Source organism: Rhopalosiphum maidis, chromosome 2, assembly GCF_003676215.2.
Source record: "Rhopalosiphum maidis isolate BTI-1 chromosome 2, ASM367621v3, whole genome shotgun sequence".
NCBI lineage: Eukaryota > Metazoa > Arthropoda > Insecta > Hemiptera > Aphididae > Rhopalosiphum > Rhopalosiphum maidis.
Window position 1 is genome coordinate 78,143,929 of NC_040878.1, and position 223,384 is coordinate 78,367,312.

The following is a 223,384-nucleotide window of genomic DNA, read 5'->3' on the forward strand; positions in this document are numbered from 1 at the left end:
CTCGTGCTTAGCGCGATTACCCAAAATCTAAAAAGAATAATAAAAATTGTAAATAACATAATAAAATCAAAAATATTGAAAAAATGATATAGTAGTAATAATATTAATATATTTATAATATAGCCATATAATTCTCATACCGTGATACTATATTGAACGCGATCTTTACGTATGTAATAAAAATGATATGATTTTTATGTTCTGTAATATTATCAAATATATTATATTATTATTCCATTATTTTTGACAATAAAATTATAACAATAGTTGTTGTAGTACGCACTACGCATTATTGATCTTCAGGACGTTAAAAATTAACAATTTATGTTTTTTTAATAAATTTTAATCATATGCTTGGTAATCCCATTTTTATAATTATTTACATTAGTTATATCATTGATTATAGATACTATTATAATACTATTTATAATCAATGGTTATATGTATACGAGTGAACCTATGTTTCGGTAAAATGGATTTTGTAAAAATGGTCAAATACATCCCATTTTTCTCAATGTAAGAATCATTTTAGTTAATAACATTCATACAATCATACTTCTCTACAATTAAAAAATATACTTTTTAAATAACAAATCATATTAAGATATCGACTTCAAAATATTATACATTACTTTACTATTTTATGTCAACTTTATTGAAGAATTGAAGAAGTACATAATATTATTATTAATATGATTAATAATAATATATTATTTTATTACAATAAAATTTATATTAGTTGGTAACATCATCACAAAATTATTATTATTATACTATGATGTGTATACATTTAAAAATAATATTATAACAATTTTATAAAATGTATCATTTAGTTAAATATTTTATGAAATTATTCATTTTCATTCTTATTAAATCATTTTAACTCATTATTATTTTTCATACGGCGATGCTTGAATATTTTGATGATCATTTATCTTTTAAAAACTATAAAATGCACATTGCCATGTGTCATGATATTTTTCTTTAGTAGATATCCTTCAAAACCCAAATATAACTCATTACATTTACATTACACTATACTGATGTCTGATACTTTTCAATGTTCATACCTAATTTTTACCTTGAACCTATATATTTCTATTATATTATTATAAAAATTATATACGATAGTTTGTAATTGAACAGAATTACTGCTACTCAACTACTCGTAAGAGGTGGTATTTCGCGGTTCTCAATTTGACAACGTTGCCCAACCCGCCTACCACAGCAATTGTACAAAGTATAGACATCTTATTTATATAATAAACAATGGTGTTCAAACCTCTAAAAATAAAATGACGTTGATAAATAAATACATATTTATCTCGTTGTCTCGGACAATTTTAATTACATTTTTTTCTACACACAGCACTGTCAAGTTATTTAGGTATTATCATTTTATGAGACAACTTACATACTCCACTTTCTAATTTTCTATTAGAATTTAAAACTGTAGTTTTATATAAATTAACCAACAGATATGTTTATAATTGTTTATAGCAATGAATAATTATTTGTTTCCAGTAAAATTTCTTTGCTCATCATTTTACTTTTCTATTGATTCAAAATATAAGAGTAATCATTTATGTTTAAAATTAAAAACAATTCACAGCAATATTATGTACATTAACTACTATTTACTTGCAAGGTTTAATTAATTTAATTAATTTACTAATTAATAAATGCCATCATGTCTCATTTATATTGAACATAGATTTATCAAGTATAATACTATTAATACTACCTGAAGTCAGTAACTATAATAAAATATTTATAAAAATCACTTATCATGGTCCATTGACCATGGCAAAGATTACCCAATTATTACAAATTTATAAATAATAACAAGTTTTGGAAGACTTCAGTTTTAGGTAATAATGGTTGTATAATAGTTTAGCTTATAGCAATATTTAAAACATAAATTATCAATGATCTTAAATTATATCCTTTAATAAACGTTTTATTTCTACAAGAAAATACACAAAAAAATAAATAAAATTAAGATCTATTATTTAATTTAAAAATCTAATTACTAAATTAGTAATACTAATATACATTTTAATTATTATAATAATATTTATACGAATATAATATTTAAGTACATAGGTTAGGTATTATTGATACTTCATTTATTTTTTATGTAATAATAATTGTAGTTACAAATATTTAATTATGATATTAGAGTTAAGAGTTGTGTAAACTAAAAATAGTTGAAAATTCTTAATTACAACAAATTAAAATTATATTTGTGGACTTCACCCTTCCTTTTATAGTTCACCAACACTATTGTTATTTCCTTTTTGACGATCGATTTTGAGCAACGTTGCCATTCGCAATTCACACAAATATCTCTAGAGCCGAATGGATAACAATGTTATTTGTTATTACTAATTAGTTTTATTAAACAAAAAAAATAATAATTACATTTTCAAGAACATATTTATAAAAATAGTATATCGTAAAAATAAATACCTATTTGAATATTATAATATATTATTTTTAAATAGCCATATAATTTATCATAGCTAATCAAATTAATTTCTACATAACGCATAAATTCTGGTCTAAATGTTTTCAATATTTTGTGTGCTTCATACATTATATATATGCACATTGCACATGAAGAATAAAAATTAAAACTTATACAGTTTTTCTAAATCACAAAAATAATAAATTAACAATATCCAAAAGTATAATTTATATTTGTTTAGTTTGAATTTTAAACAAATAAGTTATTATATACAATTTATTATTTATGAGCTCTTCAATAAATTAGTTTTCTTTTTATTATTTTTCCATTATTAAATTAATGAAAATGTTTCTTTGATAGTAGTGTGGATATAATAGTGTCTGTTATGAGCGTTATGACTTATACACCATAGAAATCATAGAATTATAAATTATAGACGAAATAAAGTTACTGATTATTGATTAGCCAATACTGAGTTTAGGAGAAGCAAGTATGTAATCATATTTGACATTTTTATATAATAAGTTTTAAATTTTTAAATGATCAATTAACTATGAATACTAGTATACTATATAAATAATAAGTATGTTATATAAAATATTAAAAAATAGATAATTTTATGTTCAATTGGTTAATTTTTAGTAATTAAAATACTTAATACAGATTTTGACTTCTATAATTTTATCGACTCGTCTATCGAATTGGCCATTAGATAATATAGTTACTTTATGGCTATGCATATAATTATCATTTACCAATATCTAAATATCATATACATATAATATTATAAATAATTTTAATAATTGTTTATAATAATAAAATACTGTAATTTATTTACTACATTATTAATTATTTATTGTAAAATTGTAAATTATATATTTTAATGACAATTTTATTTTATACTCATAATTTCCAATTATTTTGTTTTTCATAGTTATAATAATATAACATACTTTATAGTCATTATAATAATTCGTAATACAAATTAATATAATATTATTATCATTTATTTATCTCACCAAGTTTTTAACATTGAGCTTTAATATTTTTGTATGGTATAATAATTATTTACTAAACGTAAGATGTTACTGCGTAATTATTTTAGAAATATGTTTATTAGTGAATTGGATTTTGACTTGAACGCTATGTACTCGAGAATTAAAATCATCAGAATTCAAAGTTTTTTTTATTAATATCTAATTACCTCGTCAATAGTTTTCTATAATATTATTTATATTGTTTATATTATATTTAGACATTTAGTTATTTTAATAATACATCAATACATGCACGACTGTATTTATACTAATTAGTACATGAATAGACAAACATATTATAATACATATATTTAACATGATGTACTAAATAGTATATACATTATACATAATAATATTATGGTAGTATTATACTAGTATATTATTATGTTTCTAATGAAGTAATGTCTATATCCTATATGGCATAACGTATTTTATTTTTGTGTATAATATTATATACTAATATTACACTTTTATATTTGTATATACACACGTGCATTAGCGCATGCGCTTACGAACAATAAAATATATAATGCCGTCTGCTAATATTTATAATGAAACTACGACGTTGCCATATGTTTTCAGCGACCTACAAATATTTTCAAAGTAACCTTGCCTACGGCCTGAAGCGGTGAAGGGTACTGCGGCAACGTCGCTATAGCAGGTGTCGTGTTTTTAGTATATGGCGCTGAACTAACGAATTCATAAACGAATAAGACTATAAGAGAAAACCGTTTCTCTTAAGTCTTACAATGGACCAACATGGACGTGTTTTGATTTCATACTGACCGAACACGTCTGTAAATGTTAAACATCGACGCCTTTTTCACGATTAATAAACACATAATTTTCGTGGCAAAGACCATTTTATTATATAAACAATTTCTTTACATTTTTATATTTATAAAAATATAGTCCAGATTTACGAGCTTAATAAATCATTTGAAATTCTGCCAACATTTTCCATCGCACTAAACTTTCATTGTACATTTCCGTTTTAACAGAATATATATTTTTTATTTTTTCTAGCCATAATACACACAAAATTGTAATATAATATTATTATATATAAACATTTATTTTTAACAATGTTTTGTAAAATTCAATTTCAATATAAACACTGAAAAAGTGTTAAATTAGATTGTTATCTATATTTGTATAACTTGGTAATAACTGAAATACAACTATAAACTTATTATTTAGGTTCTTATAAAATTAAAATACTATTCTTACTAGTCTATAAAATTACTATAGTATATATCATTACACTTTTTTCAAAATGAATACAACACTTATGTATAATATTAAGTACCTACAAACTATACTATCTACCTATTTTACGTTAAAACCTGAATGCATTTAACCTGTGGAAGGTTAAATACTTAAATACGAGTTTTAAGTAAGGTATTTATAACGGGATGTTTTGTTTAGCTTATTTGAAAAAAAGAAACGTTATTAAAACTTTTATGATGATAAACCAATTTTTATATGCATTATAAAAAAATAACACATACGATGGAGGATTGGTTAAAATTTAGATATATTTCATACATTCTTATTAAATTTTCGTTTCTAGGAACAGCTAATACTATTTACTATTATATACCTTAATCGATTGATTTTTATTTTTTATTAGCATTGCTAGTATTTATTTTTCATATAGTTTAAATATTGTTTAAATGTACAGACATACAGTTATAATGTACAAGAATTACAAAAAACAAATGTTAGGAATTTGTTATAAAAAAACATTATTTGAATTAATATTATTTTGTTTACTAACATTTAATTATGCGACATGCGTTATTGTGTTATAACTTAAGTATTTCTGTATTGAAAACGCGAATAAATTGTTATTATTTAAGGTTTTAATGTTTTATTCGTTATGATTTTATTTTATATTTTATTCTATCTATATTATGTTACATCACTATATCATCTATTACAAATACTTTTAATTTTAAAAACAATTTTCCTTTTGGCAATAGTTGTATTAGAATTAGATAGTTGAAAAACAAAACATAGGCTATATTATACTCAATACGGCTTAACAAAATATATGTATGATATTATATTTAAATATTAATCAATAACACGATAATAGGTAATTCAAATGTGAAAATTCATAATAATACGAAGTTAGATAATATTCAGTATTATCACTAAATATAGTATAGTATCGAAATAGATAATAAATCCTAGTGGTTATGAATTTACGATAAATGGGTAATAAAACAATTTTTTTTGTACTAATTATCAAGTTTAATAATTATAGGTAAATTGTCTTTTAGGTTGTTCATATTTTAATTTAACCGGAAAAATTAAGTAGTATTAAAAAAAAATAATGTCAACATATTGATAGGTATAAGGTTATAATATTTTAAATAATTATATAATAATTCATAATCAATTGATTTATATCCAATAATGGTAATACTAGAGTAATTTTATAATATATTTTAGATGTTTTGGTGGAACGGTGTCCAGTGGAAGTTTTATATGAATTATACATTTTTGAATGAAAATTTGATTATTACTTTTTTGCATTATACAACATGTGTGTATATTAACTATAGTATGTGTACTGTTTATATTTTAATAGATAATATCGCTATGTAGAAATCATTATTTGTTAATTTACGTAAATGTGAATGATACGTCGACACGTGGAATTTATTACGAGTTTGATATTGATATATTCAGTATTGTGAAAAAAAAACGTGGTTAGATAAAATACACCCATTTTATGCGTCATAAAGAACGCGGAGGAGTGAGGACTGATGATGAAGCACGACATAATTCGTTTTACCTAATCGCGTCAATGTTTACTTAAAACGAAGTGCACGTACATCGGATCCCGTAAAATTAATGTACATAATATTACAATACATAATACATATTGATAGTCTGTTCATTGTACATAAAAAAAAATAATTTTCTCTTATGCTTTCATCCTGGATGTCCCTATAAACACTATATCGAATGCCGATATTCAGTAGAGACGGATTTAAGATTTTCTTAATAGGGGGGATATATATTTTTTTATTTACATATTTTGTGTAATGTTTACCTACACTATATTATTAAAAATTTAAATTTCTTATTATAAACAATATTTAATATTCTCGACAAGCATGGCATTTTTTTAGTCCACTAGGAGCATGAGTGCATGACCCTTGAATTCACAACTGAGCATTGCTTATATATAAGTTTGCCAACACATCATGATATTATTATTATTATTATACGGTATTGATGAAAATGGCAAAATGCGTGCAACACGAATAATAATTGTGATTCACCAGTTCACCACTAATATTTGTAATATAAATAGGTGAGTAGGTATAATAACAAAATATTACGCGTGTTTTTGCAATATAACCTATCATCGTTGATCGAGATAATATTGTGAGGTCTATCGACACGATCATTATTAATAAATATACCGTTTATTCCGGCGAGATATTCTCGTACGAAGCTGCACATATATATAATTTACAGAACGCGGAAACGCGTGTGCGTGTAAGCCATTACGTATTTAATCAGTGCGTATTTCATATAATATAAATTATAAATATACAATAATAAAAAAAAAATAATAACATACACGTCCGACATACGTGTTAGTGGGTGTGTATGTGTGTGTATTTATAAATTTATGATACACACACTACAACATGTCGAGTATTATTATTGTTATTGTGAGAACGTCGGCTCGGGTCGGGTCGGGTCGTCGTCGCTTAACGTACGTTTATTTTTTTAGTTCTTCTCTTCCGATTTTTATCGTGCGGCTTTGTTATACAAGCGCCGTAATTATCGTGCGACCGGGCTACACTGCGAGCCTGGCAAATCCATCGTGTTTTGTTTGGTCCGCAATCGAGGGGTCCCCCCTACCACCGATAGGCCAGCCACCAACCTACATTACGCAGCGTACGCCACTGGATCGACCGAGGTACTCTACCTCACCCAAAACGACCGATTGGATTCGCCCGAACCTGTTTGGAGCCGTGTGGTTGATGTCAAGCGAGCGCGACGACCGTGTCCCCAGCGGAGAAGTTTTTTTTTTTTTTTCCGTAGGCGGAACACGAAAATAAATAACAAACAGTCGAAATGAGGAAGAAAAAATTTTGAAATTTCCGTCTCGTATTTCGTTTTTCTCGACAATCGTCCACAGCGTAGTCAGTGTACCCCGCGGCGCGTCCGCGACCCGATACCATCCGCCGTGCCGTTTGTCTGACCGACCGACCGATCGACCTGCCGTGTTTTTTCGAAGTTTGGTAATTTCTATCGTCTAACGCGTATCGCGTGCGACACGCACCGAGAAGTTGTGACGATGATGTACAGCGCGTGGTCGTTCGAATAACAACAACAACAACAACAACAACAACAATAATAATAATAATTTAGAATAATAAGAAAATTAAAAAACGGTGCAGATGTGTTGGTTGGAAACCATCGGTACTTTGTTGTTACCATCAGAAATATTCGGCATGCAGATCTAATGGTTCTATAGCTGAGGATTTTAAAACGCCGGAAAAAGTAGGTACATAAAAATGAATGTCAGTGGTATTGTTCTACGTACACATGTTTTTGACTTTTTGATATTTATGCTTAATTTATTTTTTTATTATTATCGGTTTTGGGTCATAGACGTTGATATTTTGTCCTCACGTGGTCCGTCCATTATGACCTAATAAATAATATAACATATCTAGGTATAAATCCATTATCTGTGCCGTCATCGTAGTGTTCCTCCCTGTAGCATTGTACTCCCCAAGATAGAGGTCAAAATCGGTACGCGGCACCTAGTTCTTGTCATACACTACAGTTTTATTTATCTGTGAGCAATTATTGTTGTAGTTTAGACAATTTTGTTTGTACATCTAGAATGACCACCCTAACGTTTTTCATTGTTGTTCCATGTTTGATCATGTTCTATATATGAACTCCATACGTAGAGTATAAATCAAATTACTCAGTTTTTATTCTGTCAGAATAGACACGTACGGTATTACTGTTTGTTAATATTGTTCAAACTATAATGATTATTGTTGATGAATACATTAAACTTGTATGTGATCAGCTTAATTCTGGTATTTGTTATGGTGTTATTTTTTTAATGTTAGGTATTTAGGTATTTAGTAATTATTTTACAACCTTAAAATATTGGTTTGGAATAAAATAAATACTTACCTACTAGTTGATACTCGGATGGCATTTATCATTATTATTTTACCAGTTTTTAAAATATGTCCACTTATATTATAATATATGTTAATTAATTATCTAAAGTCTTGTGGTTTTAAAGAGATCTAAAGTTTAAGAACCTAAGGTCCATTTGTACTATTAATATTTATATTTCAAAATGTTGTTGCATATAATATATTATAATATTAGGTCTACGAGAGTGTATAACCTTTATATATTTGGATTACAATCAAAATTTTGTTTTAAAATAATTTCTTGTTTATCTTTGGTGTTTACAAAATCTATATAACGGTACAATTTTATTTCAAATTAATATTATTGCAAAATAAAATTTTTATAAATATTGAGATCTAGGTAAACTTTTTGTGTTATTTACCTTTTAAGTGTTAATATTAATACTGAGTTTCTCCAATTATTCATTTATATTTAATTGAAAGTAAATTTTCATAAATGTTGAAGCTATGACCCGTTATCACATTAATTATTCATTAATCTAATAAGTTCACTTATTAATGACGATGATACAGATATCAAATGTTGATTACTATGGATTGTAATGATATAAATTTCTACATTCACATGATGATATTAAAATGGATTAAATCCTTTTATTCTCATTTTTTGCTTATTGTTATTAGTCGTAGTTCTTTTATTTATAGCAGTTAAAAACAAGTTTGTTATTGAAAAACTGTTCTATTGTCATAATTTTAAAAGTAATTTGTACCTATTGGGTTTTAATGTTTTTATTCAAATCTTTATCATTTTAATCCAAATTAGCTTGGTGTAGGATTTTTTACACAAGTAATTTAAAGTTAATCTTTGAAATATCTAACATATTATTTGTACTAATTTTGTATTATGCAATAACCTACTGATAAAAAATATTTTGGACTACTGATAAATTATTTTATGAATGAAATAAGAAATATTTACTTAATAATATTTATTTATCTTCATCATCAAAAATATTTATGTGGTAGTTATAACATCATACTATAATAATGTACTGACCTAATAAATTGTATAAAAAAGTTTTTTTATATAGTATTTTAATATAAAATAACCTGTATTTATTAAAATAATTATACAATAGTTTAGTAGTCTTAAGTCTCCATTTAATATTTACTAAATTGTTGGTTAAATTATGTAAAATATAATATCATGAAAAGCTAATAGCCCCTGTTGAAACTAGTGAAAATAAAATTTTATATAGATTTTAATATTAATATTAAACAGAATATTCTCAGTTCAATTTTCTTTTAAATAATTGTAGTAATTTATTTATCACGGAATTTTCTATTTTTCTTATATTTTTAATATTTTATACTTTAGTGTAATTAATACTAAATATAGCTATCTATATATATTATTAATTTAATTGTATACAAACGTTTTAAATAAGTAATAAATTAATTTTTATACTGTGTTAACCTATTGTTAATACTTGAGTTATCCTTGTGTTATTGTGTATGATGAATGAGTACCTATGTTTTATATTTTTTTTTTTTGTATTATTTCATTATTCAAAATATTTAAAACATTAATATCACTAGATTAACCTATAAATAAATTATAAATACCTACATAATTTTACATAGTATAATTTTATTTATCTCTAAATTTTAACATTATTGTTATCTTTGTGTAAAAATGTTGAATGAAAGAGTCACAAATATTGTATAACTGTATTTTTGTATTTCATTATAATATCTTAACTGTTAACTATTATTAATATAAATATATTTTTACTTTGTCCTAAGTATTGCATAACCACTTAATATAGTGCACAATTTCTTGATGAGCTGAAAATATTTTAACATAAAATTTGAGTTATTTATATTTGTTTACTTAATATAAGGTATGCATATTTCTCACAGTGATCAATTTTTTGTCTTGCCATAACTTATATAATATATATAGTCCAATAAAATTTTTATTGATTAAAAGTTAATTTTAATGTTATTAAAAACAAAATATATTATAAAAAAATATGTATATACTACTTAGGTATTTTATGATTTATCTTATATTTAATGTATAAATGAGAATTTAGTGTTAAATATATAAACTTATAATAATAAATTATGAAATCTATTGATTAGAATGGTACATATTTTTTTCTTATAACAATACAATTGAAAAATGTCTATTTACTTTATATATATGTGGGTATACTTTATAAGCAATATTATAAAATACTAAATATTTACTAAATATTATATCCTTACTGCAAAAAAAGAACATTGTATTGATGAACTATGCTTAAAATTTATTTTATGTCTTTAATAGTTTTGGTTGTATATAAGTCATGATTAATAATTTTTCATTAATTTCATATATTTTTATATTTGACGTATGGAAATTATTTATGACATTTACTAACAAATTAATTATATCTGTAAATTAAATAATAACAGGTTTTTATTTGATTTTTAGTGGCAAACAAAGAGATTTGGTTCAGTTAAAACTGTTATGGAAGCTGTACAACAAACAGTTATACATTTGGATCGTGCTGCCATGCCTTCACAAGCTCAAATGGCTTATTCTCAAAGAAATCCTCAAATTCATGGGTGAGTGTAAATTATAATAGTCTGTTGTAATTTTTTTTTAAGTTTGCTATAAAATAAAGTCATAAAGGGTTTTTTTAAATTAAAAACAACAATTCCTGTTATGTTCAGTTATCATTATTTTTTATGTTGATTGAATAATCTCAATTCTCTTTAAACAACATAAAACTAAAAAAATATTATAATTTCAAAAAGTAATAAAACCAAACTCTACTAAATGTAAATTCATGTTGTATTGGTCTGCAATATTCACTATGAATAAAGGTGTTAACCAAACATCTAATTCCGTGATTGCATTCATCCCCTTATTTATTGAACAGTTTAGTATCTTTATGACAGGGATATTCTAAACAATGTTTATGAGATTATTGGTTATAAATTATATTAAAATTTATAAATTACAACACGTAAGCTATCAAAACTAATTCCAGTTACCTAACATTTAATATTCTGATAAGTTAATTATTTAGATAAACTTAATCTTTAGAGAGGCCCTCAAACAATATACAGTTAATGCTTTTGTTATGTACTTATATTGTATAGATGTATTTGATAATTAAAAAGTATTAAATTTAGGATGCATTATTAAATGTTTAATATAAAATTAATGAATATTTAATTAATATGAATAGTATAGTATTGACGATTTATTGATTTTCTTTTCTTTTAGAAGAAATGTTAATCATGGTGTAGTTCAAGTACCAGGAGAAAATGGGCCATATAAGCCATCTGCTGGTACTGGCCAAGTTCATAATAATTTTGTTGGGTACCCGGCTAATATACGATATGTCTCTCAACCTGTATACATGTCATCTACAACCACAGCATCAAATGTGTATAGAGATGCACCTTTTCATTCTAGAGCATTAAATGTAAGTGGTAAAACTAATATTATATATATTTTGATTAAATTATTTTATTCCTATTATTTTAGTAAATTTTAATTTATCAATTTAATTTATAAACTAAATAATTCACATATCTATATATATATATATTAATGTTATTTAAACTTATAGTGGAATCATAACTAATAATTTTGATTTTCTTTTTTAGATATCTGATAGAGGAGTTACAATAGGTGTTCCTTTTGAATTAGCTAGAAGTGATATGATGCCTACTGTGGCTAGGCAAAATCGTATATCTTTGCTGTCTGCAACAAGTGATTATTATCAACGAAGTCGCTTGCAGTAAGTTTAAATAAGTTATATTGTGTTATAATTTAGATAATTTACCTACCTATGTATTATAATTTAATTTTTAAATTATTATTTTAGAATGGAACATTATCGAGATGAATCATTGAATCACAATTCTCACAATACGGTTTCTATGAACTTTATGAGAGAAAGACCAGATCATGGTCCTCCGCCTCCTATGAAAAAACCAAAATTACTTCATCCTATTTCACCTCAACCACCTCTTAAAATTGATATATCTGTATGTATATAATTGTCTTACATTATTATTATTATGTATTTACTTATTTTATACCTATTAATATGATTCAAAATTTACTTTTTTAAATTAGTGTAAGCTCATTTCATTATCATTCTAATCATTAATTAAATAAGTAAATCTTTAAGATTAGGTAAATAATAATATATGAGAAATTTCTTGTAGGATCCCCCATCCACAAGTGCATATAACCCTCAAGTAGAAGCTATTTCACCAACTATTGATGAACCTATGCCAGAATATAAGAAAGTTAATGACATTACTCCAAAATTAAATAAAATTGAAAGTGATATAAATAATATTACTCAAGAAATTGAAGATTTGATCAAGTTAAAAGTAAAAGCAAAAAAAATTTATAAATTATCAATTGATTTGTCTAATATCACTTACTTTTTTTGTTTTATCTTAGGAAAATTATGAACAAAAAGAATTGAATTCAGAAGTTACTAAAATAGAACCCGAAGAGGATACATTAAAAGAATGCGAAGAAGAAGATCCTACAAACTTTTTGACTCCAGTTCAACGAATTTATGCATCAAACAGGGTAAATATTATTATTCTATAATAGTCTAATAACGAAGCTTGAAACTTACTACACCAAAAACTAACGATATGATTTTAAAAAATCTTACAACTGCAATAAAATGTTTAATTTATATGAGAATGAATAAGAAATGCATAATTATTCATAAATTTGTAAAATATATACAGGGTCTGGCAAAAAAAACTTTTAAACAAACAAAGAAAAAGAAAAAATTCCTTTATTTTTTACTAATAAATTTTATGCCATTTTTAATTATTTATTTTAAATATTGTATCGGTTAAGTGGTATCCTCCATTGTTCACATATTCACAAAGCCTTTCGCGATAGTTTTCCATAACTCTTCATGTTATTGCTGGTGTAATGGAGGCTAATGCCAGGTATTGGCTCCTTAGTACTTGTAGGGATGTGGGGCGATGATCGTACACTGTGCCTTTAAATATCCCCAAATTTAAATTTAGAAATTTTTTTTTTTATATCTGTTTTATTTTCGTTATTTTTTGTTGGTTTTTATTTCATTGTTTTTGTTTTGTTTTTTATTCCTTGCTATTACATCTAATAAAAATGGCATGTATACTACTATCCATCGATACTCTTTCCACTGCTGTACCACCACCACAATACGCACTGCGCTATTTCTAAATAAGAGAGGTTTTTTTACCGAACCCTGCATATAAAGTGTTATATTCAAAAAATTATTAAAACTTAATAAAATTTACAAATACTATTTTTTTGAATTTGAGTTGATGTATTATTTATATTCATGCTGAATTAGATTTTGAATATGCAGTTACCTAAATACAATATGCATGATACCCAACTAATAAGTAATAGAAATATTGATTAACTGACAATTGTTCATAAATATGCTGTACAGAGCATATGTCATTGATTTTTAAATATTTTTGATTATATTAATTGATTAGCTCTACAAATAGTCATACTGGTGATTTTATATCTTTCGTTATTTTTTAATTAGTGTAACATGCTAAAATTATAGGTATATTAATAACTTTAAGGAACTGCAACACCAACATTTGTTCTCTCTGTCAATATCATACACATTGAACAAAGATATTCCATATTTCCAAGACTACGACTCACTGGTTCAGTTTAGGCATCTAATATATATTTTATAAAAATGTATATTTCCTATACATTGACTAGATAAGTTTTTAATATTTACATTATTTATAATTATAAGGATGTTTTGATTTTTAACTATTAATAACTTATTCAATAATGTCAATGTTAAAAATTTATCCGGTTAGTGCACAGGAAATATTCTTCCTTGTGAAATATATAATAGGTAGCTTTGCTATAAACTGAACCAGAGAGTCGTAATCATGGAAATAAGTAATTTATTTTTTCTAATATTAAGTCGGAGATAGATAGAGAAAACTAATGTTGGTGTGGTGGCCCTTTAAGTGATATACATTTAACATTAAAAAATATTATAATTTTAATATGGTAATTTATATTTTATAAATAATATATGGGAATGGAAATTTCTTGGGATACATTGAGAATTCAGAGGATATAAAGTAAGAATTTTTAACATCGAGCTTTGTACTTTATAACTGAAATTTTACACTTTTAAATAGATTTTCAGAATTAATACTTTTATATATGTTTATGAAATAAATAATAATATTAACTAATAGCCATTATTTTTATGTTCATTAATTTTTTTTGTAGTGAGTTAGAAGTTATGATAAGCAAATTAGCCCATATGATAGATCACCTAGGAAAAGTAATTCATATTATTTCAAGCTAAAATTGAATATGTTGCATTTATCAGTTTTATAGAAATAACATAATAAATAATATGAATTGGGTTTGAATAGCTATTTGTAAACTTTAAGGGCATAGTATTTCATATTTCATGAAGCCTTTTTTTGAAAACATTAATTGTAAATTAATAATCAATGTAATATTTATTTTTGGGCATATGTGTATACACTAAACAATATAAAATGTTTTAAAAATATCTTCTCATAGTTTCATTACTACAATTTTTATGCTATTTAAGACTAAAATGTATAGCACAATTTAAATCTTGAATTTTTAAAATTCATACAATTTTTATGTTTATAAACTTGAATTTTAGAAAAAAGCATTGGAATCAAGAATGAGCCTTGAAAAATTTGCCAACAAAACTGATCTTGTAAGTGTATTTTAATTTTATTATTTTTATAAGTTCATTCAATAAAATGATTTGTTTTTGTAAAGTGTGTAACAATTTTACATCATTCTTTTATTTTTAATTTATTATTATTATTATTAACTTTTGAGTCAATGTTACTTAACCTTATCACTAAAATAATGTGCTTAATTTCATGGTATAAATAGGTAATAGCTTAAAATTAATCTACATATTTAAAAAAAAATTGATATTTTGCATACAAATTGTAAGTCCCTATGACTAATGTTTTTTAATTATAACAAAATATTGTTGTTATTCATTGTTGTAATCTGTAAATTCGGACCAAAAAATCAAACAACTGTCGTTTTATATTTCTTAGATGTTTTGGTTTTAGTATGAACTAAAACTACTTATGAGAACCATCCATTAAATTTTCGAGTTTTTGGCTATTCAATAACAATTTTATTGACATTTAAATAAAAAAACTTGAATCACCTATAAATAGCTCAAAAAGAGTAAAAATATTTCAATATATTTAATATATATAGTAATTATACCATATATAGCGTATGATATGTTATACCTTGAAAGTTCTTCAGTTCTTAATTTTCGAATTAAAACAAAATAAATAAATCAATTTTGTCATGAACTGGTTTTGCGTATATTATATTCTTGTTTTACCCAATTATTTTGAAAAGTACTTGGTATTTTTACTTTTGACCTCAGTTCAATTCTAAAACCAATACACTTTTTCAGAATTTATAAGTTTTATTAAAGTAATAGTTTCAAAAAAAATGTTTTTTTTTTTTTTTTTTTTTTTTTTTAATCATGTTTAAACTTTTATTTTGCAGCCTTTATATAATCAACCTTCAGATGCTGATATTTATCACGAAAATAGGAGAAAGTAAGAATATTATTTAATATTATGAATAATAGATAATGTTTATTAAAGATCCTTGATATCGATCTTCAAAAAAAACATTATAGTAGATAAATAAAATATATTTGAAATATATTAAGTTAAATAAATTTGAACTTGGATAAAAAAAAAAATAACTGCATTTAGCATTTGTTATCTCCATTTTATGAATGAACAACATAACAAATTTTACGTTTAACTGAACTAATTTTGTGTTACTTTTAATATATTGGTTAAATTTATTATACAACATAAGCTCAATTTACTACAAATGTTCCATGTCCGTTTTTTACAATGTTATAATTTAAAATCAATTGTTTAAAAATAAAAATATCACTAAAAACCGCCTTACTAACAGAGCTTATATTCTTATCTTTGAATTTGATAATAAGTAAATTCGTAATATTACAGCTAACAACATAAAATTGATTTTGCTAAACACAAATTTGTATACATTTGAAAAGATATATTATTTATAAATATAGAAAAAGAATATATCACTTAGAAATAATTTATTACAAATTTGAAGATATATAAATTTGTTACAAAATTAAGTAAGAATCTGGTATAAAAACTTTGCTGTAATACAAAATAACATATTGCAGTTATAGAGTCCTTTTTAAGATGTCAACATTTCCATATGTGTTGACGTTATAATGTATAACATGGCAAATTACATATTTTAATTCATTTAATTCTATTTTTAATGTCAATTTGTGAATTGACATTGAAATTTAAAATAGGCTTCTTATCATATTTTAATTTCAAAGCAAGTTAAAATTTTATTAAAATTATAGTTTTTTGTAAATTTCTATATACTTCTAATTACTTAAAAATAAATTTTATAATGTAAATAAGGGGGAACTAAATAATATACTTAACTTAAAATTAAATAATAAGTGAATTCATTCAATATCAAAAATAAAAAAATTATAATTGATATGGATTCTTTTAAAAGTTTGATATGCTTGGTTATGGATTTTGTGCATTAATGCAGAAATACTCAGACAAATATATAACATGTGTGTAAACTCACTCTAATTATACAAAATCATAATTTATTTGAGTTAATACTTTTTTGTTTTATAAAAAATGTAATAATCATTTTATTATTAGGTATTCATTATTTAAGTCGACATTATTGGAACATCTAAGGAAAAAGAAAATGGAACAATTGCAAAAGAAAACCGAAATTACTGAAACATACTCTAAACTTTATAAAGATTGGATTCGTAGAGTGGAAAAAGTTGAAAGCTCACAAAAACGAAAAGCTAAAGAAGCAAAACATAGAGAGTTATTTGAAAAAGTATTCCCAGAGTTAAGAAAAGCACGTGAAGATAAAGAAAGGTTTAATAGAGTTGGTGCTCGTATAAAAAGTGAAGCAGATTTAGAAGAGATCATGGATGGTTTACAGGAACAAGAGGTGAATTTATAAAAAAAAGTATAATAACTAAAATTAATTAGTAGTAAAGTATATTTACTTTTTTACAAATAAATTTGGTTAATTTTCAATTATTTCTACTACTTATGATTTTCTGTTATATAAATTATATTATTGTGACTACTCAACAATTTCTCATCAGACATCTTGATAGTAATTTGGTTATGTTCACTGACGTTCATAATTATCTATAAATTTGAATTCTAGCTGAGTAGTTAATTTCTTAGTTCCTATTTTCTAAAATATATACTATTTTATACAAGTTTAATATAATTTTTCATTGTTTGTACCTTTTATATTTTATGATTTATTAAAAGTTTTTAATTTTTATAAAACGACTGTTTGATTATTAAAAAGTATATACTAAATGTTATATTACTTTTTTAATAACAATTTATGTTCAGATATGAAAGTTTATGATAATTTAATTATGATAACCGGATAGTAGTTCACTACAAGTAGTTGTGATATCAAAAATCTTTAAGTTTCATTAATTCTAAATAATATAATTCTAAATTTAGATGGAAGACAAAAAAATGAGGTCTTACGCAGTTATACCACCACTTATGTTAGATCCACATGAACGACATTTAACTTATTTGAACAACAATGGACTTGTATTGGACTATAAAACAGAGTATAATGAGAGAAAGTATGTCAATATTTGGACACAACAAGAAAAAGATGTGTTTAAAGACCGTTTTATTGCTCATCCCAAGAATTTTGGTGCAATAGCATCTTATCTAGATAAAAAATGTCCTTCTGATTGCGTTCAATATTATTATTTAAGCAAGCCTAAAGAAGAGTACAAAAGATTGTTACGTAAGAATTGATATTAAACCTGATATAATTTAATTAACTTTTTTTTAAATAATTTAATTTTGTAGGCAAAGCTAAATGGCAAGCAAGACGTCGTACTGCTCAAAATCGAACACCTGCTAATAGTTCATTGAATTCGTTAGATATTTTAAATTCGACTTCGATAGGTGTTACAACTAGGCTCCAACGAGAGCGTCAAGGTAGTGAAGCAGCATCATCAAATTTAGCACAAGTTTCAGCAGCTCAAAATGCAATACCTGAAAATGAAGAAACTCCGGTATCGGTAGAAGTTGAAGTTGCTACTGAACAAGGTGCTATTAATGAAACTGAAAATTCACTAACCAATAAGGACCAAAGTAATGAGTCTGTTAAAAATTTGATACAACCATCAGTTACGTCACATACAAGGTAAATACAGTTAATATTAAGTTAAAAAATAATTTATATCAATATTGTTTGTAAGACCATTCAACTGTTAAATAATTGATAGACACTAAAATATAGTAGGAATTCTTAATAGTCGCCTTAAATTTTCTATTATTTATTTTGGGTGTTTGTTAAATATCAAAGTTTTGTCAGTATATTTCAGTATTAAAAATAATTTAAAAAGAACATTATTTGGTTTGAAAAAATCAATGAGCAAAATATGTATTTATTTAATTATAATATCATGTATTAGACTTTATAACTACAATATTCTTCATCAATAATCAATACATTAATTAAATAAAACAAGTTCATCAATAATAGTTTTACAGTTTTTTTTTCACAATGTTGACTATTTTTATTCATACTTAATTATTTTTAATACATTAATTAAATCCATATAAATATAAAATAAAAAATACATTTTATGTATACAATAACATTAGTTAATGAATTCCACAACTATATAATTTATTTAATTCTTAGAATAACAAAAAAAACATATTAATTTTATTTAAACTATACTTTTTAGTTTTTGTATAGTACCCTTCAATTAAATTAATTTAATTAAAATTATTATCATATTATTTTTCTTGTATATTTTATTAATATACAACAATAATATGAATGTTGTTTAGTGAATTAAAGCCTGAATCCAAAAAGAAAGAAAGGCGAAAAGATGATAAATTAAAAGGAGAAAATACAAGTACAACTGATGAAGAATTAATGGATTCTCAACGTAAGTTTTGTTTTTTTACTTTGAGTTAATACAATAATTATTAATTTAAATTAAAAAAAAAAAAGATTAGAATTTATTTATTATTGCAATATTTTTTATGTTTATGAACGAAATAATAACTTGGGAATTTTGATCCACATTGCCTGCATGGGTAATATTGAATTGAAGGATTATTTTTTTTATTATCTGATTTATTATCAATCATATTTATATTTAAGTGTCTATTAATATGTTTTTCATAACAGTACTTACTTTTAAATGGATGATTACAATATTCACAGTTATATGATTGTTTTAGTGTTGTTCTTTTTTCATCGCCTTTATAGTTTTCATTAAGAACTCTATAAAATTGAACTGGCCCATCACAACTTGCTACATCCAAAATTATATTTTCTTTGCGAATTGGTGGCTTGAAATTAGATTCTTCTGATATTTTTAGTGTTCTGTTTTCATTTGGCTGCTGTATTATTGATGCATCTATAAATGATGGTAGTTTTGCGATAGGTTTAATTATATTTTGATCTTGAGTTACTAAAAATTGTCGACACATATCTGATGCTTGTGGCATGTGAAGAGTGTGTGTAGCTAAAAGAACAGAATGTATATTTTCATTATTTATTTTAAGTATTCCTGTATAAATGTATGATAGTATTATTGAAAAAGTATCATCAGTAATGTTAGGAAGAAATACTTTATTTGTTTCACAATTTTGTAATAATTTAAAATAACCACTGTACTGTGCAAGAAGCTCTCGATGAGATATAAAAGCACGAAATCTGTTATTTAAAGACATAACATAGATAGTTATGTCAGGTGCCATAAAACGGTACATGATTGTCGGTAGTATCGTAATGAAACTGAAATAATGATAGTTGTTAAAATATTCATCTGTGGTAAAGTTTACAGCCCCTATTGGTTGATGAGAGGAGCTCTCTCTAGCAGCTTTTCTGGTCCGTTTAATTTTAATACTGCACATGACTGATTCTTATTCTGACAATATTTACTACCTCGTTATCCATGTACCCTTTGTTTATCTTGTATTCCCATGAGTATTTCTTTAACCTTCAATTAATTATGGTATTAAAATTATATTCCATCAGTATTTAAAAATAAATATTAAATAACGTATAATGTATTTTAAATAAAATTGAAAAAAAAAATCAAGTATACAGTAATTAAATTATACATATCAAATTAATGTATTGTACAAATAGTACAATAAAATAACAATATGACTGAAAGTTAAAGATATTTGTTAAATAAATAACACATAATACATTTAAATATTAAATGGTAATTCTTAAGATAATAAAATGCATATGAAATTTTAATTTTTTAATTTAATTATAAATTGAAAAAAATAATTCTTACCTATTATATTTTATTTATTATTTTACTTGAGTGAAAGTATATTTCAAGCATAACAGTTTTCTAATAGTCAGTAGATTAAAAATAATATTTCTAACTCAATGAATTATTTAAAAAGGATACATAAAAATATTATTAAATACCTATCAAATTAAACTGGCAAACTGTAACATTGTTATTTTTATTTAATTATAAATTTAAGTGATTTGCACTTATTTTGTTTCATTATTTTACTTTAGGGAAAATATTTTTCAAGTATAAAAGTTTTCTTTAACATAGGAGATTAAAAATAACATTAATAACTTAATTAATCAAAAGAGTGTACATTAAATTATTTTAGTTTTTGCATATCAGCAAAAATGTTAAATACCTATCAAATTAAACTGGCAAACTGTGAAATGAAAAATTATTTACCCAGCAATTTATACTCTTCAATTAGCTTTATACCCTCTGGAATATGAGAAGTCTATTCAATTATGTAATGCTAACACAAATGTTTCTACGGTTGGGGGACTGTAGTATTTTCCACTCTCTGGGGAATTAATTTATGGTGCTGTGTTTACAACATTGAATAAATATTTATTAAAAAGTGAATTACTTTTTATTAATGTATTTTATATTTTTAAATAGTAATTGAGAAATAAATACATAAAATCTGTAACCTAATCATTATTTGTTTATTGTGATAGTTTTAAATACAGTAGAACCCCTCTCGTCCGCCTCTCCGGTTGATCCGATCTTAGTATTATCAATACAAATAGTTTAAAAACACATTTAGATTTTCCAATTTATAGTATATATATAAAATTGATTGATAATTTAATATTTCCCTTATTAGGGTTCTGTATATTCTGATAATCCGACCTTTTTCGCGTTCCGACCACACCCCCAGTTCCGAGATGACTAATTAGAGAAGTTCTACAGTAAATCAATTATTTGATCTTCATTTTTTGAAATAATATGAAATTTTTTATCGAGTATTTATTTATGATTATTGCATTGAAAAGAAAACAATTCTTAATATTTTGATAATCTATAAATTAAACACTAATATAAATTCTAAAAAATTAACTTAATTTGATTTTGATATAAACAATTAAATTAGTTATTAAAACTTTTACAACTTGTTTTGCATTATACTGATATTGATATAATATTAATTTCTCAGTTTATTATTAGGTAAAGTAATTAAAAAAAGAATCAACTATACACACATTTAACTAATGGTTATTATTATTACTAATCATTATAGATGAAACTGGGTCAAAAGGAGATGTACCTAAAGGTATGTGTGCTGTTTGTAAAGCAGAAAATGTGGCATGTCCCAGGACTCTTAATCCATCAGATGCAGCACAATATGGTGTGAAGCCAGAAGATATTATTCCTGGAGCTCGGGTTTGCAATACTTGCCGTTGTAAAGTGGTTCGATCCCAAAATCGTCGTGTAATATATTGTCCATTACCATCCTGCCCCACTGTTCAATCCAATAATAGAAGACCTGTTAAAAGATTGCGCCCATTACCTGCTAAATGGAATACTGCTCAAGATATCATTGCTTCAGAATTTCGTAAGTTACTAGTTTATAATTGTTTTATTATTTGAATTAAAACATTTTTATTATATTTAGAAATTGGTCCAACAACAACAAAATGTTGTTCAGCTTGCTTTAATCGTATCCAAAGACGATTAATGGCACTTGGTGTAGTAGGAACATCAAACAATATTTGTACTGATACTTTAGATGGCTGGACTGATGAAGAGACTAATGCATTAAAGAAAGGAATTCGTGAACATGGCACTCGTTGGAGTGAAATAAGCAAATTAGTTGGACAAAATAAAAGCCACTATCAGTGCAAAGAATTTTATTTTAGTTTCAGAAAAAAGCTAGGCTTAGACCTTTTGGTACAGGAGTATAAAAAGGTAAATTATTATAATATAATTTTAAAAAATAAATAAATAAAAAAATCTATTCTTTTAGACAAACGGAAGTGAACAAAAGCCTGCTCTAACAGATGAAGAAGAGTCTGGGTCAAGTACTTCTAGCTGTGATGAGACTAATCTTGTATTGTGTGACAGTGATACTCAAAGTGCACCTTCACCAACAAACACTTTACCACAATTATCTCCTCCGCATGATACAACTAGCCCACCACAAGCTAAATTGACAGCTAAAGAGTCACGAGATAATGAAAATTCTAATCGTTCCACTGTTGTCAAAGAAGATTATGATAGTTCAGCTACTGAAACTGCAGATGAAGGAATTGGAGGTACTGCTGAAAACGAGTCGAATGTATTGCAACATTCCAATAACGAATCGGAAAAAAAAGAAAAGATTGTAACTGATGTAAGTGTGTCAGATATTTTATCTGATGTAATTGAAAAACAATTTACAAAAGAACATTCGAACCGAGAGGTAAAAATCTTTAAATATTTGTTTTTAGTTTTTTAATAGATTATTTTTATTTACCTATTTATTTTTTATATTTATATGTGTAAATAGAAGGAGAATGGTTCTATGCCTACCATATCATCCATACTTTTGGATCCTGAATATCCAATTAAAGATAGAAATACAGGATCTAGCAATAATGAAAACAAACAACAGTCAATGGCTACCATATCAGTGGTTCCAACACCACCTCGAGAACTTCATAACAAAGATGGTTTAGTAGTTGTTCAAGTACAATCTTCTAAAATTTCTGAAGTTAGAGTTCCCGAAGGTGTAACTCTTGATTTAAGTATCAAAAGACCTAGAGAAGGAGATTCTTATTCTGATCCTCTGCCAATTAAACATGCACAACCACCACCACCACCTGGTGCAATGTATAGAACTCCTCCCACACAAATTCATGAAACAAATACATTTTATTCTCCACAGGTAGCTTTTAATTTTATAATTTGTAAAACTATTATTATATTATAAATGGATTTTAGTATGCTGAATTGGGACGAAGTGGCAAACAAGGTGAAATATATTGGACAAAAATATCACCAGCAAGTAATCATGTCATGGTTCATCCGTCACAATCTGTTCCTCATGTAACTGTTAAACAAACATCGCACATTAAATTACCTAATAAGGTTTGATTATTAGAATTCTTACTTTTTGTTTACTTAAAGTTGGTTAGACTTTTTTTAATTGGCTAATTTTAATAGGTAACATCACCTCAGTTATCTGTAGCAAATGTTGTTTCATCAAAGTTGTCTCCTAATATATTGAATAATAACTCAAAAGCAACAGGATCCATCATGCATGGAACTCCTGTCTCAGCTGCAACTTTATATATGCCACCGCAATCTAACCGTTATTCTCAGCCATCACAAGCTCCGGGTGGTTCTATTACTCAAGGTACTCCTGTTCATCAACGTATGTTACACAATTCAAATCAAAATATGAATGCAGATTATTATCAAAAACGCAATCCACAACCTCAATATCAATCAAGACAGCCTCATTATAGTGAGCAACGACAAATTATTATGAATGATTATATTACTTCACAGCAAATGCATTCTAATGTTGCTGCTCAATTTCCTCGAGTTCAAAAACCTCCAGTTACTAGTCCAATGTACTATCAACCAACTCGACAAGGTGTAATACAGCGTCATAATACTGCTCCTAAAGCAACATCTCCACAAACTTATCCTCCGGGGCATGAAGCACTGGGATCTTTAGTAGATGTTGCAATAAGACAACCCAGTTTACCTGTACCTTTGAATCATTCTGAAGATAGACACAGAGAACAAGATCGTTATGTAAGAGGGTCTCCAGCACCAAAACCACATATGTACAGAGAACAACAAAGACATGAGCATATGCAAAGAGAACGTGAAATAGCTGTGCAAAGAGAGCGAGAAATGCAAGCAGTTGCACAACTTAGAGAACAGCAACAAAGAGATCAGTATATTAGGGATAAACAAATGATGCATCATCGGCTTACTCCTGAACAACATTCAAGGATGGTAGCTGCATCATTTCAACATCAACAACAACAACAACAACAACAACAACAACAACAAAGGCAACAGGAACAACCGAGAGTAATGCAAATACCTTCTACTGTATCTTCATTTCAACAATCTAGGTCAAATACTCCAGTATCTAGGCATCAAGAACCACCATCCAATATACAAAAGTATAATTAATTCCTGGATTTATGTAAGCCGATAAATGTATTATGCATTTATATGTTTTTATTTTATTTTTAGTAGAGATAATGCTGGTAGTGGAAGATCTTCAAGACAAGGTACAGAACCTCATGCGTTAACTGCAGCTAATTTAATTGATGCCATTATCACACATCAAATAAATCAGAGTAATGATGGAACTGGACATCCTCCTAATGCTGCTCCAGTTACAAATCAGTCCCATGTTCAACAACAACGAGCTGGTGATAAGTTATTTCAAGTAAGTTGTAAATAAAATAATATTTATTTTAATATCTTTTAATTAATTTATAAACATTTTATTTTCTACAGTCATTCCCAGAAGCAAATGAAAAACAAAATTTAAAACCACGAGCTAGTCCGGAAATGAGTCGTCCTGGAGAACCATATCCACCAGAACACCCTTTTAAAGAATATCCTTTTAATAATATGTTAGCTGCAGGCTTTGAGCCTCATACTTGGAAGCTTCGCCGTGCTTTACAACAAAAAGAATTTGAGCAACAAATGAAAGATGACAACAATCGAGTTCGTTTTTATCCAACTCAAGCAGATATACCTTTATCACCTTTAGATTATGTTAAAAATCGGATTGTTGAAGTAATGCGCACATCAGACGATGATAACAAAAATGAACAGGCTTACACTTATCCATTTTCTGCAGCAATCAATATGTCTGCATCAGCTACACAAAAAAATAATGAATCATCTGATCCAAATGGAGGTGGTGGTGGATCTATGTTAACAGCCCAATATGAGCCGATGTCTGATGAGGATTAGCTCTTCCATAACACAGGGTACATATGTGTTTAAAAAGATTTTTATGTTTAAAAATCTAGTCTAGTTTATTTATTTTTTACCTGTTAACCCAATTTAACAATAATAATCATACAATGTAATTCTACTACAAAACTTATTTATGTTTTGCTTGTTAAGTAAGTGTATCATCGTCTACATTAAATTTTATTTAACAAATATGAAATTTCTATGTACTTTTGAAATAAGTATTTATATAGAACTTATTTCATTTAAATATCATAATAGTCTATACATGGTTACTAATTTTTGGGACACAATATTAATTAATTAAAAAACAATAACCATTTAAATTCTGTGAAACTTAATATCTGATTGGTTGACACAACGCATAATTGTCTTATTAAAATTTATAATATGCTAAAAAATTACATTTATTATACAGCTCATTTGTTATTATTTAATAAATTTAACCTAATAGTACATTTATTTGTACTAATATTTGTTTGTTATTTGTGTCTTTTCAAAATAATTTTGTGTGTATTTTATAAAAACTTCCTATACTTAGAAATCATATTTTATTTTTAAAGACTCCTTGTAAAACCAATTGCACTTAGATTTGAGTGTCAAAATGTATTACTTTTTTTAATACTCTACACAATGCCTAAATAAATAATTGTTTTGGTATGATAAATGGAATTATTTGTATTGTAATCTTTTACATGAAACAAAATTTTACAAAATTATAAATACTTTATTTTTATTTAATTGTATATTATTGATAAATTTATATTTTTTTAGTTTCATAAACTAAAAATACTACATTTTTTTATTCTTGATTAAACAATATCTTAAAGTGAAGAAATTGAATATAGCATCCACAATGGTTGATCAAATGTTAATTTAATTAAGTAAATATTTTTTAATATTTAGGTAATATTGCTATTTAAATAAATATAGTTGAAATAAATTTTATTACAAAATATATACAAATTTTGAGTTAAGTCTAAAAATTATGTTTTGTTCATTTTTTAAATGTAGAATCTTTTAATTTGTCATGAAAACAATAGAACGTGTAGCATATAAAAAGAAAATTATGTTCCAAAATAAAAATTCCGTGATAATAATGTTTTGTGTCAACTGTTTAATTTATTTAATATTAATCAGTTATCATAAACTTGCTTAAATTTTACCATTGATATAATCAATGATTTTACTAACCAAAACCTGTTAGTTTGCAACACATTTTTTGTTTTTAATGTTTTTATTTACTCATTAAGCTTTTATTTGTATGTATGGTAAAACCAATTATAACTTTCAATGTATATTAATCTTATTTTAACATGTAAATTCCCTCCATTTTTTTTCTAGGTAACAAAATGTAAATAATAGGTTAAACAAAAATATTACTTTTATAAGCATTTTATTTATTTTTTATCATTTTTTTTTTATTGTTGAACATTTGTAAGTAATGGTGTAATTGTATAAATTGCAATATTTTTAGTTTTGAATTAACAATATTTGTATTGTGTAAATGTAGTAATCATACGAGTTGGAGGACATATAAGTTTTTTTAAAAAAAACCTAACAGTTGTGATAAATATATTGATCTATTATTAGGTATTTGTTATCCAAATGATTTAATAAATGTGATGAAACAAAACAATTTATCATGTTTTAATTAATTTAATTTTCTTATTTTTTTAAGCATACTAAATTTAAATAATTGAATTATAATATTCCTCCTACGGTTTAAGATATACCTAAATACCTTTCCTAAGTGGTTCCTCCTTACATAATATTATGTAGTTTTGTATTTTGTAACATTTAATTACATGTCGGTTACCAATTAAGGTTAAAGTTGTTTTCATATGATTGTTATTCAACAATCTTTATTTGATAGTTTTTATGGTATTTCATATTTCTATCTATAAACAAGTTTTTTTTTCCATTGATTCAGCAGCTTGTTTATTAAGTTGTATTCATGACTAAATATATTTAGCCATGGTTGTATAGTAGTTGCTAAATCTGGGCAAATAACAAAAAGTTTAAGTAAAGGTTTAAAGAATCACTCTGACAAGTGTAGGTTTAGACCAGTGGTCTTTAAACTTTTTGACTCGATACTCAATCTTTTTATCATATATTTTTTGCGACCCATTTCAACTTTATTAGCCAAAAAAAGTTCAAATTGCTTAATAGGTAATATTTAATTGTAATGCAATGTTATAATGTCTGCATAAAAATATTTCAAACAATCAAAATACAGACATTTAATTTTTTTTTAAATATTTGTTTATTGACATTCATAGGATATTGTCTCTGCAAATGTATTATTTTCTACGTAACATAAAAAATTTAATATTATTAAAATTACTTTTACTCAGCTATTTTATAAAGCAAATTTAATTATAAAATGTTAAGGATAAAATTTGATCCAAGGCAATTTTAATTTATATTTAAAATGTTCATAGTATCTTCAAAAATAAGAATATAAAAAAAACCTCACAAGGTACTTATAATATAGATAATATTTTTAATTTTAAATTAGACACCAAATTAATTTACTTAGAGCCACAGAAAAATAAAAAGTATTTATTAGTCCATATAATATAATATGGTATTATCATCGCCATGCCAGTCTACTGTCTATTAATCAACATTTTTAAAGTTAGATGGTACTTCTTTCCATTATTATTATTATTTTAATTATCAATAGTTTTAAGGATACTTATTAATAGGTAAATAATATTAATTATATTATATAAAAATTATAAAAGTATTTTTGATTATGATTTGGAAATTTTATTATATCAACCCTATGTATCCTATCGTAATGTTACGTACAATTAATCTTTTACAAATAAGCGCCTGTAAGTAGAACAGAAAATAGACGCCCTTTAAGTGTGTAAGACTTCCAATCTTACTCTGAAGTCTAAACACCCAATAACTATGAATTAAGTTATACTGTTTCAAATGATTTGTGAAATTAAAAATATTGTGTTATATAATTATAGTTATTTTTTATCTAATAATGGTCATAACACTCGTAACTAATAGGTACTAGGTATTACATCGTGTATTCGACTTATTCAAGTCCATTTGCGCCTCAAAATACATAATTTAACAATGTGGTCTCTTTATTCTTATAAGGTACTATGAACTTTGAGCACAGAATAAATTAATTTTCTTATTAGAATAACAGGTAAAACAGATATTTCTAAACGTTAAATTGTCCGTGTTTTGCGACGGAGACAATATATTATCAATTTTACAAAAACAAAATGTAAATTAATATATTTATATTGTGCTGCATAAACGACATAAGCGTAATTACATTTTAATGAACTGCAGAAAAAAATTCTGAAAAATGTATTTCAGGTATAATGTCGAAAAGCAAAATGTTTTCCTCTATATTAATATGATATGTTAATATTAATATGTTTTCTTAAATAATTTTTTGAAACCTTTGAGTGAATAAGAAAAAAACATACGATATCATCTACTTGTAAAAGTATTTAATGCTTTTATAATAGCTTTTTAATTATTTATAGATATAGCTTAAGATAAACACTTTCGAGAGTTTCGTAGATTGTCATTATTATTTTCGTGAATCATGAAAATATTAATATACAGAAATATTCATTTATATTTTTTTTATTCTAAAAGTATTATATTAATGAAAATACATTTAAAAAAATGTTGTTCTAAAAAAAATATTGTATTTAATTTTTGAGCTGGAGACCAATTATTGTCCTAGATCCGTAGGTACCTTCAGACTTCAAGATTAGTTATTAATTTAAGGAGCGGATGTTTATGTATTTATCATATTTTTTTAATAACATCTAAATTAATGCGGAGTAAGAAAGAAATTTGTTTTATCACTTAAGGAATTCAAATTTATCAATTTAATTTTGCATATTTTTTCGATTTTTACTCGTTTGATCATATTTCTATATTCATCATGCTTTTAGTACATATTTTAGGTTTTTCGTATTATATTTACCGACTCGGCACGACTAATATTAATAGATCAAAATGTCCTGCAACTGTAGGCCTATATAATATTCGCGCAAACCGGAATAGCCGGTTTTCAATCGTAACGCCCATAATGGTACATGGTTTCTAATATGTATATTATTTTCAGACTAACAAAAAATTCAATAGCACTTTGCAAGCATATTTTTTAATTTTCAATTTTAATAATAATAAATTTTATTTTATTTTTTAAATTTTTAATAAATTCTGAGCATATTTTTATACTTTAAAGTGCATGATTGTATGCATATTTTAAAATTTTTTAGGACATAAAAATCCGCTCTCTAGTTATTATGTTTGTCGGATAAATCAAATTGAATATTAACATTGATCGAAACACTGCGTTGTTCATTGTATAGCATATTTTTCCTTTAGCCTATTAATTTATGTTAATATGAAACAGACTTTAGTAGGCTAGCCGGCTACTGAAGATACAAACATTGGATGTTGTTTAAACAATATAAATTTCAAAGAATGGTCTGACTCTAGTGCACCATGTGTACCAACAATGCATACATTGTAAACATTGATTATTTGATTGTGTCGAAACAATTTAAAATTGTGTTAATCGTGTAATTATTTTAAGTTATATACTGATTAGTTCTAATTTCAAAAATAATTTAATCAAGATCATAAAATAGCTAACAGCAGCACTCACAGTAGTAATAAGCAAATTGATAATACATTTGTTTTAGACAATATCGAATAAATTAGTGGTTGCCATATTTCATAATAATTAATATTTAATTTTTATAGTATACGATTTGACTGCATGTGATCAATATGTATATTACATAGTGAAATTAGAAAAATATGACACATTATTATGTTATTGATTGCTGATTAAGCACTTAAAGTTAACAAAAAAATTTGCTAAAGAAAAATAAAGAATATATTAAATACAAAACTCAAATAGAAATTATTAATCGGTCATGAAAATGAAAGGTAATTAATCATAAATTTATAAGTATTTCTAAACAGAGTAACATGTTAATTTATTGTTCCAAATTGATGAATTTTTAATATAGTTAATATAATTTGTACACAATATTGAAAGAATTTCAATAATAAAATTAATTCTGCTTAATTAACGGTGTTATCAAATGGATTTAAATGTTTATTGTACAAAAAACCAAAATAATTCGAACCATTTATAAAATGATGAATTACATACATAGAAAAAAATATATTAGCTAATTGTTAACCTAACTGCTTAACATACATAATCCAAAAGGAAGTAAAACCTTAGCAGTCTTATATACAATAAATAAATTTATAAATATTTCCATTTTTAAAGTTCATCTTTCTCAGCATCTCCAGCAGGTGTAGGAGGAACACCACCAGTACTAGCATATAATTTTGATATGATTGGGTTGACAACGCTTTCCAATTCGGTTTTTTGTGTTTTGTATTGTTCTGGATCAGCATCTTGATTCTCATCCAACCATTTAATTTTAGCATCAATAATTTCTTCCATTTTGGTTTTTTCAGCATCGGATAACTAAACATAGAAAAAATAATACATGAGAATGAATTAAAAAAGATAAAAAAATAATATCCTTACCTTTCCACCTAATTTTTCTTTATCACCGATTTGATTCTTTAATGAATATGCATAAGATTCTAAATCATTTCTGGATTCAACACGTTCCTTCAATTTCTTGTCATCGTCCGCAAACTTCTCAGCTTCTTTGATCATACGTTCTATGTCGTCTGGTGTTAATCTATTTTGATCATTGGTAATGACAATCTTTTCTCTATTTCCAGTTCCTTTGTCTTCTGCACTAACTTGCAGAATACCGTTAGCATCAATTTCAAATGTTACTTCTATTTGCGGAACTCCTCTGGGTGCAGGGGGTATTCCAGTGAGATCGAATTTTCCTAGAAGATGATTGTCCTTGGTCATTGGTCGTTCACCTTCAAATACTTGAATAGTAACAGTGTTTTGATTATCGGCAGCAGTGGAGAAAATTTGACTCTTCTTTGTTGGAATAACTGTATTACGTGGAATCAATTTGGTCATAACGCCACCAACAGTTTCAATACCCATAGTTAGAGGATTTACATCCAATAAAATGATTGCATCTGTATCTTGTTCACCAGATAAAACTCCGGCTTGAACAGCAGCACCGTAAGCTACAGCTTCATCTGGATTAATACCACGGGATGGTTCCTTTCCATTGAAATACTCTTTAACTAGCTGTTGAACTTTAGGTATTCTAGTACTACCACCAACTAACACAATTTCATCAATGTCCTTTTTATTCATATCAGCATCCTCCATAACCTTTTGTACGGGTTTCATGGTGGATCTAAACAAATCCATGTTAAGTTCTTCAAATTTAGCACGAGTCAGAGTTTCAGAGAAATCATCTCCTTCAAAGAAACTTTCAATTTCAATGCGCACTTGATGACTGGCAGAAAGACCACGCTTTGCCTTTTCTACTTCACGTCTCAATTTTTGAACTGCACGGTTATCTTTTCTAATGTCTTTACCCTTCTTTTTCTTGTATAACTTAATGAAATGATCCATTACTCTCTGATCAAAATCTTCTCCACCTAAATGGGTATCTCCATTTGTAGAAACTACTTCAAAGACACCATTATCAATTGTCAACAATGATACATCAAAGGTACCACCGCCCAAATCAAATACCAAAACATTCTTTTCTCCTTCTCTTTTATCTAAACCATATGCTATAGCTGCCGCTGTTGGCTCATTAATGATTCTCATGACTGTAAGACCAGCAATAGCTCCTGCATCTTTTGTAGCTTGACGTTGACCATCATTGAAATAAGCAGGTACAGTTACGACTGCATGTGTTACAGTTTTGCCCAAGTATGCTTCAGCAGTTTCTTTCATCTTAGCTAAAACCATAGCAGAAATTTCTTCAGGCGCAAATACTTTGGATGTACCTTCAATTGTTTCAACTTCAATGTGAGGTTTAGTATTTTTTTCAACGACCTAAAATAAAATTACAAAATATGAATATAAAATTATTGAAAATTTATAAAAAAAATAATTATATACCTTGAAGGGGAAGAATTTAACGTCATGTTGAACATTAACATCAGACCAATCACGACCGATTAATCGTTTAGCATCAAATACTGTGTTTTCAGGATTTGTTGTAAGCTGATTTTTAGCTGCATCTCCAATAAGACGTTCTCCTTCTTTGGTGAATGCAACATATGATGGTGTAATTCTGTTACCTTGATCATTGGCTATAATTTCTACTCGTCCATTTTTGTACACACCAACACTAAAAGGTAAATAATAAATATATTAATTATATTCAAACAAAAGAATAATTTTGAATTAGTATTTAAAGAAAATTAACATCACAATAAATAAAAATGATGGTTGAAGTTTGCAACAAAAGTTTAATTCATTAAATGTATGATAGAAAAAATATTATTTAAAAAAAATTTAATTAAATATTACCAAGAATAAAAAAAGTATTGATAAGTAATATATTAATATTTCTGCAGATATCTAATTTCAAAGATACTATACGATGGATAATTTGGTTGATTAGTAGATTAAGTATTATTTCATTCCAAACATTAACTATTAATTTAAAACTAATATATTTTAAATGTAAATTTTAAATCATGAACATATAAATCTTAATTATCATAAGAACCTTATGAACAATAATAAAAGAATAAAAGATCCAATTTAATATTATCCTAATGCCACCTGTACAATATTTTTGATGATGTCACAGGTGAATTCCAGGTTAAGTACTCAAAATTATTTAAATAAGTCACCCATTTAAAAATATAATTGTTTTTATATAGATGGAAATTAAAATGATGAAAATAAATTATGAGGAACTAAATAACAATCCTATTAATTATATGCTTATTTATTTATTAACCTAGCATATGGTTTGTAAGTTGTGTACTTGATATGTTTATATCGAGTAAATAAAATGTTAATATAATTATAGAAAAATGTGTTAATAAAAACAGTTTATTTATAACTAACATTAGTAAACAAATTATAAAATCAAATTACCATGAATATGTTGTGCCTAAATCAATTCCAATAACTGTACCAAGTTCATCTTTAGATTTTGTTCCTTCTTTAGATACAATAGGGCTGACTAAAAATAACAGTGCCCAAAAAGCACAAATGGACTTTCGGTGGTCCATGCCCATATTTTAATTTCTGTAAAAAATAAAAATAATTATTACTAAACGCTATTCAAAATAATATAAATATAATTAATATCGTTATTAAAATATCGAGAGAATTTAAAGCAACTCAATTATACTTACCAAAACAATGACCGCAAATTGAATAGATTATCAACGAGAAATTGAAAAATTGAAAAAATTAATTATTTATTGAACAAAAAACCGGAGACTCAGGAGTCGGGAATATGATGACGATGGCGGAGTACAAGTAGTCAGACCGAAAAATAAATAACTGAACACATACACAATACTTATGAGAATGAGAAATGAAACACCGGAAAACTGGCGAATTGCTGCCTTCGTTTCATATCTATATACAGTTATACAGACATGTGGGCTATTGTTATTGGTTGGCCACCAATCACTTGTCTCGTTCTCATTGGTCCACGTCCGATGACAGAGAAGTGAAAAAAAATTCGAAAATCCAACATAACCTCAAATACTTACAGCGTCTCTGGATACCGTGAATGTTATTCAGTTACGCGATATGTGGTAACCACTTATCATATTATTATTATAATTATGATATTGGCATGTGATTAATGTTTTCGTTATCCATATAAGTGGAAAAAAATTTAACCCTTGCCCTTCACGAAATCATTCGAGTCGCCCGCCAAGGTGAAGTTTCAATTTTCTTCGACAACATAGGTCGTCAATTGTCATCGCCCGGTTGTGCCATATAATTGTAAATAATATACTTTTGCACCAAGTAAACTAAACATGGCGTTTTCAATTTCTTTTAACACGTCTTCGGTCTTAATAGTAAGTACAATTATTTTCACTCTTATGTCACACCCCGATACTACTATATTCGTAGATTATGTATATATAAATATTTGATGGGATCAACTGTCTATAATTATTTAATCTCTTATTAAAATCATTCAATTTAAAAAATTGTGACACCAGTTGATATATTAGGGCCATTAATATATATTATTATGTATTATTTAATTCATGTTAATTCCATTGCATATCTAGCAAAATATTTTTTAAAATTTTTAATTTTTATATTACAGAATACTGCCAAAATACTTAAAAGATCAATAACTACTACTCGCGTGTTGACAAATAAACAGGTAAATTAAGGTATAATGTAGAAAAGTTTCTATTGTCTACTGAATATTGGGTGATTTTTAGATGACTGTTCGAGATGCATTGAATTCAGCTATGGATGATGAAATGGAACGTGATGAAAGGGTTTTCATATTAGGTGAAGAAGTAGCTATGTATGACGGTGCATATAAAGTTTCTAGGGGATTGTATAAAAAATATGGTGAAAAACGTGTGATTGATACTCCTATTACAGAAATTGGATTTGCCGGAATCGCTGTTGGTGCAGCAATGGTATTATATTTTATTTTAATATCATTTTTTTCATCTTTATAAATCTATTTTAATTGTTTTCAATAACTTTATGTTTGATATAGAAAAGTATTTTATTAATATATTGTATTGTTTTTAGGCTGGATTAAGACCAATCTGTGAGTTCATGACATTCAACTTTTCATTGCAAGCTATTGATCATGTTATTAATTCTGCTGCAAAAACGTTTTATATGTCTGCTGGCATGGTAATAAAATTAATTTTTTTTTTTTTTCTATGGTTTTTTGAATTTGCTTTGAATAAAATAATTTTTTCAAAAATTGTAGATTATTATATTTTAAAGTTTGACTTATGATAAAACTGTTTATAATTGTCTCAAAATATGTAATTGTTAAATTAACAATTTTTTTTTTTAAGTTGTATAATAAATAATGTACCAGACTTAACTTCATACCCTTATAAATATTACTCCATAATATTTGTTATTATTTTACTTAAAAATAAATCAAAATTTATTTTTATTTTATAAGTATTTAGAGAAAGAAAACACTGCGAGTTGATATAGTATTAAATTTAATTAGTCTTATTTAATAAATTTATTATTTCAGGTCAATGTACCAATCGTGTTTAGAGGACCAAATGGAGCAGCATCTGGCGTTGCTGCTCAACATTCTCAATGTTTTGGAGCTTGGTATAGTCAATGTCCAGGTTTAAAAGTAAAGCAATATATTAAATTAACAACCATTTCTTTAAATAATTATTTATTTATAAGATTTTGTTGATATTATATATAATATTAACTATACATTTTAGGTTATCTCTCCGTACAATTCTGAGGATGCTAGAGGATTATTAAAAGCAGCAATAAGAGATCCGGATCCGGTTGTGTTTTTAGAGAATGAATTATTATATGGTAATCAATATTCTATAACAGATGAAGTATTAGAAAAGGATTTTGTATTACCTATTGGGAAAGCAAAGATTGAAAGAAAGGGTAAGGTTTAAAATATTATGTTTTTGATAAAATTAATAATTATTTTATTTGTTTATTGATTGTATATTTAGGTGACCATATTACATTCGTAGCACACTCCAAAGGAGTTGAATTAGCTTTGGATGCAGCAAAAGAGTTATCTTCAGTCGGGATTGAAGCAGAAGTTATAAACTTACGGTCTTTAAGACCACTTGATATTAATACAATTATACAATCAGTGGTTCGAACCAATCATATTATATCGATAGAACAAGGATGGCCATATGCTGGTATTGGATCAGAAATATCTGCTCAAATTATGGAGAGTAAGATATAAAACCACAAATAGTATATTTATATTTTATAAATTAATTTGAAAAAAATATTTTTATTTATTTTAGGCGAGGCTTTCTATCACTTAGATGCACCGGTCATAAGAGTAACAGGTGCAGATGTTCCAATGCCATATACCAAATCATTAGAAATTGCTGCATTGCCTCAAATTAATAACATTGTAGATGCTGCTAAAAAGTTATTAGGTGTTTAAACCTTACTCAAATCTATTATATTAATGTAACAAATAAAATCTGATTTAATATTTAGGTGCAATTTTGCCTACTCAATTTAATTAAAAATAAAATTGTAGGACAAATAAATTCCATGTATGTTTTAAATTAAAATCTGTGTTAATGTTGTCTTGTTAATATAATTTGTTAAAAAAAAAAAAAAAAAACAAAATTAGGTAACAGTTTTATTATTTTTAATATTATATTTAAATCATCTTGACATTGTACCTGATTGCCACACTTTATTTATGCATAATTTTCTGATAGCATAATATTATAAAAGATGAAATATTTGTTTCTTTCCGATCATAATATATGTCAAGAAATGTAATATATAAGATATTTAGATATCTCAAGACAGTTGATATTGTGCTTTGTAGACATGTATAATTGTATCTCAACTTACAAAATTTATAAATTTATCACAAACTGTTATAAATAAAAGGCACTGTTTCAATTATCATTGTATATTCAATTTAATATCCTTATTATCTTAGAATAATTTTTATCATATTTATCATATTATTTTTGACAGTCTTTTGTTTGTACAGGTTTTGATTTTATCAAATTTGTTGCTTGTAAATCACCACTGATGGCAATGTAACAAAAAGCACCTCCTTCAGCTGGTGTTGGTTGGTCAGACAAAAACTCGTTTACATCGTACTGTGTGGGTACGGTCAATGGATATTCGTCTTTTAATTTTTCCATAGCATTTCCTAGATTCTCTAATGGTCCGTCGGGTGGAGGGTGTTCAAATGGACCAGTTAGCCGCAAATCATACAAGTAGCCCAGTAATGCCATCATGTAATCATTTCGTACACCTTTCATTTGTGTACACGCAATGTCCATACGTACACCGCACAACTTTTGTAACCATTTCGCTACTCTGGTTTTATCTTGTACAGTAGTCATAAGGGCAGCGTAAGGTCGAGCAATATGAAGTAGATACTGAAATTCCCAATCGAGTAATGAACTAAATAGAGCTTTTTTATTCTTATTAGTTTTTGGACCATCTCTTTTAAAATTTGGATCTTCAACTAGTTGGTCTCTATCTTCTATAGACATGTTTGTTGTATCAATAACTGACTCATTGTCGTCACCCTCTTCTTCTTCTTCTTCTTCTTCTTCGGGGCATTTATCGTGTATGCTACACACAGACGGGCTATTCTCTTCATCTTTTAACATTTCTTCCCACATGTTATCAACTTCCCATGTAGCCAATGGGATAGTAGGTATAGTAAAACTTTCAGGTGATTTTAAAGGACCAATAGGAGGAATTGACTTGAATACACCATACATTTCATCATTGAGAATAGATAGAATCATGTTGAATAGATATCTGTTGCGTTTAATTTTGAAGAACTCTGTTGCATATTCTGCAGCATATAGTTTTCTGATCCAAGGTATTACCTTCTCTTTATCTTTTTCTTTGCTTAAGTTAGGTGCAAACTTCTTTAACATTGCAGTATAATACACAAATTCAATATTAATTGAATCATCATTTGCAACACAGACAACTTTTTCAGTTGGATTTCCTAGCATTGATGATTGACGACTCATTCCAGAACGAGTACTAGATCTATCATTGCTTTCCGAGTCTCTTTCTGATGACATATTGTTAAATTATTATTTAAAACTTAATAATTATATAAACTATGAGCAGCAGATTATTTAAAAGTTTTTATTTTAATGGTTGATAGGTTCATAAAATAAAATATACTAACAATCAAAGCTGAATGTTATAAAAATACAAGAAAATTGTTTGTTGATTATATAAAGCCAGTATATAAAAATGAACAATTATAATAAATATAAATATAAATATATTTATTAAGTAAAAAAAGCACTATAATTTATTAGAAAGGAAAACACTCACCACTAAAAATCATGAATTATTATTTTTATTATTTATTTTTAAAGTATTACATGACGAATAATACAATATTATATCTTCAGATGGTTTTTTTTTTTTATGCACTTGCTTAATCTCTTTGAGCAATTTGAGTTAAATGACGATCAATTTCTTGTTCATTTAAAACCCTGTTAAAATAATATATGTATAATCAATAAAATTAAAAGGACGTTTTTTACCAACATGTATTATACCCATTTTACTAATGCATAACTCAGGCATGTATTCAGGGGAAGGGAGTTGGGGTTAAAACCTCAAGAGTTTATTTAAAATTGAATGAAATAGTAACCAAAATTTAATAGCAAAAACTATAAAATATAAAAAAAAATTTAATTTGAACTTGTTAACATTTTGATTATCAATTTAAAAATACATTCCCTTTATGAATAAAACCAAATTGAAGGTAAAAAATAGATTTATCTTATAATAATTAATAATCATATATACAAATACATGATGTAGAATTAAAGTATACATATATCATGCACAATATAAAATGAGTGATTTATATATATATTTTTGGAAGCAGGATTTAACTTACACAAATTCCTTGTTCTCGGTTGTTACAATACCAACTTCAATATCACTGGGTTTAAAATCAACAGCTAGAACGTGTGACAAACATGATATGGCCAACTAAAATGTATTAAAAAAATTGTTAAAGAAATGTAATAAAATTTACAAATATTTTTAGAAAATAATTAAAAAGTTTATACTTCAATAGCCTCATCTTTTGAGTATTCCTTCTTTTTTTTCAATTTTTTTTCTAAATAAGTATTAGCTTCTGTTTGTTTTGTTCCAACTGCAATAGCATGGAATGAACAATAATATCCTGCGGGATCTGTCTTGTATACCATAGGTCCTTTTCTATCATCAGTCCCAATTAATATCATACCTTGAGATGAAAAAAATAATATAAGAAGTGTTTGAATACATTTAACATATATTTTACTAACTGCATCCCAATGGTCTCATTTCAGCATTTTGTGTGTATACTTGGGAAATATCAGCCATACGACTACACAATGTTTCCACCGGCATTTCAAAACCATTTTTGTATTTATATTCACATGCTTCAGCTCTAGCTCTATACACTTGAGAATGACCATCAGCTAAAAAAATAAAATTAATTTTGTATTATAATTTATATTTGTTATTTTGAAAAATTAAAATATTTTACATAAAAATTAGAATAAAATAAATTTCTTATTCACCTGTCATTCCAGTCATAACGCATCCAATATTTTTTGTAATTCGAAACAAATGAGTTACAGTTTTAGGATCAATTAATTTGTCCTAAAAAAAATTAATCAAATAGTAATGAAAACAAAATTTCTAAGGTACTTGTCTACAATGTGTGTATTCAAGTTAGAAAACATTTTAATATTACATATTAATTTAGTAATATGTGTGTTATTACTGATATTAATCTAAACGCAAAAATATTCTTACATATATAAAAATATATATTATGTTAATATGCATATGAATAAAATTTAGAGTAGTTTAGTGCAGATCTTTGTAAATATGATTTAAATTGTTTGAATTCATTATTTAGAAAAACAATTATAATTATGAACTTTAATTTATGTTTACCACTCATAACATTTTAATGTTATGGTAATATTGTATTTAAGGTATTCAAATTTAAATAATTTGTATTTCAGTCAAAAAATACCTCAATGAGAATCGTATTTTGTAAATATATTCAAAGTGGAAAAAATTAAGCAAATATTTTACTTACATAAAAGCAACAATTTATTAATTTACATTAGCCAGCAATTTAATTAAATATCACCAAAAATGTTAAGCCAGGTTTGTATTTTGAGTTTATGATAATCACACATAAATAAACTCTTGTGGTACTATCCGTTTTTTTAATAAAAAAAATGTATAAATTCTCAAATTTGATTAGGTTTAATACTTTAATATGAGATATTGGCCAGGAGTGTTGCTGCCCCCACGGATTCTAAGCATTTTAATTAATGCACCCAAAAATATTAATATAGCCAAACCATATATCAATATTGCAAATAATTTCAAAGGTATTATTTTGGGACTATTCTTACAGTTTTTTTTAGAACGGCTATAAATAATTAATAGTAGTGAATACTAACTGGAACTTTTCGCTGAGTAGCTACTACTGCAACATCAACTCCTTTAATTGCCACTGATGTAAGCCCACCTTGTAATATTGCTTTGATAGCATATTCTAAAAGAAATTATAAAAATTATGAATTTGATTAATCGCATAAATATATTTTTATTTATACTTTTGACTTACCAACTTGATAAAGCCTTCCTTCTGGAGAAAATATAGTTATGTGTCTGTCAAAACCGGCACTAGTTCCACGAGACATCTTTTTTTATTGTTTAATTGATTAATTAAATGTAAAAAATTAAATTACTTTAAGCAATAATGAACAATTTACAATAACATAAATTTGATTGTTTTGTTTTCTTGGATGATTTTCAAAATAATTTTCTGTGGAACATAACCTCAACATTATCTTATCATCAAAAGTTTATTATTTGTGTTCGTTGGTAACATTGAAAAATATATAATGGATGGTAGCGGCACTGATATATTTGATCACAGTGAGATAATAGATTATATCTCGTATTGTGCTTATCAATTATCATAAGCATTGAATATTTGAATTCAATTTTTCAATTGCTTTTAACACGTTTTGTTGTGTTGTTCGTCTTCCGTCTCCGATGTCGACGGCCGTTAAACGTGGCCACAGGGACGACCTGTCCGATGTGGCTCCGGCAGCCAAGAAAGCTCGGGAACCGGTAACTGCTGAGCAGCGCGTTCTCGAAATCATCAAATGCTCAGGTAACAAGGGTGTATCCGACGAGGATCTCATCCGAGCATGTCCCGTGCTGACGATCGAGGAACGCGTAGACGTGGTCAACAAGTTGATCACGTCCAATGCAATTACACTGCACAAGGTAAAAGACACGCTAAGATATAAGTATAAAGGGCCAACAACGTCTACCCCCGGGGATGCCAACACCGAGGAGCTGGTCGTGTTTAATTTGATACGCGATTCAGGCAGAAAAGGTATATGGATACGAGACGTACGTATCAAATCCAATTTGGGACTGCCACGACTCAAGAAAATTCTCAAGTCACTGGAAACGAAAAAAGCCATCAAAGCGGTCAAATCTGTGGCAGCTAGCAGGAAAATTGTATACATGTTGTTTGACCTGGAACCAGATAGTTCTATTACAGGTGGTGCATGGTACTCCAACCAAGAATTTGAGTCAGAGTTTATTGAGATACTAACCAAACACAGCTACAAGTTCTTGGAAGCAAAAAAATCAAAAGCATTAAAAAACACCACTATACGCAGTCCGTTAGTCAAGTACAATACATCATACGCAACTGCTGATCGCGTACTAGAGTTTATATCAAAAACTGGCATCAGCAAAGTTAGACTTACTGTAGAGGATATAATATCCATACTCGACCTATTGGTGTATGATGGTTTAGCTGCAAAGCGTGTAAATTCTGAAGGTAAAATAGAGTACCGTTCCACTAAAACTTTAATGAGCAAAATTGCTGTGAGTTTTTTACCTTGTGGTAGCTGTCCAGTGATTAAACGATGTTCTGATGCTAATCAATTAAATTGTTTAAACTGTAAGCATATGAAAATTTGGACTACAATTTGACTTGGTCATGTATGGTATGTGTTATGTATTCAACTAAAATATCTGTTATTTAATATTAAAATAATGTTTTTATGATTAAACTTATATTTTTAGAATTTTTTATTTTAATTATAACTTGAAAAAGTAATTATCAACCTTTAAGGCTGCTTTTATTACTCTTAAAAAATATTTAAATTTGTAATATGAAGACAAGTAATGTAAAATAGATTACTATCTAATGACTACATCACGAGGAAAACCAATATTTTTTCTCAGAACATCAGTGTTTTACAATTTACAAGTTATAACTTATAAATTATAACACCATCATTGAAATACCTTCATTACTATTTGCATAATAAATTGATATTTTAATAACATTAAATCTTGTATTATTACAATACTCAACTAAATGATATAGGTACTGCATAAAGTGGTACACAAAAATACATTATAATTAATTGTTCTACATTAGTATAATTAATAGTATAACTAATAAAATATAATATTTTAATCATAGGTATGCTAAATTCTGGAATAAAATTATAGTTTTTATTATTTTAGAACTCGATATAATTTATTTTATAAACATTTTAAATTCCCTCCAGTAATTATGTTTTAATTTTTTACTTTAAATGTGTAAATAGAATATCATATATTTATAAATTATTTCTTATGTTACTTGATCAAAAATATATTAATTGGATTAACAACTAAATTTTTTGATTTTAATCTAAAAAAACTCATGCATTTTGTTTAGGATATTGAATCGAGTTATATTTATACCTAACCATATAGAATATAGTAAAAGTATAATATTATACAAACATTTACAAACTATAAAAATATTAAATAATGACATAATATTAGAAAAATAGTTCTAACTTATTTTAAACTGTTTGAATACCTCTATACTAAGCTCTACATGGAATAATACTTAACTTAGATATAGTCGTAGCAGTGCCATTGCAAATATCTGCGAGGCCTTAGGCAAAACAATACAATTTTCATATAATATGTAATTATATCCAAGAGTGGTGTAAATTTGTAAAAAAAATTAATCTTAATAATATAAGTCAAAATAACTGATAAAAAACATCAAATTATTATTTAACTCAAAATGTTAATCTTAATAATATGGAAAAAAAATACCAAGTTAAATAACTCAGTTAAAAACTAATTAAATAATTAAGTTTTAATTTGTCTTTAAAACAAATAGGTTACATACACATTAATACATTATAGTGATAAGAAGGTTTATGCGCTTTCTTAATTGAAGATATGAACATAAATATTTTAGGGATTATAAATAATAATTATCTAGATATGTTAGTCGAATACGGGTTTAAATCTTTAAATCATTATATTAGGTTGCACTAAAAGGCAATTATTCATGTTTGCCGTTTGTATCACATCACTGGCATACGCAGGATTTTTTGAAGGAGGGTATTATAAGTCATAATAATATGCAGGAATTGACCTTTTTTTTTTTTTAGTCATCGTTTCATAGTTTGAATAGATATTTATTTTTAAGGGAGGGTGTCATATCTTGCTAACACCCTACCCCCCTGCGTACGCCACTTGGTCACATATTTTTTTTACAAAACTCAAAAATCAAATTTAAATCTAATTGAAACAGGTATTATACAATCACATATCACAGACCATTTCTCTATATTTGCTAGATTACCAAAATCTAGCCGAGTTATTTCTGATAATGTAATTATAAAAAAAGAGTGTTAACTATAGTCTCTTATTTAGTTTTTTAAGTTAAGAAAATTGGTCTGATGGATTTATCCTGCATGTGGACCAAACCTGGATAAGTTTCCCAATCAAAGTTTTGAAATTGTTCACGTGCCCAAAGAAAATTTTATTTTTTAAGGATAAAGATAAAGTTGCAGATTTATTATATTTTATTATTTTATTAAGTAGGCACACATTTTTTTTGTAACTATAATTTTTAAAATGTATATTATTTGTTTCTTTGAATTTCTTATAACAGCTAACTTGTAAACTTTACAAATAACATAGTTTTTAATAATCTAAATTTTTCACGTGCCATTGAAATTTGATCAACGGAATCTAGATTCTAGGCAATTGTCTAAGTTTCTTGCTTGCTAGCAACCTTACATTGGTCGTAAAATGTGCTCCTAATATTGAAATCTAGTAAACAAGTATAATATAAATTTAAAATAAGAATAATAGTAATAATACAGTAGTATACAGACAATTAAAATATTTATTTATCATGATTCATATCTAATGATGCAATTTTTGTAAATTAATTATTAACTAAAACATCTATAACAATAATATGAGTATTTCAGTATTAATAATATAATATGTTATTATAAAATTGTTACTGATGCAAGGTACTTCTTCAAATATATCATATTAAAATTAACAACTAGATATATGTTTTTTAATTATAATAATCCGACCTCAATAGCTCATGCATTTATGTCTTCCATATTGACTCGCCTTAATACCATATAGTAAGTGTATAGTGCTTTTACAAACTGAAAATAATTACAATGATAGGTATATTAGATAAATAGCTATAACCTGTAGCAGTGGCGTATTTTCAATTTTTTCTGGGGGGGGGGGTCTAATAAGTCCGACATAATATAGATAGGTATTAATATAAAGAATTAGTTTTTAATAGATTATAAGAATAAAAAATAGTTGTTTTATTATATTTTATAGTTCAAAAACCAAGCGTCTTTTTTTTTTTACAATTATTGATGTTTATCTAATACAGGTATTTTATAAAGTGGTAATACATACAATACAAGGAAAAGTTTAGTTACTCGCGGCGGCGGGTTTTTGAGCGTTCGACCGCGTCCATTGGCGAATTTTAAGCTATATTTTATATAAATATTTTGTTCACGGGAAAAAACTATATCTTCCGCGTGTGCCTACATAAATCAGGGTTTGCAAATATGTAAAAATTTTTAATTTTTTTTTTTAAGAGGTTCTGGGGGGGATCTAGTACCCTTGGACCCCCCCAAAAATATAAATACGCCACTGACCTGTAGTTGAAAACTTAGTAAAATAGCATACGGTATACTATGTGGCGCTCGTAGAGTTTACACGGTACACTTTATTGAAATATAAATAGGTACATAATGATTAATGACAATATGGACTATAGTAGACTTAAGGAATGGTAAAAATGAAAAAAATAAAAATCATCTTACTGAAATGAACGACTCGTAACTTAATTTGTACATGTAATATCCTGATATTAAAGTTGGTTTTATAGATCTCAAAATCATTAACGTCAGTAATTGTCGTACTCTTTTGTCGCATCGCCACCACGGAACGTTATACAATGCCGTGCAAACACTTAATTGCTGCACATAGACATAAATGAAATCATTATATAATTACATTATTCAGGTAGGTTTATCCATACTTTTTGTATGATAAATTCACCAAAAAAGTTATTGAGGTATTGATGCCAAACACTCATACAAATGAAACATATTACACTGATTGTTTCGATTACGCTGGCACTAATCTGAATATAAAATGCGTGATATAATTATAACTATATAATTGTATTCTTACAACCTAAATAATAATTAAATAAGTAATAACTAATAATAATTTAAAGAGGGTAGTTTTTAAATAAATTAAGCTTTTTAGATAAGTAAGTAATAGATAGGTTTTACAAAAACACTTTAAGTATAAAATGCAGAAAAAAGAAAATGACTATAAGTAAAATTAAAATAATTTTAAATTGGTATACCTAATAATAGCAATAATAATATAGTTATTTCAATGTTATTAAATATTAAATAATATATTATATAAGGACAGACTATTATTATCAAAAGTATATGACATATTCATGACTCAAATGCTATTTGCAATAAATTATATTTTAAAATAATCATAACTGGTTTATTATATAAAAATCGACAACTGGTTACTTATCTAGAATAAAAGTATGAATAATTAGCTCTTATAATATAAGTATATTAGTTATATACTTATATAAACATTTTGTAATAAAAAATACTAATATGTCTATTTATTTTGTTGAATCATTAAAGTTATTGATTTAATTCAATCATTCAGAAGGTATATTAATGGATTAATTTTAAATAAGAAATTTTTTAAGAATGCCAATATGCCATGCTATGATATAATTTATTTTTATTTTAGTTACGTATTAAAAAAAATTGATGTGCGAAATTATCATATTCATACAGGGTGATTCACCAAGCGTGTTTATCCCCATTTAATGTAACCCTAAGAATGAATTTATTCGAATCCTAGTTTTTGGAATTTTTAATTATAATTCAGAATCAAATTTTAAAATTTTTAGATTTTTTTATACCATTTAATAGTAATCTGTGATCTTATCAACTTGTAATATTTAAATAATAATAAATACCTTTTTCCTGTAAATTATTAATCAGATGACTTTTTTGAAAATATTGATCAAACTCAAAATTCGAACAAATGATTTTGAGTTATTTTATTTAATTTTGTGTACCAAGGATAATACAGGTCTATGATAATATATGTTTGATAGATAAGGCAAATAAGGGTCTATGATTCATTACTCTAATACCCCAAGTTTAAAAATTATAACCATCTGCTTAATAATTTACAGTGAAAAAAGTTAATAGGTATACCGTTAACTGAAACAATGCAAATGTCAACGAGGTTATTCCATGTAAGTAATCCATAAGTATAAGTGTGCTAAATAATTTACGTATATTTTTTATATAACTGCAAAAAAACAAATGACAACTAGAATATGTTTGTACAAATAGTTTAAATACAGGTTTCTTCTATAATAATTCAAAACATTCATAATAATATAATATCAGTGGCGATACTAGGATTTTATACCCGGCAGGCAAACTTGAGGCACGTAATTTTACTGAAGGGCCAATATATAATACCTATTATCAGGGGCGGATGAGGGAGATATAGATCACCCCAAAATTTTTTTTTACTTCTAACATTTTGAACAAAGTATTGGTAATGACCATTCATGTTTGCTAAAAAACTATTATTTCCCAAAATTTATTCAAACCAAATTCTAATTACGCCACTGCCTATAATAATATGTGAAATCTTTGTTCCACATTTCCTAGCTCCTACCAGCTGCCGAGTATACTTTTGCCTATTTGCATAATAAAATACAATTATATTGGAATAATTACAAATTCATAATTTAATGTAGAAATTATAAATTATAATTTGATAACACTTTTGTAAAAACAAAAATCACTTGATTTTGATTAAGATGGCATATTAATAATGTAATATTTATTCTATAAAATATTGTGTTTGGATAGCATATAAAAATGGATTATACCATCAGTAATATTCCCGTCGGACGTTGTTGTGATGTAATGACCCGATAGCAGTGTTATAATAAGTCATAATCATTGATTATGGGATTAATAAAAAACAATGAAAAATATTATATTTATAGGTTTTGATGGGAATTTTAATATTTAAAATTTAAAACTTTCATAAAATTTCAGGGCGGACAAGTGGACGGGCCAGGGACTTTTTAGGGAGGGCAATGGCCCGCCCGTGCCCGCCCTTGGCGCCGCCACTGTATAATATAACTATAAAGTGATACAAATGATACAATTGTATGTGATATTGATATATTAAATAAATTACCTACATATTTAAGTTTAATACATACTCGAGGACTAGAATGTGGTGTTTAACACATTCTCGGAGTGTCGAGTAGCAACGCATTCGTTGTTTTTCAGTACAAATTAAAGTTTGGTTGGTACACGAAGAATTTTCAACTGTAAAAATATTACATTACAAATTTTAGGCGGACATCACGAGCTAATATTACGCCACCTTTGATCCGTCAATTTTACAGCTACATTTAAAATTATTGATGATCCATACTATTTGATAAATGTAATACAATATTCGTTAGTTATTACATTGATCTATTAAAAACGAAACTCAACGGAGTAACTAGGTTTAGGTACATTAAAGTTGTATCATTTGTTGTCTGTTATCGATAATTTAAATGATTATTACAATAACAATCAGGCATTTGTTGAAAATTCAATTTATATTATTTATTACTTTTTAATTATTACATCAACATTCTTCGAAAAGAATGTACCTATATAAATATTAAATAATAATCCAATTTTAATGTTATACCTATAAACTACTATTTATTTTAATAAGAAATAATTTTGACCATTTTGTCAAAAAGAGTTTAGTTTTTTCGTAATTAGTAATATTGGGTGTTATGACCATAGATAATTTATTATTAGATAGTAGAGTAATTTAATTTAAAATAATTAAAAAACACTTTTGTAAGAAAACATTACTGTAATTAGTGAAATATAAGTCACTTAATACATATATTAAAGCTGAACAAATGAACAATTCAATATTTATCTGAATATTTTACTTTTACATACTTACCTAATAGTAACGAATTAAAAAAGCGAATAAAGGCTACTAATAAAAATGTTTCTTGCCAGTTACCGGAACTTGAATATGAGTAGTAGGAACATCAAATAAAATTGATCATCAATAATTCAAACAATTATCTACAAGTTAAAATTGTTCAATATTTATAAGACAATGAAACTATTTATGACTTTTTAGCTACTAATTGCTCAGGTGCTTGCCTAAATAAATTTAATGAAAACAATATTAAACAAACGAGGTAGAATAGACGTAACACTGATGATTTGTATAGGACAAGAATTAGTCACTGAAAATAGTTTCTCCAATAAATCATGAAGTTAAATTTCAAAATCTACATCTTTTCAACCAAAAATTAAAACTTAATAATGAATTTTTAAAAGTTACTAGTTTGTACATATATTTACTATATTTTAACATAATAACGTGACTAATATGTGTTACTGTTACTTAATGTAATAATTTAATTTCTTTAATGTATTATATAATTTTGGAATATAATTTAAAAATAAATGCAACGATTTTATTATTCATATACTCTTTTGAGGATTCTGGATCAATCGACCGATAACCAATATACTGACAAGACTAGATATACTATACTAAGTCTATCGACTAATTTTTGGTGCGCGATTATAATCTTTGTCAGACCTCAGCTTATTTCTTTCATCAATTAAAATTGAGGACACACACCCTTCAAATTTATAAAGACGACTCAACTAAATTTATACAGTCTGAAATTTTTAAAAATAAAAATACCTAACTACATATATTATATTGTCGGGATTTTAGTTGTCGGTCGATTGTACATCTCCTTCTTTTGAAAGCAGTTAGCTTATTTTTACAAGATTAAAAACAGTAACTATAAGGTTTAAAATGATAAAAATATTTATTTTAACGAAAACTGGTAAAAACGCTATACACCAATTGTTGTGTAGTAATTATGTTTGTTTTAGTTATACTTAATTTAGAAATGGATATAAAATACAATTTTAACTAAATATTTATAATGGTATTTTCTAGAAATAGTTTAATTTTCAAAAAAAAAAAAAAATTGATATTGATAGCTGCAGTTTACAAAAATTGAAATTTTTAATTTTTATAGTTTAATTCCGTTTGTGTTAATATAATTATTGTTTTTAAGTAAAACATCTTGAAAAAATTAATACGAAGGTTGAAGACACTTTGGTGACACTTCAATAATTTCGAAAATATCAGTTTATTTATAGTAATATAATAAAATAATTTAATACTTACGTTGTGCTAAATTGTTTTCGTTATTATTTAGAGATGTGTTTAGTAATTCGATTTGACCACCGACAGCATAAATTGCTCCAAAAAAATATGTATCAATACCCAAATATACTAATATGATTAAAAACAACGCAATAGAATGGCAGACAAAAACTACTAAAAACATATAATTTTCGTTCAATGTGAATGGTATCCAACAGCTTAAAGGGTAACTTTTTGGATCATTGTAGTATTGAAAATCGGATCGGTCACTATAATTCATACAGTAAAGGTAACTATTAAAATAATTGCATAAAAAGGTTTAGTTGATCGCTTAAATATAATATAACCACACAATAACAACACAAACAAACCAGAATTCCTCCCGTTGTTTAGTATAGCAATAGATTTTTTTTTATTAGCAGGAACAGATTCCAGAATCGGTATCAATCAGACTTTCCTTGGATTATAAACTGAAATTATAGATACAGTCACGCAGAGATTGGATATTTGGATGCCTATTTCCAACTTTTATGCTAAAGATTATCTTAAGTTTTGTCGTTTATAATATATTATATTTGTTTTGTTAAAATTAAAAATAATGTGTGGTATTTTGTTACAAACAATGAATCGATAATATATTCAATATTTTTCTATTGACCTTTTAAGAGTCAAATTGAAATATGAAATTTTTGGATGCAACCGGTAAATCGCTTGCCTGAGAGGAATATTATCTTTTAGTCTATGCTGTTATCGGAGAAATTAGGAATTACTTAAGTTAACAAAATTAAAAAATAAATTATAATATGAAAAAAATGTAATTTACTTTACCCTTTTGAATAAGTCAACAGGGGACTGACAATTATAAAAATACCCGCAACAATACCGCCGAATAAATACCAATAGCTGATCTTTTGCATTTGTTTTAAATAGTCGGCAGTAAACGCATCAGCTGAGCGTCCGTACGCCATCGATCCTTGAGTTTGTAATTGTGTCAATGCGGTTTTGAGCTGAACAAATTCCCAGTTGAACATCGTCATATAAATCCATTTGTACAGGCCCGAGAAAAACATGGTCCAAATATCTATGGTCTTTGCCAACATTGTTAGGTCGGTGGTGACTAACATCTGAACCATCATCAGAATCGTTAACAAGGCCAGGATGATAAAAATGATCACCCTGTAAAAATTAAAAGCCAGGCGCGTCCATATCGTCGAGTGCGAGTCACTCGAGGGAAATACACCGATCCACCGGAGAACATTATACGCAGACGATAGATAGTCACAATTTTCCATTATTCCGAATGAGTATTTTTATAATAGTGTTGTAAATACGACCCAAACGAATGACGTGAGTTCAGTTTCAGCTTAGGAGGCTCATGTGATCACCATCGAAGTTGATAACATATTTTACCTATATATTATACATATTCACTTATTAGTACCTACCTTAGTGATGGAGCTATGCCCGAATGTTCTTTTTTGATTCTATATGCATTGGTTTAATATTATAATAGCAGCTACCCACTTTAATTTTTTATTAGAGGTAATAATATGTTAATTTGACAATTCCAAACATATTATTGTTTATGGAATCTAAAACTATATATTTCCTTATAATAACATAATCAATATAGGTTATATATCATTATATAATATATTGTAATAATGTAATGTATATGTTTAGACACTAATAGGTAGTACGAATAAGTATTAGGTAAATGCAACTTATACTTTTTTATACTTAAATATAAATATTCACTGTTATAAAAGTATAAAATATATATATATTTATCTTACCCAGTTATGGATTATTATTTTAGTATTTTACAACAACTATAAAATAAAAATGTGTCAAACCCAGCAAGATGTTAACTGCATTGTTTACTTTTTTGCTATAAGCATTTATATGAGAGTGAACTGATTTTCTACCAAGCTTAAAATTGAGAACATTATCTGTGTTTGAACATTGTTTTATTTTGCAAAATTTCAATTTTTAAATAAGATATGAGCATATTTTAATTATAATATTTTTACATATACTCATATATGGTTTGTATAAAAATTTAAATACTATAAAAAAGTTGACGTACAAACTTATATTATTTTTAAATTTAAGTTTGACTGTTCACTCTTACACTATCGCGTGGGTCTGAGAAAAAACAAAGTATCTATAGTATAGACATTCTCTTTGAATTCTTTGATACTATTTGTATAATTATTCTATATTATATATAGTTGTATAATATTATTATAAAACCTAAATGGTAGATTACAATATTCAATTCATGAATTTTTCATTAAGATTTATAGGATGTAGATTGCACATTTTACCGATACGTTTTTTTTAACTTAAAAAATTATACGAATGGCAATTAGCTACCTTTTAACTGTCTTATCTAAATGTCCAGATTATCTATATGACATTGATTGATAAATGTCATATCACGAATTGGAATTACAAATGTTTACGAAAAATTATTATAATTAAAATCAACATAGAATTTTACGTTGAAGTTTTGAAAAAATTGCGACACAGTGCGAAGAAAACGGCACCATATTTGGGTGAGCGGCGACTGGTTTCTTCACCACCATAAAGTGCCAGCGCATTCATCAAACTTGGTGCAACAGTTTTTGGCTAAACATAAAATTGTTCACTCCGCAAACCTCTGTATAGTCCTGACAAAGCTGCCATTTTCTACTTAAAAAAAATATATTTAATGGGTACATCATACTTACCACTTACCTATAATATTATTGTTTTAATACTACCTAATAATACACATCGTATATCAAATATTTATTTAAAAACATAATTTTAATACATAATATAATCTAGAAATTATTTTATTTATTAAACTATATATTAATAATATATTAAATGGAAAACATTAAATGAACATTTTAATTAAAAGATTTGTACAATAGTACCTACTTTGTTGTCTAACTGATAATATGTAAAAATATATTTTTTTGGTTTTATTGAAAAACAGATTTTATAATATAAGCATTGGTTATAAATTCTGTATTTTTCAGAATAAAAATTTCATATTAGTGTATTATAATTTTATATACCTACGATCTGAACAAACGACTTAAGTTCAGTTTCACCTTATGAGGATCGTGCAATAACCAACGCTGAAATTTTTATTTATTTGTTATATTTACGAGACTAGCTCTTTAGAAAGAACTAAATAAATATCTACAATTATTACAATTAAATTATAGTTATAAAATATATATTTAAAAATTGACTATAAGTTCTGATCAACTATAATATATACATTGAAATTGGTAAAAATATTAATAAAGGTGGAAAGCGACATCATAGTTATAAATCATCATAGACATCATAGAGACGTTATAGTCTCCTGATTGGTTCTTTAAATAATTAGAGGTGCACAAAGGAATGTAAACAGGAGCAGTAACTAGTTTTTCTTAAATTTTGACGTGAGACTCTAAAGTTAATTAAAATAATTAATCTCTATAAAATCTAATTTTTGTAATAATAAACTATTTAAAAGAGTATGTGTTCGTCTAGCAAGGGTTTCATATTAAGAAATTCAGAAACGGGTGTAATCGTACGGTGTATGGTGTATGTGTAGTATAAATCTAGCGAATCTTAGAAAATTATTTTGTACCATTTCAAAATGATGAGAGTTGTCTTATATATGTAGCTCCCAAAGAACAGCACTGTACTCTAAAATTAGACGGGCATACGATATACTAGCCATGTATACAATAAAACCTCGATTATCTGAACCTCCGTTATACGAACCCTCTATTATCTCTATTAACTGAAATTAGCGTATCCGAACGCAAGAAGTCAAAACGGGTTTAGATATTCGGGTTATGGGTTTTGGGTTTGAAACTGGTGAACATTTTTAGCGAATTTTGGGTTTCGGGTTCATCAACGGGTAAATTAAAAAAAAATATAATAAACATTATATGTTCCTATGTATGTATAATGTATTTCTAATAATGTAATGTATATAACTCTAATAAAATATTAATAATAATAATAAATATGTATGTGCATAATATAAAATATTTAAGTGTTTTAAATTTTTTTTTTTTTAATTTCCAATATCCGAACTTTTGCGTATCCCGAACTAGGTGCGGTCCCAATTAGTTTAGATAATCGAGGCTCTACTGTATTATTATTATTAGCCAGTATCCACTTATTATTTACCATATTATATTATATTATATAGTTGAATCAAAATTGTTTTTTTTTTAACTTTAAATGCATTGGACATTGGTTTAATACTATAATATTAGCTACCTTACATATAATAGCCACAATACATTAATGTTTTACTATAGGTAATAATATGACAATTCCAAACATACTGCTTAAGAAATAAAAATTATATATTTGCCTACAATAACATAATCATTATAGACTATATACGATATACCTAATGCCTAATAAATATATACATCAGTAGGTTGTAGATACATCAATATGCATGTAGTATATTATATAAAATTCAGCTTATTGATAAAATGATAACCATCATCGTCCACCGTCCACAATAATATATATTACCTACAAATACCTAACTAATATATTATGTGTGTTCACTTATTAATACTTTAATATTTATTTACATTCTGAAATGTTGTTTGATTTTAAATGCATTGGGTTAATACTATATAATATAAGCTACATTACTTATTTGCTAGTTACTACTATTATTTACTATACAGTTAATAGTTATATATTGTTTTGTTTATATTACTACCTAGTACTCACTGCTTATGTTTTATATAAGTGGTAATAATATAAAGATTCCAAACATATTATTGTTTAAGAAATCAAAACTATATATTTCCCTATAATAGCATAATATACATATCTTATTATCTTAATATCTACAATAATGAGTTATAGACAGTGGTGTAGTCGTAAATATTTTTTTGGGTATACACCTAAATTGAGAAATATGTAATACGTATTACATATTAATACACCTCCGAAAACTAATTAACTTAAATTTATCTATTATTATAAATATATTTAAATACATAATAATATATAATTCCATTATAGCAAATGTATTTATTTATTATTTATAAAATGTTCCACTTTGTTTTTCTAATGACTCCACTTTCCTTGAACGGTTATCATCGGCTGATCTGAGCTGTAACAGCCAGTTTCCAACACATTTGGTTGGGTTTCCTATACTAAGAGGTGGCCCATTTATATTGATAAACATTTATCAATAGTATTTCATTTTCCCCGTGTCTTATATATACCATATTGCCGTCGTCATAACTCATAATATTAATTTTATTAAATTAAATGTAATAAAATAAATGACAAGCATATTGTATTATCACTTATAAGTATCTATTACCTAGTATCTACTACCTGCCTAATTTATTATGTTTACGTAGTATTCAATGCTTATAGTTTATTAATGACTTCTGATGATATCTGATGATAAATATATAAACCATGAGTAATTTGAGAAGTTATGCTTATGACGTTTCGACAATTTAAAATTTTCCAATTTCTAATAATTTTATAATTAATCATAATTAATTATTCTGATACACCAATTCTCTTAGAATTATGAGAATAAAAAAAATCAGAAATGTTCAAATTATAATATGTATATTATTAATAAATTGTGGTAATATGGTTATCATCCAAAAGGCTACGACCTGCGTATTTGTTTTATTTTCTTTCCTATACGCATTTAAGAATTTTAGCATTTTGGGTACACGCCGTATACCCTCGTATACCCTTCACTATAACACTGGTTATAGATAAGTATAAATAGATATTATATTCCGTGTGTTCAATTTTAAAGGTAACAGGAAATACTTCGAACACCCAAACCTTGAATTTAATACGTGTTTTTTAAAGTGGTACAGGACGTACACCTGTTTTTAATAAATTTCAATTTTTAGCTATTTTTGTCCGTGCATGTGCAGTAAGTCAGTAAAATAAAAATCTATTAAATAGGTAGCATTGGTAGCAACTACTGTTTTTTGAGACTGAATTTGGATTGCTTTATTTTTTCTGAGCAAATTAAATTTTTTTTATATTTTCAAAATTAAAATTGACATTTTTAGAATGGTCAATATTTTTAAATTAGGTAAATTGTAATTATTGCATTTTAGCAGTCTATATTAATCACTTATTTATAGGTATTTCTAATTACTTTAACAATTTATTTAAATTTTAATGATAATTATTATTATGAAAAATGAATTGCCTACCACCATCTAAGCGCGTGGACTGTAGTATCTCATTCACATTCATAAATTTAAAATTACATAATATAATGTAAATAATAACATCGATCTTATCTGATACAACTATACAAGTATACAACGATGGCGACAAGACGACAGATGACGCCTGGATTGCGGCAGCAAATGATGGCTTTGCTCCCAATCTGTCCCATTTTTTTTTTTTTTACGAAGAACAAAATGTCTCCTAAGTACCTATATAAGTATACTAGTAAAAATAATACCATTTGACTTTATATGAGTATCGACTTGTTTTTTATATTTAATCGTTGTTTGAGTATATATAGATATATCTATAATATCTGTATTATACAAATATTTATGTTTAAATGTTTGTTTCAGAAATAAATAATAATCATTGATTTTCTCTTACATTCAAAATAATCAAAACATAAAGAATTGTTCAAATTTTAATCGCAGACGCTGCTCGTAAACCTTCGCACCCACGCGTGGGCCTTTGATATGTATACATATTATTGGTGATATTTTATGATTATTAGTAAATAATGAAATAGCAATAATAATAATTATTATTATTATCATGTACACAGGTACATGTCTCGATAGTAAATAAATCTCTATCGAAGAAATAACAGCGTCGGCTGCGACGGTGGCTATCTCAATCAAACTCAGATTGACTTTTGTACAATCGATCGACAAATAGATAAAATATAATAAAATAAATTGTTGTGCATGGCGTTTACTTTCAATTGGAACCATTTAATATTAAATATTCTCCATGTCATCAAAACACTAAACCAAAAATACGATTCTATCATCTCAGCCAAACTAGCCACCAATTTCGTTTTTCCACCTTAGCTATCAATAAGTATAATCCAATAATAATAAAACACAGTTATTGTGTTCAAGGACGTACGCAGGAAAACGTTTTGGAGGGGGGGGGGTGTTTTTGAAAATCAGTTATTGAAAAGTAGAACTTTTTTTAATAAATATAATTAAATAACAAAATTAACATTAAAATTGAATAAGTAAATAACCATGCAAAAACCTAAGTATTTTGTGGGGTGTTTGAACACCCAAAACAGCCCCCTATGTACGTCCCTGGTTATGTATAATGTCTTATAATTTAAAAAATCTATAAATGTTTTTATAGATCAATATTAGGTAAAAATTAATTTAAAACATTAGTTATAAATGACATACTGTTAATTTCTTTGTTGTTGAGTTTGGCAATTTGAGTTTCGATAAATTTTATTTTATCTTTTTAGTCCCTTATAATTTTTTTTTGTTTTATTCAAATTGTTCATAAGAATATTTGTATTAATTTGAAATTATTTTAGTACTTTCATGAACACGAAAATATTAGGATGCGAGTGATAAAATGAAGAATTAAATTTGGAATGAAATGATTCACACAAGTTAGTGGTTTTCCGAAGACAAGTGGAATCACTAAATAATATCTACATTTGTAATATTATAATCCCAAATACCACTATACACAATATGCAAATATGCTTAACATTAGTGTACGTTTGCAAAGTTGATATTAGTAAGTTTTCAAACTTTTTAAATATATTTTTATAAAATATAAAAATAATATTTATTTCAACTTACCAATTATAAATTAAAATAGTGCAATATTGCAGTTGAAAATTGGTTCTTTCCTTTAAAACCAATGAAGGAATAATTTATTAAAAATTTAAAAATGAATCGCTAAACTATCTTAATTTGTGGTAACAATATTATGCACTTTTAGTCCTTATAACCTAACTTTCTATGATGACAAAATTGTTGGTTTAATTATTGTGGTAAAGACGCCAATTTAATTTATCTATATATTTTTTAAACAATTAATTATACAAAATTATTAAGTGAAATAGGGCGATATCTAGTTTACAGTTTTGATTTAATAGATTGGCATCTATAACATTTAATGAAATGCAACCCAACATACAAGGTTCCTTATCAATATAGCCGACGAAAAACAGTACTTTGTTTTTAATCACCCAAGATCAAACTTCACACCTGTCCAGATTTCTATTTCATTAATTAACTTTAATACATTTATTTTATATTTTTTGTCTATATAAAATTTATATTTATACTTTATATATATATGTATATATAGTCGTCAAACAGATTACCATGTAAAAATTACTGTACCTATCTGAATACTTGATATTGTAGCAAAAACGTTATCCTTCAAAATAATTGAATTTATCATACAAATAAAAATGATAAAATAATATATAAACACAAATATTAAAAGACAGTTAAAAAACATTAAAAATGTTGAAGTTATTAAAATTGAAACCAAGATTTGTCATACGAACAATAACAACTTTCCAAAATAATGTATCAGTTCAACAAGATTTAACGAAATATTTCCAAGATAAAATACGTATAAATGGTCCAATTACATTAGCTGAATACATGAGAGAATCATTAAAAACATATTATAATAGTGGAAATGTCTTTGGGTCTGATGGAGATTTTATAACATCTCCTGAAGTTAGTCAACTTTATGGAGAAGTAAGTAAAGAATAATTTTATTGAAAATTAAAATTACTTTTAGCTTTTGCCTTTAAGTTATATTATTGTGTGTTTCAGTTTAACTTTTTAAATACATACATTTGATTTATAGATGGTTATGCTATGGTTGTTAAGCATGTGGGAAAAAGCAGGATGTCCATCTCCTGTGAATTTAATAGAGCTTGGACCAGGAACAGGAGTAATGATGACAGATATGCTAAGAGTAAGATTACAATATAAAATAATATATTATTTAATTTTAAACCATAAATGAGTTATACTCAAAAATGTTTAATTAATAGTCATACATAATTCATGATATACATCATAATTTTATATACATAAATATGACATTATATATTTATAAGAATATTATATAGATATTTTTTCTAGGTATTGAAATTCTAGTTTTCTAAATATTCCTATAATTAAACAAAATATTGTTTTTATTGTGGTTAGTTTTCTTCCAACAAATGTTCTCTTTCATTCCCTTGAGAATCTGATCTGGTTCTTTAATATAGTTATTTGCACTTAATCCTAACCTATAATTTCAACACTTTTTCTATACCTTTGTTTCAATGTAAAATACACCAGTTCTGTGCACTTTTTTTCCCTTCCACAGGTACTTTTAAGGTCCTATGCCATTATGTGGGAATTAGCGCTACTTGACAGAAAACAGTTGCCACCTGGTATATTCTATTTTGAGACAGGGTATAAATTAAATTATTTAAATTATTCATCTATAAGGCTCTATACCTAATATGACAATGTTAAAAAATATATTTAAAATAGAATTCATAATTATATAGGTTTTATATTATATTTAAATATTAATAAATATTTCATAAGTGATATAGGTACCCAAACATATTGAGATTTGTATTGTAGAGCTATATGCAATACCTATTGCTTTATAACAATTATTTTCCTTTGTGACTAGTCCAAAAATTATTAATTTATATTTTTATAGAAATTTATTAATATAATAATTATTTTTATCTTAACTTTAATTAATATAAAAGATTTATCGTGGATTTAAATATTTTACATATAGCCATGCTCAGACTAAGTAGATAGTGCTCATAATTATCATTGGCTCTCTGTTTTAAATTGTTTCCTATTATATATATAAATAATAGAAAAATAAAAATTGCACATATCACACATCATTTCTGATAGAGTAGTGTGAAGTACTCTTATTCTAATTTGCTTTAAAAATAATCTAAAATTGATTTAAGTAATTTAGGTATATTTATTACAATTAATATATGGACAATTTCATATTTCATAGTGCGCTTAAGCCCGTGTAATATCAGTGTGAGTTAATAAACCCTGCACGCCTCTTTTTAATATATACTCTTAAGGTTTTTACACATTCTAAGCTTGATAAAATTCTGAAAAAATGTTACATTCATGAATCTTGTTTTAAAAAAATGTCGATTATGTTTATAATATGAATACTGATAGGTTTCATTTTCTTTTCTGACCTGTAGTGGTACAGTGTTAAAAATAATATTTCAAATTATTAGTAACTAATAAAACTTTATTATAACATTTAACTTTAAATATAAAATTCTAGATTCGCTGCCGGGTCTCAGTATCCCACAGTAGTCCTTCCATCTAAAAAATCTATGTCATCTGGCATAGATAAATTAGATGATTGGTGATACTGCTGTGCCTATAGATGTCAATTTTTTAACTTAAAAAAGTGTTTTATTTGCATATGGAAGTAGCAATGATTGTTGTAAACTTTTTATGTACATCAAAAGTAGTGACTTACAATAATTTTCCTTATGTACCTGTTAGTCATTCTTTAAAATATATTTTTTTTTACAGTTATTAAAACAAACTCAATACAGCTCACTTGACCTTAGCATACATATGGTAGAAACAAGTAAAAAATGTAGCTTAGAACAAGCCAATAAACTATGCAGTTCAGATTCACAGATAGAATCGAGCCAATGTTATTATCAACACGGTAGAACATGTGAAAAATATGGAAATAAAGAGATATTTTGGTATGAATCAATAGATGATATCCCTAGAAATACATTTAGTTTAATAGTTGCCCAAGAATTTTTTGACGCTTTACCTGTACATAAATTCAGGGCAAGTATAAATTATTGAATATTTAAGTCTGCCGTTATTAATTACTTACTTTTATATTTAGAAAATTAATGAGAAATGGCGTGAAATAGTAATAGATATTGAAAATTATTTAAATGGAACATTTCGTTATGTCTTAAGTAAAACATCTACAACTACATCAAATTTAATATCTTCAGTATGTTATTTTACTATGTATGAATAAATACATGTATATATACATATTATTTTAATAAGTAGATATTTTTAATAGATAGAATATTATAAATGTTCAAATCTCAGAAATCAAACTGAAATTGAAGTTGGTCTTGACGCTGCTATTATTATGCAGAAGCTAAGTGAGAGAATAATAATAGATGGTGGAATATTTCTATGTATTGATTATGGACAAGATAAGCCTATAACTGATACCTTTAGGGTAAGCTTTTAAGTATTGTTTTTCATAAACATCAGAATAATAAATGTTTATATATAGGCTTTTAGTGGACACCAACAAGTTAATCCATTACATAATCCTGGAACTGTAGACTTGACAGCAGATGTTGATTTTGGCAGACTAAAAAATGTTGCTGGATCTGATGTCTTGGCTTTCGGACCAATTTGCCAAAATATATTTTTAGAGAATTTGATGATTAATTTGAGATACCAAGTAATTTAAGATACTATATAGTATATAATAAAAATACTTATTGTAATGAAATTAATTTATTGTATGTTTGAAGAATTTGCTGATCTTGACAAAAAATGAAAAAGAAGCAACATCATTGACATTTGGTTATAATAAATTAATGGAAATGGGTAAAAAATTTAAAATAATGGGAATGGTACCAGCAACAATGGCACCAATTTTATATAATTCTCCGATTAGTGGATTTGGTTTATATAATTCAACAAAAAAGTGAGAAAACTATTAAATTAAGATAATTAGATAAATATAAAATTTAACACATTATACATTGTGTATATTATAAATTATAATTTACAAACTTCCAAACTATGAATGATTCAATTAATTTATATTTTTTTTAGTAAGTTTGTTACAAATAATTAAATAATACATACAAGCAAAAACTAAATAAATACACATTACATATTTATATAATATATGAATTATATTATCATTAACTAAGTAATAGTTAATAATAACCAGAATTCAAAATGTATAATATATATTATGTAAGTCGTTTGTGCATAATATATTTTTGTAATTATATAGCACTTTTTGCATCACATAAACAATTTATATTTAGATTCTGGCCCATAAGATAAGTAAACCGCTCTATAGACCAACTGAAGCGACTGACACCAATGTTGTGTCAGTAGGTCAAACGGGTGGGAAACATGTAAACTCAGACACATTTTAGTCGGATACAGTTTACTTCTCATATGGTCTAAAGAATAGAAATTCTTATTAACTTTCTTTATTTTTGATATTAGAGAAAATTTGACCTATGGTTTGTTAGAAGTCTTTTTCAATATTTTAATTTTGAAATGAATAATGAGCATTTTTAAATTGTAATATTTTACACTTATAAAACTTGTTTCAATACTAAAATATTGAAAAAAACCACATACCATTGAGAAGCCCTTTTAAAAAGTGTACCTATACATACACTACTAACCGTTATAGCCAGTGTTGATAAATCGATTGTTCAGTAAATTATAATATTAAAAAATATTTAAGCTATATTATTAATTACTAAAGCGCATATTTAATTGATTGTATAACTCATTCAGTGTATCTTAGCATTTGTGAACAAATAAAATTTGAAAAAACTGGACCTAAAACTATATTGTTCAAATATTTATGGTTACTAAGTACCAAGATGAACTGAACAGATTATATAAGAGATCACCAACTAATTTCCACGAGGGTCCTCTATGAAACTTATTAAACTTTTCAAACACTTATAATGATTACCTACCTTAAAAATGAATAACCATTACACAGTTTATTTATAAAAAATTAAAAATTATTATGTAATTTATAGTTACACAACCATCAAGGTTTGTAAAAAATGTGTCTGTGGTTCTTGGTGATCCCTGGATTATACTATATGTATTTAGTTTTATCTCTTTTAATGATCTAATAAATAAATTGGATGATATATGATATGAAGTGGATGTTAATTTATGTAAATATCTAGTAAACATATTAAATAATCAAATTTTATATATTTGTTTTTGAAAAATAACATCATTATATTAAATATATGTTTTAGAATAGAGATTACCAATTTTTTTTATGTTCATCCATTGACACTCCACCAGGTCCTCTGAGTACAATCATTAATAAGCCTCCAATAACTGAAAGAGTCTAATTATAAAAATAAATGAGTAAAGCACAACAAATAATAATAAATCTTTAATATATTAATATAATTACTTGGAAGAAATCATATTTTAAAAAATCACGAAGAGGTTTTGTTTCAGGTATTGTCCACCAAGCATTATAATAGAAATTTAAACTTGTTAAAAACAAAACAAGCACCAACGCACTAAGTTTAGTTTTGTAACCAATAAAAACTAATACCATCATAACAGTTCCTAAAAAGTCTTGAACTAACTATAAAAAAGAAGTTAAAACATTAATTATCGGTATATGTAAACAATATTATAGTATCTTAAAATATAAACCTGGAAAAATGATATTTCAAATTTTAATAGTGTAATGAACATAAATGCAATCAAGCATCTTCCTGTCAGTTGCATATAATTTTTTTGTTTGTTTTCTCCTTAAAAACAATAAACATATTAGTTTTTAAGTCTATATTTTAATAATATTGCAACTTACCCAACGATGGAATACCAGCAAGCAGAGATTTTGACTCTACTTCACTATCAGCAAGAACTAATAATAATGCTCCAATTAAGGCAAAATTTCTCAGTAAAAAATGGAAATCCCATAAAATACTGTAAGCTACTGTCTAGATACAAAATGCAAATACATTTTATTCGTATGTTAAGTATTAACATTATTATTACATAAAAGATTAGGATAATTAAAATTGATGGCTTACTTGTAATACAACTATAAAAAATAATATACCACAAGCTATTCGGACATGTTTTTGTAGTAAAATAAGTATACATCCACCCAACTGTCCAACTAAATTAATAAGAACAAAAATAGTAGCCAAAAACATTCCACAATTCCAAGACATATCCATGTATCTGCTCTGTTCTGACCACTGAAAATACATTCGGAGGCCATCTTCTATAAATGTTGATATCAAACATAACCGAGAAGCTGTTGGCAAGTATGCATTACAATTTTTAACAACCTACAAAAATGATGTGTAAATAGTGAGTAATTTTTCATATTTAAAATTTATTAATACAATATATTATATTGTATTTGTTGTAACTAATTACCAGTTCTGAAATATCTTCTGCTTTGTCAATATAGTTTTTAGGTATGAATGCCATAATAGTACACAAAAGGTAGAAAACAAATAAACTTTAATAAATAATCTAATGTTAAAATATTACACTAACATACACATAATGTATCATTACAATAAATATGAAAGTAGGTCTACAGTCTAATGAAAAATGTACAATTGTTTTTTAATATTTGTTTTTTGAAAAATGTTCATGTTGATGATGTGATCGATCGGATGATAGTAACGTTTTAGTTATCGACGTCATTCATTTTTGTACATTTTTAATATCCTAATACAGACAAATATAATAGTGGTACCATTCAAGGTTCAAATATAAATTATTAATTAATTCTATTATTTTTATTTATGAAAAATTATAAATTATAATTATTTGTAATTTATTTTTTCAAAAATTTTAGTTATTTAAAATGATAGAATATTATGATTTTGAATATAACTTCTGACTTATTAACATATTTTTTGCTATCATTGTTATCAATTATAAAATAATCATTAATTTGGTAATTATTACTATAAGTTGACATGCCAAATTGCCAAGCCAATTTTAAATCGTTGAAAAGTTTCTAATTTTAATGTATATTATATAATTAAAAATTATTTTTACATAACAGTATTTAGTTTTTATCTATATGCTTGCTACAATTTTGCAATAAATTAATTTTCATCCGAATTTAAAAGGTAATAGTATATCATTTAAATAAATAAAACGTCGATATAATTTTTATAATATTGCCTTTAGCTGATTAAAAACGTTTTGATTAATAATTGTATTCATGTTCCCAACTCCGCTATTAACAATCTTTAAAACCACTTAAATCAATTACAATCTTGGTTCAATCTATGGGAAATAAAAGTCAATGAAACTAAATCCACTCGCATCACCTTCACCTTCTTCCCTAAAAATATTCCTCCTGTTCACTTAAATAGAAAAATAATTTCTATGGAAAATTCTATTAAATACCATGCCTCTACTTCAACAAACACTAACCTGGGCTAACCATATCATATCAAAAAGATCATCACTCAACATCAGGCTCCACAAACTAAGATCATTACTCCGATTCAAAATTTCTTTTAATAACAAAACACTAATTTATTAACAATTATTATGTCCGACAATTAAATATGAATCCAACTTTGGAGAATCTCAAAATATTTAAAACCTAACCAAACTTCAAGCTTTTCAATCAATGACTCTTTGTGTCCTTTCTAATGCTCCCTAGTATGTAAGAAACCGCATCTTACATCATGATTTCAACAAACCAACATTATCCACACTTGCTTCCTATCACCACAACAAATGTCATAGTAAATGCTTTAATCACTCAAATCCCCTCATATCTAAATTATCTGCTCGCACATTACCTGACAAGCTTATCCGTCATTTCAAACATTAATGGCCATGAATCTATTAAATAACACAGCATTTAATATTTTATTATTATTTTAGTAACTATTCCACTAAATTCTAATTGGAAATAGTGTCAATCGACATTCCTTTTCATCACATTCCATGTCTAATATATTTTATATTATGTTATTTATTTATTGAATTATCTTATATCAGTGGCGTATCTAGAGGGAGGCGATTGGGCCGATCCCCCCCCCCCGTTCTTTCAAAAAAAATAGTTTAAGTCCCTGAAATTAATGTGTGCCCTTTAAAAATCACCTCCCTGTTATCTTGGTCTGGATCTGCCCCTGTCCTGTATATACAGATTGTAAATATATTTTATAAATAATAAAAAATAATAACTCAAAATTATACTTTTAACCAATTACTTTAATATCATTCAGGATTGGAATTACAAATATAATAATTTTGTAACTCATATTTCATTTCTTTCATAATTCACAAACATATTTGTGTTTTTTATTTTGACTTTCAACTTAGAAAATCAAATATACATACACACACACACACACACACACACATACACACACATATATATATATATATATACTTTTCAGTATATAAAGTGAATGATTGCATTGTGAAAAAGTTTCATAATGTTAAATTGGAGTGAATATTTCATAAAATATTTTTGTATTTTACATAATGTAAAAAAGCCTTTTCTTCTTCATGAAATAATTGAAAAAATCTTTTTTTTGTGGTCAATTTTGATACAGTTGAAACAATTTTATTTACAGTGGTGTTGGGTGTACAAAAAATGTTGTAATATTATTAATTGTTATACTATCATGGTTTGTTTTAATTTGTATCTATGTATATCACCAAAATATAGAGTTAAATCTACCACTATATCTATATTAATTTTGCTTCTTTATGTTTGTTATTTATTTTTTTTTCATTAATTTCTCATATTGGTACATTATTGTTGCTAATTTTTTATCTCGATTTTCAAGAACACAACTAATTATATTTTATCTAAATTTTACTTAATAACTTTATACATTAAAATATGAAGAAAAACAATTAACCATTTTTATTTTAATAATTAATTTTTTTTTTTTTAAATTTAATACTTAAAATTGTTATACACAGTAATCTGTATTTATTATTTGATCGACCTTATGTTTTTAAAGCTTGATTTCTTTCAGGTAAAGGATCAAAGTCTTCAAAATGATTGAAATCACTTGTAATGATAGATTGGGGAAAAAAGTCAGAGTAAAATGTAACCCTGAAGATACAATAGGTGATTTAAAAAAATTAATCGCAGCTCAAACAGGAACAAAATGGGAAAAGATAATTTTGAAGAAATGGTACACAATTTTCAAAGATCATATTAGACTGGGAGATTGTATCCTTTTAATCTTTGAATTAATATATATGATACAAGCTGTCATCTATATAAAATACACCTAAATACACCTGTGTTAAGTTTAGTTGCCTATAATGCTAACTATGCTAACATTTAGCATAAGAAATCACTTCACTGGGTAAACATTTGAGCTGTTTAGTGCACTACTAAATGTATTATGATCAAAGTAAATGTATAATTTTGCCATTTTTCCAATTAAGGTAATAAGGTCTTGTCTTGAATAAACTTAAGTATCACTTACAATTATAACAAAATCTGGTCAACTAAAATTATTACAAATTTGTTTTTACTCTTTAAAACAATTTATACTTATTTTTACGGTTATAAATAATAAAACGAGAATAGTTGTATTAACTGTCAAGTATGATAATAAGTTAAAATGTGAATTTCTTTAAATATAATATAATATTATTGTAATGTAATATAATTTTCCTTAATAACTTTTCTTCAGATGAAATTCATGATGGCATGAACATAGAACTTTATTATCAATAAATACATATAATAGAAACTGACTGTCAATTTTTTTTTTTTAATGTATAACATAATTTAACTAATAAAGATTACTTTTTAAAATAATGTTAATAGTTTTATTCACTCAAAATTGCATACATTTTTTTTTTTTAATGTAAAAATATAGATTAAAATTGTTATAAATAATTTTATGTCAAATTAGATTAATGTAGCCTAGATGCATTAACATTATTTGTATGTACTGCTACTAATCCTTCTGCGAGTTCGTATAGAGTACAATGTTCACTATTTAATAAATCTCGTATATGCTGAACAATCAAATCAATAGCCACTGCAAAAAAAAATATGTATGTATATATTTAAGATCATGATTACAACTTATACTATACTCACCGCGGAATAAGAACGTACCTGGGCGGCAGACCAAAACAGGTTCAATGAGCGCAGGTCATAGCTAATTGGCTAACAAAAACGAAAAGGAATAGATATATGACAAGGTTACAGTGGAGAATTGGTCTGCCACCTGCGCGACAAGGTACGTTCTTGTAACCGTGGCAAGTATACTTTAGCTTATTTATTTTTATAAACTTTTAAATATTTTTATTAGCTATAAAATTTGTTTATTTATTTTTTGTACAGCTTCAACAACTATAGTTATTAGTTTACAAAAATATTAAAAACATTAATGCTACATAGGAAACTTTTATACTATAAGTTGCATTAAATTGAATAAATTTAGTTGAATTGTAACGAAAAGAAAATGATTTTGTAACTGAAAATTGTGGATTCTTACTTAGTTTAATGTTTAGGTATAAATAAAATGATTTGGTTTTTAAAAATATTTTTATGTAACAGTTGTTATTGGTTTAAGTGTGGTAATTTAAAATAAATAATTATTTCTTTATGAAGTATAAAGCTATTGCAAAACAAAAATAATACATAAATAATATGTAGCTTTTAATTTACTGAACAACTGAACTATTGAAAAGAAAATTTAAACTAATATATTTAACTTAATTTACATTTACATCAAGACAATAATTTTTTTAACATAAAAATTAGTAGAATATTACCAAAATTTTCTGCTCCTCTTGGTATGATAATATCAGCAAATTTTTTAGTCTATAACATTTTGAATATTATGAATAAAATAAATACCATTCATAGCAATAATTTACAAAATTAAAAATTAATTACCGGTAAACAAAATTCTTCAAAAGCAGGTTTTACAAAATTCATATATTGATTTAATACTTGTTCTAAGTCTCTGCCTCTTTCATTGATATCTCTAGGAACTAAAAAAATTATTGATACACATAAACTTAACCTAAATATACTAGATGAACTAGTTAATTACCTCTCCTGGCTAATCTAGTATCTGAATCTGTATCTACGAACAATTTCATATGAAATAGATCTCGTATTGCAGGAAAATAAAACGCTAATATGCCTTCAACAATCACAACATCTGCAGGATAGATGACTATATTCTCATTCTTACTCCTAAAATTTAAAAAAATAACATTTGAAACTATGAATGGTTAATACAAAATTTGTTTGGACTTTTATGAGTAACTAAATGAAATATAACTTTTATCATATCATATAACAAGAAGTCGAGTTAGATAAGTATTAAATAATTGAAATTATATTCCATTCACATTAATAAGAAATTCTGACAACAACCAATTTTTTTTTCGAGTGACGATCAGGCATGCCAGCTGTCTGTTGACCACACTAAATCAACTACTTGTATTGCCTATTATGTTAATTAGCTATACCGTAAAGTCAAATGTGCATCACAACACTGAGTAACTTAAAAAATATGAATGGAGTATATAAAAATTTTAAAAAAATCACATTTAAATACTTTTTATGAATTTACTTTATACATCTCAATCGATGGTAAATTAAATTAATAAATGATGTTAAATATAATAGTAGTAAATATTAAATATGTTTTAAAATCAATTGTTCATCTGTTTACCTAGAATTTGTTTTATAGTTATATACTGGAATAGTGCAGGTCTTTCCTGCTTGAATATCGGTCAAAGTTTGAAACATAAAGACTTCATCAAATGCATCTGATAAATTTAAAAATAAATCAAAAGATTAATATAATATTCATAACAATTTCAATTTACAGTATTCTATACATATATTTATTTATTTATTTATTAAGATAATATTTAATAATTAATTTCAGAAATACCAGGATGATCAAAATTAAATTGTCCTTTAGAAGCTTTGATTTTTTCTGCAGCATTTAATTCTCTATAAAAGCTGTCTTGACTGATTGACACTACTTGTCTTCTTGTTTCATCTAAATTAGTTTGCCCCAATTTTTCTATGATATTTTTGCAAACAGTAGACTATAAAGTAACATTATACAAAGATTATTAATTTATATGATCTTGAATTACAAATATAGATCATTGACATAATAATTTAACAAAATGTAGTAGGTAATTACTTTTCCACATGCAGTTCCACCAGCCACTCCAATTAAAAATGGTGACTTGGTTTCAGTTTTGGTTAAACAGGAACTATTCATTTCTTTGATTTAAATATAAAATATAAAAAATAAAAATATGACAACTCAGTTTTAAACTAAATTATATAATTAAATAATAATTACTTTTTCAATCAGATAAATATAAACACTGAAGTACTGAACTTGAAAATTTATATTGTAATATACTAATATTCTTCTTATCATGTGATAATATATTACGCTTCAAATTGTTATCAACCAACGGAGATAAAAATAACATTCTGACATGATGACCACTATTAATGATATCTTTAATCGTGATGATGACCAAGGTGGATATAATTATATATAAATATCCACATGGATGATGACATTACCAAAACTAAATAATAAAAGAGATAGCGCACTGCATGGAGGGTGTATTGGCAAGAATGCTCGTCTAACATACATTTTTTTTACAGTGAAGTATTATCAGTTATCACAGAAAACAGAATAAATTAAATTAAATTTGATTTATTCTGTGGTATTATTAACTCATAAGCACGATGCTCATAAGTGAATAAGTTAATAACAAAAATAGATACTATTTAGTTTTTGCGTTAACCGATGATTTTCGGGTATCGCAATTCACTAATTTTACATCAAAAATGGATTTTTTGATGTATATGTAAAAGAATAAAATAATGCTCTTTAGTCGAAGTTAAAGAAAAGACTAGGTGTAATATATTAATTCGTGATCTACACTATTAGATGTGATCAAAAATAATATTAAGGTAACCACAACCATCTATTCTGATTGTTGTTTGGTTATAAAACAGAATAATTAGTAAAGACTGGTGTCAATCACCAAACAGTTAACCACTATATGTCTAAACCACATATACAATTTTATAGATCCAACAATAGACGTTCACTTAAAGTGAACATCTATTGTTAATGATGAGTGAGTCACTCATAGAATATTAAATGGTTATGATATAAGCTGTCCAACCGTTTACATCCAGAATTGTTTTTCGTACACAAAGATATATCATTGAATTAAAATTGAACACACCCATAATACTTAATAGTGACCCACACGACACGTAATCTACAACAGCTAGATCGGTACCTACCCACCTGTCAGTGACCTAGTTGCGAGTCATTTCGAGGGGGGGGGGGCAAAATATTAAATAGAGGTACCTCAATTTAAAATATAAAAGTCAAATATCGCATTAGTAACATAATATTATATACCAAAAATGTTAACATTTTGCTATATAGGTATTCAATATTTTTTATTTATTAGGTACTATAGCTAGAAGGTATACAATATAAATATATAATATAAATTTATTAATCATTATATTAAGTCATTTTTTTTATACTTACAATTTTAAATATTTACAAATAAAAATAATTAATTATAATAAAAAAATCCTAAATTCTTTTTTTACTGTCAACAAACATATCATTGACTTCATCAACTTGAATGGCTCTAGCTATGTCTATAAATATTTACTAATGCTGACCAAGACCGTATTTAGCTTTTCCGAGACCATTTTTTTTTAGTTTAGGCGTGAATGCCCTGATTTTCAAACGAAAAATGTATGTAATTATACATGAAAACTAATAATGATGGTTTTGGCACAAATATTGCAACCGTATTATATGTTTTATTTTGTTTTCATAATAATAATATTCATTTTATATATTGATAAATGTTTAGGCTTATGGCTGGGCCTCGGACATATGAACTGAAAAAACCGCTCTGAATACGTCCCTGGTGCTTATTCAACTAGTGTTCTTCGTCCATATTCAACCTCAAGTCCTCAACTAAGTTTCAATCTAATTTAAAACATATGAAATATATTATAATATTATGCCCGGTGAAAAAACATATGTTAAAATCTATAAAAATACAAATTGATTTGTTTTAGTAAAATAATTTAAATCAAACTTTCTTTAAGTTAAAAAAATACGATCAGCAAAAACAACATAATAAGTAATAATATGTAAAAAATCTTTTGATATTTGGGTACAAAGGTTATTTCCATTGATCGATCGTGCATCATTAAGAACAACTCCATCTAATACACGTTATAAAAGTATAACATTTGATTATAAATATTAAAATAATAATAAATTCTTACTTTGATTTTTTATTCTGTTCCATTTTTCTTTCTACAGTTTAATTTTAAAATAAATATGCATCATGCAAAAATATTAAAAACGCCTTGTAGGGGAAAATTTTCTTGTTGGGCCATCATAAATAAGCCACTGCAGCCACTATTGTCTACTTTTTATCAATATATCATCTCTTTTATTTTATATTATTAGGCATAACTGCATAAGCATATTATACTACAGGTTTAATACAACTATATGGTCTATGATTATTGATGACTGATGTCTGATGGTAATTTTATATTTTATAATCATATAGACTGCGGACTATTAGTTACTAGTTAATCTGTAGTAACCAGGGGCATCATTTTAATACTTGCTAGGGTAGGGCATAATAATGACTGGCCCTAAAAGGCTATAACTATAAAACTTTTAAGTATACATATACAAAAAGGCACTCGTTCTACTCGCTAACCCAACTTTCATCTAACATATTTTTTTTATACTTTATAATTTTTATAACATAAATTCTACCCACTTTTGTTAACCTTAACATATTACTTATTAAAACATAAATAATCTTAACTCACATCAATTATAGACCTGCAAGGGCCATACATTTACTACCCAGCCTGGTTCGAAAATCATCCTAAGTTCTTAAAAAACCCGTTCCGGTCCAAGGATATTTTTTTATAAGCCCGGCCCGATCCAGTCCAAAACATTTTTTGATAAAAAAAAAAAAAAGCTGACCCGGTTCAATAGAAAATATTTTTGGAGAAAAAGCTCAGGCTCGGCCCAATAATAATTCTAAGCTCTTAAAAAAATTCGGTTCGATCTAAAATTTATTTTTAACCCTAGAACATCATGATTCATAATATTTAATTATATAATAAAAATGTTTGTGAGTAATAGTTGTTCGTGTACAAAAATGTTATAATATTCGTTATTTGTGATTATTCCACCGTCGAACTATAAACTTATCATTTTAATTCTAAATAATGATTATTTGTCATAAAAAAAAAAACAAAAAATACCCAGGCGAGGTATAAAAAATCCTTAAAAAGTCCGATTCAACCTTGGTTTAAGTCTAACTCGGCCCGGCCTAAAAAGTATTACGAAAAACCCTAATTTAGCCCTTTTTATTTTTTTTAAGGCCCGGTCCGTTTATACTCGGCCATAGGTTGGCCCATTTGGCTACATTAAAATCTAGGTCGGGCAAATGCATATTATTCCCCCCCCCCCAAAAAAAAAACTGTCCTGGTAGTAGCACTATAGTAGGTTTAGTGAATTTACAGTAGAAGCCGTTTAATAGGAATTCTTTTGGACCAAGATAAAATGGCTCAATTAATGCCATTAATTTAATGGGTTGTTTCTAATAAGCAATTGGTTTTATTTATTATGAAAAAAAATGTATAATTTAAAGAAATATATATCTACTATGAAAAAAATTAATTATTTTAGGTATATGTTCTGCAAAATATATATTTATCAATTATCAATGTTTCAATGTTTGTTTTTTTGCGTCAAGTAACTTAATAACCATGTTTTGATAAAAATAATGTTGCTTATAAAGGCTTAAGTCGAAACACTAACCATCTTTACATACGCACACCGAAGCTGAACTTAAGAGGGCGTCATACCCGCATGTGTTGTTTCTGTCTTACAAGTACTTAACATGGTAAATTTACGCTCAGCAGATCACGTTTAGCTCCGTCAGTTTAAAAATTAAAGTGAATCGATCTGCAATGAAACTTGATAATAAGAAAATTATCTGTGTTTGAATGTTGGTTCTTTGGTTCTTATGATAGTTCAATTTTTTAGCAAGATATGCGTATATAACATAGCTTTTATTAAAAATGCTCATAACTCACTTAAAAACTTAATAATCGTAAAAAACCAACATACAAACACAGATAATTTTCTTACCATCAAGTTTCATAATAGATCGATTCATTCTAATTTTTAAACTAACGTAGCTAAATACTAAACATGATCTGTTGAGCATAAATTTGATATGTTACGTACTTGTAAGATGGGGACAACACATGTGGGTGTTGTGGCCTCTTAAACGATAACAGTTAAGAATTTAATAGGTATCTACAGATATATAAAGCTCAGTAAAAATAAACGAAATTAATTGGACAAGTGGAATTCAGTATCGATAAGTAACGACACCAGTAAAAATAAAATTATATCGTACTATATACTACTATAGTAGTATACTAGTAACTTTATTGGTACTTTACTTGTTGATTAACAACTCACCAAATACCTATTCATTGACTCATTGTTAGGCAACTGTTTCAAAAAACATGGGAGTTATCAATAAAAAAAATGCATGAATTTTTATTTTTGATTACCAAAAAATTAATTATTGTTAAACAATTTAAATAAAAACTATGTACGCATTTACGCATTAACTTAATAATACAAATTGTTCTATGAAGTATATTTATACATTTTTTTTTCTTTTATTAATTAATCCGCGGTAACAAAGGCCATTGGATGATTTATTCATTTGTAGAACGGAGGAACGGTAGGTTGAAACACGTTTTTTGTATGTGTGGCAAGGATTTGTCACTAAAATCCCGGGTGATCAACCATCCGAGAGCTAGCAACATTGGCCGATACGTACACTCAGAGCGTTTCCGCAGTTGAGTATACGATCGCACCACACCAAGCCACATTTATATATTATGAAGCAATGAGCAGAGACTTCGGAGAACCAATGAGAGCTGACTCGTTATAGTGGGGAAGTCAGTAGCGGATTAAGCAATTTACTGTCTACAAGCAGGATATTTGCCGCCGTCTCAAATTATTATATAATATTATTATAAATATATTTTATTTTTTAAGTGCGATAAATTTGCAGCTGCAATCACCTGATAACTGCCTATAGGGTAACTCGGTGCTGAGGGAAGTTCAGACAACAATTTTTGAAGCTATGGAGCCGAATCATCAGGGCTAGGATTTATAATGTAACAGGCAGTTGCATGTTTTTTTTTTGTGACTTCTGATTATTGATTTTGTCAGTAATGTTCACGAATCACCTCATGATGAGATAAATGGTGGTGTTTGTATTTTGCATGTTTTTGCATATTTAGCATTTATATTGAATACAATGAATATTAATGCATATTTCGATTATAAGAATGCAAAAAATGCATGTTTTATAGTATATTTCGTAATTAATATTTTGCATTTAATTCTAGCCCTGCTAATTAAAGTATAAAACTTAAATTTTCCAATTTTTCAAACATACAATTCAAAGTATTTCCACTATTAAATGTAAATTATAAATTTTATTTTATTTATTTATTTTTTACAGCCAATCACTGATGATGTATTTCAATAATAAATATTTTTTATGTAACTATATTTTCGTATTAAATTTAAAATTTAAAAATTTAAATGCATATTTTAAAATTTTTTATTGCATACAAATCATCCTACTTTCAAGTATAAATGATTTTAATTTATTAAAGCTATTGGCAAAGCTTATATTTATCATAACATGAAACCGTCAGCAATAAATTAATTAACAATTGACCCCGATTAAAACGAGGTTTCATCAAGTTAAATTAATTTAACACGTTGACCGCCAAGATGGCGGTCGGTGGTCATCTGGTTACTGCAGGTGAATAGGTAATAGGTACACTAAAAATGTAGTCACCGGCTGACACACTATAACCATATTCCCTACACGTCAATTGACCGCAAGCTATCGCATTCCTATGTTCTTCTTATTTGGCTTTTTCGTACTGGCGCTGAAATAATAATACGTATAATATTACCTTTGCTTAAAGAAGATTATGCATCGAAGGTATATTTTGAACATAGACTGGATATTTTTAAGGTGTAGAAAAAAATGCTTACATAACAAATAATAGTACTGTATAGTCTGTTGTCTGTATAACTTTAAAATAATTTTTATTATAATGGATTCTTGAATTTTTTTTGAATATTTCTAGAAATTTCAAAAATAACACTATGAATTACTAATAGTGCTTTGATTTTTAACTTCAGTGTCTCTCTGAAAAGGAAAATGAATCTAGTTGGTACTTTGGGGGGTCAAAAGTACAAAATTTCCATTTTCCAGTAGTTTTCAAAAGCATCTGGAAAAACGGGAATTTTTACGCATAACCAGTTTTCGACAAAATCGATTTTTTTATTTTGCTGTAACTCAAAAACGAATCATTGTAAATACTTGAAATTTTCACCAAACGTTTATATTAACGTATCTATTTATGATTAAATTTTCAAAATATTTTGGCTTTTTAAGCTATTAATAGACAATTTCAATTTTTGATTTTTCTAAGTTTTTTTTTTTTGAAATGCCGAGTAAAAAATTTGGCAATCCAAAAAATTTTAAAAATTTAATACAAGATTTATTATAAGTAGTACTTATCATAGTAAAAAAAAAAAAGGGCATAATCACAATTGGAGTTTATAAGCGTTTATAAAGTTCAAATGCTTACGAAATATGTCAAAATTGCGAAAATTCATAAAATTTATTTGTAATTTATATCTAAGGTTGAAAAACTCAGTACAAGGTTCTCCATAACTTTTTCTTTAAATAACTGTAAAAAAAAATTGTAGTGTTAATAATATAAAAAAAATTTTATGGGCGTATGAAATTTAATTTTTTACGAAATCGCATAAAAAAACGTTTTATTACAATTTCAATATAGGTAATTATATAATGTATCTTACTAATTATCCTTGACTGACAAATCATCTCTGTTCAGAATCGTTTTTTCGTATATACAATGATATACCTGTCATTGCATTCAAATTTAACACATCCATTATAGTGACCATCTCTATTCTATACTATACATCAGAGCGATACTCATTTGCCCACCCTTTTTTAAAAATATTATTCATAGTAGTAAAAGACATTTTAAGATATTTTTTATAAGTAATTCAATTTTATTTATATAGGTTGTTCCGCGAATCACGATATTGTGCTACTACCAATTTAAACCACTATACACATTAAAATTATGGTTACGGTCACTCTCACTACTCAATTTCAGTATTCACAATCTGTCGCCGACTGACCGGACAGTTAACCTTAACGTCCTTAACAGTTAACTGTTAACTGTCCGTTAGTGCTGTGGTCGTTATGTTTTCCGCGTATATATTATTACCTCCTACTAGTCTTACTATTAATTATACTACTTAGTTATAATAACAATATCATCGGCTTGTATTATTAAATGTAAATTGTTATCAATTATTAATTTTATGACACAATTATGTTAAATTAAAAAGTAATGTGAACTGTTTAACATTTTCAATCATATTATTATTTTACCGATTACTTTACTTCGCTTCTCTATATCCGATTGTTTTTTTTAATATAACATATAACCACTTACGTATTATGATCTAGTAGGTAGTCGTTATTGAATTGAAGTGTATAGTAGGTTTATGTAGGTAGTTTAATTCTTTCATCATCCAAAATCGTACCTGTCGCAGTCGCCTACAATACTCATGGGGTTTTTGAGTTTCATCGGGCTCATTGTAGTGTTAAAGTTTCTTGCGTATTTTGTGTTGTTCTTTACCAGTGATACAGACTTGGAACTTTGGTTTTATGACAAGTTCAAGAGAAATCTTGGTAGGTATCTACATGCGGTGTAAGGCATTATTCTAATAAATTTTTGTATGTATCCATCTAAATTTAAATATGTTTTGTGTTTAAAAATTATTAGATAAGATTTTTTCCCAACTCTGTCAACATGTCATTAAAATTTTACGTATGTGGGACGTAATACCTATGTTTGTCATATTTGTTGGTGTTAACAATTTAATTGGTTGAATTATTAGGTAGTTAATTGTAGTTGGGCTATAACTACTTAATATCTTAAATTTTATTAGGCAGTGCCAGATAGGGTTAGTACTGGTCCATCAAATTTTAAAATTTTTATTAATCCAAATTAAAATTGGTTTGAACAAATAAGTTTAATGCTTAATCTACTAAATATGGTCTGGTCCACTAAGTTATAGGTATTCAATAACTCTTTGCTGATTCTATTTGAACTTACTATTACATTCATATTTTAATTGATTTAAATATTTAAAAATATATTTATGACATTTTTATTGAAATAGTGGTGCGATTTCCATAGTTTTGATTTTACGGAATTAGACAACCCCTATTGAAGTTGTATAACAATACATTTAACTTAAACGGATATAAATTTTTATGTAAGATGAAGGGGATTTTATCAAAAATATCAAGATTTTGATATAAATTCTTTCCTAATAAAAAAATACAACTACTTCAGAATTGAAATATTTTACATAATTATTTTACCGTTTAATATGAAAAATATAATTGTAAAGTAACTATTATTATTCATTAATAAATTGGATTTTTTTTATATATAAAATATATATTGCATTGTACCATATTGAAATTGGTACTGGTATGGTTATTGTACTCAAGCTTTATTTTAATTTTCAATTGTACAAATTTTATTATAGATTCGTTTAAAGACAAGGTAGTTTGGATTACTGGTGCTTCTAGTGGAATTGGTGAACACATTGCATTAAATCTTTCTAAACATGGCGCCAAACTTGTTTTGTCTGCTAGAAGTAAAGACAAATTATATCAAGTTAAAAATCGTTGTATTGGTAATTTTTTAAATGATTTTATCTGTTATAAATTTTATTAAATTTTAAATTTTATATTGAAAAATTCACAGAACTTAGTGAAGGAAAGTTAACTGCTAATGATATACTTGTATTACCAATGGATGTCACTAATGTATCCAAACACAATTCATTGTTTGATAACGTTATTAACCATTTCGGCAAAGTAAGAATAATATTATAAAAATTAAATTAATTTAACATTTGAATAAATTTTTAAAAATTATTTAATTATTAATCTCGTTGTTAATGTAATACCATGTTTTTTTTAATAGATTTCATAATTAATATGGTTGAATTAAATTAGGAAGGTTTATATTATAATTATGGTATAATAACTTATGGAGTAATTTGTCCTTTTTACCTTTTTGTATGTTAAAACAATTAATTAATTTATTTAGGTTACATAATACATAGACATTTTTTTCTATAATACAAATTCTGAGAGTATTATGAATTTAATAATAAAAAAACCTTAACAATTAATATAGCTTGATATACTTGTAAACAATGCGGGTCGTTCACAACGAGCTGTGTGGGAAGATATTGAACTTGGAGTCGATCAAGAATTATTTGATTTAAATGTATTTCCTGTTATAAATCTATCGAGAATTGCTGTGAGATATTTTAATCAAGTCGGACATGGTCAACTAGTGGCCACTTCTAGCATTGCAGGAATTATACCGGCTCCATTTTCTGCAACCTATGATGCAACTAAACATGCTCTTCATGTAAGTCAAGAATTACTATGTATAAACTATATTTTTAAGTGGTTAACAATAACTTTATGTGGTATGCATGAATCTAATCATAAAATAATATATTAAATATTTTATGGTATTTATAAGTGTTATGATCATAAAATAAATTTAAGTGAGGACATTACATAATTGACAATTAAATTAATAAAATTAAATAATATTCATTCAACTCTATTTCTATGTTTCTAAGTATTAATTTTATTGATTCAAGCTCGAAAGTTGAGTATATGAAAAAGGTTGAATATTCAGAAAATGCCATTTTTATTTATTTAGGTTTGATTTTTGATAAATATTCAACTTAGGCTGAATTTAAAAAACAAATAATAAAACCGTTTTTCCTTTAAATTCCTCTGTATTTACTTAACGTTAGTTTAAATTAACTAAGTACTCTGTGATTATAGGTTAACACTTCAAACTTTATTTGAAAAATAAATTTTGTTATACAAAACCCTCCCAAAGCCTATTTGGGTCTACAAAAATCTAACATTTACAAAATTTAAACATTCCAATCTTTATCACTTTGTGTAATTAATAAAAAGCCCTTCAATGTATCAAATTGTTTACCTAACCAAACCATGATATAAACAACATGGTATGAATGCTAAGGTTTAAATTTGGTTCAAGTCTACGAAACACATAATTTGCTCACCTATATTTTCATTGAATTATTATTACTATACAGTACGCTATGTCACATGTCTATCAAAAATTCTAATCATACCTTATTGTTTATGTCATGCTCTACACTCAGATCATAGAATACAAGTTGTCCTTGAAGTAGACATATTATCCTCTTGCAAGCGATTCTACTGTTGCTTTACGAACCACTCGAATACACTTATTCTTGAACTTTATTCAATAATACATATAATTAGAGTAGCTAATCTCTATCACATTTGAATGCTGGGTAGTTTTTCTCCTCAAGTTAAGTTTTCATGTTATGTGTGTATATTTTTTTCTTGTATACTCAGATGTTTATTGTAACCATTATTAAAATTATGTATTTTCTGATTAATGTTTAATATATAATATCTTATATTTATATTTTTTTTTAAAAGGGCTATCTTGGAGCTTTACGTTTAGAAAAATTGAACACTAATATTCACATTACTCTATTATGCCCAGGTCCTGTTTTTACCAATTTTCTTAAAGAAAGCTTTACAGGTCAACCAGGAGAAGTAATATGAATAATAATTAAGTTTGTAGTTTATCTATTATATTGTAAAATAATTTACAGAAATATGGATTAACACATTCACCAACTGACAACAGAATGAGTGCTGAAAGATGTGCACATTTGTCATGTGTGGCAATAGCAAATAAATTAAAAGAATCATGGATGGCAAAGTTTCCATTTATTTTAATTGTTTATTTTGCAATGTACTATCCTGTGATATCATACAAGTAAGAAGATATAATATATATTATTTAATTTGTTACTTAAATATACTATTAATTGTATTGGTATTGCTGTACAATTTTAAATATTTTGTATTTATCTTGATTAAATTGTTTTAAAGTAACAGATTAAGTCTTAAGATCAGTGAATAATTATTACAATATTCATTTTTAAAGATTTCTATTGTGACAATAGTTATTTAAATTATTTGTAATAATCATTTTTGTTGTATGTTTGTAACCATCATTGTATTTCTTTTCCTACTTAGAATGATTTTATTATTTTTTATATATAGAGGGTAAAGCAATGTAATAATCTTTAAATTTGTAAATACAAAGTATATGTAATCATTCTATTAAATTTATTTTGAATAATTAAAAAAGCAACTATATTTACAGATTTTATGAACTCTACGGCTACAAAACCATTAATAAATTGCGAGACAATCGATGAGTACAATTGTAATTCAAAACTTGAAGATATCAATGTGTTTTATTTGAATTAATATTTATTAATTTAAACATATTTTTTTCAACAACTTTAAATACAAATACATTTTTATGTTAAAATGATGTTTTATTTTTATCTAAGATTTCTTTTCTAATTTGTTTAGCCTTGAGAATAACATTTTTAAATAAATCACAATAAAGATTTATAGCACTTGGTGTGTCATCATTGCCTGGTATTGGGTATGTAACAATATTGGGATTAGCATCTGTATCTACAATAGCAATAGTTGGTATTAACATTTTTGCTGCATCTGAAAGAACACTATGTTGCCCACTGTTGTTTTTAGATGTACTGCTTAGTGTATTTAATACTATGCACAGATCAGGCAATCTTGTTTCAGATTTGAAAATTCTAGAAGAATTTGTAAACATACCATCACGCCAATATCTTGTATGAGCAAATTCACCACATTCTTTTGCACAATTTTCAACAGTCAAACAATTGAGGGGTGATTGACACAAAAACAAAATTACTCCGCCTCTAAAAACATAATTAAAGATATATATAACATACAGAATCAAAACAATATTTAACAGATTGAACATTTTTTACAGAGGATCAAACATCTATTTATCAACACCTTCACTGCTATAATGAATGACATACTAGGCATTTAAGGTTTATAATATAAACAAAAAACTTCTAATAGCTATAACTTTAAAATTAAGTTCAAGCCCCAATATTTTTATAAAAAAAAATGACAACTCTCCCCCCCTCCCCAAAAAAATGACTAAAAATTAGGGTGTTTGCTAATGTAACAAAGTTCCCAGAATATATATAAATAGCAGACACAGAATAAGATTAATTAAGTAGCAGGTAGCTGGTATGATGATTTATTGGATAAGTGCATTAAATGATCAAATAAATGTTTTTAGCTATAAAAAAGTGAGTGGAACACTGGAAAACTTGGAAGTTGATACAGGAGAGCACATCAAATAAACTATTTATAAATCTTTTTAGCAATTGTAAGTTAGCTTCAATTCATCTATTAATTAGGTTAGACATACTTAATATAAAGAAAATAGAGAAACAGTTATAAATAGGACGATAATATTTTAAACATAATAAACATATTGATTAGTAAAATGTATATGCGCATATAAGAATATTATGGCATTTATTTTTCTATTTACCTATATGATATATGTGCAGTAACGTTAAGTGCCTGTTGTAGAAGTCTTTTAGTATGATTTAAATCGATTATTAAATGTCCTAATCTGTTACCATACAAATATTGTTTCATTCTATTATCTAATGTTCCTTCTGTATGTCCAAAATGCACACCAGCTTCAAATAAATTTTTAATTTTAACCATATTTTTTACATCAAAAGCATCTGGGTTAGACAACTTATACTTGGATTCTAGAATAAAAATTTCAAATATTAAATAAAATTAGTTCATGACTTACAATAAAAACTTACCATCATGAAGAGATTGTACATCTTGTACAACATCAAGTTGTGGTTTAGGTAAAGTTGATAGATATGATGAACAAATCCTTGTTTTTAAGTTGTTAGTAAGATTTTTAGCAATTATTTGTCCTAAACAAAAATTGTTTTATAAAATAGAAGAATAAACAATTTTATCTACAGATATATCCTATTAATAATAGGTTATGACCTCTGATAATTAAATAATTAAACAAATTAATATATTTTGAGGACTAGAACACAATAATTGTATAAGTTGTATGACAAATTAATAATAGTAATAGCAAAGTTTATAAGAACTAAATATCTTATGATAGGTAATTTATAAATATATTAATTGATAATATTTAGTAACAAGTTTTAAAAAATCTTAAAACAAAATTATTTCATAAAACGTAATTAAATTAGATATACATTAATAAAAAGCAATTTAATTATATTTCTACGGGAATTTGAAAACTGAATAATTTATATTTACTACTATATTCTGAGATGTCTTAATAATTTATATTTTATTAATTTATCATATTATCTTACTCATCAAGACCCAAATAAAAATAGAAGCATAGCAAATGTTTTCTCAAATATTGTGTGACAAAATAACTAAAATTACAAACCAAAGAAAAAAAATATCTTAACAATTCTCAAGATTGTATAGGAAATAAAAGTTGCGTAATTAAGAATACAACATAATGTTGTTTTCTGTAAAAAAAACATATTTTCTAAAAATTCATGACTTTTAATAGGTACAAAATTATAACCCAAATACTTACGATAATAATGTGTAGCCATATTAATAAATTAACTGGCAACTGCTATAAAATTAAAAAAATTTAAATTGTAAATTGTGATAAATCAATTTTTTATTTTTTTTATCAGTTTTGGGGAACATGATTACATTTTTAATCAATTTAAAGGTTAAAAGCTTCTTTAGTAACCATGGTTAAGGGTCAATTGTAATGATTAATTTATTGTTAATTGTTATTTGGACACATCAATACATTTTTAATATTTTTTACGACACAATTATACTCGTGTGATAACATTTATTTTTAAAACACATTAAAAATTGCACATTTTAAAATTCAAATTAATTAATTATTTAAAATATCAGTCGTGTGATAAGAACGACAAGCACAGCATTCCTGAATAACCAACTCATGAAACCATAGAGAAATTACTCTATGGGAGTATGGAACCAACCGCTAATATTTTGATATCTATCTGACAAGTGACTGCGTAGTCTGTCGGTCGTACTACGGTAACCGAAACGTTGGTATTTGTTCATGGGCGGAACTCATCAAATAATCAAATACTATTATTTTCTTTAACACCTATGTATTATTTTTTTTTTACGGGATTTGTATTAGTTGATACTAACAATAAATAAATGTAATAATTATTTTACCTAATTTTTTTTTTTTTTTTGTAAATCATAGTGGGTAATTTGTAATTATACTAGTAATACCATTTCGCGTTTAAGATCTGTTTAGTGTTTAATATTATAATATACCTAGTGAAGTTTTATGTATTTAATTAAATCGATATTGTGTAGCTCATTATGTCTATAATAATAAAATTGTCAGTTGTGCTGTGATTAACAAAATCTCAACGTAAGAACTACCTATTTGAATTTCAGCAACATTTTTCTATATACTGAATTGGGTTACATCAAATATCTTACATTTTGAGATATTTTATTTCATAGATAAGTATAGGTAAGCTATAACTAATAATAATAATAATAATAATAATAATAATAATAATAATTGTTTTTTAGATTTATTCATTCAAGGCTAATTATAATATTATATTTCCTCTTATAAACATGTATTATTATATATTAGCCATAATGAAGACATAAAATTTAGTTAAATATAATTATTATTATCATTTTACAGCTATGTTAAGCAGTTGGACCAAACATTTACTTCATTGTACCTTATTGGTGTTTGTAATATCAGTATTTGAAATCTGGTCAGGAGGAGTTAAACTATCAGCAGATGTACAAAATACTTATAACTTTAATCCATGGGAACGCTATGGTTTTATTTGGTGCTTTATGTTGTATTTACTACGATGTTTGACCTTCTTACCATTACCACAAGTACTATTAAATTTTGGCGGTCTTACACTGTACAATGCTTTTCAAGACAAAGTTGTATTAAAAGGGTCACCTTTGTTGGCTCCATTTATATGCATACGTATAGTAACTAGAGGAGATTATCCTCAGTTAGTTAAAGCTAATGTTGCCCGTAATATGGCCCGATGTTTAGAAACTGGTAAAATTAAAATTTAAATATAAATTTTATTTTATTATTTAATATACAGTCTTAATAATATGATTGTTTTTTGTTTTTATTTTAGGATTGGAAAATTTCATTATTGAAGTAGTGACAGATAAAAGTGTTGGACTTCCTGTACATAGGCGTATAAGGGAGGTGGTTGTTCCAAAATCATATAAAACTAAGACTGGTGCACTTTTCAAATCAAGAGCTCTTCAATTTTGTTTAGAAGACAATGTAAATATTTTGGCAGATTGTGATTGGGTTGTACATTTAGATGAAGAAACCCTATTGACAGAAAACTCAATTAGAGGTGTATTAAATTTTGTCTTGGATGGTAAACATCAGTTTGGCCAGGGTCTTATAACATATGCAAATGAAGAAGTAGTTAATTGGTTCACAACCTTAGCAGATAGTTTCAGAGTAGCTGATGACATGGGTAAACTTCGACTTCAACTTTCAATGTTCCATAAGCCACTTCTTAGTTGGAAAGGATCATATGTTGTCACCCAAGTAACTATATTAATTTAAATTAATTTTCTCATTTGAGTTTGATACTGAATTTAAATTACTCGACTATTAAATAACAACTAATTTGTAATTTTAGTTGGGTGCAGAGCGTCACATTTCATTTGATAATGGTTTAGATGGATCAATAGCAGAAGATTGTTTTTTTGCCATGCGAGCTGCTAAAGAAGGCTATACATTCAATTTTGTTGAAGGAGAAATGTGGGAAAAATCACCATTTTCACTTTGGGACTTCATCCAACAACGTAAACGTTGGCTTCAAGGTATTTTATTAGTTGTCCATTCAGCGGCCATACCTTCAAAAACAAAAATTTGGTTAGCTTTATCATGTTATTCATGGGTAACTTTGCCGCTGTCTACTTCTAATTTAGTTTTAGCTAGATACTTTCCAATTCCATGTCCAGCAATCATGGATTTTGTTTGTGCATTTATAGCCGGAGTCAATATTTATATGTACATATTTGGTGTAGTGAAATCTTTTTCATTATATCGTTTTGGTGTTCTAAAATTTACATTATGCATTATAGGAGCACTGTGTACTATACCTTTTAACGTTATAATTGAAAATGTAGCAGTTATATGGGGCCTTTTTGGCAACAAGTACAAATTTTATGTTGTACATAAGGAAATCAAACCACTTGTCACTGTGTAATTAACTATCAGTAATGTGTTCATTTCCATTGGATCTGATTTTTTGGAGGGAAAGACTATCTTGCCATTAAAAATAAAGCAGATGGATAATAAGCAGATAGTATGTATCATTGACAACTATGGTTTATTATAATTTTTGAAATTTGAAATACTCAACACTTGGTTATTATAAATGCTCAAATCTTATTTAAAAAATGAATTTAAACTATTTATCAAAATAAGTAATGGTTTTTTTACATTTGAAGATCTGCTAATCAAATTGTGGTTTTGAAAATCCTTTATTATAAAATATTATGTTAAAAATTTCATGAAAACATTTTAAATAATTCAATACTACCATTGTTTTCTATTACAAAAATGCAAATAGCTAATTGATAAGTTTTTATTAAGCCTATGGATGCCATTGTATTTTTTTTTTTTTGTGAAGGCCAAGATCTCTGATTGTACCCTTAGTAAAGTTTGGCAAAACTAGTCATAACCTAGTTTTATATAAAAGTTTTAACTGTTTTAAGTTATGAGTATATTGTTTATGTTTATATAAGTAGTTAATTTTAAGGAACAAATGCACACAATCTAGTAACCACACCAACAAAATAGATTGATTACTATGATAAAATTTGACACTTATAAATAGCAAGATGTTTTTTAACACCTATCACTGTCTTTTATCTTTTTATTAGCAATACTCATCTCTAATTTTCTTTGGAAGTATAGTTGTGAATTAGTTTAAGTAAATCGATACTACTTAATATGAACAAATTTTTACAATTAATGCGATATTTAACAGTTTTGGTATGCTAGTCATATTAATCTCAGTTTATAAAATAAATTATAGTTTTCTACTAAACTTTTGTTGATTTTATAATTATCATTTTTTTTTTTTACCTACTATTGCTATTTCAAATATACATATATAATATAATTTATGTAAATATATAAATACTAAATTATAAGTTTTATAGGTATACTAATGTAATAATATAGAAATAATAAAAAAAAAAATGATGGCATAAGATAGTTCAATGAGCTTCAACTAAGTGTAATTAATAATACATAAATTATTGTTTAATTTTTTTTCATTTTGTTTATCCATGGGTATTGTAGGTGGGTTGTTATTGTTGTTGTATTTAAATTTAAATTTAGCAATAGTATTTTCATTACTTTATACTTAAAATTAAGTAGATTTTAATTGTACAAAAAAAATATGTTATAATTTACATGTTTTATTATGGTAGATTTGTACCAACATCTGTATTTACGCATTATATAGTATTTTGTAGATTAACATTGTGATCTGAATAACTTAACACTTAATAATTTAATTTTTCATACAAACACAAAGAGGTGACCCTCCATATCATTTTTGTTTACATTTAGCCATTCAGGTATAAAATCGTAATCATAATACATAAAAGCTTTTATTTACATATGTGTAAGTTTTCTTATATGCACCATTACAATTTATTTAAAGTATTATCTGTACGTGTATATTCAAATAAACTATATTTTTTTCATTAATATATAACAATTAAATTAACTAAAATGTTGTTTTTGTATAATAATGTAAATATTTTCTTAAGATTATAAAAAAATATTTATATTGACATTCAATTTAATGTGTATAAGTATTTTAGGCATATAATTGTATTGAAAGTATTTCGTATTTTTAATTTACTTTATTCTTATTTCTGACAAATTTGTTTAACAGTAACAATTTAGAGTTAACATACTTAAGTCTTAAAGGCAACCTTTTATTTAGTTTTGCCTGGAGTACTGGTTTTGAATTTAGCATTTCTGTGTAGAGATAAAGAGACTACCAATTTTATTGGATTTCAAGTGTTTTGTTTAGAGTTATTTAGAGTTATGTTTATACTTTGTAAATGTATTTCAGAGAGTGTTAATCATGTTATATTTCAGTTTTATAAAAAAGGATGTCTAAATTGGTGGTTGACCGAGGAAAAGGGTTAAGATTTTTCCTATTTAAATTTTACAAAAAAAACTGTTCCAGCTAAGTTAAATAAAATGAAAACTTTAAATTTAAAATGTTGTATATCTAAACACTGGATTTGATATCAAATAACTAGTTATCTTAAAATCATAAATAAACCAGCAATGTAGGTATAAAGTTATCTATAATAATTATAATATAAAAAGTCTTTAATTTCATATTTTTTTTTTTTTAAATTATAGTTACTAAAAAATACTTTTTTGTATAGATTTATGTATAGTGATTAATTTTTATTTTTATACTAGTTTATTAGATTACTACAATTATACCTACTTACACAAATTAAAATATGTGTAATACCTATTTCCGTCCTACATCTACATGCATGTCAAATGTTTTGAGTTTCACGTCAGGCATATTACTTTTTTATATTTATTTTAAAACATACAATCTATACAATTAACTAGCATACACAATAGTATAAATTATATTAAATTTTTTCATTTTAATAATACATTAAGTTACTGGACCAATTGGGGTAGAAACCCTCCACTAAAAACACTTCACAACTGGTCATTTAAATATATAATACAGTAAGAAATATTGGCATCCAACTGAATGTGCGAAAAAGTAATTGATTTTTATTTTTAGCATATATTTTAATAATTTATTTGAATGTTAAATTTTTATTATTTACTATGTTGTTAGTTTAAAGTGACAGGCACATACACAGGGAGGTGTTTTGGGTGTTTAAACACCCCCAAAAATATTTGGGTTTTTGTATGGTTATTTACTTTTTAAATTTTAATGTTAATTTTTTTATATCTATGTTTGTATTTAAAAAAGTATTGTAAGTATACCTAATTTTCAAAAAAAAATTTTGTATATTTATTAAAATAAGTTATACTTTTCAAAAACACCCCTCAAAACTTTTTTCTGCGTACATCCCTGTATATAGTTATAATTGTAATCCAATTATATAAAAATAACTTAATATGATTTAAATCTATTTTAGGTAAAGATAAACATTAAATAATTAACATTGTACTTAAATGAATAATACATATAAAAATATTGTCATGAATAAGAATTATAATCAAATTATATAAAACTCAATTAAATAATAAATGATTAAATATTTATATAAGTTATCAGCTAATAAAAATATTTTTAGGATATTAAAAGTAATATTACTAATTTAGTTTATCACCAATACTATATTATTAATTTAAGTCAATATATTGGGTATTGAATACACAATATAATATATTGTCTTTATTATATCTTAGTACTTATATGATTACATTCAACATTATATTATACTAAATAATATTTTATAAGTACATTTTTAGTTTAATTTCAACTATACTGCATATGAAACTAGTCCAAACTATAAAATTAATATACTAAAACTATACTTAATAAGTAAACATTTAATAATAAAATAAATAGTTCACATTTTTTTATTCATAAATTGTAATTTTTATTAATGTATTGACAGAATAATTAAATTAATCACTTACAAATATTTAAATAATTAAGATTTTTTTCAAATAACTTTTAAAATACATAAATTGACAGGGGTATATAGAGTTGTATGCCAAAAAAATTGCGTAAAATTAATTTATGTACCTATTACTTAATATTTACATTCAGTATTTGTTCATGAATATGTTCTCATTTTATTTGTAAGATTAAAAAGACTTTATTTTGATATTACAAATATATTCATAAATAACTTAAATTCTGTATAATTGTGCATACTATAATTCGTCATACTACATATAAATTAAACCTTTGAATCTTATCTGAAATCTGAATTAATAAACTGCTGCCAAGAATTTATTTTAAATTGTAATCTTTTGACCGTTGAACTGAAGAATCGATTAATACTTAATAGTGGTTCTATGCAATCTGTATTCCGGGATAACACTATAGTTAATGTTAATAGGTTAACAATACGTGTACAATAGCAAACGAAAATTAAAATAATAATCGAGAATTCAAGTTTTAAGGACTGTTGATTAAACAATATTTTAAAATTAAATACAAATATTTAGGTACAACCTATGTAATTTCATTAATAAATTAAATTAATAACTAATAATGATGTGTGTAGTGTAGTATATACGTATACGTGATAAAATTTATAATCTGAAGGTCTACATATTTTCCGAAAGTCGATAAGTATAGATAGTATAGTTATTAATATATAATATTTTATAGATATTCAATTGTTATGGTTGGGTACTTGGTTAGTATTTAGTACTTACTACTTAGTATTATAATAATTTTATATATTTATATGTAATCGAATGAGACAATTAAATAAAAATGCAGATATCGTAATTTTCAATAGAAATATTTAAAAATTAAAGGCAATGACCGCCGCTCGATGATTATTTTTGTTCAGTATTGTTAATCCCATTGTTTTCTACACTGTTCTGCAACCGTAGGTATCCTTGAATTTTTCCCGCCATCCAATTTTTTCGCTCCCGGCTTTCTTGTCGCTTTCCAAGATCTGTTTTACAACTAGTACTTTATTATAGTATCTACTGTCTGACCGGTGGCTACCGGCTGACTACAACTGTGTGGTTATCGAATCCCAATCAGTGTATCATCCTCCGACCTGAGACTACACATCACAGCATAGGTTTGCCATCGAAATATCTAATCGACTCACCTATCACCTTTCGCTACACGTGGACCTGTTGCACGTCGGCGAGTTGAGCGCACTGTTTTTCTTACGCACGTGTCTTACAGACTGTACAGACCTTAGCGAGAGCACATATTGGAAATCATTTTCAAAGTGGTCTTCAACCGGTATCATACATTCATACATTATGGGATTGATCGCTATTAATTGATTTTGGATAAACATTTAAAATCTTTCCGTAAAAGAACTATTATATTAAAATATTTACAGGTAAATTATTATGGATTTAAATATATGTTTGAACTTGTGTTATAATATTGCTTACTTTTAAACTGAATCAACTAATATTTGATTAGTTACAGAATGGCTATTATACAATATTTTCAAAGGATACAGAATCTACCAATTCGAGAATCGCATAAAATTTTGAGCCTCAAATCAATATTTAAAGATATATTAGACATTCAAATTGAACAATGTTTTTACATTGACATTGGAGAACATGATAATGTGTCCTCAGAAGAATTAAAGAAATTAGAATGGTTGTTAACGGATCCATTAAATCGTCATGGACTATCCAAGAGCAATTATTTAGATAAAAAAGATAATAATAGCATTTTGATTGAAGTTGGCCCAAGGTAGTATTTAACATACAAAATTTTCAATATTTATTACTTAAAATAGTGTTGATTGTATAATTAAATTTTAGATTGAATTTTTCAACGCCTTTTTCAAGCAATGTTTTATCCATTTGCAAATCAATCAACTTGAACTTTGTAAGACGTTTAGAAAAATCCACACGATATTTAATAACATTCACAAATAACCATTTATTAACAGTTGAAATGACTCAAGAGGTTTTTATTAGAGACTATACTATTATATATATTTTTTAAATGTTCAAATTTGTTTGTAATTAATTGGATTATTTATATTAACATTTTACAGTTAACTACTGCTTTATATGACAAAATGACTGAAATGGTTTATACATCTCCTTTGTTATCATTTAAAAGTCAAGACATTAAAGAAAGTTGGTATGAAGTTGATATACTGGGCAGAGGTGTTGAAGCTATGATTGAAGTCAATAAAAAACTTGGTTGGTTAATGTGAAAATTACATTTTAATTGATAGTGAAGTAATACTTGAATACTATTTTATATGGTAGTATTTATAATAATGCTGATATAAAGAGCTTCATTTTGATAATTATTGTTTACATTGTTAAAAATAATGTCATTTGTTGTATTTATTTGTTTTATAATTCATTCATATTATTCATTTAATTTAGTATTAATTAATGAAATTGTAGGTTTGGCATTTGATGAATGGGATATTGAAAATTATACTAATATGTTTTTAAAATCCAACCGGAATCCTACTACCGTAGAATGTTTTGATTTAGCTCAGTCAAACTCTGAGCACAGTCGTCATTGGTTTTTTAAGGTAGGTATGAAACATATTTTTTAATTTTTACAATAACCTATTAAATCGTTTTCTTATAGGGTGAATTAATTATAAACGGAGAACCAATAAATATTTCATTGTTAGACATGATTATTGAAACACAAAATTTTTCAAACCCTAATAATGTTATAAAGTTTAATGACAATAGCAGGTTTGTAATATCATTTACTGTGATTTGCCTAGTACAATGGCTTATTCATTTTTTTCTTTTAAATTTTCAGTGCTATTATTGGATTTAAAGTCAATCAAATTAAACCAACAAAATCAACTGGGCCCAGTCAATATATTTCTAAGTTATTAAATTTAAATTTAGTATTTACTGCTGAAACTCATAATTTTCCAACTGGAGTTGAACCATTTAGGTATTTTACCTAAAAGTTATTTAAGAAACAGTCAAATAATTTAAATATATTTTTTATAGTGGAGCGTCTACTGGAACAGGTGGAAGAATTAGAGATGTCCAGGCTGTAGGAAGAGGTGGAATTTGTATTGCTGCTACTGCAGCTTATTGCGTGGGCAATTTATTCATTCCTGGTATATTTTTGACTTTTTTATTATCTATTTTTTTTATTTGTTAATTATTATTTGACTGCTGATCAGAGGTGATTCAAGTATGAATTTTGGCTATAGTGATCTTTTACAAATGTTATGCAATTTGAAAATTCAACAGTCCAAAAAATGATTTTACATAAAATTAATTCCACTACTAACTATCTAAAGGGGAAATTGCCAAATCACCACCTGTTACTGTTCACCTCTGGTGGCATGATCATCAGAGTTGACAGGCAAATTTAATGATTAAATGTACATAGTTTAATTATTATAAGAGTTATTATTGGTATTCATGAAATTATATTTATTATGGCTTATAAAATGTATGATTTTGTTATTATTATTTATGTATTAAAAATTAAAACTATATCAATCATAACTAATAGTTCATTAATCATTATAAAACCATTTTTAATTGATCAAAATGATATGTGCTAATTCTATTCTAGGTTATGACTTGCCATGGGAAGACAAATCATTCAACTATCCCCAAAATTTTGCCAGTCCACTTAAAATACTTATTGAAGCTTCTAATGGTGCTTCAGATTATGGAAACAAGTTTGGTGAACCTGTTATTAGTGGTTTTGTTCGCTCATTTGGTATGATGGCGAATAATGAACGTCGCGAGTGGATCAAACCTATTATGTTTACTGGTGGACTTGGCACAATGCTGGCTGAGTTTACTACTAAACTTACACCATATGAAGGATTACAAGTGGTGAAAATTGGAGGACCCGTTTATAGAATTGGTTTAGGTGGCAGTTCAGCAAGTTCATTCCAAGTTCAGGGAGTAAACAAGACTAGTTTAGAATTTGATGCTGTCCAAAGAGGTGATCCAGAAATGGAACAGAAAATGAATAGAGTTGTTAGAGCTTGTATTGAAAATCCCGGTTATAATCCTATATTAAGTATTCATGATCAAGGGGCTGGTGGAAATGGTAAATATTAAATTATAATAATATTTAACATTACTTTTAATTGTACCTTGGCATCATAATATTGTTAATTATATTAGATTTTACAATGTAAGATTTATTTTTAGGAAATGTATTAAAAGAAATAGTAGAACCAGCTGGTGCTATAATTTATGCAAATAAATTTGAACTTGGTGATCCTACAATTAATGCATTAGAACTTTGGGGAGCTGAGTATCAAGAAAATAATGCTATTCTTTGTGACGAAAAAGATTTAGAATTGTTAAATAAAATTTCTTTAAGAGAAAGATGCCCAGTTTTACCTGTTGGTGTTGTTACTAACGATGGAAAGGTATATTATTTTTACTTTAAAGCATGTAAGATTATGTAATTATTTTTGTATACAATCTCATAGGGATGAATATTTTTGTAATTATTTTATATCTATGTAGGTACCTCTGATAACTAAAAGGTACATTTCAAAATTAATTATAATTTTTTTGGAATTGTTGTAGGTCATTTTAACTGAAGATGATAATCCTATTTCTGAAAATGGAAAATATCCTGTAAACTTAGATCTAGATATGATTTTGACTAAAGTGCCACGTAAAGTTTTCAAACAGTCATGGCAACCAAAAGACAATGTACCCATTATTTTACCTAATCTAACAGTTATTGAAGCATTGAACAGAGTGTTAAGACTTCCATCTGTAGGTAGTAAAAGATATTTGACAAACAAAGTTGATCGTTCTGTAACAGGTCAAATAGCTCAACAACAATGTGTTGGCCCATTACATACTCCTCTTAGTGATGTCGCGGTTACTGTTGTTTCATTATTTGATACAGTAAGATAACAAATAATCTACCCGCTATTATTACTATAAATTTTATATACATTTATAGGTCGGAATTGCAACTTCCATTGGTGAACAACCTATTAAAGGTTTACTTAATGCAGGTATTGGAGCTAGAATGGCGGTAGCCGAGTCATTGACGAATTTAGTGTTTGCTCCTATATCATGTTTAGAAGTATAAAATATTTATATACTACATATAGACAGAGGCGTTCTCATGATTTTTCATTGGGCATGGGATATGAAAATATATTTTATGTTTATATATTATTACTAAATTAAACAGTAAACTTTATATTATCTTAAAAAAAACTCATGGGGATCTTTACAACCCCCCCCCCTGAGAACGTTCTAACATATAGATATTGAAAATGAAAATTAATTAATTTTTTTATCATTCCAGGATGTTAAATGTAGTGGTAATTGGATGTGGCCTGCAAAATTGCCTGGTGAAGGTGCAGAAATGTTTTATGCTTGTAAAGCTATGTGTGAAGTAATGAAACAACTTGGAATAGCTATTGATGGTGGTAAAGACTCTTTGAGCATGGCGGCTAAAGTTGGCGAGGAAAACATCAAAGCACCTGGTATCTAGTTTACATTATTTATTATAATTTAATATTGTAAATTATTTATAAACTGTATAATAGGCTCTATAGTTATCTCAACCTACGTTCAATGTGAAGATGTAAGATTAGTGATCACTCCTGATCTTAAAGGACCAAGACAAAGTCATAGAAATGAAGATGCTAGTTACCTCCTATTTGTAGACTTGTCTGGTGGTCAACGACGACTAGGTGGTTCAGCTTTAGCCCAATGTTTTGGACAATTAGGCACTAATGCGCCAGATTTAGATGATCCAAGCATGTTGAAAAAAGCATTTAAATCTATTCAAAAACTTATCAAAAGTAAAAAATAAGTTCCTAATTATTTATAAAAAAGTAAATTCTATTATTTAATTTAAATTGTTTCAGACCAAAAATTATTATCTGGTCATGATATAAGTGATGGTGGGTTAATAACATGTCTCCTAGAAATGGCTTTTGGTGGATACTGTGGATTCAATGTGGATTTGAATAAAATTAAAGATATATCTAGTGGAAATATTATAGATATATTATTTGCTGAAGAATGTGGTTGGGTTTTAGAAGTAGACACAAAAAATGTCGATGAAGTACTTATGGAAATAAATGTACCAATATATGTTATTGGTCGCACATCAACATATGGTAACAAATCTCGTGTATGTTATTAGAATATTTTATTTTGTACAATAAATAAAAAAATGATAATTATTTGATAGTTGTATGATAAAATTATTAATTATTTTTCTATTTTATTTTTTTTTTTAGATTGTAATAGAAAAATCAGGGGAAACTATACTTGATGTTAAACTAACTGAAGTGTTCAAAATGTGGGAAAGAACAAGTTATGAAATCGAAAAAATCCAGTCAAATGTTATTACAGCTGCAGAAGAATTTAATTCTTTAGAAAACCGTTTAGGACCGGTTTATTCTTGTAATTTTGAATTAAATAATCCATTAGCTGTGCTAGGTATGAAGAATACTTTATATATTCAACTAAATATGCATAACATAATCATAGTTTATGGCTTACAGTAACCTATTATGAGATATGTTTAAATGTTGAGCAACACTATAATAATATAGTCTTTCTAATCAATAGTCCTCAATTTAATTACAAATACTCCTTGGTAGCAACTATACTTAAACCATACTTCACCTAAGCTCTTAAATCTTAAAAACTGCTTTTCCTTCTTACTGCTATAAAAATCACTATTTATTTCAAATATTGTGTTCATTCATTTTCCATATAATTCATACTGTACCCTTGGAGTAGCATTTATGAATTGCTCCTTCCCAGTTTTTAGTTGTAACTATTATCAAATTTACTTTTTATGTTTCACATTTTGTATTATCGTAATTCGTAATACATATTTATTATAAACGAAAAAGAAGATGCTTATTAATGAAATGCTTAAATTTGTATTTAGATGTACCTTTGAAAGTGGCAGTTATCAGAGAAGAAGGAACAAATGGTGACAGAGAAATGAGTGTGGCTTTGTTTAAGGCTGGTTTTGAAGTATGGGATATAACTGTCCAAGATCTTTTAAACGAAGCAGTTAACATTGATCAATTTAGAGGTTTAATTTTCCCTGGAGGGTTTAGTTATGGAGGTATGATATTCGAAAACACATTCATTGCGTAAACAAATATTTGTACCATTAAAGGTTTGTTTGCTTCCACGATTAATGTATATTTACGTTTCAATAATATATATTTTTTATTAGTAATTACATAGCCATCATTAAGTAATGAGTATTTTCTATCCATCACTGTCATTAAATATGTATTTATTAGTTGTACCACAATTTATTTTTAGTAGAACTGGGAAACAAACATACAAACTGTATACGCAGTAAATGTGTTAATATTAAATAAGTACTTAGTATCATAATTTTTTACCTATTTAGATGTATTGGGTTCAGCCAAAGGATGGGCTGCAAGTTTAGCATTCCATCCCAATGTTAAAAAGAGTTTAGAAACTTTCATGTCTAAAAAGAATACATTCAGTTTAGGAGTATGTAATGGTTGTCAACTAATGTGTAATCTTGGATTAGTTGGTAAATATTTATTTAATTTTTCTATTTTATATAAATAATTTAAAACTTTACATCTAGTTTTATATAAACATTAATTTTAGGTGAAATTAATGAAAGTAATTCATTAAATATTGATGATCCTCCTGTAATAATGTGTCATAACAAGTCAGGAAGATATGAAAGTCGCTTTAGTACGGTTAAAATAAATCCTTCAAAGGCTATTATGTTTAAAAACATGGATGAAAGTATACTTGGAGTATGGATTGCTCATGCTGAAGGTAATTAATTTTAAAAAAATGTAATACAAAAATATACATGATTAATTTTACAATCATAACACTTATATTTTCATTAACCTAAATAATTTAATAATTTAATTATATTTTAGGTCGTTTTGAATTCCGAAATTCAGATGTCAAAAGTGCTCTTGTTTCTAATAATTGCATTCCCATTACATTTGTCGATGATCAAAATATGCCAACTGAAAATTATCCAATGAATCCTAATGGTTCTCAAGGTAAGTGATAAAATTTTAATTTAATTTTGTATTATTTATCTTATGGTCTACAGTAAAACATTTGAAAATACTTAAAATTTGTTCAAGTTAAGAAACATTTGTCAATAACTAGTGTTTTTGTTGGTCAATGTCAGAAAACATCCATTATTTCTTACCATTAAGTCAACCATTCATACACCATACACCTGCTATGTAGTTTAGCACACTAGTCAGTTACCAGCTGTGTTTCTTAACTTAAATAAAGTATAAGCTTTTGCTCTTATTCCTAGCTCTATGTACTAGAAAACCTATATACTTTCATAATTTTGAAAAATTCATGAGACGTTTACTTTACTAGGAGATTTGTATACCACAATAGCTTATTTATAGATACTTTACAGTATTACACATAGATAAAAATGGGAATAAATGTTTTATTCACATAATTTTAATTAATTTACAAAAAGTTAGCATTTTTTTTTTTTTTTTTTGAATTAAATTTAAATATTTAATGTTTATTTATATAATACCTATATTATGATTAATATTTAAAAATTTTAAAAATCCTGATTTGCATTTTATTTTTTATTTTTATGATCATGTAAAATTTTAACCATGATGAAATCAATTATTTTGATGAATACAATTATAAGCTATTGTTTACTGTTCATAATTATCCACATATTAACTATTAAAATTTTAAATTGTAATCCAAGGCCGATATCAATATATAAAAAAATATATTGTTATGTTTTAATTTAATTAATTTCAAAAACCACAATTTGTCATTTAACTCATAAACAACAAAAAATATTATGAAAACATAAAATATTGTTTATTTAGTATGGTAACTTGTGTATTTAAAAAAAATGTCTGTCTGGAAGCCGTCATAAGTGTTTTTTCCAAATATATTTTAAAAATATAAACTTAAATATATGAAATATATTACTACTGCAAACTCATTAAATTGCAAATAGAAAAATACACGGGAAATCGCTCTGCTGTATAATAGGCGTTGAATGTACCTTGTCATTGAATAGATCATAATGATGGATGCATTAAATTTGAATTCAATCATAAACGATGATACAATAATTCTAAGTGGATACAGTCAGTCATCTTATATTTCTAAAAATATTTTATTATTTATTTATATTAGTAATTAATTTTTTTATTAGTAATATGATAGGTTAAGCTAATATTTTCAAACACAGATTGTATTATATATAATTGTTATGTTTCATAAAAAATTAATAGCTTGATTACATATAAGTCAATAGGTACATTAGAATAATGTGCAGTGGCGTACTCATAGGGAAGAGATCAGGGTGTCTATCCCCCCTTTGGTTTTTTTTTGTAATGATTTATTATCTATATGAAAAAAAATTAGGTTCTATGACAAGTCAAAAATGAATATCTCCCCCTTTCAAAAAAGCTGAGCACGCCACTGATAATGTGAATGGGTGTAATAAATATTGAATTTAATTATTTTGAAAATGTTATTATGTGTATATTTAATAAGTAATAATATATGCAGCGACAAAAAGTTTTATGTTTTTACAAATAATAGTTTATATTTAAATCTTGAATTAAAATTGTTATTCTTCATTCAAATATTAAATTTTTTTTAAATTTAAATTTGAAATTTTTATAAAAAAAAATAGTACAAGTGTAATTTCAAGATTTTTACTTTTTTACGAAAAACCTTTGATTATATTTTCAATCCTTTGCTATTAGGATTTAATATTTAAATTATTTTTACTTAAAAAAAATAATTGCAAATTTTTAATTATTTTATGATTTCAATAAAATAATCAAAATTGTGTGAAGATAAATTGTTATTTTTAAGAATATAAAGTATATAATATATATCACAGTGGCGGATCCAGGGGGGCGATCGCCATCCCCCCGTTCTCTCAAAATAAAATAGTTTGAAGTCTCTGATTATAGTTTTTAACGTAATTATACTTCAAGGGTAACAAAATTATAGTAATGTATTTTTTAATTACTATTATTATAAAAAATATTTTTTTTGTTCTGTACGAGAGTGGAAAGTAACATGTATATGTACCTAAATAAATACTTTATCAAAATTAATGTGTGACTTTTAAAAATCTCTCCCCCCCTGTTATCTTAGTCTGGATCCGCCCCTGATATATCACTACTATACAATCACTCATCAAAAACTTAATATTATTGTTTACATTGAGTTTTTTAAAAAAAAGTTATGAGAAATCATAAATTAAAAATTAAATATCTAAATAATTACAAATGTATAATTAATTATACCACAAAAAGAACCAAAATCTTTTGAAAATCATATCATGGTATTATATCAGTATAAATATTTGGTGAAAATTTTATTAAAAATCTAGTTATTTATATTTGAATGACAAAAAAATTAAAATGTCCGAAAACTGGTGGTTTTTTTAATTTTGTCCGATTATTTTGAAAATTGCTCAAATGTTTTTAATTATGATGTATTGACATCCTACCAAACTGTTAATGTACTATCTAAATTTAATTTACTACCAGAAATTATCCTTAAAGTTGAAGTAGCTACATACTGCTCCAAAGGACGATATGCAGAAAAAAAATATATAAGCTCCTGGATAATATATACGTAATTGTACTATCTACATTACTAAAATTCGTATCTGTAAAATATATTATCACTGTAGATGTAGAATGTAGAAATTTATTATAATTTGTAAAATACATTTTTTTTTTTTTATATAAATATACACTACAACTATAACATATCGTATTATATTTTAACTTTTTCTAAAAAAAAAAAAATATTTATTGTGAAATCTATTTAAAAAAGGCTATTTTAAACGTCTTTTTTCTATTCCCTAGTATAATGCGTCGTCTTTACAAGATATTGATAATTTCAATGATTTTTGGTCTGGCATTTGGTTATTGTACTCATCTATATTATTTTACAGATGGCATAGCTGGTATATGTTCATTTGACGGCAGACATTTAGCGTTAATGCCGCATCCAGAACGAAGTGTATTCATGTGGCAGTGGCCGTACACGTACGGGTTGGCAGAAAGGCTTAAAGATCACAATAGTGCCCCTTGGATGCAGATGTTTTACAACGCATATGAATGGTGTTCCCATAATTAGTTGAACAAAACATTTATGGGTTTTGGGTTTACCTTTTTGCTGTTGAAATTTTTTTTTTGTAACCCCATTAGAGCGTCATACATAACAATATAGATTGTTATAAATACAAATAAATGAATACACGTATAATAAATTCCTATGCATGTTATTATTATGAATAAAAAAATCTGATAAAAATGTGTTTTTGTTTTTTACGACCTTTACGCATCATCACGCATTGTCATAGGCTTTTCTTAACAGACCTTTGTGTACGGTTTTTGATTGATCTAGTGGTAGTGTTATTCATATTAAGGTCATTAGATTATCAATACGACGGCCGTTTACGTACGTACATTCATTATAATTATTTATACACACGATGATGAATCGTCGTTCATTGTGTTCTGATCGGTAGTCGCACTCGTGCATGTTTATTTTACGAATAAGGTATCTATAGTTGTGCAGTGTAATAACGACAACGTGAAGATGATTTCCTTTTTTGAATTCATAATTTTGTTTAACGTATTTATCGCTACGATCTCGGCTTCAGATGCATATATTCCAGACGCGTCGTTAAGTGTGGTAAGAATTACAACATAAATTAAAACCTTTTGGATATGTACTTTTATTTTAAAATTAACTTAATCTCCTTTGAAAAATCGTCCTTGCTTAGGAACCAACGAATTTTTAGTTATTGCTAGAAATGTCTGATGACTTTTAGAATGGCCCGAAGAGTAACTTTTGCAGGGTGATTTTTATACCACAACAATGGTCGCTATGTGTAATTACAACCTTTGTGGTTAAACATTTCAAATCCTATAAATCCCTAGCCTTTAAATTTTAATTCGTCAAATTCGTCTTTTACCGCATGATTTAAGGTCTGTTTTTCAATCAAATTTTTTAGTACTTTTTGTTATTATTTATTACATATATCTATGTGTGATATTTTGATGTGTATAATACATTAATACTTCTACATCATAGCAAGCGCTTTAATATTTATTACCTGCATTAATAGCCAAAAATAATTAAACGCCACGGTTATCCATCTGAAACTCATATATTGGATACAAAGGATGGATATCTATTGGAAGTTCATAGGATACCGCACGGAAAAATTACTAAACAGTTCAGAAACTTCCCAGTGTTTTTACAACACGGAATTGTTGCTAGTTCTGCCGACTGGATAATCAACGGGCCCGCGAAAGCATTGGGTAAGTCTTAACTCATATATGATCACGTTTATATTATAAATTATAATAAATAGCCTATTCCAAAGGCAAGGCCTTACTCAAAAAAAAATTTCGAGAGGGTAGGGGGTTAGGAGTATACAAATCTTTTAAGTGGTGTATAAAATAATTTCTAAGTTTACGTAATGCGAGACAAATTTTTGGGAGGGGGTGAACCCCCTTCATGTACGGTCTTGGTATTTTTAATAATATATATGAAATATATATTAAGATATATTATCGCAAAAATATTTATGGTGCTTATAGATTGTGCATAATTTAATTGCCTTTATTTTACTAGTTAGGTATTTGTTAAAATATATAAAATATATTTTTAACGTTTATTTGTGTTTATAAAATATGGGGTGTCCCACGAAGACCAGACAAATGAAATAACTTTTGTTTTAATCAATATTTAAAAAAAATTCTTTTAAATATAATTTATAAACATTCGCGCTAAACTTAAAATTAAAATAAACTAAAAATTGATAAAAAAAATTCCAAAATATTTAAAATAGTCAATTTGTGAATCTTATTTTTTTAAAAATTTAGATGGTAAAAACATTTAAGTTGAGTGGCTGACTTTTACAATTTTTTTAAATATCAATATTCTCGTTAAGTAAATTACGATCTAGTTTATGTAAAACAATAAAAAATAGTTAGATTTTAACATGCGCCTATTTAAAAATTTTCATATAAAATATTTTTAAAAAAAATTATATTTTTTTAAATTACAATGTTTAATGTCTCTAACATAAACTAGATCGTAATTTATCTAACGAGAATATTGATATTTAAAAAAATTGTAAAAATCAGCAACTTGACTTAAATAAATGTTTTTATTACCTAATTTTTTTTTTAAATCGGATTTACAAATTTGTTATTTTGAATATTTTGGAAATTTTTTTAATCAATTTTTAAGTTTTATATATTTGGTATTAAAAAATAAAAATAAATTAAAATGTAATGCAAGTGGCTATGAATTATATTTAAAAGAAATTTTATAAAAATATTGATTAGAACAAAAGTGATTTCATTATTTAATTTGACAGATCTCCGTGGAATAATCTGTATGTTTTGTATAATTTGTCTATTATTCTACATAACTGTCATAACTACAACAGATTTTCAACTTGAATAAATAATAAAATATATTTTAATCTTATTATAAATCGTAGATTATGTATAAAAAGTAAAATAATAAAATTAAATAGAGTATTGGAGTTTATTTTATTTTAACTGTATTGTTGTAAGGTTGAAGTAAACGATTTCTATTAAACAACAACTATACTGTACTATATAGTTGTCATAGTACATAAATAGTTTATGATACTTCAGGATTAGATTTTATCGGAAACTTTTTTACTTATTCGAAATAGGAATTTTTCAATTAATTTAAGTCACATGGAAAAAATATTTATTTGATATTTTAATTAAAAGAATCGTCGATGGTCTGACGGTTACTATAAAGTAACGGTTTTATACATTACTTAATGTTTATGCAATATAATCCTTGATCTGGACCTGTAAATTATATTATAATAATTTATTTGTTTAATAAAATCTGTTTGATTATGTACTAATAAATTTAAATCTCGATATTGTTTTCAAATTTACATAATATGCAAGTGCAAAGGTGATTACCTAATTTATTACTATTATATGCTGCAGTCATGAATTTTATCATAAATACTTACTATAGCGGTCTCTTTCTTATTTGAATATAATATATTTGTTTTACATAATTTGAAATCAAAAGGATTCTTAAAGTTGTTTACTTTTAAAAATATCAATATCATTATTTTTTAAGTTAATATTCCAATTTCCAACAGTAGAATATTTTATGGGGTTAAGCAAAATGTGCTTTGTTACCAATTTATATTATAATTAAATTTTAAACTTTATAATATAGTTAGTTTAGTATTATAACTTTATTCGCATTCTGTAATTTTAGATTTATCAAATTTTTCATTGACATGAGTTCAACATTTGATAATTATAAGGTTAGGTTCTAATAATATGATACATATTACTATATAATAATTGAAATTTGTTGAAAAAAATATTCTGATTTGTTAGAATAGGAAATTAAAAAATACGTATTTTGTCGTTTAAATTTACCAAGAATATTAATAAAGTGATAGATAATGGTAATATAATCATCTTATAGGACTATATAGGTGCATATTTTTATATTTTAAATAAACAAAAATATGTTATTTTTCAGCTTATCAACTAGCGGATAATGGTTTCGACGTGTGGTTAGGAAATTCAAGAGGAAACACGTATTCTCGTACTCACAAAAGTCTCAGTCCAGATAATGAAGAATTTTGGAATTTTAGGCAATTATACATTATACTTTATATTATGGTTACACTTATAATCTAGACTACAAGAAGAGAAATTTAAAAAATCATGTTTTTCATGAGACGTATTGTTTCTCGGTTAGGTTATTGGTTAACTAAACTTAGTAAATGATAACCATAAACTTGGGAAAATATTCGTAGACGACGGGTTTTTTCCTTCGTGAGTTGGATTATACACTGGTAATTCGCCAAGCAAACTCACCCTTAATTTTTCCTTTTTATGATTACTGTTCCAAATTCTGAGTTTTGAACTTTCTAAGTATGTGTATTGTGTAAGAACCAAGTTGTATTCTAATAATCAAATAAAATTGTATTAAAGTTAATTTTAAAAATACGGATCTTAGATTTTCTACCAGGAATCACTCTCAAAGTTTAACTGGTTGAAGATTGAAGTGTTTTGTCTACTATAAAACAAAAAAAGTATCTCTAAACGTAAGATAAAAGTTGTATATATCTGTGTTTCAGACACACCAACAGAGCAAATTTTAAGAATTTTTTCTAGGTGGCACTAACACTATAAGCAATACTGAAATAATAATAATAATTATGTGCCCTATAACATAAATATTGTTCTTAGAAATTCAAAAACATTATTAGCCCTAACTTGGTTAATTTTTATTCAATTTTAATAATTTTTTTTTTCAACTGTTTTAAAATATATGATTAACAAAATGGCTATTCTAAAAATTTAAAAAACTTAATTGCATAAAAAAAAATGTTTTGATAACTTTTGAAAAAAAATTGAATCTTGCCATTTAATCAAAATTTCCATACTTATTACTGTAAAAAAACCGTATTTAAATATATTGATTTTCTACGGACACATCAAGGGTAATACGGGACTTTTTGGACACATTGTATATTGAGAATGTACAGCAAGACTTCAAGTAACTATTTTAGCTTATTTTAAAATATCCAACATTTTAACGGAAAACAAATGTATTTCATAATATGTAATTATAAACGAAAGATGACTGAGTATATTTCGGAGCGACCAAATAAAATTATTCATCGTAAGCTGATGGTGGTTTAAAGTACCTACATTTCTTATTTTTTACTCATTTTAATATCATTGTATAAGTTCAATTAATTATGATTATGAGTTATTATTAATAATAATAATAAATAATAAATAAAAATGATGTATTTATTTGTATCAAAGAATAAACACAAATAGGTACTTACACAAGAAAATGCATTGCAAACTCCAACCAAATCACAAATCATGTATACGCCTTGTCTAGTTCTAGTACTTATAAATACGTATTTATAGTCATAATAATTATAATAATAATAACCAAATAAAAGTGTTCATTTAGGTACCTACCGTCAGTGGCACAACCAGAGGAGTTGGTTAAGAGGTTGTAACCCTTTCTCCAAGGCTTAGTATAATAACCTATATACTTATCTTATATGTATATATATATTATAATAATATAAGCCCCCCCCACCCACCGAAATTTTTTTCTAGTTGCGTTACTGCCCATTGCCTATATCGTATCATATAATATTACAGATAATTAATAGTTACAGTTAATATTTTAATATTAAGGGGATTGGAGGCGGTGATTTTGTGTCTTTGTCTTACACACGTGGAACATAAAAAAATAGCTATACGCTTCTGATAAAAATTATGGTACTTCTAGTTGTTCGATTTAAAATATGTAAATATGATTGAATTGGTATACAAGTTTACTTTGCATTATTCGAAGCATATTTTTAATATTTTTAATATATTTAATAATAATTATTGATAAATGTTTAAAATTTAAAATATTTATTCCCATCAAAATATTAATTTTAAATAATAAAACAATCGAAAAAGTGCTTCGACCGATGCAAAGTAAACTTGTATACCAAGTAAAACATCTTTACATATTTTAAATCGAACAACTATAAGTACCTTAATTTCTATCAGCTATGTTCCACGTGTGTTAGACAAAGACAGAAAGTGACCGCTTCTAATCCACTTAATAATATAATAACTACCCCACTCTATTGAAACATAGCCCATATACTATATAGGTATACCCATATATAGTCTGGATATGGTAAATCGATTGAGCTAAAGCTAAATATATTATTCGTATAGGTATTCGTATTTCAGTAATTGTATTTTAAATGTGACGAAGAATTTTAAACTTAAAAATAGTTATTTACTTAATACACCCTTAAATTTAAATCTATAATCACACTTATGTTTTAAATATTTGCATTATTTGCAGTTAAATGTATAAACACAAAGAGACAGATTTGAAAATATATTTTTCATTTTATTAACATTAAATATAATATATTTAGATTTACCATTGACTGTACAGTTTTATAGTAAACTATATAATATAAATTTACTATATAATCAATGGATTTACTAACATTAAGTTGTAAATTATTGTTATCACACCAATCTTTATATATTAGCAAGTTTAAACATACCATTATAATTCTTATTTTTTTTAATAAAAAGGTAATTTTTATGCATTTTTGAGTTGCATTTGGATCATATTTTGCGCTTATGAGTTTCAGCTAAATAACAATACCCATAAAGGTCAAAATCAAATTTTTTCAGAAATGCAAATATATGTAGATAAATAAGCAAAATTGGTGAAAAATTAAGCTAGAAAAAGCTATTTCTCTTAAATAACATAGTCCTACACATTTATGTGTGATTCACTTATTTGTTACCTTTTGACTATATTAACCATTTACACAATATACAACTAAAGATTTAAGGAAATTGCCTATATTGAACTCCTAAAAAATAGTATCTGATCACCTAATTATTATTGTTACTTACTTTTTAGTTAATTTAAAATAAATCCTCGGTTTCATTTAAACACAATTTTTTTTAACTTAAATTCGTTTTTTATTATTATTCAATTGTGTAATGTATTGATTAATTCTAATGCTCTGTTGCTTCTTTTAACATACCTATATATGTAATTATACATATATAACACATAACATATTTTAAAAAACAATAAAAACAAATAATCAGTAATTAGAAGATAAGTTGACAGAGTGAGAATTGGCCCTTGATTAATCTACGAGGACCCTAAAATAGCAAGTGGTTGTTCAAATGGACAAACAATAAAAAATAGTTTTATTAGGTATTTATTATGTTCTTTTGCATTTATTCATATTATTTTTATTTATCATAATTAATATTATATCTAATATTATCAACATCTATGTTTTAATTTATCATCACACTTTTGTTTAGTGCAAGTGGAAAATTTGTACCTAACTTAAGTGTTTGTTTGTTTATAAGTTTATGATTGTTAATTATAATTTAATTATTTTTATTTGACAACTTGATAAACTGATGAAATGATTTTTTAATTTTTTTCTAGTATTATTACTATTATTGACGAATAGATAGTAGATAGCTACTGTATAGCTGTATACGTTATGTAGTTCATTGATTTTACCAATATGTACAAACAATTATTTTTATCATTATTATTGTTTAGGTATCGATAATTTTTTAGTTACTAATTCCGTAGGTAACATTAATGAGTTAGCTTTAGATTATGATCCAGACGATGAATGTATTGGTTTTTAACATAATGCATTTTTTTCGTGAGCTTGTAGTTTGAAGAAATTTTGTATTTTATAATTGATAAAATTTTTAAATCTTTAACTTTGAAAGTGTATCTAGTAGAATATTGGATCTAGATGGTACCCAATTACGCGAGGAACGTGTGCGTGTGTCACCACAGCCAAATCTATATACAATTCGTGGTTTTGATATTTAATACACACACAAGGATGTGCACCTTGAAACCAAATTTATAAAATGTTACATATGTTAAAGCGAGACTCATGAAAAACCAAATATTTGTTTGTCTATAAGGTTGTTATTAGTAACAGAAAATAAAATATGTAGCTTATTATTGGGTACATAATTTTAGACATTAGACACATATTTTAAACTTGAAGGAGTTTACGTCGTTTACGATTGGAGTTATTTATAGTTTGCCACGAGAAAACTATATACAATCAGCTATACAGTTAGGTAAAATTAAAAACTTGAAGCAAATAACCCATACGTTCATAATTCACATGCAAATCTAGTTTTCAATAGATTGTATCAATAGTTTGACCAAAAAGCCAAAATTAGGTACTACTTATAAAAATAGCTATAATGTAGTTCATAGATATACTTTTTACTTTTCTACGTATAAATGTAATATAATGCAGTCGACTCACGAAATGTATAATTTTTTTCTATCTAGTGTTTCACATTGGATTGTTTGTATTACGATTTTATAATTGTTCTAATTTCTAAGTAAAATCATACTATTAGCTAATATTAAAAAATACTAAATAGGTATCAAATTATTCTTAAATTATACATAGAGCTATAGTTATAATTACGTTGTATCAGAATAAGTCAATAAGTTTATAAACAGGAAATTTACACTCTCATAGAATGAGCTTTCCAGACGTATTTAATTTATTTTGAATACCTGTGTATGTTAAAAAAAAAAATTGCCAATAACCATTGCCCTCTAAATACCTTTAAGTTTAGGTAGGTATTGATACGAGGCTTATTCGTTTTTTATTTGTCATAGTTTTCACGAAATGGGTATCTATGATTTGCCGGCTACCATTGACTACATCCTAGAACGCACGAACCGAAGTCAATTATACTACATCGGTCATTCAATGGGATCTTGTATGTTTTTTGTTATGTGCTCTGTGCGCCCTGAATATAATTATAAAATACGAGCACAAATAAGTTTAGCTCCTGTAGCTTACGTTCATCACATGACTTCTGTTTTAAATAGTTTAGTTCCGTATGCAAACCAAATACAAGTGTGTTTAAATGTTTTTAAGATCCTAATCTTTTAACCTACCTACTCTTAAATAGCTAATAATTTCGTTTTATTTTATTTCAGAAAGCTTCAAATTGGGTTTCAAAAGGTGCGTTTTTACCGCAAAATGCTGCCAGTAAATTAGTGAATAAATATTTGTGTGGTGACGACGCTATGAATTCGGCGTTATGTAAAAAGTATATCGTTTATAAAATGTTTGGGGAAGATTCTGTTCAATTTGATATGGTAAATTGGTTAAACATCAAATAAAACTAGACACTAGTAGGTATTAATTAGGATATAAAAAAACGGTATAAAACTAACTTGAACCAACACAAAACTTTGAAGCTTAAAAAAGTTTATACAAAGTTCATCACTGTGTCGAAACATAATCAACTTTTATATAACAACCGATAGGTGATATTGAGGTATAAATATGTAATGCCAACAGAGTGTAGTACTGGTGGAAGTCTCGATGTTAATTTTAACGATTTACGTTTTTAAGGGTTTGTTCTCGGTTTTATAGATGAAAGTTTTTTTCTAAACTACTTTGTAGTTTTTACATTTTTCAAAATCAAAACTTTTTATCCGGTTACAAAGGAACACCATAGCAAATTTGTAGTTTGAACAATATTTCTGTTTTCAGATTGTTTTATATTATCATAAAATTTAAAATATTGTAAAAACTAACAAGAGATAATTATAATGTTCTTACATCATGTTTTATGATAGATCTAACACGTAAATATTTAAGCAACAACAATATTGTCTCTAGAAGGTAAATTTGGGTATGTTAGCGTTACTAAGACAAAGGTAACACATACATGTATGAGATCATTTCTTAATTCTTAGCCCTAGGACATGAATAAACTTTTTAGTACTCTTTTTTTTTTTTTTCTCTAGACCTTACTTCCCATAATATTGGGTCACAATCCAGCTGGAACATCAGTGAAAACTTTACTTCATTTTGCACAAGAAATCACTACAAGTAAATATAATATTTTAGATTTAAATTATCGATCAATTGTATTTCTAAAACTATGTATTTTCAAGAAAACTTTCAACAATTTGATTTTGGAATAGAAAAAAACTTTGAAGTTTATAATTGCTCACATCCGCCAAAATACAATTTGAGTAATGTAATAGCTCCCATAGCATTTTATTATGCTAAAAATGATATACTAGCAGATCCTATAGTAAGTAAATATTAATTGTATTTCCTTATTATTGATTTATAAATGCTAATTAAGTAATAAATCATTTTATATTGATGTGTCAATATGAATATTTTAACCAATGTAATTAAATATTTAATTGGTGTGGTATTTAGGATGTGGTGGAGTTGTATTCTCGTTTACCAAATAGATTAGGGATACACCTCATAAAATTTGATCAATTCAACCATGTTGATTTCCTGTACAGTAAAAATGTTACTGATATGGTATATCAAAGTGTAATGAATACAATATTTAAAGCTGAATTTCTTGATTGGATACCAGAGTTTGATAATACAACTGCATTCAATTCCTCAAGTGATTATATTCAATGTTATGACGAAAGAAGTGCAAGGAAAACAAAGAATGGTTTTTGGCATAAAATTACTTCATTTATAAAAAGGAAAGAACTACATCCAATCAAAAGTTCTATCGCAGAAAATTATGAAGAAAATGTTAGATCTAGGCACACAATTAAATTGGCTTGGAACGAAACACACTATGAAAAATAATCTTAATATTTATAAACAATTAACATGTAATTTTTTTTTATTATTGAAAATTAATTGTCTTTTTTTAAATGAATTAAAAATACAGAAATTGTGTAATTTATTAAAGTATGTATGTACAACTTAAACTAAGAACTTCATTCACTTATTTTGTTAATGGAGAGAAAAAATTAAATACATTTTTTTTTCTTTTCATATCCCTTCTCAGTATTTCGATCTTGACCTAAAACATATAAATACAATTTTAATATTTAAGAAATTAATTTAGTCAATCAGTTGTTACACATTTGTTTTCTTTTGAATATGTTATTATTTTTATTAATATCTAGATATTTACTGCTTAATTTTATAATAGGTTTGGTTTCCAATCAGTTATTTAAAAAAAAATTACAAATACAAATTGTATACTGTACAAGATAAACAACAGCATTAATAGACTCCCTCAGACTTGCTTACATATTAAACATTTTTTAGTTTAAACACAAATAAAAGTGTTTTAAATTACTTGTAATCATCTCGATCTCTTCTTTTACTGCTGCCGTATTTTGGACTTCTAGAAGAACTAAAATCGTAAATTATTTATTATAATTTTATATTTATTATTTATTATTAATTAACTGAAATGTAAATTCATTACCTTTTTTTATAATCATCTCTTCGACTTACATAAGGCGATCTAAAATTAAGAAAAAAATAAACATAAGTATTTGAATAAAATTTAAATAAATGGTATATCATTAAAAGTAAAGACATATTTATTTAGTTTAAAACTATTTAATTTTTTTTACATGTAATAGCATAATTTAAATTATCAAATATTTTTTTTTCCATTGAATACTTCATTTGTATCACTAATATATATTTATTTTTTGAAATTAATAATCACACATTTTGGAACGAATCATCTTTAGAGATATTTAATTTATAAGATACTAATTTACAAATACATTACATAAAATTATAAATAAATATTTTTCCTGTTAGGTACTTCCTAGTACATGAAATTTATGCCTAGAAATTTAAAAACAACTTTTAAAAATGTATATAAATAAAAAATAAAACTTTCTCTCATGGTAAATTTTTTGCCAGTATTGAAATATCTATTATATTTATTTAATAAAATTATCCCAACCTTTCTCGAGAATTTGCATGACTAGGCTTGCGTTCATAATCTCTATCACGATAATCTCTGTGTGATCTTTCTCTACGTTCAATTCGTTCTCGAGGCCTTGATGTTTCTGATAAATCTCCTCTATTTCTATGGTCATCTCGATCTCTACTATAATATTTTGTCCACAATTAATAAAATAAATCAAATTAAAAACTAATATTGTATTACCTAAAATTCTTTTCTGGTACATTTCTTCTAGGCGTTTCGTCAACTATTGGAGGATACTTTTCACTCATTTTCTTTTCCATTTGTTGCTAAAAACAATGTGAATGTTAATTTATATTTTTGATGATAATTATTATAGTATAACTAGATTTAAAAATAATAAATATGAATGTGTTTAGCCGACATACCTACCTGAATGGGAACAGGGATTCTAGGGAATAGCGTTGAATACCATTCTAATTTGAACAGAAAGCTCTTTAATATATTGCCAATTGTCATTGTTTGGCCACCTCCAGCTCTTACGTCCATTTCCTAGTGTAATATCAAACAATACATAATAATTTAAAAAATGTATAGAAATTAACCTAATCAATTAAATTGAGAACACTAAAACGAAAGAAAAGTTTACCTCTTCATCATCTAAGAAAGATTCATACCAATCCCATAAATCACCAGGAGGTTGAGTATACCTAAACAGAACATTTAAAAGATATTTAATTTAAAATATCATAACCAAAAATTAATATGTATAATATATATATATATATATATATAACAGGAAATAGGAATACTTTCAGGATTGTTATTATTCTTGAAACAATTATCTTCCACTATACACTTTGGGATAGTTTGATCAAAAACTTACCTGATGTACATAAAACCCAAAGCACGTATATAAGGTGAATCGCAATGGGTAATTAGCCCAGTTACCTGCTTGCGAGTCAATTTCAATGTGAACAATTTATACAGAAGACAGAAGGCTGTAGATACTATTCCACCGGCACCAACTCCTCGGACCTAATTAATATTATTTACACATTTAATTTATTTACACAATTATTAAGAATAATTAGTTAAATACTTACACCGCCACACATTCCAGTTTGTCCAGAAGTCTTGCGACTGCCTTTTTCCCATGGCTCAAGATGTTGTACTTTATAATAAATTTCATCAATAACTTCATGGTAAGTTTTTAATTCATATAAATTTACTAAAATAATAAAACATATATTAAACAGTATATAAAAATATCCTGTATGTTAGGTGATTTTTTTATTAAATAACACTTATTATGTAAACATTAATTTATTTTTAAAAATATTTTTTTTACATAATTTCTAATCTAATAAAACTAAATTTTAAAGTTTTTTATTTTTTTGAATGACAACATACATTTTTAATTTCATACACTAAAGCAGAATATTCTTGAGTTATGTATAAGTATTTAAAGCTTAGGTGAGTGCAGTAGTAGATTAACATTTTGCGGGGTATCTTCTTATCAATTCACACCTTTCATTGAAATTTTAAATACTTATATTTAATGAAAGTTGTGGATTGATAAGGGGATACCCCACAAAATATTGATCTACTACTGCACTCACCTAAGTTTTAAATACTGATATATAACTTAAAAACTAGTTGTCTAAATTTTGATTTTTAAGTATCAAAGTACCTCAAAAAATATTAATATAATATTATGCAAGAAAAATAATTTTAAAAATATTATTAAATTTAAATAATGAGTGTTGTTGGATTAAACAATCACTTTGTATATCTTCATTATATATATAACATAAAGTTTTGGGTAAATAGTCAGAGCAAAAAAAAAATAATTAAAGAATCCAATAATACTAATTTATACTAATTAATATATTAATATATACTTCATAGTTACCTTTAAAATAATGAGATGATTGAATATTAGTTAAAATTAGAGTATTTAAATTCATTGTACGCTCATTGCCCCATATTGGCATCGTGTTGTTCTTTCTAGTCAAAATACTTCCTTTAGATTTAGACTGATAATCATTGTCATATCCTAAACAATAATTTTTACAAAATGTTATTTCATAAATTCAATATGTTTAGTGAAGACATTTTTGATTTTATAGTAATTTTTTTTTTTTACACCTTTTTAACCTAACAAAAATAATAATAATTAGTTTATTTTTTTTTTTATCTAATATTATCTATCCATGTCTTACACTTCTATTATTATTATTATTATATCAGTACTATTAAAATAACGAAAAAAATTGTTTTAAGTTTACAATATAAATATATTAACTTATTGGATATTATGCGCTATCACTAATTTTCTCTAAAAGTTAAGAAAGTTACCTAAGTTTTTACAGAGAATATTCACCCGTTTTTTAAAAAGTACATGTCTAATAAGAAATAACAATGCATAAACTAAGCATTTATTTAGTTTTTAGTTTATAGAATCATGAACATTTTAACTTTACTCATTAGATATGAGTATAATTGCATGAAATAATATATTATTACTAAAATTTGAAAGTTGAAGAAGTTGTTATCTATTATACATTATATTGTACATTTCTCCAATTTAAGGGAAAAAGTATAATTATTTGATTTTCATAAGCAGATTTTGCATATTTAATAATTTCTTCTTTATTTTAAATAATATTAAATATAAAACTTATGATTAGTTAACTTAGATATTTATTGTCATCATTAAAGTTGATTCTTAATTTAACAACAATGGTATGATGCACATTTAATCTCTATCGTGCAAATAATCCATGCCATTTTTTAAATGACAGCAAATTAAGAGAAAATAGCTGGAATTTAATTTTGAAAAAGGTTGAATATTTCCAGATGAAAAAATAGTTGAACTGTTTTATTTTAAAGGCTGTCAAATAATGATTACAATGGTGAAAAAAACATTTATGGTATGCATTATAGAGCATACAGTAGGACATGTATCTGCTAATATGTATACTATAGGCATATTCTATGTTAATCACTATAACAATAAAAAACTGAAATATATATTAAGAATATTATATATAATTGTTGACCCTTTCATAAGTGATCTTGTGGATACATTTCACTTCATGTACATGCAGATAATTAAGACTACTTTATCGATAAAGTAAGAATATATTTACAATAACTATCATAATCTTATGCTGCTGATATACATCTTACCTTCATTTTCGTAACTCACTTCCATGTTCTTATTGATAAATTGTTAATATTTTAATTGAAGTAATTAATTATAAGCAGTAAAATAAATAAATAGTACTTTAGGTTATAAGAAAAACAAGATTTTAAGATATAAAACAAAATATTAAAACGTATATCAAGTTATTAAATAATAACAATAGCCATTAGGTATTTAGATATATTAAATAGTTTATGTTGGAAAAGAATATAAACATATATGTATTGCGCATGCGTCAATTAATTTTACAGTGTAGCCATATATCAACTAATAGTTATTATTATAGGAGATTATATTATAAAAAATAAATAAATAGATAAATAAGTATATTACTATATTTTTTGTTTTGGGTGATAGTAATCATAATTACATAGCTGATTGCATTTGTCAATCTTGAAGACTTGAACTACATCTTATGGCTTATATATATTATCTAGAGAGCCTAGATAAATAATAATATATTCTATAACTAGGTTCTCTACCTATACCTATTTCCTAATTCATATCTAAAACAATATAATATTGAGATTAGTCCGAGACTCAACATTTGATAATTTGTCTATTAAATGTGTGCTTATGTTATGTATATTACTATACACCACAGTTCAGTAGGACAGATATCTCTGTATATTTAATATTATAGATTCAATATTTTAAACATAATTTAGGTAATAGGTATTTATTTTATGATTAACATATTGTGTACATTCATATATTAAATATGATACTATTTAACCAATAAAAGTGAAATTCAATCAACATGTTCAGTCCAATTCAATGTTGAATGTACATGCAATTAGTTAAACTAGTATTTTATAAAACACATGAAAGAACTTATACATATGGTTTTTAATTCTAATCATATTTTATCATTAAATTATAAACATTTAAAATGTTTTCAAACAATATTCTGTATAGAATACTAGTCAGTACTTGTGTACCTGAACTAAAATCTATTCATAGTATAATAAACTGCACAATAGAAAATGAATGCTAGAAGGTACCAACAAACATTTAAAAATAAGAGAATGATATTAGTTATTTGTGTCAAAATATTTTAAGTAAAATTATTCAAATATTATATTGTTAATATCAGTCATTTAATGGAAATATTATTAACTCTTAAATTATAAAAATAGACCATGTTCTATTATACAAAAACTATCTACACAGAACAGCATATCATTCAATCAGGAATAGTTCAATTCTTAATGTAAAGAACATGTTGTGTAAGTGTTAAAGGTTACCCCTAGTATAAATGAAATAGTAAATACAAAATATCAATTTTTCATGTTTTATTAAGTGAATGTCATATACATAAATCTTATTGTTTTTGCGCCAGTTCCTTTTCTTTCGCTTTTTCAATTTTGGCGAGACGGCACGCAGATTTAGCACCCAAAACACCACCACCCCAATGACGTTTGAATTCATCAAACCGTTCATTAAAGTTGTTCTTAATAGACTCCACTAATTTAGCTAGAGCAGCCCGGTCACCAGTATCAACCTAATGTAATAATATTTTTCATCTGTTAGAAGAACACATTGATATTTATAAATAAATTGTTATAATTACTTGTGTAATAGCCAAAGCAGTACAGTTCTTACGACGGACAAGGTTTCCCAACCTCCATTTGCCCTTAATGATGCAGTAAGGAACTCCCATTTTACGACATAATGCTGGCAGATATATTACCAACTAAAATATAAATTATTAATTAAAACATTTAAATTTTTTATAAATATTTAAAAAAAGAACCTCCAAAGGATCGACATCATGAGCAATGATAACTAATTGCGCTTTTTTTTGTTCAACCAGGTTTACAACAGTGTTGATTCCTTGACGAATAACATTTGGGCGTTTAGTTGGTTGATCTTCCTTAGTTTCTACTTTATCTTCAGCTCTTTTCTAAAAAAAAAAAAAAATATGAATAAAAAACATAGTTTTATATTTTAACAATTTTTATGACTTATTATAGTTAATAAGAACCTGCAATCTCCTTTTCTTCATAGCAGCTGTTTCAGGTCTATACTTTTCCATAAGTTTAAATAACTGGGTAACTAAACAATACAAAAAATATCATGTTTTCATTATAAAGTCTGAAATATCAATATATTATATAGTTATATATATATAACTCAGTGTTTACCAGTAGCTTTATCTGCCGCATATGAAAATTGATTGATTGGTGGAGGAATTTTGAGCCTTCTTTGAAGAACAGACTTTTGACGTTGAATACGAATGTAATTTGGCCATTTCACAAAACGACTTAAATCTCTTTTGGGTTGAATATCCTGACCTATAAAATTAATTAAGCAACTTAATTTATTTCTATATAGATATAAATATGAATAAAACATTGAAAATTTTTGACTAATTCTATATATATAAAAAAAAAAATAACATGTATGGGTGAATATGAAAAGATTTATCTATAATAATATTATTTTTAGTGGGATTGCTCAGTGTTAAAAAGCTTATGAATTAAATTCTCATAAATAATATCAATAATTATATAAATCATCATAGCAATTTTGGCATATAAGAATTAATGAAATTAGTAGCAAATAATATTGTAACATGTACACATTATACTAAAGGTATACAATATACCATATACTTTACTGTTAACATATGCTCAGTGTTAAAAAGCTCATAAAAAATACTTTCATACAATTATTCAACAAAAATATTTAACATCATAGCACGTTTTCATTTTAATTGAATGTATACATTATTAATTACACAATATTTTAAATAACGATAATTTGTGTTATTTTGTCATTGTCACCAATAATTATATCTTAAAAACCCATAAAAAAGTTGTTAATTTATTATAAGCATTTAATTATTGATGCAATGGACAATTATTTTATTATTTGAATCGATTAAGATATTGGAAAAACAAAATTGAATAATTTAGAAATTAAGTACTATAATAACTATAATTCGTTCTATAATTGATAAGTCAGAGTTAAAAAGCTCGTAATATGTATTTGATTATCATTGTAGATCAATTAATAAAAAAAACTCATCATCCAACAATTGTAATACATATAAGCTCAGAATGTCATTTTCAACATTAATCTCAACACACTTTGTAGTATGAAAAGTTCCGTTGAAGAAATTCAAGCATCATAGCTAAACATTTAACTAAAGTAATATAACTTAACAATCAAATGAAGAGAATTTAAAATACCAATGTAAATCAGTACATGAAACAAGTTCAGTATCTTCGGTTTTATTAAAAACAACTATTCTAAGTAAAAAATAAATAAATTGTATTTTAGTCATAATTAGTATTATACAGTATACCTAATAAATGAAAAAATGTATTTTAACAAAGTCCACTCAGTATGTCATTTACAGCATTACTTTGAATAAAACTATTATATAGAATTTATTTCAATTCAGGTGAAGAAATTCAAGCATCATTGCGATAACTAATTTGTGTTCTTATATTTATAACTGATCAGATGTAATCAATTTAACGTACAAACACCAATCTACTTACCAATTCCAAAGTTCCTCGGTCTTTTTTCAAACAAAGGGTTAACAACCTTCTGTTTAAGAACTTTTTTAGGTTTCTCACTAACAAGAGGTGCTGGTGCAATCTTTGCTTTCTTTCCAACCTTTTTACTGGAACTTGGCTGAAATGAAAAGTAATGTTAGCGTCAAATAATCATTAACTTAATATCAGATTATTATTTGTTTAGTTTACTAGTTTATTAAAACAAAACAATGATATTAATCTCAAATAATGAAGATGCTCTAAATAACAAATGTTCTGGACATAGTGTCTTAGATCGTCTTCATAGGATATAAAAGTATTAATATTTAATTTAAAAATAAGCAAACACAATTAATATTTAAAATATAGTACAACTACCTTTTTTGGAGCCATGATGACAAAAAACGAAACGATCAAACAGATAAACGAGGATATAAATGCGAATAATCGCAAAAGAAACGGAATGAACGACACTCGTAGAGTCTACGGTTCAAGAAGAACTTTGTGAATTGTAGGTTATATTGACATACCTCCAAACAGCGCTGTGTTCTAACTCTTAAAAGAGAAAAATAAATGATCAATCTTTCATGGATAAATGAGATTAAAGCATAAATTATTTGATAATATTTCTGATAATATTATCAATGTATTATTGGGCATATTATAGTATTGTTATTATATTACTAAAAACATAATATATTTAAATGTAAAACAATCATATTTTAATATTAATATTCAATAATTAATCCGAATAATTTGCGAAAATAGTAGATCTTTAACGATTTTTATTCCTTTATGCAGACATCAGGTATTATAATTTATTCTAATGCTGTATTAAATATTAATTCAATAGATAGATCATGTATTTAAAATTGATTAGTAACTAATCTATAATTGTTTTAAATTCTTAAATATTTATAAATTGATTTTGTTTTACTAATGATTCTTGCAAGTTTAATTAATTAATAATTTCTGTATTTAATTTGTTGTAGGTGTTTGTTTATTTTTATTTATTTAATTTTTATGTCTACTTCAATGTCTGTCACTAAGTCTTATACAAATCGCTTAAAAAGTGATGTGAAATGTATGCTGGAAAATTTTGAAGGTAATTTATAGAAGCAAAATTCACTAAGTATACGTTTATGTTTGATTGAAAATCTTCAATTATCTCATTTTTATTTTTCAGTGAAAAAAGTTCTAAGAATATATATATTATATAATATCTTGTTTCTAATTCAATTTAACTTGATACTTTTTACCATTACTCATGGTGCATATAAAATTCAATTTTGACATATTTTAATATTTAGACTAATTTTAAGTCATTTATTCTATGATTTATGAACTTTTTCATTCCATTCTATAGTATTGACTTACATGTAATATTTTTTGACAAAAATTAGTTTAATTAACCAAATCAAGAACTAATTAATAATTTTATAAATATAATGTAATAGGTACATACTTTTTTTTTATAAATAGTGGCTGATCCTGCTGTTTTTTTCTTTTAGAATTATTTGATTGAGGTCATTTTTTAAAAATATAATATAATATAATTTAAATTTAATATTCCATTTTTTAGGTATTGTAAAACTGTGCAAGACTGATGATGATCAAACACAAATTTCTAAAGCTACTAGAAGCGAATTGATCGCATTTGAAATGGAAGTCAGAGCAGCCAATATTGTTCGTGCAGGGGAATCACTTTTGAAACTGGTTTCAGATATGAAACAGTATCTTATATTGAATGATTTTCCATCAGTCAATGAAGCTATTGCTCAAAATTCTAAACTTTTTCGCACTAAACAAGTAGAATGTGATCGCAAACTCACAAGTCTAGTTGATGATATGTCAACAGAATTGTATGAACTTGAAGAAGAATATTATACATCAAATTATAAATAAAGAGTAGGTTCTGAAGATTATTATTTATTTATTATAATAGGTATAAAGTTTTTAAAATAATTTCCCCCCAGCCATATTATTATTTATTTAAGTATTAAATAAATTACCAACTATTATTTATAAAACATAAAAATATAAAAATAATAAAATAACAAAAATTGCTGCAGCGGTAAGTTTTACATACATTGATTTAAGATTGAGATTGGTAGCTTCTTTTTTGTATTTTTTCGATAATATAGATAAATTTTGTGCTTTTGTATCAAGTTCTGAAAAATATAATAAATATATTAAAAATTAGTAATAGAAAGTTATATTAAATTTGTATAGTAAAATATTTAATAATATTAATGATTTATTTCCACAACATTTAAATTTAAAAATGTAATTTATTTATTTTTTAATACAATTAAAGTGCTTGACACATCTGCTAATCAACTACTATAACTATATATTTGTACCATATATACTTATTCATAAATATTGTATTGTTATATAGATTACAATAATGAAATTAATAAATGGAATTCTACAGTCAACATTTTTGAAATGAATCAAATGAAACTAAGTACTTAATGCTGAACATTGGATTTGTAAAAGCAAATAAAAACTACTCAGTAAATAAAAAATATTAATAACATACCAAAATACTTGTAATGTAGTTCAGAATTTATCAAAACATTTAAAGTTATTAAATTCTTGTAATATTTTCATGAATGTCTTATAACAGAATTTTATATTATTTTATTATTATTAAGTTATGTATATTGATTATGCTCTCATAATGTTTAAGTCATAAAATATATTTCAATATGATTTAATTATTGAAAACATTTAAGTGTGATTTATTCATATTTTTAATTGTATTACTTATTTAAAACAAATAATTATTGTTTTAATGTTTTATATTTACTGATAAGATAAATCTTTAAATCTATTTTATAAAAATAAAATAAAATAAATCTATTTTTTTTTATTTTTTAATAATTTAGTACAATTATTATTTAATTCCAATAAGATAATTTGAAATTAAATGATATTTCCCTAAAATAATATGATCGGGAAAAGTTTATGCTATATAAATATATCAACCTAAGATGATTGAGACTAGTTTATTTTATACTTAATATTATTTAATAGTTGAAATCATATTTAGGATGTATTGTCTGACAGTAAAAAGAGTAGACTAAACTGTAACATTAAAATGTATTACCTGATAAAACAGTTCCTCTTTGTAATACATCATCAATATTTTGAACCATTATTCTTTGTACATCTTGAAGTTCATTATTTAATGAATTTAAATTTCTACGTACTCTAGAATCTATATAATTTTTCTTTGCTTTTTGAATATAGTTATCTAGAATAATTATAAGTTTTTACTAATATATTTATTAACAGGTTAACACTTATTAATATAAATACTTAAAAAAAACTTCTATATGCATATTTAAACATATGATTCCGTGAAAAAATACATAAATAAAAATGTGTGCATTTATGATTTATAAATACACTATCACGAGATTAAAATTCCAATAAAGATAATAATATTTATATAATTAAGTAATCAATTCTTAATGATACAAATTTCTTTGATCTGCATTTCATCAAGACCTGTCTATACTGAGATACATTAATTACCAAATTCAATTAGTGTGTAGGGCCGTGAAACTGTTGATACTTGTCGTCCGTACAGTCTATTAAATTCGGCTGCTATGTCTTCCAGAAAACTGAATGCAGATCGTTTTGAGAAGTTTTTTTCACATAATACCAAGTAACAAACATCTCTTTCAATTAAATAGCTAAAATAAAAATATTTCATATCAGCCTTGAGATTTTAAAATAATTAAATTATAATTGTATCATACTTACTGAAAGTAATAAGGTACAGATTCAATCGTACATTGTTTTGGAGACTGAAAGTTTAATTTTTTAAAAAGAAGTTTTGCTTGATTTTGGTACTCAATTAATTTTCTCCCAACCTGTACGAAAAACAAAGTATTACAAATTGCCACAATATTGTTACTAAACATTAATTCATATTATGTTCTAAATAGTTCTTGAGAAAAATACCTGTTCGTCATCTTGCATAGATGCAGCTAATGGTAATCCATCAGGAATTCTCGCTATCATAGTTAGCAAAACCATATTTAAATTGGAGATAAATCACTAGGTGAATAAAACACAATTTAAATTACAAGTGTATTTAAAACACTATTGTTATAATAAATGTATTTAAATGTTTTTAAATGAATGAATTATGAAATATAAATACGTGTTGGAAAATTTGATATCAAATCGGTGTTATCATCGTCGATTTTGCGATAATCATAATACACATTGACACGTATCTCTGTTGGTGATATCTCATTCACTCGGTACGGTATAAAAAATATCGTATCTACGTAATTGTTATAATAGTAAAGTTGCACTCATATACTATAGACATAAAAAGGTTATAGGTTGTATAATTGTACTATAGTATAAACAGGTATTCGGAAAAAAAAGTCCTTAACAACATTTATTGGAAAAAAGCCCCTTACTGACTAAATACATTATTCATTATTTTATTATGATTTTGATTTACATAATAAAATATAATTATAACATTTATCTATGTAAAACTTCTTTAACATTTCTAAAACTAGATATAGCTGCAGTCTGTATTTTACATTGTCGATAATTGCCATTTGTCATTTGTATTTGTATCTACATAATTTAAAAAATGTTAAATGGTAAAAAATTAAAAAATATAAAATAATTGTCATTTGTATATAATTTAAATAATTTTTTAATTTTATACATTTATAATACAAATAATAAACAATTATCTTAAATTTTTATCCACAATTTTTTTAAATTATGTAGGTACAAACCTAGGCTAAAACCTAGGGCAGCAAATTTTAACGGTCGAAAAGAAATGGCTTTTTTTTTTTGGGTGGTAAATTTATTTCAGCCTATAGGCGGCAAAAATCTCAATCCGGCCCTGGGTACAAATGACAATATTATTGAAAATGTTAAATGCAGATTTTTGCAACTATAAACTTATAGATATGCTAAAGAAGTGTTACATAGATAAATGTAATGACTAATGGTTATATTTAATTATGTAAATCACTAAATCATAATAAAATAACAAATAATGTATTTAGCTGGTACGGGACTTTTATTTCCGATGAGGCCATGAATGTTGTTAGGGGATTTTTTTTTTTTGGGGGGGGACTTTTTTTACCTAGATTTATATATAAATATTGTCTTAACCTTGTCAAGATTTTTCTTCCGGGAGTGGGGGGGGGAAATCAATTTTTGTATAATACAATTTAGTATTTTTATTGCGATTTTCATAGACTATTAAAATTTAAAATAATTTTTAAATTTTTTTTAATATTTCGAGGGGGCAGACTACGAAACTGCTTACACTCTTGTAAAATTAGACACTAGATGGTACACACATATTTTTAAAGTTTATCATATGTTATGAATATAACATGTATGTTATTAAAAATATTTATTATTTTAGAATATTAAAAATGTTTATACTTTATTTATATCTACTTATAACAGTATTATAATTGATAATATAAAGCGTTGTATTTTGTAAATATAAAATATGTAACAATAACAAACACTTTTAAGTAGGTACCTTCACAGAAATATTTGATAATTAATATTTCTGTCTATATATAATGTACACATTAGCCATTACGTGTACAATGAACAACGTAATATATTATAGTATTATATTATAAAAGGTTCAAATGTTCAATTGAAATTGAAATTTAAAAATATTTAAATTTTATTCATATGATTTTATAATTGTTATAACTCAGTGGGTAATCGGAATAAAAATCCTAGGTATAGCAGCCACTATAGGGGCAAGTGAGTTTAATAACATAAAATAATTAATTTTTAAATATATTATTAATTATTAAAAAATATTATAAAATGCATTAAATAATATAATTTTGAGTTTGAAATGGGGTGGTTAAGTAGTTAGGTGGGTAAAATTATGGCTTGCTACACCTGACAAATATATCTTAACCATTTGGGCGTAACTGTTATACCTATTTAATTATATTTCATGTGAATTATGTATACATTTAATTGGCACAACAAATCTCAAGAATTTAAAATATGGTCTTAAACGACTTAAACCTTAAAGTGTACTCATTTAAAATTTGCAAAAGTTAGATTATTTTTAATGCATTTATTACGACGATTTATTTAGAGAAATTCATATTTTTGGGGAGTATATTTTATCACTCATATACACTCGAACCACGATTAAAGATATACACTATATGTATATCTTTAATCGTGACTCCAACCATATAGTTAACGCATGTCTATGATACTTACTTGAATTCATATTCTATTACGTTATACGTTATACCATTAATTATAAAATAGACTATTTTAATATTTTACTTTATTCTATAATAGATAATAGTATAATTAATGGTTATACGTATCATAACATTATAAACATTACCTATGCCAGGGGCAATATTTAATCACTTAGTAATAGATATATCATATATATATATATTTACGTATCTACGGGAAGTTGTGTAAGTGTATTGTGTATTATACTGTATATTATAGAACTATAGCTGTTCAGATTGTTTGTTAAAAACAAAATATTTTTCTTGTTTAAATTATAAATACTGAAAATAACTTAATAACTTCAACTTCAACTCATTTTGTGTTTAAATTAACTACTTTACATATTATGTATGTTTGTATTATATGTTAATAAATTAATATTAGTTAATATACCTATTAACATTTTTCGTCTTCCTTTGCCAAAAATGTCCATACTAATTACTAGGTGATTGGTAAAAATATGCTAATGTTAAATAAAGTATAATTGTTGTTGCTTATTATATTTTATTAATTATTAATATGCAATTATTTATTTATACAAAAAAAAATTAGTATTCAGTGGCGTAGCTACCCTCATCGGAGCCCCGAGGCAAAATATATTGTTCGTCCTATCTAAATATCTAATATAAATTAGACTCTTTGACTTTGTTATTAATACATTGCTTTGACCAAATTTATTATAAATTATTAAATTTTTTTATAAGATTAACCCAATCACACTTATATCATATTAAACATTTTATTTCAAATTAAGTAAAAATAAATTTACAATTACACAAAACCAATATTATTTTATTTGTTATTTTACAGCTTGATGATACCCCTGCGGTATAACTACTCCACTGTTGGTATTATAATTTATAGATTCATAATAATATAGTAGATATAACAATTATTTAATTACCTATGTAAGTATGTAATTGGTAAAACAATAAAAATAATACGTAAAATAAAGTTTTTTTTAGTTTTCAACATTTTGTAATAGCTATATATTTAGCTGGAAGTAGTGGAAATACATATTTGAAGTTTGTGAAAATGTTGTATAAACGAACGTTTAGTGAGTTAATAGGTACTTAATTGTGATATAGGTAATATATAATGTGTATATTAATTATAAGTATATATCTACCACTTACCTACCTTGATGCTTTCCCTTTTTATATTAAGTACATAAATAATTAATTCATGAGTAAATTATATTTTAAATACTGTATAGAAAAAAAATAATAAAATCTGAATATTTTATGTCTTTATTTTTTTTATGATCAAATGATCTATAAAAATATTTCAATTTTTAATATATGTTATTGCATGTATAATGTATAAATACTAAGTAGGTACTACACTGAATCTAATAATCGGGTTGGTATATGATGTAGATGTTATTTAGAGTAAATTAAAATATGAGCTAACTATTATATTAAATATATTAAATTAATTAATTAATTAAGTTCCTTATTATACATCATGTATATATATATTATCACTATTCACCAACCATTGCAAATTATCATTTAATTTCACGACACTAAAAATGGCAGTTTGATAAAAATATTTCTACTTATAAAGTAATAACAATTGATATTTTGTATTGTTGACAAAATTTAACTATTTTTTTTTTCATTTATATTAAATACTTTATTAAATAGTTATTGTTTGTTCAGTAGCTGTACTCGTAGCTGCAGCTGTAGCGAATATACAATTATAAAATATAAATGGCAAAAACGACCGTTCAAATACAAAACATATAAGTCTGTATCAAGTTCAAAACCAAAGTTAAGTAAGTATACTGTATAGTATAATTTATTTATATTTTTGCATATAGTATATATAGTAGGTATATATAATAAATATATATTATAATATTAACTACTAAGTATTAAGACAAGTATTTTGAATTATGTAATTACTAATTGCCATTCAGAAATAGCTACCATAAGTAGATACAATATTATATTTAATACAGGTATGGTTGCACTGTGTCTTGGCCCTTGGTCTTCATCTAACCCTAATATTGTACTTTGCATATCAATTTTTCAGTGACGTGAACGATTCAACTTTTTATGGATTTGTGAAAGTAGAATATTTTGAATATTTCTACTCTAGGTAGTTTGTAATCGTGTATATTATGGATTAAAGTATACATTATACTGTGAAAATAGAAATCTTCAACTTAAAAGGGTAAGATTATTGACAGTTTTTGAAATCTAAGTATCATTTATAATGGTATCAACATATAGATTATTCGTAAATAGATAAGCTAAACTTTAAATAAAAATCTATTTGAAATTAGAGCGTAGACTTCAAGTATAGAATATGTCCAACAATAACTTTTGGGGTAATTTGGATTCATATTCAAATTTACAACAGCAACCAGTAAGTGTTGTTTGCTATTTTCATTTTTCATTGTTTGATAAAATGCATTAAAAATTTTATCTTGTACACCTAGGCTGAAAGTTCACAACCAAATGATGAATGGAGCTGCAGTACAGACGATTGGAATTATATTGATCAATCTTCTATTAATAAAAACACTAATCTACAAAAATTGAATTCAACTTTAAATTCAGATTTAACTCTGAATAGCTATTCTGTTCCTGACTCTCAGAATGGAACAATTCATTCTCTAGTTAACCCAAATAGGTCGACGTCAACCTATAATTATAAAAACGGAATTGAAAACGAACATACGTTTCCTATCGTTAATAATAAATGGTTTGATAAACCTGAAAGTCAATTTGAACAAATTATTAATGTCCAACATACTTTGGTTAATCAATATACTGATAACAAGAAAAGTGACATTATTGAAACTGAAGACAATTTCTGGGCGGATGTTGAAAATAGAGAAATTCTTCCACCAGAATCATTTCAGAATGAATCGCTCCAAGTCGCAATGAATAATTTACAATTAAATAATGAGGTTAGACAATTTTGATTTATTATTGTAGTTTAAAACTTTTTAAAATATAGATCAAGTATAAATGCAGTTATTTGTATACTAGATATATACTATTTAGTATTTTGTAGTTTTAAAAACGGTACATCCCATAGTCTTAATTACAAAAAAGAAATCTAATTTTATTAAGATTTCTTGTGAACTATATTACTTCAATATATTTTCATAAACTTATTTATTTTTTTTTATGGAATATAATTATTTTTGCCCTAAACTATTTTTATGACATCTTCCCAGTCCATCCTAACCTATCCAATCACCACACCCCAACTATGATTCTCAGTAATTTAACAAAGAGTTAACATTTTTTTTATATTTTGAATGTACACAATTATTCATTTGGCTAATGCATATTTCTATAAAGAATAACAAATTTATTACATATTACAAATATTTTATACCTTTTTACCAAAATTTAACTTTTTTACATTGGATTTGATTACCAATTTTTGTTGATTAATAAATCAATATTATCTCACACAATTTTTATCTATTATTTATCAAATTTTTTTTTTAAGAATATATTAGTTTTCTCATTGCTGGTAATTGATTAGTTTTGTGATAGTAATTTAATTATTTTTACTCATATTATAGCTTAGATTACTAAATGTGTATCCAATTCAGTTGTTATCTAAAATAAATTGCTTCTTAAGACATCATGCTATTATTGCTATTATAATATCATATATAACTGTTGTATAATGGCAATTAATATAATTATAGTTGGAATTTATAATAATGATTACGTTAAATACAATGTTTGTATATTTTTTTAGGTAATGCACTCAAATGTATATGATAACAATGCGACACATAAAGATACTGAGATTAGAAAAATAAATTCCACAGAAAATGATGATGGTATGTTTTTAATTAGCATTAGATTTAAAATTAAAATAAATTCACATCTATATGTTATATCTTAAACATGGCATTTTATATTTGTGAGGTGGGTATTTGAATTAGTATTAGCTATAAGATTTTGTATACTAAGAAATTTTTAAAAATGTATTTAAAATTGTATTGTAAAGACATTTTTTATTTTTAGTTCTTTTAATTATTTATAATTTATATTTATAATTATTTATAAATTTATAAAAACAAGAATTACAAATTGTGTATAGATTGTATACAATTTATTTGACAGTAATTATTAAAAATATTGAAAAAAAAAACATTGGTCTAAAAAGCTTAAATTATAAATAATTTCAAACAATGTGAAAAGTAGCAAAATAAATTGTTTTAAAACTGGATTTGTTGGTTACTAAAACTTTTTACTAAGGAAAATGCTTTATCTCGCATAAGTTAAAAACAATTTATTTTCCTACACATGCACATGCACTACTTATAATATTTAGAAATATAAATATAAGAATTTTAATTATTCTATTTAATTTTTAAGGTTATTTATATTCTTAGATGTAACATCATGTACTCTACATTAACTAATACTCTGACATTTTTACTAGGTATTTTAAATGAATAAAAAGTAACAGGGATAATAAATGTTGTGTTATAACGTTTTAAGACATCTCTCTAAAATATTTATTATTTTTATTCTTAATGTTATTACCAGCAATATACTATAAATATGAGAATATATTAATTTATTTTATTATATAATTGAAAAAATAATTTTTAATACTGGGCTTTGATTAAAAGTTTTTTTGTAACTTTTAGATAGACCACCTGTTGGACTTCATCGATTAGTTACTGGGCAAACAAAATCATTTGAAGATTATTCCAATCCTGAACCTTGTGGTCCACAACCATTTGATGTCCGAACAGTTCTTGGTCAATTAAGTGATGATGATATCCCTGTTCAACGACATGTCACAGGTTCCCAAATTGGAGCTAGACCAATAGACAATAACTCCAATTTTCAAAGTATTGATAACAATTCAGTTACTTTAAAAAGACTTCCGTCATTAGAACAATTTCAAAATCAGTTTGAAGGTCATTCTCGACAAGTTTTACATAGGGACGTTGAAGATTTTGTTAACCAACCTAATGATAGTCAAAAACTGGATGATTCAGTTAGAAATATTTCAGATATAGATAATTATGCATCAACAAGAAATGAATCACAAACAGAACTAAAAGAACCTATTACTGTTATAAAAAAAAATCGCCCAAAAATTCTCGATCGTGAAGTTTTTGAACGAACTGGACCAGATGGTTATATGAATGAAACAAGCCCATACTTAAGATCAACCACTCAAAACCAAATAAAACCTATAGTTGATTCACAACAGGATAATAGTTTAAAATTGACAACTTCTACTCAATCAGAAAACAATGAAAAGTTTCAAGATTATGATAGAAATGAAAAACGAGTAGAAAAAAAACATTCACCACCTCCACCGGGATTTCGTAGAATGGTTGAAGGTAATATTGGAGAAGATTCTATTCAAAAATTGAACAGGATGCCAAAAATGAATCTAAAAAATGATGAACGACAGCGACGACATTCAATTGATTCAGATTCATCAGTTCCATTAACTAATCCTGTATCTGAAGAAGGTCTTAAAAGTATCCGAAGAGGACCTCAACAAAAAAAATATAATAAAAACGTGGAGCATTATCATAATCGAGATCGAAGACATTATCGTCATCCTAGAGAGTAAGTAGAAAAAGTGTTAACCCTCTCTTTTCATTATAATATTTTAATAATTTTGAAACAACACTGTTAATTAATTACTTATAAATCATAATTTAAACATAATTGTAGTATAATTATACAAATAATATATTTTATATTAATAGAAGTGAAGAAGATTATTTTTATGAAGAGGAGGAAGATAATGCTTCATTAAGTCCTGAAGTAGAACCTGAATATCGATCGCATCGCTCTCGAAATCATCCACCCAAGCGATACAGACAAAGAATGCCTAATGAAAAGTATTTAATGTTTTTATTTTAAAAATTGTATTTATTAATATTAACTATTAAGTGGTTTTTGTTTGTACACTGAGTATTTTTGAATTTGCAACTAACCAATTTCACCATTCTTTTATTTATTTTAATACTTTACTTACATACTAAACTGTGGCATGTTTTTGTCCTGCTTTGCACAGCTACGACCACTCGGACACAGAATACCAAAGTGAATATGATGAATATGAAAGGCGAAGGCGATATAGGTAAATTAAATTAAAATAATCAGAAATTATATATTATTATATAAAATATATTTTCATTTATTTATTTTAGAACCAACTAGTGGTAGTACATTTGATCGTGTTATCAAATATTTTTCCCATACACATTTTTTTACAATTACTTAATAGTACATTTACTATTCATTTTACATCTTACATTTATTAAATAATAATATTTTATTATATATTAAATAATAATACTTATTATTTAAAACTCTTAAATATATTTTTGTACTTAAATTTTTTTTAGATAGTGATTTTTTGTTTGCACCAAATTGCTTATTTATGTAAATGATGAATTGTTTTGGTAGCAATGTCTATATTATGCAATGAGTGATTGTTTGATTCTGTTACACATTAATATTACTTTAAATTTGGAGTGTATTTTATGGAAAACTGATTATAAAAGAATCAATAATAATTTAAAAAATATGCATTATTTTGTTCATTTTTTAATTTTGAAGTATGATTATAGAGTTCTGTTTTTACAATTGAGTATTTTTTTTTTTTAATTACTTTAGGATAACCAAAAAACTAGATTTAAAATTGAATACAGATTTGAGACTTTTAAATGACTGTTTCTTTTCCCTATTTATTTTGACTCAAGAAAAATACCAATTAGACTTTAGTTTTAAAAGAATTATATTCATTGTTCAATTAGTATGTTAAAACACTCTATATTGCTTTAGTATGTATTCTTTATAAAGTAGTTGCTTTTAATTTATTATTTACAGAAGTCCGGAATCTGACCGATATAGAAGACATCCCAGAAGTTACCGTGATAGAAGATATCAAGATGAAATGAGGTAGGTATAATTGAATTTGAATTTTGTAAAATATTTTTATACAATTATCAATATTTCTTTTTAACAGCCAATATTACAGAAGAGAAGATGTCAATTATCGCAATAGACCTTCTAGTAGAACTGATTCAGATTATCACAGAAGATATTCACCTGTACAATTTCAAGATTATTCAGCTCATATTGAAATGCTTGATCCATTAGAAAGTATGTAACATTAAAAATATGTTATTTTATAAAATAAATACATTCTTTGTTTATGCATATTGTTATTTTAGGAAGAAGTTTCCTTTTAAAATTCAGAGAAAATAACCCCAAGGCGTATACCGAATGGTATACAAATTATAAAGCCAAAGTTGAAATGCAAAAATTAATATCAAGGACTAAAAATGGTTCTGAATGTAGTACACCAGTATCAACTACTTCACATGACGTGTATGTTTTTGAAAAAAATTTATTATTTTACTGTGTATATAATACGATTTTTATATGTTTAGAACATCATTAAATCATATGGCTAGACTTGAAAAAGAAAATCATCGAACTACTCCTCCAAGATATCAAAAATATCATGTTAATGGTAATATAAAATTAATTTTTATTTATACATAAATTATTAAGCTTAATTTAATTTTAAGTTACATAAAATATATAAATAATGAATTATTTAAATACTTAATTTTTACTTATGCCTGTCAAGAGTAATGACTTTTTGCTTTTCAAGCTTGTGTCAACTGCAAGAAATATTTTCCAATTATCTTAATCAAATGTTTTTTTTAGCAAAAATGCATATGGGTTTTGGAAAATTATTTGTGTTAGACTCCTCAAATGCTACTATAGATGTCTTTAAAGCAATGCCAGGATTGGATGATAATGATACAGCAGAGCTCTTCAGATTTCCCACTCCTTTTGTATTGTTAGTAATAAACAATTTTAGATTATTCAATTTTCTACATTTTCAACAAATGTTATCAATTACTAATTATTATAATTATTTAATAGAGGCAAGACGCATAAAAATGCTGTAGCCCAATATTTGAATAAATTAGCAGACGAGGCATCAAATAATTCAGAGCGGCTGTTGTACGAATTAATATGTATGATAACTAAACGTAATGGAGTAAGTAAACTATATTATAAATTATATTGAGTGATCTAAAGTATTAGTTTGCATATAAATTATTTTGATAATAGATTGTTGATGGAACTGATATATCAGAACTTTTAATGGAAAATGTGACTAAATTCCCAGTTGACTGTATATTATTTGATAATATGAGCATAAAAGATTCTAAGGGAATGTCAGTCAAACCATTAAATAATTTCAGAGAATTGCTTTTACAAGGCAATAAGTCTGAAGCCTTAGGTAAGTGCATTTTTATTATTATTATTATTTATTGAACTATAACAGTGAGTTTAAATAAATAAATAAAATAAAATTTATTCTGATTAAATTTAATTTTAATACAATTTTAATGGATACATAGATTAAAAATTATTAAATTATCAACAATTATAATTAATTAGTACTAGTAAGGAAAGTCTTCATAAAGCTTGTTATTTTTACCTTAGCATATTTTTTTGGGTTGATATAATTATATGCTAGATAAGTACAATAAATAATAATCAAAATTTTTAGTGCTTATATATTTGGATATTTTTGATTTTAAGGGCATACTTTCATGTTTTAGTGCATATTTTTATAGTTGTAAATTATGTACTTTCATAAATATTTGTTTGGGTTAGTCATAAATTATTTGATTCAACTGTGAGTTTGTCATAATAATAGTTTGAGACCAAATTTTTATGATCAAGAAGTAATTTAGATTTTGTCAAATATTTTATAAATGAGTACAACACAAATTTTCCTTACTAAATTATTACAGGTAACAATTAGACTACATTTAATAATTTGTTATAATAGTTATATTTATATTGATTTTATGGGATAAAAGTATCCATAAGGAAAGCTGGTACATTCATGGCTTCTCTGTTGTCATACTCAAGTAAATTAGTATTTGTTTGAGGAAAATTTATTGTTCAATTATTATTATTACATAATATTCTGATATCGTATTTATTTAAATTTATCTAACTAAAATTTAAGTTTGGAATGAAAATGTATTACACATATTTATCAATTTCAAGAATTAGAATACTATTTATAAAAAAATGTAAGTGTTAAGACAATTTAGATTTTATGTTAACTAATAAAAGATATTACAAATTTTTAAATAAAAGTTTTAGTATGTTCCATTAAAGAATAATCACTTTTCACAGATTTTGACTGACATCTTCGGTGATGCCAAGGCCGACAAAAATTGTTCAGTTGATTATTCTCTTGTGGAAGAGACTATAGTTCTTTTACATTTTTATTTCTAGTTTTTTATTTGAATAAAATAAATAATTAAAATTATGTTGAAGACGTTTATTCTAATCTTCTTTTCATTATATTACACTGAATATTGTTTTTAGTTTTATATTTCAATTTAAAAAGGTGCTGTGATTATTTTAATGTTTCAGAATTTATATAAATTTTTTGATGTAGCTATTTTATTAATAATTGTTGTATATAATATTTTATAGAATTTGCTGTATTAAATCAAGACTGGGGATTTGCATTTATATTAGCATTGTATATGGATTCAAAGACATTAAATTATGTTAGATCTAAGTATTTTCAAACAATTCCACAAAATGATACTTTACAAACATTCTTCCAACTTAGTAGTGGCAATATTCCATCATGCACAACTGTAAGTAACTTTTTTTTTAAGTTTTATAATATAATATTGAATAGTAGTTAGAATGTGGGAAAAAGTACATATTATGAAACATTAAGAGAACGTCATACCCACATGTGTTGTCTCTGTCTTATGAACGTAAGACATAGCAAATTTGTGTTCAGCAGATTCAATTTTATGCTATTAGCTTTAATGTTAGAGTCAATTTATCTATTATCAAACTTAAAGGTAATAATATTATCTAGGGCATCTCAAAAGCTTTTATTGATATCATAATTTAAATTTAATTACCTTTAAGTTTGATAATACGTAAATTGATTCTAATATTAAGGCTAACAGCATAAAATTGAATCTGTTGAACGCAAATTTGCTATGTCCTCTTAAATATTTTTTAATATTAGTTTTATTTTAATTAATAAATTACATTTTAAAATTTGATTGTGAGAGTGAAATTAAAAATTGGCCTAATAGATCTTGTATACACTTTACATTGAATTAAAATCTATTTTTATTATATTTATTGCATTGAATGACACTACTGATTGATACAATATGGATAGTTATTACTATAACAAAATAGATAGTTAGGTATGATCACCAAATTGTTTAATATGCACACACATACACACGGCTCAAATATTTCTTCATTTTGTCTAAATTATTATTTTCCACTTATTGGCAGTCATTACATGTGCAAACATAATGTATAATAGTGTTGGGTAACAATATAATATTGTGTATCGATATCGTATCGGATTATATTTTTATAAATTTATTAATAAAATTTAGTATTTGATATTTATTATTGGTACACCAAAATCGTAAACTTTTATCATATGTACTTCCTTATTATTTATTACTTATTATAATTATTAATTAAACATTGGTTACTTTACTAATAAGAAATTACATTCAGATAATTAAATAAATATTATAGTAAATCTTGTCAGGTCTTAACTTATGATTATCGAATTAAAATAAATATTTAAAATTAAAATTCCAAATATCACTCCTAGCTAGCTCCAGGTAGAGGCAAAAATTTTAATTCAATCATCACTGTAATTTTACATGTTTATGTCACAAAGACGACTCAAATTATACTATAAAAAAAAGTTTAAATGAACAATAAGATACTACCTAGATACTACCTATACCTAGTACCTACTTCCTAGTATCTAATGCTTATCAATACAAATAACATAAGCTATAACAAATGTAATACTAATGTAGAAATGTAAAATTAAATATAAATAATTTAATAATTCACATTTTCCGGGGACACATGTACAAACTATATCAGCTGACAAATATTATTACTTATTAGTTAATACCTACTTAATTAGTTAATGGTTTATTACACAGCACACACAATACAATTTACTAAAGCTTAGAATCTATAAATAAAATGTATTTCTAAAAAAATTATTAAATTTGATATCACAATATTTCATACAATTTTAGAACGATATCGGTGTCAATAATGTGTTATGATATTGATATCATATCGAATTATCGATATCTTTGCCCATCACTAATATATAGCATTAAAAAAAAATTAATTAAAAGTGGAGAACTTTTGATGCAATTATAAAAACATGCATAGAAGAGATGCTTTTACTTAATGATTATATGTTTTAGATGATCATTCTTATCTATTTTCTTATGTCAAATATATCCATTAGGTAATGTAAAATATTAAATTATTATAAGTATCAAAACAGACATAATAAAAGAAGAGGTCATATGACATATTAAAAGTGCAGTAGCCAGAGCACATACATTTAAAATATCCTTTATATTGTTAAAATGTTTATACAAATAAAATATAAAATAAACATATATTACAAATTATTAATAAAGTTATTTTTATTTTTATAAAAGTGTTGTACAGATAATAGCTGGGGAGATTGGAGAGAACATTTAGCGATGATCTTGAGTAATCAGCAAGTTAATATAAATAATGCTCGTAATGCCACTATTCAACTTGGGGACACTTTAAGTTTGTGTATTTAATTTTTTTTTAAATAACATTATTAACATTTTTTCATTGTAATTTTTTAGATGCTAAAGGTGATGTGTTTGGTGCTCATTTTTGTTATTTGGCTATACAGATACCATTAGAATCAATTGGATTATCTTCAAAGTTTACTCTTTTGGGTACATCTACTGATCAAGTATTTAATACTATGGTTACAAATCGTGCCATATTATTAACCAGTGCTTATGAATTTTCTATGCGATTAAATCTAAGCCATTTTCATATTTCTAGTCTTTTGGTAATTTCAAATATTATTAATTATCTACATTATTATTTTTGTATTTATACATAAAGCTTACAGTTTATAATACTTGTGTAGCCTTATAAATATTTGCTGGCCATTCGTTTAGCTGAGTATGGAGAGTGTGAAAATGCTTTACATCATTTGGAAGCTATTGCAACACAATTAATCTCATCACCTGAACAGGTGAATTTGGGATTTATTGCCAATGTTGTAGAATTAAGTACAGATTTGTATTACACGCAAGTATCAAATAATAACTTATCTGGAAGTATTGAGGTGCTGGATTGGTTAGAAGAATTAAAACGTATTTTAATAAGTACTCAAAATGTAAGTTAACGATAATAAAATTTATTTATTAAATGTCATTCTAAATTATATGTATGTATATTTTAGAATTATAACTCTGTAGAACACATATCACCAATACAACAAATAGACAATTATCAATCACATCAAATTGAACATTCTGTTGTACCTAATGAACAGCAAACTGTAAGATTTAAAGCAATTTAAATTGAAGAAATAATTTTAATTAAATATATAGATTCCAGATAAAAGTATAGATTATTCTACTAATTATCAAGCACCTCTTATTCAAGCACCGCCTATTCATGCACCACCTATTCAAGCACCACAAATTCAAGTACCTTTTCAAGCGCCATCTTTCCAAGCGCCACCTGTTCAAGCACCTTTACAAACTGTTCAACAGCCAAATCCTCCTCAAGTGAACCCTTATTGGCAACCAAATGCTGTTTCACAATCAAATGAACTTCCACCGCCACCTCAAAATGGTAAATTTTAAATTTGTAACTAATACATTTTACATTTTAAACTATAAATCGAAATTAGTTGTGATTTTTTTTTATTGAATATTTTACTATATAATGTTCTTATAGTTGTATTCTTCAAATTCTATTTCTTAATATAGTACAATTACAAAAAAAAAATATATACATTTTTTTTTAAACAAAATTCACTATATTTTCTTATTTTCAATTTTAACGTATAAAAATGATACTTATATTTGTTTTATTAAAAACAAATATTATAAATATTATTATAATTAATTTATTGAACATTCATGTTTGTAACAGTAAATATTTTGTACATTTGTAGAAAATATTATTATTTATAGATAATATAATAAAGAAACAATTAGATTAATCCTAGGGAATTTGTCAAATTAGAAAATAAATGATTTAATTAAGATTAAATTGGTGGTTAACTTAAACTTACTATATTATTTGTGTATTATTGTGTGTCTTATTAAATTTTTGCTTTCTATTCTAAAATATGTGTGAATATTATAATTGACCTTCTCAATTGTCACTTATATTATACTGTTATATAAAATTAGGGTATTAAAATGTTATAGGAAAAATATAGGTGTTTGCTGACTTCATTGACTAGTTAAACCAAAACAAAAAATTAGGATGTTCCTTACTACCAAAAAATAATAATATTTATTATATATCTTTGTAAATAACTTTAAAAAAAAAATACTTATAGCATATATAAATATAAATAGCATTTTAAACTTGTCTATAACTTTTTTAACATATATTTTCATCTTTCAAAATTATTTTCTGAAAATTAAATTTTGAATTTATAAATAGTGAATTTTTTAAAAAAGATACTCCAATATGATTTAAATGAGCTTTAGGAGTTATTTGGTATATTAGGATACATAAAATATTTTTGTTCCTTAAAAAATACAGTTAATTAATTGTAGAAGATTCTACAATTTAGTTTAATAAAAATTTGCATTATCATATATACAGCATAGTTATCTATTTTATTGTTAAAGAGAACAATTATACAATAAGAATAATTAGCATTTAGTTTAGGTTAAATAAATATTGTAATAAAAATCCAGATAGGATATAAAGACCAGGTTTTGAGAACTCGTCTTGCTTTGTTCACCTCAACACAGGAAAGTGGCTTATTATAAATGTTATTCTAAAAACAACAATTCTGAGCTCAGTTTTTTTTTCTTATGTTTTGGAAAATAATTGAGAAATTTACTGTGTGGATAATTTGTTTTATCGTTGTAGTACAGTGTTTCCCAAACTGTGGTCCACACGTATACCAAATATATCAGAAGAAGGGGTCCGGGAACGTAAATTAAGTTTAGTTCAGAAAATAAAGCAATAAATTTAGTATTGTTTTTAATTTTTATTTTAATTACCTCTTAAGGGGTTTGGCTAAGAAAATGTTTGGAAAACGCTGTTGCAGTGTATGAAATTAGAAACTTTTTTTGATTTATCAAAAAAAAAAAAAAGAATTGAAAGACTCAACAGTGTTATGTACCTACTTAACATTACACAGGTTTTGTTTTAATTAATAATTAACTTAATATGAACAAATATCAATCTTAAACAAAAATATTACATTAGAAACAATTCCAGCAATATTGTAAAAATAATTTTTATTTGATTGCTTATAATTTAAAATCAAATAAAATTTAACTAAGATATTTAATAATTTAATGTACGGCCAAATTGCAATAACTCAAACCTTGATAACAATAACTTGAAAATTTTCGTGGTTCAAAGTTATTCCTAAAGTATTTGAAAACTGTATTTGAAGTTTTAATTCGAAAAACCCTTTAGTCAAATTAATTGTATCCCTCTTGAGAGAGTTCTCAAGAGTCTACTGTTTATAATGTTATATACTTACTAATTAATATAAAATAAGCCATTTAAATCAATAAGTTATTTATTTATATTTTGTTAAATTTCTTATACAAATTATAATAACTTTAATAAATGATTTATGAATATCAAACCATTGAACCAAATACATTTTATTGTTGTTTCAATATTTGGTTCAAAAAATATTAAGAAACTAATATATTATATTATTTTAAACATTAATTATAATAATTATATGTGTTAAAAATTGTTCTATACATTATTCAAATGGCTTTGAAAATAGATATTATTATAGTTTATTAACTAAAAAAATTATATTTACACATAATCTCTGTTTTTGATATTGATATTGAATTTTCGTTGTTAATATATAATATTATTGATTAATATCAGCATTTTACAATGTTTAAAGACACATTTTGTAATTATGTATGTATTGATTATTATGTGTAAAATATTCAATTTATCTTTTTGTATTACATTAAAAACATATTGTACTAATTAATTAATTTAGTTTAGAAAATTACTGAACAATATAATTTGAACACTTACCTTTTGTTCTAATATGGAAAGCATTTATTTTTGTGATTTCTTCATAAGAATTTAAAGTTATGGTAATAGAATTTGGAATCTACTATAAGTTTAAACATTTTTATAACAATTTATATGCATTGTATATAATTAGAATAATTAAAATATTTGTATTTTTTTAGAATATTCACAATATTTTGATCCTACATCTATGATTACTACAGGAGATGTAACTAGTCATAATAATATAAATGAAATGACTTCAGATATATCAACTATTGCTCCAGATCTCACTTTAATGGCTGAACCAGAAAAAACGATATCAACAGAACCAAAATCTGGATTTTATGCTCGTCAAATGGCTGAACTGGAACCTAAAGTATGTTAATATATTAGAGAGTATATATATATATATGTGTGTAATAAATATAAATACATTAAAATTGTCTTGCTGATAGGTGTCTGGTACAGAAGAAAAAAAATCGCAAAAAAAAAATTATGCAGATGATAAACGTCAGCAAAAAGAAAAGAATTCCTGGCTTGGAGGGTTAACAAAATTTTGGAAGCCCTCTAATAATACAGATGTAAATATATTAAAAATGTTTAATTATTTTATTTAGATTCTATAACAATATTAAATTATATGTTTAGTCTATCGGGGGAAATTTTGGTGCCGAAGAACCAGTTCAACAAGCTGCTCCTCCTTTGGATTCAGAATTACAATTCAATCCAGTGGCTAATAGTTCACCCGCCAATCAAAATCATAACCAATTTAAAATTCAAAGAAAGCGAGGTATTTATTAACTAAAATGTGGGCTGTAGACTGTTCTGGAAAATGTATTCCATTATTTCATTACTTAAACAAATAAGGAAATCAATAATTTAATTAGATAAAAAAATAATAATCTTTCATTGTTGTTTTAGGTGTAAAGGATATGTATGTAAATGTAATGAGTAACAGTAAACCATCAGAAAATATATTATCTCCAGATCCAATATTTCAGACAAATCAAACACCAACTACTATTTATAATCCGTCTCAATAATAAATATACATATTGTATATCTTATCATATTTGAATTCAAGATTTAACAGTAAAAGTAAATTATATTAATTATAATAAAAATATAATATTATACAATATTCATTACTACAGTTATTATTCTATTAATTAAAATATTGGGATATTTGGATTTTTTATAACTTAATTTATTTTTAATTTGTATACAGTATTTTTATGTATTTTTTTCTAAATTCCTATTTATTCCAATTAAAATTGTTGACCCAAATTGCATTTTGTAAATTATACTTAAGACTTTAAAAGTTTTATCAGCTATTATACAATTATATAATATTTGATTGATTTATATTATGGGTCTTTAAATTTATGTTAATGAATTATTTTATTTCACAAAATATTATATGTATCTACTATATTATTATCATTTTTGTAAATCAATTATTTGTTATATTAGTTTTAGTGTTAAAAATTTTTATTTTGTTGGTTGGGATGTAAATGTAAATGTGTATTCATATATATTATGCAACTTTGTTGTTTATATGTTAGGGGATTTGATAGAATAATAAATATTAATTAAACTATTGTTTTATTTAGGTATAATTGTTGATTCATATCTTATAATAATTAAAAATAATTAATATACAAAGTACAACTAAAATATGCAATTATCTACTTAAATTGAAAATATATTTTCTTCTATAAATTATTATTTTATATAATCTTTAACATGTATTAGAGGTTTGGTAATTATTAATTGATAAAAAGAATTATCAATAATATTGATCTCAAAGATAATTATGATCCCAGTGGTAATTATGAACAGAAAGAAACTGATTTACAATATTGTGTTACAATTGTTACAAGAAATTAAATTCATAATATATATTTTCTGCATTATTGTTAATTGTTAACAAAATTTAGGATATTCCTTAAATATTGTAAATTGTAAAAAAATCTACTGGATCTGATAGTTATCTTTATAACATTATATCTGTTGAAAAATCTAAAATAAATACAGCCTTCAATATTTCATTTTCAAAGATAAATTTATTTTTTAAAGTAATTAAATTTGAAAAAACTACTACGGAAGTCACCGTTGAATAGTAATTATTAGTTAGGATATTTTAAGTGCACCTACCTTATTATTGGTAGGCCACTGTAATGGATATGAAAAAATTTTTTGTACTTGAAAATAAAATGTTAATTAAAATAACTAATTGAACCACATTAACTTAAAGCTTTTATAGTTAAAAAAAATCATTTGTAGTCTATTATTTATTACTAATTAATCCAAGTTTTGAAGTTAATAATAGAAAATACTAATATAGATATAATATAGGTACTCACAAGTGTGTTTTATTATGGACCTTTTATATAAATTTGCAAAACTCCAAGTTCAAAAATGTTAATTAGTACCAGAGAAAATATATAATAATTTAACACTATATATTTGTGGTTCGTTAATTATGTAGTGTAACCACAGAATAGATTAAATTAAATTTAACCCGAGATGTAATGACGTTAAGTGTAATGCACTTATTTTAGGAAAAACTGATATATTGTATACCTATTTGACCGATTACCCGGATTGTCATACCTCCCGACGTAAAATGTCAAATTTTAACAAAGTTAAGTAGTCAGTTATCATTGGGGAAAAAATCTACTCCCAGGTAGGTGGACGATGTTAAACACATGACTCATTTATGTATATTATAATAATAAAAGAAAACAATAATAATAATAGTATATTATATTATACAACGTAACGAAATAATAATAATATATTATATAACAATTATAAAAAAATAAATAATAGTTATGGTTTTGACAATGAAACGGTGGTACGAATTACTGGTCTGGTCTAATAAAATCTAACTATATTGTAATTCACAATTTTTCGCTAGGTTAGGTTTAACAACGGGCCACAACCTAAGCGTTTTATAACACAAGACAAGAAGATTAATTTACATTTTAATAACATAAACAGTATTTATAATATTGAGTACTGAATAATAATTAAAATTATAAATTAGATGCAGAAAGTGTCATTTTACACAATTCGTAAATTGTGCCATTATCTAAAAAGGTGTAATGAAAGTAAAAAAGTTATCAAATTAATGTTGACTAGAAACATGGTACGAGTACATTCTGGTTACAAAGTAAGCAATAATGATAACACGCGATAACGTAAAATAAACATTTAAAATCTTAAAAACACACAAACCACTAGGAGCTAGTAACTTTAAAGAATTAAAAATTAAATTTTTAATTTGAATGCTTAAAAATACTGAATTAATTCTTTATAATATGGAACAACTTCATTTTTATATAAACTATGATCTTCTCCATGTGTGACTTTTAAGATGGACATTCCTTTTTTCAAGTACTTTACAGCTGATTCAGCATTTTCAACAATGGAACATAATTTAAATAGTTTCATGTATAGAATACCCAAAGATGGATGACATTCACCATAATAAACCCTGAAAATATAAATTTTGAGCCATAAATCACTAAAACTATGGTTTTAAAAATGGTATAAATTGTGATGGGTTAATAAATAACAATGTATTTAAATAAATTAGACTACATTATTAATAATGCAAGATTATTAATACATAATATTCTAAACAACCATTTGAACACATCAAAAGTTAATTTTTGCTATATTAAACTAAAGAAACTTAATTGATTTTATCATTGTTGATGTTTTTTGAGATTAATTGTGTTTAAGATTTTAAGCTTATATAATATAAATAATTTTTTTTTATAGTTTTACAATATTTTATGAATAATTATATGTCAAATTGTTAATGTGGATAAAGTTTACATCTATTAAACTTTACTATTAAATTAATGAAATAATTATGTACCTATATCCATCGATCAAAAGAATTCCATACTTCAAACTTTCTTTCCATTGTTCCATTTTTATGGCACTTTCAAAAGCTAAATCTAATATCTTAACATGGTTAATGTTGTTTGGATGAAAAATACCATGTTGTTTTTCTAGACACATTTTACAAACATCAAGATCTAAAATAATCAATGGAATCTATTTACACTTGTTTTATACAAACAATTACATAAAATGAGTAAATTAACAATAATACAAATATAAAAAGGATACAACCAATATCTTTCATTCTATTTAATTGAAATTCAGTGAAATCAGTTACATCGTAAAAGGTTTTAATTTTATCTTCACTGATTTTTTCCAAACACTTTGAACAATTAATTGTATCCAAAATCTAAAAATTGTGCAAATATATAAATATTTATTCATTTTTTTTTTTTTTTATAAGTGGATTAACTAAAATAAAACATGCCTCTTTATGTTTGTTTTTCATTGGAACTGCAGCCTGACAATCAGAATTTCCACAAATCATTGAGTTGACAAAATTTTGCTCATAATTTGTTATACAACGTTTGCATTCACATAAAAAGTAATAATTGTTTTGTAATTCACTTCGTCTTTCTGTAGTAGTTTGCATAAGTTCCAAATATGATATAAATACATGCTAAAATTTTGTTTAATATTTATAATTAATAATAACTTTAAATATATGAAAATTAGTATTACTGGTTACCAATTCTGGATCAGTATGTTCGATATCTGTTATAGCACCAATTCTTAATGTAGTACCATCAAATGTTGCAGTTGCGTTAGGTACACATGAATGATTTATCACAGAAGCCGCTAAATATATTCCAGTTCCGATAGTATTCAAATTATCATCTAATATATTGAATGCATTAATGCACATCTATAAACAGAAAAAATTCTTTAATTATTATTTCAAATCAACAACTTTTGAAAATTAATATAAGCAGAGCCGTGCCGTTAAGAATTGGCGCCCAAGCAAAAGTAAAAATATTCCCTTCATATTTTATTTATCATTATGCATTTCAATTTTTTTGGCGCCCCTTTAAACCATGTGCCCGGAGCGCATGTCCCCTAGGCCCCCCCCCCACAGCACGGCTCTAAATATAAGTATAATAAACTATATATATAGGCATACAAAATAAATACAAAACATAAAAGTATACTACTTACAGTTTGATAAAATATAAAAATTGTATGATTTTTACTTAGAAATAACATTTTCTTTCTTTAATATTTGTCATATCAATAATCACTAACACATTAACTTGTACATTATATTATTTCCATAATTTACTAACTCTCAAAACATTTTGATTTTACTCACCCTACCATAAATCCCAAGTAATTCAACAGCATTAGGAAGATTTGCTTCACCCATGTACTCTTTTAACACTTCATATAGTGTAGAGAAATGTTCTAATCGATGGGTATCATCTTTTAAACTAGGATAATCTAAAATAGTACATATTACTGAGTTATGAACTATAATTGATTAAGTAAATAAATTATATTACGTGACATAAGATCCTTGAATGTTCTGTAACGATTAGATGTGTAATAACCTTTTTCTGTACTTCCTCCACTCTACATAATATATATTATAAAATAGATATTTTTGAATACTATTTGTAGTTTTTACTAATAATATATATTTACTATTTGTGAACATATATTACAACCTTAAGCTTGATAAGTATTTTTGACATAATCCGTGCAGCATCTGGCAGTATTTTAGGATAAATCTTTTTCATTCTAGCACATTCTCGTTTATGCTCAGTCCAGGACAACTTCTGGCATGTGCGATTACAGTAAAGGATGTATTGACACCCTGAACATCTAGATAGAGTATCCCTAAAATTTAATTACACAATGATGGAATTATTATAAGTATATATATTCAGAGTATTATTATTCGTAAATAATATACTTGGTATGCAGTAGGGTGCTCAGATACTATAATACAACACCTGGGTTGTCTTATTTCTCAGTGAAATATCATGTCTCGTATTTTATAAAAATAAAATAATGAAAAAATATACCTATTAATAATGTTATTTTTGTATTGATAATAATTTTACTTTATAAAAGATTGTATAAAAAAACTAATAATTAATATACATTTTTTATAAAATGCATAATTTGTTTTTACTTAGGAGCGGCAGTAAATATGAGAAAGGTAGTATTAAGTATAGACTAAGTATACTATACTATAGTAAACATTTGTCTTGAATTTTTATTTTGAAAATCTCAGCACCCCAGTATAAGATAATGATGTACTTAGTACTTACTCCGAATAGCAATAATCACATTTTTCATTTTTGAACGTTGACTTTAGTGCGTGAACGAACGGTTTATCAGTTAAAATCGTATCGCCTTTTCTAAAGAATTTTCTTTTTTTGTCCATAGTCAATCGATCGATGTACAACAACTATAACAAGCCTTGCGTATATCTACAAAACAAATAATAATAATGGCATTTGAATGTCAAGATCGTATAAAAACTGTTATGTTCAAAGTGTAGTATATAATGTTATAACATACCGACCGTGTTGAGCAACTCGTCAATGCACTTTGTCGGTTCTCGCCTCTGTGGTAATACCTATTACTAAAATAATAGAATATATTGCTATATTGCACAGTCGCACACCAGACGAGGCGACGATGTCCCCGTACAAAAATAAATATGGATATATATTATACAATTATATATACGCGATGAGTGATGATGATGATGATAATAATAATCTAATACTCAGATCGACGTACCGTGGTTTCCTAAAATGACGAAACTCAAAAGGCGCAATGTATCAGCCGATAATACATTTTAGAGATATATTTACCTAAGTAAATAACATTATTTAGTTCCATAACCTATAACGAGTCCCGCCCTTTTTCTCTAACGCAATTCGCATCGATTCAAGAGCATCTGTCGAATGAATCTCATTATTTATTTCGCAATATAACATTATACTTCCTGTTATTATTACTATTACTACTCCAGATTTCTGTTAAGTACATCATAAAATATAATACAGTGTTGCGTATAATGTCCACGGCATGCGTCAATAATTGCAAGCTTTTGAAAAGTATCTGTTTGAACGTTTTTGGTGCTATCAAAAGGAGAAAAATGAGTATTGACAATAACGACATTGGTTCGAATTCGTACGACGTAAGAAAAATCAATTTTTGTATTTCATTTTAACATTATATTGTTATATGTACGCTACGGGTGTGGGTAGCACACTAGCACGTGATGTGATATTTTAGTCGCAAATAGTATATTATATATGATACATATATATATGTTTCGTATTTGTCACATTCGCACCGTGCACACGATCATACACACGCACGCATATATTATATTTATATATATCACATCATTAACATGATTGCTCAAATGTCAAATGATAAGTATGACACCTGTTGGAGACGTTCTCCTATAACCACACAATAGATTAAATAACCACCACGTCCTCGTGTATAATATAATATTATTAATATTTTATCAATATATCTACTAAATTTAAGTATTTTTTTTTTTACTTCATTGTTAGTTTGGAATGGAGATGATGGGTATCTGTTTATTTTGAAAGCATTAATAGAACTATAATATTATTGCATTCAAATATTAAATCCCCTCAACTTGTTAAAATAAAAATAAAATATTACAATTGTTTGAAATTGGTAATGGTTTAAATTTCTAAATTTCTTCAACAGTATTGTTGAATTTGATTTTACACCCTTATAAATTAAACTGTCTAAACTGAATTTGTGTATCTATTTCAATGTACAATTTTGATAATTTTCATTAAATTGTAATACTGCACATCATGTATAGTGCTGTGATGGATACATTTTATATAACATTAAAATTTATCTAAGCTATAATTGTTCCATTTCTATTTATATTAGTACAATGCTCGTTTTTAAATATATTTTATTAATCAGTAGATTACAAAATTGAACAAAAAAATATCATTGAATTTTTAATGGTTAAGTATTAACTCTTTATGCATAATTAATAACTGTTAAATCGAATATAGTAGTTTTTATAATATATTGTTAAACTTATTTTATCTTAAAATTTTATATGGGAGCACATTTTTATATATATTTTTTTGAAATTGGCTACCAGTCATTTTTATATGACAAATAAATAAAAAAAAGTTATTGGTAGACTTTTAACATATTGTTATTTAGATTTTATTTTTTTGATATAACTATAAACCAAATTATTAACACAATAAGCAAATTTAATTATAGTCTTTGGTAAAATTAAATAACACGAGTAGAGAAAATATCTATTGATATTATTCAACTGGGAAAATATAAGTATACACATAATTCGTAAGTTTATCTAGTTTTTTTTTTTTTAAAGCTCAACAAAAATGTAATTTTTTAAGGTTGAATTACTAATTACTAATATACAGTAAGGCATTTGTTATTGATCTAAGGGATATTGGTTAAAAGAACTATGATTTTATATGTTGGAGATTTTTAAAGATTTCAGAATTGTATTCATATATAATGGCTATATTGTAGCTAAAGAAAATTTTAAATGTATTATTTCAATTTAAGCCATCATAGTTGAGTAGTTGAGAACCAGCTAGCTATTAGTTTGGCTTACCAAATTTATTGTGTATTATACTACATATTTGTTAAAATAAATAATAATGATATAATTTTAATTCAAAATTCTTATAGGATGCAGTCAAAATGTTGAACTCTTTGCAAAGCTATACTTCAAAGTTAACCCGTCATCCAGGGAATTTGAAATTAGGACAGGTGAACACATTTTTAAATAGGTAATTAGTTAAAACTATTAAAACTGTTTAAGTACAATTTAGTAGATTTAACTTGGTGTTGGTAGCTAATGTAAATTGTTCTGAAGGCTATAAATGAAAATAGATGCGGCATAAGTCATGAAGATTTGGACCAGATTTCAGTCATTCATGTTGCTGGGACGAAAGGAAAAGGATCCACATGTGTATTTTGTGAACAATTGTTGTTGCATAAAGGTTATCGTATTGGCTTATTTACCTCTCCACATTTAATCTCTGTCAAGGAAAGATTTAGAATTAATGGAAAAGTCATTTCTGATGATAAGTTTGTGTTTTATTTTTGGAGTGTTTACAATAAACTATTATCAAAAAAAGTAAGTGTTTTTTTAATTTATTTTTGTGTAAAAAAATTATTTTAAATATTTTTTTATTAGTAAATTAAATTTTCTTCGAATTATGAACAAAAAAACTCTACAGACTAAATTATGTCATTAACTTATTTAAATTATATTTGCGAGAAGATTTGTTTTTATTATTTTATGGATTAAATCTTTTTATTATATTAGAGCAATGAAGAAGAATTACCAGCTTATTTCATGTTTTTGACTGTTATGGCATATAAAATGTTTGTTAATGAAAAAGTTGATGTTGCAATCATAGAAACTGGAATTGGTGGTGAATATGATTGTACAAATATATTAAGGTGGGTTTTATGAGTTAATTTTACTTAAATATCGATTATTTATTTAATATTTTAATTTTATTATTTTGGGGAAATAATACATTAATAATTATAGAAAAACATCAGTTGTTGGAATTTCATCATTAGGATTTGATCATACAACTGTACTAGGAAATACTTTACAAGAAATTGCTTGGCAAAAAAGTGGAATTATGAAGCCAAATTCTGTAACAATTGTCGCTAATGATCAACCTAAAGAAACACATCAAATATTAATTGAACGTAGTGTTGAAAAGCAGGCAAGTAGATTATGTTAATCACATATACACCATAACAAATAACCTATAATAATTTTATTTATTTAAATTAACAGACATTGAGGCTGATATTAATTTTATATTTACTTGATATAATTTTAGACAACATTATTGGAAGCTCCGCCATTCAACAAGTACAATTGGTATGAAAATACTTCAGAATTAGGAGTTTTAAGTACAGCACAAGAGATAAATGTTTCACTTGCTATTCAACTGGCTAATGCATGGATTAATCGTAACAATAAATATGGTTAGAACTATATTTTTTTTTTATAAATGTTACATTAATTACTATCAAGTTTCTTAAATAATAATTAAGTTTGTTTTGTCCTAATAGGTAGGTTATGATAAAGTGAATCAGAAAAATTATGTCCCCTCTAAATAAATGTAAATAGTATTTAATAATTGGAATAGATTGAAAAAATTAAGTAACTGTTAAGATAATTTCAACAGAAGGGAGTATTTTTAAATTCTAAACAGATTTATAATCTATAAATCTTAATGTTACACAAAAATTTATTTTATTTATGATTAAAAGAAGATCAATAAAATATGTTAATAACTATTTGGAATTTGTTCTAGACTGGTTAAAAGAATGCAAAATTGGGCCAAATGGTATGAAACAAGCTCCAATCTGGGAAATTAATGAACAAGATAAACAAGCATTAAGGGATGTTAAGTGGTATGGTCGTAATCAAGTTTTAAACATAACACCTAATTTATCATATTTCTTGGATGGAGCCCATACAATCGAGAGTATTCAGTTATGTAGTAAATGGTATCAAAATGTTTGTTCGAATTCGAAGTCACAATTGTAAGTTTAAATAACAAAAAGTAAAATAGTAATATATTTTTTATATTAACTCAACTTATAAATATTTGGTTAATTAAGTATTCTGATTAGTGATAATTACTAATTTTTTGTTGAATTCAAATAAATTTGTATTTATACTTTAATTCTACTGAATTGTTTAAATATTATCAACTAACATTATGAAAGAATATAAAAATGCATTATTGCATTAAATATCGTTATTTAATTTAATTTTTATTTTCAGGAATAAAAAAAATATTTTAATATTCAATGTCACAGCATTAAGAGATTACTCTACATTTTTAAATATACTATTTTCTGAAAACAAAATAGATTTAGTTTTGTTATGTCCAATAGTTACATTGATTAATAATCGTCGTCCAGGTATCTATTTTTAATTATACTATTTTTAATGATTTGGCATAGGAGTAAACTAATAACATTTGCTTACTATGATGGCTTAAAGTGCTGCAACTTGATATATATTGGTGGGTGTGCATCCGGTATTATAGGGCCCATGTAGCCAAAGACCTAAATACCTAATATATCCTTAAAAAAATATAACTTGCTGTTTGTAGTTACATACATTATTGTACACAGATGGGTGTGGAGCAAAATGACCTGCAGCTCCTAAAAACAGTTTATTGATTTTTCTCTCATTGAGATAAAAATTGGGAAATATCATTAATGTTTTGTATAAAACTATTAATATGAAAATATGTTTTGGGTACCATTATTTTTTGTGCATATTGTATTGTTGTTATAAATGTCACTACACAAGGTGAATTTTTTAAGCGTGCTTACCCCATTTTTATGCTTAAATTCTGATTTTTTTGAATTTTGAAATGTAATTATAGACAATATTTTTGAGTGCTTACTACTTAGATTTTTCACAATATTTAAAGAGTATTTTGTGGTGATACCAATTTTATTTTTTTAATTGAAAATATATATATTTCATGTTTTAAAGCTAATTGTGAATCGGGTAATTTTTCTGAAGTAATATGTTCTCATTTGAAAAACCAATGTTGTTTTCTCTACATGATACTCCTTAAATATTGTAAAAAATCTGAGTACTCGAAACTATCGTCTTTGATTACATTTAAAAATCCCAAAAATCAGAATTTCAGCCACAGGCTTATTGTTATGAATTAATAAGGGACCTGGGGGTTTTTTGCATACCTTACACACTCGGTAGTTGCAGCATTGATGGCTTAGGAATAAATAAAATAACTGTTAAATAAAATAGTATGATTTGTTTATACTAAATATATATTTTTCTAGAGTTTTCTACATGATACAGTATTAATTATATTTTTGTTTATAATAGTCTTATTAATAACTTGGCTTAACGATTGTCAGTATCAAATTTACTTAATTTTTATTAGGTTGCCTCTGATACATTAATACTGTATTGAATATTATATTCTTACTAAAAATTCAATTATATAATATTTATTGCAAAGTACATATATTAAAAATTTACATAGATGTATTAAACTCTAGAAAATTCAACAACGTACATATATTTTTGTTATTATTATTATTATTTATTTCAGATACTGTTGATATGAATTTCAATTATGAAGAACAATTAGCCAAATGTTATAATATGAAGAATTCTATAGATATTTGTGATGTAGAAGTATTTAATTCTATCCAAGAAACTATTGAGCATGTTAAAATGTGTAGCTCTTCTGAAAAAAATATAAACTTTCAAGTTTTAGTAACTGGTTCATTAAAACTTGTTGGAGGAGTTTTAGAGGTTCTTCAATCATGATACATATATATTATAAATAAACCAATTCAACAGAATATTAGTTATTATTAATCAAATGTAAACATTTTATAATTAGAATTACGCAATATGTTTGAATTATTATTATATTTTAAACTACTAATATTGTTATTTTTTGTTTATCTAAGGTATAGATTGTACTATTTAATTATTCATGTGATTACATAAATACTTATTTTATTCTAAGAGACAATAAAATACAGTTGTGTTCATCAATTGGAAAGTCAATAATAATGTTTCTTCAATATTTTCTAAATAATTGAACTGTTAATCTTTTTAAAAAGAACGATCATAATACTTTTCAATTAATTAATATACTGTATATATTTTATTTTAACATTTTCAAGAGCTTAGTTTTTATTATATCTATCTTATGTCTTAGGAAATTTATATAATTAATAATTTTATATATAATCTTGGATTATAATAAAATTAAAAATGCCCAAATACATTGTAAGCTTTTATTACCATTTAAAAATAGAATTGTAAAAAATGTATTTAAACTGAAATTGTTTTTTAATTTTGTTTTAAAATGTATAATTCATAATCTAAAACAATAACTTTAACTGGTGTACATAGTACATAATACAATCATTATGTGTTAATGCCAAATATCAATCATAAATGATTTGCTAGCTGAAAGTCTAAAATACATATCTATTAAGTTTTTGATATGGAAGTAATGTTGATACAGTTTGAACAAGAGTAATGTTATGAGTACTATATTTATATTATTAAAAGACTTGCAAAAAGTAACAAAGGACACTTATTTAGTTTTATCTATTGTTTAAAAATTAGTGTTTAATAAAACAAATATGTGATTAATAATTATGTATTTACTAATTTATGCTATATGTCAATTGTAATCCAATTATGACAATAATGATAAATAATTATTCTAATTTGTCTTATTGTGTAGTTTCTAATCGCTATACACATTTAATTTTAGTATCACTTTATAGTTTGCTAATAAATTAAAATGTCTTTTGACACTAACAGTGGTCCCTTTTGTGACTAAGGTTGTTGAAATTACTTATATTCTTGCTATTGGTTTTAGCTGAATGCTTTAATCTAGATAAACAATCATTTGACAACCAATTGTCACTTTATCGCTTTAAATTAAACAATTTGCTTTACCGATAATACAAATTTTACAAAATACATGTATCCTGAGTTACCTGATTTTATTTCAAATGTAATACCTCATCATTTTAATATAGAATTAAAATATGTACATTGTAGAGAAATCGGTTCTTTACTATTTTGATATTACCATTCTGGTCATATTTGTTGAATTAAATGTTACAAGATACAACTATAAAATAGTTTATATCTAGTATGTATATTAAATTAATTAATAAAATATAAATTAAAAATAATTGCATTCCAACAAACATTTAATTAGAAAAATAAATAATATTATTCAAACAAATAGGTGGTTGTAGACTTGTAGTTAAACTAAACAGAAATAAAAAAAAGGAAATTGTACGGTTAAATAGTTTTATACATACAAGTTTACAATTAATACAAAGATATGTTAAAATGTATTTTAACAACTATCTTCTTTAGGTTCTTCGATTTTGTTCTCCTCTTTATGCAGTTGATGCGTTTTTTTACTACCCACACAACTGGCACATTCATCATTGTCACTGTCATTGTTTTCGTCTGTATCGGGCTCTCCAAATTTTTTTGGTTTTTCATAAATACAACAACATTTGCTCTTTTTCTTGTTCAAGTGCTCATTGTCAACAGTGTGTGCATCCCAACTAACCTGTTTGTGACTCTTTTTGGGTTTCTTTAATTTTAAATGTACTACTTGACCATCATTTATTTGTGGGCGTAACACCAATGTTGTACTACTATGGAATGCTGCATTAGTCTCTTCCATTTAATTTAGTTATTCAAATTAAGTAACAAACTATATGGTTGGTCGATTAATTTTATATGTGACTACTGACAAGCTTATAAGTTATAGTACAACCAGCAACGGCAACAACTGACATCAAACTAACGTTACTACTTTATGAAATGCAATGAAGGATGAAGCTTTAAAAACGTTTGCATATTTGTATAATTAATGTATAATAAACAAGACTGAAGGCTCAAAGATTAAACTATAACACATCTATTATTAAATAAATTATCTGATTAATGATTATTGTTTTAGGTAAACACAAAATTCGGACGTTATAAATACCACGTTATCACTTCTCGTTTAATATACGACGTAATTTTTTTTTGTTACGGAAATATAATAAAACAATATTATGGTAATGTGGAATAATATTAATTGAACTTTATTTAAAAAACCAAATAGAAATGCTTATTGTTTTTATGTGTCTATGATTTTAGGTGTATAGGTGAATAATTGCAAGCTGTACATCATTTTTTACATTCACCTTGGTTTATGGTGGTATGAATGGATGACGCTGTACCTAAGAAGCAACCAAATCGTTATCATTATTTACTGCAATATAATAAAACCCATTACTTTATTATTCAGTCACGGAAGCAGGTTCGACTACCTATTCAACCAGCCTACTTTTTGTATAGATAACAATTTTTTGCCATTTCGCCCGTGGAGTGTGCATATTTTAGGCCGTTGGCTGTATAGCTTCTTACTGTTCTAACTTCTTAAATTATTAAATTGTTTCCACCAGGAATTCAGAAATTAAACGTTATATTTTAATTGACACGATATCACGTTAATATCATTTTCATCATTGTTCTCAAATTTTATTCATTTGATTAATGCTCATAAATTCTAACGTTTAGTTTTGTTATTGATTAAACAATTAAATAATGGCAGTATCGGCAGCTGCTGCGTTACTCGACGAACTTATGGGTAGAAATCGGAACGATGGTCCAAACGCTCAAAAGAAACCTGTGCATTGGGAAGATCCTGAGGTAAATTATTATGGTTAACCACAACTCGTTGCTATGTCAACATAATTAATATTTCCTCATGAATAGGTGCAATAATTCAACTTTATAAAATTAATATAGTTATATGATTTTCTTTTGATGAAATAATATTTTATTCATTTTGAGAATGGCAATGGAATGCTTATCTCCACTTAATTAAACATTGACAATTTTTCTCCCAAGTAATGAAAGATAATCTGATTATAATTAATTATTTTTCTAAGCATATTCTCCTTATTTCTATTTTTTAAAAATATTAAAATTAGAAACGGGACAATCTTCCAATTTTCACAAATTCTAATTTCTTATTGGACTGTCAAATATTCAAAGATCTAACAATATCAGATTTTTAAACATAATAATTGTATAACAGTGTTCACATTAAAAAAAAACTAAAATTAAACTGTTATCGTATACAAGCATTTTGAACTTGATTTGATTCTGCACAAACTAGTCAAACTGTTTGAATTTTTTTAAAGTGTGAGAGCTTTTATTAAGTGAACGTAGTACTCGCATATGCTGTCTCCTTCTTACACACATGAGATATAGCAAATTTTCATTCACCATTTTCAATATTGTTCTGTTAGTTTTGATATTAGAGTGATCTGACCTATTATAAAATTTAAAAGTAAGATAATTATCCAGGGCCCCACATAGCCTTTTATTGATATTATTATTTTTATGTAAGTTATGATCTTTTTGAAACTGTACATTTTAAAATTAAGTCAAATTATTAATATTGAAAACGATTCATACTTATATTTACTTGATATTGATGTAGTGCAACTTATAAATCTTGAGCTAATGTTTGGTTGAATCTATGTGTATTAACTACTTATAATTTTATTTTTAAAACAAATTATGTTGTACTTTATTATTTTTTTATTCATAAATTATAAGTTACAATTCTGATTTTTGGACCAATACAAGAAAAAAAACCTTTTTCCAAACTTTTTTTATTAGAATAATGTAAAAAAAAAAAAAATATCAAATAATTTTAGAATTGGTAACCAAATTATAGTTTTTGTTAAAATTTAACAATTTGTATTTATTTTATACTTTATATTTTTTTCAGTTTTGTAAATACTTTATGGTTAAATTTTGTCCTCATGATCTGTTTGTCAATACTCGTGCTGATCTTGGAGCTTGTCCAAAAGTTCACTGCGAAGAAGCTAAAACGCAATATAATGAAGCTAGTAGCCGTTCTAAAATGCAATATGAAGATGAGTTTGTGGCATTTGCTACTAGTTTATTAAATGATGTCGATCGTCGTATTGAAAAAGGAAAACAAAGGTTGGAGCTTATGAATAAAACTGAAACGGTTAGTATTCCAAATCTGTTTTATGTTTAATTAGGTAACATTACATTTTTTTATGTAAGTTCTTAAACAATTTTAAATATAACCTATTTACAGTCACTGTTTATAATAATTAACAGTACAAAAATGAAATCAATAATTTCATTTGGCCTAAAAAGTTGTTAGCGTATTCTATAGGTAATTTAAAAAAGGCAGATTGTGATCGGAAGCTGTATTGTTGATCATGGATGCGGCGCTAACAGCCTCGAATCTTAAACACGTCAAAGGTTTTTGAGGTACATCATTAAATAATTCCCCCCCTTTATATTTTAATTATTGAAATAATTACTAAGTTTAGATTTTAGCTTCAATTGTGTAAATATGTGGGTGACAAGTCTTAAATTTGTATTATAATATGGTAGTGTGTTTTTAATAATATATACTATTGTTATATTTACATAATTTTATTTTCTTCTATATTAGGTTATTTTTATTATTTTTTAAATTATCCAAACTATTTCAATATGTTAATTATTTTACAATTCTAATACACTTAAAAGAATAATTTAATAAATACAAATTATGTTAATAAACAAAAATAAAGATTTTATCAAAAATGTATTATTATACATTTTTTTTTAACAATAAACCTAATATTCCATAATCCATATTAATTTACATAGATTAATATTTATTGCTTATTTTAATAGATATTTATATCTTATACAATATAAATATATATATATGATATTTATCACATGATGAAAATTCAAGAAAATTACAGGCTATAGCTAATAATAAAATCATAGGAACTTAGTTATTATATTAAGTAATTTTAGTTTGGTTACTGTATGATTTTTATTAATTATTTTTTATCTGATATTGGTTATAACTTATAAAGAATTATTACATGATTTTAAATTTAGACTTCTTATTGATCAATTTGATATAATTATAGCTTTGGGAAATATAATTTTATTAACATTAGATAATAATAATATAATTAAATAATATTTCGAATTAATATTTTGTAGCCGGTGTCCCATTCTAATAGTCAAAGTCAGAAAAACCAAGAGCAAATTAAATTATTGTCAGAAAAAATTAATGGGTTAGTGCAAGAAGCTGAACAAATGGGTACACGTGGTCATGTTGAAGAAGCTCAGGGACTTATGAAGCTTTGTGACCAATTAAAAGAAGAACGTGATACTTTGAGAAAACAAAATGAAAGCATTCATTGGTCACAAGTAAGTATTTTTGAAAGAATAAAATTATATAATTAATGTTTTATTCTAATTAATTTAACTTTAATTTTAGACGTATGAACTAGCTGCTGCTCAAGAAAAACAAATGGAAGTATGTGAAGTTTGTGGAGCTTTTTTAATTGTTGGTGATGCTCAGTCCCGTATTGATGATCATTTAATGGGAAAACAACACATGGGTTATGCTCGCTTAAAAAATGCAGTTAATGAAATACAAGAGCAAAGAAAAAAATATGTAGAAGAAAGAGAAAAACAACGTGAAGAAGAAAGAAAAAAACGCATGGATCGAACTAGGTATTTTAATGTCCTAAAGGTTAGAATCTCAACTATATTTTGATCTTTTTTTAATATAGAAGTAACTCTAAAGACATAGATAGACATAGTCGTGATGCTAATATTGACAAGAGATCTAAAAGCTCCAGAGACAGATCTCATCATAAAATTGATAGGTAAATATTAATATAGTATACATTATTAGTATTAATCATCTGTTCAAGTGGAAAAAAATTTACTGTATTCAATCATTTATATAATTAAATTTATAAAAAAAAAATGATTTCATAGAAAATCTGAAAGACATGAAAGAGAAAGACGAAGAAGTAGAAGCCGTAGTGATCGCCGTTCTTCTAATAGTCATAGGCATAGAGGTAACATTATTTTATATATTTACTCAAATATATAAATTTAAAATGTTATCTTTTTAAAATATAGGGCATAATGGCAACAGTCGTAGAGATCATTAGAATTTTTTTCAAGACATGACGTTACATTCTTAATTCAGGTAAATATTTTCTATTTTATTGTGTTAAAGCTTATCTAGAAATGATTTTTGAAAACGCAATGCTATCGATGAGGTGTGTAGTTTAAAATGACAACGGGGTTAAGCCTATAATAACTATGTTAATTCTAAAATAAAAACGAAAGAAAAAACATCAATAAAAAATATTTGAATGAAAACAAAATCTTGTTACAACTATTGTGTAAATTATCACATAGCAGAAGAAAACGGTCATAATGGGCGCTTTATTTCAAAAAAGTGCTTACTCATCATTCGAAAGTGCAGATCTTCAAAAATTACATGTGACTTTTTGTCAGGTATTTATATAAAACGAGGTATTTATAAAAAATAAAATATCTGAAGTAAATAAATACAATGAATTGTGTTAATATTTTTATATATATAGAAAAACTTATTTAGGGGAAGTTTCTATGTTGTTACATTGACATTTTTTAATATTAAATTATTTTGTTTTATGGCAGATCTCACAATATAAACTGGTATACTTTAATTAAAATAATTCTTTATTTATTTTATTAATAAATCAAATACTATTTTATGTATTGGTTAAAAAGATATCTAAGGTACTTTGGTTAATAATTCATATAAAAAATGCTTAAAAACTTGAGAAATAATATTACTATTTATCAAAATGTAAATGGCAATTTATTTCCAATCACCTTTTTTGTTGTTTTTATTTTGCATAAAATAACATAAATATATAACACAAGCATGTTACACCATTATTTATATTAATATAACTTATTTATATTTTATTATTGGTGGTTTTTTATTTACTATTTATAAAAATATGTAAATATTTGGTTACAAATAATTATTTTGTTATGAAAATAGTAATATTATATGCTCTAAATGTATAAGAATTTATAAGAATTCCTTTGCATATATTAACTTACAAAATGTTTACAGTTTCTTTTTTTTTTCTAGGTTCAAATATCTGAGGCAGTGTATTATGTTAAAATGTATAAACACAAAATATACCATTCTAAAATAAAGTTTAAGAGGTAACAATTCAATAAAAAAATTATAATACTTATGTTAATATTTTATTTAATGAAATAAACAATATTTATATAAAAAAAAAAAAAAAATGTTACTGTGCTTATAATTAAAAAACATATTTTACTAATTTACATTATGTCAAATTTAAACAATTAATACTTAATAATACAATAGACATTATTTGTCAACTAAGTAACGCTGTCAGTGCATCAAAAAACTTTGGTCGATCTTTAGTTTGCATTTTTGCAATAGACGAATCAAAGTAATCCAATGAAACTTCAATATTTGTTTTGTTGGAAACTTGTTCGAATGCTTTTCCAAAAAAACTAAAATATTTAAATTATATTACACTTTAGATTGAAAACTATATGCATGCTGTAATAATATTATTATTTAATAAACTAAAAATTATAAAACAATAAAGGTTTTATTTTATATTATCCTCAAGTATACAATGAAATGATTAATTATAATGCATAATATTCACTAACTGTTTGACTATTGCTGTGCCTACCCACCTATATGACTTTCTATGGACACAGACATTTCATTCATAGAATGGCATGGCCTAGCAAATCATTCAGATATTATAATTAAACTTTTAATTAAATTCTATACATCATTCACATTAAAAAGGAACCTTGGCAGTGGTTAGACAATGCCAGTACATCGTCCCACAAAGTCTTATCACCAGAATGTCTTTTTTTAGGGAATTTCTTTAAAATCAAAATGAATAAGCGAGTCTAGACAATAGATTTAGTACAATAAAAAGTTTTTAATAATAATATTTATACAACTATGAAAAAAAATATATTGGTTAAAAGCTATGGGTGCAAGGGTGGTGAAATGATTAAAAAATTTGCCCTAGGTCAGCTAATTGTTCAGAACGTTACTTGCCTGCAGTTAAGACAGCGATCTCATGCACATAAGTCAGTTGGCCAAGATTTCTTTTTAATGTGATTGGAGTAATTGACTTTGTATTAATTTTAATTGTTTTAATGTTTCTAAACCCAACAGTTACACTTATAACTTATAATATGGTTTTGCAGTTTCTTTTTATTAACATCTTATCAGAATTGCCTGTCAGGTCTAAATTACCAAATAAATAAATAGCATGGTCATTAATATATATTATTTATATCATACAACCCTATTCGTTAGTCTTAAAATGTTATGTAGTGTTTTGCATAGGCGTGCGCAGACCTGAATTTTGGGGGATGCCTACAATTTTTTTGGGCCCTTTTCTTAATTCGGGCTTTCTCTTAACAAGACATGTACATATTTTAATAAATTATAATGCATGGATAAACATTACTTACATTATATCACATATTAATCAGTAGTATTACTATTACTAGTACCAAGTTATATAATATTTCATTAGATAGTTGGATCTAAAATCGATTTTCAAAATAATTGCAGTATATTTTATTTATTATTTTTACTTTTGTAATTAATAAATTTAGCTGTTATAATCATAATAAGTTTTATCGCGCAAATTTAAAATATTTTAAGTTGTATTTTTTTTTTTTTATCCCAAAACATAATTTTTTATAACATATTTTAGAAGAAATATAATTTTCATTCTAGTAACATTAGTTAAAATACGGACCCATATATATGCTATAGGACTTAAATTTTAGGGCCCCAATTACATGTTGGGGGGTGCCTAGGCACAACCAGAACCCCCTGTGCGCACGCCTATGGTGTTTTGCTAAAAATACGCATGGCAAACATTTTTGCCTTGAAGACATTCAATAAATAGTATTATTTTCCTTTTTAGTACAATTGACTGTCCAGCACATTTTAAATACTATGGTATACATTTTGCCATTATTTTTTAGAAATTAATGTATAATAATTTATTGTATTAAATTATTGAAGTTTATGTTTGGTACTTGAATATTATCATCCAGCTAATAGTCTGTTACAACTTACAATTTATCACCCAATCGCCAGGCAAACTTATATCAACAATTTAATTTAAAATTTTAATATTCACAATCAAGATTTATCAGTATTTTGATGTCTTATATTTACATCTTACTTTTAAAAATATTTGAAATTAAATTTTTCTATATTTTATTCATATACAGATTTCTTTGACTTGTTACATTGATGCTTAATTTAAAGTATGTTATTATCTTATTTTATTTAATATTAATAAAAATTAAATTTAATGAGGTATTCCCTAAAATATTAAAAACTTGCATTCAATTTTTACATAAAAAAATATTGAATATTGTTATAAACTTATAACAAATAAAATATATGCAATTTAAGGATCTTTAGAAAATGTGTGTGTAATTATTAATTATGCTATTATTAAACTAAGTAAACAAAATATTATAAGAAATAACATATAACAGATGAACATTTGGTGGTGAGATTAGTAACACATTATATATAGTGCTGTTGCGGAGTAATTACAAACAAGTATTCTCTATTTGGACAAATCTATACTGAGGCTGACCAAATTTCCAATTTAACTAACCTTTGTATTCTGTCATTTGTAAATGATAATAAATAATATTTGGTCTAACCTAACCTAACTATAATAATCTAACCTATTAATTAGCTTTAAATTAATTCTTTTTTTAATTTATCAGTACAGTCTATCATAACTTAAATTTCGAAAGAATTAAAATAAATGTTTCTTTCGAGTTATATACCTCAAACATGCTATAAGTTGCTTCAAAGGTAAAAATATTTTTTTCAAATTTTATTTTAAGAAGACACTAAATCCATATGTGTTGTCTCCGTCTTACAAACATACAAATATCAAATTATGATCAGTAGAACCAATTGTGTATTATTGAATTTAATAATAGAATGAATTGGCATATTATCAAAGTTAAAGGTAAGAATATTATCTGTACTTTGACTTAAGCATTGGCTTTTTCAATCTATTAATTTTTAAGTTATAAATCAGAATTTTTAATTTGGAATATCATAATACTTATTTCTTTCTGAAAATTAAAATAACAATAATAACCAATGAAACATAATAGATTCTAATGAACGAAAATTTACTAAATTGTATTTTAGTAAAATAAAGTTAACATAAGTTAGCATCCACTTAAATTAACTAATAATTATAAGTTAACTGACCTTCTAGGCATGGAATCGGTAATAGGAGGGATACCAACTATTAAACATGTATCTTGATCTGAATCAAGAGTTGCTGAAGCAATTAATGGCAAACGAGTAGCTTTGATTTTTCGTGATGACGCTACTTGAGCTCTTAATGCAAATGATGCTAACATAGTTAAGCAGTGAGGATTGGAATAGTGCTGAGAATGCAACGTACCCTAAGCAAAAAGTTTAATAATAATAATAAACAAAAATATATTATTTATAACACTAATATTACCTCTTGTACAATCAAATAATAAAATGGTCCAGCCAATATCACTTGTCTCATGTCTAATGCTGCCTGAACATGCCTAAACATGTTGGATAATATCCACTTGGCTTTTTCTATTCCTTGGTCTAAAAAATCTTTTTTTGATCTAAAATAATGTAATTTGTTATTTTTGATTGAGTGAAACACAATGTCCTTTACTAATTTTTATATCTTACCTGGACAATGAATCCATTGTGTTGTAAAAACACTGAGTAGGGGAATTTTCACGAGACTACGGGGAAAAAACAGAAAAGGTTTAAAATTAAAATTAAAGTGTAAATAATAAAAGCTAGAAAACTTACATTAGTTTCCAATGTAGCAACCATTGAATAAACATAATCGGCACATTGATACCTCGTTTTAAATCCTTGATGTAGCATAAATGAAGGATAAGTCATTTGTAATAAATTATGAGTATTGGAAATTTTTTCCATCATACCATAAAATTGCTTACGCAAACCCAAATCCATTGAATGGTACATTTGACGACTTTCAGCTAAAGGTAACCTTAAATGTAAAAATATACTGTTTTAAACCTAGAATTTACTTTAAAAATATAACTATGAAGTAGACTGAGATGGAGGAGATCTGTAAATGGCTGAAATTCTACTTCAAGAATGATGTTTGATATTTTGTCAGAGGAGTTGTTCATGTGACAACAACCTATCTGGATATCGTAATCATAGTTTCAAGTTAAGAGTTGTCAAACAATAAGGTTATCATAACAAATGGTGATGTAAACTGTATCAATGATAGTAGAGAAAACAAACGGAATAATATTTATAGTGAAACCGAGGTGGTTATGTTGAAAAAAAAAACTATACGCCAATGGTTAGTTATAGTATTTTTGGTTGAATGTAGCAAATCAGCAAGATTTTTGATAATAAATAGTACTTCCGGCTGATTTGATAATTTTGTTTTGTCATAAGTTTGTGCCCTTTAGTGGCAGACGGAAAAAGCAAACATTAGTGATAAACTTTAGTGTTTTAAGTATACTAGGTACTCTTGACGTCTGTGAACCACGTCAATTATACAGAGTATATCAGATAGAAACACTAATAATTTAATATGATTTTAACGACAATGATTTTACCCCATCTCTGCTAATATTTGTTTCAGTCTTTTTTCGCCTTTGATTGTCCAAAGTTTCAAAGATACTGCAGTAAACATGGAATATCGAAGACTACATTCAATTGTCCAATGTCTGTATAGGGCCAACAGTAGACTGAAAATTGGTATTAATTAATTATATTTTAATAATATGTATTTAATTCAAAATAGTTTACTCTTTTTCGGATTCAATTCGAAGATGTGTAGAAGTGTTTGAGGGTTTAGTCATTGAAGACTGTGACATATTATCTTCATCGTCATTAATAATTGTAGAATCACAAATACGACCAATGTGACCAGCTATCAATTCTACTTCTCTTAGGTATCGCATACGTTCTGTCTTACCTAAAATATATTGTTCAGTAACACCAACAATTCCCCACCTGATAAGGATGTAAAATTCATAAATTATTTAATAGCAAAAATAGAAAAATATCAAAATAAATAAATTACCACAATAAATCAACAGATTCCCTGTGTAATTTCCAAGCAAGATCAAACATTAACATAGCAGCCTATAAATTAAAAATGCATATTATATATTAAGAATAACATTTTAGAATAACATTGAAATATACATACCGAGCGTCCATAATATGAAAATTGAGTATAATCAAACAACAATTTTTTTCTATTTTCTTCCCATCTTCTTCTTTCCCTTCTTTTAATTAATGTGCTTTGATCAAGTTTTCTTCTTTTGTTTTGTTGTTCTTCAACGCTATTAACATTAACAATATCTGACTCTTCTTCATCCAGTTCATCGGAATCGACATCTTCATCTGATGACTAAACATAAAAAATATATAAGTATTACATTATTTAACAAATATATAAAAAACCAATTACTTCATTCTCATTAAAAATATCTTCAAAATCAGGAATTTTTTCTTCATCATCAGGAGGAGTCAATACTCTAACCTGAAATACAACATAGAATTTAGTTTACTAAATATCAAATATTTGTAACATGAAGATTCAATACTCAAGAAATAAAATACCTGAGAACTACTATAAATGTTGCATATATCTGTAGGTCTATGACTATCAACAACAAAAAAAGTAATATCTTCTTCGGGTTCTAATATTTCTATTATATCTAATGTACCACCACAATTGATTAATACAACATATTTCACCTAAAATAAATATAATATTTAAAATTGGAACATCTTAAACAAAAATATTTAATACTGAAGTACTCACATCAACTTTTTGCTCTTCAAAAGCTTTTTTTAACTCTGTAACAGTTTTAACCGGTACAAGTACATAAACTATATTGTCAAAACGTAAAATGCATTGAAGTATTTTCACAGCACAAATTGCATCCACATCATAGTTAACCAAAATCAAAATTTTCTGATAAAAAAAAAAAATATGAGATAAATATTATAATAACTAAACAAAATAGTTCAGTACTACTATAATAACAATTTTAAAATAATCAAATACAAAACATGAATATGAAACATATAATTATCACATGAGAAATTGAATTAATTTAATTAGGTTGTGCATAAGTAATTAATGAATATGATTTATAAGACATTTTTAATACAAAATATTAACCTTAACAAATATCATTAAATGATAATAAATATTTTGGATTTCATAATTGGAAAGAATAATATATACTAACTACTAAGTAATTAAATAATGTAAAAAACAATTTTGTATTTAAAAATGTATAGTTGTAAATAATAGAATTTAATAATATTTATATTTATACTTACGTTTTTTGAAATTATGTCATAAAATCCTTTGACTAAATCTTCAACAAACATCTTTGAATAGTAAATGTAGGAATCCTTTGATATCAAAAAAAAAAAAAATTAAATATTCATTTTTTAATAAAAACTTTATACTTTTGTACAAAAATTGCCTACTAAACTAATTTTAAATTATAAAATACAATTAGTTATTACTTTAAAATGTATTTTATGTTAATAAAGAAAAATAATGATTCATCTAAAGTTGTTTTTCTAGAAAAATTTGTAGTTTTCAGTTATCGTACTTCAACAGCCAATTGACTGCTCACAGAAATTTTGATCCCATTTTTGTACTAAGAACTATTAAAGCATTAACTGTAGGTATTGGTATTGATTAATTAAAATGTATACTAAATAACAACTATTTTTTTCAAAACGATGAATTAATGTAAAACATTATTATAAAATATAAAATACAGGTTAATATAAATTTATTTATAAAGGAGACCTTTTAACAATGTAATTTATTAATTGAGTGAATACACAGTTAATACTTATGTTTTTTGGCGACACAGAAATTCACCTGTGTAGGAATCTAACATAGATCAATGAGTTCTCGAGTATTTTTTCACCTGTTATTTAGTTAATCGTTATAAACGTTCAATATTTTGAATTTGTACTCCTCTAATCAGATCTGGAAAATTATATTTGTGATGACCAGCATATGTCAAAATAAATAGGTGTTAAACAGAATATGGTAACTGGAATTTTTTTTACTTTTCTTATAAATAAGGCCATTTTATGTAAATATCAGATGTAGTTTAGGCTAAAGGATAGCAGGGTTAGTCATTTGGCTGTTAATATTTTGATAAAACTAAACTTAAATAGTATATTTAATGGTTTGATTACATGAGTAAGTTTTTATACTACAAGCATATTAAATAAGTTTTTTTTAAAGCTGATACAATTCACTTTTATTAAAATAATTATTAAAAAAATACAAAAATTAATCATTTGAATCAAAATATGGACACAGTTTAGGAAAAACTAAGTGGTATGCTGCTAAAAGTATCTATTAGATTTTCTGATATTACTCATTCTGTGAGATATATTTTAGTTTACAACTGTTTTTTTTTTTTTTTTTACAATTTAAGGTAGTTTAAATAATTCATTTAAAATATTGTTATTTTAAGTTAAAGTTAAAAAGAAAATTCAAAACAATAATTAATGTGAAATAATGATAATTATTGTTCAAGAATATTATCAAAAATTAAAGTAAATATTTAAATATAAGTTTAAATTAAAAATTGAAAATATGTTAGCAAGCTGAACAATACAGGTATGAGTACATAATAATTTATATAAAGGATAAAAAAATATTTTTAAATAGGTTATTTTTCTGATTTTTTAATTTTAATTTTTATATTTTTATATATACAATTCAAATTGGCTATCTACCTTCTTCTCAACGAAGTTTCTCAGTTTCTTCTAAGAATATCATCACGTAATAAAGCAAAAGCGCCAGTATTAATAGGAAACATTCGTCTTTATTCCTATGAATGATATTCAATAACAGCATTGTTCATTTACATCCGATCATAAAATATAGACGACCATCCAAATCGAAGTGTTGATAATTTGAAATTGGTGCAGTATGTTGTTTGAGTTACAACACTATTAACAGTTACACACAATAATAAATAAAACACTGTACTATCCGATAACGATTAATGAATGCGGGATTGACAAGTGACAAACCGAGTAAACTGACACTGAAGACGATATATCTACCATCTATATTCTTACTCTATGACCATAGTCGAATAGTCGATATTTTCGATAATAATGAATAATAACAACAATAACAAAAGGAAAAAACGAACAAATTCGCGGTATAACCTTAAATAAAAAAAAAAAATATCTGAGATAAAAAATTGTAATCTATTTTTTGGACCACATTTAAAACTAAACGAATCGCGTATGAGTTACTCGATTCTTTAAAGTCTTCAAACAGCGTGCAATTTAACGAATATGCTCAATAAATTCGTGCTTGTAAAAGCTGTAAGTAATATCTTTATTTTAAAACGAGGATTCGAGTTATCTCACAATAATAATTGTTATTATCAACTGATAAGAACTATTAAAATCTGCATCTGTTTGGGGGTCAGTGACCATGAGCGTGTAACCGGCCAGGGTTCGCTGCTGCAGCCTGCAGGATCAGCCGGATCAGGGCTCGAAACATGGTGCGTCGTCGTGAGCAATAGAAGTTTACTTTTATTTTGCCCGTCTCTTGAATCTTTGCACACGTTTAAAAATAGTAACCTCGTTTCAAAGAGTATATATTCATTGTCGTCTAGTTATACGTTTATTATTATACCCTAAATCATATGAGTACATTGTGCGTAGAATATTTTTGCGGGTGTGCAGAACTGTAGAACTGCAGAATAATATAAGTACAGATAACGAAAACTATTTTTTGACTACTTTAGATTTTGAGCGGAGCCATGAACATATTGATTTTACAATAATGCGTGTTTTGTTATTTTTATGCTTGTCGTAACCTTTTGGGTCGGTAAAAACGCTTCAATTTTCTATTTAGACTTTTGAGAGTAGTTTCTGGCAACAGACTGGATATACTATCTAATTGATACTTAGGGAAAAAATGATTAAAAAAATCTGAAAACTTTACACAAAACCAATATTGGCAATATTCAACAAAACCGATTTTGTATTTTTTTTTTTTTTATGAACAAAAACAAATGACCTTATTTTTTTAATTTTCAACAAATGTTTAAAAAAAAAAATTGTACTTTTTGTATTCTTGAACAACAGTTCAATTATCAAGTTATTTTAGATTTTTTTTTTGTATAATTGTCGATAAACATTTTTTGTCAGTGCGTTAGTCGAAGAACATGTAAATTTAATACTGTTAGGTTCCTCGTAGGTAAATTGTTCATATTCTACAAGTTAAAAATATCGAGAATTCAGTATACACAATCATAATATTTTTTATAAGCGTATAATGTAAGATAATTGACAACTTTAGACAAAATCTCGAAATTCTGCAAATTATTTTGAATATTTTTCTGACTCATTGTAGTAATAATTCATAAAATAATTTTCTTTTTATATCTATGGACTTTGATTCGAAAACGTAACAAAGATTCCTCATAATTTTTTCTACTTAAAATCAAAAAAACAATTTCCAGTCATTTGCATTTTGTATGACATTGGATAATTACCAGTAACAATGTAAAATACTAAAATGTAACATAACTACCCAAACGATTTTTGCTATTTTGTTATAATTCATAAACGATTAACTATAGATACTTGACTTTTTCACAAATGTTTAAATTATAATTTTTTATACATAGTACCTAGTATGTACATATTTCAAAATATTTTGGTTTTTCTATTGAGCTAATTTATTAGTTAAAGAAATTTAAAATTTATTTAATTATTTTCGAAAAAAATATTTTGTCAAGTTAAAAAATTCGGACAATTTAAAACATAGTTCCTTAAATGTTGTTGTGATAATTATTTAAATATATTAAAGATACAATAGGTACATATTTTTTAAGCATTTCAAAATTCATTATAATTATAAACATTTACAAATTATTTTGTAGTTCATACAATTTTGAATTGTTTAGTGGAGTTTTGAAAATTGATTACGAAATTGCTTATAAAGTCATAAGTTGCTTACATTGAAACCAAAAAAATCTAAAAAAAATAAATAAGTACAGTATTATAATCATATTTTAAGTTCAAATTTGAACGAAATTATATAATATTTTATCGAGAATAATGAATAACATTAAAACAATAATGTTAATAAGTTACCTACTATCAACGTATTCACACTAACCACAGCCGGTGTGTAAACAATAAACATCTATAATATAGAAGTCACATAAGTAATCTGTAATCACAATGGTATACGCGTAAATTTGATTATAAATGCCCATCTACTTATTTTACTTCTCTTAGATATTATATAAATACTACTGAATGCCTGCAGGTTTAGTGAAGTTGAAAAATGTAACATCACAATTGTGATTACTTTATGATTTCCAAATTTGACTTCTGTCTATGATTGTTATACGTAGGCGTAAATTTGGCTTGTTAGAAGGGGGGTATAAAATTATAAACATAAAACAGCACCGCGGAGAGCTTCGCCCCCCGCACCCCCACATGTAAATTTTAAAATATTATTGGAACATTTAGAGATAAAAGATTATAAATACTTCAAAATTATTTATTTAACAAAAACATACTTATTTTAATTTAATAATTAATAACATTTTCTTTGTATTAATTTAACATTAGGTACCTATATTTTTATGTTCATCTGCAAACTTCTTCAGAACGGTCTGATCGGAATGATTTAACGATAATAATAAACGCTAAATACATCACACGTCGCGTAGGTATACCATTTCTAGAAATCTTTTTTGTGATGGCGTATACATAACCTATTATCGTTGTGGTTATAAAATATTAACATAACTTAATCATTCTAATTGAACTATATAAAAATTATTTACAAAATTGAAAATTCATGTATGAAACATGAACTTTCACAGTATAACGCATATAGGTAGACCCGCAGAACCAGAGTTTTACATTTTAGTGTGCACTTGTTTACTAACCAATACTATACTAATTGTATAATAATAATATTTATATTTTTCATTCCTCCCTTTCATTTACTCATTATATACATTTATAGTATTTATACATAATATAGTATAGATTGTAAGTATTCAATAAACGTTATTTCAATTTAAAAAAAAATGTATTTTTATTAATATTTAAACATCCGCTGTTGTACACAAAGATTAATGGTTTATGCCTTTATGGCTACCTAGTGTCTTTTGAAAGTAATTGGAAAAAAAGTCCCGTATCAACTAAGTACATTATTCGTTATTTTATTATGATTTACATAATAATTAAATATAATCATTACATTTATCTATAATATGTAACATTTCTTTAACATATCTAAAAGTATAATTGCAATCGCGGGCATTTAACATTCTCGATAATTGTCATTAGTACCTACATAATTTAAAAAATGTTTAAGGGTAAAAATTTAAAATAATTAAAAAAAATAAATTAATTGTCATTTGTATATAATTTAAATAATTTATTTATCATTGTTTTAATTATATAATACACAAATGACAAATGACAATTATTGACAATGTTAAATGCAGATTTCAGCTTTACCTTATAAATATGTTAAAAAAGTGTTACATAGATAAATGTAATGATTATATTTAATTATGTAAATAATAATAAAATACAGTGGTAAATCTAGGTTTTTTCATGGGAGGTGCTAAGGTTAAGGTCTCGTATTCTGTATATTACTTCATCCTGAAGGCAAGGCCTTTTTTTAGTTCTCAAAATTAGTGTGTTTTAGTGATTAATATTCAAATTTTCAAAAGGATGAACATTTTCAATATGAGTAGCAACTTTAAAAACAAATCTAAAAAAAAGGTGGGCAAGTGGGTATCGCTTTGCTGTATAGTAGAGGTGGATAGTAGGTCATTATAATGGATGTGTTAAATTTGAATATAATGACAGATTCATTGTATACGAAAAACGATTTTGAACAGAGATGATTATTGATTTGTCAGTCTAAGTCCTAAGATATATTATAATATAACCTATACTTAAATTGTAATTTATTTTTCTCAACTATTTCCTATTGGTGAAAGTTTCAAGTTTCTACGATTTATACTTTATGAATAACAACCAATATTTTAAATCGCTTTAGAATATATCGTTATTTTACGCGATTTCGTAAAAAATTAAATTTCATATATAACTACAGCTTATAATAAACCTTCTATTAAATTTTAATGATTTTTTGGAATGCCAAATTTTTTTTATCGGTATTTGAAAAAAAACTTAGAAAAAATGAATGAATAATGAGTATGAATTACATACAAATTATTATTTACCAAATGGCAAATCATAATCTAATCTATTATTAAAATTAAAAACTGATATACCTAGTTAAAATATATAAATGTCTTCATTACAATAATACAATATGACGTCTATAATAGTTACATCGTGATAACAAATTTTTTATGTCAAGAAAACGTAAAGAAAATATATCATGAATGATACTATAATATGTATAAGAATAACTGAAAAGAGTCAAGAGCTATTTATACTAATAACTAATCAATAATTGTGGTATATTTGTATTTTGTACACATATTAAACAAATTTACGTAAGTTTTTTTTAATTGTTTTAAAAATAATAACTTAGTTTTTTTAAATTTTTGATCGAAAATGTAATCAAAATTTTTGTGGAGGCCAAAGATTACACGTGACAGTGTGATTAGGGTAGACGACGAACGTCTTCGAAATGTGCTCCAATGTGGAGGATCACCAACACCTGAAGGACATAATCTCTTACGATCGTTCGGACACGATAGAGATACAGTGTCAAATTGTCAAAGGGATGTGTGGTGGTTTTGGTAAATCAGGAGTTACGATGACCACGGCTACATTGACTCTGCCGAGCAAAAAGACTCGTAAATAGCAAAAAGAAAATATTACATTTATAATAAATACTCGGAAAAAATATAAAAGTAATGAGATATCTTTAAATAATTTATTTGCTGACATTAGGACCATGTTTTTGTGCTAAAAATTTATAAGAACGTGATTTCTATTATATATATATTTTTTTTTTTTGACTATGTAATATGTTATTATTATTATTATTTTTTTATTAATTAATTCGTGGCTACAAAGGCCATTGGATGCTATTTTATTCATTTGTATGGTAGAGGGGGACGGTAGGTTGAAACACGTTTTTTGTATGTGTAGCAAGGATTTGTCACTAAAATCCCAGGTGGTCACCCATCCGGGAGCTAGCAACACCGGCCGATATGTACACTCAGAGCGTTTCCGCAGTTGAGTGTACGATCGCACCACACCAAGCCACATTATTATTATTATGTTGGTCATTTTTTTGAATTTATATTTAATATTTGTGTTTGCTCAAAGAATAAAGATATAAGGTGCGCAATGGTGTTGTGCTTTTTTCAGGTATTAAGGTAAAAAGTGCAGTGCAATCGTGTTGCACCGATAATCTTACATTGACATGCGCGCCCGGAGCATTTGCTCCGTCTTGCTCCCTGGAATTCAAATAGAATATTGAACATTTTAACTTTTATTTTGATTTATAAACATTTCATCGATATTTTTATTTTAGTGTGTGGGGTTGGTATTTGACTTCATATAATTCTAAAACATTTTGTAGTTTACAAGGAGTAAACTTTTTTTAATGTATTTTTTGGTGTTTGATTTCATTATGCCCCTTCCTGATAAATTTCCTGCGGGTGCTCATGTACACTGACAACCAACGACGGTTACCAAAGAAAATTTATTTATTACTTAGATACACACTAGTGTTTAATTGTTTTAATATATTTTCACTGTGTTTGAATTTAAATAATGCAATCGTGTATAAATAGCTGCAGAAAACCGTTAATAAATATATTAATAATTAGAGAAACGGGTAGCATTTAGAATATATTATTACCAGTCTGCACGCGTGAAATAAAAACCATGAATGAAAAATGGACCTATAATAATATGTTTGGAGCGAAAAATTAAATTATTACAGATTTATTATTAACTTAATATGGTAGTTTGATATTTAATAACGTTTTATAGTAATGTAAAAATTTAATCTTATAATTCACATTAGCATATTATATAATAAAAATAAATAGGAGTATACCATTATTTATATTGGTACTTTTTCGACTATTTCGAGATCTGTATGAAAAGTAATATCATATACTAAATTATCATAATTAATTATTATGATATTACTAGATAATATAATAATATATCGATAAATAATAGTGTTCGGAAAAATAAATGGGCCCGCAAAATCCTTATGTCGATGGTAATAAGAATTGATTAACATGTCGAAATATACAAAAAAATGGAAAATAAAATTTGTAGCTTTGAAACCCTCGTTACATGAAACGAATAGTGTACTTAGAAAGCATTGAATAATATCAACCAAAAAAATATGCACTTTGCATTGAAATCCGGGCCCTACTAATAATGATACTACCGATTTTAGGTAAAAAAAAATACTTGTAGTACTTTTTTTCCGGAATATTTTAAAAATAAGTATAGATTTTTAAGTATAATATACGAGGCATATCCAGAAAGTAAGTGTACTAAGGCTCTCACGACCGCAGGAAATATTTTTTTACTATGTTCGCTACACTGCTGTATAGCTTTACTCCTCTCGTTTATAACAAGACCATCACAAGTTCAGTACGTTGAAAACTGTAGTCACAAGAATTTTTCTCGTGAAACATGTCAATCGAGTTTGCCGTCAAGTACGAAATCCGCGCCGTCATTCATTACCTCTATGGAACGCTATAAACTGGAGGGTGATAATTTTCTCAAGTCTATTGTTACTGGAGATGAAACTTGGGTTGCACACTATATGCCTGAAACCAAGAGACAGTTCGAACACTAGTGTTCACCCTCAACCAAAAAGTTCAAAACCAATTTCAGTCAAAAAAATCATGGCATCAGTGTTTTGGGACCACAAAGACGTCATATTGATTGAATATTTACCTCAGGGTGAGACCATCAAAGCAGCAAGGTATTGTGAAACCCTATAAAAATTGAGGAGAGCTATTCAAAATAAAAGGAAGGGTCTGTTAACAAGAGGAGTCTGCCTGCTGCACGACAACTCCAGACCCCACACAGCCAATGTCGTGAAACAATTTTTGGGCTCATTTGGATGAGATGTTTTGAACCGCCCTCCGTATTCCCCGACCTGGCGCCTTCAGATTACCATTTGTTCACTTCCCTGAAGAAGCACACGGGTGGAAAAAAATTGTTTACTGTCGAGGAGGTGAAGGGGCGGTCGAGAAGTGGACAAAGGAGGTGGCGGCAGACTCGATCGACATTATTCACAAGAAAAATTTTTGTGACCACAGTTTTCAACGTACTGAACTTGTTATGGTCTTGTTATAAAGAAGAGGAGTAAAACTATACAGAAGTGTAGCGAACATAGTAAAAATATATTCCCTGCGATTGTGAGAGCCTCAGTGCACTTACTTTCTGGATATGCCTCGTACTTATTGAAATGTATCATAAACTAATTTTGTGCCTAAATTAACCCTTTTTTACAATAAGTACATTTAAATCGGAAAAAAATAAAAATTCATACAGATAGGGATTTTGTTGACTTTTTTTATTATAATTTTTTTTTTAAACCAATTTCGATTTTTATGGTCAACCGCTTAATGTGGGCAAACAGGGCTGGTCCCAATGTACCCACATTAAGCGGAATCCACTGTATTACTACTTTGGCCAAATGTAATAATTATCGGTTTTATATTCCTTTTTGTAACACAAACTATATTGCTAATGCTAATGAGCCACTTATAAGAATGATGAAAATTGTTAATACTGAACCGACTCACTCTTCTAATTAACTTGCTGTATTTTATTATAAATATTTTATGTTTTCTTTGTTGTTCTTTGTACATTTTTTCTTATTTTATCTTTTAATTGTTTTATAATATTTGAATTATTAAATGTTACTTGTAATGTAAACAGTACTGTAGAGATACCAGACCGTATTTTTAATAAATAAATATAGTTCGATATATGTTGTGAATACATTTTTTGTTCCTGATGATCAAAAAAATTGACAGTTATTCCACACAAGACTTTCTATGCGTTTTTTACAATTCAAAAATATAGTCATAATTTTCATATTGTATAAATTAATTTTACAATACAATTTTGTAATTTTTTAATAATATACGAAGTAAAAATCAATATGAAATAAGTTAACAAAAACATTTATTCAAGATAGGTAATCATAAACATTATAAATATAAACATAAACAAATATAAACAAACATGATATAACATAAACATATTATTATAAATATATAATATTTATAAATTTACAACAGTGACGGAAACTACTTCAATTATGCGCAGCAGCACATACGTCTCATAAACTTTTTGGTTCTACTCCATAAAGATTTACGTTTACGGTGCGTCGTATCACTTTGCTCTTCTTGGCTATCTGCTACTATTGTATATAAATTTGGCATTGAAAATGCAGTGCGGCGTAGGCTTTTAACTTCTTTAAGTTCTGATAATTGTCGAGACTCTAATGATGTAAAAATGTTGGGCAAAGACTTACATTTGATTAGGTTTATGCCATTCATGATTGTTTTCGGCTGATCCGACTTATTCGATAGAACAATTGTAACGATCTCGTCCTTCAACAATTTGCTAGAATTTTCCGTAATAGATATATTCGGCATGGAAATGGCGTTGCGGTGCAAGTATTTTAAATTGTTTATTGCTGACAGCTGCAGAATAGACTCCGATGAAATGTTAGGTAAACTTGCAAAGTTAATTTTGTTCATTGTGACCACAAAACGTTAATATAATTTTAGATAGATACAAGAAGAAAATAAACTAAGATGACGATTCAAAAATATTCGATTTGGCAGTTAGTAGTTATCTAGCACACTTCTGAATTGATAATGAGACATAATTTATCAATAATCGTATTTTATATTCATGAAATAAACAATAAAGCTAATATTTTCCTTGACGACAGCAATTTTATTATTTTTGACAAAAAATGGCCAGTATAAAGAAATTCGAAAAATAGTATCATAATAGTTGAACACATATTATTACTTTGTGTTTGTTTTTCTCATAAAAATAATTTTATAATACACATGATTAATTTATAGTTTTTGGTGTATGTTTTAAGACCATATTTTTATTATTTATATTTGTATTAAATATATATAAACAGTGACGAACTGGGAATAAAAAACAGCTTAGGAAAATCATAATTTTAGAGGCCCTCAGTATACTTACGGCTTTATATATAAATGTGTATAATATATATTTGTAAACACAATTTAACTTTTAAATTTTTAAGTATTTTAATAAATTGATACAAAACAAGATAAAATAACTATTGTATATTTGTATATACTCTAGTAATTGTCATGTATATAATTTAAATTACAATCAATTCGATTTAAATGAGAAAGTTTATTATTTGTATTGTACTTTTAGATGTTTTATTTTTAATTATAATATTTTACTTCTTTCGATTGAACTATACGTGAAAAAAACATTTTAAATAACACTAATCATACCAAAATTAATTTAACAAACTAATTTCTATATATTATTAATTATTATATAAGTTCAGTACAATATGACTGCAATAGGCACCAAAGTCAGTTGCATAATAATTATAATATTATGCGCGTTTGTACGTCGGATATTCCCGCGGACTGTATAATGATAAATATATATATATATATTATATATTATTATTATTATATTATTGGTGAGCAATTTCCGATCGATTGATTGGTAACGTAAATATAACATCATGACAACGTGTTTTGACGATGTCGTTGTTTGTTTATTCAGCAAAGTATTTTAATTTCGAAAAATTATCGACGATTTTTAATATTTTAACCAAATACTGTATATTGACGTAGATGTTTTTGTGATTATTTTTTTTGTTTTAACCTTTCTTAAAAGCATAATTTAAAATATTATACAATCGTCGAGTATAATATAATAATTAATAATTCACGTTTACGAAGATTATCGATTCACTGTATTAGGTATAATATTATTTTTAGATCAACTACCCGTATCGTCTGTGTTTTTCTTTGGGACACCAAACTTTTTACACTACTAATGTCTTGTAATCTATTATTATATAGGTAATAATATAATATATCGTAGTCGGACACAGCAGGTCTGTAGACCACGATCGCTCATTATTTTATTGCCTGTTCGTGTAATTTACGATAGTGTTTAAGACGCGTGAAAGTTTGCCTGCACCGTTGCAGTACCATGATAATTCAATGGACATTCGACGCACCTTGTGCGACACACACACCGAATATCGTTTGATGTGTCAGTGTGAATTTTTTTGTCAGACCAAAAAAGCTGAATGAAACCTACAACCGCAAATCATAATGTGCCAATAATATGACGTATTTTAAACGTCTACGCATATATGCCCGAAGTCGTAAATGAAAATCAGTAAAAACGATTTCGCGGACGAATGTGTATATTCAGTGTAGGTAAATTCCGCTTAGATCAAGTCAACGGCGACGGCCGGATATGAATTAAAATTATATTATATTGCAAAATTAACGCACATTATATTAGCCGCCCCGTGTGTGAAGGAAAGCATTTTCTCTTTTATACTTATACGAATATGTAAGTCGATAAAACGCCATTTCATTATACATAATATGAGTTGTTTGCCAATTTTTATTTTCGTTTTTAGTCATTATTTCCGTAAATTATACAAATATTTATGACAAGAATTTTTTCTCAGAAATAATCTTAAATTATGTTATACAATAATAATATTAATACGGTCATCAGTAATCTTATAAAATGTTTATTCATCTATGTACAATCAACGCGTAAATCATTAAAATATTTACATGACAACGTCTAACGGGGTTTTCTATTCTATGAATTAACAACACAAAAAACGATTAATTTTGTAGATTTGTACGTTATCGAAATTCGCGGTCAGCGTCAAGTCGATTATACAACACATGAATAATGACGAATGTTGAAGACGTTCGTGGGTATCCAGTCCCGGATTCAGTTCGGTTGATCGAGTATTAAGGTACCGGCTGATGAGAACTCAGCGCTTTGACATACCTCATCCAACTATACCCGCCGGAGTTCACGACAAATAGTATCCGGGAACGATGTACATGAATTATCTCCGAAGACTTCGAGGAGTCTTTCACAGTCATATTTGGCCATTTTTGTGCCGAATAGAATCTATGAAACGACCGGAACCCCCAACAATACGGTAATAAGTTTACGGACATAAAATCACCGTGCAGAATTCCTGCTTTACCTTTCTGACGAGGAACTATAATACATTATAATTAATACCGAAGAAATGCTCCGTTCTGCGGTGCTAATTGTTACCGTGATTATGGTATGAGCCTGAAGCCGTCGGGGACAATTCTATATACTTGGCGAACGGCTCGAGAACCGCAATGTGACAGGATAAGTCTGTGCACTACCGATTAACTGTGTGTAAAATTTTAAATTAATTATAAAACGTTACTATTTTTAACAAATCTACATATTATTTAATAGAACACATACAATGTCATTTTTGACGTTTGCAATGGCGATTCACTTTATACTCATGTATAGATATAATGTGTTCGGGATTGTTGGATTTCTATGTTTCTAATAAATTGAAAATATTAGGGAAGTAAAAAAATGGTTAAAATATTAATCCCACTTTATGTATCAAGACTATAAGTTGATTTTAATTTTAGTTGTAGAAGATTGTTAGATAGGCACCATAGTGGTTTATAAAATATATTATTGAAAAAGTCGTAAAAAAATATCTTTGTTCAAAAATGTCGTTAAATTAACAATAATTAAGTATAGAAACGAAATGAATATTTATTAACCGATTTAACATTATTTTGGTTAACATGACGAGTTAACGAGTTTACCCGTGGTCCTTGAGGATGGCTGGACGGTCCGAGAGAAAGTACAACAGGCATACGTTATAAGAATTTCTTATAGAATTTAATTTGAAATTTTAAAAATAGCGGTATAAATATGAAAAGTTTGTAGTGACTTGTAAGACAATACCTATATAATAATCAAATGTATTCTTCTATTATAATTGTGCAAATGTGCAATATTATACAAAGCATGCAGTTTGGAACTATCACTTTAATTGTTTTGTTAATGTAGAAAGAATATTAATATAGTTGCTTATTTAAAATTAATAAATTAATATGAACACTTCAAAGTTTTAAGTCATAGAGGAGTTATTTCAAAAGCTGATTTTAATTTTTACACAACTTTGTCAAAGTTATAAGTATCTACTGTATTCCTACTGTACACCACTCAATGGGTCAACTGCAAACTGCATTTTATTGTTTCATTCAAATATATACGAATATACATCATCGTATATAATCAGACACGTATACAGAGGGGAGGGGTTTGGGGTTCACCCCCCCTGAAATAATTTCGATTAACGAGGAAAATTTTTTTATTATGTTGTGGCACAATTTGTATTGCTAAATTTTGTAAACCCTCCCGAAATTTTTTTTTGTGTACGTGCCTGTATATAATATATACATGTACCCAGTGATAATAGGTACCTATACTACCTACGTATTACGATAGTTTTCGTTGCGATTCAGTGCAAACGTTATAACCATTTGACATTCATATACGCAAAAAGGTTAATAAAAATGAATTCACGTAAGAGGTTTATTCGTACGTCGTCTGAATCGTGTGGTCGAGTGGGAGCCGAGAGGTGTCCGTGTCCGGTATATGATATCGATTTGATTATAGTAATTATAGTAATCATTCACTAGGACTAGGCTGAACAACACTGTCGATAAAGGTCAAGCCCTGTATATTCATGACAAAATATTTTGTCATGGCTATTACCAAATGGCATACACTAAACGATCTGTTTAATATATGTTATAAGTTATTACTTAGAAAGACACAATATTTTCGAATAAACCACGATTTAATTATATTATTTGTAAGCAAGGTTTATAAGAGTTTATTGTTTTGGTGTTTTAGAGACTTAGACACTAGTACCCGTCGTTTCAGTGTAACTAGATTTACGCCAGTACATTGCAATTTATGACTAGTATTTCGACGCATGATCATAAAAAATTATTACAAATAAATAGCAAAAAAAACACTAAGAATTTTTATTTTTTTAACTCACGTACTAAGATATATCTTAGTCCGTGCTTTTACCATAGTACCTAATTCATATCATAATATCATTGATTATAGAAAATATTATTCCATAATTAATGATAATATAAATTTATTGTAGATTTTTCTGCAATAATTTCAAGTTTTAGAAAAATTATATACAAATACCACTATATAATATATTTATAAATAATAAGTAGTAGTTTTGTTGGAATTAACGTTGTCTGGCCATCGGGTTTATCACTTAATTGTATTCTACAATAAAATAAGTTAATGTAAGCTGAAATCTTAAGTATTGGTTTAAGTAGGTTTTGGATTAATGGACTATGAGAACATGGTAATATTATGCAAAAAACTGGTACTATTGGTAGTATAAGAGCATATTTGACAATATTAATATTTTTACAGTCACTTGAATACTGTGATTATTTTAGTTAATCACTACATAATGAAGAAAGAACCGTATTAATTAATTAAATTAGTGTTCCCAAATAATAAAGAAAAATATTGATAACTTTGATAATTTAAATAAATCTCATTGATAAAATTGCGATATGTTTATCAGAATTCCACTCAGAAATGCGATCTACTAAACAATTTTAATGATTAAGTTTAAGATTAAAGACTAAAATTATAAATATTAATATTTAAATGTAATACAAAAAACTGTGGAAGTCATAAAATATGTATTTTCTATACTATTATACATTTCTACTTTATACAGAAAGATGTTTTTATTGTCAAAAAGCAAGGAGGTACTTCAATCAATAATTGAAAACCATATTATTTCAACTTGATTACTATTATACAAACAAGCAGGGCCGTACCGTATCCAGGGGGGGAGGATTTTGGGCTTAAGCCCACCCCGAAATCTTTTATTTTAAATAGTATGTATATATATATATGTTTTTAAATTATTTCCTATTTTCCTATAGAGTTAAATACGAATGTTTAAGCCCCCTCCCTCGAAAACAAATCCTGGGTACGGCACTGCATACAAGTACTCAATAATATATAGATAAGTAGGCACAGATTCAATATCGAAAATGTTAACCACTCGTAATTTATTATTGATCTGGAAACAAGAGATAACAGGCAAAATACAAAAAGTTGTTAGTTCCATGTAAAATGATACTTATTCTTATTTAATTAAAAAAAATTGCACTTTTACTAGATTAACAATTGGAATATAGTGGAAGTCCTTCCATCAAATCATAACTGTTTTCCATAATTTTTTGGGAGAACTTTTTGTAGGTAGTTGAAAAATAGGAAGGATATAAATTATAAATATTTATAAAGACTTTTAAATGTAATAGAATTACATTTTGTACAAAGTTCTTAATTATTTTAAATCATTATTGGTCTATTACTATTTATTTTTGAAATTATACTATATTAAATGAATAATAATTTATGTTGTAGGTTAAAAATTGATTAGTTAGTATACTGTACACTGATTACACTTTACTTTTGGGTAGTCTGGTTAGAAGCCTTTTATTAGAGGAGTGAAGGTTTTATACATATATCAAATCGATTTATTTTAAGTTTGAGAAGTAATTTAATACAAAATGTTGTACAGTGAACAGTAATTTTGTTACAATTCAAAAATTAAAAATAATTAAAAGAAAATATTTCAAACTTCATTTATAGATTATAATATAATTACTGAGAAATCAATTAGACTTAACATATTGAAAAAAATTTTGCTTTTTATATAATACTATATTTATATTTAATTATAATTTAAAAAATGTTAATCCAATAAAGTTTTACCATTTTATTGAACAAAAACAATGCTAACAAATTAATATAGCATCATCATTTATTTTAAATTATTATTAAAAAATAAATAAAATATATTAGTTTATTCTTACTTAAAATAGTATTTTAACTGTTATTTATAGCTGGGAAAGAAACCCTGGAATTGTGTTGTATTATTCGGTTGAGTGTTTGTTCCAAATAATGAGTTTGTTCCATAATTTGATTGCACACTACTTGTATCTGTAAATATTTTATCATTTAAAAATAATTTATTTTTTAAATTTTTCTTTATTTAAAATTTAAAATCTGTCAATGAATAAACCATGAATATAATAAAATGACAAGCATTTTAAATCAAAAAGAGTAGGGAAAAAACCAGGTTTTCTTTAAACATTTACAAACAATATGGATTGTTCAAAATTCAATATTTATATTAATAGGAAATTAATTTGAAAATGAAATGAAAACATAATTGTCATAAAAATAATATATTAAAATAAAATATTTTCAGATGATGGGCGTTAAAATAATCACAAATATATTAATTTACATTAATCTGTACAAACCTTGATTTTGAAGAACGCTAGACTGATCTAATCCAAATGTTCCTAAGTTTAATGCTGCTGAAGCTGTTATATCTAATAAAATACAAATTTATTAGTGAAATAGTATAAAAATTAAATTAAAAAATATCTGTTTTGTTTACTTACTTAAACCTGAAAATGGATTAGGACCAGTAGTATCTGGACGAGATGTAAAGAAACTAGATGAACTGGTATTGGGATTCAATTGAAAAATATTTGTATGATCATTTAAAATCTCTCTTCGGAAAGACAAATGTCTTGCTTTCAATACTTGAACTTCATTGTGTATACCGTGCAAATGACCAGCTAATGCAATTACATTCTTGTAATACATTTCCCCAATTCTTCTTAATTCTAAAAAGTAAAATTTAGTTTAGAAATTAATACTATTTATCTAAAAAAAATTGAGCATACCATCCACTGTGACATTATTATTATAAGGTAATGTTGCTAAATATTGTTGAGTATTTTCAATTTCGTTTTTTAATATGTTTCCTTTTTCTTGTAATGATTTGATAAGCTCAGCAAAGTATTTAATATTAGATTCCATATCTGTTTGAACCATTGCTGGATGATCATGATTACGTTGAGCAATTTCAAAATCTTGTAGACACTATGTATACATAATTATAGTAAATAAAAATTACCTATTCATTTTAAATAAATATAATCTCAAATAATTTTTATACCTTATTTGTTTCATATTTTAACTTTTCAACAGACGTTTTTTGTTTATCTAAATTGTGTTCTATAAATTGTAAATTTTTTTGACACATTGTAATATCGCCTGCAACTTCATTTGAACCTTTAGATGACATGCGTGCCAATTCAGTGCTCATTGTTTTTTGTTGCTTAAGAAAATCTCTGTACAATTGTTAAAATATTTCATAAGATATTATTTATTTGATAATTGTGCATTTAATATTATTATAAATTTTGTAAGCATAAATATTAAAACTAAAGTTCAGCATTTAGCTTCCTTACTGTAAAAAAGTATTCATATGATTATGGAATTTAAAATAGACTTCCATATAGTATGATACCTACATATTATACAAAATACATTATCTTAAATTATATTTTGTGTAACTAATTGAAATTACATAATCTAAAAACATATCTCAATAAAACAATTATTTTAAAATAATCATACCATTAATATCTTCAAATACTTACTTTAAATTATTGACTAATTGTAAAATTTCATTAGGCACAGGCATTTCAAGAGCAGGTACAGCTTTATTTTGTGCTAAACATTTCATAAACATAAAAAAAAAAATTAATTGAAGATAAAAATGTATTTATTTAAAGTTAATATTGTACCTTGATTTAAATTTGAAGTTGTATCTAAACCACCCAGACCACGAGATACTAAAAATGATAATTAATTATATTATTTAAAACAAACCAACAACAAATTTTGGGAAAAATTAATTTTTATACATAAAATAATTATTAATAATAGGTGATAAATTTATTCAGATTTTTTCTCATCACTCTTTTAAAAAAAATTTCTCTAAACTATACATATATAATAACTGATACGTATAATTTGCATTAAATATTTAAAATAGTGAAGTGTTAACTAACCAGGAGCAGCAGAAGTAGTTACATTAGTAGTTGTTCCTAATGTCAATTGTGTACCAGTAAGAGATACTGTAGGTTTGACATTTGATGTAGTTCCAAGTGAAAATGGAGAAACAGATGTAGCAGCTGTAGCAGCATTTGAACCAAAAGAAAGATTTAATGGAGCATTTGAAGCTGCGTTGTTACCAAGGGAAAATCCTATATAGTTTAAAATAAAAAATTTTATATTTATTTTCCTCAACAATAAAATATTTATTAAAAATTACCAGGTTTAGTTGTAGTTGTTGCTAATGTAGTGTTGGCTCCAAAAGATAATGAAGTTGTAGGAGCACCCACATTACCAAATGAGGAAAATGGTGTGTTTGTAGTTTGCTTATTAGTAGTAGCCCCTAAGTTACCAAAACTAGTTGTGGTTGATGGTGTTGTTGAAGATGGCCAACCTCCAAGAGATGTTCCAAAGCCAAATTGCGGGCTGTTAAAAATTAGTTAACTATTAAGTAGGTACTATAAAATATAAAAATTTAAAAACAGGAATAATATGAAGCATCGCAAAAATATTTAGGTATTTCTTAATCAATTAATAATAAAAATAATTAAGCCTTTATCAACAATGTACAAATAGTGCTATTCATTGATTTATAAATATATACATGTTTGAATTAAAAGTAAATGAAAAATATGGTACAAGATAGGAAATGTTTTATTGTTTTCACCTGTATTTAAGAATAGCATAAGTAAATCATATAAACATGCTTACGTTGCTGCATTTCCTGCATTGTTCGCCGGGGTAGAACCACTTAAATTAAACATAGACATGCTTTCAAAATTATATTTTTAAGTTAAAAAGTTAAAATACTTCAAATAAATATTTTCAATTTTGATAACAATTGTTAAGCAATTTTATATAAAAACGACCAAATTATTCGCGGTACTGTTGCAAGTTAACATTAGTTAACAACGTGGTATGATAATTATTGATAAGTTAACCATGGTCACGTCCCTGCCCGTGATATTTATCATTTACAATTTCCTGTTGTTAGAAATGTTAGAATTCAAAACAATGTGTTCCCATCAGATTATTGTCGACGTTCTCGTTTTTGACTACGACTTATTAGTACTGACTACTGAGTAGTATACTAGTATGAGTACTGAGCACGGATATAGATACTATATATATATAGTAATAGTATCTGTATCCGTGGTACCGAGACTGAGTACATGAGTCCAACACACAAAAGGGACAAGAGGTATACAAAACGTAAAATTCGGCTTTGACAGTCTATTGTAGGGGCGGTCAAACGGTCGATCGCAAACGATTTCTAAGTCGATCGTGTTAGAATTTATTTTTAAGCTACGCACACGAAAATTAATCATGGTGGTTAGGTTTTTTATGGAAGTTGATCCTCAAAGGTGAAAAATATTTTTAGTAGATCGCGGCCAAAAATGTTTGGCCGCCCCTGGTCTATTTTATAGTACCATAGTCGTATAAGTATAGTATCATTACTATTGCAGTGTTACATATTTGCATGGCATGGACATATAGTTATATTATAAAGCTATTATGTCAATGTTTGATTTTAATTTATTCAAAATTTAAAATTTTTAAATACATTTCTGACAATTGAACACCATTAAATTTGATATATGGGTATAAAAACATATAAATGTGTTTTTAGAAATGAATAATTCAAATTTTAATACAATAAAATGCAATACAAAATTTCAAACTCTAAAATACCAACTGACGAAGTGACGACCAATATATTTTTAATTATATTATATAATTACTGAGATGCAATCTACATATTACATCCACCCATAGACCTTATACTAGTATAACAGATACTAGAGAATAACAGATTCAACAATATTGTGTTATCAGTAATCAGCTTAGTACTGAATACCGATACGCCATAAAATAGAATTTAAGAATCAAGAACCAGTTTGTAAGCAAAGCATCTCGGCATTCGCACGTTTTAATTTAAAACGAACAATAATAACAATATTATTATGGCCTTTACATAAAACGTAATTTTGATCTTTCAATTTAATAATTTTAATAGTTATAAATATTAATAATTATGATTTATTATACTTTTAACAAAAATTATTATTATTTTTAATATTTTGAAGTGTGTACTTACATATTAATAATAATTATTAAATTTTCAGCTTTTTTAGAAGGTGTGTGTAGTATCAATTAATAATAATACATAATTTATTTGGAATTACATCAATATAAACAATGAGGTATGCTCAGTTAGTGATGGGACCAGCTGGAAGCGGAAAGGTAAATTTAAAATTTTTGTTTTATGTTATTACTGTAGAGTGTAGAGTGTAGACTACAGTGGCGGACTGGGAGAAAATAACAGCCCCGGAAAATCATGATTTTAGTTACCCTCGTCCTTCAGTACACAACGGCCCTTTATATATATATATAATTATTATATACTTTTATAAACATAATTTAGCTTTTGAATTTTTAAATATTTTAATTAATTGATATAAAACAAAATAAAATAAATAACTATTTAAGATTTCTATTTTTAAACTTGTTATAATAAGTTGTCACAAGCACGGACTGGCCAAACTCAAGCCATTAAAACTCCCGAATTTTAAAATAATCAAAAATCTCGCTTTTTATGTTTAATAATATTACATACTTATTAGGTAATATTTTAATTTATAACTTCAGTATAATAATATTAATAAATACATTTTTTATACGAGCAATGGCCTACTGGAAAATTTCCCGGTATCCCATTTATCCAGTCCGCCACTGGTGGACTAATATTTATTATGCTTATCTACTAATATTTGGACCTGAATTTATGTACTTTTTTTGTTTATGTAAAGTATCGTAATGTCTTTTAAGATATTACTATATAGTTTGTAAATATATCAAGTACTATAATTTTATAATATCTGTTTAGAAAATAAATGTATTCTACATTGCTTCCATTGTGCCGTTATCTTTTGACATAAGTAGAAATAATTAAAATTCCTTATTGTTTTAACTACAAACATTCATTTGAAAGCACTGGTGCAATAACAGGATACGTCCATTTTTCAAAATGTTCAGGAAACAAAAAAAACTATATAAAATTGGTAAATGAACCAAACATTAAAAACTTGGTAGTTCTTTTTGTCAGAATAAATTCTACTTATACAAATTTTCTTTGGTTTGTATTTTATATTCATGATAATATTTATGAAAAACTAAAAAATTATGATGATTACATTTTCAATAGTCGCAATAATCAGATATTTCCAATTTAGTTTTTTGACGTATCTGCTTAATGCTTGTTTCAACTTACTAACCAATAAAATATTTTACTGTAGTTAATAAGCCCACTTATATCCGATTATTGCAACCAATAGAAAACCAAAATTTGTATAGAAGCGTTGGGCGCAAAAAAAAATAGATATATACTGTTTCAATGGATACGTCCAGACATATCTGGTTATTGGACCCAATAGAAATTTAAAAACCAGTTTTTATTATTGTATTGCAGTATTATTCATTGGACGGTTTTTATATCCATCGATAAAGATTTTTTTTCTGAATATTTCTATATCAAAAAACAATTTTTGAAAAATGTGGCCGTATCTGGTTATTGTCACCGGGGCCTTCATTTTTTATATACATTTATCGTGAAAATTAATCTATAAAATAAATCATAAAGTATCCTAATATTGTGATTTTATTAAATCACTTCTTAAATCGTGTTTAATAATAATTTCTTGTATGTTAATTCAGTCCACATATTGTTCTGCTGTAGCAGAACATATTGAAAATGAAAAAAATTCAGTGATGGTAGTTAATTTGGATCCAGCAGCTGAACGTTTCAAATACAGTCCAACTGTTGATATACGCGAATTGATTCATGTTGATGATGCTATGGATGATGAAATACTACATTTTGGGCCTAATGGAGGATTGGTATTTTGTATGGAGTAAGTAAACTATTATTAATTAAAGTAAATATCTTAACAAAATATTGGCTTACAGATATTTAATAGAAAATCAAGATTGGCTTAGAGAACAGTTGGGTGATGATGATGATGATTATATTTTATTTGATTTGCCTGGACAAATAGAATTATATACCCATATGAAAACTGTTAAACAATTGGCAGAATTACTTCAAAACTGGGGATTTAATGTGTGTTCAGTTATGCTGATAGATTCTCAGTTCATGGTAGATGGACCTAAGTTCATTTCTGGTAATATATAGATGTATATCTTTTTTTTTAATGAGGGTTCAAATTTTAAAGTAGTATTAATAATAACAAAAACCATTTAAATCTGAAAAAAAGGAAGAAAACACATTTTAATCATAAACAATTGTAGCTTCAGAAAATGTATACTTTTTGTTATTATTATGCCTAAAACATTGATTTTATTGTTACTTCATATTTCTAATTATATAATGGTTAAAATCCAAAGTTGTTACAATATGTCCTAGATAATTTTGAATCGATGAAATTTTAATAAGTCTTTTTATTACTCTCACATACTAAGAATTTTTTAAAAATTATAGGGTAATGTATTTCAATGTATTAAAATTTGTAAAGTTATAATATACCTTATACTATTATTATACAGCACAAATTCAAGTACTTCAATGTGTGTTTACCGGTCTTTGTGGGTTTTCTAATCCTGGGCACTTTTCAATGTCCATGTATAATTTCTTTAATATCAAGCTCCGCATGGTATATATCATAGAATACAATTTCAAATCATGGTTATTATTAATGATATAAAAAAATAATATTACTCCGAGTGATATTTTATTCTATAGGTCAGAAACTCAGAACTGCATGAATTAATTTTTATATGTAATATTGTTAAAATATTTAAACATATTTTATAAAAAATGAACGTATAATTTTAGGAACAATGGCTGCTTTATCGGTTATGATAAATTTAGAACTACCTCATGTTAATGTTCTTTCAAAAATGGACTTACTTAGTAAAACAGCTAGAAAACATTTAGACAAGTAATAAATAAAATTTATTGTTTTTTTTAATTTAATGTTTTTTATTTTAAATTTATCAATTTAGTTATTTAGAGCCAGATGCTCGCGCATTGTTATCTGACGTAAAAAGTCATACAAGCTGGGGAAAAAAATATCGGCATTTATCTAAATGTATTGGGCAAATGATTGAAGACTATAGTCTTGTTCAATTTGTACCATTAAATATAAAAGATGAGGAGAGTATTTCTGGTTTACTATATACTATTAACACAATGATTCAATATGGTGAAGATCAAGATGTCCGAATGACTGATTTTGACCAACAAGATTCAGATGATAATGCAGGAGGTGTTGAAGAATTTGATTAGAATATAAAGTAGGTTACACATTTTTTAGTTTTACAATTTTTGTATAATTAAATATGGATAATATTTTGTTTGCGTAACCGTTGACATTATTATTAATTATGAAGACTGTGTTATTACTATTATTATTATTAATGTTATACATCGATTTAATTAAGAAAATGAAAAAAAGGTATGTGTAATTATATAATAAAATATGTGCTCTTTGTTTAACTCAGTTGCTGTATTAATAAAGTACTATAATGTTAAACTAGTTTTGTAATTTAATATTGTTCTATATTCTATTATTTATTTACTTCTTTACATCATTTAATACTATATGTCCATCTCCAAACTGCGCATCCTATAAAATAAAGTACTTTTATTACTTATTAGTGTTATACATAAAACAAATTATTCCATCAAATATCTAGTAGATATTTTTAGAAATGTTTTAATTTAAATTATTTATTTTCTTTACTGTAGTAGATATTAACACAATACTATTTAACATTAAGCTTGTATAGTACTTAATTTATCTTTATAATTATTATAACTTACTCATATGGTGATATATTTTTTTTATACTTAATACTTTTATAAATATCAATAGGTTTAGGTACCTTATTTTTACTGTAGTTAGTTTTTCTACTTCGTAATGCAGCAGTTATATTACCACAGACTATTGATTCAATGGTCAATTTGGGTTTAACTTGTTCAATTTCTTTTTATTAAAGTTACCAATATTAAATAAAATATATATAAATTATTTTTTTTTAATTTAAATTAAATATAATATACAAGGTTTCTTACCTAAAATTTGATTTCCATTAAAATGATTCAAGTTTGGTAAAATACTGCGGACATTTTTTTCAAAATTTTCAACTTTAGCCACTGGACACCCTGACAAAGATAAACTTTTTAATTGTTCGCAAAAGTTTAAAAAGTGTAACCTTGTCAAATCCATGATTTTATTTCTATAAAATTTTATTTTGTTTAAAATTGTAAACATATTTAATATAATATATTATAAAATATACCTAGATAAGTCTAGAGTGATAAGTTTAACTAGTGTAGAGCATAGCATCAGGTCATTGATTTCATTGTCAGAGGCAAATAATTCTTCCAAGTTTGGTATATTCCAAACTCCATCCAATGATTTTAGATGGCAGGAGGCTACTTTTAGGACTTTCAAATTATCAAGTTTAAATGCAAAATCTCTACACACAAACATTAAGTGTTAATAACATTTTCTAAATTTATTGTATAATGCATTAATAACCTGAATGATGGAAGAAAACTGTCTGTTAAATCAAGCTCTACCAAATTAGGTACATAAGTACCCAACATACACAAACGGTTTACAGACATAGGAGCTTGTAATTTAAGTGAAGTGATTTGATCCAAATTCCGATTTTTGACAGTATCCTCCTTAAAATTGAATATTTGGTAATGTTTGTATTTTGCTTGTGTTGGGTAAAGCAATATTTTTAAATATAAATATACAGTTTAACGTGAAAATGGTTTAAAATATAATATTGTATTTTAAATATTGAAGTATTGTAAAAAATGACTTTAGTTAATAAAGTTAACATTAAAATAACTTCAATGAAAATAAACACCCATTTATAGTTAATTTTAAAAAATTTAATTGAACAGTGACCATACCAATATTTTTTTAAATGTTCTTTATCTAATAAGTAGGTACCACTACGGCTTTACTACCTACCAATTTGGTTTTTATATTATTAACATTAATTTTTATCACTGTATTTTTGAAACAATATAATAATTATTTATAAATTTATAATTGTCATTAAATATAGTACCTATTAAAGTATTAACCTACCAATAATGTCGTTATACCCATATTTCTGTTGTTGTTTACTTCATCCAAGTATGATTCCATATTAATAATAAAGACTAGAGCTATTTACGTAAATACATAATGTTATATTAATTGAACTATAATAATATTATTATTGAACTCAAATATTATTTCTTCTTTTATACTTACATTAGTGTCTTCGCCAGTTTCTATGGTTACTGTTGTTGAATCATTATATTCACTAGCAATAACCCAATGAATTAAATAAATTAATATTATATCATACTTTGCTATTTTTCTCTATACAAACAATGGTAGGTAGTAAGTACAAACACGCATAGCATTTTATCTAAATCTAATTATTAGAGATGAAAATTATTTTATACAATGGTATATTATATTTAATTTATAATTATTTAATTATTAATAAATTATACAATTATTGTGGTTTGTATTTTATGTTCTGAGAGGAGCGACGAATGTATTGATTTTGGAATATGCATTTTTTCTGTGTATGCGCGTTCGATAAGTAATAGGAAAACTGCTTTAATTTTCAATGTTGAGAATGGTTTCGATAGTATATTGTATATTGGATCTAATATGTAATTTGAAGAGGTAAAAATTAAAATTTCCAAGTATTTTTCAAAATAACCAAAAAAAAAAAATAAAATTAAGGATAAACATGAATTTTAAGCAAATCTAGTTTTTTTGGTTTAACTCGAAAATGAATCATTGTAGATACTAGACATTTTCATTAAACGTATATAACACGCCTAATCATATTTTATACTTGATATGATTTTAAAAATATTTAAACTCTTTTTGGGATATTTATACTACCCATTTATAAACATTTAAATTTAAATTTATTAGTTTTTTTTTAAAATATAGATAAAAAGTAATTCGCTGGGTAAATAAAAACTTGAAAATTAATTCCAAAGAGTTCTAAGTAAGTATTTCATACTAAAGCCAAAAAAATTAAAAAAAATATTATATTATAAGCATATTTTTTTTATAGATATTCTAAGTTAAAATTTGAACGAAATTACATAATTAAACTATGATTAACGTTATTCATTATTTTGTTACAGTTCACAAACATTATTGGTGGTCCATTGAACTTGCGTATTTAAGTAGGAAGACCAAATAATTGAATTATATTCGAGCTTAGACCTGACTATAAGAACATAAAGAGAGTTTTTAATGTATTGTGGTTTTTGAAGTCTTTACAATTTATCGTAATAAAGCCTAATATAGAAGATGATTTATTGATAATATGTTGGATGTGTTTATTAAAGAAAAGATTTGATTCAAATATTGTACCAAGATCACATAAATTATTTATGCGAAGTAATGGGTAATTGCGAATGTTTAGGTGTAATGAATTGAGTTATGTGACCTTGTAAATGTCATGATTTTGCATTTATCAATATTATAATATCATTGTTTGTATAGGTATCACAGTAACTTATATCTTCATGAAATAAATATAATAATATAATTATCTTTTTTTTGTATTAATCAAGTATTTTTATACATTTTTTATGTATTTAGGTTTCTAAGTATAGTCTATGAAAATTTTTCGAGTATAAAAATACCAAAAAAAAAAAATCAAGTTTAAAAATATACTGCATGTTCTAGAATTTTAATCTATTTGAAAGTTATTTGTGATAGTTGTGGGAGACGGGGGTGCACTACTCCTTGAAAACCCCACTGAATTGGATATTATGATAATACACTGTTTATTTAAATTGAAAACATATTTTAATGGGTGTATTTGACTAAATACAAATATATTTAGTCATTCAAAGATTCCGTTGCCACAATATTGGTCATTGACTATTGACTAATAATGAATAGAAACATTGATTATTGGAATCGGTTATGCTTAAAAACCGCTTATTATGTCTTATATTCCTGAATTGAAGATAGGTTTTTAGTTTTAACAATAATTTATGAGCTTATGGCACTCGATATAGTCAACGATTCGATTTTGATTACCGTCTATATAATAATTTAAGCATACTCATAATAATAAAAACGCATACGATACTAAATTATTCTGTGACACTACGTATTACGTATTTCTATGCACATTCAGTCACACAGTAATCGTTAATATTTAACACATGTTTCATTATTTTAAAACATACATAATATTATGACCGATTGTTATGGTTAAATAAACACCCTTTCGATGTAATCATTTATTCAACAGGAGACAGTTTTGACAGCACAACTCGAAATAAATCACGGTCGTGTTAGTGTCGAACACAGCGACAGTAAGTACTCATTCATCAACTGCCGAAACTCCTAAGAACTTAATAATTTTATAAACATAAATCCTATGGCGTTGACCAATACATTGTTGTTAGCGCTTTGTGCCAATTGGCCACCGCCGAATAATACAGAAACTACTTTAGCGCCACCGTGGAAATGGAGTAAGTTTAAATTTCGCATCCATAATTATTATGGTGTTTACCCGTTAAAATAATATATTATATTTACGCTATAGCTTAAATATTTGGTTTTTACATTGAAGGTTGGATGAGAGGTAGACATTTATCATATTTTTTAGCTGCATATTAGTCAAATTTAAGAATTAAAGCTTACCTTATAATGTCATAGTCGAAATCTTCCCAATAGATTAATCGTAATAATTTTTGTAACTGCATCCGTGCGTTAAAATGATTTAGGAGTGTAACATTCGCTATTTTTTTTAACATCAGTGAACCACACAATGGGGGCTTGAATCTTCATAACTCAAAGAGCGAGGTTCAAAACAACCCATCCATCACTCACCAACTAAATTTATTATAGGATTATTATAATAGTTTTAGGTTCTTCTTTAGTTAATTTTTTTATTAACTTTTACAATTCATGATATAGATACACTTATTTTTTTCTTGAACGATCAATCTTCTATTATAAATTATGATTAAACCTGTTAAACTTAAAACATTTTTTTCCCATTTTCGGGGCAGTCGTACTTAGTATTCTTATAACAAGCTGCACCTGGAACCACATATCAATTTATTACTATGGGAAACGGATTGCAATGAAAAGATAGAGATTAAATAAATCCGCTTCTCTATTGTAAAGTGGGATTTGGTGAAAGAGGGAGGGGTGCTTTGGTTCCTGGTATAAAAAATATGTCTATATCCGATTGTAATCTACGATTATTTCGTATTAACAAGCGTTCATTTAGTATAATTTCCTGTATAATTATACCTACTATTTAAGGGTTTGCGAATTGGATTATTGCAAGTTTTTATTTTTTATTTTCTTATTTTAATAATTTAAAGTTTTTTTTGTGCAAATTGGATACATCGATAAGCCCTTAGCCAGCACCGTTTTTTCATAAATAATGATTAAAATAAGAATAATATTTAAATTTTATTTCTTATGAAATGCATTACAATATTTGTAAGAATTAAGAATTTAGGAGTGAGTAGTAACTGTTATTTATTTAATTTTATTTAGTATCTGAGCATAAAGCGAAATACATTAATAGTAGAGAATATCAGTGTGATCTGAAAAACAACTTTCAGATTCAATACGAAATTCTGCGGGGTAAACGGTTGAAAATTGCTACATTTCCAGTAAGTATTAAACAATTAAAAAAATTCTACATTGAATAACTAATTACAAAAATTTAAGTAATTATAAGTTATAACTAAAGAAAAATACGTATAATATTATACAGGTGAGTGTATCACAATAATGATCTGACACATTTGAATATAAAGTTGTCATATCTCTATGATATACTATAATAAATAATATGTAATAAATTATATTTTAACATTTTTGACGAGCTAATAAATTGAAACGTCTTTCTGTATCATAGAATTCGAAACCTCTGAGTTGGGTTACAAAAGAAATTAACGGTACACTTATTGGTCACGGAATTGCATTTGAAATTGTGGAAACGCTTCGTCAACGGTATGGATTCACTTACGACGTAGTGATACCAACAAGAGAAACCTTGTTAAATGAAAATGGCAGTATCATATATATGCTAGTGAATGGGGTGAGATGAAAATAACTCCATTTATAATGCATGAGTTACCTTACGTTTAATTTTTTTTTATTGTCGAATTTCGAATCAAATTCTCATCACTTAAAATATCAAATGTGCGTTTTTATAGGAAAGTAACTATTCTATAATTGGAAATTAAATATCTTATTTAAGTTTATATGTTGAGACTTTTGTATTATAGATATATATAGAACAATAACTTAATAACCTAAATAACCTAAAACTATCAACCTACTAATAAAAGGACATTATTCAAGTTTGTTTTATTTATTTTTATTTGGATTTAAAAATGAAATCTCGGGGGGGGGGATTATAAAAATTTAAATTTATGTATTTTTTGAATCTTATATATTTATATATTTATAATTTTATATGTAACATAAACATAGCTATACATTTGGATTTAGTACTAAAAACTCTGTTAATTAACTTAAACTATAAAATAATTGAACATAAGGTAATGTATGCAATAATTTTTATCTTAAAAATTACTTAAACATAATATTTATTGTATACACAATCCATGTTAGTGAAAAAATATATAATGTTGGTTTATTGAAAATCAAAAATAATTCAGAAAAAAAAAATTATCAATAATAAAAAACGTATAGTAGTTAATATAAAAATATAAATTTCAATTGACCTTGGACATAGTAAATATTCTAAGTAACTTTACCTATCTATTTTTAAATTAGCAATATTTTTATGTAGTTTTTACATAAATGGAATAATTCAAAATCAATAAATATTTTTATATTTAATATTTACTTAATAAGAAAAATGACTTAGGACAATAAAAATAATAATAATTTTTTTTTTTTTTTAAACTTAATTCTTTATTTAGCAATTTGTTACAAATTTGAACAATAAGCTTAATTTATATAATAATACAATAACAGGAATAACAGAGTGAAGAAACCTCCCAATGGAGGTACTTCGTCAAGATAGTAGTTAGACTATATTACACATTTTTACATTTTTTTTTCAATTTATCTTAGCAGGTCACGACACCACTGTTTTTTTAGTCTTTTTTTAGGGTTGCCTGGAATAGTTGCGGATGAGTGTTGAGTAATAAGAGGGTTTGGGTGTTGGGTTAGTCGGCTATTGAAATGCTTGTAATGTAGTTTGGCTAACTCGGTGACAGTTGATATTTTTAAATCAGAGTGGAGAGATTTATTGGAGATGTAGATTGGAGCTTTTGAAACTGTTCGAAGAACTTTGGATTGGAATCTTTGAATACGGTTAGTATTAGATATTTTAGCTGCACCCCAGAGCTGGATGCCATATTTCCAGGTGGGTCTTAGAAGTAGTTTATAAATTAATAGTTTGTTAGGTAGTTTTATTTTTTTGGTAGTTAATAAGGTTATTAACGAAAGCGGTTATTAAGTGCGACAATTTTGCTTTTGATGTGTGGTGCCCAAGTAAGTCGACGGTCAATGTGAATTCTAAGATATTGTACACATTGGGCATTAGGTAAGGTTTAGTTATTAAGAAATAGTGTCGGGCATGTGCCGTGTCGAAGAGTAAAAGTACAATGTGTGGATTTTCTTTCATTAATTTTTACTTCCCATTCTTTATACCATGTTTCGAGAAGGTGGAGATGATTTTGAACATAGAGAGAAGCTAAGTTAGGATCTGCACTGCAAGCTACTATAGCTTTATCATCTGCAAAATCATCGATTAGGGTTTGGTTTGAGTTAGGTTGGTCAGAGATGAATAAATTAAAAAGTAGAGGGGCAGTAACTGCACCTTGTGGTACACCAGCATTAATTTCTGCTAGAGAGGAGATAGCAGAGCCTATACGCACTGAGAAAAAACGGTCTTCTAAATAAGATTTTAGGATTAAGTAGTAGTAACTGGGTAGTAGGTGTTTTAGTTTATAGAGTAAACCTGTATGCCATACCCTATCAAATGCTTGGGAAACATTGAGGAAGGTTCCAGTACAGTAAACTTTTTCCTCTAATGCGTAAGTGATTTTATCAACTAATCTGTGCACTTGGTGTACGGTAGAATAATAATAATATAAACTATTGTTTAATATTATTCATCATATATTATTATTTATGTTTTTTAATTTATTTTATTTACAATAATATTGGCAACTACTGCAAATATTCAATTTACCCGTAATACTAGAATACTAGATTTGTTCAATATATCGATTATTAACTTTATTATGAATTCAAACTTTTTTTCATTATTTTAATTGCTTTATAACCTATAAATTAAACAAAAGCTGTACGTGATTAAAAAAAAAAGTAGAAAAAAAATCAATGTACATGCAATATAATATTTAAATAACTATAATTACGTAATGTAAAAGCTGCATAAAAATAAGTTTTTGTAGACATGATTAGTTTAAAATAAAAAATACTTAAATATATAATCTAAAAATATAATAGCATATAGTAGTGGTTATATAAGTAGATACAACTTACGTAGGTACTCATTTATAAAGGGCATATTTAAACATACGTATATACTATATACTATCTTAAAGATACAATTAGTCAAATGTTTCTACGGATAATGATAACATTTTTTCGACCAATCTGTATACCTATAGAGTATAGGCTATAGTTTTTGGTTACTGTTGTTATTTATTACTAAAACGTAATTGTGTAGGTAGAACATTACACACATCTACGCATAAATCCGTAAAGATAGTGGAAGTGTAGTTACAGCAGCAGAAATACATTATTAGCTTAATAAAAAATAATAAATATTTATGTTGTAATTAAGATCTTTTATTATAATATACAGTTTTGTGTTGCCCTGACGAACTTCTTTCGGGACGCTTTTAGTCCATTTTTTTTGTCGTTTCCAATTATTCCAAATTAATTACATATACATATTTAATTATATTTTTAAATAAAATTAATTTTTTGACAAAATATTATGTTAACGTATTACTGTATTAGTAATATACTTTTAAATTGTAATCTTAATCTTATAAACATAATTTCATACAATATCTTAAAAACAAAATGGCTATGGTGAGAATCCAACCCTCTCATTAACTTTTAGTATACGCCTCTGATGTGATATGTCTTGCGCGTCACGTGCATTTTTATTCGGAAAATAAAAATGTATTTTTATGATTACCTACAACCTACCTAATTTATTCTTAAAAATTATATACTTATTAACCTATTATATGTATATTATTTTAGGAAGTAGATATGGCAGCTGCTTTTATACCGGTTTTGCCGGGACTGGATGACATTGTCAAGTGGGGTATAGAGTTGACTCAATTCCAATACGTCGTGCTTATGAAAAGGCCTAAAGAAAGTGCAACTGGATCCGGTTTATTAGCGCCTTTTGAAATTGAGGTAGCATTATTTTAACAAAGTATCTAGTTCATTTATCGATGAACGATGATAAATGATAATGAATGATGAATGTTATGAATTTATGATATTATAAAAAATACAATTTGTATATTATTATTGTAGTTATAATAACGTAATAACTAATAAGTAATAATTTTCTAAAAAAAGTGTCAAAGATTTATATAAATTTACTTTTTATTTATAATAATAATTTAATTATAAATTATAATTAATACATAATTTATTGATTTATTATTATTATAATTTAAAAATCGATTATATTATCAAAAATTATTATACATTGGCCTTTTATAGGTGTGGTTATTAATTTTGATGTCACTGATAGCAGTGGGTCCAATTATTTATGGTATTATGATGTTAAGACATAAACTCTGTGGTCACGATTCAGGGGTATATTCAATACCCACATGCATTTGGTTCGTATATGGTGCGTTAATGAAACAAGGATCATCTTTGAACCCAGATACTGGTACGTATTATAAATCGTTAAGCTAGTGCTTAGTTATAATTATCTTCAATATACAACAAAATACTATTAGTTTTAAATTTGGATATTGAACTGTTGAAATGAAACGTGCATTATAACCTATATAAGTTGTATAGACAATAAATGTAAATAAAAGTGGTCATCATTATCTACTTGTCTGCCTATATAATACACAAATGAATCCATACATTGTAACGTTTAAAGGCTAGAGCGGCATAAAAAAAGGCAAGGAGGCTCAATCGCCTTGTTTTTGACAGCGTTTTAATATTTTGTTCAAAAGATACGTTAGTTTATGCTTTGGATTTATATCAAACAATTTCCTCTATTAAAAATAGTTTTTTATTTTTGAAATACTATCATTTTAATAGCATAAAGTTATCTTACTAAATATTTTTAAATTTAGTAAAACAATTATACAGTGTCATACTTAGTGAAATTTATTTTATAATCTCACTATTCCGTATAATTGTGTCCGGTTTTAATGCAATACTTTTTTGTTATGGGTTATTTATATTTTTTATTATATTTTATGTGTATTATGATTATTTATTTATTAAGAATTAACTGGCTAGCTTTTTTGATACTATATTGCAGTGCAAACCTACACATTTATATTATAAGTACAAAGACCCCGGCCCTCACCCCCGACAATCGGCTGCGGTAAAGTAATATAATTAATATTTTCGAGTAATAAAAATTAGGTATTTAAGTTTATATTATAGAACACTTAAAATTATGTATAAGAAGCTCGTAGTACTTTTGGCATTTTGTCCAACTTTAAGCTCTGCATACATTATTTTAATACATACATATTATATGATACAACTACCTAAGTATCTATATAGCTATATAAAAAATAATACATCTATATAAATCACAAATCTGCATCTGATGTTTGGTAATGCAATTACGTATTTTAAACTAAATATTTGTATAGATTCTGCTAGACTCATATTCGCCACATGGTGGATATTCATAATGATATTGACCTCGTTCTATACGGCAAATTTGACTGCGTTTTTAACACTGTCCAAATTTACGTTACCCATAAAAAGAATAGAAGATATCGCGAGTAATGAGTACCGATGGATTTCTTCAGAGGGTAGCGCCGTCGAGTACATCGTCAAGGTGGACAATGATCTGAAGCCACTGAGGCAATCAATGTTCGAGGGAAATGGTCAATTTATGGTTATAAATATCGACGAAATTAATACTATTTTAAATTATATTTCATCAGGTAAGAAAATACAATTAAATATAGTATAGAATTTAATCGATATAATTATTTTTTCAATATTATACAATTATACGGTATAAAACCTTGTTACTTAAATTTTATACCGTATATGACGATTATTATAAAATGTTGGTTTGTAGCTACTTTTTTCTAAAAATAAGATACCGTATTTCTCCATGCTGTCTGGAAAATGGTATCTTATTTTTGTAAGAAACCTTAAATCTTACCCTAATTTTGAATAAAGATTTTTTTCCGCTTTATACAATATTTAGGAACGTTGCTTCTACACGATAAGAATTGGCTAAATTTTTTAATGTTGCACATCGAAAGGTCAATAACAGATGATAAGGAGCGGTGTCGTTATGTGTTGACTACAGATCCATATTTGACAAGATCAATGTCATTTGTCTACCCTAAACACAGTATTTTGCCACCTCTATTCAATCCTATGTAAGCTTTTATTCGTGCAATTATCTATATAATATAATGCTACATTATTTCTGCTTTGGAAAATCTAAGGTTAAAATGTATTTAAAATTTATAAATTATGTTTACTATTTAATAAATTTATATTATAGAGTGCTCGATCAGATGTCCTATAATTCTTTCTCAATAGTGGTTTTAAGGGAATGGGCAGTGGGCACCCCATCACCTCCACCTTGGGAATTGTTTTTCCTATTAATATACGATATTAAGTATGAAAAATATTAATTTATATAATTTATTAACTATGTATATACATACTTTAAAACTTATAAGTTTCAATATGACAATATAATAAAATGGTACGTATGCTTGGATAGTCTTCGGCCATACGAAGCATAATATTATTACATATTTATTATTTTTGCATATTTTGTTTGTGTATTTTTATTAAATTCACCCAGTCCTCCTTGAATTTTTTTTCAAAACGGTTACTGTTCCTTTTAGTTATAGTATAAATATTAAATATTCTATACTAATGTTGCTATAAAATTAAAATGTAATAAGCATTATTTATATACTTACCTATATAGTATATGCATTATGTTATTTAAATTAATTTTGCATTTCTACGATAAAAACTATTTATCAGTTATCAGTTATCAATATTTAAAACCTAATTATTATGAATCATGATTATCTATATTACAAAATTAATTTTATTTTAAACTCTAAAGAGTTATTGCATGAACGTATACATATAACAGGACGGGAATTTGGTAATAGAATTAATGTAGGAATACAAAAATTATTTTTTAAATTTATTTATACATTTTAATGTAATTGTATAACAAAAAGAATATAAATAAATAAAAAAATGAATTATACCATTATTGAATTTGATACATTTTATAACTTACTTATGAGATTATGTGGTCAGTAGATATAATAGTTTAATGGTAAAATATGCGGTATTATCAATATAATAATATCTTATTAAAACTTTGGAATAATAAGTTGATGATTAAAATATTTAACAGTTAAAAAAATATATTTTTATAATAAACGAATGACTTATAATATATTGTGAATAATTCTATACTTAAGGTGCCTTATTCAGACTTCAGACTTTTATGAATAAATATATTATTTTGTTCAGTTATATAATAGTATTAATTGGACTTGCGGATCGATCATTGTTTTTTTAATAATTCATAACTGTTAACTGCTTACATTTTTATTATATCTTTAAATTCTGAAGAAAGTATATTTTTTTTAAGTTTTCAGACAAATGTTATTTTTGATTGATATGTTAAAAATATGGTATTTAAATTAAATTTTTTAACAATGTAATAACATAGACATTTTTAAAGTAAAAAGCAAATGCATAATTAAGGTAAAATATGTTAAGTATATATTATAGAAATTTCAAAGTATGCAAAGATAATTTTTTTTATGCAAAACATTATATTATTAAATCAATGTCACAAATATTGAACACAATTTCTTTGTTACCTTGTACCTATTTAATAGAACTTGGAAACATTGATATGCAAATTCATGAACTCACAGTCCCTTATGATAATTATATTATTATTATAAGAGTATAATATGTAAAACAATAATGACTGATACATTTTTTAGTTCCTACCAGTTCAGCGAGTTTTACAAGACTTGAAATCGAAATGAAATTTTACAATTTTAATTAAAAATAATATATTAATTTTATAATTTTATGCACAATATCAATTTGTTTTTTGATTTTCAATTAGATTCTAAACATATTTTTCGATTTAAAATATTATTTTTACGATTTCAATTTTTATTTCTACCTTCATACAATACATTTGTCGTTATTCGCGCGTTCGATGTGCGTCGTTTTATACAAGTAGCTGTGAAATGGGCCTAAAAAATAAATATATTAATAGTTATTCAGTATTCTTATTATAATATACATCAATATGTAATAAATAATAGCTTATATTACCTACCATTGAACTATATTATAGTATATAGACCAGGGCCGTATACAAACGTCTATTGACTATAGTTGAATTTTAAATTTTATTAGATTTTTGTTATTATTAACAATCTGCGATTTGTGTATAGGTACAAATTATAAAACGTTTATTATTTTTTTACAAGTATAGATTCATTTTTTTTTGATTCCAATATAAACGTTGAGTATCATTAAAAAAAATTTCGATTTTTATATTATACGAGCAGAATGCTGTCGTACATGGAGTCGGGTATCGTGAGGCATCTGCAGACCAAAGACCTTCCGGAGGCGGTAATTTGCCCACTTAACCTGGGCAGCAAGGAGCGGCAACTCCGCAACTCAGACCTGTACACCACGTACGCGGTGGTGGTGTGCGGATTCTCCATGGCCGCGGCCGTGTTCACACTCGAGCTCTTGTCCAGACGTACCGGCTGGTTCGCGTCAGCCGATCTCGCCCGTAGATCGCACGACTCGCACGGCGGCATGGTCCGGTGTGAGATCGCAGTCTTCGGCAAACCATCCAAGACCATATACCCGTTCAGCCACCGGGATAATGTCATGAACGCCGCTTCCGCTACACACTTCGTCTTTCAAAAATCGTCGTCATCATCGTCGTCGAGCCCATTTGTCGTCAACACTCGCGGCATGGGCACAACAATCGCATCAGATTCGTCATCTCCGTCGCCGTTTTTGTGGTTGAAAGGCAAATCGTCGCTGCGGCGATTTCAATACTAATCCATTATATAAGCTACAGTTAATATATATTATTTATACACCTAGAGAGAGATTACTTTAGTGATAGGGTGTTGATTGTTGATGAATGATAATCTGTATTCTATAAAACAAAAAAGATGACGATAAAAAATTATCTGCATTTTTTTCAAAATTATTAAAAATATAATTTTTATTATTTGAAGAAAAATCATGTAAACATATATCTGTAAAAGCATGTGTTATATGTGTATATCTGCACGAGCACCTGCAGATGTTTGCGGTAAATCTAATCATAGCAATAAAAACCTTCAATAATTATAATACAAATATTTTTAAAAATTTTAAATTTTTCTTTAAAATCTAAAATTTAAGAAAAATAATCTGATGGTACAGTGAAAAATGAAACAAATAAAAACATTATGAATAATATGAAAAAATTAATGTTAATAATAAAAATAAATATATACATTGGTATATAGCTTAAAAATAACTTAAATATGCAACATTTAACTTTCATAATGTTCTCAATCAATGAAACATGAAACAAAATTCTAAGCTTGTAACCTAGTTAATGTCATCGTACAAAGGATTAAAGAAAAAATTCAAAAATTCATCAATATCGAATCTCTATTAATTTTTATAACAATAGGGTTGTATTGGAACTGTGCAGGCGTACTTAAACGTCTTAAGCCTAAATTTTGGGATTCGAATTAAATCTAAAAAATAGAAATCAATACCTCATCTGAGTAAAAAAAAAAGCCATTTCTGAAAAAAAATTTGAGGGGAGTTAATACTTACATGTTATTTATAAAATATAAACATTACCTGATTGAAAAGCTTCTTTCTGTTCTAACTGTTGAGATTTATCTTGTAATTTGAATATTACAATCATAGATGATAATTTATATTATTTTAATTGTTGACTAAATTTCCACGCCAATATTGTATTATGACTTTTGTTACTATTAATAATTGTAAATTTTTTAGTAGGTATGTGGGTATATTGTAAGTTTTAATGAAACACAAACAGTTCTATAGTCTCATTTATCATATTTTGGTTTGATTTTAGTCAACATGGAAAATAAATTTTCACAGTATTGTTTATTGATAAGAATATTAATTTTTATTGTGAGTATGGAATGAGTAATTATTTCAGTCTACAAAATATAAGTAAAGTAAGTTATAAATTTTCAAAATTGTATAATTAGTAACTTTTTAATTTAGTATATGTATAGCTAATAATTTTTTTTCACATGCAGTTATTTTTAATAATTCAACTATGAAACAAATATATTTTAAGTGTTGTAAAAAATAAAAATTTTGCCAATGCGTTACTTATAAGTTATAGGGCATGCATGCCATAGATTTGCTGTTTCCGGGTATAGATTATTAATATTTGGTTACACATTTGAGATGTAGACTATAGTTAATATTTTTATTATTACACAGTCAATACATATAATATCCGTTATTTTTTCGATATAGTAAAAAAAACAAAAAATGGTAGGCAAGTAGATATCGCTCTACTATACGTTAGATATTGAGTGGCTACTATTATGGGTGTGTTAAATTTAAATTCTATAATATATGTATATTGTTGTATACGAAAAACGATTTTAAGCAGAGATTGTCTAAAGGAAAAACATTGTCTATCACAAACTATATTTTATGATATCATTTTATTTTTATTAACTATTATGTATAGTAATTTATTTTACTATTCATATTATGTTATGTTGATATAATTAATTTTGAAAATATTGCATTTATTATATTATTTATACTATATTGTTTCAACTCATATAACTCAAAATGTAATAATACCTTTTCTAAGATTAAACAGTAAAAATATGTTTTATAGCATAAATACATATAATAATATCTTAAAATAAATCAAAATTGTTATTGCGTATAGTAAGATTCATAATAGTATAAAACCATAATATATATAAAGGTTTTTAAGTTTCCTCGAAAAATGTTTTTAAACTATAACAAAATATTTAACACCATAAATCATTATTTATCGTTTAAATAATTAAATCATTCAACATTTATTTTGAATTTAAAATGTCCATAAAAAAATATTTTTATATTTTTTAGATATGGTTTTAGTATGATTTACTTATGAAAACATTTTCAAAACAGATATAAAAATAAAAAAATTATGAATTTCGAAGTATAAAAATATAGTTTCCATTTTTTTTTACAGTTTTGACGAACTTCGTGTCAAAATTCTAACTTAAAACATATATTATATATATTTTTTTAAATAAATATATATATATATATATATATATATAAATATGAACATAAAAGACAGACAGGAAAAAAACACATATCATCATAAAATCAATACATTCATAGATTTACTCTGCTCAGAATTTAAAACTGCGAAGGTCGATTCCAAACGTCTACCAAGGTAGTTAGTGGATGTTCTTCTTATATTTGTTCTGTTAAATCCACCACTAACAATTAGCCTTTTTTGAATGTGATAGTATTAAACAATTAATCATGTCAGGGAACGTTTTCTATGTGTTATTCAGTTATCGATTTATTATCATTCATCATTATAGCATAATGAACTAACACATAGCACTCATAATTCGGTCATTTTAAATAATTGATCGCTAATAAATAGAAAAATACATCGACCGAAAATGAACCGATAGCATATGTGTTATAAAATATTTATTTTAAACAGGTCATATTTGGCGATAACATTTGATAATAATGTCTGGTTTAATTTATTAAATATTTTATACATGGTAATATAATGTTTTTATATTATAATATAAGATTTATTAGGTATATATTACATGTTAATACATTTTTCCTACAGTTAAATATTTTATTTACATTTTTATTTATCTATCTATTCACCAAAAATTAATATTTATATTTTTCAGGGATCTCTATATACAATTACTCTCAGTCAGAAAAATGCCTCATAACTTTAAAACTTGATGGAATTTTTTATAATAATTTTTTTTTTTGTGTTTAAATCATTAAAAATATCTCTCATTATTACCAAAATACCAACATTTTTCGATTCATTATTATTATACATATCATATTCAAGTAATAGAACGACTTGATATTTATTTACAACAGATAATTTTAAGGATTTTTAATCCTTGGGATGAAATATATCCCTTGTAGCCTAGTATAATAATTTCACTTTGGTTTCAAATATATTGTATACAAAAAACTTGGTAATAAAACAAATTTAATTTAAAATGTTAGTATTTAATACAATATAATATAATTTGATCTATTTAAAAATCGGTTACGATGATCAACTGTGAAAAATAATTATATTATCTGTGATTGTACTTCGATGACATGTTTTTTTTACACAGCAGCAGCATACCATCCATGTAAACATTTAGGAACTGGTGACTGAGTTATAAAAATAGCTCGTCCTATTTCTGTCCAACTCTTTGCATCCAAAACTATTACTCCGGCTTGGTGTGTACACTCTGATCCACCCCAAATAATTGATGACAAAATTACACCATCGTCTTCGTCCTGTATAAATAGATTCGTTAAATACAGTTAATGATTTTTACTTATCAATATATTGCATAATGCACATTTATTTTTGCATAGTGTCATTATCGGTCTGCAGATTTTATTTACATGATAACATTAATAACTATTATTATATAATTTATGAAGACTTTGTTTGTGCACTATCACTTATTAGTTATTAATTTTCTCTCTCTATGTAACACTACAAATTTACGTTTAGTAGAACGACCTTGCATTGTTAGCTTTAGTATTAGACTGAAAAACTTAAAGTTGGAACAATAAATACGTTTTTATATTTGCTTTCTTACGGTATTTCAATTTTTATGCGAATCGTGACTATTATGAGTATGTGTAAAATGTAACAATTTAAAAATGCTTATTTAGTTTTAAAATTGAAATATCTTAAATAAGCCAATAGTAAGAATCCATACAATATTCTAGACTCTATATTCTGTTCACTGTGAGAATAGTATTGCGTGATGGATGAAAATTCATCGTTTCTCCCCATTATAGCACGAAACAGCTAGGCTCGCTGACATACCACCAGTTGCTCTCAAGCGAGGACAAGGTTGACGCCCGTAATTTTTGTCAGTCATGTGCGCGAAGCGGTACTATGCTCTCAGTGAAAAGAGTATAATAGTTTCATAATAGGTTAATTCACATTATTACTATAAAGCTGACTAAAAAAGATCGGTTCTATTTAACACAAATTTACTTTATAACGCGTAGACCAGTCATTCAAAGAGATAAAACAAATAGTGCGCTTGCATCTTCTTAATGCAATATTTTAATTATTGGAGGTTATAATTTATGTAGATTAATTCTGGTCACGTAGCATTTAAGGAATCTGCAAAAATGATAGCAAACCACCATTTAAACATAATTTAGTGGTCCACCATTAGCCCATTAAATTTTAGCGAATTATTTAATCAATACATTTTTTATGCAATTTGTCATACTTAATATGTTTTTAAATCACAATTACAAAAAAAAATTCAATTTATTATTGTATATTGACTATTTAAACTAATAATTCGATTTTTTTTTTTAGAGTAATTTATTTAGGTACATACTTCAGCGTCTGGTGAAGAAACAAAAATTGGTTCACTGGGGTATACGTTCTTTTCACACCATGTCTTGCAAGTTTTATTGTATGTATCCACTTTTATGAGCTAATTAAAAAAAAAATATCATAAAAATCTTGCGTAAGAATTATATTTATATATTATTAATTGTGATCATCTAGAAAAATTTTCAAGTTGCATATAATAATTAAACATTATTATACATAATTTTTTATTATTTTGCAGTTCACGAATGAAAATCATTCATTTATAAACAAAAATGTAAAAAACGGTAAAGCTATGAATTTGGATATTACTCTAGGTACTAGGTACTATTATTCAAATTTAAATAATCCAGTATACTTTGTAATATATAATATATTTATAATTTTTTTTGTTCCTTATAAATACAAATCATATTATAAATTATAATCAATTCAACTACGGAACAACAATAATTACCGTCCCAGGGTTTTCAGCATCAACGTCAGATGATATTGCATAGAAAAATCTGTAGTTTTTGCCAATTTTTAAGTCATTAATCCTGGGTGTTTCACAACCTAAATCGCATAGCTTTTCGGGGCAGACATACAGTTGTTCGTTCGTATCATCGCCATCTGTAGGATTACGGTTAACTGGCAACACGAATCTCAAAGGCCTACTGCGAAACATTGCTGCATAATCTGGGTTTTTATTGAGATTCTGAAATAACAGTCTATTATGCTGGTTTAATAATAATATATCGATTGTATGTTTACAATTTAACATACGTTATAAGAATACAAGAATAAAGAAAAATTATATACTATTTAAGAAATATAGGTTAAGTACTAAAGTAAATGAAATTATTTTCTATACAAGTAAAAGTATATGATACAATTATTGTAGATGATGATTACTAATATATATATAATAATAATCAATATTTGTTTCTGTAGTATACATATATTAATTTATCTGGTGATTATTTTATCATTAAACACTCATTATTTCGTCAAGTATTAAATTTTTTTCAAAATATTTTGTATCATGCTTTTCTCAAACTTTATGAAATTTTTATTTTTTTCACCCTTTTATTTAATAGTGAAACCACTATCAATTTTTGATTTTCAAATGCAACATACAATGTACCAAATTTAACGCTGTTGAATTTTAACATTCAAATTATTATTTTTCATACTTAGTAGTTTTACTATTAAATAAAAGGGTGAAAAAATAAACATTTCATACAGTTTGAAAAAAGCATGATACAAAATATTTTGAAAAATAAATTCAATATACTTGACGAAATAATGAGTGTATTATAATAAAATAATCACCCTGTATATAGGCTTAACCTAATTGTATCGGCACCTAACATGTATTGTATTTGTATACCCATCTCAGTGAGCGGGAAGTCAATGGAAGTTTACCGAGTTTATAACTGTTCATGTAAGCTAATACACAACTCGATTTGAACAAATATAGTTAAAATCATGTGCGAACGCAAAGGGGTGTCTGCCCCCCTCCCCGAAATTTTAGGAACAAAAAAATAAATTATCTGACCTACAAATGAATAGTATGATATTTATGAACATTTTTCAAAAAATCCTCCCCCCCTCGAAATGTTTCCCAGCGTTTGCGCCTAAATTAAATTATTAATTTTAACACATTTTGTATTTATTAAAATTTACTTGTAATGCTTCAACGAACATGCAGTCGATCATGGAAGGATCTCGGTAACAACAAATATCGATTACCACGTTATCGTCTTCTTCGTACTGATTTATTATGTGTAGATAAAAGAACGCATCCGATTTAAATGTCTTCACCATTTTGCCGTTAGATCGTGAAATCAAGTAAATTAGAGTCTATAAAATACGAATGAAAAGGGTTTAGACATTGTTACATATAGTTTGGATTCATTATGTAACATCAATCTATCATAAAAATATAATTTATAATTTATATAAATCATTATACATATAATACATAGAGCAAATGTAACATTTTCCGGGGGTTTTAAAATTCTATAATATGAAGAAAAACTACCATAAACACCAAAAATACTTACGGGACAGTCTTGAAACCATTTTAGAGCACTAGATATTGGATTTCCTTTGAATCTGTTAATCATGGCGGTGGACAACGAAATACTCAGAGGCTGTTCGACTACGACGAAATAATGTTCCGTTATGCCGAAAGAATGCATGTACCCAGGATGCAGAGGCCACCGACACTTAATGGTAGCCACGATGCACATTTGCCCAAATATTTCGTCCGTCGAATACTGGTATCCACTTTCTTGGCAAACACAAAAATAATGTATCTAATAAAACTTATGTATATAGGTATCTACCAAAAATTGTGTACACAATAAGTGGCATGTTTAACAATATTAATATTGATTTATACACCGTTATATGCAAATCTTTAAGTCTTTAATACGTTTATACTTTATTCAATAAGTACACACTCATTTTAAGATAAATTAGATAAATATGTACAATATATATTTATTTACTATTTAGTAATAGTTTGGCACAGATCATTGATTCGCATTATAACATGAGCATAAATAAGAAAATAATAATATATACAAGTATAGATGAAATATTGACTGATTCCACTTTTTCATCAAAACAATATCTATCCTCCTCTATTGGTTAGGTTGGTCACTTAATACGAATAGAATATTATAATTGTTTTTTATTTTTACAATGATGTTTATAATATCATAGATTTAGAGAAAAATTTCCGGAAACTTTTAAAAGCTATTGCAAAGGTAAAAGTTATCTAAAATATTCTGCTTTGGGATAAGAAATTAAAATTGCATGTTTTTATTAAAAATGTAAAAAAATAATAACAATAAAAAATATTATTTTTTAGAAAAATGTTGTTTTTTAACATTTTGAAATACGAGTAATGACGTAAGAACAGTATTTTTAAAAACGTTTATAGTTTTATGATATACGTATCTCACGTCCCTGTATAGTAAATAAAGTATAAACTTACTTTAAAAACATACTATATTATAAATAATACATCTTTTTTAAGTTCATATATATTTTTTTTTAACTCAATTATTAGAACGTCAACATTTATTTTTATTTCATGGCATAAAAATTATTTTGACGGGAACGTGAATTCGGTCAATATCTAATTCAATGGAAATGGGTAAGATATACTTTTTAGTGATCAGTGATCGCTATTAGTAAAGTGCTTTGAAATATATTAGGGCCCTACCTGAATCAACTCGAGGAAATTTAACCACGCAATAATGAGGACCATCAATTTTTGGAACAGTCGCTAAATTGAAAACGGCACCATCGGCCGCCACATGTGGGTGAGCAGTATGGTGAACAATACCAGTCAGCCGAGCTATATCTATCTAGTTGAAAAAATGTTAAGTCTATTACGTAAATGTCAGTGCTCTATTTGTTTTATCTCTAAATTGGCAATCAGTAGAACTAATCTTTGGCGTTGTTATTGTTTTAAAAGATTAAAATATTATAATGAATTGACTTATTATCAAACTTAAAGTTAAGACCATTATCTATAATTCTGAGTTTGTTTGATGAAATTTTTAGTTAAGATTCGAAATTTATGCAAGTTATGAATAGGTATATAAAGTATTACAGTTTAAAAATGCTCATATATCGCAGAAAACTTATGTATCGTTAACAAGGCAATGTATACAAACGCATTAACTTTATAATCTTTTTTTTTATGTGTTAAAAAGGCTTCAATATCTGAAGTCATTAGCCTGTAATAATTACATATTTGTCTTAACACCAATTATGTTGAACAGTTGAGGAAGTTTGTGAAATATATTATTATTGTTATTATTTACAGTAATTCTGTTAAGTCTATGTTAGTGAAAATATTGTAATTTATAATATTTTGTTTAGACTTACAACATAAGGTTGGTTATTCTGCTGAATGAAAATTGTTTATGTATAGATACTCGGGTGGGGAAAATATAGAGTATATAATGCGTTGACTTCTACTTAATATTAATTATGTAAGAATATAGGTACCTACCACTTTTATCTACTAACGTAAGTATAACAATTTTTTGTTTATAAATTTGTTCAACCACAAAACGTGCTTAAATGTGAGAATGCGAAATAACAATCATATCTCTAAATATACTTTTACATTTTTATCATAATTGATAATATTACAACATTTTATTTGTTCAATAACACTATTTCACACACACATATGCATATTATATCATTATAATATAACTGATCATTTTTTACATGTGTATGTAAAAGATTAAATTCCAATTTAAATTAAAACAATTGTTAAGATCTTTAATAATATTATAAGATTTTCATTATTATTACAACATATTAACATATTATGTATAAAAAAAAGATTACTATAAAGTTCAAGTTAAGTATAATAGTTCAATATTTAATTTATGATTTAATTTGCATTATGTATAATACGTACCAATCGTGTTTAATCTTAAACTAATATAAAAAAAACAATTTAAAATAATGATTATATAGTAAGTAAGTAATATGATTTTATTTTTAATAAAAACAATTTGAACATATTTTTGTTATTTCAATAATGTATACGCTTATTAGGTTATAGTTTTATATTATTATAATATGTTATATTTACTGTATTAAGTGTTTCGAGAGTTGTAGGATCAATTTTAACCATTATTGGATACTCGGTAAATGCATAATATTCATCGCCAATTGGGTAAATAGATATCATCGCATTGTCTGATTGATCGTCTCCCCATTTAAATAAATTAGAAAACCTAAAATAAAAGTATTTTTTTATTCAGTTGAGTGTATTTTATTTGAAAAATGTAACTTAATTTAAACTAAAATCTTAGATATTCACTTTTATTTTTCATTTTTACACCCTGGTATATATCAAACGACACTCACTATGGTTTAAAAATATATACAGTAAGACAAAATTAGTAACAAAACTTTATTCAAGATTTCTCTCAAACCCTTAATTTTCCATATTATAATTTTTTCAAATTCACTTCCTGGGAATTCAAAGCGCTGCTTGAAACGACAATGATGCAGAGTTACTAAATACTAGATAAAATAAAAATATAAAGGTATATCGTATGTACAAAAATAGTAAATAACAATAATGATAATGTAAAATGTATTTTATATGTATCAATATGTAATATATTCGGTGCGGTGTTCAGTTCAGAATTTGAAATCAGTGAATTATACGCTTCACATACTTTTATTCGTAAAGATTGCTTCTTATGCAACTACTATTAATATGATAAATGTTAGTAAGACAAAGACCTAAAATGCGTTCATTAGAAATAAAACGGCTCATATTGGGTCTGAGTCTGGGTTTAATTTTTAAAAATTCAAAAATGTTTGGTTGGTTATAGTCATAAAACTGTTAAATAATAAGCATTGACCGTGACGTACTCAGAACTTTAGGAGTGTCTGAGAGATGATTATTTCCGTAAGTGACACTTTTTTAATTGTAAACATATAATAAATAATAATTATCCATATCAATGTTATATAAGTATAATATACGACATAATTATTAATAATACATTATTATTATTATTATGTATTATTTATTATTCAACTATTTAACCTTCGTTATTATCGAAAATAATTTTCTAATAGTTGGCAATTAAATTTTGTTACATTGAACATTGATTTCTTTATTTTTAATGATAATTTTATATCTGCTTCCGGATTTGTGTATTTCTATTCATTTTTATTGCACTTATTGACGTTTAGTTAATAAATTTTTTTATTTTTTCTTGTTGAATTTGTTTTTCCTACCTACTTAATTATATACAGGTATTTTTTTTTTTACCTGATAGCCAACATTTATTTAGTAAATATATTTAATTAATATATCAGTTACAAAAGCTGTGCAAGATTATTTGTGACGTTTGGTGGACGTAGGTTAGGTCGCTATAGATATTAATATAGATTAATACATTATATATGATATCATGAAACAATTGTTTAAATTCAGAACAAATTTTATTTAACATAGAGATTATCTATTAAATTTGGAAACTGACATTTAAAGATTTATCAGGACTGAGTAAAATATTATTGAAGGTTTATTCAAAAAAAAAAAAAAAAATGAGTGTACTATTGACTATAATAAACATTTTAACATCGAATTTTATAAATGTTGACCTTAAAACATATGGGATCGATTTATTTTAGATTTAATTATTTTATTTTAAAGTGAAATTTATAAGCTAAGTAAATAAACATACTTTAATAACCTTCAATATTTGCGATAAATTACTATAAGGCTCTAATATGGGTAATTATTATGTATACATACATCATTTACCTAGGATTGCCAAATGGTTATTGAAAATGGTTAGATTACTTAATAGTTGTTTAAAAATCAATAAATCTACAATAATATAAAATGTCTTAAAATAAAAATGAAATTTTTATATTAATAAAAATATTTTTTCACATATATTACCAATTTTTTACCAAACATAACTCAAACTAAATGTTCATCATTAATACATTACTTGTTTAAAGTTGACAACATTATTAATATTAGGTATTTAATAATTGGTTATAATGAATTATTATCTATTATTGTGTACACGTGCACGTTTAGAACTCAACAACTCTAAATTCACTTTTGCCCTTACTAACTGTACTTACTTATTTTATATTCGAATAAAATAATATTACAAAATACAAATTATTATTTAAACAACAATAAAACATTAGAATAATAAGTTAAAATGCCTATATTGCTTTTTTTTATCCATCTCATTTCCTCATGACTTATGTTTTAGAATTTTGTTAATTCATAACAATTTAAAATAATTTTATTTTTTAATATAAAATCAGTTTGAAATTTTTATTTTTAATATTAACTTTATATTTATCAATATTTTAATTTTTTCAAAATATTTATATGAAATGATTAGGACCATGTAGTAAAAGTAGTTAGTAATTTATGTATTTACCATATTTGATAATAATTCATCAGAATTATAGCAACAGCGCCATAGCGGAATATACAATGTTATTAGTAAATGTGTATTAATCTAATTTTCTATTTTAATATACTAAAAGATAAAAGTATAATTTAAGTATTGACAAATAAGTTTGGTGTACCTAAGTTTCATAGCACGTACCTGTGAAAAATTGTTTTACAGGGATCAGGACACGCTTTGGTTCCAAATTCGGTAATGACTATTCTTTGGGCTGCTTTATTTTGTTTATATGTGTTTGATTCCAAAAACCTACACTGATATGACACTAGTCCATTTTTAAATGCAAACCTATTATAAAACACAATGGTATTTACATTATAGACTATAGTTCATGCAAATATATAGTTTACAAATAAATCTTATAATATTATGTATTATATACGTTTTGAGAATTTATCATTATTGTTTTTACCTGTGTAGTAAGGCAGAGCTGTCAAATATATGATTAAATTCGTAATTTCCCACGTGTGTACTCCCAGGACCGTTTCGTAGTAGCGACCCTGATAACCATTCCGGTATCTTACCTAGGTATAATAATTGTGTCATTGCAAATTAATATTTAAAATGTTTGAAAATCAAGATTTTGGTGCGTAATAGCGGTAATTGTATTATAACTAATAGGCACGCAGTTGAATCACATATTTGCTGTTGTTCGATGCGACGATGCAGCAATGTTATCAATTTAATATTTAAACGCAATTTACCTCTGATTTTCCCTTGGACGGGAATCGGAATGTCATGCGTACAATTTCTTAGCCAAATCGATGTATCACAATTCGGGTATAAATCCTGGCCAGCATTCAGCCTTTTCACTAACAAGTCTCTGTTTTCGTCCAATCCGCGAAACATACTGTCGATTCCAGCAGTTTGTCCGCTCACCACCGGTGCAGTCTCCTTCCAATTATTTGCGACGCGCCACAAACCCTTAGACAACCAAAATCGACATTTTTTATACCGGTCAATAGTCGACTTGACTTTCGAGGTTAATATTGTTTTTAATAAGTATTTCTTCTTCGAAAAATACCGAGTTGTTTTTTTCATCGTTAAATGTACGCGTTATACTAAATAGGTACCTATAGGTACTATATTATTATTATTTCGACATAACTATATATATCACCGCCGCATGTTACGTAAAACACGTGTAATTGGATACAATTATACGATTTTATGGCTTCCTGAATGCATATAATATGTACTATATAACCGATTTAATGTTAACTAAACACATTTAATATACTTACCATATTAGCCTTTATTTACTGTATATAGGTATAATTACCTTCATGTATTTAATAAGATATTATATTATGATAAAACGATTACACTAGTTCAATATAATATTTTTCATGCTGTTATTCGCCGTTGTACGTTTGACTAAACAAAAATAGTAGAGGTTGTTAAAAATATGATATCTATATTTTATAAAACTTAAAAATCTATACTTACATCTCAACCATATAATTTTGCGACTTCGGTGAATAATGGGCCGTTCCGTTTAAATGGGTGGTCGCCGACCGGGTAGAGTAGAACCTATTACGCGTATAATATACAAATCGATTACCTATATAGTTTATTATGTAACTTACAAAAAAGCTAAAGCAACACTGTACAAAATATTGTATTTTTATAGGAATAATGAATTATAATGAAATATACTATACTTATACGTATATAAATGGATTTCCACCCAGGATGCTCACTTATTTTATTTTTAAAAATTTAAAAATGTTTAAGTACGCTTAAAAAACGTACTTACAGATACATAGAATATTGTTTATATTATTTAAGGAGAGCCGTCTGGCAATACAAACTACTTTTTTTTCAAATAAGAACTACCTACATCTACTTTATTTTTGTATATTTTTAAATATATGATTTTTTTTAAATTTTTAAACAGAAAACAATTAAAAAAAGTATTTCTTGAGTTATTAAATTGTATGCTTTAATTTTAAGGACAATCCTTAATTTTACTTGTATTTTTTTGTATCATAAAATACATTTTATACTCAGATTTAGACACCTAATAACATGTTATACTTTAACAATTTTTATAATTTATAAATATAAAATACTAATGTGTAAATATTAAAATTATTTTAATTTTTAAACCTACGAGTATATAACTTTTTATTTTATATTTTTAAGGATTATTAAGTAATATGTATAATTTAGTAATTAAGAAATTACTCAATCGATTTTTGTTTTAAATAAATCAAAATGTTCAACAATATTCAATTGCTTAACAATTTATATTAAAAAGGTTTTGTTTTGTTTGTTAAAAATAAGTTATTATCGTTACAGGACATTCCTTAAAAAAAGTATACAAATCTAAATAAATAAAAATTTGATTCTAAGTATACCTATTTTTTTTTTTTAATTTTGTGAGAAAAACTTTTAAAAAATCTTGTTTTATATTGTCAAACCTTATAAGACTTATAAGGTTTGATAATAAAAAATTTAATAATTTTTGGAATATTCGCTATATGTTGATGTATTTTGTCAAAAATTAAAATTCAAACGCTTATAAAAAATAATAAATATAATGTTTTGTTGATATAATAAAAACAACACTTAAAACTTAAAAGAAACTTTGCATTACCTAGTATTACATTTGAAATTTTACTTTAAAACGAAAATTGCATTATACATAATTTAAAAAAAAGTTTAAATGCCTATGAATGGACAATAATTAAAAGGTATATTTAATATTTTAAAAATTATGATGTTTAAAAACTGCTAATATAAATATTTATGAAAATGTCAAGTTTAATTTTCGCCCAAAAATCTCCTTCAAAGTTTAAATTTTTAATGCAATTTAAACTTTAATAATTTATCAATAAACATAATTTTATATTTAAGAAATCATGTAAAATGTAATTCTTAATAATGCTATTGTGTATAATTTTATATAAGGTACGTAGAAATGTGATAGTTAACAAATAATAATATAATAATATGAGATTATAAAAACATAAATTATAGTGAGTTATAAACAATCTTAATAAATATGGAGGTGGAACAGTTTCAAGAAAACAACACTTTATTGTAGATAATTTTTATTATCGCTTCAAACACTGTGTATTTATACAGAGGTAGACCTTCATTTTGCTCACAGTTTTCACAAAGAATTATAACAGTATTGTTTCTAAAAATTTTGTTTTATTAAGTTATTAATTTACATTCGACATCATGAGATTTTCAGTAAGTAATTTATTATATCACAGTGACTAATAATGGTTAAAAGTTGTTATAGTTCTAAAAATTAATAATATTCAATAATTTCTTCTTATATATTTTATCTGTCTATTAAAATATGTAGTTAAATTCAATAATGCATTTATATTATCTATTCAACTCTTTATTTATTTATTAACTTCATCGGGTACACAATAGAAACTTAAGTATTTAATTAAATAATATAATAAAGCTCTTCCTCGACTTACTATATACAGCCTTGCAGATTAATATTAAATATTAATGCCTTAAGTTAAATATTTTTTCTAATTTATAATATGTATTACATTTTACTTGAGATTAATAATATTCGTCAATCAATTAAAAATATGAAGTATGTAGAATTGACAATTGTTTGAGCTGCACAAAAACGTTTGATATAGTTATCTTATAAAATTTAGTTCGTTTTATAGGTAATAATATTCAAATCTACTGATTAATATGATTAATAATTATATATTTTTTAAACTAGACAAAATTAATTTGAAAGTTTTGACTATAATTTATTTATCAAATTAAATGAAAAAGATTATAACATATTTACTATCGGTAGGTTAATATATTAGGTACCTACCTATGTTCTATACGTATATTATTTGATAATTTAATGATTATTAACAAAACAAATATTTTTATTATTACTATTTACTTAAAATTTAGAGGTTAGACGTTGAAATTAATTTGAAACTTATATATTTTGTTTAGTTTTTAATACTTTTGGTGGCAGTTGTTATGATACAAAACTGTTTGAGCGCTCACTGTCATCACGAAGGTGAACAAAATCATCAAGAAAGTGTTGGTGATCACACTGGCCATAATCACGAAGCTCACACAAGTCACGAAGGAGGTGACCATACAGGCCATAACCACGGATCTCACACAAGTCACGAAGGAGGTGACCATACAGGCCATAACCACGAAGGAACCGATCACTCAGGACATGACCACACAACAGGTGATCACACTGGCCATAACCACCAAAAACATCAACACCGTAAATAATAATTGTTAAGCTAAGCACACAAATGTATAATGATATGACAATCAAATACTAAATTAATATTTCTTTAAAATTAATATCATTTTTCGATATGTATTTTTATTATGATATAATATTCTCGTATAATAACTATAATATTGTACAACATTATGAAATAAATTAAGATTACTCAATTTTATATTTATTTAATTAATCGTGTAATACAAAATGTCTAATTTCAACTAATAATAATATTGGTTAATTATGTATTAGATTACAGGATACAATAATAAATGTCAATTAAAATGACTGTCATTAGATTTCGAATCAATATAAATTGTATGTTCACTAAAAAAAAACACGAGTTTGAAATAAATATATTATATATACTATATATATAGTATATATAGTGAGTACCTTAGTACCTATAATGTAATTAGACTATGTATCATGACTATTAAGGCGTACAAATGTTGTAATAATTATATCGTCTGATCACAATATAATGATAGTAAAATAATAAATTATGTGCCTACTGCTAACAGTTGGAAATTCAGGTACTCACATATTTGAGATGAAAATATTGATTTTAATTGTGCGTGTATCGCGTTAAATATTGTTTCGTTTATTATAAAAAGTGTTTATCACATCATGTGGCAAGAAATTTAACCTTATAATGATTACTAGGTTAGTCGTTACTCGTTATATAGACGAAAATAGCTAATACCCTGTATACAGGTGACCTATAGTAGATAACATATAATCACAATATTCATGTCTGACCTTACGATTTTAGGTTGAAAACTAAATAAAATGTTTTTAACGTCTAATATCATACTATTATATTCTAAGAATCGTGAAAGTTGATAACCATAGTATAATTTCTAAAATTTTTATTTTCACACAAAAATATAAAATTAAAATATGTATTATTGTAAAATAAATATATTTATTGTTTCTCTTAAAATCTAAAACACAAAAATTTATCAAATTTTTAGTATTATTATTAAAATAATTGATCAGGAACCTTGTTTACCTATCAAAAATCTAGATCTTCTTCACTCAGAATCGTTTTTAATCGTATTCAATAATTTATCATTGAATTTTTAAATTCCAAATAATTTAATATTTTGATTACAGTTATTTACTGAATACAAGATACATTAAATACCTATTGTACTGCAGTTGAGCAGCTAAGCTTTAAAGTCCTCAAAGTTGAATATTGACGTATTTTTAATACTCCATAAAGTAATGACGGACTCAAGTATAAAAAAACACAGTGGTATCATTGTAATACCAATACATAAATACATTTATTGCTCCACTCAGGTAATTTAATATAGATCATTAAAACAATAAAATATCAGGTATACATCTACTCGATAGGTACATACATGCAGCACATGCGGTGTCGGGATAAAAAAAAAACATTGGCTTAATAAATTACTTTCCCACATTTTATTATTTAATTGTTTACTCATACTGTCTATAAATAAATAGTTTGAATTATAAGGTCACGGGATCCATAAAAAAATTGCCAGTTTGTATTTGCCATTTGGTGACTTCTGCAACCTGCAGCTAATGTACGATGATTTTACAATACGTTCATGTAATATACGTATATATATATATATAATATGTGATTTCGCAATAAACTATTAATTATAGAGTACTATAGAGAAAAAAAACATTTTTAAATAATTGTAATTTGTACTCTGCCATTGTGTTTATAGTGGCTTATAGATATAATCAAGAAGTATAACTATAAAGAAATGTTTTTGGTTTAAATACAATTTATATTTGTTACTTACTACATATAATTTAATATGCTATGTGTATATAATTTTAAATTTATTTTATTATAATTATATTTATTAATTTTATTTTATTAATTCCTTAATAAATACAGATTTTTATTGTATTATATACAAAATAAAAAGAAGTTAATATTATGTATATTCTGAAGCAAGAAAACATTTTCAATAATATAGGTATTGATATAATTGATTATATTATATAGTTATTACAATATTATATAATATAGTAGTTGTACATATAAATGGCCCCCATTTAAAACTTAATTAATTTTTTTAAATATATTTTTTTTTTTAATTTAAATTATATTTTTTATAATTTTTTAAGTTTTTACTTAGTTTTGAATAATATAATACAGTTTTTAATTTAATTTACGGAAACAGAATATGTGTCAGAGTATTTCAAATATTTCAACATAATATACTTATTATAGAAGTTTTAAGTATTTATAACGTTAAATTGAGCAGTGTAGTGACACAAAGGTAGTACACCTCAAAATGTCGGTCTACTACTCTGCTGAATGTTTAATACTTCAGCTATAAACTTATAAAGTTGTAACGAATTGACTACTAATTTGAAACTTGATTTTGATATATTAAAATTCTCAGAAAATAAGTTTGCTTAGGAATATTAATAAAAATATATACATAGTCATTCAAAACTAGTAAAAATACATTTAAAAAAATAAAAATAAAAATTGTAAAAAATATTTTTTTAAATTATATAAAATTGCGTGAAAATAATATTTCCGAAACAGTTAAAACTATTCAATAAGTTCTATATACTGTATTTATAATATAATGCTTAAAATATTTGAATATTATAAAATCAATAATGATATTTGTAATATAGTATCAGAACAGCGATAACACTCATATTTTATTTACAATAGAAAATAAGAATTCCAGTACCTAACTATTATACAAAATAGAGTCTTATAATATTACTTATTAGTATATTAGTGACGTAATCTTAGAAAGTCAGTAACATATGAAGATGATTAGTTATCAGTTATCGCTTATCGGATATTC

General features: G+C 25.7%; 32 protein-coding genes and 2 non-coding genes across 55 annotated transcripts; 16 read left to right on the forward strand and 18 right to left on the reverse strand.

Moving 5' to 3' along the window:
* The first annotated feature begins 7,567 nt into the window (after positions 1 to 7,567).
* LOC113551302 lies at positions 7,568 to 26,518 on the forward strand. Of its 4 annotated transcripts, none has more exons than XM_026953471.1 (21): positions 7,568 to 8,043; positions 11,149 to 11,282; positions 11,950 to 12,151; positions 12,336 to 12,469; positions 12,557 to 12,719; positions 12,903 to 13,073; positions 13,147 to 13,281; positions 15,389 to 15,445; positions 16,276 to 16,328; positions 17,460 to 17,766; positions 18,306 to 18,606; positions 18,672 to 19,011; positions 19,668 to 19,768; positions 22,389 to 22,703; positions 22,764 to 23,056; positions 23,115 to 23,549; positions 23,637 to 24,014; positions 24,071 to 24,217; positions 24,293 to 25,272; positions 25,349 to 25,544; positions 25,616 to 26,518. In XM_026953471.1, exons 2-21 carry the CDS (start codon positions 11,185 to 11,187, stop codon positions 26,078 to 26,080), a joined length of 5,271 nt encoding a protein of 1,756 aa, XP_026809272.1. In that variant the 5' UTR covers positions 7,568 to 8,043; positions 11,149 to 11,184; the 3' UTR covers positions 26,081 to 26,518. The 4 variants fall into 4 exon arrangements, with proteins under 4 accessions (XP_026809272.1, XP_026809269.1, XP_026809268.1 ...); XM_026953468.1 differs by having other exon boundaries at positions 7,568 to 8,047; positions 25,346 to 25,544; positions 25,616 to 26,517; XM_026953467.1 differs by having other exon boundaries at positions 25,346 to 25,544; positions 25,616 to 26,517.
* A 4,543-nt stretch (positions 26,519 to 31,061) lies between these two features.
* On the reverse strand, positions 31,062 to 34,576 carry LOC113554771 (endoplasmic reticulum chaperone BiP). The gene is made up of 5 exons (XM_026958746.1): positions 34,379 to 34,576; positions 34,116 to 34,268; positions 33,123 to 33,354; positions 31,656 to 33,056; positions 31,062 to 31,592 (listed from the first exon to the last, which is right to left on the reverse strand). Exons 2-5 carry the CDS (start codon positions 34,256 to 34,258, stop codon positions 31,383 to 31,385), a joined length of 1,986 nt encoding a protein of 661 aa, XP_026814547.1. The 5' UTR covers positions 34,259 to 34,268; positions 34,379 to 34,576; the 3' UTR covers positions 31,062 to 31,382.
* A 286-nt stretch (positions 34,577 to 34,862) lies between these two features.
* LOC113554774 (pyruvate dehydrogenase E1 component subunit beta, mitochondrial) lies at positions 34,863 to 37,620 on the forward strand. The gene is made up of 8 exons (XM_026958749.1): positions 34,863 to 35,059; positions 35,317 to 35,376; positions 35,438 to 35,644; positions 35,763 to 35,870; positions 36,232 to 36,339; positions 36,437 to 36,617; positions 36,689 to 36,922; positions 36,998 to 37,620. Exons 1-8 carry the CDS (start codon positions 35,018 to 35,020, stop codon positions 37,141 to 37,143), a joined length of 1,086 nt encoding a protein of 361 aa, XP_026814550.1. The 5' UTR covers positions 34,863 to 35,017; the 3' UTR covers positions 37,144 to 37,620.
* A 34-nt stretch (positions 37,621 to 37,654) lies between these two features.
* On the reverse strand, positions 37,655 to 38,867 carry LOC113554772. Its single transcript, XM_026958748.1, has one exon. The coding sequence runs from the start codon at positions 38,774 to 38,776 to the stop codon at positions 37,685 to 37,687; it is 1,092 nt and encodes a 363-aa protein (XP_026814549.1). The 5' UTR covers positions 38,777 to 38,867; the 3' UTR covers positions 37,655 to 37,684.
* Positions 38,868 to 39,041: 174 nt separating this feature from the next.
* LOC113554776 (proteasome subunit alpha type-6-like) lies at positions 39,042 to 41,558 on the reverse strand. The gene is made up of 7 exons (XM_026958751.1): positions 41,359 to 41,558; positions 41,192 to 41,286; positions 40,289 to 40,370; positions 40,031 to 40,186; positions 39,791 to 39,969; positions 39,616 to 39,710; positions 39,042 to 39,202 (listed from the first exon to the last, which is right to left on the reverse strand). The coding sequence occupies exons 1-7, from the start codon at positions 41,432 to 41,434 to the stop codon at positions 39,145 to 39,147; spliced, it is 741 nt and encodes a 246-aa protein (XP_026814552.1). The 5' UTR covers positions 41,435 to 41,558; the 3' UTR covers positions 39,042 to 39,144.
* Positions 41,559 to 41,722: 164 nt separating this feature from the next.
* LOC113554775 (probable DNA-directed RNA polymerase III subunit RPC6) lies at positions 41,723 to 42,836 on the forward strand. Its single transcript, XM_026958750.1, has one exon. It carries the CDS (start codon positions 41,793 to 41,795, stop codon positions 42,750 to 42,752), a length of 960 nt encoding a protein of 319 aa, XP_026814551.1. The 5' UTR covers positions 41,723 to 41,792; the 3' UTR covers positions 42,753 to 42,836.
* A 2,345-nt stretch (positions 42,837 to 45,181) lies between these two features.
* On the reverse strand, positions 45,182 to 51,861 carry LOC113554497 (odorant receptor 22b-like). The gene is made up of 7 exons (XM_026958378.1): positions 51,240 to 51,861; positions 50,433 to 50,680; positions 48,415 to 48,523; positions 47,381 to 47,477; positions 46,150 to 46,254; positions 45,932 to 46,087; positions 45,182 to 45,250 (listed from the first exon to the last, which is right to left on the reverse strand). Exons 1-7 carry the CDS (start codon positions 51,701 to 51,703, stop codon positions 45,182 to 45,184), a joined length of 1,248 nt encoding a protein of 415 aa, XP_026814179.1. The 5' UTR covers positions 51,704 to 51,861.
* Positions 51,862 to 58,924: 7,063 nt separating this feature from the next.
* On the forward strand, positions 58,925 to 62,225 carry LOC113553606 (protein arginine methyltransferase NDUFAF7, mitochondrial). Its single transcript, XM_026957009.1, has 7 exons — positions 58,925 to 59,167; positions 59,280 to 59,390; positions 61,004 to 61,276; positions 61,338 to 61,451; positions 61,527 to 61,691; positions 61,749 to 61,922; positions 61,996 to 62,225. The coding sequence occupies exons 1-7, from the start codon at positions 58,925 to 58,927 to the stop codon at positions 62,173 to 62,175; spliced, it is 1,260 nt and encodes a 419-aa protein (XP_026812810.1). The 3' UTR covers positions 62,176 to 62,225.
* Positions 62,226 to 63,428: 1,203 nt separating this feature from the next.
* On the reverse strand, positions 63,429 to 64,926 carry LOC113552045 (surfeit locus protein 4 homolog). The gene is made up of 6 exons (XM_026954710.1): positions 64,649 to 64,926; positions 64,294 to 64,557; positions 64,068 to 64,200; positions 63,911 to 64,008; positions 63,660 to 63,839; positions 63,429 to 63,590 (listed from the first exon to the last, which is right to left on the reverse strand). Exons 1-6 carry the CDS (start codon positions 64,700 to 64,702, stop codon positions 63,504 to 63,506), a joined length of 816 nt encoding a protein of 271 aa, XP_026810511.1. The 5' UTR covers positions 64,703 to 64,926; the 3' UTR covers positions 63,429 to 63,503.
* Positions 64,927 to 65,191: 265 nt separating this feature from the next.
* LOC113553770 (ubiquitin-like protein 5) lies at positions 65,192 to 68,039 on the forward strand. The gene is made up of 3 exons (XM_026957281.1): positions 65,192 to 65,358; positions 67,240 to 67,439; positions 67,912 to 68,039. The coding sequence occupies exons 2-3, from the start codon at positions 67,262 to 67,264 to the stop codon at positions 67,953 to 67,955; spliced, it is 222 nt and encodes a 73-aa protein (XP_026813082.1). The 5' UTR covers positions 65,192 to 65,358; positions 67,240 to 67,261; the 3' UTR covers positions 67,956 to 68,039.
* On the reverse strand, positions 68,022 to 70,626 carry LOC113551030 (uridine-cytidine kinase). Of its 2 annotated transcripts, XM_026953032.1 has the most exons (8): positions 70,573 to 70,625; positions 70,408 to 70,490; positions 70,147 to 70,306; positions 69,922 to 70,018; positions 69,292 to 69,437; positions 69,132 to 69,229; positions 69,008 to 69,056; positions 68,022 to 68,265 (listed from the first exon to the last, which is right to left on the reverse strand). In XM_026953032.1, exons 2-8 carry the CDS (start codon positions 70,486 to 70,488, stop codon positions 68,138 to 68,140), a joined length of 759 nt encoding a protein of 252 aa, XP_026808833.1. In that variant the 5' UTR covers positions 70,489 to 70,490; positions 70,573 to 70,625; the 3' UTR covers positions 68,022 to 68,137. The 2 variants fall into 2 exon arrangements, with proteins under 2 accessions (XP_026808833.1, XP_026808832.1); XM_026953031.1 differs by having other exon boundaries at positions 70,408 to 70,626.
* Positions 70,627 to 77,996: 7,370 nt separating this feature from the next.
* On the forward strand, positions 77,997 to 81,919 carry LOC113550976 (dehydrogenase/reductase SDR family member 7). The gene is made up of 7 exons (XM_026952954.1): positions 77,997 to 78,157; positions 79,027 to 79,176; positions 79,248 to 79,360; positions 79,686 to 79,925; positions 81,014 to 81,133; positions 81,193 to 81,359; positions 81,753 to 81,919. Exons 1-7 carry the CDS (start codon positions 78,034 to 78,036, stop codon positions 81,805 to 81,807), a joined length of 969 nt encoding a protein of 322 aa, XP_026808755.1. The 5' UTR covers positions 77,997 to 78,033; the 3' UTR covers positions 81,808 to 81,919.
* Positions 81,910 to 84,146, reverse strand: LOC113550975 (28S ribosomal protein S2, mitochondrial). The gene is made up of 4 exons (XM_026952953.1): positions 84,069 to 84,146; positions 83,287 to 83,406; positions 82,998 to 83,226; positions 81,910 to 82,344 (listed from the first exon to the last, which is right to left on the reverse strand). Exons 1-4 carry the CDS (start codon positions 84,085 to 84,087, stop codon positions 81,918 to 81,920), a joined length of 795 nt encoding a protein of 264 aa, XP_026808754.1. The 5' UTR covers positions 84,088 to 84,146; the 3' UTR covers positions 81,910 to 81,917.
* A 187-nt stretch (positions 84,147 to 84,333) lies between these two features.
* On the forward strand, positions 84,334 to 87,326 carry LOC113550974 (beta-1,4-mannosyltransferase egh). Its single transcript, XM_026952952.1, has 4 exons — positions 84,334 to 85,013; positions 85,197 to 85,577; positions 85,663 to 86,093; positions 86,188 to 87,326. Exons 2-4 carry the CDS (start codon positions 85,199 to 85,201, stop codon positions 86,758 to 86,760), a joined length of 1,383 nt encoding a protein of 460 aa, XP_026808753.1. The 5' UTR covers positions 84,334 to 85,013; positions 85,197 to 85,198; the 3' UTR covers positions 86,761 to 87,326.
* Positions 87,327 to 91,038: 3,712 nt separating this feature from the next.
* LOC113553080 (phosphoribosylformylglycinamidine synthase) lies at positions 91,039 to 101,561 on the forward strand. 3 transcript variants are annotated; one of them, XM_026956223.1, is made up of 21 exons: positions 91,039 to 91,633; positions 91,726 to 92,001; positions 92,073 to 92,220; positions 92,312 to 92,462; positions 92,676 to 92,809; positions 92,869 to 92,981; positions 93,052 to 93,192; positions 93,252 to 93,364; positions 93,832 to 94,320; positions 94,425 to 94,648; positions 94,812 to 95,141; positions 95,200 to 95,325; positions 95,554 to 95,734; positions 95,798 to 96,055; positions 96,122 to 96,390; positions 96,500 to 96,701; positions 97,162 to 97,344; positions 97,642 to 97,791; positions 97,872 to 98,048; positions 98,159 to 98,287; positions 101,215 to 101,399. In XM_026956223.1, the coding sequence occupies exons 2-21, from the start codon at positions 91,727 to 91,729 to the stop codon at positions 101,397 to 101,399; spliced, it is 3,978 nt and encodes a 1,325-aa protein (XP_026812024.1). In that variant the 5' UTR covers positions 91,039 to 91,633; position 91,726. The 3 variants fall into 3 exon arrangements, with proteins under 3 accessions (XP_026812024.1, XP_026812023.1, XP_026812025.1); XM_026956222.1 differs by having other exon boundaries at positions 91,040 to 91,633; positions 91,720 to 92,001; XM_026956224.1 differs by lacking the exon at positions 91,039 to 91,633 and having other exon boundaries at positions 91,727 to 92,001; positions 101,215 to 101,561.
* A 184-nt stretch (positions 101,562 to 101,745) lies between these two features.
* LOC113551951 (gastric triacylglycerol lipase-like) lies at positions 101,746 to 111,615 on the forward strand. The gene is made up of 8 exons (XM_026954555.1): positions 101,746 to 101,960; positions 102,397 to 102,592; positions 104,835 to 104,949; positions 109,551 to 109,794; positions 109,878 to 110,039; positions 110,697 to 110,781; positions 110,847 to 110,989; positions 111,124 to 111,615. Exons 1-8 carry the CDS (start codon positions 101,865 to 101,867, stop codon positions 111,517 to 111,519), a joined length of 1,437 nt encoding a protein of 478 aa, XP_026810356.1. The 5' UTR covers positions 101,746 to 101,864; the 3' UTR covers positions 111,520 to 111,615.
* Positions 111,526 to 115,961, reverse strand: LOC113551952 (pre-mRNA-splicing factor 38B). Of its 4 annotated transcripts, none has more exons than XM_026954558.1 (11): positions 115,808 to 115,961; positions 114,528 to 114,671; positions 113,719 to 113,843; positions 113,499 to 113,650; positions 113,262 to 113,322; positions 113,045 to 113,164; positions 112,856 to 112,941; positions 112,649 to 112,792; positions 112,154 to 112,192; positions 112,022 to 112,078; positions 111,526 to 111,739 (listed from the first exon to the last, which is right to left on the reverse strand). In XM_026954558.1, the coding sequence occupies exons 1-11, from the start codon at positions 115,830 to 115,832 to the stop codon at positions 111,721 to 111,723; spliced, it is 972 nt and encodes a 323-aa protein (XP_026810359.1). In that variant the 5' UTR covers positions 115,833 to 115,961; the 3' UTR covers positions 111,526 to 111,720. The 4 variants fall into 4 exon arrangements, 2 of the variants coding, with proteins under 2 accessions (XP_026810359.1, XP_026810358.1); XM_026954557.1 differs by having other exon boundaries at positions 112,649 to 112,795; XR_003405151.1 differs by lacking the exons at positions 111,526 to 111,739; positions 112,022 to 112,078; positions 112,154 to 112,192 and having other exon boundaries at positions 112,651 to 112,792; positions 113,041 to 113,164.
* Positions 115,962 to 117,101: 1,140 nt separating this feature from the next.
* On the reverse strand, positions 117,102 to 119,870 carry LOC113555155 (60S ribosomal protein L7a). Its single transcript, XM_026959502.1, has 7 exons — positions 119,711 to 119,870; positions 119,336 to 119,471; positions 117,971 to 118,120; positions 117,811 to 117,881; positions 117,580 to 117,729; positions 117,397 to 117,519; positions 117,102 to 117,327 (listed from the first exon to the last, which is right to left on the reverse strand). Exons 1-7 carry the CDS (start codon positions 119,723 to 119,725, stop codon positions 117,148 to 117,150), a joined length of 825 nt encoding a protein of 274 aa, XP_026815303.1. The 5' UTR covers positions 119,726 to 119,870; the 3' UTR covers positions 117,102 to 117,147.
* LOC113555343 lies at positions 118,279 to 118,353 on the reverse strand. The gene has a single exon (XR_003405367.1). It is a non-coding gene; the product is annotated as a small nucleolar RNA SNORD36 (small nucleolar RNA).
* Positions 118,455 to 118,529, reverse strand: LOC113555342. Its single transcript, XR_003405366.1, has one exon. It is a non-coding gene; the product is annotated as a small nucleolar RNA SNORD36 (small nucleolar RNA).
* Positions 119,871 to 120,012: 142 nt separating the features above from the next.
* LOC113553050 (mediator of RNA polymerase II transcription subunit 22) lies at positions 120,013 to 121,876 on the forward strand. Its single transcript, XM_026956174.1, has 4 exons — positions 120,013 to 120,140; positions 120,325 to 120,437; positions 120,915 to 121,240; positions 121,734 to 121,876. The coding sequence occupies exons 2-3, from the start codon at positions 120,356 to 120,358 to the stop codon at positions 121,235 to 121,237; spliced, it is 405 nt and encodes a 134-aa protein (XP_026811975.1). The 5' UTR covers positions 120,013 to 120,140; positions 120,325 to 120,355; the 3' UTR covers positions 121,238 to 121,240; positions 121,734 to 121,876.
* Positions 121,281 to 123,528, reverse strand: LOC113553049 (vesicle-trafficking protein SEC22b). Its single transcript, XM_026956173.1, has 5 exons — positions 123,311 to 123,528; positions 123,110 to 123,219; positions 122,879 to 123,039; positions 122,448 to 122,594; positions 121,281 to 121,503 (listed from the first exon to the last, which is right to left on the reverse strand). Exons 1-5 carry the CDS (start codon positions 123,383 to 123,385, stop codon positions 121,355 to 121,357), a joined length of 642 nt encoding a protein of 213 aa, XP_026811974.1. The 5' UTR covers positions 123,386 to 123,528; the 3' UTR covers positions 121,281 to 121,354.
* A 4,135-nt stretch (positions 123,529 to 127,663) lies between these two features.
* Positions 127,664 to 141,967, forward strand: LOC113553231 (protein transport protein Sec16B). Of its 2 annotated transcripts, none has more exons than XM_026956446.1 (24): positions 127,664 to 127,804; positions 127,917 to 127,999; positions 128,073 to 128,546; positions 129,359 to 129,443; positions 130,263 to 131,205; positions 131,349 to 131,483; positions 131,660 to 131,725; positions 132,478 to 132,549; positions 132,617 to 132,753; positions 132,825 to 132,981; positions 133,044 to 133,126; positions 133,327 to 133,462; positions 133,549 to 133,666; positions 133,741 to 133,912; positions 135,133 to 135,302; positions 137,172 to 137,289; positions 137,352 to 137,566; positions 137,648 to 137,899; positions 137,966 to 138,064; positions 138,117 to 138,363; positions 140,940 to 141,136; positions 141,216 to 141,341; positions 141,409 to 141,550; positions 141,682 to 141,967. In XM_026956446.1, exons 2-24 carry the CDS (start codon positions 127,940 to 127,942, stop codon positions 141,801 to 141,803), a joined length of 4,326 nt encoding a protein of 1,441 aa, XP_026812247.1. In that variant the 5' UTR covers positions 127,664 to 127,804; positions 127,917 to 127,939; the 3' UTR covers positions 141,804 to 141,967. The 2 variants fall into 2 exon arrangements, with proteins under 2 accessions (XP_026812247.1, XP_026812248.1); XM_026956447.1 differs by having other exon boundaries at positions 141,024 to 141,136.
* Positions 141,968 to 143,542: 1,575 nt separating this feature from the next.
* Positions 143,543 to 147,580, reverse strand: LOC113553078 (histone-lysine N-methyltransferase SMYD3). Of its 2 annotated transcripts, none has more exons than XM_026956220.1 (10): positions 147,212 to 147,580; positions 146,955 to 147,116; positions 146,346 to 146,517; positions 146,181 to 146,250; positions 145,991 to 146,118; positions 145,370 to 145,546; positions 145,109 to 145,300; positions 144,910 to 145,030; positions 144,653 to 144,815; positions 143,543 to 144,262 (listed from the first exon to the last, which is right to left on the reverse strand). In XM_026956220.1, exons 2-10 carry the CDS (start codon positions 147,068 to 147,070, stop codon positions 144,058 to 144,060), a joined length of 1,344 nt encoding a protein of 447 aa, XP_026812021.1. In that variant the 5' UTR covers positions 147,071 to 147,116; positions 147,212 to 147,580; the 3' UTR covers positions 143,543 to 144,057. The 2 variants fall into 2 exon arrangements, with proteins under 2 accessions (XP_026812021.1, XP_026812020.1); XM_026956219.1 differs by having other exon boundaries at positions 147,208 to 147,580.
* LOC113553077 (folylpolyglutamate synthase, mitochondrial) lies at positions 147,578 to 153,139 on the forward strand. Of its 2 annotated transcripts, none has more exons than XM_026956216.1 (9): positions 147,578 to 147,835; positions 149,374 to 149,474; positions 149,578 to 149,824; positions 150,017 to 150,153; positions 150,248 to 150,431; positions 150,552 to 150,699; positions 151,032 to 151,263; positions 151,508 to 151,647; positions 152,823 to 153,139. In XM_026956216.1, the coding sequence occupies exons 1-9, from the start codon at positions 147,713 to 147,715 to the stop codon at positions 153,041 to 153,043; spliced, it is 1,533 nt and encodes a 510-aa protein (XP_026812017.1). In that variant the 5' UTR covers positions 147,578 to 147,712; the 3' UTR covers positions 153,044 to 153,139. The 2 variants fall into 2 exon arrangements, with proteins under 2 accessions (XP_026812017.1, XP_026812019.1); XM_026956218.1 differs by having other exon boundaries at positions 149,374 to 149,454; positions 149,561 to 149,824.
* Positions 153,140 to 154,460: 1,321 nt separating this feature from the next.
* Positions 154,461 to 155,239, reverse strand: LOC113555065 (E3 ubiquitin-protein ligase PPP1R11). Its single transcript, XM_026959382.1, has one exon. It carries the CDS (start codon positions 154,947 to 154,949, stop codon positions 154,611 to 154,613), a length of 339 nt encoding a protein of 112 aa, XP_026815183.1. The 5' UTR covers positions 154,950 to 155,239; the 3' UTR covers positions 154,461 to 154,610.
* A 247-nt stretch (positions 155,240 to 155,486) lies between these two features.
* LOC113555064 (luc7-like protein 3) lies at positions 155,487 to 160,401 on the forward strand. Of its 4 annotated transcripts, XR_003405328.1 has the most exons (9): positions 155,487 to 155,968; positions 157,062 to 157,307; positions 158,318 to 158,527; positions 158,598 to 158,836; positions 158,896 to 158,991; positions 159,107 to 159,189; positions 159,254 to 159,323; positions 159,539 to 159,637; positions 160,269 to 160,318. XR_003405328.1 is itself a non-coding variant. In XM_026959381.1 (8 exons), exons 1-7 carry the CDS (start codon positions 155,864 to 155,866, stop codon positions 159,283 to 159,285), a joined length of 1,011 nt encoding a protein of 336 aa, XP_026815182.1. In that variant the 5' UTR covers positions 155,487 to 155,863; the 3' UTR covers positions 159,286 to 159,323; positions 159,539 to 159,838. The 4 variants fall into 4 exon arrangements, 3 of the variants coding, with proteins under 3 accessions (XP_026815182.1, XP_026815180.1, XP_026815179.1); XM_026959381.1 differs by lacking the exon at positions 160,269 to 160,318 and having other exon boundaries at positions 159,539 to 159,838; XM_026959379.1 differs by lacking the exon at positions 159,539 to 159,637 and having other exon boundaries at positions 155,489 to 155,968; positions 160,269 to 160,401.
* On the reverse strand, positions 160,391 to 168,654 carry LOC113555063 (cell division control protein 45 homolog). Of its 2 annotated transcripts, XM_026959377.1 has the most exons (15): positions 168,324 to 168,654; positions 168,024 to 168,239; positions 166,590 to 166,664; positions 166,063 to 166,215; positions 165,858 to 165,995; positions 165,706 to 165,777; positions 165,442 to 165,645; positions 165,313 to 165,374; positions 165,036 to 165,242; positions 164,843 to 164,974; positions 164,052 to 164,256; positions 163,926 to 163,981; positions 163,717 to 163,855; positions 163,455 to 163,654; positions 160,528 to 160,669 (listed from the first exon to the last, which is right to left on the reverse strand). In XM_026959377.1, exons 3-15 carry the CDS (start codon positions 166,638 to 166,640, stop codon positions 160,528 to 160,530), a joined length of 1,761 nt encoding a protein of 586 aa, XP_026815178.1. In that variant the 5' UTR covers positions 166,641 to 166,664; positions 168,024 to 168,239; positions 168,324 to 168,654. The 2 variants fall into 2 exon arrangements, with proteins under 2 accessions (XP_026815177.1, XP_026815178.1); XM_026959376.1 differs by having other exon boundaries at positions 160,391 to 160,669; positions 168,024 to 168,654.
* A 14,553-nt stretch (positions 168,655 to 183,207) lies between these two features.
* Positions 183,208 to 186,240, reverse strand: LOC113554012 (nucleoporin p58/p45). The gene is made up of 10 exons (XM_026957649.1): positions 186,084 to 186,240; positions 185,593 to 185,798; positions 185,330 to 185,524; positions 185,063 to 185,110; positions 184,916 to 184,988; positions 184,429 to 184,603; positions 184,154 to 184,352; positions 183,866 to 184,093; positions 183,722 to 183,793; positions 183,208 to 183,395 (listed from the first exon to the last, which is right to left on the reverse strand). The coding sequence occupies exons 1-10, from the start codon at positions 186,140 to 186,142 to the stop codon at positions 183,289 to 183,291; spliced, it is 1,362 nt and encodes a 453-aa protein (XP_026813450.1). The 5' UTR covers positions 186,143 to 186,240; the 3' UTR covers positions 183,208 to 183,288.
* A 971-nt stretch (positions 186,241 to 187,211) lies between these two features.
* On the forward strand, positions 187,212 to 190,815 carry LOC113552713 (GPN-loop GTPase 3). Its single transcript, XM_026955575.1, has 6 exons — positions 187,212 to 187,354; positions 187,499 to 187,616; positions 189,087 to 189,283; positions 189,339 to 189,553; positions 190,225 to 190,330; positions 190,395 to 190,815. Exons 2-6 carry the CDS (start codon positions 187,572 to 187,574, stop codon positions 190,675 to 190,677), a joined length of 846 nt encoding a protein of 281 aa, XP_026811376.1. The 5' UTR covers positions 187,212 to 187,354; positions 187,499 to 187,571; the 3' UTR covers positions 190,678 to 190,815.
* A 62-nt stretch (positions 190,816 to 190,877) lies between these two features.
* On the reverse strand, positions 190,878 to 192,723 carry LOC113552714 (adenylate cyclase-like). Of its 3 annotated transcripts, XM_026955578.1 has the most exons (7): positions 192,671 to 192,723; positions 192,503 to 192,582; positions 191,936 to 192,084; positions 191,694 to 191,873; positions 191,467 to 191,630; positions 191,277 to 191,377; positions 190,878 to 191,017 (listed from the first exon to the last, which is right to left on the reverse strand). In XM_026955578.1, the coding sequence occupies exons 2-7, from the start codon at positions 192,560 to 192,562 to the stop codon at positions 190,967 to 190,969; spliced, it is 705 nt and encodes a 234-aa protein (XP_026811379.1). In that variant the 5' UTR covers positions 192,563 to 192,582; positions 192,671 to 192,723; the 3' UTR covers positions 190,878 to 190,966. The 3 variants fall into 3 exon arrangements, with proteins under 3 accessions (XP_026811379.1, XP_026811377.1, XP_026811380.1); XM_026955576.1 differs by lacking the exon at positions 192,671 to 192,723 and having other exon boundaries at positions 192,503 to 192,633; XM_026955579.1 differs by lacking the exon at positions 192,671 to 192,723 and having other exon boundaries at positions 191,936 to 192,119.
* Positions 192,724 to 194,679: 1,956 nt separating this feature from the next.
* LOC113552147 (ionotropic receptor 93a) lies at positions 194,680 to 204,814 on the forward strand. 2 transcript variants are annotated; one of them, XM_026954862.1, is made up of 8 exons: positions 194,680 to 194,922; positions 195,965 to 196,083; positions 196,332 to 196,514; positions 199,697 to 199,855; positions 200,171 to 200,345; positions 201,301 to 201,600; positions 201,873 to 202,050; positions 204,250 to 204,814. In XM_026954862.1, exons 1-8 carry the CDS (start codon positions 194,829 to 194,831, stop codon positions 204,755 to 204,757), a joined length of 1,716 nt encoding a protein of 571 aa, XP_026810663.1. In that variant the 5' UTR covers positions 194,680 to 194,828; the 3' UTR covers positions 204,758 to 204,814. The 2 variants fall into 2 exon arrangements, with proteins under 2 accessions (XP_026810663.1, XP_026810664.1); XM_026954863.1 differs by having other exon boundaries at positions 201,463 to 201,600.
* A 3,189-nt stretch (positions 204,815 to 208,003) lies between these two features.
* LOC113553170 (carotenoid isomerooxygenase) lies at positions 208,004 to 217,370 on the reverse strand. Of its 3 annotated transcripts, XM_026956348.1 has the most exons (10): positions 217,027 to 217,370; positions 216,735 to 216,846; positions 216,464 to 216,610; positions 213,952 to 214,096; positions 212,557 to 212,701; positions 211,385 to 211,614; positions 211,005 to 211,181; positions 209,794 to 210,033; positions 209,341 to 209,439; positions 208,004 to 208,264 (listed from the first exon to the last, which is right to left on the reverse strand). In XM_026956348.1, exons 1-10 carry the CDS (start codon positions 217,361 to 217,363, stop codon positions 208,088 to 208,090), a joined length of 1,809 nt encoding a protein of 602 aa, XP_026812149.1. In that variant the 5' UTR covers positions 217,364 to 217,370; the 3' UTR covers positions 208,004 to 208,087. The 3 variants fall into 3 exon arrangements, with proteins under 3 accessions (XP_026812149.1, XP_026812150.1, XP_026812151.1); XM_026956349.1 differs by lacking the exon at positions 209,794 to 210,033; XM_026956350.1 differs by lacking the exons at positions 212,557 to 212,701; positions 213,952 to 214,096 and having other exon boundaries at positions 211,385 to 211,610.
* Positions 217,371 to 219,399: 2,029 nt separating this feature from the next.
* Positions 219,400 to 220,959, forward strand: LOC113553826 (urease accessory protein UreE-like). Its single transcript, XM_026957368.1, has 2 exons — positions 219,400 to 219,526; positions 220,265 to 220,959. The coding sequence occupies exons 1-2, from the start codon at positions 219,515 to 219,517 to the stop codon at positions 220,559 to 220,561; spliced, it is 309 nt and encodes a 102-aa protein (XP_026813169.1). The 5' UTR covers positions 219,400 to 219,514; the 3' UTR covers positions 220,562 to 220,959.
* Positions 220,960 to 223,384: the final 2,425 nt, after the last annotated feature.

Excerpts from the sequence above, each read along its gene's own strand:
- LOC113551302 (XM_026953468.1), top strand. The coding sequence starts at position 11,185 with ATGGAAGCTGTACAACAAACAGTTATACATTTGGATCGTGCTGCCATG. Across the intron at positions 15,446-16,275 it reads TTGCCAACAAAACTGATCTT|CCTTTATATAATCAACCTTC; the intron begins GTAAGTGTATTT and ends TTTATTTTGCAG. Across the intron at positions 24,218-24,292 it reads ACATTAAATTACCTAATAAG|GTAACATCACCTCAGTTATC; the intron begins GTTTGATTATTA and ends TAATTTTAATAG.
- LOC113554771 (XM_026958746.1), bottom strand. The coding sequence starts at position 34,258 with ATGGGCATGGACCACCGAAAGTCCATTTGTGCTTTTTGGGCACTGTTA. Across the intron at positions 33,355-34,115 it reads TTAGGCACAACATATTCATG|TGTTGGTGTGTACAAAAATG; the intron begins GTAATTTGATTT and ends TTTACCTTTTAG. Across the intron at positions 31,593-31,655 it reads AAGAAAAATTAGGTGGAAAG|TTATCCGATGCTGAAAAAAC; the intron begins GTAAGGATATTA and ends TTCTATGTTTAG.
- LOC113554774 (XM_026958749.1), top strand. The coding sequence starts at position 35,018 with ATGGCGTTTTCAATTTCTTTTAACACGTCTTCGGTCTTAATA. Across the intron at positions 35,060-35,316 it reads ACACGTCTTCGGTCTTAATA|AATACTGCCAAAATACTTAA; the intron begins GTAAGTACAATT and ends TTTATATTACAG. Across the intron at positions 36,618-36,688 it reads AGCAAAGATTGAAAGAAAGG|GTGACCATATTACATTCGTA; the intron begins GTAAGGTTTAAA and ends TTGTATATTTAG.
- LOC113554772 (XM_026958748.1), bottom strand. The coding sequence starts at position 38,776 with ATGTCATCAGAAAGAGACTCGGAAAGCAATGATAGATCTAGTACTCGT.
- LOC113554776 (XM_026958751.1), bottom strand. The coding sequence starts at position 41,434 with ATGTCTCGTGGAACTAGTGCCGGTTTTGACAGACACATAACTATATTT. Across the intron at positions 40,187-40,288 it reads CGTTATGACTGGAATGACAG|CTGATGGTCATTCTCAAGTG; the intron begins GTGAATAAGAAA and ends TTATTTTTTTAG. Across the intron at positions 39,970-40,030 it reads AATGAGACCATTGGGATGCA|GTATGATATTAATTGGGACT; the intron begins GTTAGTAAAATA and ends TTTCATCTCAAG.
- LOC113554775 (XM_026958750.1), top strand. The coding sequence starts at position 41,793 with ATGTCGACGGCCGTTAAACGTGGCCACAGGGACGACCTGTCCGATGTG.
- LOC113554497 (XM_026958378.1), bottom strand. The coding sequence starts at position 51,703 with ATGGAAAATTGTGACTATCTATCGTCTGCGTATAATGTTCTCCGGTGG. Across the intron at positions 48,524-50,432 it reads CGAAAACAATTTAGCACAAC|TTGAAAATTCTTCGTGTACC; the intron begins GTAAGTATTAAA and ends ATATTTTTACAG. Across the intron at positions 45,251-45,931 it reads GTTACGAGTCGTTCATTTCA|TTTGTAAAAGCACTATACAC; the intron begins GTAAGATGATTT and ends AATTATTTTCAG.
- LOC113553606 (XM_026957009.1), top strand. The coding sequence starts at position 58,925 with ATGTTGAAGTTATTAAAATTGAAACCAAGATTTGTCATACGAACAATA. Across the intron at positions 59,168-59,279 it reads TTAGTCAACTTTATGGAGAA|ATGGTTATGCTATGGTTGTT; the intron begins GTAAGTAAAGAA and ends TTTGATTTATAG. Across the intron at positions 61,692-61,748 it reads CTATAACTGATACCTTTAGG|GCTTTTAGTGGACACCAACA; the intron begins GTAAGCTTTTAA and ends GTTTATATATAG.
- LOC113552045 (XM_026954710.1), bottom strand. The coding sequence starts at position 64,702 with ATGGCATTCATACCTAAAAACTATATTGACAAAGCAGAAGATATTTCA. Across the intron at positions 64,558-64,648 it reads CAGAAGATATTTCAGAACTG|GTTGTTAAAAATTGTAATGC; the intron begins GTAATTAGTTAC and ends TCATTTTTGTAG. Across the intron at positions 63,591-63,659 it reads TAAAATATGATTTCTTCCAA|ACTCTTTCAGTTATTGGAGG; the intron begins GTAATTATATTA and ends TTTTATAATTAG.
- LOC113553770 (XM_026957281.1), top strand. The coding sequence starts at position 67,262 with ATGATTGAAATCACTTGTAATGATAGATTGGGGAAAAAAGTCAGAGTA. Across the intron at positions 67,440-67,911 it reads TCATATTAGACTGGGAGATT|ATGAAATTCATGATGGCATG; the intron begins GTATCCTTTTAA and ends ACTTTTCTTCAG.
- LOC113551030 (XM_026953031.1), bottom strand. The coding sequence starts at position 70,488 with ATGAATAGTTCCTGTTTAACCAAAACTGAAACCAAGTCACCATTTTTA. Across the intron at positions 69,057-69,131 it reads TTGAAGAATTTTGTTTACCG|ACTAAAAAATTTGCTGATAT; the intron begins GTAATTAATTTT and ends AAAATGTTATAG. Across the intron at positions 68,266-69,007 it reads AAGAGGAGCAGAAAATTTTG|TGGCTATTGATTTGATTGTT; the intron begins GTAATATTCTAC and ends TTTTTTTTGCAG.
- LOC113550976 (XM_026952954.1), top strand. The coding sequence starts at position 78,034 with ATGGGGTTTTTGAGTTTCATCGGGCTCATTGTAGTGTTAAAGTTTCTT. Across the intron at positions 81,134-81,192 it reads TTACAGGTCAACCAGGAGAA|AAATATGGATTAACACATTC; the intron begins GTAATATGAATA and ends AATAATTTACAG. Across the intron at positions 81,360-81,752 it reads TATCCTGTGATATCATACAA|ATTTTATGAACTCTACGGCT; the intron begins GTAAGAAGATAT and ends CTATATTTACAG.
- LOC113550975 (XM_026952953.1), bottom strand. Across the intron at positions 83,227-83,286 it reads TGTACAATCTCTTCATGATG|AATCCAAGTATAAGTTGTCT; the intron begins GTAAGTTTTTAT and ends TTTTTATTCTAG. Across the intron at positions 82,345-82,997 it reads ACTGCACATATATCATATAG|AGGCGGAGTAATTTTGTTTT; the intron begins GTAAATAGAAAA and ends TTATGTTTTTAG.
- LOC113550974 (XM_026952952.1), top strand. The coding sequence starts at position 85,199 with ATGTTAAGCAGTTGGACCAAACATTTACTTCATTGTACCTTATTGGTG. Across the intron at positions 85,578-85,662 it reads GGCCCGATGTTTAGAAACTG|GATTGGAAAATTTCATTATT; the intron begins GTAAAATTAAAA and ends TTTTTATTTTAG. Across the intron at positions 86,094-86,187 it reads GATCATATGTTGTCACCCAA|TTGGGTGCAGAGCGTCACAT; the intron begins GTAACTATATTA and ends TTGTAATTTTAG.
- LOC113553080 (XM_026956223.1), top strand. The coding sequence starts at position 91,727 with ATGGCTATTATACAATATTTTCAAAGGATACAGAATCTACCAATTCGA. Across the intron at positions 93,193-93,251 it reads ACTGGAGTTGAACCATTTAG|TGGAGCGTCTACTGGAACAG; the intron begins GTATTTTACCTA and ends TATTTTTTATAG. Across the intron at positions 94,321-94,424 it reads TCAAGGGGCTGGTGGAAATG|GAAATGTATTAAAAGAAATA; the intron begins GTAAATATTAAA and ends ATTTATTTTTAG.
- LOC113551951 (XM_026954555.1), top strand. The coding sequence starts at position 101,865 with ATGATTTCCTTTTTTGAATTCATAATTTTGTTTAACGTATTTATCGCT. Across the intron at positions 110,040-110,696 it reads ATTCTGTTCAATTTGATATG|ACCTTACTTCCCATAATATT; the intron begins GTAAATTGGTTA and ends TTTTTTCTCTAG. Across the intron at positions 110,782-110,846 it reads TGCACAAGAAATCACTACAA|AAAACTTTCAACAATTTGAT; the intron begins GTAAATATAATA and ends TGTATTTTCAAG.
- LOC113551952 (XM_026954557.1), bottom strand. The coding sequence starts at position 115,832 with ATGGAAGTGAGTTACGAAAATGAAG. Across the intron at positions 113,844-114,527 it reads ATCATCTCATTATTTTAAAG|TAAATTTATATGAATTAAAA; the intron begins GTAACTATGAAG and ends TTATTATTTTAG. Across the intron at positions 112,942-113,044 it reads GAATCCCTGTTCCCATTCAG|CAACAAATGGAAAAGAAAAT; the intron begins GTAGGTATGTCG and ends CATTGTTTTTAG.
- LOC113555155 (XM_026959502.1), bottom strand. Across the intron at positions 117,882-117,970 it reads TGCGGCAGATAAAGCTACTG|TTACCCAGTTATTTAAACTT; the intron begins GTAAACACTGAG and ends TGTATTGTTTAG. Across the intron at positions 117,520-117,579 it reads ATGATGTCGATCCTTTGGAG|TTGGTAATATATCTGCCAGC; the intron begins GTTCTTTTTTTA and ends TTTATATTTTAG.
- LOC113553050 (XM_026956174.1), top strand. The coding sequence starts at position 120,356 with ATGTCTACTTCAATGTCTGTCACTAAGTCTTATACAAATCGCTTAAAA. Across the intron at positions 120,438-120,914 it reads TATGCTGGAAAATTTTGAAG|GTATTGTAAAACTGTGCAAG; the intron begins GTAATTTATAGA and ends TCCATTTTTTAG.
- LOC113553049 (XM_026956173.1), bottom strand. The coding sequence starts at position 123,385 with ATGGTTTTGCTAACTATGATAGCGAGAATTCCTGATGGATTACCATTA. Across the intron at positions 123,040-123,109 it reads TCTGTACCTTATTACTTTCA|CTATTTAATTGAAAGAGATG; the intron begins GTAAGTATGATA and ends TTTTTATTTTAG. Across the intron at positions 122,595-122,878 it reads CTACACACTAATTGAATTTG|ATAACTATATTCAAAAAGCA; the intron begins GTAATTAATGTA and ends TAATTATTCTAG.
- LOC113553231 (XM_026956446.1), top strand. The coding sequence starts at position 127,940 with ATGTCCAACAATAACTTTTGGGGTAATTTGGATTCATATTCAAATTTA. Across the intron at positions 135,303-137,171 it reads ATATTCCATCATGCACAACT|TGTTGTACAGATAATAGCTG; the intron begins GTAAGTAACTTT and ends TTTTTATAAAAG. Across the intron at positions 141,551-141,681 it reads TAAAATTCAAAGAAAGCGAG|GTGTAAAGGATATGTATGTA; the intron begins GTATTTATTAAC and ends TTGTTGTTTTAG.
- LOC113553078 (XM_026956220.1), bottom strand. The coding sequence starts at position 147,070 with ATGGACAAAAAAAGAAAATTCTTTAGAAAAGGCGATACGATTTTAACT. Across the intron at positions 146,251-146,345 it reads AAATACTTATCAAGCTTAAG|AGTGGAGGAAGTACAGAAAA; the intron begins GTTGTAATATAT and ends TATATTATGTAG. Across the intron at positions 145,547-145,990 it reads TACTTGGGATTTATGGTAGG|ATGTGCATTAATGCATTCAA; the intron begins GTGAGTAAAATC and ends TTCTGTTTATAG.
- LOC113553077 (XM_026956216.1), top strand. The coding sequence starts at position 147,713 with ATGTCCACGGCATGCGTCAATAATTGCAAGCTTTTGAAAAGTATCTGT. Across the intron at positions 149,825-150,016 it reads ATAAACTATTATCAAAAAAA|AGCAATGAAGAAGAATTACC; the intron begins GTAAGTGTTTTT and ends TTATTATATTAG. Across the intron at positions 150,700-151,031 it reads TAATCGTAACAATAAATATG|ACTGGTTAAAAGAATGCAAA; the intron begins GTTAGAACTATA and ends AATTTGTTCTAG.
- LOC113555065 (XM_026959382.1), bottom strand. The coding sequence starts at position 154,949 with ATGGAAGAGACTAATGCAGCATTCCATAGTAGTACAACATTGGTGTTA.
- LOC113555064 (XM_026959381.1), top strand. The coding sequence starts at position 155,864 with ATGGCAGTATCGGCAGCTGCTGCGTTACTCGACGAACTTATGGGTAGA. Across the intron at positions 158,837-158,895 it reads AAACGCATGGATCGAACTAG|AAGTAACTCTAAAGACATAG; the intron begins GTATTTTAATGT and ends TTTTTAATATAG. Across the intron at positions 158,992-159,106 it reads TCTCATCATAAAATTGATAG|AAAATCTGAAAGACATGAAA; the intron begins GTAAATATTAAT and ends ATGATTTCATAG.
- LOC113555063 (XM_026959376.1), bottom strand. The coding sequence starts at position 166,640 with ATGTTTGTTGAAGATTTAGTCAAAGGATTTTATGACATAATTTCAAAA. Across the intron at positions 165,996-166,062 it reads TTGAAGAGCAAAAAGTTGAT|GTGAAATATGTTGTATTAAT; the intron begins GTGAGTACTTCA and ends TATTTATTTTAG. Across the intron at positions 163,856-163,925 it reads ACAATGGATTCATTGTCCAG|ATCAAAAAAAGATTTTTTAG; the intron begins GTAAGATATAAA and ends ACATTATTTTAG.
- LOC113554012 (XM_026957649.1), bottom strand. The coding sequence starts at position 186,142 with ATGTCTATGTTTAATTTAAGTGGTTCTACCCCGGCGAACAATGCAGGA. Across the intron at positions 185,799-186,083 it reads AATGCAGGAAATGCAGCAAC|CCCGCAATTTGGCTTTGGAA; the intron begins GTAAGCATGTTT and ends AATTTTTAACAG. Across the intron at positions 184,604-184,915 it reads CAATTAGTCAATAATTTAAA|AGATTTTCTTAAGCAACAAA; the intron begins GTAAGTATTTGA and ends ACAATTGTACAG.
- LOC113552713 (XM_026955575.1), top strand. The coding sequence starts at position 187,572 with ATGAGGTATGCTCAGTTAGTGATGGGACCAGCTGGAAGCGGAAAG. Across the intron at positions 189,284-189,338 it reads GGATTGGTATTTTGTATGGA|ATATTTAATAGAAAATCAAG; the intron begins GTAAGTAAACTA and ends ATTGGCTTACAG. Across the intron at positions 190,331-190,394 it reads GCTAGAAAACATTTAGACAA|TTATTTAGAGCCAGATGCTC; the intron begins GTAATAAATAAA and ends TTATCAATTTAG.
- LOC113552714 (XM_026955578.1), bottom strand. The coding sequence starts at position 192,562 with ATGGAATCATACTTGGATGAAGTAAACAACAACAGAAATATGGGTATA. Across the intron at positions 192,085-192,502 it reads TGGGTATAACGACATTATTG|GAGGATACTGTCAAAAATCG; the intron begins GTAGGTTAATAC and ends TTCAATTTTAAG. Across the intron at positions 191,018-191,276 it reads CTAACTACAGTAAAAATAAG|GATGCGCAGTTTGGAGATGG; the intron begins GTACCTAAACCT and ends TTTATTTTATAG.
- LOC113552147 (XM_026954862.1), top strand. The coding sequence starts at position 194,829 with ATGGCGTTGACCAATACATTGTTGTTAGCGCTTTGTGCCAATTGGCCA. Across the intron at positions 196,084-196,331 it reads TGAAAATTGCTACATTTCCA|AATTCGAAACCTCTGAGTTG; the intron begins GTAAGTATTAAA and ends TCTGTATCATAG. Across the intron at positions 196,515-199,696 it reads TATATATGCTAGTGAATGGG|GAAGTAGATATGGCAGCTGC; the intron begins GTGAGATGAAAA and ends ATATTATTTTAG.
- LOC113553170 (XM_026956348.1), bottom strand. The coding sequence starts at position 217,363 with ATGAAAAAAACAACTCGGTATTTTTCGAAGAAGAAATACTTATTAAAA. Across the intron at positions 216,847-217,026 it reads CGTCCAAGGGAAAATCAGAG|GTAAGATACCGGAATGGTTA; the intron begins GTAAATTGCGTT and ends TATTATACCTAG. Across the intron at positions 208,265-209,340 it reads TTTCTTCACCAGACGCTGAA|GACGAAGACGATGGTGTAAT; the intron begins GTATGTACCTAA and ends CTATTTATACAG.